This window comes from Pleurodeles waltl, chromosome 5 (genome assembly GCF_031143425.1).
Source record: "Pleurodeles waltl isolate 20211129_DDA chromosome 5, aPleWal1.hap1.20221129, whole genome shotgun sequence".
In the NCBI taxonomy this organism is placed as follows: Eukaryota; Metazoa; Chordata; class Amphibia; order Caudata; family Salamandridae; genus Pleurodeles; species Pleurodeles waltl.
In genome coordinates this window covers 1,381,043,555-1,381,331,912 of record NC_090444.1, presented here as the reverse complement: position 1 = coordinate 1,381,331,912, position 288,358 = coordinate 1,381,043,555, and positions in this window count along the sequence as shown.

Below are 288,358 nucleotides of genomic sequence, written 5' to 3'. Positions count from 1 at the left end.
CTACCAATTAAGCATATTAGGTGATGTGCATCTCTGTAATGAGAAGGGGTGTGGTCTAATGACATCAACACCCTATATCAGGTGTGCATAATTATTAGGCAACTTCCTTTCCTTTGGCAAAATGGGTCAAAAGAAGGACTTGACAGGCTCAGAAAAGTCAAAAATAGTGAGATATCTTGCAGAGGGATGCAGCACTCTTAAAATTGCAAAGCTTCTGAAGCGTGATCATCGAACAATCAAGCGTTTCATTCAAAATAGTCAACAGGGTCGCAAGAAGCGTGTGGAAAAACCAAGGCGCAAAATAACTGCCCATGAACTGAGAAAAGTCAAGCGTGCAGCTGCCACGATGCCACTTGCCACCAGTTTGCCCATATTTCAGAGCTGCAACATCACTGGAGTGCCCAAAAGCACAAGGTGTGCAATACTCAGAGACATGGCCAAGGTAAGAAAGGCTGAAAGACGACCACCACTGAACAAGACACACAAGCTGAAACGTCAAGACTGGGCCAAGAAATATCTCAAGACTGATTTTTCTAAGGTTTTATGGACTGATGAAATGAGAGTGAGTCTTGATGGGCCAGATGGATGGGCCCGTGGCTGGATTGGTAAAGGGCAGAGAGCTCCTGTCCGACTCAGACGCCAGCAAGGTGGAGGTGGAGTACTGGTTTGGGCTGGTATCATCAAAGATGAGCTTGTGGGGCCTTTTCGGGTTGAGGATGGAGTCAAGCTCAACTCCCAGTCATACTGCCAGTTCCTGGAAGAGACCTTCTTCAAGCAGTGGTACAGGAAAAAGTCTGCATCCTTCAAGAAAAACATGATTTTCATGCAGGACAATGCTCCATCACACGCGTCCAAGTACTCCACAGCGTGGCTGGCAAGAAAGGGTATAAAAGAAGGAAATCTAATGACATGGCCTCCTTGTTCACCTGATCTGAACCCCATTGAGAACCTGTGGTCCATCATCAAATGTGAGATTTACAAGGAGGGAAAACAGTACACCTCTCTGAACAGTGTCTGGGAGGCTGTGGTTGCTGCTGCACGCAATGTTGATGGTGAACAGATCAAAACACTGACAGAATCCATGGATGGCAGGCTTTTGAGTGTCCTTGCAAAGAAAGGTGGCTATATTGGTCACTGATTTGTTTTTGTTTTGTTTTTGAATGTCAGAAATGTATATTTGTGAATGTTGAGATGTTATATTGGTTTCACTGGTAATAATAAATAATTGAAATGGGTATATATTTTTTTTTGTTAAGTTGCCTAATAATTATGCACAGTAATAGTCACCTGCACACACAGATATACCCCTAACATAGCTAAAACTAAAAACAAACTAAAAACTACTTCCAAAAATATTCAGCTTTGATATTAATGAGTTTTTTGGGTTCATTGAGAACATGGTTGTTGTTCAATAATAAAATTAATCCTCAAAAATACAACTTGCCTAATAATTCTGCACTCCCTGTATATAGGTAAGGACATAGGTAATCTGTTTTAGGGCACTAGGAGATAGGGATGAATAGAGGTAATAGGCTATAATTAAGACTTGAGACACAATGTTTTAGGTCCTAGTCTATAAGTATAGTTAGAGGTACCATGGTATAGGTAGAGAGAGATATGGTTAAGTAAAGTTAATGGCAATAGAGTATTGGCACTGTGAGGATGAGCTGTAGGTTAGGTAGGACTGGAGTACTTAGGGCATGGGAAGTAGTTGACTTGATTATAGATAATGTAGAAGTACTTGTGAGAAAGTTGTTTATTAGTTGGGGTGGAATGGTATCCACCACAAGTAATAAAGAAGTCACTATCTTATTAGGTCCAGTCAAAGGTTTCAGTAAGTTAAATCTGACCACGCACCTGTTATTGTTTTAGCAAAGAACATGCAGAAGGGCTTAGGCTGTCAGAGCTTGCAGAGTTTGCATCACACATTATCCCCTGTCAATTACACTTCTTCAGTTTCGTCAATCTCTTCATCCTCCTCTGAGGTGGCCTGGAGCTGACAGATCTCTTTCCAGGCCCCCAAAACTTTACTAAAATCCTTCTTGGATTCCCTACGAAATTTTAGCCTTCTATGATTGCATGTGCTCTTCATCTCTGCCATGCTCAGGATGTTCCATGGTAGCCAAATCCACCTCCTTGTTATCAAAAAGGTCTTCAGTGTTAAGTTGCAAATGTTTCAAGAAATCACAAATGATCCAATCAAAGCCATTATACCAACTACAAATGAAACATCAGTTTTTACTCCTAATTAAATTTAAACTAAACATTAAGCTTAACGGTACTGCTTAACATAACTTCTTCCTCACACCAATGAATATCAGTGTAAGAAAGGGCTTTATTAGTTGTGGTGAATTGGTGTGCACCACAAATAATCAATTCACTATCTTGTTAGACCCAGTCCAGGTTTTAGTAGTTTAAGCATGAGCTCAACTTGTAATAGTTATGGCACACATTAAGACAGGCTTAACAATAAAGAAAATCTGTGAAGCATTGGAAAGCATTTAGAAGTACCAATACAAGTAAAAACACAATAACAAAATCCCCCTCCAATTTTATAAAAAGAAATAAAATGTAATAAGTAAAGTGACACCATAACAATAAGAATCTAATAAGGGCAACTCAATATATGATTTTTTAGTAGGCCTGGGCAGAATTTGTGGAGTTTTGCAACGTGGAACTCCGTGAAGTTCCAAAAAACTCTGCCACAGCAGAGTTTACATAAGTTACACTGTTAGTACTGATTTTTAGTGCCAGGGGTTTTCTCCCATGATGTAACACTAGCGCGAACTGTATCATGTGGAGCACCAGAAGGCGCTAACTGCCTTCTGCCACTCAAGTAGATTTTCTATTTGAACTGCAGCATATTCAGCGTGAGTGGCAGCTCTTTTTTATCTATGTGGGTGTTTGCGACTTGTGTGACCACCCGCATTCAGAATTCTCGCTCCCCACCGTAGCAATTTCTCTCACGCACACTCCCAAATTAACGCTTGTGACCCGCATGAGAGAAAAAACTCTGCTCCCCATCACTTTGCTGAGTTTTTTAGAACTCTGTGCTTCAGGCTAAGCATGGAGTGGGCAAAAATCAGCAAACTCTGCTGGTGGAGCATAGTTCTTCGTCTATCTTTAATTTTCATATACTTGAGTGGAGAAAGTGCTATGAAAAAGTAAAGCACCAATGACAGACAAGAGTCATGGTAGACCAGGACCAAGGTAAAATGTTCAGGCTGATCGGGATGAACCCTGGGTTGGATGCACAACGTGGATTAACCCTGGTGAAAGTCTGAAAGGCAAAAAGATTCAAAGCATTTCTAAGTCCCAGTAGCTTCAATTAAGTTTCCAGACTTTCTTCTGGTACCCAAACAACCGTAGGAGTACACTGTGTGTAGACAGGAGCAAACAGCAGGGTCCAGTCCTGGTCTAGTTGCTACTGATCAGCTTCATGAAAGAGGCCTCTTGCAGCGTGTGTCCCTGTAGCCACACTGGGTGACCAACAGATCATTGGAGTCCAGGTCTTTGTATTGAGTGCACATGGGAGCAGGTCCAGCTTTTCAAGTCTCTTCACACATCTCAAAAAGCAGATGCTGTCCTTCGGGTTAATAAAGTAATCTGATGGGGTGCCTTGGAGTGTCAAAGTAAACCCTGGCACTAGCTAGTGGGTTGGCAGGACATTCTGACACTCCCTGGCCAATAAGTTAAGAGTTCCTACTTGTTTTTTCAGTCTTCCTATTGTCTTTACAGGCCCAGAATTCCATGTGTAAGGGCATTTTCAAGATGGTGAAAGTATTTGGCTACACTAAACATGGGCTCTAAGGGTTGTGGGAGTACATTGGCTTCATTATGGCAATTACTAGCGTCCTCTCACATTTCACTTTGAGGTCCAGTTTGAAGCAGGCCTTGTACACACAACAAACTATGAAACAGGTGTTGAGTAGGATAAAATCAGGGTCCTACAGCAGTGATAAGGAAGATACACAAGAATTGTTGTGGCATTGTCTTTTTATTCTTTCAAGTACACAAAACTATTACATATGGCTCAGACAGAAATGTCAGACAACATATGATACCGTGGTGTAAACAGGATCTCCACAGGCTCACACTGAGGATTTTTCACAGCTCACCGGCAGGAGTCATTCCTGCCCATTCATGTCACTCTATTGGTTTGCACCTGGGAAGACTTTCACACCTTGTTCACACCTCAAAGCTGAGCACAGGGTGAGTATTTAAAGAAACCAATGCTAGTTAGCCTTCTAATAGCTTAGGCTGGTGAAGGGTAGCTTTCTAACAGTTACTTTTCCTTGAGATGTGTTAAAAATCCAGCTTTATTGCGAAATTAGAATTTAACAACTTAAAAATAGTGGTCTAAATAGTTTTCTAGTTGGTCCATTTCCCATGCTAGCAGTATTGGTATTATTTTTATATGCATTCTGATTTTCTACAAACAACAGCTAGGCCTGCCACAGTGAAAACAACTTTTTCAGCTTTGTTGCTGTACGAAATGGCACTATTTATTTTCAACCTGCTTACTGGGTTGACACACTGATATTTAAAAGGGAGGTCTTTACCTGTCAATTAGGTTGTTTCGACAGGTCACATTGCAGGTTTTACACTGTGGAAGCCAGGCTACATAGGGTAGGCCTAAAGCCATAGTTTTTTTGTAACACTAATGGGTGGCACAATAAGTGCTGCAATCCACAGCTTACGTTTAACTTTTCATGACATATATTTCAGCACCATATTCCAAGAATGTTAAATATGCTAAACAGGAATGAGCTATTCTTTCATGCTGTAGGGGTCAGAGCACATGGACTGGGAGTGACCACACCAATTTCCTATTATACCACAATATAGGCAGAAATATAGCTGCTAAGGGACAGGTAGAGGTATAACATTCAGAGATGAATTAGGGAAGAAGTACTCAGAAATACACAGGTTTATCAATACTAGAATATAATTAGAGACTCTACAAGTTAACTAGATATAAAGTAATTCTCAAAATGAAGAGCTACCAGTGCAGAGTTAGTAACAACAGTGTTTCTATTGTAGGCAAGTTAGGTTATTGGTAAGTTTAGAGGTAGTAGGATACCACAGGGAATAAAGTTGTTAGCGCATGTAAATCAGTATATGTTTGCATAGGTGGGAGTAAAACTACTACAGTACAGGCAGAGATAATGCTAAGGAGTAGGCAGGTAAAAGTTATCAACTACAGATAGGGGTAATAGGGTAATGATGGTTGTGAAAGTACTAGGTTGTGGATAGTTGGAGAGTTACTAGGCTATTGGTAGTTAGAAGGACATGAGTATGCATAGGGTAGGCAAGTTTAAGAACTAGGGTAAAAAAAGTAGTTGAGAAGGTACAGGAAAGGAAGAAGAGTGAAAGCTATGGGTAAAAAGGGAGATAATCTAGGCAGGATACAGTGAATATCCCAAGTAAAAGTGAAACTATGGATCTATGGTAACCTGAAAAAAGAACTCAGTGTTTTTTTTCCACAAAGAGGGCATTCATGAAGGTGAATTCAACACAGGAAAAATGAGTAAACATGTTTGTAGAAAAGTTTTTCCATTAACCCCTTCGCTGCCAGCTCTTTTCCCTCTCAGGTGCCAGGCCTTTTTTGGCTATTTGGGGCAGGACGCGCTTAGGCCCTCATAACTTTTTGTCCACAAAAGCTAGCCACGCCAAATTTGTGTCCTCTTTTTCCAACATACTAGGGATTCTAGAGCTTCCCAGACTTTGTGGATTCCCTGAAGGAGACCAAGAAATTAGCCAAAATACTGTGAAGATTTCTTTAAAAAAAGAAAAAAATTGGAATAAAGGGCTGCAGAAGAAGGCTTGTGTTTTTTTTCCCTGAAATTGGCATCAACAAAGGGTTTGCAGTGCTAAAATCACCAGCTTTCAGGAACAGGCAGACTTGAATCAGAAAACCCAATTTTTCGAAACAATTTTGGCATTTTACTGGGACATACCCCATTTTAACGATTTTTTGTGCTTTCAGCCTCCTTCCAGTCAGTGACAGAAATGGGTGCTGGGTCCCAGAAACCTAAACAGTTCTGAAAAGAAGACAAAAGTCTGAATTCAGCAATGGGTAATTTGTGTAGATTCTGCAAGGGTTTCCTACAGAATATAACAACTGAAATAAAAACATATTGAAATTGAGGTAAAAAACAGCCATTTTTCTCTAAGATTTACTCTGTAACTTTTTCCTGCAATGTCAGATATTTTAAAGCAATATACTGTTACGTCTGCTGGACTCTTCTGGTTGTGGGGATATATAAGGCTTGTAGGTTCATCAAGAGTCCTAGGTACCCAGAGCCAATAAATGAGCTGTACCTTGCAGTGGGTTTTCATTCTATACGGTATACAACAATTCATTTGCTGAAATATAAAGAGTCAAAAATAGGTATGAAGAAAACCTTTGTATTTCCAAAATGGGCACAAGATAAGGCATTGAGGAGCAGTGATTATTTGCACATCTCTGAATTCTGGGTTGCCCATACTAGCACGTGAATTATAGGGCATTTCTCAAATAGACGTCTTTTTAACACACTGTCTTATATCTGGAAGGAAAAAATGTAGAGAAAGACAAGGGGCAATAACACTTGTCTCCCGATAAAAATGGTACCTCACTTGTCGGGCTCTCACCAGGTTCTGTTACCCAGAATCCTTTGCAAACCTCAAAATGTGGCTAAAAAAAACCTTTTTACTCACATTTCGGTGACAGAAAGTTCTGGAATTTGAGAGGAACCACAAATGTCCTTCCACCCAGCATTCCCCCAAGTATCCCGATAAAAATGGTACCTCACTTGTGTGGGTAGGTCTAGTGCCTGCGACAGGAAATGCCCCAAAACACAAAGTGGACACATCACATTTTCTCAAAGAAAAGAGAGGTGTTTTTTGCAAAGTGCCTACCTGTGGATTTTGGCCTCTAGCTCAGCCGCCACCTAGGGAAACCTACCAAACCTGTGCATTTTTTAAAACTAGAGACCTAGGGGAAACCAAGACGGGGTGACTTTAGGGGCACTCACCAGGTTCTGTTACCCAGAATCCTTTGCAAACCTCAAAATGTGGCTAAAAAACATTTTTTCCTAACTTTTTGGTGACAGAAAGTTCTGGAATCTGAGAGGAGCCACAAATTTCCTTCTAACCAGCGTTCCCCCAAGTCTCCCGATAAAAATGGTATCTCACTTGTGTGGGTAGGCCTTGTGCTCGCAACAGGAAATGCCCCAAAACACTATCTGGACACATCAAAATTATCAAATAGAAACCTATCTGTTTTTGCGGGGGGTACCTGTGTTTTTGGCCCTGGGCTCAGCAGCCATCTAGGGAAAACTACCAAACCCAGACATTACTGAAAACTAGACACCCGAGGGAGTCAAGGGAGGTGTGACTTGCGTGGATCCTCCAATATTTTCTTACCCAGAATCCTCGGCAAACCGCAAATTTAGCTAAAAAAGCACATTTTTCCTACATTTCTGTGTGGGATCACCCTCACCGGGACAAAATCCCTACCACCCAACGTTCCACTTACTCTCCCTGTAAAAATGATACCTCACTTGTGTAGGTGGGCCAGGTGTTTGTAACAGGGAAGAGCCAAAAACACGTTGAAAATGAGGGGGAACCAAAGTGGGTCCAAAAGGGCAGTTTAAAAAAAAACATTTTTAGGCTGACAAGTGCAGCAGAAATTTTATCAGTGTAGATGAGTCAATGCTGGGTGGTAGGAATTTTTTGGATTACTGCATATTCCGGAAGGTTCCATCACAAAAATGTGGGAAAAATTTGTACTTTCCAGCAAAGTTGCAGGTTTGCAGGGCATTGTGGGTAAGCAAATGGTGCGGGGTGCATGTGAAGCACACCACTCTGGAATCAACTAGATGTTTAGTTTTCAGATGTGTCTAGGTCTTGTGGATTTTTCTACATGGCAGCGTCCCAAAGTAAAAAAAAGTGCGGCCCTCACCATTTCAAGGGGACAATTTTGAGAGTTTCTAAGCTCTCATGGCCCAAATGTAAAACAAAAAACAAAAATAATCAAATGTCCTCTTCTTGCCATGGGATAACACGTTTTAGTGTGCGGGGGGCAGAAATGGCCTAAATACAATTTGCCCCCAGGGGAGCGACCCTTGTCTAAGGGGTCGCTCCCCATACATAAAGACATAAAGTAAATTAAAAAAAATATATATATATATATATATCCCTGGTGTCTAGAGGTTTCTGCCCCCCCAGGGGCAGATCCGCCTAATTATATTAGGCCGATCTGCCTCTTTGGGGGCAGAAAAGGCCTAAAAATATTTTGCCCCCCCGGGAGTGGCCCTTGCCAAAGGGGCCGCTCCCCTTATGCATTAGTATAAAAAAAAATCCCTGGTGTTTTGTGTTTTCTGCCCCCATGGGGGCAGAAATGGCCTAATAATAATTTGCCCCCAGGAGCGACCCTTGGCTAAGGGGTCGCTCCCCAAACATAAAAAAATAAAAGTAAACAAAAAAAATGATCCCTGGTGTCTAGTGGTTTTCTGACCCCCCGGGGGCAGAAATGGCCTAGAAATAACTTGCCCACTGAGGAGCGGCCCTTGCCCAAGGGGCCGCACCACTTACTTGAAATAGCCCACACAAAAAAATATTCCCTGGTGTCTAGTGATTTCTGCCCCCCCTCGGGGCAGATCGAAAGGCCAATCTGCCCCCAGAGGGGGACGAACTGGCCTAATAATAATTTGCCCCACCCGGAGTGACCCTTGCCCAAGGGGTCGCTCCCCAAACATAAAAAAACCAAAAAGAAATTAAAAAAATTATCCCTGGTGTCTAGTGGATTTCTAAACCCCTGGAGGCAGATCGGCCTAATAATATTTGGCCGATCTGCCCCCAGGGGGGGGCAGAAATGGCCTAGAAATAATTTGCCCCTGAGGAGCAGCCTTTGCCCAAGGGGCCGCTCCCCTTACTTGAAATAGCCCTAAAAATATTCCCTGGTGTCTAGTGGTTTCACAAGGCCGATCTGCCCCCAGGGGGGGCGGAAACGGCCTAATAATAATTTGTGCCCCCCCCGGGTCGACCCTTGCCCAAGGGGTCGCTCCCCAAACATTAAAAAAAACAAAAATAAATAAATAACATTTTCCCTGGTGTCTAGTGGATTTCTGCCCCCCCGGGGGCAGATCCGCCTAATAATATAGTATAATAATGTTAGACCAATCTGCCCCCGGGGGGGGCAGAAATGGCCTAGAAATAATTTGCCCCTGAGGAGCAGCCCTTGCCCAAGGGGCGGCTCCCCTTACTTCAAATAGCCCACCCAAAAAAATATTCCCTGGTGTCTAGTGGTTTCTGCCCCCCCGGGGGCACATCGCAAGGCCAATCTGCCCCTAGGGGGGGCAGAAATGGCCTAATAATAATGTGCTTCTCCCCGGAGCGACCCTTGCCCAGGGGTCGCTCCCCACACATTAAAAAAAACGAATAAAACAATAAATACAATTTTCCCTGGTGTCTAGTGAATTTCTGCCCCCCCCGGGGCAGATCGGCCTAATAATAAAGTATAATAATATTAGGCCGATCTGCCCCCAGCGGGGGCAGAAATGCCAAGAAATAAATTGCCCTTGAGGTGCGGCCCTTGCCCAAGGGGCCGCTCTCCTTATCAGTAAATGTAAAAAAAAGAAATTTTCCCTGGTGTCTTGTGGCATTTCTGCTGCCCGATCGCATCGTGATCGGGCAGCAGAAATGCTCAGAGAGACATGAAAGGAAGGAGAGGAAAGGCCTTTCCTCTCCTTTCATGCCTCTCGGCCCCCTCCACGTGATCGGAGCTTTTGCATTTCTCGGGGGAAGGCCTCTGATGAGGTCAGCGCGCAAAAGTGCGCTGACGTCATCAGATGCCACGGCGGTGTCACAGGGGGGTGCGAGGGTAGAAGGGGAAGCGATTCCCTTTCCATCTCTGCCCAGGGGAGGGGGGTGCGTGGCCATCTGGAGGAGAGCTAGTGCTCCACCTGGGGGCCCATAGCCGGACAAGGTGGTCTCGTCCTTGGCACCGACGAGACCACCTCGTCCGGGGCACCCTAGGGGTTAAAGGTTTTCTCAAGTTTGTTTCTCTTCAGAACTACATAACACATTTAGAAGCATATAATTACCTAGGAGGGCATGAGGGGCACTACTACCCCTACTAGCTATGGCAGAGAGCAGACAGACTCAACATAAGGAAATAAGTGTAGAATATTTAGCAGTACCAGAATGTTAGACCTAGATTCCTTAGCATGGTTTTACCCATAGCTTTTTGCCTTTAACCCTTCTGTCTGTTCTCTTTGTTTTTGCTGATTTTGGGACTCTGCACACCTTATCACTGCTAACCAATGTTTGTGCTCTCTGCTTAATACATTAATACATGGTAATGTTGGCTAATACCTAAATGGCACCTTTAATATAGCTGTATATCCCTAGTAGAGTGGCACTACGTGTGCCCAGGGGCTGTAAATTAAATGCTGCTAGTGGGTCTGCAGCATTGATTGTGCCACCCACTTAAGTAGCACTTTTCTCAGGCCTGTCATTGCAGCCTGTGTGTGCAGTTTTAAATTGTCATTTCAACCTGCCAAATAAATATTTTACTGGGCCCAAACCTTCCATTTAATACACATAGGACACACCTAAGGTAGGCTCTGGACAGTCAGGAGGGCAGGGTGCAGTATATTTATAAAAGTTGGACATGCACTTTTGAGATTTACATGTCCTGGTAGTGATAAACCTTTACATTTGTTTTTCACTACTGCAAAGCCTACCTCTCTCAATGGCTAACAATGGAGTTACCTTATTACATTTTATTAGTGTAAATTCAGAAGGAGACATGGAACCAGTTCGTGTGTGATGTCTTCTGAATTGTAATGAAACATCCTAACTTATGGAGAAGTCTGATTTTGAATTACAGCTTTGAAAATGCTACTTTTAGAAAGTTGGCATGTTCCTGCCTTAGCCATTTGGTACCTGCAGCCTGCCTTTGCCTTACGTGACTGGGTGTGTGGGACAGATGGGAACTGTGTATTACTCCTGGACAGTCACTCACAATGAGGAGTTTATGTGTACCTGGCTAGGCCATCACTGGCAGGATGAGAGGGTAGAGCCAAACTTACACTTACATAGGCTGTGTCCTGCCTCCACACATAGGGCTGCATACCCCTGTAGTGAGTCTGCAATCAGGGTAGGGGTGGAAGGGTATATGTGCACTTTAAAGGCCTGCCTCTAGAAGTTTCTCCCAATTTAAAGGCATGGGTGTATATACTGGTCCTCGGACACCACTACTTCAGTACACTTCTGAACCTGTGGATACTCTGTCAGAAAGAAGGATTGTTGCACTGCTGGAAGAACTGCCACTCTGCTAGACTGCTTCTCTGAAGGACTGCTGCTGTGCTGTTCTGACCTGCTGCCTGATGTCCTCTTTCCTGGGTGAAAAAGACTGGACCTGCATCTTGTGAAACATGAACCCAGAGTGACTCAGAAATGGGGTATTTGGTTGGCAGGAAGGTTACCACCTGCCCAAGCAAGGACCCTCACTCTAGTCAGGGTAAAGGAGAATCACCTGCTCACCCCCTTGGTAGCTTGGCAGGCTTAACTTCATAGTGCTAGGTGTAAAGTATTAGTACCAACACACACAGTAACTTAATGAAAACACTACAAAATGACATAACACAGGTTTAGAAAAACAGAAAATATTTCTCTAAACAAAACAAGACCAAAATGACAAAAATCCAACATACACAAGTCAAATTATTAATTTTAAAAGCAAAAGAGTCTTAAATCCTTTTGTAAACAGGTAAAACACTGTTAGCGTTGAAAAGTACCTGGGGAACGGTGCGTCGAAAAAGGTAAGCAGTGAGTCAATTTCTCACCCGCAAGCGAGACCGTGCTTCGTTTCTCCTTCTCCGGTCGGGTCGGCGTGCATCGTTTTTCCTCCCCACAGGGGAGAGATGAGTTGATCCGGGCAGCACTTGGATCTCGGAAGGCGTTGCATTATTTTTCCACGGCCAGCAAGGTTTGCGTCGAAAATCCTGCCGCACAACATTAGCAAATCTGTGCTGCACGGGGTGCAAAGTTACCAGCCTCCGTCAATGATGCAGTGCATCATTTCTCCAGCCGCATGGGTCGATCTTCCAGCCACGCTGCAAGCGTTGATTTCAACCACGGAGACGGCAGCGCTTCGTTTCTTCAGCCGCTCTCAGAGGTTGCGTCAGAAATGTACCCGCACTGCGGTCTGTGTGTGGATTTTCAAGCATGGTCTGCCAGCTTCACCTGTCAAGGCCCCAGGAACTGGATAGGGCACCACTTGGCAGGGCAGGAGTCTCAGCAGGGAGTCTAGGTGCTGGCAGGGGAAGTCTTTGTTGGCCCTGAGACTTCAACAACAGGAGGCAAGCTCAGGACAAGTCCTTGGATATTTCTTCACAAGCAGGAATGCACAACAAAGTCCAGTCTTTGTCTCCTTTGACCTGGCAGAAGCAGCAACTGCAGGATAGCTCCACAAAGCACAGTCACAGGCAGGGCAGCACTTCTCCTCATCTCTTCAGCTCTTCTCCAGGCAGAGGTTGCTCTTGATGTCCAGAAGTGATCTAAAGTCTGTGGTTTTAGGTGCCCATCTTATACCCATGTTAGCCTTTGATGTAGGTTTACTTCAAAGGAAAGTCTCTCTTATTTGTGAAATCCTGCCTTGCACAGGCCAGGCCCCAGACACACACCAGAGGGTTGGAGACTGCATTGTGTGAAAGCAGGCACAGCCCTTTCAGGGGTGAGTGACCACTCCTTCCCTCCCTCCTAGCACAGATGGCTCATCGGGATATGCAGGCTACACCCCAGCTCCCTTTCTGTCACTTTCTAGAGAGAGTTGTAAACAGCCCAAATAATAAACTGACAGAGACAGGGAATCCACAAACAGGAAAGCAACAGAATGGTTTAAGCAAGAAAATGTTCACTTTCTAAAAGTGGCATTTTCAAGCACACAATTTTAAAAACAACTTTACTAAAAGACTTATTTTTAAATTGTGAGCTCAGAGACCCCAAACTCCACATGTCTATCCGCTCCCAAAATGAATCTACGGTTCAATCATATTTAAAGGCATCCTTGCAACTGTGCGAAACGAATTTGGCAGTATTTCACTGTTAGGACATATAAAACACATTACAGTAGTGTATGTCCTACCTTAACCATACATTGCTTAGGCTTGGCAAATGGGTACACTTGCCAAGTCGAATTGGCAGTTTAAAATTGCACACACAGACATTGCAGTGGCAGGTCTGAGCCATGTTTACAGAGATACTGTTGTGGGTGGCACAACCAGTGCTGCAGGCCCACTAATAGCATTTGATTTACAGGCCATGAGCACCTCTAGTGCACTGTACTAGGGACTTACCAGTAAAACAAATATGCCAGTCATGGATGAACCCATTGCATACGCATTTTGTATAGGAGCACTTGCACTTTAGCACTGGATAGCAGTGGTAAAGTGCCCAGGGTAACAAAAACATCAAAAACAGAGTCCAGCACACATCAGCAACCTGGGAAACAGAGGCAAAAAGTTTGGGGAGACCACGCCAAGGATGGCAAGTCTAACAGGCAGGTTGACTGGCTTCCTGATCTGAAGCCTCAGAAACACAATATTCTTCCAACAACATTGCACCTGCACTTGCACCTGGACTCTGCCATCTTTACTGCTGCATGGTTTGGACCAGTTACAAAGACCCATATTGACTTCACAGCCCCATCAGAACCACTGCTGCATGATGCATCCTCAGTGCAGGCTCTCGCATCCCTCATTAAAGGCAGCCTTAGTGACAACACCAGACTCAGCATTGCAGCCTCGCAGTTTCCCTGAACCAATGCATTGCCCTGACTGCGCTCCCCATCCTTGATGCCAGACTTTGCATTGCAGGCTCTGACAATGGGATCCTCGATGATGATGCAGGCCCTCACATTGCAGCCTTGCAGCATCGCAGAACCAATGTATTGATTCAGATGCTCAATGCCTCTGGAAAACGGACCCTTCTGATGCTTCATGAGAATTTAGGGTAATCTGATCAGCGGGCCTAACTCGGTCACTGAGGCTGTCCCACACTCCATCACCGTCGGCCTTAACTTGTGACTTTGTCCCAGTCCCATGTGACAAGATATCCACAGTTGGCACTATGTGCTTTTTGGTGCCTTTTCACTAAAAACTTTGAACTTGACTATCTCCAGTGCTACTAACTGGATTTTTTAAAAATCCATTTGGCCTTTTTTATGAAATTAAGTTATTTTTTCTAACTTGGTATGGGATCCTTTATGTGTGCTGTTTTCACTTTATTTCTGTTTGAAGTATTGTGCAAATATCTTACACATTGCCTCTAAGTTAAGCCTGACTGTTCTGTCGAAAGCTACCACAGGGTTGAGCACAGGTAAATTTAAAGGTGGCTTGCCCCTTGCCCTGACAAATACTGTGGTTGCTGCTTAACCAGGGCTCACACCCCGGTCAATCAACAACCCAATTTCTTACACAGAACAATTAGAAACCCTAAATACAACACAATAAACATCCCACAACCAATTTCCGAAAAGGGAAAAAAATTGAATAATCAAAACCACACAAAACAACTAAAATTGAATAAGGAAAACTGGAGATAGTCATCTTTAAAGGTTTAAGGCAAAAAGCTCCAAGAAAGGTTAAGCACCTATCTGAAGTCACAATTTGGACATAGATGCAATTTCAGGCTAACTATGATGGAGCAGAGGTTGGATGTCAAAGCAGGTCATCATAGTAAAAGATTTTAACTTTAGTTTTAGAGGCAAGTTTTTATCTTTGTGGTATAGATAGTCCTTTGCAACAGCAACGGAGTATCCATACCTCCAAGATAATGTTCCGCCCACCTGATATAGTTGCTGGCAGACCATAGGTTTAATCATAGTGGATACTACTCTGTCTCAGCTGTGATTAAACCCTTCAACAGCCCTGCAGACTATGGGTCATCAGAGGCAGACCTGTAATTCTGCCCACCTGATTTAGATGAGCAAAATTAGAGGTCAGTTTTCATTGCCAGTAATCGCTGCAAAAGCACAGGTTGTAAGGGGCACTGAAAACTGCTAAATGCTCCCTACATGGGGGTACAAGTCTCAAATCGATAATTGAGCATTTTTTTTAATTTTCTTTTGAAAATAAAAATAGAAAACACTTTGGTGAAGATCTCTATCCTGTGGATGGAACACTGCACCAAACTGCAGAAAGCATTGACAGGAACCGCTGTGATGGTGGTTCCTGACAATGCTTCCTAAATGACCACCAGCTTGGAGATCATTTATAAATTCAGCAGGCAGGGCCTCTGTCACAGGGAAGAAAAAATGTACTCTGTCACCCTGGTGGAGAAATGGACGATCCAACAGAAACTAAATCAGCACCTTGTTCACTGAAATTGTCTTCAAACTATCCAGTGGGACAAGGCTGCAGGCCATGTCTGACAAAGTTCTCTTGAAGTTAAATAGTTTGTGGACTAGGTCCCGCTAAAGCCTTTGACTTTGCTAGGAAAAACTCTAAAGGAAAAAATTAAATTTGCTGTCCACAAAAATCTTCTCCTCATTTAAATACTTTTCATTCATGTGTCCAACCAAGGTTTCTAACTACTGACTTAGCCAGTATTATAGAGCTCAAAATCCTCCACGGGGACAGATCTGAAGCTAAATCCTGCCAAGTCTTCTCAAAATCTGTCACCTTTCCTCTATGTCCCGTTGGCCCTTTGGAAGTCTTTTCCTAAGTCCAAATGCTTTAGACTTTCTTGATCAGTTCCTCTTAGTCTATTCTAAGACTCCCAGGACGTCAATGGCTTATTCCAAAAAAGGCACCAGCAAGATTCCGTTCAAGTCCAGATGGTATTGCTCAGCTGGACTCTCTTTCAGCTTGCTGTGCCTATGTAGCCACACAAGAGTCCACGTCTCAATCCTACGTACAAGGTGTAGCAGGTGCAGCCCCTCAGGTCTGCATAAAGGTCCATTCTTTTTCAGTCCTTCCTTTGTTCTGATGTCTCCTGATAACATCCTTTGTGGGATACCTCATTTGTATGATTTTCTAGCCATTGAGTGGCTCCTGAACACACCCTAAGCAATGAGAAAAAAGTTCCAAGTTGCAACCCTCTGCACTTTTACTAGCATATCCTGTTTGTCTTACTGAAATTATCCCATACCTCACTTTTTTTAGTAAAATCCAACATGCCATCATCCTTTTGACCTTTGGGGCTGCTGGTATGCCAGCCAGTGGATTGTTCATGGAAATAAACAGTACCCTATTCAACCACACCAAACTCATTCTAGAACCAGCTTTTCCTTCCAATAGGATGGTGTAAAGCTCGCTACAAATGGCCCATGGAGCAAAGACTTCTCTTCCCCATGCCTCACTTCACCCTTAACTGTGAATGGTTAGGCCTCTCTTTGGTACCTTACAAGTTAATGAACATCCTGGCGCCTCTCATGTCGCCCTTCCTGAGCTCTGGTGAGTCATATATATCATGCCTAGTTCTTCCTGCCAAAAGGCCTAAGCAGGTGTTTCTCCTCTGGGAGTAGTTTTCACACCACATTAAGAAAAAGCATTTACAAGGTCCTGCTGCTGGTTGACTAATGCTAATTTGCCTACTTGAGGTTCAGAAAGACAAAGTGTAACTTTTTAAAAGATACTATTCCTAAATACGTAACAAAAATCAGACTTCATAACATGTACTGCAGTCTGTAGATGACATTTATATTTTCCATGCCCTTAGTGTATTTTTCTAGACCATATACTATGTGCTTACTGGAAAGTTAAATATACTGATTGGGATATATCCAATTATGTCATGTGTTTGGGCTCAGAGCACAAACACTTGGCCCTAGACAACAGTGCCAATATGTGCACAGTTCGAAATTCAGCATTCCGTCCACAAAAAAGCAAGGGTGAGCATGAAAAAAAGAGGTCCTTTCCTATAAAGCGCTATATAAAATGTTATCAGTGTTAAACATCTGTGCACAACTGCACAGCAGGCTGTCTAAACCCCCTTCCTCTTTCATAAATTACTGTATTCCTTTTTATCAATGTAAGCCAAAAGATTAAATAATGTTGATTTAGAAAACCTTTTCCGCTCAGATTTTATGAACCTTCTAAAATAATTCAACAAGACTTAGAATAATAGTCATAGCTACACTAGCAACATTTACATGGTGACATTGCAAACTGTAAGTAGATTAGATTAAACAGGTATGTCAAATGTCTGTATATTATCGGATACTTCCTCCAGATGACTGGCTAAGCATGTTTCACATGTAAATTTGCAAAATTATGAATATTGCATGAGAAAAAGAAATCATAATTTCACCCAGCCCTATTTATAAGACTTGCTAAACTCTAACAGATGGTAATACCTGGAGTTGTTTGCATTCCTACACTCTGTGCACTTAGTGTAACAATCAAAATATAGCAAATAAATGACGCTTTAATGTATTTGTCTTTGAACAGTTAAGAAGGCCATTTTTTCTGGCATTTTAATCAATATATTCATCATCAAAATGTTGTTACTAAGAGTCTCCTCCATCCCAAGGCATAACTATTGACTTATTAAACTAGTTTGTTGAGCACAGACGATGTCAATTTTGATTTAAATGGCCATGCAGGAACTACATTCCTTGTTTGTAGCCTTGGCTCGTACTTCATTGGAAAAATCAACAATTATTGATAAAGCCGATTGGTCTAGCTTTGACAGCTGATCTTTTTAGTCCTTACCTTTGCTTCTGTTCTTTGGGAATTGTTCTAGTTAAGAGTTATTACGGAGACGGTTCAAACGCTGCTGACTAAGAACGAGTACACGTGTACGCACAAGTGTACATTTTCATATGTTTCATGCAATAAACCATTGCAGAAACCATTGAAGTGGCCACCTGTGTGTAAACATGCAAGTGAAAAGGCTATTTGTGGGTGGAAAGTAAGAGCTTCCATTTAGCAGAGGGAGCTGTTCTCTAGAGAAAGAGATCGGTCCCTGGGCCTCTCTGCATTACAGCCACCTGACATAATGTAGCAAGACCAAGAATCAATATTTGTCCATGCTGGCCCTGCCCTTTTTTCTTGGGAATACATTGAGGTTTCTGTTTTGTCATTTCCTGTGATGTAATTCTAGTCAAGGAAGTGTGATGTGAATATCACTACCATGGGTTATTTTGTGAATTGACGTCCATGAGCATGCCAGGATTTTGTAATTTTATAGGAATCCTAAGTGGTAAGAACTTCGGGGAATATTTATACCCCATTTGTGCCAATTTTGCGTCATTTTTTAATGCAAATTTGGCACAAAACGAACTCCATATTTATATTTTGACGTTAGACCCGTCTAACATCAAAATATTGGAGTTTGCACCATTTTTTAGATGTGTGAACCTACCTTGCGTCAATGAGATGCAAAGTAGGAGTTCCCATCTAAAAAATGGTGCTACCCCCCTTAGCCCCATATTTATCTCCCTGTGCTAAAATGGCGCACAGGTGGGAGGAGGGGCTAAATAATGGTGCAAAGCTTGCTTTGCACCATTATTTAACACCTGGGTCAGACTGTGCTTTGAGGGACCTGTAGACCCATTTTCATGGTTAAACACCATGGAATGGGTTCACAGGTGCCCTCCTCAAGCCCCAGGAACACCCCCACTCGCACCAGAGGGACACCTGATGATGGGGTGCCCCATCCCAGGTAAGTAGGGTAAGTATAGGTAAGTATTTTTTTGTTTTTAATTAAAGTGTCATTGGGGGCCCAACATGGGGCCGCCTGAATGGCACAGGGTGCAATGACCATGCCCAGGGGATACTGGTCCCCGGTGCTGGCCATTAGGGTGGTGGGCAAGACTTCTGTCTTTTCCAAAACAGACGTCATGTGTTATGGAGGGTTTTGCATCAGAAAATGATGCTAGGCTGGTTAGAGTCATCTTTTTGACTCCAACCGGCCTAATGTCATTTTTTAGTGCAAAACACCCTTCTCCCATACCGCCAGCCCCACCCGGCTAATGTCATTTTTTTCATGCTAGCCCACCCTTTGCACCGGCTTGCGCCATTTCAGAAATATGGCACCCGGCTGGTGCTAAGGAATGGTGCAAGCTGGTGCTTAACTTTTTGGTGCAGAACTGCTTTAGCGCAGTTTTGCACCAAAAAGTATAAATATGTTCCTTCATGTTTTAGGCCCACATAAACCGATGTTGTGCACCATTTAAAAAATGTTGTGCCTGATTTCTAGTCTGTCGGACAGGTCCCTCAGTCACAAAGTTGATCGATAATATGTCCACCTTATTACAAGTACCATGGGATATAGTATATAGTGAACTTCTAATAAGGTGGACGTTTGTGACTGAGTACCACATCCGCCAAACTTTAAATCAATCCCTTCATGTACAGGCTTTGAATCTCGGGACCAGAATGTCAACATCCCAATGCTTGATAATATTAAATAAAAAAAACACCCAACTTTCATATGTTTTAGTATACAGTGAATATTATTTTGTGCTGAGTAATTTGCCATATTTCTGATTTGGATTTAAATCACAATATATATTCAAAGTGGCCTCCTTAATGTATGTCTTGGAGTTCTGGGGAAAAGTGTTTTAAAGAGGTAAACTTGAGAACTAATGCTTTAACCTATCTAATAATCGAGTTAGTGTTTCTACTGATGATTGGGAAGGTTATTGTGCACCACATATAGTACAAACAAAATTCCTAGGCTTAGATTATAGAAACAGTTTTGTGTCAGCTGTATTTGAATTTCTTAGCAGTTGAAGCTGTGATGTTTCATTTTCTGTACATGTTATTCATTGAATTCCACTGACAACAATAAAATATATGAAATATGCCGAACGTGGTGGGGCTGCCTTCAGGCATAGGCAGTTTACTGCTGACAACTGCTGCCAACAAATTCGAACAACGGCACATATCTGTATATCTGATGTGGCCAGTACCACCTAAAAAGTTAAAAATCTTAAAGACAAAACTATTTATGCGAGACGCTCTACCAACAATAACTTTGTGTCATCTGAGATTTTTGTGTATTTTTCTCTTTCAATTGGTAGCCATGAAATGTTCAGATGCAACGGATCCAATTTGTTGTAAAAGCAGTAGTTTCAATGTAAGGATTTGTAAGCATTATTCATCACCCTTGAGAAATCCGTGCTTGAATGATTTGCTTAGAAATAACGTGAGAAATAATTTGTATTTTGAAGGTTTTCGATTTCCATCTTTGGACATAATTAGCTCGATGCTGATTATCCTTCTAATCTGCTAACTATTGCGTGCAGGTAAATAATTTCACAGTCTCAGGACCGTGACCAAACCATTCCTCCAGCTAACATATTAAACACATTTATGCTCTGGTGATTGCCCAATTAAAACTCTATTTCTAGTTACAGTGTAAATACATTGTAGAGAATTTCAAGTCAATTAATTATTGAAAAAACTGTCCCCATCTTAAAATGTGTTTATTTATAAAACACAGTCTTTTGGACCAAAACTTAACTCAAGTTTTGGTGAATCGCAGATTTAAGGTGATGGTGATAGGGCAGACTGGCGGGGTGGGATGATTAATTCATCTCAAACGCGTAGTGAATAGATCGTTTACTAAAAAGACAGGAGTGCTATATACACTGAAAATCAATGATACAGGGCATGGCATTGCCTTTAATTGCACAGTTTAATAGCCACATCAGCTTTCTGCTTTTAGGCAGCCAGACCTTGTTAAAATACTGCAAAAATAGAAAATAAGAATAAGAGAATAGAGAGAGAAATCTAAATAATTGAAACGTGAGTATAAAAGCACAATGGTGAGCATATGATACAAGGAAAGATAGACATGAGGGCATCGGCCTCAAGGAGGAATGGTGCTGCTTCGCAAACTATTCACCCGCATCAAACATTACCTCTATGTCCATCTACCCCGATCCAGTCCAGTGGGATTCCATCTCCTTCTGGCAGACCTATTCCCTAGTTGACTAAATATACTTCCCCCCAATATGGCCGTCATAAACCAGGCACCTCTATAAAGGGGAAGTAGCCAATCCCACACATCCTCTACTTTTTTCTGCATACGGATTCCCTGGCTGACTCAGGCAAGTGGGGTCTGTTTGGTCTTCTATATTGTTGCTTCTGGTGGGGAAAGGTATTGCTTTAGTGTCCTTTTTTAGTAGGTATTGCAGATTTGGCTCCAGCAGTCAGGGAATATTGCGTTAGCGTTCCCCACTACTCGCTTTAGCGGTAGGGGAGGGATGAGAGGTTCATTGAATGGGGCCTATTTTAGAACACTCCCAGTCTTGCTTTAGCAGTCGGGAGTCGCTGTTTGTGTTTATAAGCCTGCTTTTTATTTGTTTTAGTGCTAAGCGCCGGATTTGGCTACTTTTCCGACCCGCATTACATTTGACGCTGAGGCTTCTGGTTCCTGCCACCCATCCATTTTTGCTTTGCACATCCCAGCAACTTTTGCACGTTTTTTCGTGAACTGGGTTGCTTGAAAGTCGGCTGACAAGCGGGAATCCTGTCGGTTTCATTTCAGCATTAATAATGTCAGTGGTGTTGTCTTGTTGTGCATTACGGATTCTGTCCCTGGGGATGCCCGTCTTATCTGGAGATGCCTCCTATCAGCCGTCCTTGCAGGAGATGTTTGCTTTGGTGGTGGAGGATGCTTTTAGATCCGAGAAGGCCCTCTTGCTGCTTAAAAACCCTCGAAGGCTAGATTCAGCTGAGGCTTTGGGGGGCGTTGGTGATTTGGAGGAGAAAAACCGAAAAGGCAGTTTCATTCCGGGAGCTGAGCTTTCTGAGGTCCTGCAGCATTTGTGTCCTAATTTGGATTATCCAGGGGTGGATGTGACACCGAAGAAAATGACTTTTTGGCACAGTACTTGCGGCCAGAACCTGGCTCTGTACCTTTGCATGCTGCAATTAAGAAGGTCTTGCAACATGAATGGGAGGATGTTAAGGCCTGTTTTCCTCGATTTTTCGCCAAGGGGGGTTTCCTGCGCGTGGATTAAGGTTGATAACCTTATGGCAGGTTTATCAACTCAGGGCAATGTTATTTCTGACGATGCTTCTGCCTCTGACGCTGTGGATAAAAAGGTGGAGAAGGCTATCAAGAGGACTTATGCAGCAGCCAATTTTGCAGTGAGTGCAAACGCATATTCCATTTACACAGTACAATCCTTTCTCAAGGATTTCCAGTCCTTGGCGGACAACATGGCTGAAGGACTGGACTGTCCGGTCCGCCTTGCTTTAATGGAACAAAGTTTGTTTTCTTTCAGATGTTTCTTTTCATACTTTGTGATACTTTGTGTTCCTCAGCGGCTGCCTCAGGGGTGGCTGATTCAGCCTTCCGACACTTATGGATGCATCAATGGAGGGCTGATGCTTCTCAGAAAGCTGTTAAGCTAAAACTTCCTTTTGATGGTGTTAGCTTGTTTGGGCAGCAATTGGAAAATATGGATAAAAAGTCTGCTGAGAACAAGAAATTGATTGTGCCTATGAAATCTTTTCCTAGGGGTAAAGGTTTTGCCTACAAGAGAGCTTTTCCTTTTTTATCCTGTGGGGGGACATCTTAGCTCTTTTGGGGTAGGGGTTGTGGCTGGGGGCTCCTCACTCTGACAAATCTTGATGTCAGCTCTCAGCAGCTGGTTCCTTAGGTACAGTGATCCAAAATCCTGACTATCATCTGGATGTTCCACAGGAGGGTCGTCTGTGGCATTTCAGAGAGACTTGGGCTTCCACTGTTTCAGATGCTTGGGCAGTTCAAGTGGGATTCAGTGGTTATCATTTGGGGTTCACAACCATTCTAGAGGATTTTTTCAAGGTTACCCCGATGCCCAGAGAGCCCTTGAAAAGACATGCACTGCTGAGTGATGCTGCTAATGAAGGCAATTGTCCCAGTTCCTCAATCAGATTCAAGCTGTGGTTTTATTCCATTCTGTTCCTTGTACAAAGACCTTCAAAGGAATATCTTCTGGTTCTGGACTTGAATGACTCAAATGGGTTTTTGAATCACCCGAAGTTCAAAATGAAAACCTTGCAAAGCATATTCCCCTTGCTCAGACGGTGGGAGTTTCTGGCATCTCTGGATATGATGGATGCCTACCTTCATGTGCCTATCTTTCTTCGGCACCAAATGTTTCTACGCTTCACAATTGGAAACCAACATTACCAATTTTGAGTCCTACTGTTTGGGTTGACTTCAGCTCCAAGAGTTTCTATCAAGCTCTTGGCTCCCTTGGTGGGCATTTTGCATTCTGCTGGTATCCGGGTATACCCATAATTGGATGACTGGATAATCAGTTCTTCTTTTTCCAAGGCCAAAGACAAAGTCATGGAAATGTGTCACGTTCTGAAGAGCCATAGATTCCTGTTAAATCTGGCTAAGTCCAATCTGCATCCAGTACAGACACTCCAGTTCATCTGGGCTCTGTTTTGTATGGGCAGGGGGCAGTGTTTCCTTGGCTCATCTTTCAGATCTGTTAAAGCACCCTCAGACATCAGTCCACCTGTGGTTGCAAAGTTAGGGAGAAATGGCTTGAACCTTGTCCCATGCTTCTGTATCCCTTAGTTCACCTTTTTTTGCGCCTGTGGAGTCCCATCTCTCAATACTTCGAGGCAGTGGTTCCCATCTCCCCTCAGATTAGGGCAGAGTTGCACAGGTGATTGGTTGCAGGGAACTTGCAGAAGGGGTTCCAGTTAGCACACCCCATTCCTCTGGTTATCACCATGGATGTCAACAAAAACAGTTGGGTGCAGTTTTTGAGGACCTCAAATCCTAGGGCTGGTAGTCCAGACTGGAGGCAACCCATTCCTCCTTTTTGAAGGAATTGGCAGCTGTGAGGGCGTCTCTGCTTTGGTTCCATCGTCTGGGGTGTCCTGTTTCTGTTAGGGCAAACTACCATATCGTCCGGGCCTATATCAACAGGCAAGGGGGATGGTTTCCTCCATTTATAGGTTGGCCAGTGAAATTTTTGTGCTTGGGCAGAACTCAATCTTCTCTCTCTCTGGGTAGTCTATCTTCAGGGGAAGGAGAATGAGCTTGCCGATCAGTTGAGCAGGTCATTCTTGCAGGAAAGTACCATCTTGCCTGGCATGTTACCCCCATTTTTTAAGTATGTATGTTTGTTTTTCCCTGTGTCACTGGGATCCTGCTAGCCAGGACTCCAGTGCTCATAAAATATGCCCTGTATGTGTTCCCTGTGTGGTGTATAACTGTATCACTGAGGCTCTGCTAATCAGAACCTCAGTGTTTATGCTCTCTCTGCTTTTTAAATTTGTCACTGCAGGCTAGTGACTAATTTTACCAATTCTTATTGGCACACTGGAACACCCTTATAATTCCCTAGTATATGGTACCCAGGTACCCAGGGTATTGGGGTTCAAGGAGATCCCTATGGGTGGCAGCATTTCTTTTGCCACCCATAGGGAGCTCAGACAATTCTTACACAGGACTGCCACTGCAGCCTGCGTGAAATAACGTCCACGTTATTTCACTCCCATTTTACACTGCACTTAAGTAACTTATAAGTCACCTATATGTCTAACCCTCACTTAGTGAAGGTTAGGTGCAAAGTTACTTAGTGTGTGGGCACCCTGGCACTAGCCGAGGTGCCCCCACATTGTTCAGGGAAAATTCCCCAGACTTTGTGAGTGCGGGGACAGCATTACACGCGTGCACTACATATAAGTCAACACTTATATGTAGCATCACAATGGTAACTCCGAACATGGCCATGTAACATGTCTAGGATAATTGAATTGTCCCCCCAATACCATTCTGGTATTGGGGGGACAATTCCATGCATCCCCGGGTCTCCAGCACAGAGCCCGGGTACTGCCAAACTAGCTTCCCGGGGTTTTCTCTGCAGCTACCGCTGCTGCCAATCCTCAGACAGGTTTCTGCCCCCATGGGGCCTGGGCAGCCCAGTCCCAGGAAGGCAGAACGAAGGATGTCCTCTGAGAGAGGGTGTTACACCCTCTCCCTTTGGAAATAGGTGTGAAGGCCCTGGGAGGAGTAGCCTCCCCTGGCCTCTGGAAATGCTTTGAAGGGCACAGATGGTGCCCTCCTTGCATAACCCAGTCTACACTGGTTCAGGGATCCCCCCCAGCCCTGCTCTGGTGTGAAACTGGACAAAGAAGAGGGGAGTGACCACTCCCCTGACCAGCACCTCCCAGGGGAGGTGCCCAGAGCTCCTCCAGTGGGTCTCAGACCTCTGCCATCCTGTATGCAGAGGTATGAGGGCACAATGGACAGCTCTGAGTGGCCAGTGCCAGCAGGTGACGTCAGAGACCCCTCCTGATAGGTGCTTACCTTTCTCTGTAGCCAATCCTCCTCTGAGGGCTATTTAGGGTCTCTCCTGTGGGCATCTCACCAGATAACGAACGCAAGAGCTCACCAGAGTTCCTCTGCACTTCCCTCTTCAACTTCTGCTAAGGATCGACCTTTGACTGCGCCAGGATGCCTGCAAAACCACAACAAAGTAGCAAGAAGACTACCAGCAACATTGTAGTACCTCATCCTACCGGCTTTATAGACTGTTTCCTGGTGGTGCATGCTCTGAGGGCTGTCTGCCTTCACCCTGCACTGGAAGCCAAGAAGAAATCTCCCATGGGTTGACGGAAACTTCCCCCTGCCAACGCAGGCACCAAACATCTGCCTCACTGGTCCTCTGGGTCCCCTCTCATCCTGACGAGCGTGGTCCCTGGAACACAAGAGCTGTGTCCAAGTGTCCCCGACAGTCCAGTGGCCCTTCTGTCCAAATTTGGTGGAGGTAAGTCCTTGCCTCCCCACACCAGACAGTAATCCTGTGTACTGCATGAATTGCAGCTGCTAGGGCTTCTCTGCACTCTTGCAAGACTTCCTTTATGCACAGCCTAGCCCAGGTCCCCAGCACTCCGTCCTGCATTGCCTAACTCACTGAGTTGGACTCCGACTTCGTGGGACTCCCTTTTGTTGTGCTGACTCAACTGCCATCGTCAGATCTTCTAAGTGCCTGTTCAGGTGCTTCTTCGGGTGCTGCCTGCTGCTGCATGGGCTCTCCGTGTTGCTGAGTACCCTCTCTGTCTCCTCCTACAAGGGGCGACCTCCTGGTCCTTCCTAGGCCCTGGCCGCACCCAAAGTCCTCAACCACGACTCTTGCAGCTAGCAAGCCTTGTTTGCAGTCTTTCTGCGTGGAAGCAACTCTGCATTCTCCAGCACGCCGTGGGACATCTTCTGACTGAAGGATAAGTTCCTGGCACCTTCCGTTGTTGCAGAATCTTTAGCTTCTTTCACCCGGAGGCAGCCCTTTTGCACCTTCATCTGGGGTTTAGTGGGCTCCTGCCCCCCCCCAGACACTTGCGTGACTCTTGGACTTGGTCTCCTTCCTTCCCAGGTCCTCAGGTCCAGGAATCCGTCTTCAGTGCTTTGCAGTAAGTTGTTGTCCTTGCAGAATCCCCTATCTCGACATTACTGTCTTTCTGGGATAGTAGGGTAACTTTACTCCTATTTTTCAGGTTCTTGGGGTGGGGTATCTTGGACACCATTAGTGTTCTCTTACACTCCCAGTGACCCTCTACACACTACACTAGACCTGGGGTCCATTCGTGGTTTGCATTCCACTTTTGGAGTATATGGTTTGTGTTGCCCCAGGCCTATTTTTCCCTATTGCATTCTATTGTGTTCTACACTGTTTGCACTACTTTTCTAACTGTTACTTACCTGATTTTGGTTTGTGTGTGTATATTTTGTGTATATTACTTACCTCCTAAGGGAGTATATCCTCTGAGATACTTTTGGCATATTGTCACTAAAATAAAGTACCTTTATTTTTAGTAACTCTTAGTATTGTGTTTTCTTATGATATAGTGCTAAGTGATATAAGTGGTATAGTAGGAGATTTGCATGTCTCTTAGTTCAGCCTAAGCTGCTCTGCTATAGCTACCTCTATCAGCCTAAGCTGCTAGAATACCTCTAATCTACTAATAAGGGATAAATGGACCTGGCACAAGGTGTAAGTACCACAAGGTACCCACTGAAAGCCAGGCCAGCCTCCTACACTTCTCATCTTCAATCTCCCTGTTTCTCTCCCCACTGATTTTTCAGGACATCACTCACCAGTTCAGCCTCCCATGGTTCGATCAGTGTGACACGAAAGAGAACTCACTCCTCCCTGAGTTTTGCTCTCTGATTTCAACCAGTAAGGCATGGGTGACGGATGCTTTCTCAGTCCGGTGGCCTCCCGTTCTCCTGTATTGTTTCCCACCTTTCTCATGGATTCCGCAGGTCTTTCGGAAGATCAGGTTGGATCATGCTCCGGTTCTCTTAGTGGTCCCTGGTTGGGCAAGGAAGCCTTGGTTTCCCCTGTTGAGGGAAATAGCTGTGGCTCCTCCTTGGACCTTGCCGCCTCAAACTTCCCCACTGCTCCCCTCTACTCTTTCTTAGCAGTCTCTCCATCAGTTGAATCTGGGTCTTTGGATCCGGAATGGCTGAGGTTGCTGGCTCTGGGTTGTTTGTCAGCTGTGGCAGACTCCATTCAAAGGTCATGGTGTCCTTCCACTACGAAGTCATACAATATGCTTCGGGGGGAAATGGTGTTTCTCCAAACAGTTGTTGCCCCTTAGTTGTGACCCAGTCAGGATATCAATTTTTTTTAGGGATGATTTTGTCCTGGGTTTGGCTGTCTCCAACATTCGGCTCAGTGGGTGTTAGAAAATGGGTCTTTGGTTGGCAGTCAGGTTACCCCCTGTCCAAGCAAGGACCCTCACTCTAGTCAGTGTAAAATAGAATCACCCACAGCTAAACCCCGCTCATCCCTTTGGTAGCTTGGCAAAAGCAGACAGGCTTAACTTCAGAGTGCTAGGTATAAAGTATTTGTACCAACACACACAGTACCTTATTGAAAACACTACAAAATGACACAACACAGGTTTAGAAAAATAGAAAATATTTATCTAAATAAAACAAGACCAAAAGGACAAAAATCCACCAAACACAAGTCAGGTTATGAATCAAAAAGCAAAAAGAGTCTTAAATCCTTTGGTAAACAGATAAAACACTACTAGTGTTGAAAAGTATCTGTGTTGCGTTAAAATAACACGCATGGGCAAGTGTGCGTCAAAAAAGCAAGCAGTTTATCGTTTTCTCACCCGCAAGCAAGCTTGTGCGTCGTTTCTCCTTCTCCGGTCGGACCGGCGTGTGTTGTTTTCCTCTCCTCAGGGGAGCAATGCATCAATCCGGGCAGCCCTTGGGTCTGGGGAGTCGTTGCATAATTTTTCCACGCCCAGTAAGGATTGCATCAAAAATCCTGCTGCACAGTGATAGCAAAACCGTGCTGTGTGGGTTCTGACGATACCAGCCTCTGTCAGCGATGTGGCGCGACGTTTCTCGATCTCTCAGCCACGTTGCAAGCACTGTGTAGATTTCCACTGCGGAGGCAGCAGCGCATCGTTTCTTCAGTTGCACTCAGAGGTTGTGTCAGAAATTTGTGTGTGGATTTTCCAACTTGGTCTACCAGCTTCACCTGTCAAGGCCAAAGGAACTGGATAGGGCACCACTTGGCAGGGCAGGATTCTCAGGGGAGAGTCCAGGTGCTGGCAGGGGACGTCTTTGATGGCCCTGAGACTTCAACAACAGGAGGCAAGCTCAGGACAAGCCCTTGGAGATTTCTTCACAAGCAGGAATGCACAATAAACTCCAGTCTTTGTCCCCTTTCACCAGGCAGATGCAGTAACTGCAGGATAGCTCCACAAAGCACGGTCACAGGCAGGGCAGCTCTTCAGCTCTTCTTCAGGCAGAGGTTCCTAATGATTTCCAGAAGTGATCTAAAGTCTGTGGTTTTGGATGCCCTTCTTATACCCATTTTGTCCTTTGAAGTAGGCTTACTTCAAAGAAAAGTCTCTCTTGTTTGTGAAATCCTGCTGTCATAGTTCGGAATCTTGCTGTGGGCAAGACTGCTGATTCAAGGATGACAGTACTTATGTTTGTAGCTGACTATGCCTATCCTACAACAAGTCACAACTGTAGTCCCAACCCATCTGGCTCACTAGCAGTACCTCACCAATAACCCAAACAGATAAAGGTGATTTGTGGCAGCCTTTACGCATGGACTCAGAAGTATGACATCTCAGGGAGTGTCATGGTTAAACGCCGATTACCCCTTTCTCACAGATACATTATGTCTCAACCAAACACAGGCAATAACGAAGATGCAGTAATGTTTCAGTAGTTTTTATTTAATACAATCTGCAATCTGCGGTAAATCACATGGGCTATAATGATTAGGATAATGAACAGTGCAAGAGATAAAATTGTAATGATGAGAGTCATGATTATGAAGACCCCCACCATCTTGTGACAGCATGGAAAGACATAAAGTGCTAGTACCCTATCATAAAAGCCTAACCTTCTACCTAGAGGAGAGCTGGGTATGTCAAACCTAATCTGACAATGCCATGTCCATGGAAGGAGCCCCCAACCGTCATTACCTTGGAATGAGGTCTTGTGCTCAGACTCCGAAGGAACACGAAGTCTGGGTCAGCGTCAAGGCGACATGCAGCATCGATAGCAGCAATGGTATCTGGTCGGAATCCCTCTGATTATCTGTCTAAAGTGTGATGTATTTATACAGATCTACTTGGATCCCTGACATAGGTTGTTCCAAAGCAATAGATAACACAGCATGCTTAGGACGGTAATTCCTAATGTGAGCACCTACAATTTGTTTGTCTTTGTTGCATGAGTTGACGCCTTAGGGCGGTGGCACTGATAACATAAATATAAACAAAATGGTCTAACTATAAACAAGGCAGCCATTTTAGAAGAATTAATTAAATAAATAGTCTAAAACAGAGCAAGCGAAGTAGGTTAAAAGTCACTAGATGACTTGGGCACGAGTCTGCAAGCCAAAGGCCGAGCTAACTCCTGTTATTCCATTAAAACAAACTAGGATTCACTACACTTCCTTGCCCAGGCCAGGCCCCAGACACACACCAGGGGGTTGGAGACTGCATTGTGTGAGGACAGGCACAGCCCTTTCAGGTGAGGGGGCCCACTCCTCTCCTCCCTCCTAGCACAGATGGCTCATCAGGATATGCAGGCTACACCCCAGCTCCATTTCTGACACTGTCTAGAGAGAGGTGCAAACAGCCCAACTGTCAAACTGACCCAGAAAAGGAATCCACAAACAAGCAGAATCACAGAATGGTTTCAGCAAAAAAATGCTCACTTTCTAAAAGTGGAATTTTCAAACAAATAATCTTAAAATCAACTTTACTAAAAGATGTATTTTTAAATTGTGAGCTCAGAGATCCCACACCCCACGTCTATCCGCTCCCAAAGGGAATCTACACTTTAATCATATTTAAAGGCAGCCCCCATGTTAACCTATGAGAGGGATAGGCCATACAACAGTGAAAACCGAATTTAGCCGTATTTAACTGTTAGGACATATAAAACACATTAGTATATGTCCTACCTTAAACGTACACTGCACCCTGCCCATGGGTTACTTAGGGCCTACCTCAGGGGTGTCTTACATGTAAGAAAAGGGAAGATTTAGGCCTGGCAAGTGGGTACATTTTCCAAGTCGAACTGGTAGTTTAAAACTGCAACCACAGACATTGCAGTGGCAGTTCTGAGCCATGTTTACAGAGCTACTATTGTGGGTGAAACAACCAGTGCTGCAGGCCCACTAGTAGCATTTGATTTACAGGCCCTATGCACCTCTAGTCCACTGTACTAGGGACTTACCAGTAAATCAAATATGCCAATCATGGATGAACCAATTACATACACATTTTGTATAGGAGCACTTGCACTTTAGCACTGGATAGCAGTGGTAAAGTGCCCAGAGTAACAAAAACAGCAAAAACAGAGTCCAGCAAACTTCAACAACCTGGGAAGCAGAGGCAAAAAGTTAGGGGAGACCATGCCAAGGATAGCAAGTCTAACAGTGGGCAGCTACTCAGGCGGTTTTGGGGGAGGAGATGTAAACTCTTGCTCCTTTGGTTTTCAGTTTGTTACTGAGTTTTTTCTGCAGTGCCCAATTATCTGGTACCTGGTCCTCCTTGGGATTTACCTTTAGTTCTTAATGGATGGGAGCTCACTTTGAGCCTCTGTATTTTGTGAAGCTTAAGTTTTTGACCCAAATGGTTATGTTTTTTGTGGCTATTTGTTCGGGATGCAGGACTGTTGAAATTGGTGCTTTGCTTTCTGTCTCTCCTTTCATTCACTTTTTTCCTCATAAGGTGGCATTACGCCCAAGTTCAGCTTTTTGCCTAAAGTTCCTACCTCTTTTCACTGCTCTTAGAATATTGTTCTTCCTGTGTTTTACCCTGATCCATCCTCGGTGGAGGATAGTTTTTAGACCTCACAGCCTTAGGGTGGTCACCCCAAACTTTTTGCCTGCCTCACTCCACGTTTGACATACTGTTTTTGCTGGTTTTTAGACTCATATTTAGTATGGCCAGAATGGTAATACAAAATCCTGCTGACTGGTGAAGTTGGATTTAATATTACTATTTTAGAAATGCCACTTTTAGAAAGTGAGCATTTCTCTGCACTAAATCTTTCTGTGCCTTACAATCCACGCCTGGCTGGGCTTAGTTGACAGTTCCCTTGTGCATTCACTCAGACACACCCCAAACACAGTATACTCAGCCTCACTTGCATACATCTGCATTTTGAATGGGTCTTCGTGGGCTGGGAGGGTGGAGGGGTTGACACTTGCATGTCAAATGACAGTAGCCTGCCCTCACACAAAAGACTGCCACACCCCCTACAGGGACCCTGGCAGACAGGATTGAATTGAAAGGGGACCATGTGCATTTCTAAGCCACTATTTAAAGTCTCCCCCACTTCAAAGGCAAATTTGTGTATTTAAACAGGGCCTCTGCCCCTACCAACTCAGACACTTCCTGGGGAAGAAAACCTGAACCAGAACCTGCATCCTGCCAAGAAGATCTGCCTGGCTGCTCAAAGGAATCACCGGTCTGCTTTCTGTGAATGACTGCTGCCTTGCTGTTGCCATGCTGCCTTGCTGATCTCTGGCTCTGGTGAAGAAGTGCTCTCCAAGGGCTTGGATAGAGCTTGCCTCCTGTTCCCTGATATCTCAGGACCAAAAAGACATCATCTCTGCAAGAGGGACTCCTTGTGTGGCACAAATTGACGCACAGCCCGCCAGAAGCAATGCACAGCCTGTACTGCGATGAAAGTTTCACCGCATGCCAAACCAGAACGACGCAGCCCGACTTTGCAATGAAAAGATCGATGCAGTGTCAGCATAGCAACCGGAAATTGGATGCATGGCCGCACTGGATCGACACAGCCGAGCCGGAAAGACGCCACCAAACTTCCAGGGAGGAACTGACACAGCGCCTGCTGTGCGGTAGGAAATTCAAAGCAACACCTACCGGATCGACACAGCTCCTGTGACCTTGTCCTAGCAGCGTCAGAAATCCACGCATCATCCCCGGGGCATCTAAAAACCCCGCAACCCAAAGAGGATCAACAACCAAGTGCCCGAAATTGACACACAGCCGTCCCTGAGTGAAAACTAAATGACACATCGCCGTGTGTGGCCTGAGAAATCGACGCACACCCCTGTGTTTCCACACATTTCCTCCTCTGCGGTCAATTGCAGAGATTTTTCACGCAAACCAGGTACTTTGTGCTTGAAAGAGACTTTGTTTGCTTTAAAAAGACTTAAGACACTTTACATCACTTTTCAGGGATATCTCAACATATACTTAATGCATTTTGTTTTGACCTGCATTTATCCATATACAAATTATATATTTTTCTAAACACTATGGGGGTTATTCTAACTTTGGAGGAGTGTTAATCCGTCCCAAAAGTGACGGTAAAGTGACGGATATACCACCAGCCGTATTACGAGTTCCATAGGATATAATGGACTCGTAATACGGCTGGTGGTAAATCCGTCACTTTTCCGTCACTTTTGGGACGGATTAACACCTCCTCCAAAGTTAGAATAACCCCCTATGTGGTGTATATTTGTGGAGCTATATTGTGTTACTGTATGATTTGTTACACAAATACTTTACACATTGCCTTCTAAATTAAGCCTGACTGCTGAGTGCCAAGGTATAGTTTGGATTGTGTGTGACTTACCCTGACTAGAGTGAGGGTCCTTGCTTGGACAGGGGGTAACCTGACTGCCAACCAAAGACCCCATTTCTAACATTGGTGATCAGCAGTGGGAATAGGACTTGTATTTCTGCAGTGACATACAGTAGCTAAGTATTTCACTACCTACCCACAGTTGAAGGTCAACTTGATTTTAATCTCTTTTACAAATTTAGTTTTTCCTGACAATTTTCTAAACCAAAATCCTCACTCAACATGTCTCATGCTGGGTCTCAAGCAGGAGATTTTGACCTGACCCTGTTGAAGACATATAGGGGGTCATTACAACCTCGGCGGTCTTTTTACAAGACCGCCGAGGGACCGCCGTGCTGAAGACCGCCAGTGGTGGCGGTTTTCCGCTCGGCGTATTATGACTGTTGGCAGCTCTACATCGTTTTTCGGATGGAGAGACGCCAACAGCCATAGTGATGGGCGGCGGGGAAATGGAGGTTGCTCCACCTCCACCGCCACGCCAACAGAACACCACCCAGCGAATCACATCCTGTGATTCGGCGCGGCGGTGTTCTGTTGGCGGTGTGGTGTCGGCAGAGCTGCCCCCATGGCTCCCGTCCCCTCCCGGAGGATCGACGGAACAGGTAAGTCGACCGTCCGTTAGGGGAGGGGGGTGTTGTGTGTTGTGTGGGTGTATGTAGAGGGGGTGTGTGAGTGCGTGTATGCTTGCGGGGGTGTTGTGTGTTTTGGGAATGAGTGCGTGTATGTCTGTAGGTATGTCTGTATGGATGTGCGCGTGTATGTTTGAATGTGGGTGTGCGTGTCTGACTGTGTGTGTGGATGTTGGCATGTATGTCGGTGTGTGTGCGTGTATGTGTGTTGGTGGTGCCTGCGTGCGTGTCGGGTGAGTATGTGTAAGGTAATGTCGGGGGTCGGGTGGGAAGGGGGGTCCTGCCACCTTTGGGGGGTGGCAGGAGTGGTGGGGGGTGTAGGGGAGGGAGTCAGGGTGGGGGAGACCCCTATCAGTGCCAGGGAAGGAATTCTCTGGCACTGATAGTGCTTACCACCATGGATTTCATGGCGGTTCCTACCGCTGGAAATCCACGGCGGTAAGCCAGGTCAAAATACCGGCGGCGGTATTGTCACGGCCGCAGGGCTGGAGACCCAGGTCTCCAGCCCAGCGGTCGTCTCCACCCTGGCGGGCGGAACGGAGAAGCGGCGGATGACCATGGCGGTAACCGCCATTGTCATAATCCTCAAAAAAAGACCGCCAGCCTGTTGGCGGTCTTACTGCCGCTTTAACACCGTCCGCCATGGTTGTAATGACCCCCCTACTGTCAAAAGAGCTGAAAGGGTTCTGCAGGGAGATGGGAGTACCTACCCAATGTGCCTCCAGAAAGACCGAATTTCATGTGGCGCTGAGGGCCTTGGCAGAAGCCCATTCAGAGGAGGATGCTGAGGAGGAAGAGCCAGAAGATGGCTCCCCAGAGGATTTTTTGCCATCAGTGGATGATGTTACCACTGCAATTGTGCTCTCTGCCAAACCAGGGAGCAGTGTCTCTCATCAAGGCTTGAACGCAGAGGATAGGAGAGAGGAGAGAGAGTTTCAATTGCAAATGGCAGGGCTAAAAATTGAGGCTCAACAAGAAGAAAGGTGGGCAGAGAGAGGTTTGGCTGAGAAGAAACTTTTGTTGGCTCACAAACTGAGTCTAAAGGAACTGGATCTTAAGGCGAAGCAGTCTGAGTCGAGCAGTAATGGTGGCGGCATAGAGGCAGGACCTGCTGGAGAAAAGAAGGTTTGTATATCTAAAAACGCTGTGCCCAATTTTGTGGTGGGAGATGACATGGATAAATGGCTAGCTGCTTATGAAGTTGCACTAAGGGCTCATGGAGTTCCTGAAGAGCAATGGGGTACACCTATGTGGGGGTATGTAACAGCAATTGGGAGGGGCACACTTCTCACATTGGACCCAAAGGATCAAAACACATACTTACACATGAAAGCCATTTTACTTGCCAAGTTTGGGCTGACCCCTGAGAAATAAAGTCAGAGGTTCAGGGTCAGCACCAAACAGTTCACACAAACATGGGTAGAATTCTTTGACTTTTCCAGTAAGGCACTGAATGGATGGGTGTGGGCTGCAAAGTAGATGATTACACAGGATTGTATAATTTGATTCTGAGAGAGCATATGCTCAGTACTTGTTTTACAGAGTTGCACCAGCACCTAGTAGACAGTAAGCTGACTGATCCCAGGAAGCTTGCTGAGGAGGCGGACCTCTAGACTAGCACCAGAGTGTCCACAAAGGTATTTGGGTGGACACCCACAAAGGTGGTCAGGTTTCCCATCAGAAGAAAGAGGGGGAAGAAAAACTTAAAAACAAGGAGTTCTCAAAAGGCCCCCAAAACAGTTCCAAAGGGAATAGTGGTAACGAGTCCCGGTCTGATTCCAAGAGGAAGGGGTTAATTGACCATAAGACAGGGAGGTTTGTACCCCAATGCAAAGAGTGCAGTAAGTATGGGCACTCTGAGGGCGACTCCAAGTGTCCCAAGAGGGCACGGCCCCCAAAGGAGGGCAGACATCTAGGTTGGCTAGTGTAGCGCTCAGGGAGGAGGTCATCCTAGATAGTTTTGGGGAGCAGATAGAGGTAACCCTAGTGTCCCTGGGAGATGCAGAGATGGTGCCAAAAGCCTAAATGCCTGCCAATACTTCCAAGTGTAGGCAGTGGGTCTCACCATCAATGGGCAAAGGGTGGAGGCTCTGCATGACAGAGGAGCCAGCATGACCACTGGCAGGGGTCAGCTGGTGTCAGCAGAGCAGGCCCTCCCAAATACATTCCACCAAGTCATAGTCGCAGACAATCACGAGAGCCACCTACTGGTAGCTCTGGTTCCCTTTGGGGGCGGGGGTCTCTGGTACTCTAAATGTATCTGTGAGTCCTGCCATGCCTGTAGATTGTCTGTTAGGCAACGACCTTGAACCACACTACCTGGAAGGAGGTAGAACTAAGGTCTCACTTGGAGATGTTGGGATTGCCTGAGTGGGTCTGCATGACCACATGGTCCATGGCTGCCTGGGAGGGAAGTCAAGGGCATCCGGAGCCTGGAACAATGGCCCAAGCAACTGCCAAGAGGAAGGGCAAAGGGTGTGGGAAACTGGTCCCAGAAGTTTTAGGCCTGGCACGTGGGTACATTTTCCAAATCAAACTGGCAGTTTAAAACTGCAACCACAGACATTGCAGTGGCAGTTCTGAGCCATGGTTACAGAGCTACTATTGTGGGTGGAACAACCAGTGCTGTAGGCCCACTAGTAGCATTTGATTTACAGGCCATAGGCACCTCTAGTGCACTGTACTAGGGACTTACCAGTAAATCAAATATTCCATTCATGGATGAACCAATTACATACACATTTTGTGTAGGAGCACTTGCACTTTAGCACTGGATAGCAGTGGTAAAGTGCCCAGAGTAACAAAAACAGCAAAAAAAGAGTCCAGCAAACATCAACAACCTGGGAAACAGAGGCAAAATGTTAGGGGAGACCATGCCAAGGATGCAAAGTCTAACAGTGGGCAGCTACTCAGGCGGTTTTGCGGGAGGAAATGTAAACTCTTGCTCCTTTGGTTTTCAGGTTGTTACAGAGTTTTTTCTGAAGTGCCCAATTATCTGGTGCCTGATTCCTCCTTGGGATTTACCTTTAGTCCTTAATGGATTGTGGACCTTAAGTTTTTGACCCAAATGGTTATGTTTTTTGTGGCTATTTGTTCGGGATGCAGGATTGGTGAAATTGGTGCTTTGCTTTCTGTCTCTCCTTTCATTAACTTTTTTCCTCATAAGGTGGCATTACACCCAAGTTCAGCTTTTTTGCCTAAAGTTCCTCCCTCTTTTCACTGCTCTCAGAATATTGTTCTTCCTGTGTTTTACACTGATATATCCTCGTAGGAGGATGGTTGTTAGACCTGAAAGCCTTAGGGTGGTCACCCCTAACATTTTGCCTGCATCTCTCCACTTTTGACATACTGTTTTTGCTGGTTTTTAGACTCATATTTAGTATGGCCAGAATGGTAATGCAAAATCCTGCTGAAGTTGGATTTAATACTACTATTTTAGAAATGCCACTTTTAGAAAGTGAGCATTTCTCAGCACTAAATCTTTCTGTGTCTTACACTCCACGTCTGGCTGGGCTTAGTTGACAGCTCCCTTGTGCATTCACTCAGACACACCCCAAACACAGGATACTCAGTCTCACTTGCATACATCTGCATTTTTAATGGGTCTTCCTGGGCTGGGAGGGTGGAGGGGTTGACACTTGCATGTCAAATGACAGTAGACTTCCCTCACACACAAGACTGCCACACCCCCTACTGGGACCCCAGTAGACAGGATTGAATTGAAAGGGGACCGTGTGCATTTCCAAGCCACTCTTTAAAGTCTCCCCACTTCAAAGGCACATTTGGGTATTTAAGCAGGGCCTCTGCCCCTACCAACTCAGATACTTCCTGGGGAACAGAACCTGAACCAGAACCTGCATCCTGCCAAGAAGATCTGCCTGGCTGCTCAAAGGAATCACCGGGCTGCTTTCTGTGAAGGACTGCTGCCTTGCTGTTGCCCTGCTGCCTTGCTGATCTCTGGTGAAGAAGTGCTCTCCAAGGGCTTGGATAGAGTTTGCCTCCTGTTCCCTGATATCTCAGGACCAAAAAGACATCATCTCTGCAAGAGGGACTCCTTGTGTAGCGAAAATCGACGCACAGCCCGCCAGAAACGACGCACAGCCTGCACTGTGGTGAAATTTTCACTGCACGCCAAACCGGAACGACACAGCCCGACTTTGCAATGAGAAGATCAATGCAGCACCAGCATAGTGACCGGAAATTGGATGCATGGCCTCACCGGATTGACACACAGCCAAGCCAGAATGATGCCGCCCAACTTCCAGAGAGGAATTGACACAGCGCCTGCCGTGCGGTAGGAAATTCAAAGCAGCACCTACCGGATCGACGCAGCTCCTGTGACTTTGTCCTAGCAGCACCGGAAATCCACGCATCATCCCCGAGGCATCTAAAAACCCTGCAACCCAAAGAGGATCAACGACCGAGCGTCCGAAATCAACGCACAGCCGTCCCTGAGTGAAAACTAAATGACGCATCACCATGTGCGGCCTGAGAAATCGACACACACCCCTTTGTTTCCACGCATCTCCTTCTCCGCGGTCCTTTACAGAGATTTTTCACGCGAACCAGGTACTTTGTGCTCGAAAGAGACTTTGTTTGCTTTAAAAAGACTTAAGACACTTTACATCACTTTTCAGTGCTATCTCAACATACACTCATGGCATTTTGTTTTGACCTGCATTTATCCAGATAAATATTATAAATTTTTCTAAACACTATGGTGGTCATTACAACCCTGGTGGTCGGTGTTAAAGCGGTGGTAAGACCGCCAACAGGCCGTCTGTAAAAACTTTGCAATTATGACCGTGGCGGAAACCGCCAACAAAGACAGCCACTTTAACACTCCGACCGCCACGGCGGTACAAACAAACAGCGCGGCAGTCACCGCCAACAGACATGCGGGAGACAAAGTACGACTCACAGTATCACAACCTACCAATCCGCCACCTTTTCTGGGGCGGATTCACCGCGGATAAAAACACGGCAGAAACAGGATTCCGAAGGGAAAACGCTCACCTCTACACACCCCACGAGGAACGAGGACACCATGGATCCAGAACTCCAAATTCTCCCTGCTATTGTCTTCCTGCTCCTCTACCAGGAGCACGAACGTCTGCGGCGAAGACCACGGTGAGTACTGCACCTACGACACAGGGGAGGGGGGAGGGAAAAAACAGGGACACACACACACAACACCCCCACCCCCACCCTCACCCACTAAAACACACACACTAATACATATTGAAAAATCACAGTTACAGCCCCCATCCCCCCCGGAAGAATGCAAAGACCAAAGGAAATGAGTGTAACCATTGTAATATATTAAAAGCAAGTACGCAAAAATATATATATATATATACACCATTAACAAAATATACACCAAGCATAGTAGTCCAGGTAGTGCTCCAATTAAGTCAGTGGAACACTGGGCCCACACGGTATGGGCGAGGCCCACACAAGATCCCTGACCATGACGGAGAGAACACTGCAGGGGCATCAGAGACCAACATAACAGGCACCTCAGGGGAGGGAAATGGGGACACCTCAGCCGCTTGAGTGCACGACGCCAAATCCACGATGGGGCCACATGCCCACTGTTCAATCCTGGGGAGTGCAAAGCCACAGTCTCTCAAGTCTCTACAGTGGGTGGGTTGCCCACTGTTCAATCCTGGGGAGTGCAAAGCCACAGTCTCTCAAGTCTCTACAGTGGGTGGGTTGCCCACTGCTCAATCCTGTGGAGTGCAAAGCCACAGTCTCTCAAGTCTCTACAGTGGGTGGGTTGCCCACTGTTCCATCCTGGGGAGTGCAAAGCCACAGTCTCTCAAGTCTCTACAGTGGGTGGGTTGCCCACTGTTCCATCCTGGGGAGTGCAAAGCCACAGTCTCTCAAGTGGATAACAGTCTCCACTGGTTCTGGAGGGGGCATGGTGCCCAGAGTGCTTCATCCTGCTAAGGACAGAGGTAGTGGATGGATCTCTCTACTGGTTCTGGAGGGGGCATTGTGCCCAGAGTGCTTCATCCTGCTAAGGACAGAGGTAGTGGATGGATCTCTCCACGGGTTTTGGAGGGGCCATTGTGCCCAGAGTGCTTCATCCTGCTAAGGACTGAGGTAGTGGATGGATCTCTCCACTGGTTCTGGAGGGGGCATTGTGTCCAGAGTGCTTCATCCTGCTAAGGACAGAGATAGTGAATGGATCTCTCCACTGGTTCTGGAGGGGGCATGGTGCCCCGAGTGCTTCATCCTGCCTGTGAGGGACTCAGTAGCGTCAGTGCCCTTGGTGCTCATGGGCCAGCGTTGCTTGAGACGGCGGAGCCCACTTCATCGGTGCTTGAGATGGCGGTACCCTGTTCAGCGGTGCTTGAGATGGCGGTGCCCTGTTCAGCGGTGCTTGAGACGGCGGTGCCCTGTTCAGCGGTGCTTGGGGCACCGGGCTCCTTTGCAGTGACTCAGCTGCTGGAGGTCCTTCATGGCCCAGCGGGGCTTGTGCTGGCGGTCCTTCATGGCCCAGCGGGGCTTGTGCTGGCGGTCCTTCATGACCCAGCGGGGCTTGTGCTGGCGGTCCTCTCTGGCCCAGCGGGGATGATGGCGGTGGCCTCCTGGGCAGTAGGGCTGGTGGCGGTGGCCTCCTGGGCAGCAGGGCTGGTGCTAGCGGTGGCCTCCTGGGCAGCTGGGCTGGTGGCCTCCTGGGCAGCAGGGCTGGTGCTGGCGGTGGCCTCCTGGGCAGCTGGGCTGGTGGCCGTGGCCTCCTGGGCAGCAGGGCTGGTGCTGGCGGTGGCCTACTGGGCAGCTGGGCTAGTGCTGGCCTCCTGGGCAGCTGGGCTGGTGGCGGTGGCCTCCTGGGCAGCAGGGCTGGTGCTGGCCTCCTGGGCAGCAGGGCTGGTGGCGGTGGGCTCCTGGGCAGCGGTCTTCTTCACCGTGCTGCTCTTCCCAGACTTGCTGAGTTTCTTGTGCCCCTTCCCCACCTTGGAAGGTGTTGCAGCTGACTCCACACTCCCACCTGGACCCCTGGGAGCAGCTTTGGTGGCTGGAGTCTTCCCCCTCTCCAGCCGGGCACTGGCTAACTTCTGATGCTTCACAGGTGGGGGACTGTCTTTGCTGTGGCTCCGTGCCACACTGGCTGCCCTGGTGGCTGGTGCACTCCAGATTCCGGTGACTACTGGCACCACTGGTCCCAGAGATGTTGTGGCTGAGGTGCTAGTTCAGGACCTAGTAGACGGACGGGGAGGGGGAGGTGTGGGAAAGAGGTCAAGTTTGGACAGGAAAAGTTTTTTGGAGACACTGGGACGGGTAGCTGGAGGTGGTTTTGGGAGTGGAGGAAGAGGTCGTGGCTGTAGGAGGTGTTTTGCTGACTTTGGGTGAAGGTGCATGCGCTGGAGGCTGTCGTGAGGTGGATGGCTGTTGGGTGGGTGTGTGCCTGCGTTTGTGTATCTTGGGATGGGGCATCACAGACACACTGGGAGAGGACACAGGGGACGTGTGAATGGTAGTGGGGGTGGTGACTGCACGTGAGTGGGGTGTGGTGGTGGGTTTGCTGGTGATGGACGTAGTGGCTGTAGAGGTAGTGCATGCAGGTATGAGTGTAGACGAGACTGGGAGGGAGGAGGGAGATGAGGAGGAGGGGGACACAGTGGAGTCAGTGGATGTTAGTGTGTCTGCATGTGTCTGATGATTGCGTGAGTGCCTGTGGGATGTGTGGTGCTTATGTTTGCCAGAGCTTCCCTTGTGTGTTGACGTGTGTGCATGCTGGTCTAGAGGTGTGCTTGGGATAGGCTGGGGTACATGGGATTGGGTCTGGGTGGAGGAAGTTGGGGGGGAGGCTAGAGACAGGGACAATGGCTGCCATCAGTGCTGAGGCCAGAGTCTGAAAAGCTCGCTGAAGGGCCGCCTGACCAGAATGAATGCCCTCCAGGAATGCATTTGTTTGTTGCTACTGCCTTTCTACACCCTGGATGGCATTCAAAATGGTAGACTGCCCAACAGTGAGGGACCTGAGGAGGTCAATGGCCTCCTCACTGAGGGCAGCAGGGGTGACTGGGGCAGGTCCTGAGGTGCCTAGGGCAAAGGTGATGCCCACCCTCCCGGGTGAGCGGGCACGGGGCAAAGGCTGAGGGGCTGCTGGGAGGGCGGTGATGGAAGGGGGGGTGGCGGCTGTACCTGTAGATGGGGGGGGCACAGATGTTGTCACCACCACAAGGGAGCTCCCATCAGAGGACGAGTTCATGTCACTGGTCTCAGCTCCTGTTCCCGCTGTGGAGATCCCCTCGCCCTCCGTCCCACTGGTGAAGTCCGATTCCGTAGTGTGGCCCTCCATGGCCATGTGGGATGCAGCCCCCTCGTGCTCCGGTGCCACTGCTCCTTCGCCTGATGATGCTAATGCACACAAGAACAGGGAGACCACAAAAAGGGGGGGATGACAGAAGAAAGACATGTTGAGTGCATGCATTACGCTTCTGTTGGCGGTCACAACAGACACAGAAGCCCCCTGCACTACGCTGCGCTCTTGGGCTTCACTGTTCAATTCCGGGAAAATGGCCTACTAGGTTATGGACGACATCTGCACAAATGGATGACACAGGGGCATGACTAGGTGTACTTGGCACTCTACAGAGGTGCGGTGGGGTGCCACATGGACTGCCTTATGGAGGGACCTTGCCTACGGAACTCGCCCTGGCCTAGGGAAACCCACAGCCCACCTCCCCCACCCAGACCCCTCCACTGCGTGCAAAATCAGCAGAATGAAAGTGTACTCACCCCCTTGTGGCTGCTGTGATGCCCTCAAGCGCACATCCAACTCCGGGTATGCCACCGCCAGGATCCTGAACATCATGGGGGGATCATGGTGCTCCCACATTGGGAGGCCATCCCCAGCTGAGCCTCCGCTGTCTTCTTGCTCCAGCGGCAAATGTCCTCCCATCTTTTCCGGCAGTGGGTGCTCCGTCTGTGGTAGACCCCCAGGGTCCGGACGTCCTTGGCGATGGCACGCCAAATATATTTTTTCTGGTGGGCGCTGACCTACATGAGTTGTACAGGGGGAAGAGAAACTTATTACCAACTGCACCGTCAAATTGATTGGCCCCCATCCCTAGCATTGCCATGTGGCACATGCACTCACCGTTGTTTCATGCACGCCGCACTCTCCCCCCTTCCTTCTTACATCCACCCCTCTCCACACAGGCATAGCCCATACAGCATGCTCCCAGTGTACTTACCTGTTTGTCTGAAAAACCGTAGAGTAGCGTGTACTGGGGAGGACCCCATCCACGAGTTTCTCCAACCGCTCTGATGTGAAGGCAGGGGCCCTTTCCCCAGACGCACGAGCCATTGTCTCTTCCAGACCGAGGTCACAGCAGCACTTGCAGTGTAGGTCCTCTCCTGTCGAAGGTCAGGTATCGAGTGATTGAACAGATAGAAAATGGTGGTCACGTCAGCGGCGGTGCGTACCCTCACCGCCGGCGTACATCGTGATTGGCTCCTGGGACCCATAGGGTCCAATGTTAACCACTGCAGCATTGCGCCGCGGTCTTCGACCGCCTACCGGGACGGTGTACAACACCAGAGCAGTTACCTCAGATCCCATTGTCCCACTATACAGGTCAGGCAGCCGCCATTTCAGGGGCCCACATGGCTTCATTTTCGACTGCGTCACACATACCTAGGCCTAGACTCAACACACACACAGGCCACTTTTTAGATTATGATTGGTGTTCTGTGTAAGCTGTGGGTACGTACCTCTGAGTTGTTTCACTGCTCGCTGTTGTCCTTCATAGGCACCATCCGCTGGGACATGTGAGGAGATGGCGGCATCCTCCGGTGTACCGACCGTTGGTGGACCTGTCGACAATGGAGGAAAGACATGTGATAATCACATACAGGCTTGACCGTGCCACAATCCAGGAACTGTGTGCCCAGTTGGAGCCGGACCTGATGTCAGCTATCCGCCATCCCACAGGAATCCCCCCTCAAGTGCAGGTGCTGTCAGTACTCCATTTCCTTGCAAGTGGGTCATTTCAAACAACAGTGGCCATAGCATCAGGGATGTCCCAGCCCATGTTTTCCAACGTGTTGTCCAGAGTGTTGCCTGCCCTGCTGAAACACATGCGGAGCTACATCGTTTTCCCTCAGGTGGAGGATTTGCCTACAGTGAAAGGTGATTTCTATGCCCTGGGACATATCCCCAACATCATAGGTGCCATTGATGGGACACATGTGGCTTTGGTCCCCCCCACAGTAGTGAACAGGTGTACAGAAACCAGAAGAGTTATCATTCGATGAATGTACAGATGGTATGTTTGGCCCACCAGTACATCTCCCATGTGAATGCCAAGTTCCCTGGATCAGTGCATGACGCCTACATCCTGCGAATAGCAGCATCCCTTATGTGATGGGTCAACTCCAGAGGCACTGTGTGTGGCTATTAGGTGAGCATATAGAAGCTAGTCAGTGGGAATGGTTGTCTGGGTCTGGGGATATCCCTCCAGGTTAGTGTGTGTCTAGCAGTTGCCTCTCGCCATTTTCAGGTGACTCTGGTTACCCCAACCTGTCATGGCTACTGACCCCAGTGAGGAATCCCAGGACAAGGGCAGAGGAAAGCTACAATGAGGCCCATGGGCGAACTAGGAGGGTGATCGAGTGGAACTTCGGCCTCCTGAAGGCCAGGGTCAGGTGCCTCCATATGACAGGTGGATCCCTATTCTACTCACCAAAGAAGGTGTGCCAGATCATCGTGGCCTGCTGTATGCTTCACAACTTGGCTTTGCGACAACAGGTGCCTTTTCTGCAGGAGGATGGTCCAGATGGCGGTGTTGTTGCAGCTGTGGAGCCTGTGGACAGTGAAGATGAGGAAGCAGAAGAGGAAGACATGGACAACAGGGACTCAGTGATCCACCAATATTTCCAGTGAAACAAGTAAGAATACAAACCTGCCTACTACATGTACTTAAACACTACTACCTATCTACTGTCTGTCGTTTTCACCCAGTGTATGGTCACTGAGTTGTCACGTTCTCTTACGATTTCACACATCTGGGTCCCACAGAGTGACATCTGCTTTGATTCCTCATGGACTAGAGCTGTGTGACATAGGTATGTTGACATTACAAGTGAAAGAGCTTTTTGCCACAGTAATTGCTAATACAGTATTCCGAAATCACAGACTGACTCCAGGATGTTTTGTGCTTTAAGGGTGTTTATTTTAGTGCTCATAATTGGAGGGGGTAGCAAAATGGTGAGGGGTGATGGCGGAGGAATGTCCATGGCAGAGTCCAGTCTATTAGTCTCACAGGTGCATTGCCCAAATGGGCATAGGAAGTGGAGCTGGGGAAGTTTAAGTATGGACAGGGTGACAAAGTGGGACAGTAGGATGACAATCATGGAGGTCTCATTTCTTGGCGGGGTCTTCGCATCGTTCTCTGTCTTGTTCCTGGATCTCAGGGACCATTTGCGAAGTGGTTCTCCCTCTGCAGGGGGGGGGGTGCTGGTGTGGTGGTCCTGTCCACTAGCGCCGGTGGAGGTGGTGGGCAGTTCATCGTCCAGGCTAGTGTCAGGGGCCCCTTGTTTTGCCACAGTGTCCATCCTGGTGGTGAGTACTTCCTTCAGCACCCCTACGATAGTGCCCAGGGTGGAATTGATGGTTCTGAGTTCCTCCCTGAAGCCCATATACTGTTCCTTCTGCAGGCGCTGGGTCTCCTGAAACTTGGCCAGTACTGTTGCCATCGTCTCCTGGGAGTGGTGGTAGGCTCCCATGATGGAGGAGAGGGCCTCGTGGAGAGTGGGTTCCCCGGGCCTGTCTGCCCCCTGTCGCACAGCAGGCCTCCCAGTTCCCCTGTGTTCCTGGGCCTCCGTCCCCTGGACCGTGTGCCCACTACCACTGACCCCAGGTCCCTGTTGTTGTTGGGGTGGTGGGTTAGCCTGGGTTCCCTGTAGTGGTGGACACACTGCTGATTGACGTGTCCTAGTGACGGAGGTATGGGCCCGTTGGGTGGGTGCTGTGCTGGTGTTTCCAGAGGGGGGAACCTCTGTGGTGGCCTGTGACTGGATGTGGGGAACCGACTGTCCCGAGGTCCCCGATGGGCCGGGCTGGTCATCTAGATCCAGTTGGACAGAGGTGCTGTCATCACTGTGGGCCTCTTCTGTTGGTGGTGTGGACATGTGTGGACCCTCCTGTCCGGTGACGTTGGGCAGGGGTCCTGCAGGGGTTTAAAAGGATGTTTGTTACATCTGTGTGTGGCATGGTGTGCAATGGGTGGGTGACCCTGTACCCCAGTGTTTACATTCCTGTGTGGGACCTTGTGTGATGATTGTTTAGGGGGGTTTAGGGGTATGTGCAGTGGCCATGCTTTAGTGATGTGTGTCCGTGCGTTGTTGTTGCATGTAGGGCTTGGTGTTCGGATGGGTGGGTTTTGATGTAGGGACATTTGTGAGGAGTTAGAGTGATGGTATTGAGGGTGAGGGTGGGGGTATGTGCTGGCATGCAGGTAGGGTGGGGTATGTAATATTTAAGATTTGACTTACCAGAGTCCATTCCTCCACCTACTCCTGCGAGGCCCTCAGGATGCAGAATCGCCAAGACCTGCTCCTCCCATGTTGTTAGTGGTGGGGGAGGAGGTGGGGGTCCGCCGACATTCCGCTGAACCGCAAGGTGGTGTCTTGAGACCACGGAACGCACTTTCCCCCGTAGGTCGTTCCACCTCTTCCTGATGTCATCCCGATTTCTTGGGTGCTGTCCCACTGCATTGACCCTGTCCACTATTCTTCGCCATAGCTCCATCTTCCTTGCAATTGAGGTGTGCTGCACCTGTGATCCGAATAGCTGTGGCTCTACTCGGATGATTTCCTCCACCATGACCCTGAGCTCCTCCTCCGAGAACCTGGGGTGTCTTTGCCGTGCCATGGGGTGGTGTAGGTGATGTGTGAGGTGATGTGTGGGGTGATAAGTGTGCTGATATGTAGTGGTGTGTAGTGTGAGGTGCGTGGAAGTTATGTGGGTGATCGTGTTGTGTGCCTGTGGATGCTAGTATTGTTGATGGTGGTGTCTCTCTCTGGCCTTCGTTCGTGAATTTTGGTTGTAGGGGTTTGTGGGTGATGTGGGTGTGTGTTATATATTGTATTGGTTGTGTGGGAGTGGTGTGTGTATGTGTATCAGGTGTGTGTATTTGGAACTGTCCAATGTGGCTTTGTTTTGTAAATGTGTGTGTATTTTGAGCGCAGTGGTGTGTACTGCTAATGGAATAACGCGGTTGAAAGACCGCTGCGTGGATTCGTGGGCGTGATAGTGTGGGCGTATTTCTGTTGGTGTGATGGTGGAAGTTTTGTTTTCGCCAGTTTATCACTGACCTTTGGTGTGGCGGACTTGTGTGGGTGTCTGAATTTTGTGCTGTGGGTCATAATAGCTGTGGCGGTTTTCCACGGCTGCGGCGGTGTGTTGGCGATCTTCTGCACGGTGGTAAGCGGCTTTTACCGCCAATGTTGTAATGACCGCCTATGTAGTGTATTTTTGTGGAGCTATATTGTGTTATTGCATGATTTATTTCACAAATATTTTACACATTGCCTTCTAAGTTAAGCCTGACTGCTCAGTGCCAAGGTACCAGAAGGTGGGCACAGGATAATTTGGATTGTGTGTGATTTACCCTGCCTAGAGTGAGGGTCCGTGCTTGGACAGGGGGTAACCTGACTGCCAACCATAGACCCCATTTCTAACAATGGTTGTTTCCACTTGCTGGACATTCACAAGGCATTATCCATTTATTTACAAAGGACTTCTTATTTTCAGAAATCTGACACTCTGTTAATTATCTTTGGGATGGGTGATAGAGGTTCTCGTCCTTAAGATTCTACGCTCTCCCATTGGATTAAATCTCTATTTTGTGTGCCTATGATTTGTCTGCCTGTGACATCATTTCTCAAGTGCAGGGTAGGTCTACCAGGGTGTTGGATGCCTCCTGTGCTTCCTTCAGAGGTACGTGCTTCCTTGAAAGACTTTTGCTGAGCTGTTACGTGGTCTTCCTCTCATACTTTTCTGTTCCATTACCCGGTTCAGATGGGGGATGTCATAACTTTGCTTATGTTTTTTTCTTATTAAACTCCTTGCAAATTTGTCACTAGCAGTCTGCTGTATTTTCTTTCTGCACATATAATCATTCTGTGTGGCCTGTTTATTTCTCACATATCAGGACTGAATCGGGGAAGATATACATGGAGAAAATGCTTGGGTTACTTACTGGTAATCTTAATTTCTCCATGTCCAAGTCTTCCCCAATACAGTCCTGGGATTCCCCCCTCCCATTCCATTGGGGGGGGGGGGGGATTGATTATATCTGTGTCAGAAATGGGGTTTCTGGATGGCTAGGGTATGCACCTAAGCCAGGCAGAACCTACCCACTATAGTCAGAGCATGAGAGTTACACATCCAAGATAACCCCTGCTCACACCCTTGGTAGCTTGGCACGAGCAGCCCGGCTTAACTCAATGTGTAAAGTGATTGCACAACACACACAACCCACGTGACACAATAAATACACCACAAAGGAGACACAACAACAAGTTATATAAAAATAAACTGTATTGCACAAACCATAATTAGACCAAATACATCAGGTATCAGTAATACCCTGCTATGCAAGCCGTTGTCAGAACATCACTCAAGTACTAGTACTCTGTGAGAACCAACAGTAGTCATAATAAAAACACATAGGTTACTGGTTGTCCTGCAACATAAGTTGTAGTCAGGTTGTCATTGTTACAAAAAGGCACATATCAGGGTAAAACATATGATCGTAACTATCAGAACATTATCATGGATGAGTATAACCTGATAGCTCCCTAAGAAAGCACATGGCGCAATGGGCGTATAATCATAGGCCAAGCCACTGTCATAAGAATGACACTAAAATGGCATGTAACTACCAATGTATGTTTCTCTCACCAGAATTGGCGAGTATGGTCCACTGCTCATCACAGGTGCCTTTTAGACTTTTCATCCTTGGTGTGGTCTCCACTAACTTTTTGCCTTTGTTTTCCCAGGTTGATGTGTAGCAGACTCTGTTTTTGCTGTTTTTGTTACTCTGGGCACTTTACCAATGCTATCCAGTGCTAAAGTGGAAGTGCTCCTTTATAAAATGTGAATGTAATTGGCTTTCCATGATTGCCATATTTGATTTACTGGTAAGTCCCTAGTACAGTGCACTATAGGTGCCCAGGGCCTGTAAATCAAATGCTACTAGCAGGCCTGCAGCACTGGGTGTGCACCCACATTAGTAGCCCTGTAAAAATGGTTCATACCTGCCACTGCAGTGTCTGCGTGGGAAGATTTTAACTGACAATTCGACTTGGCAGGTGTACCCACTTGCCCGGCCTAAACCTTCCCTTTTCTTACATGTAAGACACCCCTAAGGTAGGCCCTAGGTAGCCCCATGGGCAGGGTACCGTGTATGTTTAAGGTAGAACATATACATCCTGACAGTGAAATACTGCCAAATTTGTTTTTCACAGTTGCAAGGCCTATCTCTCTCATAGGTTAACATGGGGGCTACCTTTAAAAATGATTAAAGCGTAGATTCTCTTATGGAGCAGGTAGACATGTGGAGTTTGGGGTCTCTGAGCTCACAATTTAAAAATACATCTTTTAGTAAAGTTGGTTTTAAGATTGTGTGTTTGAAAATGCCACTTTTAGAAAGTGGGCATTTTCATATTAAACCATTCTGTGACTCTGTCTGTTTGTGGATTCACTGTCTGGGTCAGTTTGACAGTTGGGCTGTTTGCACCTCTCCCTAGACAGTGACACAAAGAGAGCTGGGGTGTAGCCTGCATACCCTGATGAGCCATCTGTGCTAGGGGGGGGAGTGGTCACTTACACCTGAAAAGGCTGCGCCTACCCTCCCACAATGCAGTCTCCAACCCCCTGGTGTGTGTCTGGGGCCTAGCCTAGGCAAGGCAGGATTTCACAAACAAGAGAGACTTTCCTTTGAAGTAAGCCTACTTCAAAGGCCAAAAAGGGTATAAGAAGAGCACCCAAAACCCCGGACATTAGATCACTTCTGGACATCAAGAGGAACCTCTGCTTAGAGGAGAGCTGGGAGCTGGAGAGCTGAGGAGAAGTGCTACCCTGACTGTGACTGTACTTTGTGGTGCTATCCTGCAGTTGCTGCTTCTGCCTGTGCAAGGGGACAGAGACTGGACTTTTTTGGGCATTCCTGCTTGTGACGAAATCTCCAAGGGTTTGTCCTGAGCTTGCCTCCTGTTGTTGAAGTCTAAGGGCCATCAAAGACTTCTCCTGCCAGCACCTGGACTCTCTGCTGAGACTCCTGCCCTGCCAAGTGGTGCCCTATCCAGTTCCTGGGGCCTTGACAGGTGAAGCTGGCAGACCAAGATTGAAAATCCACACACAGGCTGCCCTGCGTGGAAAATATCGATGCACCTTCTGAAACTCGGTTGAAAAATGACGCGCCGCCGGCTTTGTGGCAGAAATTGATGCTGCACCGGTATCGCTGCTGGAAGATCGACACACGCAGCTGGAGAAATGAGGCGCAACACCCACTGACAGAGGCTGATAATGTCGCAACCCACATACCACGGTTTTGCTGATACTGTGTGTCAGGATTTTTTACGCAAACCTCGCTGGGTGTGAGAAAACAACGCAAAGCCTGCCCAGATCAATGCATCCCGTTTCTGCAGAGAGGAGAAACGACGCACGCTGACCCGACCAGAGGAGGAGAACGACTTATGGCCTCGCTTGCAGGTGAGAAATCAACACATCGCTAGCCTTTTCCGACACACACTCGCCCATGAATGTTATTTTGACACTACCCAGGTACTTTTCAATGCTAACAGTGTTTTTAATCTTCTCTCAAGGATTTAAGACTCTTTTGCTTTTAAAATTAATAACTTGACTTGTGTATGTTGGATTTTTGTCATTTTGGTCTTGTTTTGTTTAGATAAATATTTTCTATTTTTCTAAACCTGTATTGTGTCATTTTGTAGTGTTTTCACGAGTTACTGTGTGTGTTGGTACAAATACTTTACACGTGGAACTCCAGGCTTCGCTCTCCCATGCCCCTGGGGCACGTCACCAAGCATCTTACAGATGCGCTCGATGTAGCAGCCTGCCCGGGTCGTGGCAGTGATCTCCCGGGCAATCAAGCTGCAGAGCACCTCCAGACGTGCTCCTTGGAAGAACAATAAAGTGCTCAGGCTGCGCTTTTAGGATTTCTAGACAACACTCGGCACATGCTAGCCCGCCACACAGGGATCTCTCAAGGTGCCTTTCTACACCAATATAAAGCTTCTTCTATCAGGGAATAAAGCGCTCACCACGCACTGGTACTAGGAGATCCCAGTGAGCAGAAAGGCAGCACTCTTCACATGCTGGGCTTCCTGGAGGTACTCAGAGGGACACAAGGATAGGCAGCAGTGAATAGGGAGATCAGCACCCCACAGGGAAGCAGGGGCGATCTATTCAATCAGTCCAGCAATGCCAGTCCAGCCCAAGCCTAAGGAGACAGCTGGTCACCAGGGCAACAAGCAGAGAAGTAATCCTGATGAGTCCTTTGTGCCAACTAGCAGACACCAGACAGCAGGGCAACAAACAGAAGGGCAGTCCAGATGAGTCTTTTGCACAGTCCAGTAGCCTTTCCGGCAGGGGTTTGCTCCCAGTTCCAAAAGTGCTAAAAAATGTGGGGAAAGTCCTTTGTACTTATACTCATTCTGCACAACTGTTGCAAAAGGGGGAGGAGAGGTTCCAACCAGTCCTAACTGGTTCTAGGAGTGTTCCACCTCTCCTCCAGCCCAGGCTCCAGACATCAGTGGGGGAATAAACAAGCCTGTTGTGTGAGGCCAGGGCACAGTCTTTAAAAATGCAGGTGTGCCCTGCCTCTGCTTCTCTCAGCCCAGGAAGACCATTCAATATGGAGATACACCTTTGTGACACCTCCACCCTCCCTGTGCACAGGCTGTCTGAAAAGTATGCACAAACCCAGATGTCATTCTTTCCCAGATGTGGATTGGAGTCAAGCTGCAAAACACCAGAGTTATAACCACAGAGAAATGCCCACCTTCTAGAAATGTCATTTCTATAATGGCAATAAAAAGACCAACCTACACTGTTAAGCAGCATTTCTTACTACTGTTACAACCATACCAAACATGCCTATGCTACTCCTCACAGATCAGACAATACCACCCAGATATAAGGTAGGGCATTTCCAAAGCAATACTATGGGAAGGCAGCAGTCACAGCAGTTAGAAACCAAATAGTCTGTTTGTCACTACCAGGACAGGCCACACAACCAGACACATGTCCTGCCTTCTACACACAAAGCACCCTGCCTATAGGGTTAGCTAGGGCCTACCTTAGGGGTGACTTTCATGTAATAAAAGAGGAGTTCCAGGCCTGGCAAGTAAATTTAGATGCCAGGTCCCTGTGGCAGTAAACTCCGTTTGCAAGCTCTGCGCTAGCAGGCCTGAGACAGGTTTGAAAGGCTATTTCTGTGGGTGGAGCAAGCAGCTCTGCAGGCCCACTAGTAGCATTTAATTTATAGACCCTGAGTATAGGAATACCACTGTACAAGGAACTTACAGGTAAATTAAATGTTCCCATCGGGAATAAGCCAATCATACCAAGTTTACAAGGGAGACCACATGCACTTTAGCACTAAACAGCAGTGATAAAGTGACCAGACTCATGATGTCAGCAAAAAGGGTCAGAAAAAATAGGAAAAGGAAGGCGAAAGGTTTTGGGGAATGAACCGGTAAAACGTGCCAAGTCCAACAATGTTTTTTTTTTTTTCTGCGGTTTGTTTGGTACTAAGGATGTGTGGATTTCCTACTTCTCCTTTGTAGTGGTGCTTGGCTAAAGGGGTTGGGGGAAGTATTTTGTGTCGGCTAACTAATATGATCCGACAGAAGGAGATGGAATCTCGTGTTAGGAATGTACAGAGGAAGACTTGGTCCTGGAGTAATGAAGATTACCGGTAAGTAACTGAAGCATTCTAGAGTGGTCATTTGGAACCAACTTTTAAATCTAGCTGTAATGGCATGCAGAGGTAATTTGTGAGGCACTGTTGCTGAATTTAAAGGCTGCATGGATACCGTCAGTCATTACCACATGTTCAGTGGTATATTTTCCTGCAGCCTGTTGGCACCAGTAAATAGCTTGTTCTTTAATGCTTACTACAAGCAGTGTAAAAAAATCACAAAACAGTATAGATATCTGGCTTCCCGATTTCTAGATTGTTTTTACCACTGAGGCAGATAAAAAAAAACTGTTCCCAAAACTGACTCCAACACAAAAATGGAAGGTAATACAACTTAACAACGTTCTCTTTTCTGGCGTTCACCCTGTTCTGTGTTATGAGTGGAGTATATAGATTAAGACTATTGCTTACACTGAACGAAAAGGTCTTCATATAAATATCAACACAGCTTCTATATATACATTTTGAAGTGAATTTATTTAAATATTTTAGTGTATATGTTTTCACGTGCAACAGTCTTTAAGGTTATACATTTAAAGCTACAATGTTTTAAAGTTCCGATTCTTCTGGCATTTTATTATGCCATCAAGAATTGTAAACTTTATTTATTTACTGTTTAAATCGCGTCATTATTTAGAACAAACTAATCTGCATTCTAAGGAACAATACGTTTCAGCTACTTCTCTTTTTTATCTTCTTTCAAAGCGAAATTATCAGGGGATTTCCTAAAAGCCCTTATCGCTGAGTTGAACGGTGCAGAGTGGCCATCCAATTCTATGGAGAGATCCAGCACTGTGTAGTTTCAGGATGCGGCATGTAAAATACGTCTAATGGGCTGGCTGACGAAATATTATTTGTAACCACATCTTGCCGATGACCTACTAATTCTGCTGCTATAGTTTGTAGCTAAAAGTAAATTTCTAAAAGCTCATCAATAACAGTGGAAGCAAGCAATGTATTCACAGACCTAGTGAATAATTTCCTGCTGAATCGGCATTTTTACATGTGCATCTTTGTGAGAAAATGCTGACAGTGAATGTTCCGTTTGCTTTTTCGAATACTTACAAAATAACTGGAAATGGAGGACGGGGATTTACCACCATTTCATGTACAATGGAATGGATATTAGCCCATATTTATACTTTTTTAGCGCCGCATTTGGGCAGCTTTTTAACGCAAAAGCGGCGCAAACTTACAAAATACAATTGTATTTCGTAAGTTTGCGCCGCTTTTGCGTCAAAAAACGAAGCAAATGCGGCGCTAAAAAGGTATAAATATCGGCCTAGATTAGCTTCCAATACCGTCACTGGGGTGACCACTAGCTTACTCTTCGCTCCTTGGCAACGGCCTCCCTGCTGCTCAGGGTCTAGGATTCTGGCAAGCAGGGGACAAAAATACAAAGTAAGCCAATAGTTCTCGCATATACGAGATTTGGTTGCTTTGTGAATGTTTTTTGCCTCTTTCCATCACTAAAAATAAAGAAAATGAAAACGTTATGACGCTGTCAACATTGGCCACGTCATAGCGCTTTTATTTTTCGTACTTTCAGCCACACTGCACAGTGACGACGCTGATAAGCAACATGGCTTAAAAAACATTGACAAAGACAATACATTTCGTGTAGGCGAGACCTATTGGCTTTGCCATTGCTTGTTTGCAGTTGGATATAGCACGAAGGTATAGGCGTACTTTACATACGTAACAATTACATTACACAAAGTAAGCTTTATTTTTTAGGCACAGGAGATTATGGGCCAGATGTAGGTAAGTAAGGGGTTTGTGACTCGCAATTTGCAAGTTGCAAACCCATATGCAGGATGGTGTGTCTGACACCATCTGCGAATCGCAAGGGGGTCGCAAAGACCTACCTCATTAATATTAATGAGGTGGGTTGCAATTTGCGACCCCCTTGAGATTCCCTGCACTCACAGGGATGGTGGCCTGCTGGAGACAGCAGACCACCATGTCTGTAACTGCTTTTTTAATAAAGCAGTTTTTTTTTTGTATTGCAGCCCGTTTTCCTTAAAAGAAAACGAGTTGCAATACACTCGAGAAAATGAAACCATTTGGTTTCATTTTTTCAGAGTAGGCAGTGGTTCATAGGGCCACTGCCTGCTCTGAAAAACTATTTTCAGAGCCATTCACAAAGGGGAAGGGGTCCCATAGGGACCCCTTCCATTTTGCGAATGGGTTAGCACCCACTTCACATGGGTGCTAACTGGGAATTGCTTTGCGACTGCATTCGCGGTCACAAAGCAATTCTGTATTGAAATGCGAATCACAAATAGGAAGGGGAACACCCCTCCCTATTTGCGAGTCGCATTCTCATTTTGCGAGTCGGTAACCAAGTTACCGACTCGCAAAATGTGAATGAACATCGCAATGCGCGTTTTGCATGGCGCAAACAGCAAATTTCGCTGTTTGCACCATGCAAAACGTTTTGTACATCTGGGGCCAGATGTAGGAAGAAATGGGATTGCGACTCGCAATTTGCGAGTCACAATCCCATATGCAGGATGGTGTCCCTGACACCATCTGCGAATCGCAAGGGGGTTGCAAAGACCCACCTAATGAATATTAATGAGGTGGGTGGCAATTTGCAACCCCCTTGCGATTCCCTGCACTCACAGGGATGGTGGCCTTCTGGAGACAGCAGACCTCCATATCTGTGACTGCTTTGTTAATAGAGTATTTTTTTTTGGGGGGGTATTGCAGCCCGTTTTCCTTAAAGGAAAACGAGTTGCAATACACTCGAGAAAATGAAACCATTTGGTTTCAATTTTTCAGAGTAGGCAGTGGTCCATAGGAAAAATATTTTTTGAGCCATTCACAAAGGGGAAGAGGTCCCATTGGGACCCCCTTCCCTTTTGGGAATGGGTTAGCACCCACTTCACATTTTCTCGAGTGTATTCCGACAGGAGAGGGGGTGTTGTGTGCATGTGTGGTGGTGTGTGTGACTGTGTGTGAATACGTGCATGCATGTGTAATGCGTGTGTGCATGAATGGGTATGAGTGTACATGCATGTTGTGTCGTGTGACTGCATGTGTGCCTGGATGTATGTTAGTGAGTGTTGCTGTGAGTGAGTATGAATGTATGCATGCGTGGGTGAATGTGTGTGTGTATGGGTGTGTATGTATGTGTGCATATGTGGGGTGTCAGGAGGGGGAGGGGGAAGGACTCTGGGTGGGGTATGGGATTGGGGAGACCCCTATCAGTGCCAGGGAAGGAATTCCCTGGCACTGATAGTGCCTACCGCCATGGTTTCCGTAGCGGTAAACAAACCACGGAAACCATGGCAGTGGGCGGGGTCAACATGCCATGGGCGGCCTAGTGACAGCCGCCGAGCTGGAGACTTTGGTCGTTACCGCCGTGGTGGTTGGTGTGTTGACTTGACAGTTTGGCTTTGGCCAAACCACCAATGTCATAATAGTGGAGGTAGGTACCGCCAGCCTGTTAGCAGTAATACCTCCATTATAGCACCGACCACCGGGGTCGCAATGACCCCCCCTAGTGATTTAAAGGATGGAAATCTATGCAGAACTTCACGGCCCCTCCACGCCAAGTTTGCTTTTTGGTCTTCTCTTCTGCTTTCTGTAGTGGGCCACGTGGCACTAGTGAAGATGGTGTGCCACCCCAATGATAGTATTATTTTGCAAACCTTCCCCTGCTCATCCTTCATTCCTTCTTCAGACATGCCACACATCTGATTTGGTCGCTGCTGCACCGTCAGGTAGCTCTTTCCACTCTAAAGCTACCCGTGACTGCAGGTGACGGACTTCTGGACTTAGAATGCTATTATTCAGCTGCACAGGTCCAATGGGTAGCTTGCTGGCTTTCGGTCCACATCCCTGCATGAGATGGGGTTCACCAGTAAAGACTTTTAAGGAAGGCTTAATGCACTGCTCACTGTTTCCTGCTGACCATTCTACAGATCACCATCCGGGGTTATCATGCACAGCTTTCTCTTGCCTTGCTAGAACCTGTAAACTCACTGACACGAAGAAACCCTATGCTCCTGCACTACCTTTACTCAGCCTTCCCACTCGCACAGGAGAGCTGTGCTCAGAGCAACTCCATCAGTGGCATGCTGCAGTTATCTTAAAATTGGGGGATTTGTTTCTGGACGGCAAGCTACAAAATTTTCAAACCCTTGTGGCAGATTACCATCTTCACCCAGATCAAGTCCTTACTTACAAACCACCTTAAATAATCATTAAATGCCCTATTTCATGTCTGCTGCCTAGCACTAACCCTACAAGAGGTGTGCCAGAAGCTCTGCACCGTAGGAACTGATGGCAAACAGATAGAATGGGTGTACAGACCTTTCCTGCAACATGGAAACCACTCCTGGTCTTCTCGTCATACTACTTGGGTGATTGATGTGGCCAAACCTCTGCAAGATATGGACTGGACTAAAATACTGGAATTTCCCCACAAAGTATCCCACAGCTGTCACTTTAAGTACACTCATAGTGCTTCCTTGTGAATGCATTCCGCCCATTGCTTGCCATTGGCCTTATAGTTTTGTAATTCACATTTTATTGCTTTCAGTTTGCTGGCTTTATTTGTTTTAGGCTATGCAGTTTGAGTTTGTCCCTTCTCTTGCCAAAACCTTATTTACAGTATCCTTCTGAGTGCTCCTTTTCTGTAAACAGGCTTGTTCTTATCTCATCACATTTGCTGTGCATTCAAAGACAAAGTCAAATGTCAGGCTCTGTCTTCGGGCAGGAACTTAGTGTTTACTTTCCTTTCTCTGACTTCAAAGTGAGAGGATTTATGCGCCAATCTTGCTGGATACTGGGGTTAGGAAAGAGTTTTTTCTATCACAAGTCAACATTTAAATCAGATTATATCAAAATTAGGAGTACAAATGAAGCACATTTTTGTTCATTCTGAACTGTGCTGGAAACAAATGCCTTTATACAATTAAAACAAATAAATGCATTAGTTGATGCAATTTCCACACATCACTGTCTGCATAACAGAGTTTGATTTGAAAAACTGTATATCTGTGCAAATGTAATGGTCATCTCAATCAAAAATGTGTTGTTTGTAATGGCATCAGAAACTGCACCACTCTACACCACTGCACCCTACTCTGTATCACTCCACTTTACGCCATTCCATGCCACCGCACTGCACTCTTCTTCATTGTGAGCCACTCCACATTATGCCACTGCACTCTATGCTACTTCACACTATGCCTCTCTACTCTACTCTTTACCACTCTACTCTATGCCAATGCACTTTGCGCCTCTCTACACCTCTGAGCTCTGCTCCTCTGCATGTTATACCACTCCAGTCTAGGCAACACCAGTATAGTCTGCACAACTCCACTATATGCAACTTTTCAACACTCCACTGCACTCTAAGCTAATCCACTCTATGCTAGTGCACTTTACTCTGTAATACTCAACTCTATGCCCCTGCACTCTACATCAATACACTTTACGTCACTCTAATCTACTCTGCACCTCTGCACTCTATGCCCCGGCACTCTACACCACTTTACTCTGTTATCACACTCTATGCAACTCTATGCAACTCCACTCTACCCTCTACCTATCCACTCTAAGCCACTTCACTCTACTATGAAACAATCTACTTTATACCACTGCACTCTTTGCCACTGGATTCTATGCCACTGCACTCTACCCTGCACCTCTACTCTGAAACAATCTATTCTATTCCACTGCACTCTATGCCACTCTGACCACTGCACTCTAGCTCAATGCACTCTACACCTCTGCATGCTGACACTCTACTCTGCAACACTGCACTGGCCACCTCTATACTCTACATCACTCTACTCTGTACTACTACATTCTGCCTCAAGCCACTCTATGCCACTGCACTTTACACCAGTGCACTCTAAACAACTGCACTGTATGCAGCTGCACTTTACTCTGCACCATTGTGCTATATGCCACTGTTCTCTGTACCACTCTACACCACTGCACTATCACTCTACTCTTCAACACTGCACTCCACTCTGTACTACTGCATTCTATGTCACTGCACTCTATGCCACTGCACTGTGCATCACTGCACTCTATGCCACTGCACTCTAGACACTATACTCTTTTCTGCACTGCACCACTCTACAATACTCCACCCTGCACCATTCTACGCCACTGCACTCTATGCCACATGATTCAACGCTGCACTCTATGACAGTGCACCACTCTGCATTACTGCACTCTGCCACTCTATTGTATCCCACTCTACTCCACTGCACTCTATGCTACTCTACCCCATGCCACTCTATGCCACTGCACTCTGCATCAATGCACTCTAAACAACTGCACTGCACGCCACTGCACTCTACTCTGCACCACTGTACTCTGCACCACTGCTCTCTGTGCCGCCACTCTATCCACTCTACATCACTGCACTGACACTCTACTCTGCAATGTTGCACTCTCCGCCCCTGTACTGTACACCAGTCTACTCTGTACTACTCAATTCTATGCCACTGAACTCTATGCCACTGCACTCTATGCCACTCTACTCTGCATCACTCCACTCTACTCGACTGCACTCTACAGCACTATACTCTACTCTGCACTGCACCACTCTACACTACTGCTCTCTCTGCCACTCTATTGTATGCCACTCTACTCCACTGCACTCTATGCCACTCTACTCTGCCCCACACCACTCTATGCCACTGCACTCTATGCCAATGAACTCTAAACAACTGCACTATACCCCACTGCATTGTACTCTGCACCACTGGGCTCTACGCCACTACTCCTATGCCACTCTTCTCCACACCAGTATGCCACTAACGTTTAACCATGATGAACAGCAGCCACTCTGGTGTATAACATGGCTAAAACACATTAGCAAAGCCAATAACTCCTGCGTAGATCAGATCTATTGGCTTTGCCAAAGTTTGTTATTACTATGAGGCATTGAGGCCCCTGAAAAACTGTAAATGTGTAAGTCCTTTTTTTAAACATGCATTCAACGCCTTGTCAGGGGTAATAAGCGATATATAATTACAATTTCATCGTAATATAGTACATAATACTGATTTGAATAATATACAGTTTATACCTAGTACTAACATTTTTTATAACACTCCATTTAAACCACACTCTCCACATATCACCTTGGAACACCATTTCAGTACCTCTCTAAAAGAAAATATCTTTGCTATCAGAAAGCTTCAAGTGACTCCTTTGGTTAAAGTCAATGCAAGTTTTCAAGCCCCTTTGCATTTGCAGATTTACCAGTTGCCCACATTTGCATTTCTTTAGGGAAGGAGACACCCTGGCAAGAAGGCCTTTTCTTATATCTCTGCCCCTCCTTAAGAGCACAGGAGACTCTCTGCCTTCCAATCAAGCTAGGGAAAATAATCTGCCCGTAATTTTGCACTACTGTCTGTTGTCCTTTTGGTGAAAGGCTAAAACTACGGACAAATTCCGTCCGTTAAGCCTTTCATCATGGATAACGGACGGCAGGGCGAAATTACGGGCAGTCTGTGAAATTCACGGATGGGTAAAATCGGCAAATATGCAGTAAGGCCACAATCCCTTCATCCTGCTTTCCCGAACATGAAATCCATTTGATTAACTGAAATGAACCACAAATGCAACTACCAAGAAAGATTTGATTTTTAAACAAAAATGGTCGAGCGGTGCGTTCTTATTGACCTGAAGTAACATGGTAACATTTCACAGAAGGGTGCAATCTGTACTTAACTTTCGGGAAGAACAACAATTTTCTGATGTGACCCTCCAGTGACAAATTCGGATGGAAAATTGCACATGATGACCCCATTTGGAAATCACTCTACCCTGATCACAACTGAGAACTCTCGCCAGAAACAAGCCTTAAATTGTTACATACGTAACCATGTGACAGTCACATCGGATAACCTCCGTAGATTCACGACTCGCAAACAGATATGCCACAACCCAAGTGCAAATAAGGTGCACAGAAGCTGCTTGTACAAATCATAAGTATGAGCTTGAGTATGATTCCCTGGTGACTGGAGAGAAGCCGAATAGTACCCAAGACTTTGACTTCTTACAGCTCAAATTAGGCACAAGATGACACTTCAACACTACTGTCTTGAGGAATAGGAAGACTAGGTAATATCAGCTGCAAACTCCGGGGTAAAAGCATGAACGTCAATTCATCAAATTGCCGGGGGTAGCGGAGGTGACATCACACGTCATTTGACCTTTACTCTCACTCACACACATGCTTACACACACACACACTGTCTCACATAAACACATTCTCACCCACAAAAATGCACACAACATACACGTAAAAGCAGCTTTTACTTACCTCCGCTACCAGGAGAGTTATATTCCAACTAACTGTATTCCATTCTTTTTTTATACTAATAGTGAATAATTTTGTAGGAAAATGGCTCCCTGTTGCAGTTACCCCCCACTTTTTGCCTGATATTGATGCTGACTTGACTGAGAAGTGTACTGGGATCCTGCTAACCAGGCCCCAGTACTAGTGTTCTTTCACTAAAAATGTACCATTGTTTCCACAATTGGCACACCCCTGGCACACAGATAAGTCCCTTGTAAAAGGTACCAATGGTACCAAGGGCGCTGTGACCAGGGAAGGTCCCTAAGGGCTGCAGCATGTGTTCTGCTACCCTAAGGGACCCCTCACCTAACACATGCACACTGCCATTGCAGATTGTGTGTGTTGCTGGGGAGAAAAAGGCAAAGTCGACATAGAATCCCCCTCAGGATGCCATGCACACAAAATACTGCCTGTGGCATAGGTAAGTCACCCCTCTAGCAGGCCTTAAAGCCCTAAGGCAGGGTGCACTATACCACAGGTGAGCTGCATGAGCAATATGCCCCTACAGTGTCTAAGTCAATTCTTAGACATTGTAAGGACAGTGTGGCCATATTAAGTATATGGTCTGGGAGTTTGTCAAAATGAACTCCACAGTTCCATAATGGCTACACTGAACACTGGGTAATTTGGTATCAAACTTCTCAGAATAATAAACCCATACTGATGCCAGTGCTGGATGTATTAAAAAATGCACACAGAGGGCATCTTAGAGATGCCCCCCCTTATGTTACCCAATCCCTCAGTGCAGGACTGACTGGTCTGTGCTAGCCTGCCACTGAGCCGAGTTTCTGACCCCCTGGGGTGAGAGCCTTTGTGCTCTTTGGGGCCAGAAACAAAGCCTGCACTGGGTGGAGGTGCTTCACAACTCCCCCCTGTAGGAACTGTAACACCTAGCAGTGAGCCTCAAAGGATCAGGCTTTGTGTTAAAATGTCCCATGTCCAGCTAGTGGAGATGCCCGCCCCCCCTTTTGGCACAAGGACAGTAATCATTGGCTACTGCCCCCCAGACCTAAACACACCCCTACATTGAGTATTTAGGGGTGACCCTGAATCCAGGAAACCAGATTCCTGCAACCTGAAGAAAGAAGAAGGACTGCTAACCTGAAAGCACTGCAGAGACGACAGAGACGACAACTGACTTGTCTTCACACTCTGCACCCGACACCCCCGGCTCGAGTTCAAGAGAACCAACACCACAGAGAGGACTCCCAGGCGACTCCAACGACATGGACCAGCAGAGATGATCCAGAGGCTCCCGCGACTGCCTGGTAACAAAGGAACCCGACACCTGGACCAAAGACTGCACCCGCAGCAGCCCCCAAGACTGAGAGGAACCACATACCAGTGCAGAAGTGATCAGCAGGTATCCCTCATCCTAGCCCAGTCAGTGGCTGGCCCGAGAATACTCCTGTGCCCGGTCTGCATCACCAGAGTGTCCCTTCATTGTTTTCAATGCAAAATCCGACACCTGCTTTGCACACTGCACCCGGACGCCGCTGTGCCGCTGAGGGTGTATTTTGTGTGCCTGTGTGTGTGTGTCCCAGTGCTCTACAAAACCCCCCTGGTCTGCTCCCTGAGGACGCAGGTACTTACCTGCTAGCAGACTGGAAACAGAGCACCCCTGTTCTTCATAGGCACCTATGTTATTTGAGCCCTCCTTTTACCTCTGCACCTGACCGGCCCTGTGTTGCTGGTGAAGAGGGTTTGGGGCTGCCATGAACCCCCAAGGTGGGCTGCCTATGCCCAGGAGACTGAACTTGTAAGTGCTTTACTTACCTGAGAAACTAACCGATACTTACCTCCCCCAGGAACTGTTGATTTTTGCAGTTTCCACTTTTAAAATAGCTTATTGCCATTTTTGCCAAAACTTTGTATACTACTATTTTAATTTAAAGTTCCATACTTACCTGTGTGAAGTACCTTACAATTCATTTTTTTACCTAAATTCTGAATCTTGTGGTACTAAAATAAATTAAGAAAATAATATTTTTTCGCATAAAAACCTATTGGCCTGAAGTTAAGTCTTTGAGTGTGTGTTCTCATTTATTGCCTGTGTGTGTACAACAAATGCTTAATACTACCCTCTGATAAGCCTACTGCTCGAACACACTACCACAAAATAGAGCATTAGTATTATATAATTTTGCCACTATCAACCTCTAAGGGGAGCCCTTGGACTCTGTGCACGCTATCTCTCACTTTGAGATAGTATATACAGTGCCAACTTCCTACAAATGTACTGTAATATTATTCACATTAGTGTAATAAAAAAGTTGCCAGAAAACAAGGAAACTTGAAACCCAAACAACGTCCATAAGGACAAGTTGCCTCCTGCCTTCCTGACACTTATTTTGCCACCTCTGATGCCAGGGGTCACAAAAGCAGTGCCAGGGGTCGCAATAGATTAGCCAGGGGCCGCAACTGTGACCTCGGCGACCCCTAAATGACGTCCATGGGTAAAAGCAAAACGTTTTGGTCATTATGAAATGGAAATATGTATTTTTGAACGACTTGTCTGGAAAACGAAAGAAGGCAATTTTGGTAACATATGACCACCAAACCCTGTGGAATTATAAATTGACGAGGAAGATACTGTGCTTCTATAATTACTGTATGCATTTCCCTGTAACTATTAACTCTGTATAACAAGTTTAGAGAGCAACATGCGCTGAATAGGGGAGAGGAGCACACAAGGGAGTCACCTGGAGAACACACGCACTGGTTGCTTTGAGTGCTTTGAAAATAAGGGGGCCGTGCCTGGGGGGCAGTAACAGGGAAAATAATGAGAAACATGGGAGGTAAATAAATAGTACCATAGTGACAGCGTGAGCTGCGGACAACTATCAATCAACAGAAATCAATCTGTACTTTGTCCATGCACTAGATTTGAAGCCAAGTGACACATGGCATGCACTGGTCAATCAGGATCCAGCAAAGAAGAGCTACAATGCAGCCAACAAATGGGAAGCAAAGGCTGACTCCAAGCGCTTTAATGTAAACAACACCCCTCGCAAGCACAGCTCACGCGTTGTGTAGACAAGACCTTAAAAGTGCTTTTGAAGTCTAGTTTTCCTGTTTGTTCCTATCACTGTCTATGATAGCTAAGACAATGGGTTGCAAAGGCAGTGTTCCCCACTGGTCATGAAGAATGCAAGCATTTTCCAGAGTCGTCCCAAGGATGTCAATATGGTAAGTATCTGAAATGTTTGTTAATAACACATATTGTGAATAGTGAAGTGCCTCCTAGTATCGGTATCAGCCACATGCTGCAGGTGAAATGTTCTGCCACCCTGTTAATGTAGTATGCGCAAAACAAAACCACAGATAAATACATTTATATATAAATACATCCAGTACATGCAGTACAACAAAAAAACAACTGGTCTTGAGTGTCCAACAAGACTGTTCGGTTATAGCAGAAGCAAATTTCTGTTACATCAAAATTCCAGGTCTCTTCTGGAAATGTAGGTAATTTACGAGTATTGACCATCAAATTAGAATGGCTTAATCTTACTTAGAAATTTGGTAATCATATGAAACATCTCCACAACTGAACCTCTGGCATATTGTGGATTAAGCGCATTTGAAATTGACAAAATTAAATCACATATTGCTTTTTAAAGGTATGTAGCTCTCTTAGTCCATTACATCCCAACGTTAGTAGCTCGGTGGGCAAATGACTTGCTGTAGAAATCCATCAGTAGCATGTGAGTTATATGTGTAAATATTGGTAGATAGCACTATGATGGCAGAAAATCTTTACTGATACATAAAAATATTAAAGGCATATCTGTATCATATCTCAAACCAGGGGTGCAATTAGTCGAACTTCATGGGGGGTAGTAGTTCAAGCTATGTTGGCGGAGTCATCCTCTGAGCCAGTATAAGTAAACATATTAGCAAAATCAGCAGGTGTGCCTTTAATGTGCTAATGCATGTAAGCACCATTTATTCATGCCTGTATTCTCTAGCCAGATCTATTGGCTTTGATGCTTGCCCCTAAGACATTTAGCATTGCTGAAGCTTCAAACGTGTCTGCCAGGCCAGCAAGCATCAGATGTCTGCAAGATGGTACCAAGTGAGTCATGTGTCTGATCTTCATGTCTGACACATAGAAAAGAAAGCACTGAGGGAAATATTTATACTCTGTTTGCGCTGAAGTAATTTTTTGATGCTAATTTAGCCCAAACTCAACGCCATATTCATATTTTGATGTTAGACCCGTCTAGCATCAAAATATTGGTGTAAACATCATTTTTCGCATGTGTGAGACCTGCTTGCATTAATGAGGTGCAAGTTAGGTGTTCCTGTCCAAAAAATGACTTTAACCCCCTAGCTCCATATTTATCCACCCGGGCAAAAATACGCACAGGTGGGAGGCGGACCCAAAAAGTGACATAAACACCGATTTGCATCAAAATGTAATGCCTGGGTCAGGGCAGGCGTTAAAATTAGACAAACTCATCACTACTTAAGGAGAACACACAGAAGCAACATTTCAGCAATCACCACCACCACAACACAGCCCACAAAGCCAATAAAGAAGGCAGGAGAGGGTCTCCAGAACCAGGAAACCATCCTTGGCCTCAGGGACAAGGACATCATTAGGACCTACAGACTGAACCGGCAAGCCATACTACACCTGCTGCACCACATTGAGCCACAAATCACAGCTAGCCTGCAGACCCCACACAACATACCACCCGTGACAATGCTGCTAGCTGTCCTGCACATTCTGACAAGTGGCTCATTCCAAATGATGGGTGCCCTGGTTGCTGGTGTCTCACAGCCGTCATTCTCTGCATTCCTGCCTAAGGTGTTAGACACTATAATATCCCTGAAACCCCACCACATCAGATTCCCCAACACCCAGCAAAAGCAGCAGGAGACCAAACAGGGGTTCTATCAAATCCATGGCTTCCTGCATGTGCTCGGTGCAATTGACTGCACCCATGTCCGACTCCACCTACAGCAACTGAGCACTTATACTAGAATCAGAAGCACACACATTCCATTAATGTGTAGGCAATAATGGACTACTGGGGACTATTCATAAACACTTTGGCTAAGTATTTTGGGAGTGTCCATGATGTCTTCATATTCCGGCACAGCAGGATCAACCAACAATTCAAGGATGGACAATATTGAAATGGCCTGATTGTGGTAAGTCAACAAACCGAGCAATATACATACAACAGACCAAGCATGTAGGACACACACGACATACACCACTACAATAACACATGTCCAGGGTAGCACAGATGTGCAGATGACAACACATATGTACCATGCTACAGTACACACAATCAGTGCACACCAGAGACACATACACGCACATGTACATAACACACCCACAAAATGTACCCTTTGCTAACAGATGAACTACACAGACCACAACAAGTGCCCACTGGTTGCCTACTACATACAATTCACACACAGTAGACCAAACAAAGAACAGGACAGCCATGTCAATGTCACACACCACGCCCATGTCATGTAAGTTCCCTATAGACACAGATCCCTCAAGTCATGCCATGCAAATCATTGCCAGAACAAACATCAAATAACAGACAACTACTGCCTATACCAACTGCATCTCTTCAACACATACCTGACTTACCTAAGGTGTGCAGAGACATCTGCCTGAGGCATTGGCCCACACACATTGGAATACAAAATCAATGCCCATCACATATCATGCGCAAGATGTATGATAAGTGGTACCACACCTACTGTAGTGCCAACTCACATGCACCACTTACTGACCCACAACACCATCATATCTGTACCAGATACAATAAATGGCCCACCATGGGGCAGAGTGACTGTCAGACAGTGCAGATCATGGATGCCACAGTGGGACCCTGTAGGAGAATACAGGACATCACTGACCTCAGATGCACTGTGCAAAGTAGCACATTTACTAAGTAGCTGAGCTCCATCCCATAGCCTGCACTGTGCATGTGTTGATAGTATAAATGCCGATTCATGTGTTTGAAGGTAGGAGAGAGACTGGTAGTTATGTTGATCATCCTGTAACAATGGGATACACACCCTTGGACACCTCGTGGCTGCCACAATCATTAGCTGCCACTCTGGATCACCAAGGGACCCATGTAAAAGCCCACAGTACCATTGTCATGGCCTGCCCCTTACATACAACTTTGCAGATGACCATTTTTATTGACTTGAAGCCACATTGTAAATCGGACACCCCCCATGCAGTATGCAGCATGGAAGGGGTGTACAATATGTGTTGCTGCAGGTCTGTCACCACAAGATACATAGCATGATGATGCTGACTCAGATATAGGTGTCACCTAAAACCTGAGGCAGTGCCAACAACAAACACCACCCCAGGGGTGCTGTTTGCAGGTTGCAATAAGGAAGTAGACTGTGCTTTAAACTCAGATGATTGTGCCACCAATGCATGCTGCATACTCGTGCACACAGAAAGAGCCAATTGGCCATCAAAACAGCAAATGTATAGGGCAGTGTCCCGTTCTGCACATATACATCCACCGCCACAAGGCAACTAGCCAAGTACCCTAGGATAAGCTAGGTAGTGTTGGTGCACGACTGCATATGAGGAACTGGTGCAGGGGACAACAAAGGGTTGACTAGTAACATGTCACACACGTGGCATTCTTGCATAGTTTAAATGTTGCAGGACAGAACAGCCAATTTTGGAGACATTTTGTTCATTGTCACTTATCAATTTCAAATGCCCTAAGTGTCACACATCATCTGCAATGACCCATGTCAAAATAGATGGGATGTCCAGACTCTGTAGTACTATCATGTGGCCACCACATCTGACCCCATTGTGTTGTGAGGATGTGTCATTTCCCCTCTAGTGATAGCACACTGATACAAAGGTGCACTAGATAACGCATTGTACATACATACTGACTATCAGTTTGGAATCCAAATCATATGTCCCAGGTCCTTGGTCCAAACATAAGATTCTCATGTCCAATAACCCAGTGCTGAGAAGACCTTCCACAAGGAGAGGAACTCACAGCATACTACAAACAAATATGAGTCACAGACAACTCAAAATATTAACTGTCATGCTACATGACAAACCTGTTGCACGCCTTAATAACAACTTACTCCTTCAATCTTTTGCGGCGGATCAGGGTTATGGAATACAGCCATGGACAATGACCCCATTTCCCAACCCAAACACAGCAGCAGAGCGTGCTTACAATCAGGGACATCAGAGGACACGGACTATTCTATTATGGAGAGGACATTTGGCATCCGGAAGTCCAGATTCCAGTGCCTGGACATCACTGGAGGCAGCTTCCTACATGTCCCACATATCATCTGCAAGATCATAATGACATGTCCTATCCTGTACAACATATGTGTGCGGATGAAAGTCCCCTTTTATGAGCAGGTTGATGACCTGCCTCAGGAGGAGGAGGAGGAGGATGGTGGTGAAGAAAATGGGGGGAATAGCACAACACAGCTGCTGGGATACGCTGCAGACTGCAAATAGTTGAGAACTTGTTCACTTAATAATCATGTAACTCACCTTGTACATTTTGTCCATAAACACCTCGCTTATTCACACAATCCGGCAAGGAAGAAGTTGGCCTGCGCAGTACATTCATGGAAATCAGTCCTGCCGCTGCCATGGGGCCCAATCCTGACACAGGGTACACATGGCCGCACACTTTGCACAGATACGTCTGTGGAATGCACATCAGAATGGATGAGAACATATGCAGCTAGGGCTGCAGGTCCACCACACAAAAACAACAACCATTGCTTAATGTGATGAGTTTAATCAAACATTTGTGGTCAAAACATGATATGGGTGGAATGTAGGCAAAGTGTGTCAATCATAGTATGTACCAAATATGTGCACATGTCAGACATATGTGTAGTCCTCACACAAGTCACCATAAACTCAAGATCTACATATGGAGAAAGTTGTTGGGTAACATTTGCTAGATAGCATTCATCAGTCATCACCAACAATGCCTGAGCTGTGTATGTTGTCTTAAATCTTATACTCTGTAAATTAACTACATACATCACATAATTAAAGACAATTCACAGTCAAATACCAGAACTGTTGCAGAGTAGCGACTGCCATACATATGTGGATACTCTGTTGTCAAACATGCATACATATGCAGGATGTGCAAATATTTGCATGCTGTTGACTCTGTAACACACATATTGGCGTAACAGACCAATCACACCCAAATAACATTGTTGCGTGGACCACCACATGTGGCCATACACAATATGCCACACTGCAGCACAGCCCATTTCATTCGTATGTTGATATAGGGTGCATCCATAGACAATGGAACAAAATCACGCAATCCGAAATTGAGTAAAAGTAAGACTAAAATGCGTCAAAAACATCCACAACTGCAAAGTATATGACCCAATGGACCTTTGCACTCATCTCAATGCTGATTTTCTGTTAATTTGACATATAAAGATACTGCGTTAAAAAAAAGACGCACGTAGGTCATGCATCTGAACTACTCACGCAAATATCACATGCATCAAATAAATACACACATAATAGAAAATGTGAAGCACAGGGCCAGGAAGTGGTCTAATAGGAAATCCTGTTTACAGGCATGGTACAGTGAGTGTACTTTCACTTTCTCTTTACAGTCTGTGCCTCTTTTGACTTTGTGGTTGTGTCCTAGAATTGGTGGTGTGTTTTTGCTCAGTTTTGTATCATGTGGTGTCTCTCCTGTTAGTTTTTCATATTTTTGACTGTACTTTGTCCAGTGTCACTAAATTTGTGTGCTTATTGTGTCTAACATTGTACTTGTACTGTGGGGTGTCTGTCCGGGATAGTTGATAAGTTGGGTTAGTTGGGATTAATTTCTAGGCCTTAAGTTTCCTTTCTATAATTTTTTTTATTTGAATTTTTGTCGTCAACCTGTACCTGATAGATATGTGTGGTAGGGGGCGGTTGACAAGGATGGGGAGGAGGAGCTGGGAGGCTTTTTGTGGCTGGTAGCCCACTACCTGCCATTAATTTTGGAGATGGGGGGCCACATATTCCAAAGTTACCAGACGGAGGCGAGGCGGCGGCGGTGAGGCAAGGCGCTCCACCACCTCAAGAGGGTGTTTCGCAGCAGCCGCAATGAGCACCAGCTCAAGCATCACAGGGCAGATCTGGTGGCCAGGAAGCAGGATCTGCTTGACCATGTTGGTGTGGTGATCGGTGGCCCTTTGGTGAGTCTCCTATTGGCATACTATTTACTGGTCACTGCTCTTGAATAACAGTAGCAGAGATGTTGGAGTGCTGCTTGCAATGCCTGTGGATAGGTTGCATGCAACAAGAATGAAGTCTAACTGCACCAGTCTAGACATGGAGTTCACATGTCCTACCATTTTACCAATACAGGTCAGATATTTGGTGAGTCATGCACAACCATCAGTCACACATTTCAGGGGCCATGGCAACACCTCTGCCGCAGCATAGTGTCATGTATGATACGCCAAGACACAGCCAGCATACCATATTTAACTGGATTGTGCCAACAAAGTTGGTCAATCCATGTATTGCGCTACATTTTCATCATTTCACACTCATGATCCCTGCCATTATGTTAGCAAAGGGGGCCTACCTGCCTTAGACGACACTGGTAATGGGGCATTTGATATCATCAGGCAACTTTGCCACATCAGTCATGGATTCTTCAATGCATGATCATTGCAGACTAATAATTGAGCTGCATGTCCATCACAAAGTGCCTCTGGATGTCTTCCAGGACAAGCCAGAATTCCTGAGTCAATTGTGTTGCAGAGCACTAGGGTAGTGTCATGTAGGTGCCACCCAATTCCGCCTCATACCATGGAGTTCCATCTTCCATTGGCCACAAATGGTTGTTGAAGGGAATAGCACTACAGGAGTCTCAGGCCCAGTGTGAGTGTGCCGATGTGTGGCTCTCACTCACCTGAGGGTCAGTGTCATCGTGAGTTTGCAGTGGTGTGTGTGTTGCACTGTCTTACACCAGGATAACTAGCTCACTTCTCTAAATTAGTACACACTGTAATATGATGTCCACTAGTAGTGACAGTGATATGACACTAAGCATGGTTTTCCATCCATATCCTACAGGTGGCCCTGCCCCCTACATCATTGGCAAAGTGGCAAGATTTGAGGACCCAGATGTATCCAGTAAGTGTGATAATGTCTGTCCTGTGTAGTGATTGAAGGTTTTGTGTGAGTGAGTCATGTGTGTTGCACACAATGCTAGAAGTGATGAGCTATCAAATGATCATATATCAAAGTAGGCTGGATGGTGACATAGTGCCCCATTTAAGGGTTCCCCAGGCACGAGCAGAGAGTCATATATTTTGAGCCTTGTGGTGGTCTTTGGGCAGCATTGTGTAAACAAGGTGATGACAAGCCACGTGCATGCCCACATGAGACTAAGAAGTGCACCTCTGTGAGAATATAGGCACTGGGACACACCGTCATTCTCACAACACAATGATGCACCATTTTGAGCACAAATTGGTGCTTCCCTGTATTGTGAGGTATATGTAGGACTGGGTGGGCAATTGTCCCCCAGCATGGTGCTTCATATTTTGTACTCCATTTATGTGACACTTATGTGGAATGTAATAGGTGTGTAAGGCCTGACGTGTGCTGGCATGGATATCGGTGTGTAAGGAACAATATTGGCAGATAAGGTATTGATGGGTGTCTACACCTGGACACATGAATGTAGATGTGATAGACCTATGGATACCATCTTCCTAGTTGGCAGCTCTCCTAACATATGGTCCACTCCCTGACTCCATGTGTGCGTGGGCATGCCTTGGTGGATGACCTGGACAGTTGAGATGATGGATTGCATGGCCATCCCCCCGAGGCACAGGGGGAGAGGAACAACACATTTGTAGGTAGTTGTGATGCTCACAGTGCAGGTGACTTTCATTTTGATCAGGCTTGCATATCTACCTATAAACACTGACCCCTTACGGTTAACAGTTGTATCCCATACACCTAATAACATATTCAAGTTATTGGTGATGTATGGTTGAACATTGACACAGAAGATGAAGGAAAATAATGGCCCTAATCTATGTGAAGGTGACACTGCCTTTGCATTGCTACACATGGCACAAAATCAATGCACACCTAATTTTGTTTGGTTCCTAATCTTGCTGTGAGTCTCTTTGGTGTCAATGAAATTATGCTAAGGCAGAATTGTCGTTGTATTTATCTGGGCCATTGTTTTATCCAGAATGTGAGTTGGAGTGCATGTGCAATTAGATGAAGACTGTAAGCTAATAACTGAAACTGATGGTTGCCTGTCTCAAATTATCAGCTGCCAACATGAACAATGAGGAACTATGGGCATTTCAGAAAAGGGCAGTCCACTATAGGCACATCCTTGCAGTGGAATCTGGGTTCCGGAGGATGGCATGCCTCTACCGCAGGGAGCAATCGACCGGGGAATGGCAGGCTTTCACCCAAGGGGGATCCACACTGGCCACACAGAGAGGACCAAGCTCCACAGCTGTGCAAGGGAGCACAGCTGCCACCATCACTACAGCCCCAGCTGCTACACCCTCAACATCTGTGCCACAGCCCACCCCACCTGCTGCCATGGACATGAATGTTGTAAAGGAGCTATAGAGGGATGTAACACTGGTCCTTAAAAAGTTGGACAGTATGGAGAAGGAGGTAGAGAAGAACACTAAGAGACTGAATTTAATTTAAAAAAAACCTCAAGAGGGCAAATCTGTAATTGGCTTAATGACTGTCAAACTCAGTTCTGTCCCCTCCCTCCTCATTTGTTTTAATGTTTTATAATGGGTTTTAAAGGGTTAGTGTCAGGTTAGATTAGGTTAGTACTACTTATTTAGTTAGGATAAGTAGGTTTGGGGTGGGTTTTTTACTTTTTACATTTTACTTTATGGGTGGGTGGGTGGGTGTTGGGTAATGTTGGGGGATTTATGTGTTGTATAAAATTTATAGATATAGAAATATATATTTGTTTAGATATGAGTCGTATATATGTAGTTTAGTATATGTTGCCCTGCATGTGTCTCGTAATATAATGGGGGGAGGCAATGTTTAAAGTGTGTTGTTAAATGTGTTAGGTAAGTTAAGCATTGGATAGTTAGGGTCAGTTGTTGGTTATTTATTGTTAGGATAGGTTAGTTTAGGATAGGTGTTCTTCATTCTTTTAGTGTAGTTCAATTCGTATTAAAAATATTTGGGTACTGTGAGAAAGTGGCCTCTTTCTAGCATGGTTACCCCCACTTTTGGCCTGTTTGTGAGTGTGTGTCAATGTGTTTTTACTGTGTCACTGGAATCCTGCTAGCCATGACCCAAGTGCTCATAGATATAAACCTATATGTCAGTATGTTTTGTCTGTCTCACTGGGATCCTGCTAGCCAGGACCCCAGTGCTCATAGTTGATGGCCTAATGTGTATGCCTGTGTAGTGCCTAACTGTGTAACTGAGGCTCTGCTAATCAGAACCTCAGTGCTTATGCTCTCTCTGCTTTTAAATTTGTCACTGTAGGCCAGTGACTTCATTTACCAATTTCAATTGGCACACTGGACCCCCCTTATAGGTCCCTAGTATATGTTACTTAGGTACCCATGGCATTGGGGATCCGGGAGATCCATATGGGTTGCAGCATTTCCTTTGCTACCCATAGGGAGCTCAGACAAACCCTTACACAGGACTGCCATTTCAGCCTGCGTGAAATAACGCACACGTTATTTCACAGCCATTTTCACTGCACTTAAGTAACTTATAAGTCACCTATATGTCTAACCTTCACTTGCTGAAGGTTAGGTGCAAAATTACTAAGTGTGAGGGCACCCGTGCACTAGCAAAGGTGCCCCCACATAGTTCAGGGCCATTTCCACAGACTTTGTGAGTGCGGGGACATCATTACACGTGTGAACTACATAAAGGTCAATACCTAGATGTAGCTTCACAATGGTAACTCCGAATATGGCCATGTAACATGTCTAAGGTCATGGAATTGTCCCCCCCATTTCAAATCTGGTATTGGGGAGCCAATTTCATGCATCCTGGGGGCTCCACCATGGATCCCCAGTACTGCCAAACCAGCTCTCTGAGGCTTGCACTGCAGCTACAGCTGCTGCCACCTCACAGACAGGGTTCTGCCCTCCTGGGGTCTGGGCAGCCCAGTCCCAGGAATGCAGACCAAAGCACTCCCTCTGAGAGCAGGGTTTTACACCCTCCTCCTTTGGAAATAGGTGTTACAGGCCTGGGAGGGGCAGCCTCCCCCAGGCTCTGGAAATGCTTTGAAGGGTACAGATGGTGACCTCCTTGCATAAACCAGTCTACACCAGTTCAGGGACCCTTTCTCCCCTGCTCTGGCACGAAACTGGACAAAGGAAAGGGGAGTGACCAATCCCCTGTCCATCACCCCTCGAGGGGTGGTGCCCAGAGCTCCTCCAGTGTGTCCCAGACTTAAGCCATCTTGCTTTGCAAGGTGTGGGGGCCCTCTGGAGGCCTCTGAGTGGCCAGTGCCAGCAGGTGACGTCAGAGACCCCTCCTGATAGGTCCTTTGCTGATAAGGTAACCAATCCCCCTCTCAGGGCTATTTAGGGTCTCTCCTGTGGTTTCCTGCACTCTTGTACTGACACTCTGTGACTAAAGACATGTTACACACATCACAATTCCTAAGCATAGTAGATGTGTCACAATACACAAAGACATGCTGGTTGTGTAGATGGTTTTTATGTACAAGTGTTGTAGTGCAATATTTACAATGTCCAGGTCTGTGACCCCACTAGTAAAATCTATACAATTGTGACACAACACAATGTCAGGGTTGAGGGACATTTCATGGGACATGCTTGGGTAAAGCGTCATGCAGTGCATGGAAACATGAATTGCCAATTGAAAAGTGAGAGAAAATTGCAGTCCATAGCAGAATGGTCAACAGTGTGTCAGTGAGGAGTGTATATCTCCAACTGTGCTAACACTGGCATGGTGTCAAGCACAAGACAAAGGAAAACAGTGCCCATGTGGCATGGGCTGGTGCTACCGGGAACTCCCACGGGTGAAGATAATCTGTTCCACATCTTCATCCTCCGATGTGTGTGGTTTCTCCTCTGCCCTTGATGGTGGTAGTGTGGAGGTAGAGGGGGCCACACACACTTCAGTGACTGGAGATGTGGACTCCCAATTACCGGCAATCAATCAATCAATCAATCGGTGTATTTGTAGAGTGCGCTACTCACCCATGAGGGTCTCAAGGTGCTTTGGGGAGGGGGAGATGGGCTGCTACTGCTCGAACAGTCAGGTCTTGAGGAGTCTCCTGAAGGTCAGTAGGTCCTTGGTCTGCCGTAGGTGGATGGGGAGTGTGTTCCAGGTGTTGGCCGCTAGGTAGGAGAAGGATCTGCCACCGGTAGTTGTCTTGCAGATGCGTGGGACGGTGGAGAGGGCGAGGTTGGTGGAACGGAGCTGACGATTTGAGGTGTAGAAGATGGAACAACATATGGCATCACTGTAGCAAGGAGGAACTGCTGATTTTTAGGAATAGCAGCAACAACCCTTTGGTAGGCAGCCATGTCTGCCCCGAGGAAGGCCATTTCATGGTGCATGGAGTCCATCTTGTTCTTAAGCATGCTGATGCCAGTTTGGGATGGCAGTTGTTGTGGCCTCTCCCTCATGGCAGCAGCAATGACCCTCAGACACTGCTGGACTCCATGCATTGGGGACTGTGTGCCTCGGTTGGCTGCAGTCTGATCAGTAGCCGTAACGATGCACATGCGCATACCCTCTAGGCTGGCTGCCATAGTTTGCATCTCCACCCGCACCTCCTTCGCCAGCTCCCGCTGGACTCCTACCACTGTCCTCTCAAAGCTGGTCCCTGGGTTGTCAGAGTCCTCAGCTGTGTCAGTGCTGGCAAGTCAAACTATTGGTGTGTTAGGTGGGGCCTGCAGGATGGCTGCTACATTAATACTCCTCCTTGCAACTGGAGGTGGTGTCTGGAGGTTTTATAAGGACTTCTTGGAGGGTCTCTTGGCTGATAGTTGTCAGCTGGTCATCCAGGTCATCAGGGTACTCCAGGACAGGCAGATCTGCAGAAGAGCCATCATCCTCTGTAATGAGATGGTATAAAAGTAGATCTGTGTTGTAGCAGTTGATATGTCACGTCACTGACTTGCTATTTGAGGCTCATTATCTTCTTTGTTCCAAAACATTGTTCCTGTACATCATGGCTGCAATCTATCAGCCATTTGCCCCACCTGTGTGTCACATGAAGGGAAGCCCAGTTGGCGCAATTGGCTGCATCACATCTTCTAGGTATGATGTATATCCTTTTTGTGGCTTGACACCATCTTGTCATTGTCAACCCTCCCTTTGCATCCATTTGCATGGTGAAGCCTTGCAATGGGTGTTACTGTGCTCATGCCACAACACCACACATGGCAATTTTCCTCTGTTCTAGTCTTACATGTTTCACATACACCCATGCAGTGCTGAGACCTTGCACCACCCCAGGGATGGCATTGCCAGGACACTATGCTCTTGTTACTATTGATGGCTCCTCTTGTTGATGTTTGTTTATGTGTGCTACATTGCATAGCACTCAGAGATCTAGCAGAGTTCAATTTTATCTTCTGTCTGTGAAGGTGTGTTTGCCTTCCTACACACCTATGTGCTCCCCCTCAATGCAGCCCTCCTTGCACTATGATACATGAGTGCAGCATTGTGGCAGTGCAGCTAATTTGACACAGGCACAGGGTTAGACCCAGAGATGGCCAGCATGGCTATGAAATGTCTGCTCTGTACATCATTATGTATGTAACAGTGCCTGATGTTAAATGAGTCTATGGACATAGCCAGGTAACAGGAGTTGTACTTAGGTCAGGTCCTGAAGCTAGTGATTCTGCATGTGGTTATACTAGTCCCTCATTTGAAGTACGACAGTCCTATGGGCACCTGACTGCCATTGTCTATTTGACCACCCTCAACAGCACAGGTGGTAGTGGCAACTGTTGTCAATGTGGAATGCCCCATGGGCCAATGGCCTGGCACTGGCAGGTTTCCAGCAGCTTACAGACTGGCAATGCCAGCTGTCCTGATACACCAGACCAGTATTCCGTTCAACGCTACCCTCCAATGTCTGGTTCCATATTTCCACAATCCTTTGCATGGCGATGAAACCCCGTGCAAAGGTTTTTGGTGATGTGGTGTGCCCCTGGGTGCCCCTGCACAGCCCATGCACTTGTCATGGGCAGTGCAGGGGGTCCCATGCCCTGGCCCTTTGCCCTTTCCACTGCCTGATTTGCAGGGCTAAGTGCAGCGTGTCCTGTCACACCCAACGCACCCCAAAACTGCTACTGAGTCTCTATGATCCATCAAGAATGTTGTACTAAGTGTCCCACAGAGCTACCATGAGCAGAAAGATTTTCAGCCACCATCCCAACATGTGACTCATATTGCCAACCGCAAAGGGTACACTACACTGGAAGTCTTATCAGCACCAGACTTGCCCATGCACCATCCCACGCCATTATGTTCACTGTCATATCCCATGTGTTGTATGCGTGTGTTAATTTCCCCATTCAGATGTGTCTCACATGGTAGTGTCAGAGTAGTTGTGGGCTCAGCCTGTGACTGTTGTAATTGTTGTGACCTTCTCTTTGCTATCTGTGGTACATATGTTCTGCAGTGGCACATTTCAGTTCAGTATCATAATGTGTGGTTCAACACAAAGCGGAATAAGTGAAGTAGCTATTCACAATGTAAAGACAAGTATGTGGTGTTATTTGTATTGCACAGCCCTAACTGGTTAGCAACAGAGCACTGTACATTATGGGAAGTGATGTCAAATGAGGGCTTTAATCTTTGAATCACACACATTTAAATTAGCATCTCACATATCTAAACTTTAGGCTGTAGGAAGCTGGCCTGGTGTGTGGTGGGTACCTAAGGCACTTACACCTGTCAGGAATGCCCAAGGTTCCTCCTGTGTTATCTGCCAGCATCCCCAGGGATTAGGGTTAAATCATATCTCTGTTCTTGGTTAAACCTTCATGTTTCTAAGTAAACATAATGTGCTGTGTTACACAATTGGTTTTATCAATGTTTGTTTTGCCAATGCTTGTTTGCTAATGTGAGCAGGTGTAGACATGTGCTTCTAAATGGGTGTGGTGACTGATTCACATGTGGAAACTCAACTGCTTTCCTGATTGGCTGTAAATAGCAGAGTGAAGCATGCCTCCCTGCCTGGCTTTGTTTTGCTTCCTGATCTCAGCATTTGACTAGGCAGTCCAGCCCCTGCTGTCATCCTCGCATTCAGGACTTTTGAGACAATTCTTTTCTTCGTTTGTTGTTTGAGCGCTGCGCTTTCCTAGGACAGCTGGTGTGTTTCAGACCTCGTATTTTGGCAGAGTGCTTATCTTGAAGAGACAAGTTCATTTCTGAACATTATACATTATTATTGTAGTTACTTGCCTAAATGTGCTTCAGGAAATCTGCTTGAGCTCAAGTACTACAAAAAGTGACAGTGCAATTTTAAAAGAGCATTTTCGTGACTTTTCTTTCTCTAATAGCATACCTCTTGGATTTTAACTTGTGTCATTCATGCCTGTGTTTAAGGTTTGCGGACCTTTTGAAGGGTTTTTCACACACACAGTGAAACAAAACAAAACTGTGCCACCCTATCTGTTTGAACCCAGAGTGGACATTTGTATTTCTTGGATTGTTTTTGTTCCTTTTAGTTTAACCCTATGCATGCAGGAAAGTTATATGTGATATAATTAATGACCTTGTTTGTCTTTCTTGTGCATGATAAGTGCAACCACAGTTGTAATTGTAGTGTGCAACAGTGAATCTCTGTGAATCCAGCCCTAGTGTCACAGTTATTATTGTTATGGTACTCAGGTTGGGTTTTTGGTAATGCAGTGTTAGTAAATGTGCCACCAGGTATTATCATCCAAGAAAAGTGCTTGAGCATCCCGGTGTTCTTCTACCGCTCCTGTGCCCATATCAAAAAGAGAGATTCAGTTTCAAGAAAGTTGAGTGCACTAACTCTACTATCACTCTGTCAACAACGACCTGCCCCCTGAAGATACAGGGTGCCTGGCTGGACCGGCAAGACGTGGCAGTGTTTTGTTTCTTTCTCTTCCACTCCCCCTTTCCTTGTGGGACACCTGCCGGGGTTTCTGTGTCCACCAGGAAGTGCCGAGAGGACTTCCAGGAGGTCACCAGGTCACCAGGGGTTACCATCACCCTGCAGACATCCTGCTTTTCAGGTGAGTGGCCCCGTCACAACAGCACCTTATACCAGGTCCAGGTATCCCCTATTAGTGAAGTGTAGGCAGTGTCTAGAAGCCAGGCTCTCCAGAGGTAGCTGTGGATGAGCAGCCAAGGCTTATCTAGGAGACATGAAAAGCTCATGCAATACCATTGTAGTCACACAGCACTTACTCACATGAAAGAATACATTCCGTGTTACAAAAATAAAGGTACTTTATTATGGTAACACAACACCAAAATTGCTATAGAGGCAATACTCCCTTAGGAGGTAAGTAATACCCAAGACATATACACTAGTTGTCAGAAATAGACAGAAGAATAGTTAGACAACAGTGCAAATCGTGTAAAACACACGTTTTGAATAGTGCACCCTGTGGGAGCACAAGCCATATACAAAAAAAATGGAATGCAAGAGTGTCACCCCCTCCCAAGGTAGTGACTCCTTCATTCCCAGGGAGATTCTATATTCTTTCCTGTGCAGACTGAAGACGAGTTGTCCTCAGAGGATGTACAACTGGGGAAATATTGCAGAAGCTGGAAGTAGCCGGAGAAAAAACGTTGCATGCAAAGTCTTTGCCTTTACTGCAGATTGTCTTGTCCTGGTAGTCGAAATGCAGTTTCATTGGTCAGAATTTGAAGTAAGGGATGCAGAGGAATCCTGTTGAAATCTTGCAAGCCGAATCTGAGAAATCACCCAAAAAAGAGACCCTAAAAAACCCTGAGAGGGGGATTGGGCACCTATCTGGATGACCACTTATCAGGAGGGGGTCTGATGTCACCTTCCTGGCCTGGCCACTCAGATGCTCACAGAGTTCCCTGCTAGCCTTGGATTCAAGATGGCAGAAACCAGGGACCCTCTGGAGGAGCTCTGGGCATGACCCCTTGGGTGGTGATGGACAGGGGAGTGGACACATCAATTAGCAGTGTGCCCACTTCACCTCCACACCTCGCCTCCAAGACAATCAGGGACCTGGGGTCAGTGGCAGTGGGCACACTATTCAAGGGACAGGGGCACACGGCAAAAGGGACACTGAGAGGACCACCATGCACCAGAGGGAGGACAGGCCCTGGGAACCCACACTCCAAGAGGTACTCACTAATGTCCTGGGGGCCTACCAACAATCCCAGGACACTATGGGCCAGATCCTGAACAACATGCAGGAGAACAAGCAGCTGCAGGAGGAAAACCATCAGAAGATCAGGGAGGACCTGCAGACCCTCAACACCACCATGATATCTATAGCAGGGGTGTTGGCAGACATGGCCAAACATCATGAGGGAATGGACTGCACAGCAGCGGGCCCCTACCACTAGCCAGTCTATTCACCAGCCCACCATATCTGCTGCAGCAAGTGGACAGGAGGACCTGCCACAGGACCCACAGGCCATCAGCACCCCTCCCCTGCAGAAGGTGAACCATCCCACAAATGTTCCCTGCGAAACAGACAGAAGCCAGAGACATTTGCCAAGACCAAGAGACTCTCCTGATTGTCCCCCTTGTGTCCCACCCTGTCACCTTGTCCACTTTGAACGGCCTTTGCTCCCCTTCCTATGTCTCTTGGCCACTGGACCTGTGCTGCAAACAGACTGGAGCAATACCCTGGACTTTCCTCCACCATCCCCCCATTCCATTGCACTTTTCAGTCACTTATTTGCACTACAGTAAACACCCTTGAACACAATTTGAGTGACACTGTTTTATGTTTTGAAAATGTGCATTTGTGGTAACAGTCACATCTAGTGCAAATTATCTGAACACTGGGATAGCATACAAATAATGATCTGTAACTGTCTTTAGTAATCACATCAGGACATTATTGTCATATCACCAACATCTGTAAAATGAGAAGCCATAGGTGACAGTAAGTTGAGATGCAAAGGAAGTGAATACCATCATGCTACAGCCACACAGATAAATCAATAGTCAGAGTAATGGTCAGTTTCACTGTCTTACCTGTGTGGAAGGATTGACATATAAATGATGTTCTGTTGCCCTCATGCTCATCCTCTGCCTCCTCATCCTCACTGTCCTCAGGGTCCACTGCTGCCACATGGTCATCTCCAGTCCCCTCCTCCTGCAGAAAAGACATGTGTCATCTGACGGCCAGGTTGTGCAACATGCAGCATGCCACTACTATCTTGCAGGGATCCACCTTTCAGATGGAGGCACATGAACCTTGCCTTCAGGAGGCCGAAGGGCCACTCGATTATTCTTCTGGTTCACCCATGTACCTCATTATAACGATCCATAGCCTCTGTCCTGTCATTCCTCACAGGGGTCAGGAGCCACAATAGGTTTGGGTAGCCAGAGTCACCTGCAAGTATTGAGGGACAACATTTAGTCTCACACAGTCCTATGGGGATAACACCTGAAGGCATACAATGACATAAAGTGGGCCGGGGCTCTGTGCCTCTGTAATTGGGCCATCACATTTGGGATGCTGCTATTCCTCAGGACGAAACCATCATGCACCGACCCAGGATACGTGGCAGTGACGTGGGAGATGTACTGGTCCACCAGGCACACCATTTGTACATTCAATGAGTGGAAACTCTTATGATTCCTGAACACCTGTTCATTCTGGCGGGGCGACAAACGCAATATATGTACCGTCAATCGGCCCAATAATATTGGGGATATGCCCCATTGCATAGAATCCTACCTTCACAGTGGCCAAATCTTCCACCTGGGGGAAAGCAATGTAGCTGCACATGTATTTCACCAGGACAGACAAAACCCTTGCCAGCAAGATTGAAAACATTGGCTGTGACATTCCAGCTGCCAAGCCCACTGTTACTTGGAAAGTACCAGTTGCCAAGAAATGAAGCACTGATAGCACTTGCACAAGAGGGAGGATCCCAGTGGGATGACGGATAGCTGATATCAGGTCAGGTTCCAATTGGGCACATAGCTCTGTGATTGTGGTCCTGTCCAGTCTATATGTCAGTATAATGTGCCTGTCCTCCAGTGTAGCCAAGTCCACAGGGAGTCTGTACATGGGGGTTCATCTTCTCCTCTCATTCATCCACAGCGGTAGGTATCTAAGGGACACAAGAGAGAGTAGGCTGTCAAAATTTGAACAATGGAACCACCACCTGAGTGTACATACTGCATTTCTGTGATGGGACAGTGGGAATGGCAAGGTATGTGCAAATCTAGGCAGTGACGCAGTCAAGGTTAATCCGATCGTTGCCTGTCACCATGAAATGGGGACCGCCTGTCCTGTATGTAGGGACAGTTAGAAGTGAAGTAACTCTGACGACATTGGGTGTCATGGCGGAAGGCGCTCTTGCACCGCTGTGCAATTCCTCATTGGATAATATGGGGCTCTATGGAGTACAGTGGCCAATGGGGATCTGCGCCGGCGGTGACGGTGTACACCGCCGGGGACGTGACCATCAATCTGTCTGATTCCTCAGTTGTTTCCTGACCTTCAAGAGGAGAACACCTACACTGTGTGTGCTGTTGTGGCCCGTGTGACTGAGGAAAGGGCCCCTGCCTTCACTGCGGAGAAGTTGGAGCGATGGGTGGATGGGGTATGGGCCTACAGACCAGTACACCTTGGGCACGATGCATGTAGGAAGGATGCATGGGGATGTGTGTGCAAGCATCGTGTCATCGTTGGGATGGTGTCATGTGGTGGTGTACATGGTGTGCACCGGGCGATGTGTGTACCAATGGTGATGAAAATGGGATTTGTGGGCCATATGTGTGACAGGCTGGATTGTATGTGTAATGGTGTGCCCCTGTCTGTATCACCTCTGCAGGTTAGCGCCAATCAAAAATAGGGGTTATGGCATGCCACCGCCAAGGACATGCGGACCCTGGGGGTCTATGGCAGGTGGAGCACCCACTGTCAGAAACGGTGGGAGGCTGTGAGACGCTGGGCACAGAAGACAGCAGAGGCCCAGCTGGGGATGGCCTCCCAACGAGGAAGGGGTGCCCATCGGAACTTGACCCCCCTGATGGCCCGCATACTGGGGGTGGCCAACCCAGAGCTGGATGGGCGCTTAAGGGCAACACAGCAGCTACAACGGGGTGAGTACAGCGGCAGTTACAACAATAATATGTAGGTGCCATGGGATTTGGGTGGTGGGTGTCAGTTAATGGGTGCCCCTTAATGCCAGGCCAGACATTGCAGCGTGATCCAGCTCCAGGGTAATGGATGAGAGGGAAAACAAGGTAACCTAGCTAGGTTGGAGTCCATGTCAGACAGGGCTTCTAGGCTCCCAGGAGGGTTGCAGTTGGCAGTGGTTGGCCCTCATCTTGCTGTGGCATATAGCCAATTGTTTTGCAGTGCAATGCATAGTGCTAAATCCTGATCCCTTTGTGCGACAAAACTGTGTATGCCTTCAGTGGTGTTGGTGCAGTAATTGACCTAGTACTCCCTTTTTCTCTCCCCCCTTTTTAATTCTGTCATCCTGTCCATGTGTGCATTAGATCATCTGGCAGAGGAGCAGGGGCACCGGCGACAGAGGGAGCTGCATCCCGCAGGACCTAGGAGTCCACTGATGCCGAGGGAACCAGTGGGACAGATGGCGAGGGGAGCACCAGAGCGGAGACAGAAGGTGACAACACTGACTCAGATACGTCCTCCCATGGAAGCTCCCTAGTGGTGGCAGAAAACTCTGTGACCATTCCCAGCTACAGGTACAGCTGCCACACCCCACCCTCCCAGTAGCCCCTCAGCGAGTTGCCTGTTCCCGATCACCCAGGAGGGTGGGCATCTCCTTCGCCCCAGGCACCTCAGGCCCTGCCCCAGTGAGCACTGCTGCCCTGAGTGAGGAAGCTATTGACCTCTTGAGATCCATCTCTGTAGGGCAGTCAACCATTGTGAATGCCATCCAGGGGCTGGCATCCCAGATGCAGCAATGCAATGCATTCCTGGAGGGCATTCACTGTGGATTGGCGACCCAACAGAGATTGATTCAGGTTCTGGCCTCCTGTCTGATTGCAGCCATTGTTCCTGTTCATACCATCCCGCCTCCAACTACCACTTCACAGTCCCAGTCTCCTCAACCCCAACCCATCCCATGCACACATACAGACGAGCAAGCACACAAGACATCACACAAGAGTGGCACAGTCAAATATAGGCACCACACTTCAGCCCACAAGCACTCACACCAACACCAGACAGTAGCACACACAACCACATCCACTGCCTCCACTGTCTGCCCTTCCTCCTCCTCCACCTCTCTCATAGTCACGTCCACACTCACACCTGCATGCACTGCATCAACATCCACTACCAGCATCACCATACCAAGAAGCACACACACCTCACTTGCAGACACCTCCACAACATCCATGCACACGTCCCCTGTGTCCTCTCCCACCCTGTCTGTCCCCCCTTCCAAAAGGACACAAATGCAAGCATTCAGACACCCAACAGCCATCCATCTCACACACGCACAGTGACCCAGCCCAGCACCTCAACCAAACAGTCCATGCGGACAGTTGAGGCACCTCCTAGTCATAGAGGCAAGACAGTGATGGATCCCACTCCACCAGCCAGTAAGGATCCCACACCCTGTGCCATGAAGGGGAAGAAGACCTCAACTCCTGCCATGAAGAGGAAAATGCCTTTGACTCCTGCCATGAAGGGGAAGGAGGCCGCAACTTCTGCCATGAAGGTGAAGAAGCCCTCGACTCCTGCCGTGAAGGGGAAGGAGGCCACAACTCCTGCCATGAAGAGAAAGAAGCCCTTTACTCCAGCAGACGCTGGCAGGGTGACACCACCACCAGTGGTCACTGAGCCCTCACCTCCAGTTGAGGCAGTACAGCCCACTCCTCCTGCAGAGGCTGCACCTTCACCTGCTGAGACAGTGCAGCCCTCACCCTCCAGAAGAGGCTGCCCAGAAGGTACCTTCACCTGCTGACACAGTGCATCCCTCACCTCCAGATGAGACAGTGCAGCCCTCACATTTAGCAGAGGGCATGTAGGCCACCCTCCTAGGACTGCTATACAAGGAGCCCCCTCCAGAAGCAGTGGGCAAGTCACCCACCGAGAGACTGTGACCTTGCACTCCCCAGCACAGAAAAATGAGTAAGGAGCACCCTCCAGAACCAGTGGGCAAGTCACCTACCTGAGTGACTGTGACCTTGCACCCCCTAGCACAAAGAAATGGGCATGGAACCCCCTCCAGAAGCATTGGTAAGTCACCCACCTGAGAGGCTGTGACCTTGCACTCCCCAGCACAGAGAAATGGGCATGGAGCCCCCTTCCAGAACCAGTGGGCAAGTTCCCGAATTCAGCTGAGGTGCCACCCATCCCCATGAGGTGCCTGCCCACTTGCAAAATGATGCCCCTGCAGAGTTCTGTGTGGATGATGTTAAGAGAAAAGTTGGGCCTTGGACTGTGCTCTGTGGCCAAGTGGGCCCTTTGTACTTTGGACTGGGCATTGGCCCTTTGTGGACATTTGTACATATCTCTTTTTTATCAAATTGGTTCATTTGGTGGCTCTTCCCATTCAATACATTCTCATTACTACCTTCTTGTTGTCCTTGCATTATTATGCCATGTGTTGTGTACCATTGTTTTTCATCTGCAGCCGGTTGTGTGTATGGTGTGTGTGTGTGAATGGTGTGTGCCGTGCATGTGTGTGTCACTCTTCTTTTCCTCCCTCCCTCCCTTGTGTGCTAGGCGGCTGAACTAAACGTCGTTGTCTTTGTTGGCGTTGGTGTTCCAGGTGGAGCACGGCGTAGAAGAACATCAGGAAGACTTGCAGTTCCGGTTCCATGGCGGTGTTGGTCTTCTCTGTGTCTCTGTAGGTGAGCCTTTTGTCTTCTGTGTTCTGTTTCTGCCAGGCTTTTGATGGCATTGGTTCCGCCCCAGAAAATGTGGCGGTGTACTGTGTAGTGATATGGTGGGTGGTACTTTGTGTCTGCCTGGCTGTTGATGGCGACAGCCGGCGTGCATGGTATTAACGCCTTGGCGGATGGTGTGGTACATTGGCTGTCTAATAGAGTTCTCACTGTCATGGTCATAATTTGGCAGTAATTACCGCCAGCCTGTAGGCGGTATTGCCACCACTTTATCACTCACCGCCAATGTCATGATGAGGGCCTAAGTGTTTTGCCAAGAACTGCCAATTGTCATTTAAAAGTCAAGCTGGATTCAAACTGAGGTCCCCAGCTGTCAAAGTGTTGGTTTTCAAAATGTTGCGTTGAAGATTCAGGCTTTTGGGATCCACTGACAAGGCTAGCATAACCTACTCAAAAGGTGACACCCTCATATCGGGTGAAGAAGGAAGCAAAATGAATTAGTGAAATATGCTGTATATTTTGCCTTCACAACATTGTTGTGCTGCTTGTTAACGAATCACTCACTCTGCATTCTCTCATTTCACACTCCTCTCTTCTTCGGCTCCTTAGTCACATTTGTCTCTCATTTCTTTCTCCTCTTTTCCCTCTGTATGCTCTCCCACTTTAGCTGTATTCTATTTTACTATTCTCTATCTCTTCTTTCGAGCTCCCTCCACAATTTCCTCTGTCAATCCCTCCTCTCTCACTCCCATTCTCTTGGAGGTCTTCAACCTGGAAGAGAAATCTGTGGGACATCCACTTAATTTAACTGGTTCCAAGTATCTCAAGCCCCACAAAGATCAGTATTTACCTTGTAACGAGTACTGAAATATCTCAACTGGGCCCATGAACTAGCCCTCTATGCATAGCAGGGAATCAGCTGTAGTTCAGAACAAGAAATCAAGGGCCATATTTATACTTTTTGACGCAAAGCTGCGCCGCCGCAGTTTTGCGTCAACAATTTTACCGCCGGCTAACGCCATTTCGATGTGCCGTGCAGGCGTCAAATTTATACTTTGACGTACGGCGGAGCAATCAACAGGTGGGAGTCATTTTTTTTTACGCACATCGCGGCGTCAAGTCGTAAAGGAAAATGACGTTAACGCGACGTAAATGCCTGTGGGTCGATTTACGACACCGCAACCCGGATATGCGCCGGTTTTTTTTTACACAATAGCGTCAAAAATACCCGCGAACACTGCCCTTTCAGCAGAGGAGAGCCGAAATGGATCCCAGATGCCACTACAGACCCCAGGAAGATGACAGCAGACCAGGAATCAGCCAGGATGATCCATACAAGAACCAGGACATATATAGGAAAAAAAGAAAGTGTCGCTTCAGTGCAGAGGAGCAGGAAATCCTGGTTAAAGAGGTGACGGAACACCAGCACCAACTGTTCATCACCTTTAAGTTGCCAATCAGTAGGAGAGAGGCCATATGGCAACAAATTGTTGACAAGATCAACAGTGTGGCTGAAGTACGCAGGACAGTCACTGAGTGTAAGAAACGCTGGCATGACTGCAAACGTAGGACAAAGGAAAAAATGGCCAGGAACAGGAAGGCAGCACTGCAGACTGGAGGGGGGAGTCCAGCACACCAGGAGGTCCTGGACCACATGGAGGAGATGGTCACAGCCGTCATCCCTGAGGAGATCGTCACAGGGATTCAAGGACAGGACAGTGCAGACTACCACTAGACAACGCACATGCAGGGTAAGTCGCATGGGGAATTATAATGCAATAATGTTGACTGTAAGCAGGGGGGGAAATACCTACTACACATTGCATGTAAGTCAGCAAATACATGGAGAGGCATGGGTAAAGGGGCACCGCAGGGGGGCATGCCCTTCACATACAGAAGCTGGGGCACAACATAACACAACACCAACAACAGTCCCATGGGGGCATTCTGTCATGACAACAATGGAGCTAAGGGAAATCCTCAACAGGAGGGAAGGCCACTACGTCAAACTTACATCCTGGCACTCGTCAGCCAAAATATCTCCTACATTAACTAGGGCCCTATCAGCAATCCACTAGCCAAAACAACAACTGCAATGTAACTGCAACAACAGTTGACACTACCACCTCTGATCTCTGTGCAGCTATAGTAGCCAATGGCAGTAACCTCCCCATGGAACATACATACCTAAATTAGGGGGTGAGGATGACATCTGCAACAATCTCCTGAAACAAGACAAAGGCCCCAGTACACTCATATGTCAATGCCCATAGTTGTCACATACATCAGCCAAAGTAAACAGCAATAGGAGCGACACAGCACTAAGGACACACCCATGCTGCATATGTCAGGGTCCTTCACGTGCCTGGCTAACAAGGCAACATCACAAATGTCATACTGCTCAGACATCAGCATTGAGGAGGGGACACATGCAACTGGTCACTGAAATACACCTGCACAGTCAGAGGACCAAATAGGACATTGATACGATAAACAGGGCAATCCAATTAAACACACATTACCCAACATCAGCAGGACACATTAACAATGTCTACATCCATATCACATCATAACATTGCCATGCATAGGATATGCCACATGTCAATTACAATTAAGTCAATGTGAACAATCAGGGATTGGGGCAGGTCCTGAGAGGCAAGTGTGCTGCCAGGGCAATCAGAACAACCACAGCCAGTGAAAGGTCTCACCATAAGAATAGATATACACGGAGGGTCGAGTAGGACAAAAAGATGGCTATTCCCTATTTGGTACAAAGCAACACCTAGAGGCGATTAGGCAGACAAGTCTGATAACTCAATATCATACATGTGACACACAGGTGGGCCATAGGCCTATAACAATGCCCATATGAAGGACAGCAGATACCAATACCAAACAAGATCACAAAGTAAATTCATCAAAAGGCTGGCATGTTACGTAAAAATTGTCACAACACAGACACACTAATTGTACCCTGTTTCATTGCAGAGGAACATGGATCTCCTGCTGATATGCCTGTCCCTGATTTCCCTGATGACATGGATGACGAGCCCATAAACATTCCCCAGGAGACCATCCAAAAGGTCCTTGAAACCCTCCAGACCCCACCTTCAGTCACAAGGAGGAGCACAGAACAAGCAGCCATCACAGAAGAACCACCCACCACCCCAATTGCAAGACCTGCCAGCTCCAACACAGCTGAGGACTCTGACAACACTGGCACCAGCTTTGAAAGAACTGTAGTTGGAGTACAGCGGGAGCTGGCCAAGGAGGTGCGGGTGGGGATGCAAAATATGGCAGCCAGCCTTGAGGGGGTGCGCTCGTGCATGATGTCATCTGCAGATCAGGCAGCAGCTATGCAAGCCCTAACATCCATACTGCAAGGACTACAAGAAACTATAAAGGAATTCACCACTGCAGTAAGGGAGTTGCCACAACACCTCGCACCCCAAACTTTCCACTGCATGCACGAATGCAATCATGACTCCCTCAGGGCCAACCTGGCTGCCTACCATCGTGATGTAGCTGCTATTCTCAAAAACCAGCATGCCCTCCTTGCTGCAGTACTGCCCTTAAGACCTTCACAGGGAGCAGCCACCGGGATGTCTGACTCCATGTCTTCTAACACTGAGGTGTGTGTTGCCCCGTCACAACCAACAACAACAAGGACAAAGCAGGCAACACACACATCAGAAGAAGAAGACAAGGAACAGATCACATTCACACGGAAGAGTACCCGGAAGCACTAGTCCCTGCACCATGGCCTACTTTGACCAAGGTCCTACGTTTTGTCAAATGCCAGTCTCACTACAACTATACTCAATGACTGTTCTGCTAACCACTGTATGACTTGTCAGCATTGCCAGTGAATGTCTCTCTCCTACTAATCGGCAAATCCTGTCCCTCTGCACTGTCTGTAACATCACCCCAGCATGTCAGGAGCATCATCCACACCCCTTCTGTAGGATCACCATGTAAGAATGCACTAGAACGGACTCAGCAAACATGGACAATGTACATTTTGCAGTACAGCACCTATCAATAAATAGCACTTGCACACCTAATATGTCTCTGTGTAATTTGACACATCAACTGTGCAGTAGATAACTCAAAAGTGCCTGTGTGACAACCATGTAGCTTGTCAATACAACTGTCCTGACATCATGTAGTCTGATACATCTGTGCAGTGGCCAGGATTGCATCATAGCCTGACCATCCTGAGGAGAATAACTGATGAAGGGACAAACCACACACAATCATGCTGTGTTGGACAGAATAATGCTCCATCAATAGCAATCAAAGTCAACTAATGGTGGCTGATAAATGTGGGCACCATGCAATAATAAAACATTAAATTATGCAGTCTAATCTAAGCAAACACAACTAAACACAGCATCAATCACCCTTTCTGAGTATACTTCCAAGAAGGGAAGTCATGCTGAATTGTTGCACACATGATCTATGTCAGTAATGAAGACAAGAAGACAAGAGTGTTAACAACACCTCATCTACAAAGATGTCCCTGAACATCACACTGCAGTCCGACCTAATAAATTACCCACAATACCAAGTCTGGAAGCACACTTTGTGATGTAGAAAACATACTCATCAACACAAATCCTTTGTGATCCATGTAAACTCCAAATGGTGGTTCTATCAAATGGTGGATACTTACCAAGTTAGCACAGGGGTAGCTGCCATTTTAAACCTCTTTTTTCTTCGGTGTGTAGCATAGGACACAAATGTCATAGAACAACAATCATCTACACTGATAGCAAGGCCATGATCAAGTAGCAGTTAACACATAATGCAAAGGGTTAACTATATATTTATTCATAAGTATTCACACCAGAGGCAACTAAGGGAAAAGTCATACCTACACTAATCTAATCTGACTACTCCTAACCCACAACTGTCCCTAACTAACCTAAGCTAAACTTACTCTACACATATAATGAATCGATCTAAACATCAACCCCCCACCCACCATTATGAGACAGGACACATGCAGGACAACACATACTAACCTACACACATACTATACTATCCTAAACAATCATATATTTTTTTGTATTTTTTTTATAATTTTTTTTTTTTCCCTAAACAGACAAGAATCCCAACATTGACAACAGACTCAAAAATGAAAAATAGAAAGAATAAGGACCCCCCACCCTCCTCCCTAACACTAACTAAGCTAACAACCTATACTAACCTAACACTAATCCCCAAAACCCACCTATCATGCTAAAAACGAAAGAGGAGAGAGGGGAGGGATAAATTAAAATAGACCATATAAGTCCTAGAGGTTGGCCCTCCGTAGGGTCCGCCTGATGGACCTGACCCGCTTCTTTATGTACGCCACATCCTGACTCAGCTTGTCCACCTTCTGAATGAACTTGTCCATTTTGCTTGCAGTCTAAAGCCTGGAATGCCACAGGGTCAATTGGAGGTGCTGCTGCTGTCTGTGTGCTGGCAGAGGTGCTCTGTGTGGGAGTTGTTTGTAGCCCACTGGACTTTCCTGCAGCTCTGATATTGCTGGGTCCAGGTCGTGCTGCAGAGGCAGGGACAACTGTCCCCGCCGTTGCTGGGGCCACTTGGGGAGAACTGGTGGTTGTGGTGGTGGTGGCTGTAGTGGGCAACGTTGGGCCACCCTGTGGTGAGGCCCACCATGCTCCGGAGGCCCGATCCACCTGGTATTTTTGGGCCATCCGTCGGAACCCCGACTGCACCTGCAGGATGTGCCGGTATCTCATGGCCCGCCTCTCAAAATCATGCCTCTGTGCGGCACTCATGTTTGCAGCTGTGAAGAGAAAGGGCAACTATTTACCATAGGAAATGCATTGGGTGGAATAGCACAATGGGTCAATTGGAAATTACTTTTACTGTAGTTGTAACAGCTCATATCACCACATAGATCATTGAAAGTCTCAGAGGAAGTACATGGGAAGCCTGCATACAAAGGGCATCTCACACCTAGCATGTACATGTCTATACATGATGGGTGACATCAGCCTAAACTTCTCATCAAAATAATTAGTAATGCAGCTGACATTATGGCTGCACCTCCTCCGCCTATTGCCTTGACTACATATGTCAGTGTATGTGATAACAATCACAACCCTCAATATCTGCGATTTGTAATTGGATTTGCTAGTATAGAACTCATGTGCCATAACCGAGTGTGTACACTAGGTTCAAAACAAAGTTTCAAATGGTCACAAGTATGTGTAACATACTGGTTGCTACAGTCCTAGGTACCCTATTCCCAAACACATGGCAGTCTTTGAGGGGGGGTGGGAAGAACATCCAAGAATCCCATAATCAATGCACACCCAGGAGTGTATAGAAAGCTCAACAAGTTTTTGCCTCCACACACACAACACCAGTGAAGGGCTAGCAACAAATCGGAGTCAGCTAAACCTTGTCCTATCCAAGGTCCACACATGTCAAAATGTACTGACTTAGGCCAACATCACATACTACCAGTGAGGCATATTTTTCTACAGACACAGTGGAGCAAGAACACCCCTGATCATGAGTAGAATGTACACCTAGGCCATTGCACTCTAGTCCCACACACTTCTAGTACAACTTGTGGAAGTAAATGCCCCCGGAAAATCCAACCTACAGTGTACTCAGTCCATCGTTAACTAGGGAAGAAGCAGATTTCAGACAAGCCATTTGCAGAAGCTATCTGGGAGAATGTCAGTCTGAAATGCAGACTCAGTCCGAGACAAGTCCCAGAGCAACTCTTACATTAACCAGTGTATTCCACATGACTCACCACATTCCCCATAGCGGGCCCTACTGGAATGGCCTACAGACCCAAAATCTGAGAAATGGATAAGCATAGGTCAACTCAAAATGAAGTGATAACTGAAAACCCACTAATGGAACAATACTAATGAATGGGCAGCACATCAAACCTTGAATTCTGTTGAACACACAGTAGTCCATCATGCATCACCAGCAAACATTAAAAATAGCACACATGCAACACTCACTGTAGGTGTCGGGGTCCTCAAAATGAGACACCTCTCCCACTGTGTACGGTGCAGGTCCACCTGTAAAGCATGGAAGGAAGAATATACTCAGAATCCGTGCACTGACAAACAATTGCAATTACAAAGACAATGTGAGAATATGACATGAGTAATGAAACCTTTTCACACATGCTCATACTGCATGGAATTATTCATGAGCAACATTTAAATTGGATGAGTCTCCTGCTACAGTTATACACCCTACTACACACATGCAGTGGCCTGGACAGTCATGTGGTGGCAAAGATGCACCTCCATTAGTATGCACCAACAATATAGGGGTGCATTCATCTCATCATGTGCATCCAAGAGAGACATCCAAAAGCTGGTTACTTGAGGACTGCATGACCTCTCAAACTCAAACAGCCTATGTGGTCATTTGCCATACACACCAACCAGACACACATGTGACATATGTGTGGACAACATTGCTAACTTCAATTGACATGAAGGCAGCACTCATTTATAGCATCATGTAGGGTTTACAAATGTCAGTCTAGCTATGGCATCTACATATGTAGGTATGATGTTTCAACATCCATTTTTCACTGGCTATTGTGACCTGTAGAGTCCTAATTGCGTCATTAATGTGTCGCTTGTCTGACACAAAGGCAACACTACATTACATACTGCTACGGGCAACCGGTATGTGTAGAAAACATGAGCTACCTGACTGCTAGCATTTGTCTTCCTTCACATTGTGCATCAATTACCCAGTAGGTTTCCCTAGCATTACACACAGTCAGCTACTTATCTGGCAGATTGGGTAACAATCATCACATGTCGCCACACAGCTTTAAATTGTGCACATGTAATTGATCTGTACTCACCAACATGGCCACCAATCCTGATTCCCAGGTGGTCCAGCAGATCTTGCTCCCTGGATATCAGATCAGCCCAGCGGTGCTTCAGTTGATGGTCATTCCTTAGGCTACCATATACACGGACCAAGTGATGGCGCACCTTCCCCCACCGGACTTTACGGGCCTCCGTGTGATACCCCTGTATCACCCTACCCCCAGCCTCCAGCATGAGTGGGAGGAAATGGCAAACAAGCCAAATAAATCAGCACTGACAAAGGGGAAAAAGTTATAGAAAAAGGGTAAAGGGGGAAATGGGGAAATGTAGAGTGGTGAAATACAAAGAAAACTTAAGAAGAAGAGCCCAACTAACCCCTATGTTACAGTACCCACAACAGACTCCCACAGACAATAAATAAAACACTGGACTTGACAAAATAATACAACACAGACTCAGACAGTATTCAACAACAAGACAATGATGACAAAAGCACAATTGAGATGGTACACTGGACACAAAAGCACTAATACACAGGACAACACTTTCCACACAGTCACACAGTCTAGAATAATCTTAGACTGCAAAGTGAAAGTGAAAGTACACCCACTGTACAGATTCTGCAAACAGGATATCCTATTACATCACATCCTGCATAAAATGGCCGCTGTTTTTTCCCCGCTATGCGTCATTTTTTCACGCATACAGCTTGTGGGTCATATTTTTGACGCATAGGAGTACAAATAATGCAGAGTCAAAAAAAAAATCTACATTGGTCTATTATATTTGTTTGAGGCTTATTTTACAGTTCTAGAGTTGAAAATTAAGCCGCAGGAAAATATGATCTAAATCTGAAAAATATTTTTGACTCTGCATTATCTGCACTCCTGTGCGTCAGAAATTATGACGCACAAGCTGTCTGGGTGGAAATATGACGCATTATGGAAAAAAATGAAGGCCATGTAATGCAGGATATTATGATATCTATTTTTGAAAAATATTTTTGACTCTGCATTATCTGCACTCCTGTGCGTCAAAAATGATGACGCACAAGCTGTATGCGTGGAAATATGACGCATTATGGAAAAAAATTGAGGCCTTGTTATGCAGGATATTATGATATCTATTTTTGAAAATATTTTTTGACTCTGCATTATCTGCACTCCAGTGCGTCAAAAATTATGATGCACAAGCTGTATGCGTGGAAATATGACGCATTATGACAAATATGTCTTTCATTTGTCAAATTGAGAAATGAATTTTGTCATGACCAAACGGTGCTATGGTCATGGGGTTAGCTATGGCAAATGTCCCTTATAGGATGTATAGAAGGTATTCACAGTGCAATAGTAATTATTGGTCAGAATGGATATTACTCATAATTGTACACATATGTGGGTAATTGCTGATGGCTATTTTCAAAATATGAATGGGATACCAGGATGTATTCCTTAGCAAAAATGTGTCCACATTTATCACGGTAATCAAAATTATATAAAGGCCAAATAGGTAGTGCAATTGTCGCCTACACTTTTTAAGGGGGTAACCATGTCCTAATTACGAGTTAATGTATCTTAAATGTGTTTTACTTTTGACATGTAGGGCACACATTCGACTTATGCATCTGTGTGCTTCACATGTGCATAAATAATGTATATTTGGGGGGCAGTAGAGGTGGACTTAGGCCCCCAGCACCCTAGGGTTTGCTCTTCCAGACTTGCAAATTTATCCAAGGGTTTCCCAAATTCAGTAATGCTAAACCTTCAGCAGCAGGCTCATGGAAGCAAATAGGGTATGATTCACTGTTTGCCATTCTGTAATCCCATTTGCCCATTTTGCGTTTGCCCTATTGATTCTTTGGAGAAATCTGACATACCATTTTGCATTGATATTTTTTGCAAAATCTCAACGTTCCTCATGTCATGATAGCAAATAGGTTGTTGATGTATGTGGCCCTTTATGCAGTACCTGGTTTAGTGGCATGTTTCATTCTTCCTGCTAGGTTACAACTGGGACACTACTGTGATTGGCTGCTTGCAAATATTTTGTTGATTCGATGGTACATGTACATGTGTGTGGTCCAATATTGATCCAGTATCAACTGTCAGGGTGTATGTTGTCACTGTAACTTCCAGGTCTCCTCATGAGTTAGTGGCAGCTAATTTTGTTTCTATTGGGTATTGTTTGTAGCAAAATTTGAGAGAAGCCATTGGGGACATGGTCACCTACACATGGATGGTCCCACCCTGTCACTGAAAACGTGTAATGAGAATTTCAACTGGGCAACCTTGGTGTGCTGAGTGAGAAAATGTCTCAGGTGTCTGGATCTGGCATGTGTCATTGCAACATTTGTACTCCAGTTGGCCTCTGTGGATGGTAATGTATCAGGAAACATCATAGCCTCTGTGCAGAAGTAAATGGCTGGTATTCAACACACACGACTCATCTTTATCATTTGAACAATGTTACTCAGCGTTTGAACAGTCAGGGTCCTCATATGTGTTGACTTTTCATGGACATTATCTGAGGTTGCTGGTTTTGATGGAGGCCATTTACACCATCATACACTATGGTCCTGGTCCACTGTCACACTTTGTAGTTTAGGCATTAAAGAGGGCCAGACAACGGAAGGGCCAAGATTTGGCTATTCAAGGGCACTGTCACAAATCGGATGCAAATAACAGTCAGATGATGCAATACTATGTATTTGAGTATACATTGATGAGGCTAATGACAAATTAGTGTCTGAGGTACAAGAGGTTTTGGACAGCACGTGTGGTCCATAGGTGGACCCCAGGTATCTGTAGAGTGACCCACGGACAGGTGCCAGTCAGGCTGACAGGATGCTGGGTCAATCAGGAGCAAATTCTTTCAGTAATTACATGATCAAGTGTTCTGACTAGGACTGGTCAGAGGGAGCAGTAGACAGTTGAGATGTCACACTGTGTATGTCCTGTGTTGTTTTGAAGGTGACACATGAACCCTGATAAAGTTTTCTACGGCAACATTAGTGTCAAAGCTTAATGATGTAATAGCTAAAATTCAAACATGTATGCAGTAGGAGGCATCAGCAGGGATGGGGCATGTACATTTGGGTGGTGTGCATGAAGGGGATCACTGGTGTGGCCTCCATCAGTGGCTCACAAGTCCTGTCAGATGGGATTTGCTGAGAAATAGCCTACAGTACCTTTCACAGAAGAATCAATCTACAGGTGACACCAGGCCTTATAAACTCAAAGCCAGTGTATTATATGAGCTGAGTTCTATGCAGTGAGATGGTACTATGACAATGGTAGGCATAGGAAAGGGTGTGGCTTACTGGATGACTCTTGTGATTGTGTGTGTGTAGATGAGGGAATCTCAGTGTACACAAATCGGCATTCCAGGGACCTCTTCAGACAGGTGGGGTGTGAGCAGCTGCAAGTGTGTGTAATGTTTTTGGAAAAGGGCTGACATGTAGATGTGATGTGATGTGCTGGATGCTTGTCATAGGTGTAGCACTTGTGCTGTGTATGTTCTGCTTATGTGTAACTCTAGTGACAGATAGTCATTGCAATGATAGAAAGTAGTTGGAATTACTGTTGGCAAGAGTCTAGTACTACATTCCTGTTCCTGAAGCATTAGCATGTGAACTGCCTGATGTATGAGGCCTGTTTTCCCCTAGTTGAGTGATGGTGTTTTAGTTGTGTGCCATCTGCTGCGATGATCCATGTTTACTACATGTACGTGAGTCATATGTGTGGTCCTCAGCTATTGCCCTTCAAAGGTGAACTGTACAGGATGTCTGTCATTTACATTGTGTGTGTATTTGACCATTGTATGGTGGCCATTACATTTGTGGTGTATTTTTTTGTGTCATGATTGTTATATCATTATTGCTCAATGAGACGACATTCTTCTTCAGATATTTCAAGCTAAAGGTGGGCAGAAATGAATAGGCCAAACCATGATGTGGTGTTTGTTATCAGTGTTTATTTACAATAGTGCATTAAGTGGTGATGGTGATAATTATGAAAAGAAATTATTTACAATGTGTTGGCGCCTACGCACTCCAGCAGCCGTGTTTTGTTGTTCCCCCTCCTGTTGCAGGCCAGCATCCTCCTCTTCTTCGTCTTCAGGCATGTATGGGTCTGGTTCGAGGAGGGGAATGTTCCTTTGTACACAAATGTTGTGCAATATTGCACATGTGAGTATGATCCACAGACCATCTCGGGGGAATATAGTAGGCTACCGCCAGTGATCTCAAGGCAGTGGAACCTTGACTTGAGGATCCCAAAGGTCCGCTCGACAATGCTGCGTGTCCTCTTATGGGCGTCGTTGTATGCCCGCTCTGCAGCAGTACTCGGGTTCCCAAATGGTGTCATTAGCCTTGGCTGGATGCCATACCCCTGATCAACTGAAAGAAAAACACAGAATGGGATCATGTAGATGTAGCTGGCACTATTGAAAAGACCTTTAATGGCAGTAGTTGTCTTGTTTTGTCTGTGACTCTTTTGTGTACTAATGTGACATCCTATACTTGTAGGCTATACCATCTGCATTGTGTTGTTTCCTTGGCTGAGCAAGTGTTTGTCTGCTAACCGTTTGTCAGCAGTATGTTTTGGGATTTGCAGTACAGTGTGCCCTCCCTAGCATTGTGACTTGTGATACAGGTGTCCATGGGTGAGATGATAGTTCCATGCACATTTAAATTTGGAAGTGTTGTTAACACGTTCATATCAAAGTACCCTGTACATCCCATACCTTGAAACCTATGCAATGTATTAATGTAAAGGTCATTGTGACACTTACAATTTGCAAGGTGACATTTAGGAAACCACACTCATTAATGTCTTCACATTAGGCTGTACAGTAAATTCCAATGTGTGACAGGTTCAATGGTGAGTTAAGGAACATGGCTAGTGATGTCAGGACATCAGTGTGTTCCTGTCTAGATGTTGCTGTTGTGGTGTATGTGTTGTGTGTCCTAGAGGGTTGCTGTGCAGTGTGTATATAAGTAGGTTTCTGTACTTACCAACAAGTAGTCCATTGCCATACCGTCCATCCTGGAAGTGTTGGTTGATGGTGCAGTGACGGAAGATGAATGAGTCATGGACACTCCCAGGATATTTTGCCACGATGTTGGTGATCAATCCCTGGTGATCGACTATGGCCTGCACGTTGATTGAATGTGTGTGCTTCCTGTTGCGGTAGAGGTGTTCTGTTGCAGCAGGTAGCACAAGGCGTACGTGTGTGCAGTGGATTGCACCAAGGACGTGTGGGAAGCCACTGATTGCGTAGAACCCCTGTTTTGTTTCCTGCTGCTTCTGCAGTGTGTTAGGGAAGCAGATGTGGAGGGGTGTCAGGCGAATGATGGCATCCAGTACTTTTGGCAGAAATGCGGAGAATGATGGTTGTGATATTCCGCCAACCAGGGCACCAGTTGTTTGAAATGAGCCACTTGCCAGCAGGTGAAGTACGGCAAGCAGCTTTGTTTCTGTTGGGATGGTGCGGGGCGTCACTAAAGTGGGGGCCAACTGCGGTTCAATGTTGCACAGCAGCTGCAGAATGGCCTGCCAGTTCAACCGGTACCTCTGTATGATGTCGTGTTCACTGAGGCCATGCAGGGTTGTTCTTGGGCGGAATATCCTCTCCTGCCTTCTGCGCTGCCTTTGGGGTCCCTGCTGGTGTTGTTGTAGCTGCTGGGCTCTGCGTCTACGTGCACACTGGATAAAAATCACCTCCATGTCTCCCTGTTGCTGCTCTGCTGCTCTGCTGCTCTGCTGTTTGTTCTGTGTGTTCTGATTAAATACAGGTGTGTTTGCCCCATTTTAACGCCTGTCCTGACCCAGGCGTTAAATTTTGACGCACATCGGGCTGTGCGTAATTTTTTTGCTCCACCTCCCAGCCGAGAGTCATTTTTGCCCGGAAGCATAAATACGACGCACGGCCGTTTGCGTAGTTTTTTGGACGGGAACGCCTACCCTGCATATCATTAACGCAGGGCGGGTTGCCGCATCCAAGAAATGACGCACACAGCGGAATTTTGTCGTCCGTGGGCTCGGGCGTCAGAGTTTAAATATGGGGCAATGTTTGCGCTGATTGTGCGTCAAATGTTTTGACGCACAATCAGCGCAAACGGAGTATAAATATGCCCCCAACTGTCTGTAAAGAAGCTCAACAATAAATATGACCTCTGCTCCATCTGTGCTAGGACTCTGCTCTGTCTGGACAGAGTAGCACTATGCATGCAGGGACTCAGCTATATAAGAAGATGGAACCTGTTTGTGGCAGAGTCCCACTCTTTCCAAATGTGCAGGAACTAATATTATCATCACAGGAACTCATTTATGTCTACTAGATGTTCATCCCTAACTTGAGACAAGCAATCAACTTTCATTTTAGGCTTCTCTCCTTAATAAAACAGACACTGAAATGTGATTCTCAAATCCCAAGCAGTGCTAAACCTTCATTGATACATAGTGCAGCAACACACTAGACATGTGATGCTTTGCACTGCAGTTGAACTTCTCATCTGTATTTACCCAAACTTCTAATTCACTGTCTACTGCACACCTCCCTTCCTCCCCCCATCTTCCTCATCATCTACACTTTGTTGTGACTGCTGTCTTGACAGTTATTGCTTTTAGGTCAATTTGATATTCTTTTTTACCTTCATCTGTAGTGAGGGCATTTACAAAGAGCAGAGACATAGAGCCAAGGCGATGGAGACAATTGTAAATAAAAAAAGAAGTGACATTTAAGGAATGGGAAGCGGCAGATGGAGAAAAAATTAAAAGGGAGGATGATGGAACAGGAGAAGAGAAAGCAGCATGAGGAAAGAGGTGAGTGACTACAGAGAGCAGGAAAGAGGGCAGGAAGAACAGTGCTAAGGCCCTGGTGTCAGCCTATGAATGATGTAATAGTAGTTGAAATGCACTGCAGCACATGGAAAGGAAAAAGTGTACTTGGACAGAAAAGCAAAATGTACCTAACAAATGTTTTAAATTTCAAGTTTGTCTTCACACCAAGCTTGAGCTTTAAATTCCACTCTTCATGCAGACATTAATAAAGGCAAGATACCTGGACTATGTCAACGCAGCAAGGGTGTTAACCCACTTGCTAGTTTAGTAATTGGCATTGAGTTGTAGAAGGTAAAGTAGGCACCACCTAACTTCACAAATTGATCAGTTTGAAGAACAGCAGCAGAGCCCAGCATCTGTGCAGCCAATGTGCATTTCAAGAGAGCCTTTGAAATGTATGTGTGTCTCAGACCTAAAGCATTGCTTCCTCCTCCTACCTGCATCTCAAGGATTTCCAAGCACCATCTGTCACTTGCAGAGATGAAAAGGGTGACCAAGAGGTAGACCCTATGATTGCTGAGCTGTCTGGGGCATACCATGTTACTGCAGCAGAAAGGTTCAGTAGGTGCAGTGCCAGGTCCTGTTGATGCACAGTGCCAAGCAGATCCACCTCTTCAGTCTCTTGTGTCCGTCCACCAAACACACAGGGGAACAGGAACACAAGACCCCTCTGTGAAGTGGACTATGAGAGATTAGTACCCAGAAGTCCTCAACAAGGCATAAGGGAATATTGGAGCTCATGTGTATCCCTTCTGTAGTGTGGATGTCCCATTCTAACCAAATTCAACCAAAGAGCTAATTTGAGGCAGCAGAGTGACAGTCTGTGTATTGACTTTTAGAGTGACTGTGTGACATGACGTTATTGTCAAGCCATCACCCGAAAGCCCAAACTGCATGACAGTCTCACAAGCATCATCAGTGCTTGGGCCTCAGCTGGCCTTGCTTCTTAGACAGAACAGAAAGCCATGGATATTTGACTCAGAGGATGTGGACTGCTGCCTGTGGAACCACATTTTAAAAGAGCCTGTACCCACTAATAAACAGACCCATTGGATTTATGTAATTCTTTGGCCACAGATTTTTCTCGCATCATTATGTATTTGAATTTGCCACATATTACAGATTTTAGCAGAAAAATGTGTTTCCAACTCAAATGGATCAAAAGTTACTGAAAATGCAACAGCGTCTTGATGCACAGTGGACGGCCTTACGCAAAGGTTGACTAGCCATCATTAGTTGCTTATTCCTGTATTTGGGAGGTAAGCTAGTACAAGTGAAGTCAAACCTTGGCTAAGATGCCTAAACATGACAACCAAATGAAGTAGTACTATCACAAAATGTGCCACATTACACCACATAGTATCTCTACCTTTGCTGCATAATTTAGCCAACCCTGACACATAATTTGTTCATTCACTGTCGCAAAATTCCAGTGGCCCTGTTATTAAGTGCCATTCACCAGCAACAACAGAAACACAGTACTTCCCATAACCCTTTTTGTCAATACCACTTTGCAGGTTCTTATTGTCTCAGCCACTACTTGGATTTGTTTTTCACAAGAAAAAACATACCAGCCCCCTGCGCCCCGACAGAATGATAGATGTGAGGATATTGACAAAAAAATCTGGAATATCTGGTGGTCCCTCAACCACTGCAAACCCATTTAAAAAGTAAACATTTGTCCCCTTCATTACATTTATATAGTGCTTGCTCCAGCTCCTCATGGGTAATAAGCGCTATATATAAATGCAATTACACACAATACAATTTATTATTTTCTGCCTTGTTTTCTTAGAAGCATTCAAACGGTAGCAGTCAAGTTGGGGAGGGGGCATAGATCGCCTTTTAAGTGCAGATGGTGTCTCTCATCCCAGTGCTGAAAGGCAGTCATGAGCTAGTTCTACTTTAAAACAATAGTAAAGGCTCAAAAACATTGCCCTGCACAAGGAGAGCCCCCATCATGAGGTGCGCACTTTAGGATAGTGTGAATCACCAGTAACCTCCACCCTTTCATGAGAAAACATATCCTAGGAGCAGGAGATGCTGATCCTGCCTTTTTAAAGAAAATTAAATGTCTTCTCCAGCACTGCTTTCCCAGCAGAGCCCACAGCAGAGCTCTGCATGGCCGGCAGAGCTTTCATTGGGACAAGTTCCCTTGAAGATGCAGCCTAAGCTGTGACCCATGATGGGGGGCTGAAGCCCTTTTAGTTCTATGGGTGCTGCATGCCTGTCTCAAGCCATATGAGTAGAATTGCCATTTGGAGGAAGCAAGGAGTGAAAAGGAGGAGGAGAGGAGGGAGGACATTGAGCACTTGCAGCATTGCAGCATCATATTTGAGCTTCAAACTGCCGCTTGCTGACTACCCTGCCACCTGGCGCCGTCTGGAGGTGTTCGCTGTAACAAGCCATGACATGTCTGTGTCCTGGCAGTAACGGCGTGGGGCTGCAGCACAGCGGCAGTCCAGTAGGAAGCCCACAGAAGAATCCCAGGTTCATGTGCTGCAACCAGTGCTTAATTTGTGCTTGTTGTTTCGGATGCAGAGCACTGACACTTATTTTTATGGGCCAGCACTTACTTTTCTGCCTCGAGCATTTTCAGAGAGCAAAAGACACATGTGGCAAAAACGGGGGAAGGGAAAAATGAAAAGTGTCTCAAGGGGTGAAGCAGAAAGCTGTAAGAGTGAGCTGAAGGGGCAGGGAGTGGCTTTAAATGGATTGAAAAGGCCTGAGATGGTTTCGGGATTAGCTGCCTCCGTGTTCCGTGCTCGCACATTCAATTGCAGCAGCCACATATTTCAGAGGAAGGCTTTGGGCACGGGCACATTTTTATTTGCAAATTAAGCACTGGCTGCAACCAATATGGTCAGCCTGATACTATTATGCCCTTATCACTGCCGCCCCTCTCCATATCTTCTTCTGTATTTAGACGCACCCCTCCCCCATGTAATATGGGGCCCTAGGCCCTCATGCTAGTCAGTAAGGTGACGCAGACACAGTGGTAGGGTAATAGTAAACTGGCTCCAGGCACGTGCACCCAGCCCCTTTTATTGGCAGGGTCACCTGACTGGTGATGCCTGTGTTGGGTGGGTGTGGGTTACACATGTAAGACCGGCCCTCAGCAGAGTGGCTGGCAGAAACACTAGAACGAGTCCAGCTGGACTCTACATCCCTCCCAAACTTTATTGAGGAACCAAACAAAAGTCCAAACTGTAAAAGAAACAATAACAAAGCACCACAATCAGTCTCTCGGCCTCGAAAAGACAGACAGCAGAATTGCAGTGGACATGGTGCAGCTGGGAGCACTCGGACACCTCCGCACGAGTCCATAATTTAACCAGGTACAGCTGGGCACGTACACTGTGTGGATGAAGTTCAGATACTTCAGTCGCTTGTCCATGACCTCACAGTTCGCTGGATATTGTTGATCCGGTCCTGCCTGGGCTCATGTGGTCAAAGTCTATTTACAGTTTCTGATGCGGGTGCATCTGGAGCAGTGGGGAGTCCACTGTGCACAGTTCTGGACGGCATTCTGACTCTGGAGATTGTCTACCTCCTAAGACTGCAGATGACGTGGCGGCCTGGGGCGCCTGGAAGTCCAGCGGCAGAGCAGCGGCAGTCTTCCCTCTCGTGCCAGACCTCCATCAAGCAGGAGTCTCCTCGAGGCCCTTCCGCAGGCTTCCATGGGACTGTGTGGGCTGTGCTTGCCTATCTCAGGCCCAGCAAAGACGTCTCAGAGGAACAGCCTACAGGACCACATCCTAGTCTCGAAGGAGCCACAAGGGTGGTTGATGCAGGGTCCGCTTGCTTGAGCCCTCTGGATTCAGGTGCTCTGGCCATAGTGCAAAGTCTTCAGGTGACCAGTCTCTCGATATGAGACCTCCGTGCTTTCGGATGCCTGACGTGGAGCTGTCTCAGATGCATTCTCTCTCAGCGAGATTCCGCTCTCACAGGAATTTGTTGGAGGCCCTTGTCCCTGGATTGCGGCGGGTCTGCGTGGGCTGTGCTGGCCAACGTAGGCCATGCCAAAGGAGTCTCTCTGAACTCCCAACAGGGCCACGTCCAAGTCTTGTGCAACCCCAAGGGTGGGTGGTCCAAATGATCTGGTCTGCTCTCACCGGCAGGCGTCTGGTTCACGGGGCTCATGGCAGGTGTTCAGATGATAAGTTTCTACGTTGCCAGACATGCCTTGTCAGCGTCGGTTCTTGTTGCTGACTGTCTCCACTCAGGTGGTGCTGTGCTCCTCCTTCGATAATTGGGCGATGCACCTCATCATGATGATGAGGATGATGTTTTTCATCCTTTTGCAGATCAAACAGGTGGCGGCGGCTTCGTCAGCGGAAGGACCACTTGATGGACATAGCGGCCACGGCGGTTCTTGTGTGGCCTGTGCAGTTGGCATCAGGGATGACATCACAGCCAAGCAGCCGGTTTCCATTTTTTTTTTTTTTTTGGGGGGGGAACAGACACGGGGGGAAAGGAAAGGCTTTTTCCTTTCCCCCTGTGCCTGTTTTCACAAGACACCAGGGATTTTCTTGGCTATGTTTATTTTGGGGGCGACCACTTGGGCAAGGGTCGCCCCCCTGGGGGGCAATTTTTTTTAGTATTTCGCCCCCCCGGGGGCAGATCCGCCGATTTTTCAGCGGATCTGCCCCCGGGGGGGGGGGGGCGAAATCCACTAGACACCAGAGATTTTGTTTTGTTTGTCAATTTTGGGGGCGACCCCTTGGGCAAGGGCCGCCCCCCTCCGGGGGTCAATTTTGTTTTAGTATTTCGCCCCCCCCTGGGGGCAGATCCGCTGACACCAGGGATTTTGTTTTGTTTTTCTATTTTGGGTGCGACCCCTTGGGCAAGGGTCGCCCCCCCCGGGGGTCAATTTCTTTTAGTGTTTCACCCCCCCCTCCCCAGGGGGGAGATCGCCTTTTTTTCGGCGGATCTGCCCCCACGGGGGGCGAAATCCACTAGACACCAGGGATTTTGTTTTAGTGTAAAGTTTCTTTTGGGGGCGACCCCTTGGGCAAGGGTTGCCCCACTGGGGGGCTATTATTTTTTGTATTTCGCCCCCCCCGGGGCCAGATCGCCGATTTTTCGGCAGATCTGCCCCCACGGGGGGCGAAATCCACTAGACACCAGGGATTTTGTTTTTAGTGTATTTTTTGGGGGCAACCCCTTGGGCAAGGGTCGCTCCCCTGGGGGGCTTCGTCAGCGGAAGGACAACTTGATGGACATAGCGGCCACGGCGGTTCTTGTGTGGCCTGTGCAGTTGGCATCAGGGATGCCATCACAGCCAAGCAGCCGGTTTCCATTTTGGTTTTTTTTGGGGGGGGAACAGACACGGGGGGAAAGGAAAGGCTTTTTCCTTTCCCCTGTGCCTGTTTTCACAAGACACCAGGGATTTTCTTGGCTATGTTTATTTTGGGGGCGACCCCTTGGGCAAGGGTCGCTCCCCTGGGGGGCAATTTTTTTTAGTATTTCGCCCCCCCGGGGGCAGATCCGCCGATTTTTCAGCGGATCTGCCCCCGGGGGGGGCGAAATCCACTAGACACCAGAGATTTTGTTTTGTTTGTCAATTTTGGGGGCGACCCCTTGGGCAAGGGCCGCCCCCCTCCGGGGGTCAATTTTGTTTTAGTATTTCGGCCCCCCCTGGGGGCAGATCCGCTGACACCAGGGATTTTGTTTTGTTTTTCTATTTTGGGTGCGACCCCTTGGGCAAGGGTCGCCCCCCCCGGGGGTCAATTTCTTTTAGTGTTTCACCCCCCCCCCCCCCCCCCCCAGGGGGGAGATCGCCTTTTTTTCGGCGGATCTGCCCCCACGGGGGGCGAAATCCACTAGACACCAGGGATTTTGTTTTAGTGTAAAGTTTCTTTTGGGGGCGACCCCTTGGGCAAGGGTTGCCCCACTGGGGGGCTATTTTTTTTGTATTTCGCCCCCCCCCCCGGGGCCAGATCGCCGATTTTTCGGCAGATCTGCCCCCACGGGGGGCGAAATCCACTAGACACCAGGGATTTTGTTTTTAGTGTGTTTTTTGGGGGCAACCCCTTGGGCAAGGGTCACTCCCCTGGGGGGCTATTTTTTTTTCTTCTGTTTCGGCCCCCCTGATGGCAGACCAGCCATTTTTTGGGACGATCTGGCCCCCGGGGGGTGGAAGCACACTAGGCGCCAGGGATTGTGTGGTGTGTGTGTGTGTGGTGTGTGTTTGGGGGCACCCCTTGGGCAACGGTCGCCCCCCTAAAGTGGGGAAAGTTCGTATTGGCCATCTCTGCCCCCTTTGGGGGCAGATGGGCCTATTTTTGTAGGCCCATCTGCCCCCAATGAGGGCAGAAACCACCAATACGCCAGGGATTTTTTTTTTGTTTTGTTTTGTGCTGGGGGTGCCCCTTTGGGAAGGGTCGCCCCCTTAAGGGGGCACAGAGGTGTTGCCCATTTCTGCCCCCCTTGGGGGCAGATTGGCCTATTTTTTTTACGCACATCTACCACCGAGGGGGCCAGGATCCACTTAGGTACCAGGGACAACTTCTAAGTTCTTGGTGGTGGGGTGTTTGTCAACTGGCCAAGTATTTGTATTTGTGATTATAACAATTTATTTCTTCTTTTTCTTCTAGTTCAATGCTTTTGCTTCCTTTGCTGTGGATCCTTGCGGTTTTGGCAGTAGTTGTCCTGCGGTTTGCATAGTTGCATGTTTTAGGTAAGTGAAAGCAATTTACTCCAAAGGAGTATTGTTGACATGCATGAATGACATGTTTGTAGGTGGTGTATTAAATGCAGTATTGTGTGTTTGACATTGTCCTTAGATTTGAGCACAGTGATGTTTGTGTTGTCATATGTCTAATTTGTTTTTTTCTTTTTTCTTTTTAGTGGTATATCATTGGTGATTGCTGTGTCTGTGCAGAGTAGTTGCTTGGTGAGTAGCTTTTTCAGGCAAGTGAGTGGTATAGTTTTTTGTAGTACATAACTCTTTGTGATAAAGCTACACTTTGTTTATTACTTATTTTAGTGCTAGTTGTTGTTGGCAATCCATTTGTTGTTAGTGAGGATCATTGCTAGCCGCAAAGTGACAGCTCAGCAGGTTGTTCGCATGCTCTTTAAGTCGTCTTCAGACCATGATTACGACACTGACTCTGCATCTGAGGCAGAGAAGGAAGCAGGAGATTCTGGAAGTGAGTTTTCTGTCCGAGAGTATTCTTCTGATGAGGAAGCTACTCTCAGTGCAGATGAAGGGCCTGTGTTAGAGGAGGACATTGATGTGCCAAGAGTGCAGCAGCCTGGGGCTGAAGGGTTTCCCATTAGAAGACCTGACACCTGGATTGCCCCAAACATGGAGCAGCCACAGTTACATGCATTTACTGGTCTCCCAGGGTGTAGAGTTAATACGGAAAACTTTTTGCCTGTCCATTTCTTTCACTTGTTTATGGACGATGTATTTTTGGAAGAGATTGTGGAGCAGACAAATGTGTATGCAGAGAAATATTTGCGGGACAACGCTGCCAGACTTAAGCCTCAGTCTAGAGCTACTCAGTGGGTTCCCACATATCTGGAAGAGATGAAAAGGTTTTTAGGTTTGTCTTTTTTGATGGGGTTGATCAGGAAGCCGTCACTGGCTTCTTATTGGTCTACTAGTCCTTGATGGCAACTGCTATATTTCCTGCAACTATGACACGTAATCGGTATTTGCTTCTTCTTCGTATGCTGCATTTTGTAGACAATGCCACGAGATCACCCTGATTGTGACCGTCTTTTTAAGATTAGGCGTGTCCTTGATCATTTTGTGGATCGGTTTTCAGAGGTCTATGTTCCAGGCAAAGAGATAAGTGTGGACGAGTCTTTGGTCCTTTTCAAGGGGCATTTAGTTTTTAAGCAGTACATTCCTAGTAAGAGGGCACGGTATGGGATTAAATTGTATCTGCTGTCAGAAAGCAGTACAGGATATGTGTATAATTTCCGGGTCTACACTGGTAGGGATTCCAGTATTGACCCTCCTAGTTGTCCGGCCACTTTTGGAGTTAGCGAAAAAATTGTGTGGGAACTTGCTAGACGGCTGTTTAACAAAGGTCACCATTTGTACGTAGATAATTTCTACACTGGAGTGCAGTTGTTCAAGGAGTTGTTTAGAGTAGACACTGTTGCTTGTGGCACAATCCGTTCTAACCGGAAAGGCTATCCAAGGGAGCATGTCTGTAAGAAACTTGTGAGGGGACAGTGCAGTGCCTTGCGGAATAATGAGCTGCTAGCTATGAAATTTTCAGACAGGAGGGATGTGTACATGCTATCGATCATCCATGATGAGAGTACTTCCCCTGTGGCTGTTTGGGGCCAGGTTGAGGAAGTGCGCAAATCTGTGTGCATTTTGGACTACAATAGGCACATGGGTGGTGTTGATAGAGTAGATCAGAGGTTGGAACCTTACACTGCTCTTCGTAAGACTTATGTGTGGTATAAAAAGTTGGCCCTACATTTATTTCATTTGGCAACTTTTAATGCCTTTCTTGTATACAAGGATTGTTCACCTGAGTCAAGGATGACATTTGTTAAATTTCAGGAGTCGGTGATAGAAAGCCTTATTGTGGTGGAACCGGCAAGAGTTCCTAGAGTAGAAGTGGTGGAGGATGTGGCTAGATTGAAAGATCGGCACTTTCCAGATCACATTCCTCACACTCCCAAAAAAGACTTGCCCACAAAGAAATGTAGAGTATGTGCCCGGAGATTAATCCGGAGGGAGAGCCGGATGTACTGCCCCGAATGCCCTTCAAAGCCTGGGCTGTGTGTGCCCAGCTGTTATAGAAGTTACCATACCAAAAAATAATTCTGGGAAATACCGTAAGCGCAAGCTGTCTGTTTTATATTTTCATATGTTTCACGGTTGGCATCTCTGTCGTATTTAGTTAGAGCTTTTGTGTTTGTAGTTTTGTGCTTATTTTATAATTAGTGGTTTCTTTGTTCTTTATAAACAAAAAAAGTGATGGCGGTGTGCGTGGGGTGGCGCTTGGCTGGCGGTGTGCGTGGGGTGGCGCTTGGCTGGCGGTGTGCGTGGGGTGGCGCTTGGCTGGCGGTGTGCTTGGGGTGGCGCTTGGCTGGTGGTGTGCTTGGGGTGGCGCTTGGCTGGCAGTGTGCTTGGGGTGGCGCTTGGCTGGCGGTGTGCTTGGAGTGGCGCTTGGCTGGCGGTGCCAGCCAAACGCCAGTCCACACTCCCATCAGCTGGTGTGATTCTTGTATCAGGCATGTGGGCGTATGTAAGTGATGGGCCCTTGAGTGGCGCGGTCTGTCGATGTGAGTGTTGTAATGTGCTGGGCCCGTGGCTGGCGGTGTGAATGGTCTTGTGTGTGTCATGTATGAAAGGTGTGTGAATGGACTGTAAAGCTGTTGGTGCCTTGTCGGGGCTTTACAGCTCACGAGCTGTGAGTCATTGGTTCAGTTTTTTGCCTTTCAGTTATTAACAGTGCATTTCATTTTTGTGAAATCTCTTGTTAATAAAATTTGATCCACTGAACCATCACTCACCCTCGTGCCAAATCCAACCAGTATGTGTGGTAAAAATGACAAAACCTGCTCCGCTGTAATCAGGCGTTGCAGCACACCTGTGACATGCTAGGTGCCTCGGGTGGGACCCCGATGATGAAGCATGCCACCAACTTGGTTGGTGGGTGAGGGGTCTTTTTCACATAACCTAAGTGTGTTTCTTTTCACAATTTTAGTGTTTGGCACATCACGGATGTATGTGCACACATCAAAATGATATATTACAAAAATACCTGTGTTTGGGGGGGAGGGCCCACCTGTGTTTTTGGTCCTGGGTGCGGCCTTCATCTAGGGAAACCTACAAAACCCAAACATTTTTTAAAACTAGTCACCCCAACGAGCCCAGGGAGGTCTGGCTTGCGTGGCTCCCCCAACATTTTCTTACCCAGACTCCTCTGTAAACCTCAAAATTTGCATAAAAAAGCATATTTTCCTGATTTTTCTTAGTAGGATCACCGCTCCAGCACAAAATTCCTACTCCCCAGTTTTCCCCTTAGTCTCCAAAAGTAAAATGACACCTCACTTATGTGGGTCCCCAAAGCAGAGTCCGTCTAAAGATGTATAAAAGAATATGTCCTTATAAACTCTCTGTGCTATCCCCTCTATCTCTACAAGTTTTGGGCCTTATTCTGTTGCAGGCACCTGGCCCACCCACACAAGTGAGGTACAATTTTTATCGGGAGATTTGGGGGAACGCTGGGTGGAAGGAAATTTGTGGCTCCTCTCAGATTCCAGAACTTTCTGTCACCGAAATGAGAGGAAAATGTATGTTTTTAGACAAATTTTGAGGTTTCCAAAGGATTCTGGGTAACAGAACCAGGTCAGAGCCCCACAAGCCACCCCATTTTGAATTCCCCTAGGTGTCTAGTTTTAAAAAATGCACTGGTTTGCTAGGTTTCCCCAGGTGCCAGCTGAGCTAGAGGCCACAATCCACAGGTAGGCACTTTGTAAAAAACACCTCTGTTTTCTGAGAAAACATGTGATGTGTCCACGTTGTGTTTTGGGGCATTTCATGTCACGGGTGCTAGGCCGATCCACACCAGCGAGGTACCATTTTTATCGGGAGACGTCGGGGAACACAGAATAGCAAAACAAATGTTATTGGCCCTTGTCTTGCCTCTACATTTTTTCCTTCCAAATGTAAGACAGTGTGTAAAAAAGACTTCTATTTTGAGAAATGCCCTGTAATTCACATGCTAGTATGGGCACCCCGGAATTCAGAGATGTGCAAATAACCACTGCTTCTCAACACCTTATCTTGTAGCCATTTTGGAAATACAAAGGTTTTCTTGATACCTATTTTTCACTTTTTTTATATTTCAGCAAATTAATTGCTGTATACCCGGTATAGAATAAAAACCCATTGCAAGGTGCAGCTCATTTATTGGCTCTGGGTACCTAGGGTTTTTGATGAACCTACGAGCCCTATATATCCCCAAAACTAGAAGAGTCCAGCGGACGTAACAGTATATTGCTTTCAAAAATCTGACACCGCAGGAAAAAGTTACAGAGAAAAACGTGGAGAAAAATTGCTGTTTTTTTCACCTCAATTTTAATATTTTTTTTTTTCAGCTGTTATTTTCTGTAGGAAACACTTGTAGGATGTACACAAATGACCCCTTGCTGAATTCAGATTTTTGTCTCCTTATCAGAAATGTTTAGCTTTCTGGGATCCAGCATTGGTTTCTCACCCATTTTGGTCACTAACTGGAAAGAGGCTGAAAGCACAAAAAATAGTAAAAATGGGGTATGTCCCAGTAAAATATCAAAATTGTATTAAAAAATTGGGTTTTCTAATTCAAGTCTGCCTGTTCCTGAAAGCTGGGAAGATGGTGATCTGGCCACCGCAAACCCTTTGTTGATGCCATTTTCAGGGGAAAAAACATGAGCCGCCTTCTGAAGCCCTTTTTTCCCATTTTTAAAAACAAAACACAATTTTCACTGTATTTTGGCTAATTTCTTGGTCTCCTTCAGGGGAACAACGTCTGGGTACCTCTAGAATCTCAAGGATGTTGGTAAAAATGGACGCAAATTTGGCTTGGGTAGCTTATGTGAACAAAAGGTTATGAGGGCCTAAGCGTGAACTGTCCCAAATAGCCAAAAAAAGGCTCAGCACAGGAGAGAAAAAAGGCCTGGCAGCGAAGGGGTTAAAGAAGCAAACTGGAAAAATGTATGTCATTTTAAAAAATTGTTCAGGAGCAAGACAACATATTATTATGGTTTGTGAGGATTTTAAAACAACACATGATGACATATTGACCTGCATTGGCGCTTAGTGCTTTTTGGCACTATTTTTGCTTTTTACTATTTTTATCTCCAGTTCCTTTTATTTGTTTTTGGCATTTTGGTGCCACTTTGTTCATTACATTTTTCTCTATTTTTACCGTGTTGTGTGTTGATCTTTTAGCTGTTTTGGTATCTCTAAATGATTTTCTATCTTCTCTAAGTTAAGCTTGACTGCTCTGTGCCACAACTACCAGTAGTCAAGCTCAAGTAAAAGCTAGTCACCTTATTACGTGTGGTGGACTACCATCCACCCAAATTAATAATTCCTTTTCTCACAATTACATGTACTATTTCACAGACTTTGAATCCTTTTTAGCACTTTCATCTAGGTTTTCTATGAAATAATTTTATTCGCAGGCCAGCTTATCCTCTAACTTTACCAATCCTCAAATCAAGGAGAGGTGCCTCCCTAACATCCTTTGCACTCAGAAATGATATACGCCCCCTAAATGGATCTATGCCCTCAGATTAGCCTGAACTTTTCACCTTTAGATCGGGGGGGGGGGGGGGCAGTCAGTTTGATAGATTCCATCTTCATCAAGTTGGATTCATGGCAGCTAGTTGATGACCTTATAATCGAACAAAGAATTGAGAGTGATTATGACCCACTGATACCAAGTCTAATGATGCCATCAAGGTCCAACCTCAACACTATAACAACAAGTAGAGAAAGTCAATGACTTAGCATCGGCCTGATAAGCCAAAAATCGGCCTCAAAAGTGCTTCAAGCCTCCAACAAAATATGCTCAAGGAATTCCTAGAAGAAAAAAAAAACAACTGCAATGACCCAGAGATAGTTTCAGGATTCGAAATTGTAATTAATATGTCTCGACAACATAGTAATTGGCAATCTGACAGTAGAAGCAACCATAGTGCTTACTGTAACCCCTTGCAAAATCTGCACTCTCCTTGGCGTTGAAAACGAAGCACTCTACTCTTGATGGATGAAAAATTTCTAAAAGCCAATGGCAGAAGTACAAATGTGTTGTTAAACAAAAAAAGTCAAGTTGAGGTAAAGGCCTGGCAGGCTCTCATGGTGGCCCTCAGAAGTAAGAATACAAGGCACTTCTGCGCGAGTGTACAATGGGAAACGAAAGGTAAACCTAAACATCTGGAGAGCACTATAATGCCTGCTTCCTGGTTCAATTACTTTTCTTCCGTTTACAGTTCTGCTAGCTACAGTAACACAATTACTGAGCTCTGTATACTAGGGAATGGAAGACCAGCAGACATGGAATGAATTACACAGGGAATACGAAGTGCCATTTCACCAAACACTTCAGGAAGGAACTGTCTGATAATGAGCTCTCTGGAAGCAAATTACGTCTCGCTATCACCAGCCAGAAACAAAATAAGGCTCTAGACCCTGATCGGATTCCAGCTGACAATGCGAGTTTGAACCAAGGGCCGGTACTATCATCATGCAAAACTGCAATAATCTCCCCACTTCACTAATATGGTTCCTGGATTATCCTGCCAACTATCGACCAATCTCCTTACTTGATGCAGCATGGAAATGTGCAGAAATCTCTTGCATACTCGTCTAGATAATTGGTTGTGTGATATGGTGTCATAAATGCATTCAAGGCTGGCTTTAAGAAAGGCAAAGCACAATTGACCAGGCAAATGCAGTTATTTACCATTGGCCTAAAATATACCAGCATTAAAGAAACCAAATTATATCTGACATTTATAGATCTAAAAAAGGTCAAGCGGTAAAGCTTCTATAGATATGGCACTAGAGGAGAAAATACCAAAACGTTCAACATCATTATTGGGGTAAGACAGCGCTGAGTTCAGGCCCCATTCTTGTTTAATATCTTTATTAATGATGTTAGTAGCCACCTGAATGCCTTAAATCTCGATGTGCCTATGTGTTGGAGCTTAAAAACTGCAATTCTACTATTCGCTGATGACGCAGTGCTTCTGACGTGCACAGAATTAGCCATGTATAAGCTACTGAAGGCATTTGAAAACTACTGCAATATAAAGAAACTGCAGATCATCACTGCAAAAACAAAATATATCTTCCAAAAGGGCAGGCCTAAATTGAGGAACTCCTTCAAAACTCACAAAATCCCCCTGGTTTGTATTGAACACTATGACTACATGAGTAAGGTCTGACTCCAAGTTGACTTGATCAGCACAACTTCTAAAACAAGAGGGGACATTAAGTCAATATAGGGGGGGTTGTTCATAGTTGTGTCAAAAACAAGGGGAGGGGGCAGACTGAATTGGTGCTTCGCTTGCGTCCTACAGAGTGCAAGCCCCTGGGCTTGACTATATGAAGCAGAGTTGTGGGATATACAATTTCCAAGGGGTTGGTCAGGGCAGAAAACTACTTTTTACACCATCTAGTACTTCTGGACTCATAGACTCCGATGAATGCACTGAGGTATGAGCTGGGTGTCAAATCCATTAAACAGTATGCTGCACTGTGTCTCATGTTATATTGGGTAGAAATATGGACAAAACATAAGTTAAGACCTTACCTGCACATTCTGCAAGAGGTCTGGTTGCATGCTAAGGGAGCATCTCAATCTGCAACTATTAAATAGTCTACTAAATTTCTCTCCCTGCTCATTCGTTTTACCACCTCTATATTAACTCATACAAGTGCAAATGAGTTCAAAGTCTGTGGAACAGTGCATGTAATTGTGAGAAAATTATGCATTAAGAGGGGTGGATGGTAGTCCACCCAATGTCATAAGGTCACTAGCATATAAGGGACAGTTGAAGGTTTTAGTAATTTAAACCTGAGCTTTAATACTAGCAGCTGTGGCACAGAGCAGACAAGCTTAACTTAGAGAAGATAGAAAAGCATATAGAGATATCAGAACAGCTAAAAGGGCAAAACACAAGTTTAAAATGAGAATGATTTATTGATCAAAGTGGCACCAAAATGGCCCAAAAAATAAGAGGAACTGGAGATATTAATTTTACTAGATCTAAGTAAAAATAGTGCCAAAAAGCAATAATGTGGGTCAACTGGTTGCAGTAGACTGGGACCTAGGTGCAATTTCAGGCTGGCCTAGATGGAATGTGAGTCGGATCAACTATACCTGACACAGTTAGGCAGCAGGCTCTGTCCGTGGAGGGGTCGACAGTGTTGGATGTGTGCTAGATAAGTCATTAGATTTGGAAGGAAAAGCTCAGACGGGGAAAATTCAAATTTCATGTGGAAGGAAGTCCTCTCTCCAGCCAAACTCACCCTGTGAAGATGGTTACCTTTGGACTTAGGGCCTTACTTAGAGTTTGGTGGATGGGTTACTCCGTCACAAATGTGACAGATATCCTATCTGCTGTATTACGATGTCTACATGATGTAATGGAATTGTAACACAACAGAGGGATATCTGTCACATTTGTGACAGAGTAACCCCATACACCAAACTCTAAATCAGGTCCCTAGTCTTTTTTTCAGAGCTCAGAAGCCTACACAGAGGCCTATCTGCAAGCTTTGTCCAACAAGAGCTTCACATGGCTGGATACATTATTGTCAAGGTCCTGCTAAAAAATATTTTTTTGCTGTCAAAAAGCTCTGAGTGTTGGAAACTTTTTTCTTCAGCCCAGTGAGAATATCGCTTGGGAGGATTGGCATGGACAATTTGTCTCTGTCCTCTGGAGGTCCTGAAGTTCAAAATGTTCAAATCCCAGCCAAGGATCTAAGCAAAAGCACTTGGGGGTCAAGGCTCAATCCAGTAGCAGCAGCCATCATGGTTCACCTCTTGCAGCTTGCTGTGGCCATGTAGCGTACAAAGCAAGTCAGTTAACTGATCCTTGGAGCGGACTTTTTTGACTGGTTACAAGCGTGAACAAGTCCAGCCATTCAGGTCTCCTCACAGGTCTCAGACAGCAGGTGCAGTCCTTCCTCTGTTCTTCCACAGGTACAGATTGTTCTGAAGAAGGTGTCTTGATGTGTCACGTTTGTTCCTAGCACCATCTTCTGTGCGTGGTGGCTCCTGACCCTTCCCTAACCAATAGGGCAAAGGTACGTACGTATGAACCTGCCCATGTTTGCAGTAGTTTCTACTGAGAACAGTCCCACAGTGTCCCTTAGTACCTAAATCCAAGAAGAAGAATCCCTTCGCCCTTTGTGCAGAAATTGTATGACCACCCAGAGGTATGGTCAGAGTAATGAGCAGCCCCTATTCTGTGTTCAATCCAAACAGTTCTGGTGGCAGCTTTCTCTCCATTGGGGTTGGTACTTGTCTGATGGGAAGGTAAAAAGAAGGGGCTTGTTAAGGTGTTATCTGGCATCTACTTGTGACAGATGGGGCACCTTTGGAGGAAATTAAGTTCCTGGGTACAGGCCAACTGTTCTTCTTGACAGGGGAACTACATGCCTCCTCACACACAGCTGTAAATTCTGCCATGGGAGCAATTTTTACAGCTCATCAGAGCTATTCATAAGCTGGGTAAGAGTTGGAGTGCTAATGCAAATTTGACTTGTGAATCAAAAGAGGGCCCCTGAAAAAAGAATACTAGCTAGGCAGCACAAATCAGAGAATATAACACAGAGAACTAAAACATGGCTGCCTAAAGTTAGAAAACTAGTAATCATACTAGGATTAATATAAAAATCACTTGTTAGAGCATAGTGATAACAAAATAGGCAGACTTGTGTGGCAAAAAAGTTTTTTTTTGTATTTTATTAACTGTACAAATCAACTCAGTGTTCACCATTCATTATATGATACACTGCAGTTATCAAATCTCAAAAATATCAAACAGAAATGTATTTGTTATAATGTGTCTCAAGTTGCTTAAGAACTTGTGGAGAACTTGTGTAGAAGTGTGGCACAATGGTTAGAGTGGCAGACCCTGATGCAGAGATCTTGCCCAGGACCAGCATTCAATTCCCACCTCAGTGGGTCTTGGGCTTAATTCCCTTGGACCAGATAATTCTCGCCTCAGTGCCTAATCTAATTAATGGGTCCCACTCTGTAACTCTGGGCAATAGCTTGCTTAATCTCCACAATGGCCCTCACAGTGCTTGGATGCCTGGCTTCACCCTGGGGCTGTCCAGGAGTGGGTGCCTCACAGGGAAAAGCCAGGAGGGGTTCCACAGTGGTATGCGTACAGCGCCTTGAGACCCTAACGGGTGAGTAGTGCGCTATACAAGTGCAAAGTTTTTTTACAGTTTATAAATGGGTCACAGATATCACATACTATTAAAAACCTTCATTCAAACAAACAACCTTCATCCAAGTTAACAATCAGCCCTCACATCACACTATATTACCATTCACAAATTCTTCACAAAAAACAGCAGGGGTAAAGTAAGGTCACTTCTATCACATCAAACATATGTACAAATGTCCACTTAATATTATTAAAGACATATTTTTGGATTCAGTAACATTAATTTCTTGGGAATAATCCATCTTTGATGATAGCAAAACAAGAGACACAAGGTGGCATCAGTAACATGTATATGTCAACTTTAGTATGACATTTCTACTGTATATTATTGTCAATGAGATCCTTACATCCCCTGGCTAGTGCCAACACGTGTTTCAGTGGAACTGTCCGGCAGAAGCCACCTTCTTCAGAGCACAAGGGTAAGATGTGGAGTAATGTCTGTAAGACGCCATAACTACATGAATAAAGTTACCAGAAAGGTAAATGAGTGTACTGTGTAGGGGAGAAATAGATAGAGTTCTTCACCTCATGCTATGTCTCCAACTAATTGTGCACAATTGTGGTTAACTTCATGCAAATCAAAGACCATCACCTTTGATCTAAAAAAATGAAGCATGCTTGCAACAAATGGGACTAATCCCAACAATAGTTCTAACTAAAAAATGTGCCATGAGTCGGCTTGAAACAAATGGTCTAGAAAAAAGACAATACAGCAAAAGGACCCCAGGAGAATGGTACAGGTGGCAAGACAAGAACTCCAAATCAATATCACAGTGGAACCTACTTACAAAAGGAGAAAAAAGTCTGTACCATGGATATGTAGGGTGACTCGAAGGCTGCTAATTCAAGAAATCTGCCCACAAATGTCCTGGTTCCCAGAAGGTAAAAGGAACAATCCTAAAGAAAACAAGCCTACATGAAATAAAAATAAAAATAATTCATAAGTACAGCAGGGCTGATTCACCTAGTACATGATAGAAACCCACCTGGCCTATTTTGCCTCAAAGCGGATTGCCAACTAAACTGCACAAAATGCAGGAAAAGTACACAATGGGGATAGCCAGCCAATGATTAGTACCCTATAATACATGCATGATACCATTGAGGGGCCAGATGGCGCTAAAACTCCATACTGTAACTGCTGAACACAGATCAATAAGTACTAATAAACATCACATACAAACAGGCAGAGGGCAAAAACATATTAACTGCCTCTTGAGTGACAGGCCCAGAAGGAAAGCCTGTTTATGAGGAGGCCAAGCTCATAAAAACACCCACACATAGGATTCTCAACTGGCTAATGCAGAAAAGTTGAAATCGAAAAGACAGACTTACTATGTCGTGGTCGAAAGGGGAACGCGAAGAACCCAACACACCAGTCGGGGTTAAATGCATCAGAAATGCATCACATGCTGGACCAACCACACAACCTACCGACATAAAAAGAGGAATAGAGGGTTTTCAAATCTACTATTGAACACAAGTGGACTCAGTTGGATTCCCTTCCCTGCGTGTCAGTAGATGACTAAGATGCCAACCCAACCAACATAGAAAAAGGGCTGGTGGACGGCAAGGGAAGTGCAAATCCATTTCTTAACAGGGAGGGGCTTCCCCTTCTATAATACCTACAGACTAAAGAATGAAATAGATTGGGGTACACAAAAATGACTAACAATACAATAATAAAAAATAAAAAAACAAATAACAATTAAAAAAAAAAACGAATAAAGGGAAAACATTCTTCCAAGAGAACAGGATGGCGAAAGCTCCTGTCTGTGCTATAAACTAGTGCCTACATCCCAATGAGATCACTCTTGACATCTCTCAGCGTGTGTCCAACCATAGGATAAAAATAGAATATAACCTAAGAGGCAGAGCGAGATGAGCAGGCACGTAAGTAGGGTGAAATAAGGCTCAGTGACTTGGCATTACCAATGGAAATAAAGGGAAACCAAGAACATCCAGGGTGCTATTCCAACCTAAATGGGTAAGAACAACGGGATCTCATTGTACCCCATTCTCCCAGGTAATGATCTGATTCAATCCCTTCTCATATGTTTCAAAAGTGTAAATTCAGAATACTTCACACAATCTCCTGCTCTTACTGTATCCTGTCCTGTAATGGGTTGGATCCTTTCCAAGATAATCTATTTTAACTGCTTGTCTATATGGTTTGGTGTTTCTCTGTCCATTGGAGAACCAGTGGAGCTCCCTCTTTAAGACTGTGTATTGCTGATTTATGTTCACTCTAACTCTGTCTGAATTCCTGGCTAGCTTCACTGATATTTACCAACCCACTGGGGCAAAAAATACGATTGATAACAATGCTTGACCTACAGTTTGTCATAAGGCCAACTTGACCATCTTGCCTCCGAATGTGAAATCATGGACTCATGGGGGCATCCTCACAAGCATAGCAAGTGATGCCCCTGTGGTTGTCTTTGATCGGATTTAGTCCTATGATGGATCCCTGATTACTATCCACTGGTCCCAAAGAACAAGATCTAACTAGCATATTCCTCAGATTACGATTCCTTCTAAAGGCAAACGTGGGCCTATTCAAAGGGTTATCATCAGGGTTGACATTGAAAATATCCCAATTTGAGTTGCTAATCTGTCTAATCTTATTATGTAAATTGGAATGCCGTATCACGTATAAAAATATGTCTTTCTGCTGCTTATTCATAGTCTCAAACATGCTGTCCCTTTTATGATATCTCACTCTGTTCAGGGAATCTTTAACCAATCTCTCAGGATAGCCCTGATTAAGTAACTTAAGTTTCAAGATTTCAGCATGTTGTAGGAATTCTCTTATGTTAGTGCAAGTGCAGCGTAACCTGAGAAATTGACTGACTGAGAACCTTGTTTTTGGCATCTAGGATGGTAACTGTTAATGTGGAGATATGTGTTCCGACCTGTCGCTTTGGTGTATAAAGAAACCAGGAGGCAATTGTCTTGATGTTTTGTCACAATATAAAAAAATTAGACTTGATTCGGCTGCATTTACTGGTAAATTTCAGGTTCAGATCACGTAAGTTAGGCCAGGAAAGTAACTCCTCCAAGAGTAGTTCATCGCCTTGCCATATGAAAAATATGTTGTCAATGAATCAAGACCATTGCTTCACATTTCCATAGAAATGGGCAATGTCATTACAGATGTATCTCTTTTCAAATTCACCCATATACAAATTTGCCTCACTGGGAGCACAAGCGGCTCCCAAACGCAATCTTTTTATTTGGCAACAGATCTCATTATCAAATTCAAAAACGGTTTTATAGAGAACTATCTCTAAATATTGAAGAATGAATTCATGTTGTGGCTTTTCACTACATTCGTTAAACAATTTCCCTGACCGTAGATAATGCTTGTTGCTGGGGGATGGTCGTTTTCAATGTTTCAATGTCTAAAGTATCAGGAATTCTCTTTGAGGATTGAACTCTAGACCTTCTCTCTCAGCAATCATATGCCCACTGTCTTTTTTAAAGGAGACCAGTCCATAGACCAAAGGTTTTGAAAACACATCAACATATTTAGAGAGCGGTTTTGTAGCCGCCCCAATGGTGGATACTATTGGGCGGAGGGGAGGATATTTAGCATCTTTATGAGTCTTTGGGATGCCATAGATTACAGGGAGGTGAGTGGGTGTCTGATGAAGGAAATACAATTCTTTCTTTCATATAATGTCCTGCTGAAGGGCCTCCTGACTGATGTTTTGAATCCATTGGATTAATTTATTCTCTGGCCCTCTCAAAACTTTCTGATAATGGTCTGGGACTTGTAAAATGGGCTTGATTTTAGACTTGTACCTTTGTGTGTCCATGAGTGCAATCTTTTCCCTTTATCAGATGACTTTATTGTGATCTTAGAGTTTTTTAAGTTCCAAATTCTCCTCTTTTGGAAAATTGTATGGCAGTCTAGATACACATCTAGTCATTTTCTGGATTTTTTTGAGAGACCTCTTTTTCAAAAAGTTCCGCCTCAGGGCCTAATCTATCCATCGATGTTAGGATGGTAGAAGGGGCTTTAAGCTCAGACACATTCTCTTCACCTAGATCAAATGATGTCATATATTATTTTTTAAGCCTGATCCTGAGGAAAAATGCAAAACAATTCTTGGTCGACTCAAATTTGTCACAACCTTTGCTGGGAATGTACTAGAGACCTTTGGTCAAAAGGTCCCTTGTGGTGAGCTCCAGTGACTTGCTACTAAGATTGAAAACAGGAATGTATCTCAATTCCTCCAGTACTGGTTTGTAGGAAGTGAAGTGTCAGGTCTGAGTTGGAAAATCTGTTCCTTCCCTGGTTCCTTGCTCTGGGGCAATAATCACCCCTCCTGAGTCCTAAAAAGCAATTCCTACAGTTATAATCTTCAGGTTGATTGTATCGGCGTCCAAATTAGTGAAACTGGTGGGAGCTACTCTCCCCTTCAGAGTCTGATGTGTCTGAAAATGTAATTGCCTTTTTACTAGTCCATACTTGCCTGTCAGTTGAAGAGAGGGTCCAGTCCCTGCAAGTAGTAATAATTGTCTATAAGATACACATAAACCCGTTCCTAGGAGAAACACCTACTATATTTTTTCAACTTGTCTGTTTTTCTCTTAATAAGATATTCACTCAATGAATCCAGTTCTACAAATACTTCCTCTAGTTTGTTTTTTGATTCATCAAGGGCATTAGTTTGTTTAAGTTTATGTTCTCATTCATCAATCTCTTTGTTAAGGATCTCCATCAGTTCCCTGGTGGTCTCAATAATGGGAAGCATCCAATCGAGTGAACATCTATCTAAAAAACAAGCTAATGAAAATTTGACTCGAGGAGCTTTATGCAGGAAAAAGTTATCTTTCTAAAAGTCCTTTTTCCTTAATATTTTAAAACATTGGACTTTATCATTAATAGCATGCAACCTGCCAGTTGGTCTACTAGGCCTATACAGAGTTGATTTAAAAGGGAAGTTTTTTCCTGTCAAAAGGGTCATTGTGACAGGTCAGGCTGCAGTTTTAAAACTGCAGCAGCCAGTATACAGTGGTAGGCCTGAAGTGATGCTTGTTTGTCACCCTAGTACATTTTACTGTAGTGCTATAGTCCATAAGTGACATTTAACCATGCTGTGGCCATATTCTGGGACACCATATACTATGGGCTACAGGAAAATTAAACATGGCAATTAGGAATGCTCCAATATTTTGACTTGTTTTAGGGGTCAAAACAGAGCCCTGGGGCCTGGCTAGCAGTGTCCCAGGGTACACAGTTAAAAAAGCAGAAACACCAGTCCATAAGAAATTGGGAGTAACCACAAAAAACTATCCTCATATTGATGTGATATAAAACAAAGTTGGAAGTAATTAACGATCCATATTTTTGACAATAATAACTCCAAGAACCGACTGATTCATGAATATATCAAAATCCATATTAAAGTCATTTTCAAGTATGGTGAATTTATGAATATATCATGTATAGTTACTTCTGGGATTTGGACAAAGGCTAGGGCTATTCATTTCTTTATTTTAAACTTAAATTAACTGTGTTTTGCATATTCAATTTACAGGTAGATTTTACTGAGGGTGCCAGATTACATAGTTGAAGTAAAAGTAGCACTCTCTAATTGGATAATTTACTGTGACTGTTTGAATGACAGTATGCATGAAATCTAAATCTATTTTTGCCGAGGAGTGAGAAAAATTGGATTGTTGGTTAAGGGGTTGAATTCCTACTCAGTCAACAGCCACAATCCTTGTCAGGGTGAACCACCAACAGTCACTAAATTGACCTGTGCTCTGGTAGCTTGGCACAAAAACCTAGGCTTAACTTAGGGGTATGTGTAAAGTATGTATGCAGTAAACAAACAGTAATGAAAAGAAAACATGACCCAAGCAAAATTTCACATGGATTTAGGAAAATGGAGTAAAATGTAATAAACTATTTGATACCCCAACAATCAGTATAACCAGAGATATGCAAATTCAAAGTTATATGTAAAGTATAGCACCTAAAAGCACAAAGGTCATGCTGACCAGGTGAAAGTCACAAGTTCAGCCCAACAACAAGGGAGCACAGGACAGATATAGGGTCCAGGTTAGTCCAGCTGAAAAAGTTACCTTCTCAATGTCCAGCATTTAGAGTCCAACTCGTGATGGAGGGGCTGTGAGGAGCAGGGAGAGATTTGGAGATGACTGTTGCTGTAGCGTGAAGAGCAGACCAGGCATCGTGGATGGTTGTCTCTCGGGCTTTGTGTTGGTAGTCACCATGGGCTGTTGATGCTGTAGCAGAAGTGCAGATCTCACATTGCCAGTCATCACTGGTGGTCCCCGTAGTGTGAAAAGCCAGATTCACTAGAGCTGCTCATTGGCAGTCAATGTTGGGGGCAAGATCATGGTACAAATGGGACTGTTCACGTGAAGAGCTTTACACTTAAGGATTTTTCCCTTGCTTCCAGAAGGAGCACAACAGATACTACACAAAAGATCCAGGACCAGAGAGACACCTCTTGGCTATCAGGAACTCACCACTGCAGAGGCCAGCAGGGCTCAGGCAGGTCTAGTAGTAGGTCCAGGTAGGTCCAGTGCCACAGGTTAGCTGGGCATTTGCAGGCAGACCTCAGGAGCTGTTTTGTCCCTGTAACTCTGAACAGGAGGCCGGCTTACTAGCTCTTAGAGTCACTCAGGTAGCCTGGGATGAAGGGAGCAGGTCCACCTTCTCAGACAGCAAGGCATGCCTTAAGCAGGCGAGTAGTCCTCTGACAACAGGGCAGTCCTTCTTCTGCAGTATCCACTTGTCCACACGTGTACCCACAAGTGGGTCTGAGGTCTTAATTTATTATCTGATGCCAGCATCGAAATGGAAGAAGTTTAAAGAGTTTTTCCCTTACAGAAGTGTCTGGGAGTTCCTGCCTCCCTCCCCTACTCCCTGGATGTCTGGAGTCACAAAAGGCTAGTGTCATTTCTTTGAGTTTGAGCTGAGGCAGTGATTTTTTAATGCAAGTGTGAAAGTTTACAGTTACACCCCTTCCATCAAGTCTAGATGTCACAACTTGCTAACACCCAGTCCCCCTTTTGTGATACTGTCTGGGAGGAATACACAAAGCCACCTACCAACTACACCTAATCATGCAACCCAGGACCAAGCTGCAGGCACTAAATGGTTAGGACAAGAAAATGCCAACTTTCAAAAAGTGGTGTTTTCAGTTGTGAAATAAAATCCAACTTTACCGTTAAAGAGTATTTTAAATTACAATTCCTTAGGTACCAATCATGACATTCCTGCTTGCTCCCAAACAAAAGTTATCACTTATTAAATATAATAAGGTAACCCAATGTTATCTAATGGGAAAGTGGAGGAGAAAGTCTCACAGTAGTGAAAATCAATATTGAGAGTTTATCACTACCAGGACATGTAAAACGTACACGTACATGCCTAATTTGTAAAACACACTGCATGCTTCCCTGTGGGCTGTATAGGGCCTACGTTAGGGGTGACATATTAAAAAGGGTGTTTTAGACCTGGTAAGTGGTTCAATTTATCCATTCAAAATGGCAGCAAAAAACTGCTCACAGGCTACAATGGCAGTGCTGACATATGTTTAACAAGGGTGAGCAGTGCAATAAGTGCTGCAGGCCTACTATTAGCAGTTAATTTACAGTCCCTGGATAAATGTTTTACCAATTTATTAGAGCTTTATAAGTTAATTGAATGTGCCAATTGGGTGTAAGCCTATTTTACCAATGTTTTAGGGGGGAGCATAAGCACTTTAGCACTGATTAATAGTAGTAAAGTGTGCAGATTTTGAATGTCAAAAACAAACTCAGAAAACAGGAGAGGTGAAGGAAAAACTATAACAAACCTAATTTAAACAGTGTAGGCTGAGACAAAGGAGGTGGGGACAAATAGCATTTTCCCCATTCATATTTACATGGAAGATTAGACACAGCTACAGCCAAAATGCCTGAACAGAATTACACCAAATTTGGCAGGAACTAAGATCCTGGTCCAGAATGTTTCATTTTTGTGATTTGGTGTAATTCAGTTCAGGAGTTTTTGAGAAGTTAAGGCTCAAGAACTTTGCATATAACAGATCTGAAGATAAGAACTGACTGGATGCCACCACATCAACAAAGAAGTAGCAATAGCCATTTCAGGACTCCAGTCTCGGTCCTCTGTCCTGAAACAAAGTATAAAAGACATATAAGGGGCAGGGTAGAAATACCCTGCCCCCTACTAGATCTTTTTGGGAAAAATGCATTTTTTTCATAGTGGATCTCTTAGACCTGACAGTCTTAGGGTGGTTACCCCCAAATTTGTGCCTGCCTCCCTCCACTTTTTGACACTGTTTTTGCTTGTTTTAGGATTCTGCGCTCTTTACCACTGCTAACCAGTGGTAACACGCATATTCCCTCTCCCTTACATCATGGGTTCATACCCGATTGGCATATTTGATCTACTGGTAAGTCCCTAGTAAAGTGCACTAATTATGCCCAGGGCCGGTAGATTGAATGCTACTAGTGGGCCGGCAGCGCTGGTTGTGCCACCCACATACGTAGCTCCTTCACCATGTCTCAGGCCTGCCATTGCAAGGCCTGTGTGAAGTTTCACTGCCACTTTGACTTGGCATGTAAAAGTATTTACCAAGCCATAAACTCCCCTTTTTCTACATATAAGCCACCCCCAAAGTAGGTCCTAGGTAACCCAGAGGGCAGGGTGCTGTGTAGGTAAAAGGCAGGACATATATCTGTGTGTTGTATATGTCCTGGTAGTGGAAAACTCCTCAATTCATTTTTCACTGCTGTGAGGCCTGATCCTTTCAGAGGCTATCATTAAGGCTACCCTCCTAAACTGTTTGATTGGTTGATTCTGAGTAGAAAGGGGTAAACTGGTCATATTTAGTATGGCCATAATGGTAAGACAAAATCCTGCTGACTGGTGAAGTTGGATTTTATATTACTATTTCAGAAATGCCACTTTTTGAAAGTGAGCATTTCTCTGCACTTAAATCCTTTTGTGCCTTACAATCCACGCCTGGGCTGGGCTGGTTGACAGCTCCCTTGTGCATTTCACCCAGACAACCACAAACACAGAATGCTGAGTCACACCTGCACACATCTGCATACTGAATGGGTCTTCCTGGACTGGAAGGGTGGAGGGCCTGACACTTAAATCTCAAAGGACAGTGGCATGTCCTCACACAATGGACTGCCAAACTCAGTACTGGGAATCTGGCAGAGAGGATTGTGCTGAAAGGGTACCTTGTGCACTTCTAAGCCACTCTTCAAAGTCTCCCCCCACTTCAAAGGCACACTTGGGTATATAAACTGGGTCCCTGACCCTACCAACTCAGGCAGTTCCTGGGAAAGAAACTCTGAACCAGAACCTGCAACTTTCCAAGAGGAGCTGCCTGGCTGCCCAACGGACTTACCTGGACTGCTGTGCCATAAAGGACTGCTGCCTTGCTCTTGCCCTACTGCCTCGCTGCCGTCTGGCTCTGCTGAGACGTGCTCTCCAAGGCCTTGGATTGATCTTGCTTCCTGTTTCCTGAAGTCTCAAGGCTAAAAAGACTTCATCTCTGCAAATAACTCCTTGTGCGACGAAAGATCAATGCACAGCCTGCCAGAAATTACACACAGCCTGCTTAGCGGGGAGAGAATACCCGTATCTCTGAACCGGAACAACGCAACCCGGCTCCCTGAGTGGAGATTGGTGCAGCGCCAGCATTGCGACAGGATCCATGAACATTAGTTTTTTTTTTTTCAGTGTGAGCAATGCGGTGTAGGGAAGTTACTTCATTTTGCCATGGTTACCCCCATTGTCTGCCTGATGTCAGTGTGCTTGACTGTCTTCACTGGGATCCTGCTAACTGGGACCCCAGTGATTATGCTCTCTCTCCTCTAAATGTTTTTGTTAGTTTTTGTTATTTTCTGGTAACCCAGTCTTTAACCTAAAATTATTATACTGGTGCCCCTTATAAGTCCCTAGTATATGGTATCTAGGTACTCAGGGCACTGGAGTTTGAGGGGATCCCTATGGGCTGCAGCATTTCTTTTGCCACCCACAGGGAGCCCATGCAAAGGCTTCTGCAGGACTGCCATTTCAGCCTGTGTGAAAAGGGGTTTGAACCCTTTCACTGCCATTTACACTGCACCAGGTCACTTGTAAGTCACCCCTATAGCAGGCCAGCCAGCCCTGAAGGCAGGGTGCAGAGTACCTGTGTGTGAGGGCACCCCTGCACCAGCAGAGGTGCCCCCATGACCTGCAGGACCATTTTCCCAGACTTTGTGAGTGCTGGAATGCCATTTTACACATGTACTGGACATAGGTCACTACCTATGTCCAGCTACATAATGGTAACTCCAAACATAGGCATGTTTAGTATCAAATATGTTGGAATCACACCCCAATGCTTCTGCAAGCATTGGTTGTATGATTCCATGCACCCTGGGTGCTCCTTAGAGGACCCCCAGTATTGCCATTATAGCCTTCTGAGGTTTTCCAGGCAGCCCCAGGTGCTGCCACCTCTCAGACAGGTTTCTTCCCTCCTGTTTCTTGAGTATCTCAAGCCCTGGAAGGCAGAACAAAGGATTCCCTATGGGAGAGGGTGTTACACCCTCTCCCTTTGGAAATAGGTGTTGCAGGCTTGGGAGGTATAGCCTCCCCAAACCACTGCAAATGCTTTGAAGGGCACATTTGGTGCTCTCCTTGCATAATCCAGTCAACACCAGTTCAGGGACCCCAGTCCCTGCTGTGGTGCGAACCTGGACAAAGGAAATGGGAATGACCACTCCCCTGTCCATCACCACCCCAGGGGTGCTCAGAGCTCCTCCAGAGTAACCCTGGGTTTTGCCATCTTAGATTTCAAGTTGGCAGGTAGCACTCCTAATGAGTTTCATGCATCCTGCATCACAGGTTGTAGACTGAAGTGGTCACAAGTGTCCTGACGTCCTACTGTCCAACTTTGGTAGAGGTAAGAGCTTGCCTCCCACGCAAGATAGTATTCCGGTGCACCGTATGTTTTGCAGTTGCCAAGGCTTGTTGGTATCCTTCCACGAAATTCTTCATGCACTGTGCAGCTCCAGCCTCCAGCACTATATCCTGCATCGCACAGTTTCCTGTGTGGTTCTCAGGTGGCGTGGGATCTTTTGTTGTAGTGCTGTTGTAGTGCTGCATGGGCCGCCTTTTGCACCTTCGTTGTGACCATGCTGTGGGACTCCTGTGCGCACTGCCTGGTCTTCTGAGGGCACTTTGAGTTTCTGAGAGCCCTCTCTGGCTCCCCCTCATGGGCAGCGTCTACCAGGACCCTTCTGGTCCCGAACAGAGCCATTTTCTGCTAACCATGAGCTGTGCATTTGCCAAGGCTTCTTGGCAGAACCCAGCAACGCAAACCAGACTGCAATCATCCATCCAGCGTGGGACATCATCTGCACCAACCAAGAACTCACATCCAACTTTCTTGGGTGCAGCACTGACTGTTGTTCTTCACCAGTGGTTCTTCTTTTGCACCTTCATCTGGGATAGCAGGGGCTCCTGTTCTTCCTGGACTCTTCTGTACTTCTTGGACTTGGTTCTCTTCATCCACATGTCTTCGGGTCCAGGAATCCACTGTTGGTGCCTTTCAGTCTCTTCTAGTTTTTGCATTATCTTCTTTCTCGTATTCTAGGAAACTTACTGTGATTTAATCCTGCTTTCCTTGGCTCTGGGGTGGGTTCAATTGCTTACCTCTGGTGTTTTCTGATCCTTCCAGCGCCCCTCTACACACTACACTTGCCTAGGTGGGAAACCGACATTCACATTCCACTTTCTTGGTGTGTGGTTTGTGTTCCCCTAGGCCCATTTCTAACCATTGTGATTTTCACTAGCTGCAATGTTTTCTAGCTGCTTTATTGCTATTTCTGCATACTAGTGTATATAATTTGTGTATTATTTACCTCCTAAGGGAGTATAGTCTCTATGGCATTTTTGGCAATTGTGTCACCAAATTAAAATTACTTTCTTTTTGTAACATTGAGTATTTTCTTTCATGTATGTGAGTACTGTGTGACTGCAGTGTTATTGCATGAGCTTTTCATGTCTCCTAGATAAGCATTGTCTGCTCAGCTACAGTTACCCCTAGATAGCCTGGCTTCTAGACTGCCTACATTTCACTTATAAGGGATAACTCCTTGAGCCTCTGTAGAAAAACCGGTCCCGGGGGTGGGAGCAATGCCGGCTCCTGTTGCACCTGGGATGGGTCTTGGCAGTGGAGTTGGTTGTGATGGCCTTGGAAGGCCTCTCCCAGACCCCAATCTGACCAATGTTGTGGGGTGCCTCGGGAGGCCACAGAGAACCCCAGCATTAAAAACATTTTTATTTTAAATTTTCCAGCTCCTGCAAGGTCAAAGAAGTGGGTCTGATATCAGGAAGAAAGACGGACTCCCTCAGTGGCCCTCACCATAAAACATGTGGTGTGACCAGGTGGGCATCTGGGTACTCCAGAATAAAAAAATAAAAAACATGGTGGGTTCTGCATGACACCATGAAATAGGGTCAGCAGCAGGGAAACGGCAGAGGCATGGGGCCTCAGGCTAACCCACAGCCCCCCCCCCAAAAATAAAAATTAAATGTGTGGATGTCCACGGTGGGACCAGGACACCCACAAAAATGTAAAACAAATAGGAAAAGTACATAATAAGTGAGGGTCTCAAGCTGTTCATACATTGTTCACTGTTCGCAGTAAGGAGTGCCCCAGAATGCTCTATAAAAGGCAAGGGCACCAACATTTTTTTTAATGTTAAGAGGGGCTGCAGGGCCTACAGCAGCCCCCATTAACATAAAAAAAACAGTTTGTCTCTTGGCTCTTTAAATCCATGACACCATATTTTTTAAAGGCTCTCCAAGCTGGAGCTGTTTGCTCTTCAGCTGGAATGTGGGGACCTTTAACAGTTGGTCTTATGGTTGCACTGTGTACGTTGAAAAGTGTTAAAAGGTAGACTCAAAAACATGTAAATAATTTGTTTGTAAAGGTTGTATTCAAAATATTTTATAACAATCACTTATATTAAACATTGCAACGTGTACATTTATTAAATATACATGTGAATATATTTATTTGTGACTTTTTGACAAACCCAGTATGTTTGCCTTACCTAAAATTACACCCTTTATATTGTTATAATGTACTCCACATGGGGTTGGCCAACAGATTTGGGTTGAGCACAGGTCCTGGCCACAGTCCTGGCCCTGAACCCAACTCCTTCCTGCATTGTGCATGGGTAAAGGTCATGCACTGTGGGGTGGGGCTCTATGTGAAGGTTGGATTCGGACCCTGCACCCAACCCCATGTAATGCACAGTGATGGACATCTTACTTTATGATAAAAAAACAATACAAATTCTCTGAAAAATACAAAGGTTAACGTGACATTACAATTAGGTGTGGTAATAACATCTTACTTTGCATTATACACACCTTAGAAATTCACAGAAAAACAAAAGTTAAAGGGATCTTACTTTGCATTATACAAACCTTAGAAATTCACTGAAAAAACAAAGGTTAAAGTGACGTTATAGTTAGGTTTACATGTCAGTTGAAACATACTGTTTTAAAATAACAAAAGCTCTGAAATTCACCATTTATAGTTATCTCAAATAACTATAACTTGTGGCTTCAAGTAACTGTAATTCACTCACTCACCATAAAAATGCTTATCACCTCATATATTACATCACTCATGACATGTTCTATGACATCCTTAATAACACAACTGCAACATCGGCTATGACATTATTGATGACAAGTCTAAGGATGATGGGAGCTTAAGTTATAATTACTTTAAGATATTAGCTATAGTTACCTGAGATACCTATACCTGTTGAGTTTCAGTGGATTTGTTCATTTTAAATGGTATGTTGTATATTGCAAAGTGACTGTCATGGGTACTTATAGTTAGGACCATAGTTCTATCGGAAAAGTATTTTTTTGTATGCTAATATCTTTGGTGCTGTTTTATGAATCACTGCAAAACTAAAAAAAATATATATTATATCCACCTCAGCTCCAACTTGGAAAGTTTTAGGGTTATATGGCAAGTGAGGTCATAGGAAAAAGGGGGGAACCCAAAATACATTTTCCCATGCAATTTTCCATAGGAAAATTAGACACAGCTACGGCCCAAACGGCTAAACAGAATCACACCAAATTTGACAGACAGGCTGCTTTTTGTCATTTAGTGTAAATCTGTTCAGTAGCTTTTCAGAAACTAAGGTTCAAAATGTATGTATGTATAAGGCTGTAGAGGAACTGTGGACCTGACACATCTAAAGATGAGATCTGATTGGCTGCCACCACATCAAAAAAGATGTGGCAGCAGCAATTTTAGAACTTGAGGGCTCAGACCCCTGTGGGGTTGAGTGCATATAGGGAGATGGCTGCAGGGCCTGACAGTAGGCCCTGCCCTGGGGTCAGCCCCTGGTGTGCATATATAGGGGGGTTGAGTGCATATTTAGGGAATAGGCTGCAGGGCGTCACCATAGACCAGACCCTGCAGCAAACCCTCACTGTACAGGGCCAACCCCCCAACTCACATGGCCAAAAGGCTGTGCGTAGCAGTGGTTGGACTCACACAAAAAACAAAGGTTACAGGGATGTTATAGTTAGGAATAAAAATTAAACAAAAACATAAATATTCACTTAAAAAGCTAAACGTTACATGGATGTTATAGTTAGGTTCTGAATTTACACACACAAAACCATAGAAATTCAGCAGTTACAGTTATGGTTATCTCAGTAACTATAACTTGTGCCCTAAGATAACTATAACTCACTTTGTCGCCAAGCAATGGTAATTACCCCACATATTACAGCACTCATGACATCTTTGATAACAGCAGTGATAATATCAACGTAAATTTGCAGTAAAAATATTGAGGAGAAAACTGTGCATGGGGGAGCGAGTTATAGTTACCTTAGGGCACAAGTCATAGTTACTTGAGGTAACTATAACTGCTGAATTTCTATGGTTTTGTGTGTGTAAATTCAGAATCTAACTATAACATCCCTGTAATCTTTGGTTTATGATATGAAAATATATATAAATTACCCACTACCAGTCACCAGTAGGTAGTTATAGATAGGACCTACTTTCCATAGGAAAAGCATTTTTTGTTTTGCCAATAACTTTGGCGCTGCTTGATGAATCTTCACAAAATGTTTAGACCTAGTAATCACATCAGTTCAGTTTGTGTGTTGTAAATTTCAGGGGGATTCAACAAGTCCGGGCAGACAAAAAGGATGGGTCTCAAAACGTATTTTCCTCATTCAATTTCCAATAGGAATTTTAGACAAGACTAAAGCCTGAACTGCTGGACGGAATTACACCAAAGTCGTCAGAAAGCTAGCTCTTGGGCCATAAAAAGCCCTTTTTGTAATTTGTTGTAAATCCATTCAGTAGTTTTTGAGTAATTAAAGAAAAAAGAAAAATTGTATATCTAGAGATACTGATTCTCTGTGGATCCAAGAGATCCCATGGTGATATCTATTTGGCTGCCAACACTTCATTTATTAAGTGTTGGCAGCCATTCTGGAACTCAAATTCAGCTGAGTCCCAAAACAAAGTAAAAAAAAGAGGGTGGGCAGGGTAGTGTTACCCTGACCCCGTAGGCCTGGTGGTGAGTTCCCAGGGCCAAAAAGCATTTTTTTTTAAATGTTCCTGCAAAACCTTAGAGATTCCGCGGATCCCTGGAAAAAAAACAATTAAAAACCAAATGCGGTCTCCCAGACTTGTTTGTGTATGAACCGCCAGGTAGGCCAGGTCCCAGGGGAATATTTGATTATTTAATATTGATGGGGGCATATGCCAGCCCCCTCCCCATGGCTGTTAAAGGCCCCGGGGACCACCATGTCCCTGGGTCCAGTCCAACATGAAATTATGAGACAATAGGGTGCAGGCCACCCTCCGTAGACCTTTTACACACCTCAGGGGGCAGCCCACTTCCCCAGGGTTTGGCCTTAATATAACAGAGAGGTCTCCTTGACTCCCCCTCATCAACCCTGGTGTGCCTCAGGGACCACCACCTTCCCGGGGCCATGGTAATTTTCAAAGGCAGAGGGGGAGCACACAATCCCTGGGCTAGCCCTAAAAAACAAAGTATGGGGCTGTGCAACCCCCTTCCTGGAGCCAATAATGTCCCTGGAGACTACCACCCCCCAGTGCCGGCTTCCTATGTCTTGAGGGGCCCACTCTTGGGACATAGTAGTTTGCTGTCACTTGGCAGGAGCTAAGACAGCTCCTGCCAAGTGAGAGAAAACTGTAAGTCTGCTGCCAGTGGGCTAGATCAGGAAAACCGATCCTGCCTATTGGGAGGGGACTTTTTGTCTGTTTTCCTGCTAGCTGTCCAGCAACCAGAAAAACACATGAAAGAGTTGCTCCTGCATGCAGGGAACAGTTTTTCTTGCTGCTCTATGTATGCAGGAGCAATGCCAACTCCTGCTGGGTGGTGCCAGGTCACCCAGGATAAAGTGACCTGACCCTGGAGGATGGGGTCCCTCACGCTGTAGTTTGTCCCAGTGGGGGAGCCATGTGGTGCCCCCTTTCAAAATGCACACTAGGTGCACTGGGGGGCGGTCACCCAAGATAAATTGATCAGGCCCCAGTGGATGAGGTCCCCGGGGCCAAAATCAGCCCAGGGAGGGGGGCTGCTCACACTCTATCCCAGGTTGCCGAAATATGTGCAGTGGGCCAATGGGTCTAGCTGCAGGCCAGACCTTGTGGCTGATCCCCCCACCCAGGAGCATGGCTGAAGGTTGTGCGAGGCACAGGTTCTTGCTGGTGGTTGGTTGCAGTGCAAGGCCATGTGGTCAATCCACACCTCACAAGGTCTAGACCGTTCAAAACATGGGATGGGTGCCTGCCTGATGGGCCATCCTGGGCTAGATTGGAGGGAGGAGCTGACATTTACACCTGCATAGGAGTGTGCCTGTCCCCATGCAAAGAGCTGCATAACCCCCTGTAGAGAGTCTGGAGCAAAGGAAGGAAGGGAAGGGACCTTGTACACTTCAAAGGCCCGTCTTTGAAGTCTCCTCCACTTCAAAGGCTTAACTGGGAATAAGTACTGGACCCCAAACCCAGCCAAATCAGTACACTTCTGAATCTGATGAGATTCTGCCAGCAAGAAGGACTGCTGTGCTGCCAGGAGGGGCTACCACTCTGCTTAACGGCATTGCTGTGTTTGCCTGCTGCCTACTGCCTCTTAACTGGGAGAGAGAAGGACTGGACTTTGCACTGTACGTTTTCTGATGAACCAAGTGAATCCAAGAGCTTACTGGCTTGCCTCCTGTTCAGGAAGACTCAGGGCCATCAAGGACTTCCCTCAACTCTGCTTCAGATACCGGACTCTGCCACTGTGAGTCCTGCCCTGCCAGGTAGTGACAATTCAGTTGTGGGACTGGAGAAAGGACTCTACAGCTGTTTTGTTCTTACAGAAATTGAGGCATCGATGTGCTGCTCAGAACCACCACAGTGCCCTTTGACGCCATCGCAGTGCAAATTTGATGATGATGTGTGACCAGACTGTGAGGTTTGATGATGAGACAGTGCTGATCAAAAGACATCGCTGCACTGCTCATTAACAACACATCACCTGCATCGAAATGGGTTCGATGCAGGACTCGACTGCAAGGCTCAATGACAACACATCTACCCGATTGCATGAATCAGAACTGAGACATCGAGTCTTTGACACTGACACTTGTTTCATCCAAGTTACTTTTTCAGCATGGGTCCTGTAGCTGGCCTGCCCTCCATTGTGGTTGGCCTGATCTTTGGATTTACCCAGTCTAGTGCGACCTCAAGTAATTGTTTAGCGCTATTGAATTTTATGCACTACATTGCAGTTTATTCTTTAAAAATTCATATCTCGAGTTCCATTTATTGGATTTTTGTTGTTTTGTCTTGCTTTACTAAAATACATATTCTCTATTTTTCTAAACTTGTGTGAAATCTTTTTCGGGTGTCTTTCACTGTGTTATTTCAAGTGTTGCATAAATACTTTACACATTGCCTCAACTTAAACCTGACTGCTCTATACAAAGCTACCAAAGGATGAGCAAAGGTTAATTTAGGGTGTATATTTGACATAGCCTGACTGGGATTGTGGTCCCGGATTGTACAAGTGGTAAGCCTCTGCCAACTAGAGACTCAATTTCTAACATTGTTTATCAGCAGTGAGAATAGGTCTTGTGTTTGTCCAGTACCATACAGTCATTTGATGTACACTACCACCCACATCTAGAACAATTCAAACCAATTGTCTCCGATCCTATTCAAATTTTTGTACTCTATCTAATTGGCATTTTTAATGTTTCAATTCTCCATGACGTGCATTTTTTCTATATAAATCATGTTTTGATTGGAGGTTCCACAACTTCATCTGCAACGGCATCTGCACCGCCACCTGCACCTGCAAACCTGGATTTTGAGTTGGTCAAGCTGGAGAATTATACAGTGACCCACTCAATGATTTATGCAAGGCGTTTGTGGTTTCTGCCAAAGGCTTCACCAAAAAGATGGAGCTGCAAAATGCGCTGAGTGACTGGATGGAAGCTAGGGATGCAGGACGAGACCCCTGAGGAGGTTGATGTGGAAATTGAGGATGATGAGGAACTGGATCAGAATTCAGTGCAGAATCTGGGACTTACTGGGAACCAGGAGGATAATACCTTGCAAATAGCAGTGATTCCTCTGAGGCCCAGGAGCAGTATTTTATCAATAAGTATGTCCCTAGAGGAGCTGGAGAACAGGAAGGAGGGTGTAAAGTTAAAACTGGAGCCAACTACCTTGGCCATGAAGAAGAGGAAAACGAGGCTGGCTCAGAAGTTAAGCCTAAGAGAGACAGACTTCAGAGCCAGGAGGGCTGAGTCCCATCAAAATGGTGGCAGCAATTCTTCAGTGCCCTCTGACAGGAGAGCCCACATACCCAAAGGCCTGGTGTCTGACTTTGTGGTGGGAGCGACATAGGCAAATAGTTTGAGGCCTACAAGATTGCTCTGTGGATGCACAGGGTGCTTGAGGAGGATTAGGGAGCTAGTGTGTGGAGGAGCATTCCAAGTTAGGAGAGGGCTACTTGACTGGCCCTAGAAGGGAGCGATAGGATGACGTATCCCCCATGAAGAAGGCCCTAATTAGGAAGTTTGGTCTGATCCCAGAGAAGTACAGGCAGAAGTTCAGGGACAGTCAGAAGCTTTCCTAACAGACCTAGGTGGATTGTGTGGCTTCTTTTTGCAAGTCACTGGATAGTTGGGTGAAGTGCAGTAAAGTAAAAGACTACCAGGGCTGTGCATTTTTTTTTGCAACAGAGTACCTGCTCAGAGTTGTTTTATAGATCTTCACCATGTTGACAGTAGAGAGGTTGAGAAGGAGGTGGACATCTGTGTCAACACCTGGGTCCATAAGAAGTTATCTAAGGAGTTCACCACAACGGTGGGAAGGATCTTTACCAGAAGATGAAGGAGGGACAAAAAGAGTAAGGAGCTCTCTAAAGGGCCCCAATTTACTAGTTGTGTGGGTCAGGGTTCCCTTCCCCTTAGTGAAAAAAAGGACGTGGTTCTCTGGCAGTAAGTCTGCAGGAAAGGTTCTCATGATGTGCTATAAGTTTCAGCAGGAAAGGCAGGCAAATGCCAACATCCCAAGTGGGCATAGACCCCCACTAGTGAGCAGTAACTGAGGTTGGGTAGTGTAACACTTAGGGAGGAGTTTTCCCCAGATAGTTACAAGGAAAGTGTAGAGGTTACCCTAGTGTCCCTGTGTGACAGAGAGATGGTACAGAATCCCACATGCTTGACGATACTAGAAAGTACAGTCAATGGGTGACCATCAATGGGCTGAGAGTTGAGGCTCTGAGAGACCCTGGAGCTAGTATGAGAACCATCAGGTGTCATCTAGTGTCTTCAGAGAAGGTAGGCCCTAAACTGTTCCACCAAGTTGTTGCTGCTAACAACCATGAGCACCACTAGCCAGTGGCTCTGGTTTCTTATGAATGGGGGGATCTCAGATTTCTTTAAGGTAGCTGCGAGTCCATCCATGCCTGTGGGTTTTCTTCTGGGCAATAACCTGGAACTTACCATCTGGAAGTGGAGTTTAGGTCACACTTGGGAATGTTGGGGGATGCCTGAATTGGGTGTGCCTCACTACACAGTCCCTGGCATCTGGAGAGGGTGATCAGGAATACCTGGAGCCTAGAAGAAAGACTCAGGATCCTTCCAAGAAGATGAAGGGCAAGGGGTGTGGGAAACCAGCTCCTGAGATTCCCATGGTCCTAGAGGAGACTGAACCTGAAGGGGAGGGCACGGTACCTACAGGAGAGTAAGTAGCCAAACTGAGGAACCTGTCTGAGCTGTTCAACTAGCAGCAGGATGGTGGTCCCACCAGGGAGGAGTTCTGCAAGGCACAGAGGCGTGCCCTACTCTTGTGGGTCTTTGCCAGCAGGCTGAGACCCAGGCGGCTGGTGATGTCCCTGTCAAGCACCCAATCTTCTTGGAGAATGATCTCCTGTATAGTGAGCGTAAGGATCCTCAGTCTGGTGCAATACATGTGCTGGTGCTCCCCCAGTAGTACAGGGCCTTCCTACTGGGTCTGGCTCATGATGTGCCACTGGCAGGTCATTCGGGGGCAAGACACAACCTTTAACAGGCTTGTCACTCACTTTTATTGGTCTCAAATGAGGAAGGCCTGAATATCAAGGCTACTAAGTGCCAGATAGGGCAGGGCTCTGTGGTCTATTAGGGGTCACCAAGTGGGAGGTGGCAAAGCGCAGCCTCTTTAACCCAAAATTGAGACCATTTTGGCCTGGGAAGCCCCCAAGACCCAGACAGCAGTGAGAGCCTTTTTAGCCCTCACTGGGTATTACAAGAGATTAATTAAGGGATATTGCACCATTGTTGCCCCCTTCACAGAACTGACTTCCAAGAAGCAGCCACGTCAGGTGATCTGGACAGAGGTGTTACAGAAAGCTTTCGATGGACCCTTTCTCAGGGTTTCTGATTTCTACCAAGAGTATATTGTGTAGATGGATGCCTCAGAGAATGTCAAAGGGACATTGCTCTCACAGCTAAAAGAGGAAGGCCTTGATTAACCAGTAGCTTTCATTTGTAGGAGGCTACTTCCCAGGGAACAGAGGTGGAGAGCGATTGAATGGGAAGCATTTGTTGTGGTCTGAGCACTGAAGACGCTTAGGCCATACTTGTTTGGCACCCACTTACGAGTTCAGACAGATCACAGGCCCTCAAATGGTTAATGCAGATGAGGGGCAAGAATTCCAAACTGTTAAGGTGGTCCAACTCCCTGAAAGGAATTGACTTTAGGTGGAACTCTTCCCTGGATCAGACCACGCCATTACTGATGGTCTCTCCAGGTTTTTCTGCCTTAGTGAAGAGATCTTCGAAATATGTATTTATTGTTTTTTTGTTGTTTTGGTCTCATTTTAGTAAGATAAATACTATATATTTTTCTAAACTGTTGTGGAGTCCTTACTGCTCTGTGCCAAGCTGCCACAGGGTGAGCACAGGTTAAATTTAGTGTGTGTCTGACTTACCCTGACTGGAGTGGTGGTCCCTACTTGAATAGGGTGCACTTCTAACACCTACCATAACTGTGGGTATAATATCCAATTCTTCAATTGGAGTCTGAAATGCAGCCCCTAAATCATTCTTAGCACTGTTACTGCTCTGAGGCCTGGCCCATGTCAATTTACCGCAGAGTGAGAAACAGCATTGTGAGATTCATAGGCTGAAGCAGCAACTAATTACATACAGCAAACGACAGAGGAATTTTTACAGGAGCCAGTGGTAGGAGTGTTGCAGCACTCACAATTACGTCACAAGTCCTGTTGAGTTTTCCCAGGCCTGGGGACTGTGACTTTCTGTCTTTGCGCCCACAGCAGGAAGATTGAGATTAGTGCAGCACCAGTGTTATTCCACAGACATCGGGGTAGGTTTCACGTTAGTGCTCCAGTTACCATCCCCCATACAATCATTCTGGCAGGCTTATTTAAGTGGACACTAAATTACCCCAAAGAGAAGCTGACATTCTCATCAGCACTACTTTCCATCACTCTTAATGTGCTTTATTGGAGGCATCGTCACAGAAAAATGACAAGTACCTTACATGAGTCTTCAACAGATAAATACATTGGTTGTTTTCTGTCTCCATGTCAAGATCTCAAACTACAGGGGCCTTTCTGACTATGATTCACTCACAATTCAAATAACTATTGCGCATGATTGCAGATGAAATTCCTTGAGTTCTGCTGTCCTCTGGCAAGGGACAGTAAGGGCGGTTTGCCAGTCCACAAACATCACTGATACCTCAATATAGTTTGCATTATGACCCTCTACTATATCAGTGCATGCTATAGCTGTTTTATTCGGACACCGGCCCTTTTACCTCCCTTCAAAATTCACAAGAAAACACTTGTAACAGTGAGTTTAATTGTGGCACAGGTTTTAAACAAACAACAAATTATGTAGGCATGATATGATCGAATTAATAGTTACACAGTTCTTGCTTTGACCATTCTTCAAAGATAACTGTTGTTACGTGAGCCTTTTCTAGCTACTGTCCAGCATTTATTCTAACATTTTTGTATGCGAAATGTTCCTATATTTCTTCAGGCATTTTGAAGCCTTCAATTTCAATTTAGAGTTGATTATCAAACAGAGACTATCAATGGGGAAGTATTGTAGCTATGTACTTATCATACTTCTGTGACTTGTATTATGTTTTATCCAACAGTACAGCTAGTGCACCAACTGAACCTGGCTCTTATCAGATTCAAGAAAGTGACCTTAGGCGACTTTATGGGTACTTTATATGTGTGCTTGGATGCCCATGTTTGGGGTCCTCAAGAAGTTCATAAGGGGTTATTTTTATCAACTATAAACATCAATGAGCGTTATCGCTTGCTGCTAGATATCAATTAGAGGCATGTTCTTCATTTCTCATAATATGAAGATAACAAGTTGTCCAAAAAAAAGCGCTTGAGCACCTGACATTATATACAACAATGTTTGCCTACTTTATGTAAGGTGACAGGTGGAAGTATAAAACATACAACTTTGAGCTAGCAAAACTATTGGGGTGCACGTTATCATAGTTACTCGTGTTCAAACCACTAGCTTACTCGTTGACTGCACATTGTGCCCAATTTCCTGTCATTGTCATGGTGTGAATTGTGTGAGACAAACTGCAACATTTTCTAGTTGGTTCTGGTCATGCAGTCACTGTGTTAATGCAAATTACCTATGATATTGTCCTGTGTGTTGAATTGCTCTCAAGCTTCACTGGTCGGATCCTGAGAGCGCTTAACAGCACTTCTGAATTTCTCGATTTTACAATTGTTACATCATTGTGAATATATATAACCCTCATTCACAATGATCTGCGGTCTACTGATATTTTTATGCTAACGCTGCTTGCAAAGCAATTCATGTCTGTTTTGTTAGTGGGCTTTATTGGAACGTTGGAGTGCTACGAACCAGAGTCCTGGGTGGTGAGTAGCTAATCAGGCTAAGTTTCATTGTCGGCCAACCAGCTTTATTGATTGAAACCTCAGAAATATGGATTTCCTTCCCTAAAGATCATTAGTGAGAAAAAGCTTGTACGAGTTGTGGCCTAGCTTGTACGGTACTTAATGGATTATCTGATTGAAAAATAAAAAGTATAATGATCTGTGCCTGTTCAAGCTGAAAATGACGTTTGCTACCTGAGAAATGGCATGCTTGCTTCATATACCTTTGTATAAATGTGAGAAGATATTTTTTTTAGTTGTAAGATTCCCCTCCCCTACTGTGAAATGATATCATTCATTTTATTATCCCCTACCATCCCTGACAGTTTTGGCCAAAGTATGTGTTGGTCACTGATCTCTGAGGGACTCGAGAAGGGGAGAGACCCTTTCGTTTCGATAACTGGTAGTCTCAAGGGGGTACTCTCTCACAACCCCGTGGCACAGGCATTGATTTGTGGCAGCATTGTAGGCTTTGAGGTGCAGCTGGTGCTTCCAGAAGTGATTTCCCCTTATATTGTTTATTTGCCATTCTCCAGTGTTCACTATCAGCAGGATCGCAAGGTAATATTACCTAATCTATACACGAGCATCCAGGTTTTGCAGTCAGGATTGCGAGTCTCCTTTGTCGCACAGCATTCATGATAGGGTCACAATCACAAGCTTTGCGTTAGTGAACATTGTACGAACCATCAAAAAGTTACAGTAAAATATTTTATGGATCTACTCCCCAGTAACTGCATTCTAATGATTTGTATTTCCCGTTTTGTTTTCAGGATTGTTTATGTGTATGGACGTTGTCATTTACTAGTAGATCGTCAATCATTTTATAAATAGATTTTTGAACATTAATAAAGTGTTTTGTATGTTTGAATAAATTCACAACCAAGGCTAGACATTCACGTCCTTATTGTAACTTTCATAACTATATATATATATATATATATATATATATATATATATATATATATATATATATATATATATATATATATATCACGACGTTTGTATGAGATATGTAATACGTTTGGGACTAACTGTCTGTCGCTGGTTGAACACCTCCAGTAGTGCTTAGTGGGAAACACTGGCACTCTCAAATTTGATAGTTCTCGCTGTTACCGGCGAATGAAAGGATACAGACACCTTGAAAAAAATATTGATATAGTCATTTATTGTTAAACATTCGTCATCATCTAGTAGCGTTATCAAAACTCTGCTTAAAATGCACAACGCATTTACACATGTATTAATACCCGCACTAAAGAAATGAAAAAATGACTGATAAGGAAAGGTTATTGTTCTTGGATAAAAAAAGACTGCGGGTGGGGGTGGTGGATTTCTTCCTGCAGAAGTGAATCAAAAGGCCTTACAAGAAATGTTTCTTTATAGATCAAGGATAAAGGATGCTACCTTTCATTGGCACTTGAAAGGAAAAAGCGCAGACTATATATATAGATGTTTGTAGAAAGACTGTGGCATATGCTGTGCACAACTGAAATCCTATCACATTAAGAAAAAGAACTAACAGAACATGCACAGATCTATCTATCTATCTATCTATCTATCTATCTATCTATCTATCTATCTATCTATCTATCTATCTATCTACATGTCTGTCTACTTGTCTATATGATGTCTACCCATTTTTCAGTCTAGAATCGTAATTTCCTGTCACCAATCTACAGTATCCATCTTTTCTCTCATTGAAACCTCCTGCCATAACAAGTAGGTGTGTGTCTTATCTACAGCATATAGAATGAATTAACATCTCATGTTATACCGAGCACTACATAAATTGAACCCTGCAATTTAAACAGAGATTACTCATAGCTGGAGTTTAACTAACACCCTTTGAGCTTGTATTTTAGACCCTCAATCTAAGTATGAAAGAAAAACCCATTTGCATCATATTCTGACATTCCAAATTGTGCCGAAATATCGCACACTCGTGATTTTTCCAAGTTCGCATTTTGCCAGATAACGCCTTGTAAAATGTGTCTGGGGAAAAGTTCAGAATGTTATTCCTCATTTTGACCTCAGAAACTCATTTTGGGGTGGCAAAGTCATTGTTGGGTGAAATCACAAAGTATGGTAATAGATTTACCAGAATATAATTTCATCATCTGGTAACTCATGTTCACTCAAAATGAAGGCCTCAGAAATATGGATGGGCAGAATTGTGAATATTTATGTTATGTGGCACCTCATGTTTAAAGGTCATATGTGATACCAGCATGGGAAGGATTCAAGGGAAAAAGCTCTCATGATGTGCTGTACGTAGTCCTACTTCTTGCACATACAAGTGACAGTCACAAAAACTGTCATGCTTTAAAAATCTCATAATATTTGAGAATTATTATAGATTTTATATGTCTAAAACAGTAGATTGTGCCTACAAAGTAGTCCGACACATACATTTTAAAAATGGTCTCATATGAAAGAATAAATCAAATCACAAAGATACCTAATATTATTACCATTATTGAATTTCTTTACCAATACAATTTTCGGTGTTTTCATGAAAAAAATCTGTTTTTCTAACATTATGAGATTTTCAAGTCATTTAAGGCCATACATGCGAAGGCTTTTTGTCACAATTTGGGTTTGTGACTACATACCAAAACAGTATTTAGGTGAGGTGTTTTTAGGGAATCCCTTTCAAATATCAAATGGTTATGCTATGTATTTATGTTTAACCGACTAATGAAAGGTAGTGATGAAGCATTTGCAACCAGAAGTGGGTCCCCAAGACACCCCTTCCCCTATGTGAATGTTGATAAAAACATTTTTAAGAGAAGGCAGTGGTCCCATGCTAGTTACACGTTTCATTTTTTTTAACACGTCCCGTTTTCATTTAAGGAAGACTGACTGCATTTAAAATATAATGATCACTCTATTTAAAAGCATTCACAGGCATGGTAGTCTGTGATGGCAGCGATATAAAGTGGGTTGCAATTTGTGACCTGCCTCATTAAAGATTTATTAGGTAGGTCAAATTAGGACTCTCTCTGAATCAGGCTTTTTTGAACGGACATATTAGTACATACATCAGATTGCAAGAACAGAATAGATTTGGTAAAAGGCAGTGCTCAATTTGCGATGACTTTCAACAGACTGCTTTGTACTATATAGTCCTAAGAGTGTGTGAACATTTAAAGTAACTTCGAAGTTCAAGTTTAAATCAGACTGTAATTCAGCAAAGAGAAACTAAACTCTGTTACAATAGGGAGTTAGAAGGCACAAAGGCCAACAACATGTGTATAAAAAATATTGCACTAAGAGAGATCATTGTAATGTTGAATTTTGACATATATGTTGTTTTGTTATTCACGTTGTGGTATAATTGTCTCTTAAAATCCTCTAGGAGAGAAGTAGGGAACATCATTTGCTAGAAGATTAAAAGTTCCCATAAAAGACAGGCAGAAAAGGAAGAGAGACAAACATTAGATTAAAATATTTGATATCTCTTCTCAACCTTCTCTCACAAACCCCACCCTCTTTTCCCCTCAACCCTTCCTGAAGCCTGAAGATATTTTTTTAAGTTGTTAAAGGTGAAGAAGGGTGGCGGTGGGAAATTCTTTGTGAATCGCTCCTGCTCGGCCAGAAATAAGGGCTAGTCATGTTATTGATCAAAAGAAGTTGTTTAATAATATATGCGCAAACATAACCAACTGTCAGATTCTTGGTGTGATATTAAGTAAAATGACTTAGCAAGGTCTCAGCATTGAATTTGCTGCTACTGACAAAGGCAGAAAAATTGTGAAAGCCGTGGCTTATGGAGGATACTTCAGAGTCTTGTGTTAGTGCTTTGCATAAACCTAATTGTGCCAGCCTTCCTCAAAAAAGAAGACGTAGTCTGCAAGATCGTGGTCACCTCTTGAAGAACTTGCACTCATTTTAGGCATTCTTTGGAAGCCCAGAGGCAGCTCAGGATCATTCAGCATCCTAAAAAAGTACACTCAAAAGCCCTCATACAAGAGGTGCCAAAATATTAGAACTCATCCTACTACTTATTGAAATGCCTTTTTTAGCAGTACACATTTATAAACAAATATGTAATTCAAAGCAGAGGGGATGCAACCGGTAAAGCCAGGACAATTGAGGTAGACAAATGGGGGCCAATGGAGTACTAATAGAAATGCCACTTACTCATGAGATTGTGATACAGGACGTCAGCAAGGAGGAAAGTACAATGAGCCAAACTTTCCTATTCTTGTACATGCTGGATGATCAATAGCAGAAGGCAGAAGAAATATTTACAAATGTCAATGAAGAAGCAGCTGCTTTGGTGAGCAGCTTAATCCTTTGCTTTATTACTAATAAAGGCCTGTTAGAAAATGATTGTGTCCTGCCAAGTGTACAGCTGTGCCACAATACTGGATCCACAATGCAAAAAAGTGCTGGCTACTTCCATGTCTTTCGCAGAATTGGATGTCTCTATGTACAGAACTTGGCTCGTCAGGAAAGTGGGTGATCTAGACAAAGAACAACTAAGTATTTAAGGCTCGGGTTGAACTGAAGTGAATTCTCCAACCTCCAGAGAATTTGATGCATTTGGCTGTCAGTCTCTACAGGAGGCACCAACACTATTGCTGGCTACTACTAAACCGAAAGCAACAACAGCTTCAATGCCAACCTCTGCAATGGGTTAGTTTCACGTGGAAAGACTTTAGTCATGTGTCCTGGTGCAGTCAACCTAGGCATAACAGGTGTCAGCACCAATGACAATTCAGACAACTGTTCAAGACCATCTGAATGACCCAATAGAGATGTACCTAGATCATTACCCTTTGTTTTATTCGAATGGGAAGAAATAAAAGGGGGGTAGGAGTCTGCAGTTGGTCAACAAAGTGTCTATCATGTCCGGTAGCCAATTTGTCCTCAAAGCTTGCGTTTGGTGCAGCTGGAGAAGTTGAATCACTTACATGGATCAGTCTTTCTCCTACAAACGTGGAGAGACTGACAATGATTAAAATGGACAAACACTTCATACCAATAAATTATAATGCTACCTTAGACTAAGCTGTGGATGAGCCAGCTAGTCCGACATCAAATCTTTGTGAGTAATCAGCCTCTGGAGGACACCCTGTACTTAAGGACAAGCTGTACTATCCTCACTAAATAAATAGCACAATAACAGAATACATATGACTACTTAAAAAAAATACTAAAAACTATATGTATATTTGGGATGCGGCTTAAACTGGCTAATAAAAATAAATGTAAAAGGACCTACATGGATAGCAGAATCAATCAATCAAGGAGGACACATAATTTTTTTGCCAAGGCTGACTGAGCTGTGAGAGGTGAAAAAGAATAATTTAACTTTCAGTTCAACCATAACCTTTAAAATGAGCAATGGTTTCAGTCAGCAGTGAAAGACTCGGTTTCAGAACAAGAACAATACCATGCCTCCCAGCACTACACTTTGTTTCATTTCCATGGTATACTGCCTATGAACATTTAAAAGACTCAATTGCATCAATTCCATTGGAAAAGAAGACACATAGATAAATGATCACCACAGTTGGAACAGGTAATTTGCAGCAACGAGTATGAAATGATCATGATTCATGTGATGGTTGGGCAGGTCTGGAAAACTACATTTGATATGGGATGATTGGGTGATCACCAATGTGACTGGGATAGCTACATTACTCGATTGTCCTTTTGTTAAATGAAGTCCATCATCACTAGGTTCTTTAGAGGCCACTTATTTTACCTAGAGTAAACAAATCCTCAAATTATTTTCATTCCCTTGCTCAACAGGTTGATCTCTTATTCTATGAAATCGTGTAGTACCATTGACAACAGCCAGAAGAAGGACCAACGGCTATCTACTTTAATAGGCCAAACGTGGTCTCAAAGAGGCCTTCGCCAGTGGACTTGAGAGAGGTGCGTTGATTAGGAAAATGCAGACTAGTGACTCAAGTGGTGAATTTTAAGTGGTTGAGGTCTGGACATGCCACACAATGACCACAGCTAAAGTGTTTCATTGTTTGGGTAATCACTAATTTTCAGGGCACTGGGATCAGTATGAGATTGGCTGGAACGCCAGCCCATGCTCTGCCCTTTGACCATAACTATTCAAGCATCATGTGTATCTTGACTCTCGAACAGGCCTTCTTGGCCTGCGCCCAAGACAGTACATAAGATTGTAAATACACCAGTCATTTGCATACAGCATCCACTTTTATTAGAAATATCACTTTAATATTACTATAATAAAAGTATCCACTTTTATTATCAATATCACAGTTTACACTTTTACTATACATATCTTTTTAACCGTGTGGGTCTTCCGATGTTGCATCTTACAGCCTATGGAACAAATTAATATGGAGGCTGCCAAAGAAAAAACACTAAGCTTACTTTAATAGATAACAATGCACTATTTTGCTAGTAGTATAATGATGGTCTTCGTATTAGGTTTTCCACTCTGAGCTTTCTTTTAGTCTAGCTTAATGTGATGAAGAAAGAGAATCATTTGCCTGGTTCACCAGCATTATTCTGAGAATAAGAAGAACTTTTGGACATATTTATTAAAGTCTTGTGTCACCCTTGTGCCACGCAATGGGGTGCAAGCGAGACACAACTCTCAAGTTAGATTTATCAAGCCAGGCAAGGCTACCTTCAAATCACTGCATTGTGTTTCTCTGTCCTGGAAAGACGTTTCATGGGTGGAGCAAGAGTGCTTCCACGCTTCCACGCATGGATGTTGGCACATTCCAAGATTTACCATTACTGGCAGACCTTGGAAATCACCAAAATGCTACATCTCCCCAGGAAAGACGTAAGGAGGAGAAACATCTTTAGTTCTCCTTGCTACTTGGTCTTTCTATGTGCATTCTGCAGCACACATAAAAAGTGGCAATGCCTCTCAGGATTCTTTTTGTGTAGGCAGTTGCCCCTTCCTGCACAAAAGCTATCCTGTTACCATACAGGCACCCTTGCATCATGGTGCAAGGGTGCCTGTGTTAGCACTAGACAGCACATTGTGCACCCATGCAGGAAAAAGACAGGAATGCACTGAACAATGTCAAGTACAGTGCACTCCTGCCCATCCCTTATCACACAGCACACAGCAGCAAGTTGAGATGCTATGCTGGGCTGCATGTTTTAAAAAAAAAATATGCCCCTTTGTTTTCCCTGTCATGTCTTTTCTGTTAGCAGCGGGCTGCCCACCACCAGCATTAAGAAGGCCCCTTGGAAAACCTTCCTTCAAAGTACTGTGCTGATTGTGAGAGAGAGTAAGCATCAATTTTTCTACTCAAGTAAGAAAAGAAGTTCTATGAAAAAGAAGGAGGGATTGTTGTGTTTTTGCCCGTGTGTTGGCAGACACCATTAGAGGTCGAACAAGGGCAGTAAATTTACAACTATGACTGTTGGAAGGATGGGTACTGCTCAGCCTGACCACGATATTAGGGGGCAGGGTGGTATGATCAGGATCAGTTTTCCAACACTGATTGCAGTGCTGGGCTCAGCCTTCGTTGTCACTACGTTTGTGGTGCTTCCTGTTTAATTAATGGTGATGCTATATTAACTAGCAATACCTAATAGTAATTTAGCAAAAATAAAGACATATTGAATAAAACACATATCTCTTTACTAACAAAAAAATGGAAAGTCCCAATTTCCCCTCCTTTAACAGGCCCACAGCATATCCCTAAATCCTAAAAATGCAACTGTCCTTCTCTTCTCACTATAGGCCCACTCTCCTGAAGAAAAGGCACCTCCATGGCCTTCAACCTCTTTAAAACATTGCAGTGGTTTTCTTGAAGCTGAGTTTGCCTTCCATTACTCCCTCCAGGTCTTCAATGTGTTGTTGGAGGAAGGCACCTGGGTCTAGGGGATGGTGGCTTGGGACCTGGGTTTCTTGAAGTGGTGATAATGATACTGCTGATTTCTCTCCCACTGAGGCCTAGAGGCAGGTGCAGGAGCGTTCTTCTCTTCTTCTTCAAGGAAAACCAGATCACAGTACTCCACTGTAATAGCATCTATTTTTTGGAGGCGCAGCTGAATAGCAATATTTTGGATGGACTCCAGGGCACAGCCTCTGGCAGGAATATCTTGATGATCCAAGGAAAGAATAAAAGAAAAACATAGACTGTTGTACTTAACACAAACATTTATTAATATAGACAGAAAATAACACTGCTGGTCCCATAGGACTACTTAATTTTTTTTTACCTGTTTCTTTATCACAGGCCCTTTGTTTGCAATATATAATTCACATGTTAAAGCAGTGGTTTTCAAACTTTTTGATGCCGCGCCCCTCCCCCAGTGGGTGGAAAATCATCACCCCCTCAGAATTTTTTACAATTATTCTTTTATGTTGGCAATGTTTAAACAAGTCTAGTCTCATTTAAACATTGCATTTAGGTAATGTTCTCTTTTTAAAAATGCAACACCGTGTTTTCTGCTTAAAACAAAGCACTGTTATCTGCAAAATGCGTATTTTGGCCAGAGCCTGGCGCCCCCCCCCTTGGGATCACTTGGTTAGAAGACCCCTGTGTTGAGGTATGTGATATGTTTTAACCCATGACTAACACCATAATCAAATATAGGTTTTTTTTTAAGTAAAAAGGTGAAAATTGATTCATGGGAGACATTCACTTTCATTACATACTTGGGGCTAGATTTACTAACATTTTGCATCATGTTTGTACCATCTTTGTGGTGCATCCATGATGCAAAAAGTTAGTAGATATTTACAAAGCCATACAAAGAACAATTTTTCCTGCCTTGCTTGGCTTTATATGCATGGGGTTTCCATGCTTCCACCCATGGATTTCACGCAGTCGCAGATTTACAAAGGTTTGTAAACCTGGGATTGTATGAAATCACTATTTCCCCAAGAGTGTGGCATAACAAGGAGACACATCTTTTTTTTATTCTTGTTATTTCCTCTTTCTATGTGTGCTGCAATCTGCCACACACATAGAAAGAGGAAAATGCCTCCAGAGATTGTTTTTGTGCAGAAAGGTATCCCTTCCTGTGCAACACAATTCTCATTGTAACACAGGCATATTTGCATCACGATGCAAGGGTGCCTGCATTGGCAGTGGTCTGTCTCAAGAGCGCCAGCGCTATGAGAGAGAAAATGAGTGCCATATCTTAGTAGATGTGGTACATTTCTGCTCTCTCCTGTTTATGCAACTCAGCACAGGTAGTTATAGTTAGGACCTAGTTTCCGTAGGAAAATCCATTTTTAGCGCTGTTTGACAAACCTTCATGACATTTTTAGCTCTAGTTTGACACTTCAGCAGTCATCTGGAAAGTTTTGGTTTGATTTGTCCAGCAAGAGCCGAGAAGAAGGGTGGCCCCAAAATGTGTTTTCCCAATGTAATTTCCCATGGGGATTTTAGACACAACTACAGCCTAAACCTCTGGACGGATTCACACCAAATTTGGCAGAAAGCTAGATTTTGGTTCAGAAAGGTATCTTTCCCTAATCTGTTGTAAATATGTTCAGTAGTTTTGGACTTATTAAAGAAAAAAATATTTCTGTATATCTAGAGATGTGGATCCATCTGCAGATGGGTTGTCATGTGGCATCATTGTTAAGCTATTTTTGAATCTTTACAGAAAATTGTGTTATCATATGTAAAATATACAAAAGTGCAGAAAATATAATTTAATAAACAGTGTTGATTCATACATTCTGTCTCAAGATCATATATTGTGTGTCTCCTGGTTCTGCTACTATATATCTTGTCTTCCAGGTTGTCCCTGGGGCCAAAAGCGGCCAGGGAGGGATCCAGTGCTCCCACCCCCAAAAAATGCATTGGGCCTCAAGGGATGAGGTTCCCAGGGCAAAAAGCAGTCTGGGGAGGGGGTCCGCAGGTTAGTTGCTTTGGAGGGGTTGGCCACAGGCCCTCCAACTAGCCCCTGGGCTCTGCGTAGCATGGGGTGTGCCACAGTGACCAACCCTCCACCATGCACAGCTGAGGTTAGATGAATGTATGGTAATTAGATACTAATTTAGGTTAAAACAACCTGAAAACGCACTGAATAAAGCAAATGTTACAGGGACATTATAATTAGGAAATACATTAAAAAAAAAAAAATTAGACCAGAAAAACAAATGTTACAGAGTCATTATAGTTAGGTTCAGATTTTTCACACGCAGAACCATAGAATTTCAGCAGTTATAGTTACAGTTATCTCAAGTAACTATAGCTTTTGCATAGACACCCATTATTCTAATGAGACTACTGGATTTTGAGCGGCAGAATTGCCTGCGGTGTGGGAGACTGAGTCTTACCCACTACATGTGACACTTGTCACCCTAATCCGGGTTTTGCTCTGGCTAACTAGCAGTGCCTCATTTCTACCCAAGGGCAAGGATGATTGGGCAGCCGAGCTCATGACATAATTGATTTCTCAGGGAAACCGTGGTCACTCAGGCCTCATCCGTTTCTCTCAGTTACATTAGTCTCACATACACAATGACAAACAAAGGCAGTATAGGTTTCAATAAGGTTATGATGAAGCAACTGCATCTTATATAGCAAAGAATACACTGCAATAACCAGGACGACACAGCATGATAAGATTAGAATAGTGACAAGCAGAGTGAAGCATATAAATAACGTTACCATATTGTCAGTAGAGCCAATAGACTAATTCCAACCTAGGCTATAATAGAGCACAGCATGTTAAGCTCTAATTCTGCCCTTCAGTTTCCCCAGGGAAGAAATCATCCCCCATACCTGAGCGAAGGCCTGAAGTCTGCATTAGCAGCTGCAGCGAGCATTCGGCAGTCAGCATACAATTGTGGTTCTCTGGCTGGAATCTCCCTCTAACGTTTAAGGGACAGGGAAGTGTTTATATAATAAAAGAGCTGATGTTCTGAGAAAATGTTCCTACGTAAGGATGTGTGTTTTCTATGAATGTCAGAGACAAAACCTTTGCCCAGTGGCCATTTAAGGAGACTTTGAGCATTAGAAATGATATGTATTACATTGTTTTGCAGTACACATGTGTTGCAAGGGAACAAGGTCACTTAACCACTGTTGCTTGACATTGGTGTAAACTGTACATGGATGGATATTGGCTGCTTTAAAGATGTGTAAACACTTGTGATTTTATTACGAGACCAGAGGCTCATATTATGCTTTCTTTTTTTACTTTAATTAAACAGCAGCCAAGAAACAACAATACTCAGAACCCTGGGAAAGAAAACTACAGTATTACATCATAATTGGAACACGAATCACATGTCAAATATAAATATATCTATCTTGACTGGAAGCAACAAGACATATTTTCAAGCTGCTCGCAGTCAAGATAAGTATACCGCTCATTTAAATTCATTTGTTTATTGTGATTCAATGTTATTTTTTGCTGAACGTATGTCTCCTTATCATCCTATGCTACGCACCTCTACCTCATTTGCCTTCTCACCGCTGTGGCTCGTGGCTCCTTCCTGCCTCAAAACCTTGTTATTCTTTTCACATGGCTGTTAGAGGCTTTCTCGCCTCATATTTGAAGCTCCCTGCCGTACGTCCTTGCCCCGTGTGCTCCGACTCTCACAACAGCTCTTTTTCATATAATAATAACCTAATTCCAGCTTAATTTTAGGCCTACATTATGACTGATAGTGACCAGTCTAAAATTGTAAAAGATAATTTGAAAATCTTCATCAAGGATTCAGTCCAGCATGCAGTATCTGTAGCAATGCTGGGTATATAAAAAAACCTAGAGGCATCTATTTCTATGATGTTCCAAAACCCAGCTGAAGTTCCTTGTAAAAAAGGAAAGAAACGCGCTGTTCCTTCAGAGCTCCATAAAGGTGTTTCTATAAAATTTGGGCATCCAATCCGAGAGACAAATAATTCTTCAGAGTTTTCCACTTCTTCCCTTAATATTGTTGCGCTCTTTCTAATTTTGAGTTTAATGACAGTGTTCATAGTGAGCCTTCAGAGATTTCTTCCCTCACTAAAGCTTTTGATTTGGTTGACCACACAAGTCTTCCAATGTTTGACTCTATATCCATTCATCACCCCAATTCATCTGAGTGGCTCCCTTCTGACCAGGTGTCAGATTATATTTTCTTTTATTTAAGACACTCCCTAGATAAGCCTATTAGAAAGAATTTAAAATCCAAATATCCTCGCCCTTCCAAGGTGGCTGATATCCCCGTAATTGACCCTTATATGCTTATATTATTTACTAAATTTGGGAAAGATCCCAAAAAATGGGTTGACTGGGCCTGATCTAACTGCCAGGACAGATTGCTAGATCTGGTTGTTCCTCTAACAAGGATTTTGGATTTGGCAAAGAAGCCAAAATGGAAGGAGAATATGTAGACCCTGACACTCTTTCCAATTGGATACAACGTGCAATCTGTATGTTGGGCAATGCCAATTCTTTAATTCCACAAGAAAAACACAAGATCCTTCTGCTCAAGATCGATCTAAAAAAAACAGTCTGGCGGTCAAAGAGTAGGGTCCTAAAGCTCAAAGACTGCTTTTCTGAGATTCTTTCATTAAGGAAATATGCAAATGCGTGTCTACTTTTGATGCAATCTATAAAGCACAAACTTCCATAAAGAAAATCTTCTCCAGTCATATTTTTGGCAGGACCGGAAAAGGAAGAAGCCTGTTTTGCAGACCATTTCATTACCAGAGGTCAATACTTCAATAGAGGTTCCTATAACTAAGGCTATCAACATGATTCTTATCAGTGGTATGAACCCCAGTTCTACCCCCATCACTCATGAGATTCTCGCAACAGGGGCTTCAGAACCAGAGGAGAACAATTCTCAGGTAAGAGTTTCCAGTTCTGGCCTTACTCCTGTTGGGGTAGGTTGGGAATTTTCTAGATGCTTGGTTATTCCTGACTTCAGATCCTTGGGTAATTCAAACGGTTCAAGGTTATTACAAAGATCTCTTCCAGACCCCTTTCCAAGATCAACTACCCCAACCGCTAATGTTTTCCAGAACAAATTCAATCTCTACTCACAAAGCAAGGTATAGAAGCTATCCTCTTCAATCTCTCAGATTCCCTCAATACTGTATTATTGGTTCTAAAAAAAGAACAAGGAACATTGACCTGTCAAAAATCTCAAATCCTTCAACAATTTTGTAGTGTATCGTCATTTGAAAATGAAAACCATTCTCCATCTCAGTGATATCCTACTTCAGAACGACTGGTTAGTCCACCTGGATCTTCAGTATGCTTATATGACAATTACCATTCATCAATCTTCCAGGAAGTTCCTTCAATTCCAATGGGGAAATTATTTCTATCAATTCAAAACCCTTTCTTTCCGGTTGTGCTGAGCCCCTTGGTGTTTCACCAAAATTCTGAAACCATTAGTTGCCCTCCTCAGAGGTCAAGGGAGGGGTGAGACCCATCATGTATTTGGATGACTTTCTGATTATGGCCCAAGACAAGAATCATCTTTTGCTTCATATCTCCTTTTGTCAAGACCTTCGAACAAGTCTAGGTTTTCAAATGAACCTAAAAAAATATTCCCCCATCCCTTCCGAGTGGCTCAAAATTTTGGGTTTCATGATAGATACCAACAGAGCCATTCTTCAATATCCCAAATGAATGTAGACCTCATAAAAAAGGAAATTCGCCATGCCCTATCTCTTCCTATATATTCTGTCAGATCAATAGCTTGTCTAATGGGTCTCCTGTCTTCCTTGATTCAAGCTATTTTCCCAGGTCATCTTCACTACAGAGAGCTTCAGAGGTTAAAAATGTACCATCTACGCAGAGGTTTAGCTTATTCAGATCCAGTGTCTCTAGGCTCAGACTCCAAAGAAGAACTCACCTGTTGGCTGACTCATTTAGACACCTGGAACGGGAGAACAGTTTTCTCTGTTGCCCCAGAACTTAGAATCAGATGCAAATCGGACAGGATGGGATGCAATATGTGGTCATCTGGAGGTACATGGTCCACACAGGAGTCATTACTGCACATACATTGTTTAGAGATGCTTGCAGATTCCTTTGCCATCCTTTTATCAAAGACAGAGTAAAATGTGCAGTTCTTCTTCACAACCTTTCAGTGATAAAATACATAAATCATCTGGGAGACACAAGATCCAAACCTCTGGCAATGTTAGCAAAGAGTCTTTGGGAATTTTTTCTTCTGAGAAACATTTCAGTCAGAGCAGAATATCTCCCTGGCAATTTGAACACCGTAGCGAACTGGTTCTCAAGACACTCATATGACTCAAGCGATTGGAAGTTTCATCCTTCAGTCTTCAATCTTCTTTCTTCGATCTTTGGAATCATGTCAATAGACCTGTTCGCTTCACGTACATATACTCAACTTCCCTCCTTTTTCAGTTGGAGACCGGATTTTATGACTATTGCCACGGATGCGTTTCTCCAAACATGATCGCAAACCCTTCTGTATGCTTTCTGTCCCTTCCTCTTCATTGCCTAAGTTCTAGCTCACGCTTGCAGTCAATATTCATCCCTAGTACTCGTTACTCCTTTCTGGCAATCTCAACCTTGGTTCCTGACTCTATTGGAGCTAACTTCAGGCTTTCTGATACTCATCCCTCCTATTCCCGACCTACTCCTTGATCTGCAGGGACTCAGACATAACCTTATTCTGGACGGTTTCCTATATCTGGTAGCTTGGAGGATTTTGGGGCTTCCTGGGGAACCCCCAGGAATTTCAGAAGATGCTATCTAGTTCCAACAATCCTGGGATCCCAGGACAGCAAAGGTTTGTAAATTGCCTGGTTGGCATGATATACCTGGTGTTTGGACAGAGCTTCTCATCCCTTTTTGGAAAATGCATACTGGTGGTAAACTTTCTAGCTTCCCTTGCTGCCCAAGGCAAAGCTCACAGAACAGACAATACTTATAGATCTGCAATTTCATCAGAACATGTCAGAGTGGATGGAAGATCTCCTAGTCCTAATTAAGAATTATATGGGACATTAATCTAGCTTTATGCCTTTTTCTCTCATGACAGGTAATGATGAATTATCTCTTAAACACCTATCTTCAAAATTAACCATGTTATTATGCTTGGTTTCTATCAAACGTGTATCCGATGTTAAAGCTCTTGATGTATCTTCTTTCCACTACTCCTCTGTGGGTGTCTATTTTCAAGTTTATAGATGTACTAAAACTAACCTGTTAACTGGACACTATCTTTTTCCCCTTCTCAACCAACATTTTGCATTGGTAATTGCTTAAAGTGTTACGTTTCATGAACTGAAGATCTTAGAAGTCAATCCTCTTCCCAACTCCTGATATCCTTTCAGAAACCACACAAACCAGTTTCTTCTCCTACTTTACCTAGATGGGTGGCATGGGATATGTCTGTAGAGGGCACTTCCAATCCTCCTTTGGGGCCCATTCAGTTGAGGGAGCCATGGGTTCCAGAGCCTTTTGGGTTGGTGCCCATTTACAGGAATTCTAGGATATGCAGATGGGTCAAATGAAAATACTTTTAGAGTCTTTTATTGTAAACCAGTTAATAATCCATCTCAAATGGTGATATCTATGCTTTAAACAAGCATAATAAAATTGAGATTTTCCAAGCCTGTTGTCTGAAAAGCTAGATTTAATTAAAGACACAGAGGTGAATATTAGCCCACCACATATCTTTAACCCGCCCTATTTTCTCATCACTGCAGTTACAATGCCTTAAATCAGCTCAACTGTTGACATGTAACGCAATAGGCTCATCTCACCTTCCGGATCTTTCTAGTTGGATGTCCTCTCTGGATACACCAGGACTGGCCTCCCTCTCCGTCCTTTTTATGGACACCCTCAAAGACTTGTTGTATGCCTTATTGACTCTTGTTTTTTTTATTCTTCATTTTATTTCCTTTTTCCCATATTGACTGACTCTTGCAAGAAAAGAGGGCTTTTTGGTTCCAGTCAAGATAGATTTATTCACATTCAATGTGTGATTGGTGTTCCTATTATGATGTAATACTGTAGTTTTCTTTCCCAGGATTTCTAGGTATTGTTGTTTCTTGGCTGCTGTTTTATCAAAACAAGAAAATGAAGCATAATACTCACTTCTGTGTCTTTAATAAAATCTAGCCTTTCAGACACCAAGGCTAGGAAAATCTCAATTGTACATTTATTACGTTAGAACTTAATACTGACCACCACAGTATGGTCTTATGTGGGACACCTCTGTGTCCTTTCTTTATGTCATTACTGTTTCACTTGGTGATATAATGCAATGTAAAACAAGCAGCCGATCACTTGTGAGCAAGGCGCCTCGAAGGCAGAAACACATTGGGTGTTACCATTCATTGCTACAGTGGGTAATGGAGTTCATGTAATAAATCTGTGATTGCACACAGCAGGAGAGCACCCATTTTGTTTGGGTGGAACTTTGTGAACCTGAGACATGCTTTTGGATACATCTGGGGTGCCTTGCCTGAATGCACACCACTACCGCCTAGATGCAAGAGGCAACAAGGCCCTAGGGATTTGGATTATGATGTGGAGTGTGCCCTGGAGTCCTCTGTCAAGGGGTGAAACTGAAGGATTTTGACACTCCACCTGCTGAGAAATAGTGAGGCTATGAGTGACTGAAAGCTGGTGATGCTGCTGATTGATTGTACATAGAGTCATAGGACTCGGTGCAATTGTTCCGGTCCAGCCAGGTGAATATGCTGCCTCTATACAGCTTTGTTATGCTTAGGATGGTTTGCAGGATGAAAGCAGTTTGAGGCTGGCAGGTTCTGGTATGACGGTAGGTAGTGCATTTTCTTATTGTTGACATTTCAGACAATTTGTTTGAAGTGCGGCAGAGTGCAGTGTACAATAACTAACATATTTTTAGAAAAATTTGTGTTCACCTTCTAACAGCAGAATGATAGATGTAGGCTGTGTATGCATTATGAAGGAAAACACGAACAATTGTTTGAAGAATCAAGCAGTAATACAAATAGAAGTGTTGAATCAGTCATTAATTTAACTATGAGATAAATTAAATGCAGCAGGAAATAACTAAGTGTTAGGAGGCCATCACGTTGGAAGAAGTATGTGGAATGTGGCCATATCCCAAGAGGCCTTCGCATATGCATTGCCCCTTCCCAAGAACTCTCCATTCCGGAGATGGTTCAAGGATGGTCTTCTAACAGCTCTAATAGCTCAAATGAAACAATGAGGAAACTCACTAAGTAAGACCATGAAGGTATCCTAAAGGACCTCACAGCATTTAAACAAGAATTGCAAGCTGTGTACAATAAAGAGTCGTATGAGAAACAGATCCTGGACATTACAGAGAAAATAACTAAATTAGAGACAGATACACAACTAAAGAAAACAGCATAAAATTCTCAGGGCTGAGAAAGACTGCAAGAAGAGTCTTAATATTTAGCCGCAAATATGATGAACCAAGAAGAAATGAGAAAACCTTGCACAACCTTCAACCATAGAACATTAACAATACAACTTTGGAAAATGAAAATGGCAAATTTTGCAAGAGTGATGTCTCTGTGGATGACACAAGTGGCCCATTGATTACCAGCAGCAAGAAGCTGTCAACTTTATTGGAAAAACTCATATTAATGGGACAGGAAAGGAACCAGTAGAACGAGAAAAAGGATAGAGGAATAGGCAGAGGCAAAAACGGAGGGAGACCAGACGAGGAAAACACAACAGGAAATCCATCTCCCATTGGAATTGTCACAAGGGGACAGAAAATAGGTTGATGATGAATAATAACATCAATGTGGTAAATCTCTCTACCTGCACGTTGAATAATACTGGGGTGGGGGTATTAATGCTTTTAATTATGCATGTAACCAAATTGATCTTTTCCACTGTTGAGGAAACTTAAACTGTGCAAATGACCCTACCTTCATACATACAGGATAGGACTTCCTGAAAAGGGTTGAGGGATTAGAGTGGGATGCCTTCCTGCTGCATATGTAACTAGCTTGTACACCAGTATCAAACACTCAGAGGCATCAGTGGCTACAGTCACTTTCTCAGAGTAAGATCCCTTTCACTATACTTTACCACTAAGGTGCACTGACCAATGATCTAATTCTGCTTAGAGAACAACTTTGAAGGAAATGGCCCTTTCTGCACCCAGAGGTTTTTCCTTGCTCCTCCTATTTTTCTGACCTTCTGTTTGTTGGCTTTAGGACTCTGGGCACTTTACTGCTGCCAATCAGTGCTAAAGTGCACGTGCTCTCTCCCCTACAACATGGTAGGATTAGCTTTCCCCCTTTTTGGCATATTTGATTTACTGTAAGTCCCTTATAAAGTGATACACCATTAAGCCAGTGCCTGTAAATTAAAGGCTAATAGTGGGCCTGCATCGCTGAGTGTGCCTCCCAGAGAAGTAGCTTTTCAAACCTGTCTCAGGCCTGCCACTGAAGGGCCTGCATGCACATGTTACTGCCGCTTTGGCTTGGCATTTCAAACTACTTGCCAAGTCCTAAACTCCCCTTTTTAATTCACCTACATCACTCTTAAAGTAGGCCTGAGGCAGCCCTATGGGCAGGGTACTGTGTATGTAAAAGGTAGAACAAGTACGTTCATGTTTTGCATTTCCTAGTAGTGACAAACAGCCTATTTCATTTTTCGCTATGTGAGGGCTGCTCCTCTCATTGGTTACCATTGGGAAATTCTCTTATAGTTTTAAGTGATAATTCCTGATCTGATAGGAGTAGCTTTGCCATGTTTTGAATGTATGGAATGGTAGTGGGAAATCCTGCTTACTGGTGTAGTCGGATTTTAAATAACTGTTTTAGAAATGCCACTTTTAGAAAGTGGGCAATTCTCTGTATCTATAACTCTGTGGGGCATATTTATACTCCGTTTGCGCCGGAATTGCGTTGTTTTTTTTGACTCAATTTCGACGCAAAACTAACTCCATATTTATACTTTGGCGTTAGACGCGTCTAGCACCAAAGTCCATGGAGTTAGCGTCATTTTTTTGCGTGGACACCTACTTTGCGTTAATTATATGCAAGATAGGCGTTCCCGTCTAAAAAATCGACTCCGAGGCATGTCCGTCGGATTTATACTCCCGGGCAAAAATCACGCCCGGGAGTGGGCGGGTAAAAAAAAATGACGTGCGGCCGCTTTTGCGCCGTTTTTTAGTGCCTGCAAAAGGCAGGCGTTAAGGGACCTGTGGGCTCTGAAGGAGCCCAGAGGTGCCCTTCCTATGCTCCCAGGGACACCCCCTGTCACCCATGACCACCCCAGGAGGACACCCAAGGCTGGAGGGACCCATCCCAGGGACATTTAGGTAAGTTCAGGTAAGTGTTTTTTTTTTTTTGTGGCCCCCTACATGCCACTATGCCCAATGACAGAAGTCCCCTGGGCATGGCCATTGGGCAAGGGGGCATGACTCCTGTCTTTGCTAAGACAGGAGTCATTTCTATGGGGGTTGGGAGTGAAAAAAAAATGGCGCAACTCGGGTTGAGGCGAAAAAATTGCCTCAACCTGACTTGCCCCATTTCTTGACGCCCAAGCCCCATATCCCCCTACGCCGGCGCTGCCTGGTGTACGTTGTTTTTTTAACGCACACCAGACGGCGCCGGCGGCTAATGCCGGCTAACGTCATTGAATAAATACGGCACCCGCATGGCGCTTCAGAATGGCGTTAGCCGGCGCTAATTTTTTTGACGCAAAACTGCGTTGGCGCAGTTTTGCCTCAAAAAGTATAAATATGGGCCTGTGTGTTTTGCAACCTGACTCAAGACCACATCTAGGGCTGAGTGAGAGTTACACTTTCTGCATTCTTTCCAGACAACCACAACTCAGAAAGGAATTGGTGTGGTAGGGATACATTTGCATTGATCTGCATACTGGTAGTCTTCCTGGGATGGGAAAGGGAGATGTTGTTCACCTTTACATGTCAAAAGTTTGTGTCCTGCCCTCACACAAAGGACTGCTTTACCCCTTACTGATGTTTGGAGCCAGGGGTTGACTGAAAGGGTTCGTTGTACACTTGACAGGGTTCCTTTGAAGTCACCTCCTTCATCCAAGACATTTTTGAGTATAGGTACAGGGGCTCAGACCCCATTGTTTCAGAGCACTTTTGGATCTGAAACTGACCCTCAGTCTGAAAGACTGCTGTACTGCTTAGAGGACTCATATGGACTGTTCTTCTGCTGTTGCCCTGCTACCGGCTAATTCCTGGGTATTCTAAAGGACTCATTGGATTGCTTTTCTTCTTGTACTGCCAGCAATTCCCTCACACTCGTCTACTTGGATTCTATGGATTGCCCTTACCAGAGGACTGCGGAGCTACTAAGAGGAACTGCCATTGGAATCCCTGCCTCTTATGTGCTGGCCTGCCTGTTTTCTGCTCCCTGCCTTGTGCCCATTGTTCTACAATGAGGTGGTGCATTAGAAGCACTGGTCATTGATCCTTGTCTTTTCAGAAATGAGCACATGTTGAGTGCTGCACATTGCCCCTGGGGTCATAAGGGATAGCTTATTGTACCCTTTCGCATAGAGCATATGCAGCGCTGCATCTGGGCGTGGTGGTAGCACGTGGGGAGTGCTAGTCCCACCCTCACTCAGAAGAAAGGGCACTTCATACAGCTATTGTCCTTTCCCCCGGTTTGCGATACTGAGGCAGAGCCCACAAGCTGTATCACCCAGGCAACCAGGATTTCCTGGAGGCCTACACCGGCTGACTCTGAAAAGAAAAATAACACCAATGAAAGCAATGACCAACCCAAGGATGAGCCACAATCACTGCCTATTCTTGTCCCTCTGGTGCAGCTGACTCTATAGTCCGCTGCACCAGAGGGAAGAGCAGAGGCAGCAACCCCTCTATTGTGTCCTCTTCCCAGATCGATCAGAAGGGTCTAATACCACAATTAAAGGCACTGTGGTTGGGCTGCTACACTTCCCATTTTGAGGCCACTGCGTTGCAAACCTAGGAAGTGGGACACCCAGCAAACTCTCCTGCCTAGCTTGTCATGTCTGTGCCCCACCCCTGGGCTGAGTATAGCAATCTTTGTGGACCTACTGGTCTCGAGGGCCTGACAGCTGGTTATCCACCATGGACCAAGGGAGTCTTCTCTGTCAGTTCTAGCACAACTGTATAGTTTGTAATTGGCACACTGTTGCTCTTCCGCACTACATGGAACCCAGAATTACCATATAACAACGCATAGGTGGGCTGATACTCTGCAACCTATGTTCTTATATGGATAGTTATGGATTCATGCATTTGTGGTGACAGATAATGTTTCAGGCATCTCATCTCTAAACAAGGTGACATTACTTTGGTGATTCATATACCTTTTTCTTTTTGGATGCGTTCCATGCACTGAGGAATTACTATTTTAGTGTTGGTATGAAAGGCACAGTATTTCTAATTTATGTTGTTTTGGTTTCCTAAAGTCCAAGAAAACGAGTACTACTTCAGTGTTGGCATAATATGCACAATATTTACGATTTGTCGTTTATGGTCTATGCTATATAATTACAGTATAAGAAACATATTTTTATTTAATCCTGAGTGGAGTCTCCTTTGTTGCATATTCATTGTGTTACTGCTGTGAGTGTGTTGTGCAAATGCTTTACGCATTGCCTCTGATGATAAGCCTGCCTCCACTACACTAAGATACTAGAGAGTGAGCACAGGTTATCTTTCAAATGTAACTTACTTGCCCTGATTGGAGAGGTGAGTTATGCCTGGTTTCGTACATATCTTAGCCAACCACAAACAACATTTCAAATAAACTTCTTATTTGAGAACAAACTCTTCTATCAGAAACAAGGGACTACGATGGGTACTTGTTTTGCTCCCAGCAATGATGATCCTTTCATGGGATGGTGGGAGTAACAGATAGCTGGAGTATTAGAAAAATGTAACTCTAAAGTAATCACATGGGTATGCTACACTGATGACCTTTTCATTATATGGAAAGGCACTAACAGAAGCAGAGGATTTTGTACAACAACTTCATGATAATCCATTTAACAATGGCTTGACATCACATATGTACACCAGAACTGTTGAAGTCCTTGACATTACTGTAGACGTTATTGACAAAAAATCAACATCTATGCTACGCAGGAAGGAAACAGCAGGCAACACGCTGCTCCATGCATCTAACAGCCACCCAAAAACCTTGATTGAAAGCATTCCCTATGGTCACCTTTTGAGAGCTACTGTTTTTTTACAGGAATTTGAGGTCATGCTACAGAGATTCAAGAAAAGGGGTTATAGACTGGCAATTTTAGAAGCTGCAGCTGAGAAAGCTCAGAAAGTAAAAAGTGAAGTTCTCTTGATATAAAAAAAAAAAAGAGTCAAACACCAAAAGTAGATGTATCGCGGCATATACCAACAAGACAGGTGAAATCAAAAAGATCGTGTGCAGACACTGGCCATATTATCTATTGAAGATAACCTTATCAGCTTTATATATGAGAATCCCAGAGTGACGCTCGGAAAGGGCACTACACCCAAAGACAGATTGTGCAACAGTGATGTTATTAAGGCGATAAACATTGGAGAAACTGGTAATGGTTTTGCCCATGCTCCAATAGTAAAGTGTGCAAATACAGCATTACTCTCACTAAGTTCACATCCCCCTCACTGGTGTAACTACCAAGAAACATTGACAGTTTTCATGCTCCTCATATCTTAACATCTATGTATTAAAATGCAGAATGCATCAGACCAAGAAGAGAATACTTGAACATACTAAAGCAGTCACACATGTAAACCAACATTATTCTGTAACCAGACAACTCTACCCACCATAGCAAAGCTGTCTCTAAACTTAAATTCTTTCTTATCCCCAGAATACTAGTAAACAAAGAGGGGTGAGAGAGTGAATGCACTCAGAAAGATGGAATCCAGTACATTATTGAACTTACTACTAAAACATCCTAATGGGTTGAACATGGATGAGGAGCTGTTTGTTCATCAGGGACAATGAGACCGTAGGATGGGAATTCACAACTAATGTGATTCATGAGACTGTCTTCTTTCCATGACTCCATACCCCAGCTTTTCACTCCAACCTCTGCTTTTTGTTCATCCTTAGTCAACTTTATATAATCCATTACACAGTTTTTAATAGATTTTAGGTCGCTATCATCTTTATAAATACACACTAGGATGTTGTTTTGTTTTTTACTTTTTTACTTTCACCACACTTATTTTCCATTTTCTCCAATCTTTCCTGTTTTTTGCAGTTCTGTGAATCATTGGAATGTACATTTTGGGCCTTAAGTGACCACTGCATCAGTTTGGACACTGTTCATCATTGGGCCTCTGTGACCCAACAAGGATGACAATGAACTCTGGATATTGCTCAATATCAGCTCAGAAGGACTCTTAATGGGATACGACTTGGTCCATCAGTGTATGTTATTATTCATCATTGTGGTTCTGCTTTCATACAATCACAAGGCAGTATTAGGATGTGCCCATGTGGGCCTCAGTATATTGTTAGTTATTGGATATTATTTTTGGACAGGACGAGGCAGAAAACTGATGATTGTCCTTTTGCTCACATGAGCTTGATTTTGTTTCTTGATCTCTCATGTCTAGTATCATGAATATTAACATAGCCCAGCCAGGCAATTCCAATCACTGGTAGTCTAATTTTACTTAAGATTATGGGCCATTTTTATACTTTTTGATGCAAAACTGCGCCAACGCAGTTTTGCATCAAAAAGTTTAATGCTGGCTAACGCCATTTCTTTGCGCCACTCGGGCGTCAAATTTATACTTTGACGCTCTGTGGTGCAAACCATGGGTTAGAGACATTTTGTTTTACTCTAACCATTGTGCCATGTCGTAAAGCAAAATTATGTTAACACAGCGAAAATTACTTTAATCCGGTTTACGACGCCCCAAACCGGATAGGTGCCATTTTTCCCCGCAAGTGTGTGAAAAAGCAGTGCAAACACAGCAAACTGTGCTAAGGAGCCCCAAAATGGATCCCAGAAGCCAGGAGAGACCCCAGGAAGACTCCAATCAACCAGGAACCAGCCAGGAGGACCCAGAGAAGTGTTGTTTCAGTGCAGAGGACACCAGCATCAACTTTTTGTCACCTTAAAATTGCCAATTGGGAGGAGAGAGGCAATTTGGCAACAAATTGTGGACAAGATAACCAGTGTAGCATAAGTACAGAGAACAGTCACTGAGTATTAGAAATGCTGGCATGACTGCAAGCGCAGGACCAAGGAAAAGATGGCAAGGAACAGGAAGGCAGCAGTGCAGACTGGAGGTGGGAGTCCAGCACCGCAGGAGGCCCTGGACCAGATGGAGGAGATGGTGGCAGCCGTCGTCCCAGAGGAGATTGTCACAGGGATTCAAGGACAGGACAACAGGGCCACCAATCACCACACCCAAGTGGTCCAGCAGGTCCTGCCCCCGGGCCACCAGGTCAGCCCAGCGATATTTTAATTGGTGGTCGTTGTGCTGGCTGTTGAAGAGTCTTGGTGGAACAGCACCTTTGCCCACCTGATCCTCGTAGCCTCTGTGTGATACCCCTGTACTACCCTGCCCACAGCGTCCAATATCAGGGGGAGGAAGTGGCACACCAGCCACACAGAAGCCCCTAGCTCCTCCAAACCCATTCTCCCCAGACGTGGCCTTCCAAACATCTCTACAACAATAAGGATAGGAAAGGGTAAAGAGGGAAAAACAGGGAAAGGAGGTATGGAAAGGAAACTTACAGAACCCACAAACAGCCCAACAATAGCCCAACTAACAATACCCACTAATACACTCCCAACAGTAAAAAGGCAAATCTAATCTAAAAAATGACAAAAACACCCTTACACTGATTAACACAGACACTTACAAAACAAACAGAATAAAATGGCAATAGCACACAGGAGACAAAAGCACAATATTCACAGACACAACTCAATACACATCCACACAGTCTAGAAGAATCACAGACTGCAAAGTGAAAGTGAAAGTACACCTACTGTACCATTTCTGTAAACAGGAAATCCTATTACATGACTTCCTGTCTCAAATGTGGTGCTTTTTTATTATATTGCGTGAAAGTTTATGACGCTTACGGGCTTTGCGTCAATATTTTTTTACGCATATGCATAAAAATTGCCCCGCAAAGATCAATACATTTGTAACGGATACCCGATTTCCTGGGGTGCGGTGGTGGAATTAACGCTAGGGACCAATCGATGTATTATGGGTGTGAGCGTCATTTTTTAACCCATATGCATCACATTTTACTGGAGGTGACATGATACTTCCACACACACAATCGATTCCACTGTGGTGGTAACACGGTTGCACTGTATGGGCTGAACATCCCATCCAATTTGACATATGTATTTGCAGGTGAAATGCAACAGTGAGGCCCTTTGATTTGGCTAGGTGACAATGCACAACACATCTGCATAAGTTGGCAGCACTGAAGTGTTCACAATTGACAATGCACAATTTCCCATGTGTAACAAGTTCTATGCGAACCTATTTTTGTGCTCTCACCGAGTTGGCTCATGTGCAAACATGTACCTACACTACTAAACTTGCTCCAGGTAAGCTGGCTAACTTGGTTGTGGGGGTGAAGGTTTTAGTATCAGAAGGTCCATGTGCCTGTACATCTGTTATGTATATGGGGAATTGTTTCAATCCATACGTGTAGCAGTGTGCACTTTGCATTAGTGTCACATCCACATGTTTTCATAGCACAGTCCACTTCCTTATTGCTAGCGGGCAATGTCACCCCAGGAGTCATGTGGGACATTGGTACTGCCTCAATGATTCCATGTCACTTTCATTACAGTCAGCATCATTATGCTATGTGTGTCATGGTGTTTGACCGTCAGCAAAACACACTACACCCCCCTTACACAGGACGTATTGGTTGGAAGGGTGTGTGATTGAGTGCTATTGATCTGACATTGAAAGATCCATCTTCCAAGTTGTACTGCCAGTTAAGGCCATGTCATTGTCACTGTGTGGTTTTAAATTGGTCCCGTGTGGCTCTGGAGTGGCCTCTTTTGTTATTTGCATCTGTCATTTGTCCATAGGTGTCTATCCCATTGGCTCAGGATATCAAACATGATTCACAACCTCAGTGTCTTCCTGGCCACGTGTCAATGTAGCGGTGTATGAGTTGTGTGTCCTATAGGGTTGCTGTGCTGTGTGTAAATAACTAGGTTTCTGTACTTGACAACAAGTAGGCCATTGCCATATCATCCATTCTGGAAGCGCTGATTGATGGTGCTTTGGCGGAAGATGAATGAATCATGTACACTCCCAGGATACTTTGCCATGGTGTTGGTGATCAATCCACAGTGATCCACAATGGCCTGCACATTGATGGATTGTGTGTGCTTCCTGTTGCGGTATAGATGCTCCGTTGTGGCAGGTCGCACAATCCATACATGTGTGCAGTCAATGGCACCAAGCACGTGCAGGAAGCCATGATTTTGATAAAACCCCTGTTTGGTCTCCTGCTGCTTCTGCTGTGTGTTGGGGAAGCTGATGTGGTGGGGTGTGAGGGAGATGATGACATCACGTACCTTGTGAAGGAAGGCAGAGAAAGAAGGCTGTGAGATCCCAGCAACCAGGGCACCAGTGGTTTGTAAAGAGCCACTTGCCAACATATTCAGGACAACTAACAGCTTGGTCTCTGGTCAAATGATGTGGGGTGTCTGCAAGCTGGGTGGCTCAATGTGGTGCAGCAGCTGCTGTATGGCTTCCCAGTTTAGTATGTACCTCTGTATGATGTCATGTTCCTTGAGGCCCTGACTGGTTGTCCTGGTCCTGAATATCCTCTCCTTTGGGGTCCCTGTTGGTGTGATGGTAGCTGTTACTCCTGTGCTCTGCGTCTTCGTGCATGCTGGATGAATAGCACCTCCATGTCTTCCGTTTTGAGCTCTGATGTTGCTTGTGTGAGGTTTCCTTAAGTAGTGGTGTGTTTGCCCCAAATTAGCGTAAAAAAACTAAGACGCCAATCCGGCACAAAGGGAGTATAAATATTGGCCTTCGTTTTTTATATGTGTCAATATAGATCATTTAGGTGTTATTGGTTGCTGGGCAAAGCCTAATAAAGCTGTCAATCAGCAAGCCTCCATACACACTATGGTTTGCCAACATTACATGTACATAGAGCCCACTTGGGCATGATGCAATGTGACTCTGGATCCAAGTATTATTTTATGTTGGCAACACAAATAATTTTGCAGAACAAATGCTTTGTAAAGAAGACAGAGTCACTTGATCGTTATTACATGACATCAGTGTAAATTAATGCCCAACATTATAGGCAGTCACCACTAGGTAGTTATAGTTAGGACCTAGTTTCTATAGAAAAAAACATTTTTTACTTTCCTGTATTTTTGGTGGCAGTTGACAAATCTTCATGAAATATTCCAAAAGAAATATGCTCATGTCAGCTGCTGTTTGGAAAGTTTTGGGGTGATCCGTCAAGGGTGGGTCTCAAATGTGTTTTTTTATAAGGATTTTGAACAATCTACTGGATGGATTTACTCCAAATTGGACAGAAAGCTACTGCTTGGTCCAGAAAGTGGCCTTTTTGTAATTTGGTATAAATCCGTTCAGTAGTTTTCTAGTAATTAAATTAAAACTAAATGTGTATATATAGGACATGGATCCTACACACATTTGGAGGAAAAGCAAGACCCTGATTGGCTGGCCAGAGCCTGACCAAAAAGTTGGGGCACCATTTTGTTTTTCACATTGCCTGGGGGTGTGGGAAAAACAGTGTAAAACATATAAGGGGTTAGGATACAGGTATCCTGACCCCATAGGACACGTGGATGGGTCGCTTAGGAACCCCTCATGGGCCCAAAATTGCCATTTTTTGTGGCCAATCTGTGGATTTGAGGATCCTCCTCGGATCCTGGGTAAAACCAAAGCCTTGATTAGCTTGCCGCAACCTAACACAAATATTAATGTGTGCTTTAAAAAAAACATAGAAACTCACTGAAAAAAACAAAGGTTATAGGGATGTCATAATTTGGTTGACATTTTATCCTCACAAAACCACAGAAATTCAGCAGTTATAGTTATACTTCTAGTTTTACTTATCTAAAGAAACTATAACTAGCACCACAAAGTAACTTTGGGCAATGAGTCATAATTTCGTAACATAACTGTAACTGCTGAATTTATGTGTTTTCCTGCTGGTAAAACATCAGCCTAACTAGAAAGTCCCTGCAGCCTTTGTTTTTTTCAGTGAATTTCTATTGTTTTACACATATATATGTGTGTGTGTGTATGTGTGTGTATATATATATATATATATATATATATATATATATATATATAAATCTTCAACAGATGGACTGATGGCCATCTGACGGCTGCACCAATCCCGTTGTCCAGATCCCAATTATTAAAACAGAATCATATCCAGCAAGCTCAAATTCAGTTCATTGAATTTATTTCTTATACGGGTAACACAGAGTCCTGAAATAAGATGTCAACGCGTTTCGGCAGAGCGCCTTCTACTAGACAAATCCGGCTAACAAGCCGGCATCATCTAAATACAAGTTAAGTTCCTTCGTTTATTTCCATAACATCCTAGTGTGATTTAAAGTGGTGGCCATCTTAAAACATGCAACCTATACTTAAAAATTTAAAATCTACAATTAATACATGAATCGCATACACCCATTTAAATAATTTAAACATAGATACCTTATATATGTCACATAGATGTCCCAAATAAATAATACATATCATTAATTCATTCTTATACAAATCGTTGGTTAACTATTCTGTACATAATAATACACGCTAATCCATCATTGAGACCACTGTTATCAGTTATTCTGGTCAACCTACCAGAAATCAAATTGGTCAAGTATTTTTTTAAGTATGTTTTTTCGGGTTATGTTTTTATGGAAGTAAAGGTATATAAATATTTATGATTTTCTCAATTCATAACCACAATCAGTTTATCACAAATCTTATGAATATTATAAAATGTTGTAAAATAATATAAATGGTTTGTTATAACGAATTGATTAGTTATAAAAAATTTATTAGTTATAAAAAATGGATTAGTTATAAGAAATTAATTTATCATAAAGATTCCTCAATATTTTAACACAGTCAACATAATAACTCTCAATACTTTTATAATTTAGATATATTAGATCATGTTCATCATTAAGTTCATATTCAAAACCTATTCTATATCATCAATGCGATCTCATATTAATAGCAAATTGCAATGTCTAGATAAACTTCAGTGAAATATGATCTCGTATTGTAGTTACTCAATTTACCATTAACTTACAATTTATTTTCTATGTCTGACCAATAAGTACCTTACACCAAAATCATATTTAGTCATATCATAGTACATAAATACATATCTGATACCTGTATATTGTAGATTAAATCTTCTATATCATAATCTATAATACGTAGCTCAATAGATGCATGTAATCAGTATGAGTTTGGAAGAGGCCTCAGCTTAAAGTGCAAAGTGCTACGTGATAAAAATATTAATATGTGCAAAAATGTGTATATCAAGTGCAACTAGGTGTTAGAGAACTATTATATTATGATAAAAAAAAATGTCTTTCTTTTATGCTTTTTCTTATATATATATATACATTGATTCAGTCTTCTACGTTTCTTGAATTCTAAGGAAGAAATAATCCTACAGCAAATTCCGAAAAGCATATGTATAATAATGAAAATAAACACTTTTCTAAAATGTTCCTAAAGCTTCAATTAGAGACAGATATGAATTCATAAATAGCTACCCCTTTACTTATGATAGTTGTAGTCTTCTCATCTACCTTCACAAAATAACAGTAATAGAATGATATTATACCCACAATTGTGTAAAAACAGAATTGCAAAACATTCAGAATCTCTTTGTTAATTAGAAATAAATACAATTGATGGTCATTGTATCATCTAAGATGGACATATAGCTCAGCATCAAGATTGTGCCCCCAAGGAGATTCAGAGCCTAGTAATAGAATCATCTTTGATTCCATTTGTCTGAGCTCTAACGTTCTATCCCCGGCTCTGGGATTGTTTTTGATGAATTTAATACCATAAAAAGATAATGTACTAAAATCTCCTTTGTGTGTATCCCAAAAGTGTTTAGCCAGAGGATAAGTTCTCTCTTGATTTTTTATAGCTCTAAAGTGTTGTAAGAATCTGACTTATAACTTGTGGATGGTACTCCCAATGTATTTTTTATGACACCCACATTCAATAACATAAATTACAAATTCCGTGTCGCATGTGATTCGATCTTTAATCTCACAGTAGCGACCGTCAAAAGTTTGATATTTTTGCATATTATGTGCATACTTGCACGCCTTACAATGGCCACATTTCCAAAATCCCAAACTTTTTTGGTTCAGCCAGGATGTGTTAGCTTTCATCGAAAAATAACTTCTGGTCAGGTGATCCCCCAGTGAGCGAGCTTTACGAAATGTTATGGATGGATGTGCACCTATACTGTCCCTGATGATGGGATCATTCTGTAGAATGTGCCAATTTTTTTGAAGTATAGTTCTCAATGAATCATGTTGTTGATTATACTGGAAAAATATTCTAGGCGATAATTGTTTCAGCTCACTGTTGGTTACAACGTTGTTAAAAAGTAACTCATCTCTACTCTTGTTTATGACTCTGTGCTGTGCATCCATCAAAATTTTAAGAGGATAACCTCTATTTAAGAATCTTTCCATCATTGCCCTGGCTTCCAAATCATATCTGTTCTCGTCTGAGCATATTCTGCGAGCCCGCAGTAACTGGCTGTATGGTATACTCCATTTCAATGCCATGGGATGCCCACTGTTGGCATGTAATATGGAGTTACAGGCCGTGGGTTTGCGGTATATGGTGGTCTCTAGATGATCATTTTCCACTTTCAGTAGAACGTCTAAAAATGCACTCGTTTCTCTACTGAAAGTGGCTTCCAAATAGATGTTCAATTGGTTATTGTTTAATACATTTATGTATTCCAACAAGAGTTGTTCTGTACCATCCCAAATAATAAACAGATCATCAATATAGCGCACCCACAGTACGACTCTATCCATGTAGATGTTATTATTCTCGGACCATACCACCTCCTTCTCCCACCAGCCCATATATAGATTGGCATATGTGGGAGCAAAGGACGCCCCCATAGCCGTCCCTTGTTTTTGTAGAAAACAATCATTGTCAAAAAGGGAGAAATTGTGCGTTAAACAGAATTGTAGCATGGATAGGAGCATGTTGGTGTGCTCGAGAAATTCAATGGGTCGTGTTTGTAAAAATTATCTACATGCCTGTAACCCATATTGATGTTTAATGGAGGTGTACAAAGATGCTACATCCATGGTGACCAACAAATAGTCTTTATGCCATGGAATGTTACGTATCTTGGCCAGAAAATCATTGGTGTCACATAGATATGATGGTAATTCAGTGACAAAGGTACACAAAAACAGGTCTAGATATCGCAAGGTATTTTCAAGCAGCGACTGATTCATACTGACTATTGGTCTACCTGGGGGATGTGATTTGTTCTTATGAATTTTAGGCAAAAAATAAATACATGGGATTTTAGGATGATCCATTTTTAAATACATAAGCTCATCATAATCCATAAGTTGTTTGGTGTACCACTCATTAAGCATCTCATGATATATCGCTTGATACTGAGTTATAGGATTAATCAGCAACTTATCATAATGATCTGTGTTCATCAGTTGTCGGTATGCTTCTTTGGTGTAATCACTTGTGTCCATGATGACGATCTTGCCACCCTTGTCTGAGGGTTTTATGACAATGGACGTATTAGATCTCAATATGTTTAAGTCTTTCCAATCTTGTTGAGTGAAGTTGGATCTATTTGTCATTTTCAATGTTTTCGATGAACCCTTACTGCGGAATTTATCAATATCACTAATCACTAGTTCGTGGAATGTATCAATCAAATTTCCACTAGATAATGGAGGATTGAATCTACTCGACAATTTCAGATGACTATTGTCATAAAGATTAGTTACAAATCCCATCTCGTTAAGTGTAGAAGTGCTGATGTTGGTACCATTGTGTGTAGAACATCCAAATTCATTACTCTCAATGGCTAGATCATTAATAGCCATCAATTGTGAACTGTCCGCAATGTTGAATCCAGAGACTGCAGCCCTCATGTTAGCATTCTCTACCATTCAATTTTTATCTTTGTTGGAAAAATGTTTGATTAGACGTAATTTGCGAACAAATTTGTAGAGATCAATTCGTGTGCTAACATAGTCCCACTGAATATTCGGACAGAAGCTTAGTCTATATATATACAACTCAGTCAGTCCTGAAATAACGAGGCTCAAACATGGCGGTCCATTGGGAATCCCATAAACATATAACAAAGCGTTTCCTTACCCAATGAAAGGAAAACAGCCAGGACACTTTACAAATATATTTATATTGTCACAAGGTTATTCCTCCCAACGCGTTTCAGCCGTGGCCTTGTTTTCATTTCACTGGGTAAGGAAACGCTTTGTTTTATATATATATATATATTCACTGGAAAAAACAAAGCTTCACGGCCTGTTATAGTTAGGTTAGGAATTTCCTTACCCAAAACCATTGAAATTCAGCACTTATAGTTATGGTTAACTCAAGTAACTGTAACTCATGCCCTAAGATAACTATCACTTAGCCCCTGCTGTCAGGACTTAGGCCTGGTTTAGGTTAAGCTATCGATTGGTTGGGTGATCAATCATGCAATAGGCTTATTTGCGTGCTTAAAGGAAAGTAGAGAATGGAGCAGTAGTGGGCACCCAGATCACAAAGCTGGGACCAAGATTGGCCCTGGTGAGGGGGGCTACATGCCCCCCCTTCAAAAAACAAATATATATAAACATACATAAAATAAATAATTAGGTTGGGTCCAGGAGGATGGGATCCCAGGGCGAAATCAGCCCTGTGGAGGGGGGCACACGGCCGCTTCTCCAAAAAGAAGCAATAATTAGGATGGGCCCCTGCGGATGGAGCGCCCAGGGTTCAGATCACCATGGGGAAGGGGCCAACCTCCTTAAAAAAAAAAAGAATTTGAAGCTGGGCCCTGGGGATTGGGTCCCCGCAGCCAAGATCGTCCCTGGGGAGTTAATTATTAGGCTGGGTCCTTGTGCATAGGGTCTCCGGGGTGGGGATCCGCCTGGGGAGGGGGGCCTTCTTTCAGTGTTTGATTGGTATAGGGACTGGCCCCAGGGACTGGCTGCAGGCTGTGCACAGCGCAGGGTTAGGTGATATAGGGGTTAGCTTCAGGGCCTAGCCGCAGGCCCTCGCCATGCACTGCTAATTACCCCACAAATTACAGCACTCATGACATCTTTGATAACATCATTAATAATATCAATGTAATATTTGCAGTAAAATTTTTGATGAAAAAACTGTGCATGGTGAGGGCACAAGTTACCTTAGGGCACGGGTTATAATTACTTGAGATAACTCTAACTGTAACTGGTGAATTTCTGTAGATTTGTTTGTTTAAACTGTGAGGCTAACTATAATGTCACTGTAACCTTTTTTTCAGTTAAAATATATATATATATGTGTGTGTGTGTGTGTGTATACACAAAGACACACGCACATATATATGTATATATATATATATATATATATAATTCACATAAAACACTCGGACTGCAGGAACACCACACAGCGGTCCCGGGTGGGCTCCGAGAGGCCCTAATAAATCCTCCAACTCTCCTCCAAATAACAGGAGACCCAGGACACCTCCAAGGTGCAAATCAATTTATTTCAGCACACAAATCCAACGCGTTTCGGCAGCAGCCTTACTCATGGATACATCATTGTTACAGTGCCCCAAGTTAAAAACCATGCAATCCTAGACATAAAAAACAGACAAAATCTCAAATCCCCACCAAAAGACACAAAATGTGGCGGCCATCTTAAAGTGCATCTATAAATAAGTTTAACAGTAGTTTGTACCATAGTCCTATCAAAATACAACTCAAATTATTGTTCAAATCCATCAGAATCTTTAAATTAATGTGATATCATATTTCGCACAATAAATAGAGTAAAATTCAATTGCCAACATACAAAAATTGTAAATAGAATAATTCATTGCATTATAAAAGTTTTTTAACTATGAATGTTTTCAAAATTTAAAATTCAATATATCACTTAAATCCTGAACATTATTAACAATGCTTGAATTAATTACATATCATCCTATACCATCCAAATAGACCTGTACACCTACACAAAACTTTTGGGGGATCTCATATTTTTGGGGGATCTCATATTGGTATATGGAGCTTCTCTACCCAAGTGGGTAGACGAACAAATTCTTCTACTGTAGAAACCTTATAGACCCCAACACCTGTACCCTTCTACTAAGAATCAAATAGGATTCAAAAAATCACCCCTACTTCACATTCTCTATCAGATGACCACCCACCAAACAAAGTATCGATTACCCTAGATGAATGCTCAGCTCCTCACTCGAATTTAGCCCTACAGGTTCCAACGTTTCGAAGTCTATTATATACTTAGACTCTAAAACACGTAACAATCTCTCTCTATCGCCTCCCCTTTTTACTCATCCTTACTTGGTCTATAACTACAAACTTCAGCAGATTCTCATTGCCAAAATGATGGCTGAAGAAGTGCCTAGCTACTGGATAGTTTTTATCCTGATTTCTAATGGCTCGTCTGTGTTCTAAAACTCTTTTCTTTGCATTATGTAAAGTGATTGGGGAATTTATAGACTTGTGAAAGTTATCAAGAAATATCTGCTTGCCTCAATGTTTGTCATGTTGTGTGATAATTACTCTTCAGCTCTTTTGGATTCTAGCTACACACTGGCAGACGTAATACATGTATCGTTCCAGGCCACAGAAAATCTGAGATCTCTTCCGGTGAGGTCTGTGAGGTTAATGAATTCTTACCCCTCTTCAAACTGTGAAAAATATTTCCTAATAGCAGTTGGCTCATAATCAGTTCATCATCTCTAATTGCCAACACTAGGACAGTGGTGGCATCTGGCATGGTATTCATGTGTGCTCTGCTGGTGGTTGTTGTTATGATGGTGGTGGTACTCATGGCAGCAAGTGTTTAGCAGTAGCAGCAGCTCTGCTTCTGGCAACTGTGGTGGGCTAATTTATGCACTGATATTGGGTGCAATGTTTGGACCGACTGAAGGACTTTCATCCCCATTTGGATCCCCATGATGGCAGGCCCCAGCAGAGCAGAAGGATTTGATTATTATGTAAAAAGCGTAATCACATCCCTTTCACACTGAGGGGCATATTTATACTCCGTTTGCGCCGAATTAGCGTTGTTTTTTTCGACGCAAATTCGGCGCAAAACTAACGCCATATTTATACTTTGGCGTTAGACGCGTCTAGCGCCAAAGTATGAGGAAAGAGCGTCGTTTTTTTGCGTGAACGCCTTCCTTGCGTTAATGAGATGCAAGGTAGGCGTTCCCGTCCAAAAAAATGACTGCAACACAAATGCGTCGTATTTATACTCCCGGGCAAAAATCACGCCCGGGAGTAGGCGGGGCAAAAAACCCCGCATTTGCGCCTCTTTTTAACGCCTGGGTCAGGGCAGGCGTTAAGGGACCTGTGGGCTCAAAATGAGCCCACAGCTGCCCTCCCATGCCCCCAGGGACCCCCCCTGCCACCCTTGCCCACCCCAGGAGGACACCCAAGGATGGAGGGACCCATCCCAGGGACATTCAGGTAAGTTCAGGTAAGTATAATTATTTATTTTTTTTATATTTTTTTTGGCATAGGGGGGCCTGATTTGTGCCCCCCTACATGCCACAATGCCCAATGACCATGCCCAGGGGACATAAGTCCCCTGGGCATGGCCATTGGGCAAGGGGGCATGACTCCTGTCTTTACTAAGACAGGAGTCATGTAAATGGCGTCTGGGCGTCGTTAAAAATGGCGCAAATCGGGTGGAGGCGATTTTTTAGCGTCAACCTGACTTGCACCATTTTTAAGACGCCCTAACGCCATTTTCCCCAACGCCGACGCTGCCTGGTGTACGTGGTTTTTTTCCACGCACACCAGGCAGCGCCGGTCTGCTAGCGCCGGCTAACGCCATTCAATAAATACAGCGCCCGCATGGCGCTTCAGAATGGCGTTAGCCGGCGCTAAACTTTTTGACGCTAAACTGCGTTAGCGCAGTTTAGCGTCAAAAAGTATAAATACGGGCCTGAGTATGCTTATTATTTTGAACTATAAACTATGAACTATAAACCCCCAAGCGATATGCAATTTGCACCTCTCATTTTCTTACCCATAGTGTTACACCTTTCTAATTTAAACGTTTTGCCATCAGTGAGCTTTTGGCCTTCAAAACAGGCAAAGGTCCTACGGGGCATAATTACAAGAAGTGGCACAGCGCGTCCGTTGTGCCAAATTTGGCAACACCGTGCTACATCATTTCTAAAACACAGGTGTTAGACCTGACAGCCTTAGGGTGGTCACCCCTAACTTTTGCCTGCCTCCCCCAACTTTTTGCTTGTTTTATGCTCTCTCCCTTAAAACATGGTGACATTGGTTCATACCCAATTGGCATATTTAATCTACTTGTAAGACCCCAGTAAAGTGAACTACATGTGCTCAGGGCCTTTAGATTAAATGCTACTAGTGGGCCTGCAGCACTGATTGTGCCACCCATATAAGTAGCCTCTTAACCATGCCTCAGGCCTGCCATTGCAAAACCTTTGTGTGTGCAGTTTCACTGCCACTTCGACTTGGCATTTAAAAGTACTTGCCAAGCCTTAAACTCCCCTTCTTTGACCTATAAGTCTCCCCTAAGGTAGGCCCTAGGTAACCCATAGGGCAGGGTGCTATGTAGATCAAAGGCAGGACATGTACCTGTGCAGTTTACATGGCCTGGTGGTGTAAAACTCCTACATTTGTTTTTACAGTGCTGTGAGGCCTGCTCCATTCATAGGCTAACATTAGGGCTACCTCATATACTGTTTGAGTGGTAGATTCTGATCTGAAAGTAGTAACAGGGTAATATTTAATATGGCCGGAATGGTAATACAAAATCCTGCTGACTGGTGAAGTTGGATTTAATATTACTATTTTAGAAAGGCCACTTTTAGAAAGTGAGCATTTCTCTGCACTTAAATCCTTCTGTTCCTTACACGTCTGGCTGGGTTAGTTGTCAGCACCCTTGTGCATTCCACTCATACAAACCCCAAACACAGAATGCTCAGTCACATCTTCATATTGAATGGGTCTTCCTGGGCTAGGAGGGTGCAGGGCCTGACACTTACATGTCAAAGGACTGTAGCCTGCCCTCACACAAAGGACTGCCACACCCCCTACTGGGACCCTGGCAGACAGGATGGAACTGAAAGGGGACCTTGTGCACTTGTAAGCCACTCTTTGAAGTCTCCCCAACTTCAAAGGCACATTTGGGTATTCAAGCAGGGTCTCTGACCCTACCAACTCAGAAACTCCTGGACAAGATACCACTGGAGAAGAATCCCTGAACCAGAATCTGCAACCTGCCAAGAGGAACTGCCTGGCTGCCCAAAGGAATCATCTGACTGCTTTTCTGCAAAGGACTGTTGCCCTGCTGCATTGCTGCCCTCTGGCTCTGCTAAGAAGTGCTCTCCAAGGGCTTGGATAGAGTTTGCCTCCTGTTCCTTGAAGTCTCAGGACCAAAAAGACTTCATCCTGCAAAAGAACTCTTTGTGTGGTGAAAATTTGACGCACAGTCCACAAGAAAAGATGCACAGCCTGCATCGAGGTGAGAAAATCACCACACTCTGAACCGGAAACGACAATGACACAGCCCAACTTCCTAAGAGGAATTGATGCAGCACCTGCAGTGCGGTAGAAATTTCCACGCATCTCCCCCGGGGCATCTGAAAACCCTGCAACCCGAAGAGGATCCAAGTCTACACACTGGAAATCGACAAAAAGCCTGCCCTGCGTGAAAACTCACCGACACATCGTCTGTGTGTGCCAGAAAAATCGACGCACACTTCCCTGTTTTCCATGCATCTCCTCCTCTGCAGTCTCTTGCGGAGAATTTGAACGCAAATCAGGTACTTTGTGCTTGCCACAGACACTTGTTGCTTTTTAAAGACTAAATACACCTTATATCATTTTTACAGTGATATTTCAATGCATACTCATTGATTCTTGATTGTTTGACCTGCATTTATCCAGATAAATATTATTTATTTTTCTAAAAACTGTGTGGTGTATTTTTGTGGTGCTATACTGTGTTATTGCATGATTTATTGCACAAATACTTTTAACATTGCCTTCTAAGTTAAGCCTGGCTGCTCGGTGCCAAACTATCAGAGGGTGGGCACAGGATAATTTGAATTGTGTGACTTACTGTGACTAGATTGAGGGTCCTTGCTTGGACATTGGGTAACCTCACTGCCAACAAAAGACCCATTTCTAACAGCAGGGATGCGCTGCATATACTAGAATATGGCACATCCCTGTGTTTCAGTCTGTGCCAGTGCTAAATTAGCCACTGCCCTGCATACTGCAGCACACATAGAAAGAACAAAACACTAGAAGAAATTAAAGTATTTCTCCTTGTTGCGTAGCTTAACATCACCTTGTAAATAGAGTGCAATGCACAGCACCACAGGAGCATCCCAAAAAGTGACACTCCGGTGGCACTAGGGGCTTGCAAAATCTTCCCCTAAGTATTCTGCTAGGCACTAGCCCTTTACTGTTCTTAAAATAAAAAAGAGGGCTTGACTCTCTATCAGGCTTGCCACTAGGCTTTTTGTTTTATAAATAGTGAAGTATGTTTAGCTGTTAGAATAATTCTGCTTTAGAGTTAACTCTTTATTTGTTGGTTAGCAAATGGTCATTGACAGCATGACTGTTTGTCTGTCACGTCAACTTTACTTGCTAAAACTACCTCCAATTGTTCCTGTGGATTGTAGCAAGGTCTGTCCTCCATGATTACTGTGCTGCCTCGCCACCTGATTGCTCTGAATTTGTGTGCAGGTACTCTTCATTCTGAGCAGGTCGAGAAAGAGAAAGAGTGCATGAAACTACAGAATGGTACCTTCTTTTGGCAAAGTGTGCGAGAATCAGATTGGGCTTCCTGATGGAACAGGATAAAAAGCAGATGTGGAATTTCCAGTATCCAATTTTCAATTCTTAATATTACAGTGTGACTCAGTATTATCTCAACTTTTAGAATATGATTAACATAAGTAATATAACATTTCAATATACTCTTGACAAAAGGAAATGGTCTAATTCGTTAGCAACACTACAAAAGGGACACAACACCAGTTTAGAAAAATAGTCAATATTTATCTAAATCAAACAATACCAAAACGGCAAAAATTTAAAATACACAAGCAAACATATGGTCACAGCTGAGACCATACCTAGTGAGTAGGGCGTCCTTCATGATAGAATATGTGAGCCCCTGAGGATCTCCTAACAATGTCATGGTGTCCCTCCCTTCTGCATCAGAGTGCTTCCACAGACACCCTCTGCCAGTGTTTACTTAAAGGACCATGTTCCTGTGGAGAGCTGACTCGTATCGCTTAAACCACAGGTATATGTCATCCTCCGTTTTGTAATCCTTAACTAAATCCTTCACTAAAAGTGTACCCTCCTTTTAGGCTGCACAGTGGTATTGCTGCCACCATCACTGCTGGACTGGCTGCTTTGGTCGAGCTCCCTCAAACTTAACTCATGAGCCAAAAGCATTTTTTTCTCTTCCATGGCTAATCATTTCTCTTCCATTTCCATTTTTAGCTTTTCGAAATCAAATTGGTGCATTCTCCCTGCTTGCCTGTCCTGCAACTCCTCAGGGGTCAGACCTTTGGAAGAAACACTACTCCCTGCCCTCCTCCTAGGCAGGTAAAGCTTACTCAACACAACATCATATATGCTCTGCACCTCCTCTTCTACATTCTCCTCCTCTGTGCACCCCCAGCCTCCTTATCCGTCAACCAGGCTGTCAGCGTCTTTTGCAGCTCCTCCTCCAGTTTAAACCAGTGACAAGTCTGAGCCATGTTTACAGTGCTACTCATGTGGGTGGCACAATCAGTGCTGCAGGCCTGCTAGTAGCTTTTGATTTACAGGCCCTGGGCACCTCTAGTGTACTTCACTAGGGACTTACTAGTAAGTCAAATATACCACTCATGGAGATACCAATTACACATAGAGTTTCCACAGAGAGCACTTGTACTTTAGCACTTGTCAGCAGTGGTAAAATGCCCATAGTACCAAAAACCAGCAACAACGAAGTCCAGCATACAGTCAAAAATACAGGAAGCAGAGGCAAAAAGACTAGGGAAACCACATCAAGGATGGCAGGACTAACACATATTTAATTTACTTGTAAGTCATTTGTACAGTGGTATACCATACACCCAGGGCCTGTAGATTAAATGCTACTAGTGGTCCTGCAGCACTGACTGTACCACCCACCTAAGTAGCCCTTTAAACAAGTCTCAGGCTTGCCATTGCAGAGCTAGTGTGTGCAGTTTCACTGCCACTTCAACTTGCCATTTAAAACCCCTTGTCAAGACTTAAACTCCCCTTTTATGACATATGTCACCTCTAAGGTAGGCCCTAGGTAATCTGTGGGGCAGGGTGCTATGAAAATAAAAGGCAGGATATGCACTTTTAAGTTTTACATGCACTGGTATTGAAAAACTCCCAAAGTTGTTTATCCCTACTGTGAGGCCTACTTCTCTCATAGGCCAGCATTGGAAATTCCTTAATATATCTTTAAGCTGTAATTCCTGATTAGAAATGAGTAGCTGCATAATGTTTCATATCATTGGAATGGCAATTATAAATCCTCTTTACTGGTAAATTAAGATTTAACATTACTATTTTAGAAATGACACTTTTAGAAAGTGGGTATTTCTCTGCTCTTACAGCTCTGTGCGCCTGCAGCCTGTCTTCAATAAATGTCTGTGGTGGAAGACAGCTACAGTTTGTGCATTCCCTTTAGACAGTCACAAACACAAGAAGGTTAGGTGTGTCTGAGCACTCATCTGCATTCATCTGCATTTGGTGGCTCTTCCTGAGCAAGAAAAGTGAGGGGGAGCTGACACTTACACTTAAATAAGGAGTGTCTGTCCCTACAAAAAGGGTTGATAACCCCCTTCCGATAGTCTGAAGCCAGGGCTGAGGAAGATAGTACCAATGTGCACTTCAAAGGCCCTTCTTGGAAGTCACCCCCACTTCAAAGGCATTTTTGGGTATAACAACCGAGTCTCTGTCCCTACCAAATCAGTACACTACAAGAACTGTGTAGAACTCTACCAGGAGTAAGGGAGTCTATCACTTTGCTGGACTGGTTTCCAAGGAGGACTGCCTCTGCTTTGATGAGTTACCCAGTGGCCTGCAGATCTCTGTCCTGCTGAGGAAACACTATATCCCTCTCTTCTAGACGCAGAATGACTCCAAGGGCTTGTTGGTGTGCCTCCTGCTCTCCTGTAGTCTCAGGAACATCAAAGACTGCCTACAACCTGCAGCCAGCACCTGGAAGACACCCCCACTTCAAAGGCACATTTGGGTATAACAACCGAGTCTCTATCCCTACCAAATCAGTACAGTACTAGAACTGTGGAGAACTCTACCAGGAGTAAGGGAGTCTATCACTTTGCTGGACTAGTTTCCAAGGAGGACTGCTCTAAGCTTTGATGAGTTATTCTGTGGCATGCAGATCTCTGCGCTGCTGAGGAAACACTAGATCCCTCTCTTCAAGACCCAGAATGACTCCAAGGGCTTGTTGGTGTGCCCCCTGCTCTCCTGTAGTCTCAGGAACATCAAAGACAGCCTACAACCTTCAGCCAGCACCTGGACTCTATCTGCTGTGCCACATGGTGCTAATCCATCCCTAGGCTCTTGGAAGCGAGTATCTGTGCAGTAACTCCAGAAATTCCATGCTTTGTCAATGCTGTGCTGATCATAACTGGCGCTTTTCCTCTCAACACCAACACATTGCCGCTGATGTCCGAATCATGGACACACATCTTCAACCTTGTGTGGCTCGGGGTCAACGCTTTGCTCTAACCCAGCGGTTCAATGACGACACATCACCTTGATGCCTAATACTCCCTGATCTTTGATATGGCCACAACGCTGCGCAGTTTGAAATTGACGCATTGCCTACATCTCCTCGATTGACAGCGACATATCAACTCCTCTGCTCCATGCATCAAGCCCTCAAAGTCAACACTTCCTTCATACAAGGTATTTTTCAGGGAGCCCCACTTTGGCTCTGTAACCGGTCTGCCCTCCATCGCGGTCGGCCTGGCCTTTGGATTCACCCCGTCCTAGCCGGAACTCAAGTAATCTTCTAGTGCTATTGCCTTCTGAGCACTATTTTTGTTTTATTGTTTAAAAAGTGATATCTCAACTTCTACTGATTGGATTTTTGTAGTTTTGGTCTTGGTTTACTTATAAAAATATAATTTCTTTTTCTAACCCTTTGTGGAGTTCTTTTCTCGTGTTTTCATTATGTTACTGTGTGTGTGTTGCACAAATACTTTACACATTGCCTCTTTAGATAATCCTAACTGCTCTGGGCAAAGCTACCAGAGGCTGAGCATAGGTTATCTTTAAGCGTTTATCTGATTTACCCTGACTAGAGTGGTGGTACCTGCTTCTACAGGCAGCATACTCAAACGACCAGAAACCCCATTTCTAACATCTCCCAACTCCTAATTTGCACCTCTGCGTAAACAGAGGCTTACTCAAGATCAGAAAGCACCAATCGACTCATAAGTCATATTCAAGCCCTTAGTCGATTTTCTTTTCGATTTCCTACAACGTAGTGAAGAACAAAGTCAATAAAAGAGAGAAAGAATCGTTTATTTAAAAGTTGTCAATATCTTTAATGCATTGCTGGATCTCCAACAATTAACACAGCATGAAACTACAACCTAAATAATCTTCGAAAGATGTACAGTTTACAAATGCTGCATAATAAACTCCAAAATATTCTAAAAAAAATCAAACAGAGATTGTATGGAATAACTGCACTTAGTAATAGCATACACATTAAATTGCTCTCGAAAGCGCTGTAAAGATAGAAGTTGATAAATTATAATCAACTAGTGCAGTTATGATTTACTTTACTTTCTACCTATGTTTGACCACTTCCCCACACCTTCCAGCACATGACTGCAGAATTAACCATTTGACGATTCAAATGTCCCCCGGTACAAATAGAACATTCATGCTAATTAATAATGTTGCAACAATAGTTGCACAATACTTATTCATACGGATTTTTTGTTGAAATGCTGATGTTTTTCGACTGTACAATTGAGTCAAGGAACCGTTAACCAAAATAAAACGTTGCGTTTTATGTTTAATTCTATCACGATACACACAACTCGAAACGAAATATTTTGCCCTCGGCATTGAGAAGTTGCTCAGGTAAAATGCCAAGGATTTTACAAGAACCGTTTGTGATTTGTAGCCTGCTGAAGTTAATTTCCTCAATGCATTTTTTTTTTTTTGTTCAGCGCGTTGGGTCGTGTCTCGTAGCACTTTTAATCTAGCAAAGGCTAATTCATCCAAAATGTCAAAAAGCAGAATAGAAAAATTAGTTTAGTGCAAACAAAGGCCATCACTGAAATGCTGGCAGCGCAAGAACTTGTGTATTTCAGCAGCTTAACTTCTGAGACTGGCTTCCTACATTTGGCTGCGCAGTCGAAACTGCAGTCAGGTAAAACAAAAGAACTATACCTGTCATATTTATTTTGGCCTGTCAGTCCTTTAACTTGTTGATATGTAATTAAGAATCACAAACTCTACTACGTTGTCCGGCTTTCTCGCTGATCCTAACTCGGGTGGTGCGTGCTCACTGCTCAACCAAGTGACAGGCAATCCAACTGTCTTCTAACTATCTTTTAATCAGTCTCCAGCCTTACAGGTAGAGAACATTCTAGTTTGTATTCTTCGGAGACTTGTGTCCCCCGCAAATACATGTTCAGTGAATTATCTTTTTCCATAGCATCTTTGTCTATTCTATTTTCATGTGTTTACTGCCTTGGTCAATTATACATCTGTTTTCGTCCTCCCTGTCTCCTCTTGGTGATCCATTCTGCTGTTTGTAGCTTCCCTAGTAGCACTGTATGCACACTCACCATCATGTTGCTGTGTGGTTACTTTCTTTTCGTTGTTCAGTGTACATAGTACCACAGTTCTTCCTATTGGGTTTGATTCACAGGGATAACTCACAAAATGCACTTTTGTAGCAATTTACACTTTTGAATAATTTACACTGGTAGTGAGTCCAGTTCTACGCAATTCAAGTCACTGGCAGTGCAACACTCTCCCATTGAAAATTATGGCGATAGGAATTTAAATGAAACCTCGTAGGAAATAATGTTCAATTAAAGTAAAATATTGAAAATATATAAATAAATGTACAAATATCTATGAATTAATGTTAAAAATATATAAAACAGAACACATTACAACATTTATTTATACTACCCTTGTAACAATTGTGCTCCTGTTTTCCCACTCTCTCCTGTCTGTGACCTTGCTCTGCCTGTTTTCTGTTTGCAACCTGTTCTTGTCCTTTGGCTTGTTTGGCTTATCGCACCTTCTGGTGTTTGTGATTGTTTAACATCATTCAACATCATTCATGCCTGTCTCCCAGCATCTGTGCTGGTGTACCCTGTAATTTTCTGTCTAGGTGTTCAGTTTCCTTGCGCTTCCTTCCCCCAAACTCTCCATTGCAAGTTCAAGGGAGGTTATTGCAACTTTCCTACTGCTATGCCTTCATCGTCACAGTTCTCATGTGGTTTTTCTTTTGGCTTTGTTTTTCTTTTCAAATCCATTGCTCTCATATTGTGATCTCTAGTCCTTTCATATACATGTACCTGGCCATGCTTTGCTGGTCATTCCATAGGGGAACCTGCTTAGTGGACTGCTTGGCTGTACCTTTGGTTCAGCCCTGGTGTTTAAGAGCTTTATGCTTCGTGTGATGCTTACTGTGCTGCTGTTCTGGATTTTGTTTTCCATCTTACTCTATTTGGGTTGTTTTTGTTCTGGTTCCCTTCCTGGCAAAGATTTTTCTTGGTTGCATTTGGAAAGAGTGCATTACATCCTTACAGCATGATTTTATCTGGTTTCCTTTGTTGGGTGAACTGTGCTAATGGCTGTGTAGATTGATTTTTATTCCTATCTCAGTTGCCACTGCTGACTATCAGTGAGTTGGGTAACAGTAAACATCATTATTCAGCGTCAAGTTTTCACCAATGAGAGTAAGTTATGTTATTGTTAGGCCTGTCAACCTTGGGTTGGTCTTCCCCAAATGCTTTGCCTAACTACTGTCATTTGTGTGCTGAAATTTGTTTTTGTTGGCCTTAGGACTCTGTCCATTTTACCACTGCTAACCAATGCTAAAGTGCTCATGCTCACTCCCAAAACATGTTTTGATTGGCTTACTCGTGATTGTTATATTTATTTTATTTGTGAGTTCCTTAGAGAGTGGCATACCTTATACCCAGGGCCTGTAGATTAAATGCTACTAGTAGGCCTGCAGCACGTATTGCATCAATCACTTAAGAAGCAATTTAAAACATGTCTCAGGCCTACCATTGCATCCTGAATGCAGTTTCAAACTGCAAATTCAACTTGGCAATATACCGGATTTGCTAAGCCTTAAACATCTCTTCTATTGAATACAAATCAGCTCTAAGGTAGACACTAGGTTGCCCATAGGGCAGGTGCATTGTAATTAAAAGGTTGGACTTTTACTTTTAAGTCTCACATGTCCTGGTAGTGGAAAACTCCAAATTTGTTTTTCACTACTCTGAGGCCTACCTGTTCCATATGACAACACTGGGTTGCCTTATTACTTTTAATAAGGGCTAACCATTGATTGGGGGTAAGTTATCAAGTTGATGTTTGCTATATATGAAATCATAATGAAAAACTCTCTTTAATTGTAAAGGCAGATTTTTTATTAGAATTTTAAAAATGCCTCTGTTAGGAATTTGAAATTTTCCTGCCCTTATCCCTTTTTTGTCTGCAGCATGACTTAGGTCACATGAATGGGTGTAGCTGACAATTAAACTTTATGAATTCCTTCCACACAGTCACAGAGTAGAGGGATTAGTTGTGCCTAAATGGGCCATTCGCTGGCAGGATGGGTGGGAGATCAAAATAAGGGAACTGAATGGGGTGTGCTCTGCCTTCATGCAAAAGTCCTGTCACCTCCACATTGTCATTACAGCCAGCTTGGAGTCAGGGCAGGGGAGTCAGGAAATTTCATTCACTGCAAAGTACCTTTCTAGAAGCCTCTCACACCTTCCAGAGAAAGGGAACCAGGTTATAAAAATAGAACCCTCACACTTACTCTTCAGTTCACTTTTTGGACCACAGCAGGACTCTCAGAGGACTACCTACTGCAGTGAAGTGATATACACTCTTCAAGACTGTTTTAATGGAAGGGCTGCTATTCTGCCTGGACCCTGCTCTGAATCCTGAGAGGCCAGACCTACTGTTAAGTCCTGCATCTTTACCTGAACCCAGGACTGTGACTGTTCAGAGCCACAGAGACATAAAAGGCTTTGGCCACCTGGATCCTGCACCTGGACCCAGCCTGAGTGAGTCCTGAACCCCCACATGGTGTCCCCCAGTCCTGAACCCTTGTTTGTGGTGTTAATTGTGCCAATGTGGCCTCATCCCAAAACTGAGGACTTAGAAAATGTTTGGCTGAAAATTGAAGGTACATCCCCAGTCAGATTGACTTTGCAGCATCTCCCATTACGTTCTTCTCTGCAGCAGGATTTTTTTTTATAGGTCCTTCACCAAAAGGGGATCTGGGCTTGTGGAAATGTATTTGGCTAAAGCCCTCTACCTCATCCCCCTGAAGATGTTCGACTTGCAAAATAGAGATTAAGGGCTTCATTTAGTTTTTTGCCGATGAGTTACTTCGTCACAGCGGTGACAGAGATCCTGTCTGCCTAAATCTAAATCAGGCCCCAAGTCTGAATGTAGAAATCTTCACTGTGGTTTCAACAAAAGGCTCCCTGATGATGACCCTCCCTCTTCAGACACCACCTGCTGCCATGCCCCACTGAAATGAATCTTCCCAAAACTTTTTGAGCCAAGTTTGTTCTAATTTTAAAGTTAAGTCCTGACCAGGCCCAATCCACTTCTTGTATCCAAATTGCTCTCCATCATGGTTGGCCATATTTTCTGACTGCCCAATCTTGTGCAACTAGATGATCACGGTTGGCAGTTTGATTTTCTTGTCTCTAGTTTTCATTAAGAATGTTAAAAACCCATAGCTACAGTACTACTGATTGGATTTTTCTCATTTTGGTGACTATTTTTCTTAAAAGGTGTGACATTTTTCTCGTATTGTGTTTTCATTTTATTAATGATTGTGTGCAACATGAATACTTTACACATTGCTACAGAGTTACCCTGGCTGCTTTTTGTGCCAAGACACCCAGGGTTAAGCAAAGGTTAAATCAGTGACTTTTTGTGGCGGGAAGCGCGGCACGGCCAAGGGAGGTGGCGGCAGCAGCAAGGAAGGGGCAGGAGCCCTTTAATTTTGATCTAAAGGGCAGGAGCCCTTTAAATTTGAACTACCGCGCTCCCGCCCTGCGGGAAGCGCGGCACGGCCAAGGGAGGCGGCAGCAGCAGCAAGGAAGGGGCAGGAGCCCTTTAATTTTGATCTAAAGGGCAGGAGCCCTTTAAATTTGAACTACCGCACTCCCGCCCTGCGGGAAGCGCGGCACGGCCAAGGGAGGCGGCGGCAGCAGCAAGGAAGGGGCAGGAGCCCTTTAATTTTGATCTAAAGGGCAGGAGCCCTTTAAATTTGAACAACCGCGCTCCCGCCCTACGGGAAGCGCGGCACGGCCAAGGGTGGCGGCGGCAGCAGCAAGGAAGGGGCAGGAGCCCTTTAATTTTGATCTAAAGGGCAGGAGCCCTTTAAATTTGAACTACCGCGCTCCCGCCCGCGGGACGTGCCCGGGCAAAGCCCGGGCCAAGGGCAGGCCCGTCCTGCGCCCGTCAGCACCTGACAGAGGCTGGGCTGGGCCCCCCCCCTGACATTTTCTACCGGCCACTACTGATATTAGCCTCCTCCAGGACCACTACTAAGAACCACTCGAACTCGAACTTGCAGCCGGGTTTTCTCCTTTTTGGTGAGGCTGAGCTGGGCATTTCTTACTGCTTTTCTACTTGTTATTTGTTTCTAGGAACCATATAAACCCTGTTTACAATTAGCTAAGAGTGCCTCCCATAGTTAACCCCTTATTCACAATGGGGAAGAGAAAGCAAAACCAAATAGGGAATGATACGAACACCATAACCCAGAGAAGAACTAATACAATTACTAACTACCTTACAGATGCCATGGGTAAAATAAATGAAGAAATTATTAATGCTGAAGCACGTTTAGTGGCAACAAAAAATGTTTTACATGTGGCCATCGCCGAAGTGAGCTCTGAGGCTGCAGGCCTAACTTCTGAGTTAAAAGCCCCAGAAATGAAAACTATTGGATCAGACTCTAGGTTATCTTTAGGTCACCTATTTCCCACAGTTATAATAGAGGAAAATGACTCACTGAATAGTACAGACGACCAAATTCCTTCACCACCCAAGAAAAAAAGAAATAGCCAGATTATCAAATCCAAACCCATGGTAGTACACCCACAGCTTCCCAAGAGTAACAAAAAAACTACACAAATGCATGGGGGACAGGTAATAGCGCTACCATTAGAGAACGATGGTTCCCTCCAAAAACGCATGGAAACTCTTTTTAAAAAACTGCATGGTAAATTAGACAATATAGAGACAAAAATGTTGTCAGAATTTAAGGAGATAAAAGAACGCATAACTAAGATAGAAGCAAGTGTTAACTTAATGACCAAACCAGAAACTCTATCCCCTAGCAGTGACCTTATATTAAATGAGAATCAAGAGGCTGCTGACCTTAGGGATAGAGTAATGATAGGGGCTGTAGACCCCAACAAAAGGACCATGAAATGTCGGCATCCCACACAGGAAGAAATCCCCCAGTATGAAGCACCTATGACCTATCGAACTGAGCCCATGGATAGAAACAAGAGACGCGAGTCTTTGATTAGGAATAGACCCACGAAAAATTTGTTACAACTACCACCAGATGCAACCCCATATACAATTATCTTGAAACATGTTCCCAAACTTGGCCCATATATTGTCGAGGCCTGGCAGGATATACGTAATAAGGTAATTCACTGGATGTCAAGAAACATATGTAATCCAGATACATTATTCCGAGAGATCTTATATGCAAGGAGTGTCGACTGGGTGGGAAACTTGGAGGAGGAAGAGGGGGATTGTATCGTGGTCAATTTTCGTAACCCCCGTTTTGTGGGTCAACTACTAGTGGACCTGGATATAAGACATCGGAACAGTAAACACTTGAGGAGGGAAATTATGGCTGTCCCCCTAGGATACTTTTACAGAATGAGGTCCACCACAGGCATAATAGACAAAGGGGTGACAGAGAATACATCTAGTACTTTGAATAGGCATAATAAACAGGAGTATCCTAACCGTTTTGCCCCCCTGAGTAATATGGAAGATCTAGATTGACTGCAGGAGAACCCGAGTAGGAAAACAATTCCGATGCATAACGAAACACGACTCTTCACTACAGTTCCCATATCCAAATCTTTAAATGGTAATGGTGACACTGAGCCAGATGGGGGACCTCTAGTAGGAGACCTAATTACACTCATGTCATGGAACATAGCTGGAGTAAAAACAAAAATAGCTGAGAAGGAATGGCAGACTATAATAAGATCATCACATATAATCTGCCTACAAGAAACTTGGCATACGGGTTCCTTCTATATGGAAGGTTACGCCACATTCTCCACACCAGCCTCGGCCTCAGCCAGGGGAAGGGCAAAAGGAGGTCTAGCAATTCTTATCTCAACATTGATACCCTACTTATTGGTGAAATCCTTCCTCGACTCCCCCTACTATCAGTTTCTATACTTCCGGATAGATGGGATCTCAGGATTTGTATTAATAAACTATTATAACAACAAATTTGACGGCACTAATAGAGAAGTGGCATCGATTCTTCAAGATGATCTACAGGCTTTTGTAAATGATATAACTTCAAGCTACATAATAATATGGGCTGGAGATTTTAATATTGGGATATGCAAGAATACCATAGGGGAGACATGTGGATTCACCGACGAGGGGGGACGAACTCAATTGCACTTCCCACACAATAATTATGGTACTGCACTGAATGAAATACTATTTAGACATGATTTAGAGTTGATGGAACAAGATGGGCATAAAGGAGAGAAGCTCCCATCGTTTGTAGGAAGAGGGCACTTCTCGACAATCGACCACATATTAATATCAAAGAGCCATTTGGATACGGTTGTTTCATTGAAGATTGAGCCCACCATATATAGCGACCACTACCCCCTGATACTGACTATGAGACTAGCAAAACCCTTTTATATAGGTGAAAGACTAGCAATGGATATAGGAATAAGAAGTGGAAAAGAATTTGCAATCAAATGGACTGGGATAAATGAATCAGATGTGATGAACAAAGTGGTGACACAACACCGCCAAGAAATCATCATATGTACAGAATATAATCAAAATTCACAAATGATCCTAGGGTCCTTTAATCAACTTAGAATTGCCATTGCAGGAAGTCTATTGAGATTTTCGGGGGGAAAAAAGAGTGGTAAAGTGGGGTGGTTCGATAACCATTGCTCATTAGCCAGCAAGGAATTAAAACAAGCCCTGCAGGCCCGACCAAGAAACAGAGAAAAAGTAATTATTAAACGTTCTAATTACAAACTCGCATTAGAAACCAGGAAGGCACATTTGAGAGCTAGGGCATGGGCAAATCTTGAACAAGCAACAACACTAAGAGATAATACCCTATTTTGGAAAACAATCAATCAACCTTTCCTAAAAGATAGTGATGCACCCGAAATAACAGTACATGTCCCTTCATTGGAATGGCTTTCTCACTTTGGATCAATTTTTAACCCAAAGAATTTGACTATTTTCCCACCAAACAATGGGATAATTGAGATCAACCCACCCTTCTTGAAACCAGTCAGTCTAGAGGAAGTGAAATTCGCCATGGGAAGATGTCCGAAAGGGAAGGCACCAGGCCCTGACGGGGTGCCAGTAGATGCCTATTTGACACACGTTGATTTATGGAGCCCCATCTTGACCCAAGTCTTTTTGTGTGTGACAAAGGGATATATTCTAACATCATGGAGTGAAAGTATAATTGTCCCTATTTTCAAAAAGGGGCAAAGAGGCGACCCCAAATGTTATCGACCAATCTCACTTTTGGATACTTCTGTTAAACTGCTGGGAAGAGTACTTGTAGAAAGATTAGAAACCTGGGCAATAAACAACCATATACTTACAGAGGCTCAATTGGGGTTTAGGCCTGAGGTAGGCACCCTGGAACAATGTATAAACCTTAATTTAATTATAAGCAAGTATACAATAGCAAAGAAGGGTCATGTATTTCTCTGTTTTGCAGATCTTAGTAGTGCCTTCGATCTTGTGAATCATGCAAAGTTGTGGAAAGTCTTAATAGATATGGGCACGCCCCTTGATATAATAATCTTCTTGGCATAACTATATAATAAACTAACAGTACGGGTGAGATATGGAAAAAAATGGAGAATGTACACCAGGTTTCAGGATAGGGAGAGGAATTCGCCAAGGCTGTGTCTTGGCGCCGCTCTTATTCTCTCTTTATATAAATGGTGTAGATGCCCACTTAAAAAACCTAAAAATTGATTGCCCCAAAATAGGAAAACGATCTATCCAAATTCTTTTATACGCAGACGATGCAGTCTTATTGTCACGAACTGCAAACGGGCTACAGCAACTAATGGAGGGCTTTACAGAATTTATGGAGGAAAGGGATATGATGCTGAATATGAGTAAAACAGTGGTCATGACATGTGGAAAGGGAAAGGCTAAGAAGAAAACTTATTTTATTAAGAGCCACGAATGTGAAGAGGTGAATGGATTTACATATTTGGGTATACAATTTTCTAATACGGGACACTGGAAACAACACTTAGAAATTACCAAAATGAAGTATATTAGGACTTCGGATGCAATCTTTAGATTCTCCAATAAAATTGGTAATAAACCCCTAAGGGAAATGCTGCAGATTTACAAAAGTAAATCAATCAGCAGCTTTACATACGGCTCTGCCCTTTGGGGCTTGATACCCGAGATCCATTCATTACAAGTGCTAGAGAATAAATTCTTCAACAGACTACTTGCAGTCCCAAACTCCACTTCCACATACATGGTACACAAGGAATTGGGTAGTCCCTACGTGGAGGATTCAATACATATAAATGCGTTGATGGCCTGGCATGGTATTTGGTGAAAGGAAGGGACGCATCTTACCCGAAAGATTATTAAAGACTGCCTTACATTAGAACATCGGGACAGAATTCCATGGTTCATGCACATCAAAGATCTACTGAGAGGTATAAATCTAACACCCAACTTAGATAACCCAGGCATAGTTCTCCAATTTAGTAAGAAAGAACTGAAAAATCTTTTAATGGCTTGGAGGGCTAGCGGAAGAGGAAATAGAGAATGCAAGAAATCAACGGTAGCTCCTTACATGATCGAAAACAATGAGGTTATACCAAATTACTTACTGACAGTTGTGAACACTCAGCATAGATTTTATTTGACCCGATTACGTTTTAGAATGTTACATTTTTTAGTAGCCTTCCCAAAAATGAGAATTTGGAGTAAAAGCCTACCGAAGTGCCCCTGTGCGGGACGATTTGCACAATCTACAATGCACTTTATTTTATCTTGTAAATTTTATCATGATATTAGGAAACAATTTTTAAAACCACTATTTATTATTAATAAGTTATTTTGTTGCAGAGAAGCTTTTAACTATTTATTTAAACTGGATACGGATGAGAAATGCGAAGCAGTGATAAAATTCATCTTATCTGCAATTGAGCAGAGGAAAAAGCTGTCTTATTTAGAAAAACTCCGAAATGAGAATGAGTAATCGCATTGTCACAACAAAGACTTTTATTCTTTTTATCAGTATGTATTTGGAAAAACTTTTATTGTATATTTCTTTATTTTAAAGAGACTGTTCTTTTTCTCCTTCTTTTATGGAGTAAAATCCGAATAAAGATTGTTTTGAATTGAATCGAATTGACTTTTTGTGGTTCATCCTGCAAGGGATTGTGGCTGTTGTTTGACCATTGCTCAGGCCCAGGTCAACCAACAAGCCAATTTCTCACAGTTATTGTTAGACCTGACAGCCTTACGGTGGTCATGCCCCAAATTTTTGCCTGTCTCCCTTTACTTTTCTGACCGTATTCTTGCTGGTGTTAGGACTCTGCGCACTTTACCACTGCTATTCAGTGTTAAAGTGCATATGCTCTCTCCCTTAAAACATGGTGACATTGGTTCATACCCAATTGGCATCTTTGATCTACTTGTAAGTCCATAGTAAAGTGCACTACTTGTTCCCAGGACCCTTAGATTGAATGCTACTGGTGGGCTTTCAGCACTGGTTGTGCCACCCACATAAGTAGCCCTTTAACCATGTTGCAGGCCTGCCATTGCAAGGCCTGTGTAAGCATTTTAACTGCTACCTCCACTTGGCATTTAAAAGTACTTTCCAGGCCATAAACTCCCCTTTTTCTACACATACGTCACCCCAAAGGTAGGCCATAGGTAACCCATTGGGCAGGGTGCTGTGCAGGTAAAAGGCAGGAGATATACCTATGTGTTTTTTATGTCCTGGTAGTGGTAAACACCTACATTTGTTTTCCACTACTGTGAGGCCTGCTCCTTTCATAGGCTAACATTAGGGCTACCCTCATATCCTGTTCGAGTTGTAGATTCTGATCAGAAATGGGTAAACAGGTCATGTTTTGTGTAGCCAGAATGGTAATACAAAATCCTACTTATTGATAAGATTGGATTTTATATTACTATTTAAGAAATGCCACTTTTAGAAAGTGAGCATTTCTCTGCACTTAAAATCCATCTGTGTCTTACAGCCTGTCTCCAGTCCACACCTGGGTTGAGTTGGTTGACAGCTCCCCTGTGCATTTCACCCAGACAATCATAAACAAAGGATACTCAGTCACACCTGCACTCATCTGCATAATGAATGAGTCTTCCTGGGCTGGAAGGATGGAGGGGCCTGACACTTACATTTCAATGGCTAGTGGCCTGCGCTCACACATTGGACTGCCAACCCCACTAGTGGGACCCTGGCAGAGAAGACCTGTACTGAAAGTGGACCGTGTGCACTTCAAAACCACTCTTTGAAGTCTCCACCACTTCAAAGGCACTTTTGGGTACATAAACTGGGTCACTGACCCCACCAACTCAGACACTTCCTGGGACTAACACTTTGAACCAGATCCTGCAACCTGGCTCTGTAAAGGGCTCACCTGGACTGATCTGTTGTTAAGGACTGCTGTTTTGCTGCTGCCCTGCTGCCGGGCTGGCCTCTAGCTCTGCTGAGAAGTGCTCTCCAAGGGCTTGGATTTAGGTTTCCTCTTGTTCCTGAAGTCTCAGTGCCAAAAAGACTTTTCCTCTTCAAGGAAACTCTTTGTGCAGTGAAAATCAATGCACAGCCTGCCAAAAACGATGCACAATCTGCCCGAAGTGAAAGAATCGCCGAACCGGAATGACACAGCCCAGCTCCCCGAATGGAGATTGCGATTGCGTTGTGACCGGAACTTCGACACACAGCCACTTTAGATTGATGCATCGATGAACCCGAACAACGCAGCCTGACTTTCTGCATGCGGAATTGATGCAGCACCTGCTGTGCGACAGAAACTCTGACATATCACCATACCAGATTGACGCAACACATGTGACTTTGCCCCGCATGCCCAGAATTTTCCTGCATTGTCCCTCAGCATCAAAAGACCTTGCATCGTAGTGACTATCCAAGACTGTGCACCGTAAATTGACGCAAAGCCTTTGCAGTGTGGGAAGAATCAACTCATCGTCTGTACCGCATCAGAAAATCCGACACACCCCTTCCGTTTTCCACACATCTCCTCCTCTGCAGTCTTTGTGTGTGTAATTTTTATGCATACCAGGTACTTTGTGCACACAAGAGTCATTTGTTGATTTCTAAAGACTTAAGACTCTTTTTATAATTCCAAACGTGATATTTCAAATTGTGCTAATCAAATCTTGATCATTTTGACTGTAATTTATTCAGATAAATATCTTATATTGTTCTAAAACTGTGTGGTGTATTTTTGTGATGTTTTCACTGTGTTATTGCATGAACTATTGCACAAATACTTTAAACATTGCCTTCTAAGTTAAGCCTGACTGCTCAGTGCCAAGCTGCCAGTGGGTGGGCACAGGATAATTTGGATTGTGTGTGACTTAACCTGACTAGGATTGTGATCTCTACTGGACAAGGGTGTATACCTCTGTCAACTAGAGACTCGATTTCTAACAGTTATGTTATGTTATATGGTATTTTATGCTGTGTTATGTCGTCATGTTATGTTATGTTATGTTATGTTATGTTACTGGGCCCATCTCTTCATCCTCACACCTATAATGTGCATTGATTTTTTTTTGTGTGAATTGTTTGCACATATGTATTTTGAAAGTTGCATAAACACCTGTATAAGTGGACTTAAGTGCTGATTTGGTCAACTCCTTGTTAATAGGCAAACTGTGACCCTTGTCTGTTCCCTTGTTTTCTTTCTTTTTTCTGGATTGCCTTAGTGATTCTTTGTTCTGGAAGCATTCACTCACATTGCCTACTATCTCTAAGTATATCTACCAGAAGCTGTTCCAGTTTGTAGGTTTAGCTTCCTTCTGGTGGTGGGCCTGCATCTGCTTCTTAGGCCTGCTTATTTTGATAGGTCTTCCCAATTAAATAACAGGAAATATGTGGTCACGTTTTTCCCAGGCTGTCACTGCTCTGTGTCTCCTATGGTTGATGTTTGTGGCAGCAGCCACATCATTGCCTTTCCTGTCTTTCGGTCATTGTCGTGTGCTGTCCTTTATGCCCTGCGCTTGATTTGCATGCAGCTGCTACCCTGAGGCCCTAGACTAAGGTGCTTTAAAGATGGGTTTGCTTTAGCTAGACACGGTCCTTGTTCCATACTTCTGCAGCCTTCTGGATCCACTATGCTATCTCTGAATGCTTACAATTGGAAAATTCAAATAGGATCCCCTGGCTTATGTTTTTACGAAACTCTTTTGAGAATTTAGGTCTTAGATATATGTTTGATGAACCTCACCTATTAACTATAAATTCTAGGTCCGTTCTGAAGGCTACTTACTCCGAGTACATATCAGACCTGAGATTTTGCAGTTCTCTGAAATTAAAATCCTTTGATTCCTATTCTCAGGTTGTGACAGCCCCATGCCTTGAACCTTATCTGACCTGGTTTTCCAGTTTTAAGATACTTTCTTTTTTAACACTTTTTAGACTTAATTTAATTCATTTTAAGGTAGCGTTTCCTGAACCATGTTTTTGGAAAAGGGATTTACCTCTTTGTCCCTGTGATTCTAGATCAACCCAGAGTACTTTGCACTTTTTTCTCTTTTGCCCTTTTTATGCTGCTCCTAGAGGGGTTTGCATTTTACCCACTTTACGTTTTGTTAGACCCATCCATTACAAAGAAGCTTTAATATATTTTCAGAGATTGCCAGATAGGCAAATTTGTCATTTTGTATTAGATTTTGTTACAGCTTCTTTAAGTATTAGGAAAAGGCTCATTTCATTTTAAATGTATATGTATGTATAGTTTAATATTGTAAGTTAATTTTTGTATTCTGTTATTGTGATTTTCCTTATGTTATGAGTTTTATTTGTTTATTTTATGGGATTTTAGACCGGATGTTTACGTAATGTTTTAGATATGGTACTATTTTATTCTTCTATCTATTTACTGTAACGTAATTATTGTGTGGTATTTGTGTTTTTGTCTGTACTTTTATGGCATTTGCCGAATAAAGTTTTGTGACTGACTGACTGACTGACACTATGCTATCTGACCTTTCACAGTGTTCTGCTTAGCTTCAAACTAAGAGGGAACACGGCTAAAGAATGCAAAGAACGCAACAAAGTCAGAGTAATGAATAAGGCACTTCTCAGGTCTAAAATGAAAGTATACAAAAATATGCACATTTAAATGCTGCAAAACATGTGCATATATGTTTGCATGCACACAGCAAAGCTAGATAATTAAGAAATAAAAATGCATAACCATGGGGATCGAATCCAACATCATCCTTGTCCTTGCCAACGTCAAGCTGTGGAACCCTGGACAACTGAGACAGCAGAAATATTCCCCAAAGGGGCTCTGATTTCTTACGAGCAGTGCGCCCACCCAACAAAATAAGTTCCTTCTGCCTCAGTGGCAAGTTTCCCCACCTTATATTCCTTAAACAAACCCAAGAGGGCGGTTCTAGCAATCTCCCCCTCCCTTCAAGTAACTTGTGAAATTCAAGCACTGGCTGTACTTGGTCTGTGTTGAAAAACACACAAATGAATTGGTCAGATCCCAATGTGCATTTCAACAACAGAGCTGTTACCTTTTCGGCTATAAACATTCTCATCCTTGTACACTCTTATCATTGTTGCATTCCCCTTGATATGTTCCCTTCTTTGGTGAGAAGAGCAAAAACACATTCAATGTAGAAAACAAGCTGAGCATTGAAAAATACCTGCACCACTGATGTGATGGCATTTGAAGCTAAGCTAAGCACAATATGGAGTCAGTGGTCAAGATAGAATCAGTGGTTAAATACAGGTAGCATGACACACAGGTAGCAGCATATGTCAATTCCTTGCTGGTACACAGCATGTATGAATATTCTTTGGGTGGGCCGTTTCAGTGTTTGTTTGCTCTGGACTCAGAAGGGCATTGATCTTCAAGTCAGGTGTAATATTTACCCTTCACTCTACCATTTCTCTGCTATGAATTTCCTGAATGCAGGGTTCCTGAGGCTGGGACTATCTGCCTTTGGGTTCCGCATCGCTTTCTACTTATACTTGTATCTTTTGGGCAGACAGCAGCAGATTGTGCCTTAGCTCTTTGAGCTCAGGGTTCTTTCCCTTTGAGGTTTGGTGACTCGCTTCCAGCTTATCAGGGAGTAGATATAGGTTTTTATCCCTGTTCTTGTTGCTTGGATCCCTGCCGTCTGTGTCAACATGTTTTTTGTTTATTTCTTATACAGTAGTTTTCTTCTCGAATTGTCCTGCTTGTTTGGTTTCATTCTATGTCTGTACTTCTTTTTCTGCTGTCACAACTATGGTTGCTTCTGGTCTCACTTCTTGCTGCTTGTTTGGACAGGTGTTTTCACATCAGTGGGGTGCACACGTTACTTGATTTTGTTTCCAGTTTGTTCTTTGGGGTTGTATGTAGTGTAGTGCTGGGCACAGTTATGCAAGAAGAGCAATTGTGTGTTTAGAAGTATTTCTTAAGACATGAATGTCCCCTCTCATCCAAAAAGTGTGCAAGATTGCATTTTGCACTAAGAGATAGTGCTAAATCCAACAGAACACAACAATGAGAAGAAGCAGCCGCGCATGCTTGCTAAATGTGGTCTTTGGGTAGGATTTTCCCCCAACTCTCTCCCTGCATCTAGCACTATTTTCTTAGTGCAAAATGGATACAAGGATGCATTTTGTGCTAAGTAATAGTGATAAATACAGCAGAACACGAATAGAGAGAGTACGTTCATACTCACTAAATGTTGTCTTGCAGTAGGGTTTTTTTCCCTAAATTATTCTTTCTTGCAAGAGTAGGAGTGATCACATTATTATCTGTAACTCTGCATCAAAGAGCAACACAGAATTATTGTAATTACTCTGATTACCCCAATGTAATTGCAATTCCACCCTGACATAGTTTTTTTTCTTCTGTTCTGTTGCCTCCTGTGTTTGCTTCTTTGAAGTTGTTTGGATACCAGGTAAGGCCAGGTACTGTTGGGTCTTCCCCTTCTCCCCACCAAGTTTATTTCTGGTAAGTGGTTCTCACTGTGCACCTTTGTGTAGTAGCTTTCTGACTGCTTTTTGGTGTGTTCTCAGCAATGTTCACTTATGTGCTTGGTATGACTACTTTGTACATCCCTACAAGTTAAGACTGATCAGAAAGCCAAATGAAATGTTAATGTTGCCATCACTTACCGGTAATCTTATTTACTCACAATCCTGGTTCCCTTCTCAGGACTTCCAGCCTTTCCTTTGTGTTCTTCAATCTCCTTGTTCCTTTTGCTTGATACTTACAGGTTGGTGTTGGTCCATTGCATGAATTAATACCTGGAGAGAGATGTGGGTATTAGAAAACAATTAGGGTGGAGGCACTTGAGTAACCTGTACCTTGGGAGTGGCACAGCTCATGAGTTAGGAATGTGAGGAGGAAGCATGGACTCAGAGTAACTTCTATTAAAAGAAGTAACACATTCATTCACTATTGTGAAAGAATGAAGAGTGAGAAGAGGGAGGGAGCAACAATACACTTCAAGGGGGTGTGGAGCTGAAATTATTTCTTCATAATGATATATATTTTCCTATAGAAAAATAAAAAAAAAACTTGAAAGTACACTATTAATGTATCATTTACACCTGGTGGAGATTCTGCATGTTTAAAATGTGCAATTTAGACTAATGTGCACATTGCAAGAGGAAATCGTTGAAGTATTTGTGAATATCATAAACATTAGAAACATTTCCCTAAATTAGGATTATCTTTAGAGGAATAGATTTCTGACTTTTGAAAGCATGGCCTGTGAAATGCAATTAAAACAAAAGACCGGACTTTCTATATGTCTATTCTGTTATTGACACATTTACAAACGAAACATGGCAAAATTAATTCTGTAAAGTTAGCTGAATTTAACAGGGACTTTCAAAATTACTATTTGTGCAATATTATTGTGCAGTCAACAGTCAACAAAATCAGCAGTCATGTGCTGTCTGTGGAGGAGTAAGTCTTAAGCATACAGGGGGTCATTATAACCCGGGCGTTCTTGGACCGCCCCGCCCGCGGTGGCAGTAGTATCACCAACAGGCTGGTGGTGCGAACCACCATGTTATGACCGGGGAGCATTTGCCACGGTCATACCGCCAGTACCCAGGCAATCATAATCCGCCAGGGCAGCGCTGCACCCGCTGCACATCAACATTGCCGCCAGCTCGATTACAAGCCGGCTTTAATGTTGTTGTGACTTTTCCGCTGGGCCAGCGGGTGGAAATGCTGTTTCCATCCACTGGCCCAGTGGAAAGATCATAATCGGGTGCCACACATACCACCAGCACTGGCGGTATTGTGGCCCTCGTGGCATCGGCAGTCTTTTACAAAGACCGCTGATGTCATAATGACCCCCACATTCAGTTATGTTCAAGTCTTCATCCTGAATTAATTAAACCATATGAGTGTCGTGGCAAAGTATAATGATTTACATCTAATTCCTATCGCAATGCTTTGGGGCTCATAATAAGTATCACTTTTTTTTAACTGTAACCCTTTCTGCAATATTTATGCTTCTTAGAGTTCCAACTTAAACATGTATGTGTTGAGGGGCCCCATGCCCCACCAGTGCTGGGCCTTTTTGATACTTGCAGCAGTTTGATATTAAGCTTTCATAAATTTTCTACAAACAGTATTGAGGCCAAATTTGAATCTGTTTTCCCACATGTGGTGGATTGTAAATGTACCCAGAGTTCGTGATTAACTCTGAAGGGTAAACATATCTATTAGAGGTGACACATTGTAGCTGGCTGAGGCGAGGTGCAACCTACCACTCCAGTCAGTGATGGATAATTACACTCACTGTATAACCTGTGCTCACCCATGAGCAGCTTGGCTCAGAGCAGACAGGCTTATCACAGGGGCACTGTGTAAAGCAGTGGCACAGCACGTCCGCACAACCATTACACTGAGCATCACAAAAATAATTCACACAATGTGTATGTAAATGAAATGTGTATTCAACGCACACATTGTTAACACAGCTTGATCATCATGTACATCTGGGCATAAATCACCTTTAGAATTATTACTTGCAGTACTTGGTCCCACTGTGTTAAACACCACAAACAGTGTGTACCAGTGAGAAAAATAATACTTCCCCTCCCAGACACCTCATGCAGTGACAATCGTTGTCAGCATGAGACCTCCCCTAGAGATTATCCCAATTCAATAACACACTGTTGCAGTGTCAACTGTGAGAGGCTTCTGGCAAGAAATTATGTGTTCCACAGCACCACTGTGATGTGCTATCAGTCCCCATGCTCACTCTCTTACATTCACTCTGCTCCACTATTCAGTGCCACGGATATCAGATGGCTTGTACACACACACTTGCATGCACGCGCTCCTAGCACCCTCATGTAGTACCCTGCTATACGCCCGGTTAATGTCACTGTTTTAACAGACACCCATGGCCCCCCAAATTGCCTTCAACCCACCAACCAGTTTCTACTACTGCGCCCCCCTCGTGGTGGAGATGAGTGACCTTTCTCTTGAAGACAGCTCAATCACACATGGAAAGGTTTCCAATGCAGTACCGCCATGGAATGAGGCAATAGTCAGTGCACAATGATTTGAGCCCCACCAGACAATTCTGGACTATCACATGAAGAACTCTGATGCTGTACCTCCCTGGAATGAGGCACAACGCCTGGTGCTCGCTGACTTGAGTCACACCAGACAATCCTGTCACACACAAGGAACTCCAGTTCTGTACCTCCATGGAATGAGGCACAATGTCTCCATGGTGCGCCATGACTTGAGTCATACCACACAATCTGGTCACACACAAAGATGCAAGTTCAGTGGTGCAGCACGAGGTAGAATTTGACACTGCTCCGGATGCACCCCCACCCCCAAAGGTAGCAACCTATGAATCGGCCATCGCACAAAATGGGTATGCAGTCTGGTGTTGCAGGAGAGAAATGCAACACATTCGACAAAAGCAGGCCACTCCGGACCCTGGAACCAGTAAACCCGCTCAAAACAAATAAATCTTTGATGTATGCTGTCGCTCCAAGATGAAGGGCCACACTTCTTAAGTGTGGGCAGTATTTTGAAGGCTCCACTCCGGGCGATTCGAGTCTCCAAGTGCAATAATTATTCTACGCTCACACCGTTGCTACCAGGTGGAGTCCAACAAACGAAGTCGGCGCAGAGAAGGGCACAGCTCTCCAGGTGAAACCAATAGACAGTGTAGGTCCATCACAGGAGGTCTTTGATGTCCCTGAGACCTCCAGACAGAACAAGGGGCAAGCCAACAAGCCATTGGAGAGCACACTTCAGAGTGTCACACAGCAGCATGCAATTTGACCAGTCCTGCCATGATGCAGGAAGGGTGCATAAAATCCCTTCCAAGGACAGTAAATACTCCTGTGCACAACAGATTCCTCTCAGTGTGCACCTCGCGGTCCAGTGGTATGGGTCCCTGTCCCTACTAATGTATTTTAAAGTTGCTGAAGTGTGGTACTCATAGCTATACACCAGTGTGCCTTTGAAATTGGCGGTGATTCAAAGGGATCACCTTGGAACCACAAATGTCTCCCCTAAAATGCAGTCCTGTCTGTTATGGGTCTGTGAAATTCAGAGCTTTATCTTTATTGGTGCCATGATCTGGCCCCAAGAAGCCAAGTGTCAGAGCATCTGCCTCCAAACTATCCAGCCAGACCCTCAAATGGGAGAGGTCTGTCGTTCCAGTTGCCCAGGTTTTAATGCTGTTGCTGGGGAATGCACAGATGTGCTTTTCCCCTGCTTCCATTGGAATGAAGCTGAGTTTAAAGATACCAAAAAATAGACTTTAGAACAAAGAAGTGCCCATGTAACGGGTTCTTTATCTCCGAGTATGAAAGATATTGGAATATTTCGATAGGCGCAGTTTGAGGGGGATGAGTGATTTATTTATTTGTTATTAAGGTTGGCTTTTCTCTTATCTCTGTTTGTTCTGCAGGTTAACTTCCTGTTATGTTCACCCAGTAACCCTTTCTCATTCTCAGGCTCCGTTCGTGGTCCCGCTGTGGTCTGGTCCTGATTTGAAGGGGTTCCTGTCTGGTCTCGAGTGGAAGTAGCAGAGTGTCTCCCAAAATAAAAACAGAACGGAAAATAGGTAAATGTAGAGGTGAGCAAGGTCTATAGCGGGTTAATAGGGGGTGAGGGTAGGTTTATGTGGGTTGTGGTGGGATAACTTTCATTCAATTGGTGTGCATCACCTTCCCGTGAGGTGCCTAGGTTTTCTCCCCTTTCGGGCGGTGTCTTTTCTGCTCTCTCTTTTCTCTTTGGGCTTTCCGTGAGGTTAAAGGGGGGGGGGGGTTACTGTGGCTGTCCCCGTATCACAGGGTTTCCCCTTCCTTACAGGACCTTCCTTCTACCCTCCCTGTATTCCCCTTTTTAGCCCACTTAGGCAGGAATTCCCAGTTTTGGTACGAACGTACCTGCAGGGGCCACGCCCCTCCGGGGACGCGGCTGGCTGTCTCATGGTCTCCCGACTTTGCTTTGGCAGGGGCGGGAGGCGCCCTGGGGTCTTTCTCCGTCCCTCGGGGTTCTCCTTCCGTGTCGGACTTCGTTCCGGCGCTCGTCGGTTCTCGGCTTTTACTTTCTCTCCGTCGCATTCCTTCTAACTCCTCGACTGACTTTTTTTCTCCAGTCCGTCGTTCCTTTCTAGTTTTCCTACGCCGCTTCCTACGTCTGATGTCACGCCCGAGGCTTTCTCCCGTGCCCCAGGGGTATGGCAATTCGATCCCTGTAGCCGTACTGGAACCGGCGTCGGCGGACGCCCGGCTACACATCCCCTCCCTTGAATGGGGCTGTTCGAGACCCAGAGGAACCGGGAACCTGGACAAATAATCCGCCTGACCCATAAGATCCCCAGGGAGATGGCAAACCTGAAAGGAGAAAGGTTGAAGCTCCATGAACCATCTCAGAATTCGAACGTTGGTATCTTTATATCTCGAGAGCCAGGTAAGTGGAGCGTGGTCCGTATATAACAAAAAAGATCTTCATAGGAGGTAGTATTGTAAGCTTTCGATCGCCCACTTGATGGCGAGACACTCACGTTCAATTATGGGATATTTCTGCTCTCGGGGAAAAAGCTTTAGACTAATAAAGACTGCCGGGTGGCTTACGCCGTCCTTATCTTTCTGAAAAAGTACAGCCCCCAGGCCCACGTCCGAGGCATCCGTTTGCAGGTGAAACGGGAGATCAAACTTAGGACACTTTAAAACAGGCTGGGTAGTAAGACACCGTTGTAGGGTATGGTAACTATGGGACTGCGCTGGGTTGAGACTCGTAATGTTTTTGGGCTGCCCTTTCATCAATAGATCTGTCAGGGGAGCTGCCAAGGTGGAGTAGTGTGGTATAAATCTCCGATAGTACCCCACTAGGCCTAGGAACGAACGGATCTCTTTTTTCGTAGTGGGGGTGTTAATGCGTAAAATGGCCTCTACTTTATTCATTTGTGGTTTAATGATACCTCTCCCTATATGATATCCCAGGTAGGAGATCTCATTAAACGCCAGCTGACTTTTGGATGGGTTGGCTGTCAGTCCTGCTTTCTGTAGGGCTGTAAGTATTTTATCTAAATGCGACAAATGGTCACTCCAAGTTTCGCTATAAATGACGATGTAATCCAGATATCGGCTGCATATCCGGTATGAGGTCGTAAGATGGTATCTATGAGACGTTGGAAGGTGGCGGGTGCCCCATGTAACCCGAAAGGGAGAACATTAAAATGATATAGGCCTGAGGAGGTAGAGAAGGCCGTTTTTTCTTTATCTGCCTGTGCTAAAGGAATTTGCCAGTAGCCTTTAGTCAAATCAAGGGTAGACATGTATTTGGCCTTACCTAATTTCTCTAGGAGTTTGTCTACCCTTGGAAGAGGATACGTGTCGAATTGAGATACTGCATTGACTTGTCTGAAATCAATACAAAAGCATATAGATCCATCCGGTTTCGGCACTAACACCACCGGAGAACACCAGGGACTTTGGGAAGGCTCGATAATTCCCAGATCTAACATCTTCTCTATTTCCTTTTCTACCAGAACCTTTCTAGCTTCGGGGATGCGATAGGGCCGCAACCGAACTACCTTCCCAGGTTGAGTTTTAATTTTATGTTGTACTAGGGTGGTTTTACCTGGGGTCGGTGAAAACACATGGGAATGACCGTTGAGGAGTTGGGTTAATTGTCTGTTCTGTTGAGACGTGATTTCTGTATTCCTATGGGGTTCCTCGGTCTCAGAGGGCCGGTCAGTGGGACACCATCCTATTTCTAGTTCCTTAACCATATTAACTAAACATCCCGTGATCTGGCCTACTATAGGTTCCTCCCATTTTTTTAGCAGATTGACATGAAAGATCTGTGACCTTTTGGGATTGGTCGAGATTTGGATATTGTAGGTAACATGAGTTACCACTCCTATCACCTGATATTGTCCCTGCCATTTTGCCAACAGTTTGTTGTCGGAACTGGGGAGAAGTACCAATACTCTGTCCCCTTCTGTAAAGGTTCGCAATTGTGTGTTCCTATCGTAATATCGCTTTTGTTTATCCTGGGCCCTCTCCATATGTTCCCTAATGTTTTCCCATACGGTTTGTAACTGGGATTTTAAGTCGCTGGTATATTCTAAAAGGGCTTTTTCACAGTCCTCTTCCTCCTCCCACTGCTCTGCTGCCATGTCCAATAACGTCCTAGGTTGTCGGCCGAACAACAATTCGAACGGGCTATGTCCCGTAGAGGCTTGTTCATGTGTCCTGATTGAGTACAATACTAAAGGGAGCTTCCTATCCCAATCTTTACCTGATTCTGAAATTGATTTCTTTAAGAGAGTTTTCAGGGTGCGGTTATATCTCTCCACCAACCCGTCCGTTTGCAGATGATAAACCGATGTCCTCAACTGTTTAATCCCCAGCAGTTGACAAACCTGTGCCATTAAATTGGACATGAACTGGGTACCTTGGTCAGTTAAAATTTCTCGGGGAAATCCTATCCGGGAAAAGAATCCTATCATGGCATTAGCAACACTCTTGGTGTTAATACTGGTGATGGTGGTGGCCTCGGGGTATATGGTGGCGTAGTCTACCAATACTAGTATATAACGGTAACCTTTAGAAGAAGGGAGAAGAGGACCTATGATGTCCATTCCTATTCTTGAAAAGGGTACGTCAATAATGGGAAGGGGCTGCAACAGGGCTCTTCTCTTTGGGCCGGGATCAATCAATTGACATTTAGGGCACTGTTGACACAATTTTCTGATCTGAGAGAAGACCCCAGGCCAGTAGAACCTTCTTAACAGGTACTCTTCCGTTTTTTCCCTCCCATAGTGACCACCCCCTGGTTGACTGTGGGCCAGGTGTAGTACCTGCAGCCTATACGGTTCGGGTACTAGTAGCTGTTTCTTTTCTCGTCTGTTAGGGCCAGTGATTCGATATAACAGATTTTTATCTATCGTAAAAGAAGGACCCTTATCATTGGGACTTCAGGGTCTGGCAGTTTTCCAGGCATTGATCAAACTCGGATCTTCTCTTTGACAACTACGGAAGGGGGGGAGACCAGTAAGGGTCTGGACCCGTGTAATTACCCCATCGTGGCTCGAGTCCCCTTGCCCATAGGATTTCCTTGTTTCTCATTTTTCTCTTCTCGTGGGTTTGTATCAAACAACCGGAGGTTGTATTGGTAGGTTAAAGAAGGGAGCACTCCTCCACCAGGTACTCATGTCTTCTTTATTCCTTGTACTATCCAAAAGTATTGAAAAGTCCTTAAAATCTGTTCCTATGATGGCTTCTTCAACCAGTCGTTCAACCACACCCATCCTTATGGGGGTCTCTTTTTCTTCCCATGAAAGGGTGGCCCAGATTAGGGGATATTCTCTTGTTTCCCCATGTATGCAACAAATGGATACAGTGAGTCCCGGAGTGAAGGCATGGCTGTCTATTAAATCGGCTCTAATTACGGACTGACTGCAGCCTGAGTCGATGAGGGCCACTGTTAACCTCCCATTGATTAATAGTTCCTTCTTGTACTGGGTTTCTTTTCCCCCTGTGAAGAAGACCCTTCCTCTGGTAACCCCTATCTCCATAGGTTCAGGTTTTTCAGCTTTTAGAGGACAAACCCGGGCGATATGACCCCACTCAACGCAACTAAAACATTGAGGTTGCTGTATGTACGGTCTCTCAGTCGCTCGAGGTTTTCCTAGGTCTTCTACCGATCTTCGCCCTAGGGACGAGGTTTGTCCGGGATTCTGTCGGATGGGATTAGGTGGTGTACGTGGGAGGGGCGTCTTGAACTCGAGGGAGCGGTGGAAGGCACAGGCTAACTCAATGGTAGTGCTCGTATCAGGGCTCGGGTGTTGCTTGATCCAGTTGCGGGTATTGGTGGGGAGGGCGTCTAGATATTGCTCTAAGAGGACAACCTCAATGATATCTTCCCTATTAGTCCCAATGGGTCCTAGCCATTTGAGACCCAAATCTTTAATCCAAAAGTATAATGCCCTGGGATTCTCGGAGGGTCCCCACTTGGCTTTCCTAAACCTGACCCGGTAGTGTTCTGTGTCAAAGCCCACCCGCTCCAGGATACTCTTTTTAATGTCCTGATAGGGTGTTGTTGCCACCCGGGTTTACCGCTTGATAAGCGGCTTGGAGTGTCCCCGTCAGTAAAGGAGCGATGTACTGGCCCCATCGATCCTGAGTCCAGGTGGCGGAAGTGGCAACGCGTTCAAAGTTGGTAAAGAAGGCGTCCGGATCTTCGCCTTCCTGATACCTCTGTAAGACTGAGCTGGGTACGTTCGGATGTACTTGAGTGGCCGCAATGGTATCCGTGAGGCTTTTTAGTGCATTCTCATGTACCAACTGGTTGTTGGCCATGATTGTGGCCTGACTTTTAAGGGCACTCTGTAGTGCTTCTCGTTCCACTTTTGCTTCTTTCTGCTGCTCCTCCCATACGATCTGCAGGTGTCTTTGTCCCTCAGCTAATTGCTGCATCATGTCGGCTGTTGTAGGGATACCCTCCATGGTCTCTATTGATCCTTTCGCCTATTCCAATATCCCACTTCTGGCACCACTGCACCGGGTTCTTTATCTCCGAGTATGAAAGATATTGGAATAATTCGATAGGCGCAGTTTGAGGGGGATGAGTGATTTATTTATTTGTTATTAAGGTTGGCTTTTCTCTTATCTCTGTTTGTTCCGCAGGTTAACTTCCTGTTATGTTCACCCAGTATCCCTTTCTCATTCTCAGGCTCCGTTCGTGGTCCCGCTGTGGTCTGGTCCTGATTTGAAGGGGGTTCCTGTCTGGTCCCGAGTGGAAGTAACAGAGTGTCTCCCAAAATAAAAACAGAACGGAAAATAGGTAAGTGTAGAGGTAAGCAAGGTCTATAGCGGGTTAATAGGGGGTGAGGGTAGATATATGTGGGTTGTGGTGGGATAACTTTAATTCAATTGGTGTGCATCACCTTCCCGTGAGGTGCCTAGGTTTTCTCCCCTTTCGGGCGGTGTCTTTTCTGCTCTCTCTTTTCTCTTTGGGCTTTCCGTGAGGTTAAGAGGGGGGGTGATTTACTGTGGCTGTCCCCGTATCACAGGGTTTCCCCTTCCTTACAGGACCTTCCTTCTACCCTCCCTGTATTCCCCTTTTTAGCCCCTGTCCTCCTTAACCACTTAGGCAGGAATTCCCAGTTTTGGTACGAACGTACCTGCAGGGACCACGCCCCTCCGGGGACGTGGCCGGCTGTCACGTGGTCTCCCGACTTTACTTTGGAAGGGGCGGGAGGCGCCCTGGGGTTTTTCTCCGTCCCTCGTGGTTCTCCTTCCGTGTCGGACTTCGTTCCGGCGCTCGTCTGTTCTCGGCTTTTACTTTCTCTCCGTCGCGTTCCTTCTAACTCCTCCGTCTCTCGACTGACTTTTTTCTCCAGTCCGTCGTTCCTTTCTAGTTTTCCTACGCCGCTTCCTACGTCTGATGTCACGCCCGAGGCTTTCTCTCGTGCCCCGGGGGTATGGCAATTCGATCCCTGTAGCCGTACTGGGACCGGCGTCGGCGGACGCCCGGCTACAGCCCACTTTTTAGAAGCGGCATTAGGGTATTATTGACAAAACCACCTTTACCATGAGAAGTGGTTTGCCATTGTGACTCCAATTATAGTAAACACCATGAGGCTGTTCCACTGCAATCCACTAGTGCAGCCAGGATTAATTATAAACTTCCTCCCATGTTAACGTATGGGCAGGGCAGCTTTCATGGGCAGTGAGAATACACATGGGTATTCTGCACTCCCTGGGCATATCTGCCCTGGCACACGTACAAGCCTGCAGGGGGTTGCTAGACACAAGTTTAGGATCACCAAAAAGGTGCAAGTGAGACCATACAGGCCTGCTGTGACAGGCTCAGTATATATTAAAACACCAGTATGCACACCCTGGCAAGTTGTGCCACACTAGGTATATAGGAAAACACCATTGTACAAGTGTGCGCCTATTGGTTAGTGCCACACACTAGTGGATGTTGGAAGGGCTCATGCACTTTCACACTGTACGTCACAGTGGGAAAGTGCTCGGGCCCATAAGTCACTTGCAGAGAAACAGCAAAACCTCCTAGAAACAATAAATGCGGAACCTCTACCACAGCGTGTCAGGTTTTACAATATGACAAAATTGTCTTTTATTTTCTCAAAAAAGGGTAAATACTTATACAATAAAGGTTTGCGGAGCTAGGCTGGTTTGGCTTGTGTAGATCCCAAAAGGTTTTCTTACTCAGAAAGTCATGCTAGGTACATATAAAAACAGAATGGCTGTAGGAAATCTGGTTATTTTTTTAAACTGGTGAATATTTCACTATATATAATAAATGCAATCCTTGTCAGTGTGAACCACAAGTCACTAAGTAAAAGTGTGCTTAACCCTTTCTTGCTCAGCACAAAAGCAAACAGTTTAAACTCAGAGGCAATGTATAAGGTATTTATGCAACACTCAAATAGTAATACAGTGAAAACACAAGAAACATTTCAGCATAATTCCAAAAAATAGAGTACAAATGAATAAAGAAGTTGACACCAAAACAACAAAAATCCAATATGTGATACATTTTTAAATTTTAGGAGAAAAAACACAAAGGGGGTCAGCCGCCCGCCAAAGTTCCGCCGTCAGAATACCGCTGCGTGGTCAAAAGACCGCCGCGGTAATTCTGAGTTTCCCGCTGGGCTGGCGGGCGACCGCCAGAAGGCCGCCCGCCAGCCCAGCGGGAAACCCCCTTCCATGAGGATGCCGGCTTCGAATGGAGCCGGCGGAGTGGAAGGGGTGCGACGGGTGCAGTTGCACCCGTCGCGATTTTCAGTGTCTGCTTGGCAGACACTGAAAATCTTGGTGGGGCCCTGTTAGGGGGCCCCACGACACCCGTTACCGCCAGCCAGGTCCTGGCGGCCAAAACCGCCAGAACCAGGCTGGCGGTAAGGGGGTCGGAATCCCCATGGCGGCACTGCCTGCAGCGCCGCCATGGAGGATTCCCTAGGGCAGCGGGAAACCGGCGGGACACCGCCGGTTTTCCGTTTCTGACCGCGGCGGTCAGAATGCCCCTGAAGCACCGCCAGCCTGTTGGCGGTGCTTCCTCCGTCCCCGGCCCTGGCGGTCCATGACCGCCAGGGTCAGAATGACCCCCAAAATGCCACACACGGGTATCCGGACCTGCTGGTCTTGGTCAAAGTTACAAGTTCAGATTGACCGTAATTGCCTATGGAATCAGATCCAGGGACTAGGTTCATTCTAGTGTAAGCTTACTTTCTCAGAGTCAAAGTCCACATGAGGATTCACAGCTGGATTTATTCTATGGTAGGGGCTGCAAGCAGGTGGTTATTGATGCAAGAAGCAGGTTGTTTCAATTACAGAGCCTGATTGCATGTAGTACTAATGACTAGGGACCTATAAGTAAATTAAATGTGCCATTTAGGTGTATGCCAGTTTTTCCATGTTTAACAGAGAGTGCACAAGACCTTTACTACTGATTAGCAGGGGTAAAGTGCACAGAGTGCTAAAGCCAACAAAAGACACTTGGAGGAGGTAAAAAGTCTGGGGAATACTACACCAAGGATATCAGGTTTAACATGTCTCCCCAATAGAAAGCAGGGAGAATGGCACACATCATGGGATTTCTCTTCACTAAGGCAGGAAACCGTGTAAGGACCGTTAGCATTTGTGTAGTTAGTCTCAGGGCATAGTTCCACCATAAATTCCATTTCCTGTAGGGAGCTAGACCACCTCAGTAGATTCTCATCTGTCATCTGTATCAGTCATCTGAGAGGTCTGTGGTCTGTTTGAACCCGAAAGGGAGTCCCACAGAACTATGGTCCCAACGTCTTCAGTGCTCAGACCACAGCAAATGCTCCCCTTCCTATTACACTCCACCTTTAATCCCTAGGAAGCAGCCTCCTGTTGAAGAAGACTCCAGCTGAAGAAAGATCCAGGTTGATCCAGGCCCTCATTATTTAGCTGCGGCAGAACTTCCCCAATGCCATGCTCTGATGCATCCGTCTGCATTAGGAATTCTTAGGAGAAGTCAAGTGCCTTAAGCACAGACCTCCTTCAAATTGTCTAATACTTTCTAGCACACTTCCATCCAGATCCTTTTCTTGTACTGCTTCTTAGAAGTCAGCTCTGGTTATTGGGCAACAATGATGACATATTCCTTAACAAAGCTCTTGTAATACATGGTGAGGCCTAGGAAGGCTGTTACCTTAGTCTGTGTTTTGCGAGGCTCCCAATACAAGATGGTTTGTATCTTGGGCTGAAAGGGCTGTACTCTACCGACTGACTTGGTGACCCATGCACACAAGGGATCCCTGTCCTATATGGCACTAACTGGCCTTGATAGTCAGGCCTGCCCTCTGCAGGGCCTAAAGCAATGCCTGGATGTTGTGCAGCTGGTCTTCTCAGCTAGAGCTGAAGACAGCAATGCCATCCCTTCCTCCAAACCAGCCAGTACTCAGTTGGCCAAACTCAGGAAGGTGGCAGGGGCATTCTTTAACCCAAAGGGCATCTCTGAAAATTGAAAATGGCCCTCTGGGGTGGAAAATGTAGGCCTCTCCTTAGCTCTTTCAGGTAAGGCTATTTGCCTGTACCCTGATGTCAAATCAAATGTACTGAAGAATTTTGCAGCTCCTGACCGGTTAATGAGCTCATCAGCTTGGGTACACCAAGTTGGAAGCCTGGGTTGTGTGAGAATAAGAAGAAGAGTTGCCACAGCAATTGGTGGCATCCTCCCTCCTGGTGTACAGTCAAAGAGTGGGTAACGTTTACATCATCTATTGAACTATTCAAGTTGGTTTCCCAGTCAGCCACAAACTCCTTGGGGAAACACGGCCAAGTAAATATCCCCATCAATACCCTGGCCACTGCTGGATCAGCGTCTGTCTGCAGAGGTATAGCCTCCAGGTACTGGGTAGCATGGTCCACTAAAACCAAGATAAACATTTGGCCCAGGGCTGTCTTGCAGTCCAGAGGCCCCACAATGTTGAGGCCCACCCTTTCAAAGTGACTTTGCATAACAGAGAAGTGTGCAGGACAGCCTTCCGCTTTACCCTTTAATTCCCACTGAGCTGGCAGATAGTGCAAGGTCTACAGAACTCAGCTGTAGTCACCCTACTTTGGGGGCAATAAAGAAGATTTGAAGCATGCAAAGGTTTCAGTCTGCCCCAAATGTCTTGCTGGGGGAATACGTCAATATCCAACCCCAGTAGGGAGGCCCACTAGCACTGGTGGACCACTAACAGGGGAAGCCCCAGGCTTAATGACCTTGGGCTTGCTATACAGGAGACTATTTCTACTGTAGATGAGGTAATAACCAAAAGTCTCTTTACTTGCCTTGACCTTGGCCTGTCACCATAAGCCCTCAAGAGTGGGACACTCCTTCTGCACCTGGAAGAAATTTGCCTGGGAAGGACCTCCTTCAGTTTGCTTTCAGGTAAAGTCAGGTAGGTCTCCCAATGCAACAAAGTCCTCCCCTGTATGTTCCAGGGCTTCAACGTCAGGATCAGTGCACTCCTGAACTGAGGGAACATCTGTAGTAGGTTTCCCATGCCCTCCTCTTCTTGGTAAGCACTTGGGGTATTTTTGACTCTCCTCTTGGGCTGTCATGGTCTGTGTTGTCAGGCACTCCAGCTGAGGTAATCATAACATCTCCAAGTGGGACCGAAGCTCCACCTCTTTCAAGGTTAATGTGGAACATGTAATTTCCTAGCTGATAGTCCACTGGAATGACCAGACTCACAGGTACCTTTAAGTAACTTGAGAGCCCCCCCCCCATTCAAATGGAACCAGATCCACTGGATTGTGGCACACCTGTTTGTCTGCTGTCACAAACTGGTGTACTGCATTTTGAATTACCTATTCTGGGGACAGCGGATATCACCTACCAGTAGTTATACTGGCTGCTGTGTCTCTCAGTGCCTCCACCTTTGTCCCATTGATGGTGAGCCACTGCCAGGGAGTGTCATAGTATTGTCATGTATGTGAGTCCTTGGCACCAGCTCTCTGTTGCCCAGGGACACAAGGGTAACTTCTGCACTCCCCCAACATTAACTGGGTCAACTTCCTCCCTGAGGACTACATTCAAAATCCTTGGGTTCTGACCACCAATAGGGGGCTGCTTTCTGCACTCAGAGATGGTATCCTCCATAAAGCACCTATGTTGGTAGCAATAATGACACTTGGGTGTAAAGTGGTCTGAGGGATTTTTCACATTAATACCACCTTTACTTTACATTTGTACATAATGATAATCCTTCCCCGGAAAACTCCTTTGGGGCCTATTGATTAGCAGGGTTGCATACAGTCCTAAGGACAACAAATATGAGTTCAGCAAAACAAGGCAGGCCGAGGCAAGAAGTCTGAGGAATACCATACCAAGAATGTCAGGTATAACAATGTTCTAATATTTTTCGGATGTGAACATCCAGAATTTGCGGAAAACTGATAAAGTCTTAGAACAAAGCATTGCCATGTTTTTTTCATTAAATTTGGTAACCCATAGATATAGGTGGGCTTGTTGCCCTAGACAGAAAAAGGCTGAAAAAAGGGATTCCATCTTTTTTTCCAAAATGCATTATTTTGGGATGTTATCCTTGGTGTATTTGGGACCAAGGTTGGTGGTCACCGAAGAACACATAGCAACCTCAGACATTCCTGAAAACTAGACACTGAGAGGAGTCCAGAGTAGTGTGGCTTGTGTATATCTCACTCCTTTCTTTTGTCCAGAATATCCTGCAGAGTGAAATCAAATCACCTAATTGTCTCCACGCTACTGCAATAGAAATTTTTTAAATCATTATTAAATGGCAGATATCCTACCACAAAGCATCCCCACACTTTATCAGATAAAATCAGTGTCCTACTTGTGTGGACAGGCTTTTTCTGCTTGTGTAGTAAAGGGATGAAAATACACAATGCTAAGATTTTGCTTCAAATATACTTGGATGCTTGGAATGTGGGTAACTGCTGTATTTGGGCCTAGGAGCTGACTAAAACACATGGAAACCTATTAGTCCTGGCCCCTTGATATACCTCTGTAAAAAATGTGTTGCCTAGAGATTTGTATTCTTGATTTCTGTTTTTGTATCATTAGAGAAGTAATTTAGCTTGGGTAGACATCGGTAACCCAGGCCATTTTTTTTCTGGACCGCATTTTTAAAAATGGCAGTTGTGTTGCAGTGATGATGTAACATTTCAGGAACCATGAGACTTATATACTCCATTTTGGTGTCAAAACATAGGTTTTGGGAGTCAAGAAGTCCACAATGGTGGCTCTAGTCATTATATTACTAATGTATTTTAATAATGTTTTTATTTCATTTTTTCCGTTGATTCAAATTCCTAACCATGAGCAAGAAAGTGGTAACATAGGTTCTATACTTCCCAAAACAGTGTTGCTAACTTCAAAATCTGAGGACTCCTTCAACAAAGAAAAATGTCATATGCCATACTAATTCAAAAAAAAAGCTAACATCAGCTTCAGCTGCAACTGGAGTTGAGATGCTGCAGAAATATGGCAAGATGAATTTCACAACAGATTGAAACTGATGGGGAAAGAGGCTCAAGTATTTTATAATTGGAAGAAGTGCTTCAAGTCATATACAATGGAAAAAAGCCTGGAAAAAATTGCCAAAAAATAGCAGAAATCAGTGAATTACAAGAATCTGAGGGGGTCATTCCTACTTCGGCGGGCGGCGGAGGCCGCCCGCCAAAGTTCCCCCGCCAGAAGACCGTACCGCGGTCAAATGACCGCGGCGGTCATTCTGAATTTCCCGCTGGGCCGTCGGGCGACCGCCAAAAGGCCGCCAGCCCAGCGGGAAAGACCCAGCAACGATGAAGCCGGCTCCGAATGGACACAGCAGACACTGAAAATCATTATGGGGCCCTGTTAGGGGGCCCCTGCACTGCCCATGCCTGTGGCATGGGCAGTGCAGGGGCCCCCAGGGGCCCCACGACACCCGTTCCAGCCAGCCTTCCCTGGAGCAGGGGAAAACCGGCAGGAAACCGCCTGTTTCCCTTTTCTGACCGCAGCTTTACCGCCGTGGTCAGAATTGCCCCAGAAGCACCGCCAGCCTGTTGGCGGTGCTTCCTCCGTCCCCGGCCCTGGCGGTCCATGACCGCCAGGGTCGGAATGAGGCCCTGAGTCTTCTGATAAAGTGACCACAACCAAACTCAATGACCATCCACTTAGAAGAGTGATGGCTATCCTTCGTCCAACTCCAAAAACTGATCAGAAAGCAGAGGATCTTCAAAGTGTTCTCTGTGGTTTAGACAAAATAAGGACCAAAGGGATTGATGAAAGAACAAAATACTAGTTTCGTCCAAGATGAGGTTTTCAGCTGAGTAGCTGATCTAAACAGTGAGGTGAATGTCTTTGTAGCGGATTTGTATGCCCATCCAAACAGCGTTATTGCATGCATTCGATAATATGAATGTATAATGAGATCCCAGCAGTACCGTAACCGCCAGCCTTCAGATAATTTTGTACTCCATGGAAAAGCAAATGAATCTTTAAAGCCACTCTTTAGTGCTGGCTACTGCTTCACATTCAGTGAGATCAGAGATATATTGGTCAACATTGATGAAACTGTATTGATCCATTATAATGAAATTAAGATTTTTCTGGTGAGAATGTACAATGGCAGAATTCAATTTTGTCACTCTAATAAAAAGAATGAGACACTTATGGTGATCTCAGCTGATTTGACTCCTGAAGTTCTTGCTGCCAAAATTAGATCACAGGATGCAGAAAAATCAGCAGGAACCATTTTAAGAAACTGTTGGATGTTTTGCTTAGGTAGGGTCATCTCCAATCGTTTTGCCTCCTGTCTCCTATTTTTTCTGACCTGTTGCTGTTGGCTTTTGAACTCTGAGCACTTTAACACTGCTAACCAGTGCTAAAGTGCATATGCTCTCTGTGTAAATTGTATGGTTGATTGGTTTATCCATGATTGGCATATTTGATTTACTAGTAAGTCCCAAGTAAGGTGCACTAGAGGTGCCAGGGCCTGTAAATCAAATGCTACTAGTGGGCCTGCAGCACTGGTTCTGCCACCCACATAAGTAGCTCTGTAATCATGTCTCAGACCTGCCACTGCAGTGTCTGTGTGTGCAGTTTTGACTGTAAATTCGACTTGGGAAGTGTACCCACTTGCCAGGCCTAAACCTTTCCTTTTCTTACATGTAAGGCACCCCTAATGTAGCCCCTAGGTAGCCCCAAGGGCAGGGTGCTGTGCATGGTTAAGGTAGGACATATAGTAATGTGTTTTATATGTCCTGAAAGTGAAATATTGCTGAATTAGTTTTTCACTGTTGCAAGGCCTGTCCGTCTCATAGGTTAACATGTGGGCTACCTTTAAATCTGATTAAAGTGTAGATTCCCTTTGGGAGCAGATGGACATGTGGAGTTTGAGGTCTCTGAGCTCACAGTTTAAAAATAAAATTTTTTGTAAAGTTGATTTTAAGATTGTGTGTTTGAAAATGGCACTTTTAGAAAGTGAGCATTTTCTTGCTTATACCATTGCTGTGACTCTGCCTGCTAGGAGGGAGGGGCGGAGTGGCCACTTACACCTGAAAGGGCTGTGCCTGCCCTCACACAATGCAGTCTCCGACCCCCTGGTGAGTGTCTGGGGCCTGGCCTGTGCAAGGCAGGATTTCACATTCAATAGAGACTTTACTTTGAAGTAGGCCTACTTCAGAGGAGAATTTGGGTATAAGAAGGGCACCCAAAACCACAGACTTTAGAACACTTCTGGAAACAAGAGGAACCTCTGCCTGGAGAAGAGCTGAAGAGCTGAGGAGAAGTGCTGCCCTGCCTGTGACTGGGCTTTGTGGAGCTATCCTGCAGTTGCTGCGTCTGCCAGAGTAAGAGGGCAAAGACTGGACTTTGTGTGCCTTCCATCTTGTGAAGAAATCTCCAAGGGCTTGATTTAGAGCTTGCCTTCTGTTGTTTGAAGTCTCAGGGACAGCAAAGACTTCTCTATGCTAGCACCTGGAGTCTCTGGAGAGACTCCTGCTCTGACAAGTGGTGCTCTATCCAGTCCCTGGGCCCTTGAAAGGAAAGCTGGTGGAAATCAAAGGAAATCGACTTCAGGCGATTTCGGACCAACGCCGCTGCTGAATCCGGTGACGCTGCCTGCAACCGACTCCGTGATCTTTGCTGGAACGTGACATCCTTCGCAGGCCCGATGCCGCTGCAGCCCCGCTTGAGTCCGCGATTCCATGGAAGTCACCGCACCACGTCGTGACCGACACCGCTCGAAGTGTGCGGATTCAATATTTCGCACAGACGCCGTGATCCCTGACTTCGCGCATCGACTTGTTTTCACTCTTTACCAAAGGTACTGTACTTGGGGGTCTACGCGACTCCGTGTCCGGTGCCGCTGATGTCGGCTTGTTGGGAACGACTCCGTCACAATGCCGTGTTAACACCTCATCAAAGCATTTTGGGGCATATTTATTCTCCGTTTGCGCCGAATTTGCGTCGTTTTTTTCGACGCAAATTCGACGCAAAACTAACTCCATATTTATACTTTGGCGTTAGACGTGTCTAGCGCCAAAGTTCATGGAGTTAGCGTCATTTTTTTGCGTGAACACCTTCCTTGCGTTAATGATATGCAAGGTAGGCGTTCCCGTCTTAAAAAATGACTGCGATGCATAAGCGTCGTATTTATACTCCCGGGCAAAAATGACGCCCGGGAGTGGGCGGGACTAAAAAACCTGCATTTGCACCGGATTTTAGCGCCTGGGTCAGGGCAGGCGTTAAGGGACCTGTGGGCTCAGAATGAGCCCAGAGGTGCCCTCCCAAGCCCCCAGGGACACCCCCTGCTACCCTTGCCCACCCCAGGAGGACACCCAAGGATGGAGGGACCCATCCCAGGGAAGAAAAGGTAAGTTGTGGTAAGTATAGCCGTTAGCCGGCGCTAATTTTTTGGGCGCAAAACTGCGTTAGCGCAGTTTTGCGTCAAAAAGTATAAATATGGCCCCTTGTGTTTCTATGTGCTATTTTGGAGTTTAGGGCCAGATGTAGCAAAGGGTTTTACCCATTCTATGTCTATGGGAAAATGTGTTCGTACATATGGCTCTTAATCTTTTAAAATTCATAACTTGACTTGTGTATGTCGGATTTTTGTTGTTTTGGTCTTGTTTTGTTTAGATACATATTCCTATTGGTCACAACTGGTGTTGTGTCATTTTGTAGTGTTTTCATGAAGTTACTGTGTGTGTTGGTACAAATACTTTACACCTAGCACTCTGAAGTTAAGTCTACTGCTCTGCCAAGCTACCAAGGGGGCAAGCAGGGGTTAGCTGGGGGTGATTCTCTTTTATCCTGACTAGAGTGAGGATCCTTGCTTGAACAGGGGGTAACCTGACTTTTAACCAAAGACTCAGTTTCTAACAGAAACATCCTGAAAGAGTCTGATTTTGGACTTAATTACAACTTTTTTGATGCCCCAGAGCTCCGCAAATCATGAGTCAACAAGAATGCCTTATGTAGTCTTAACATTTTTTACATCATTGACTAATATCAGCAAAGCAAAACTGTTCCAAACTAAACTTCTTTAGTTCAGAACAGAAGCCGACAACATTGATGATGGCTTTGAAGATGTAAGCTTAGAAATAGAAGACAATCCCATGACCCGAAAGGCTTATGCTGTGCAAGTGTACTGTCTTTTTCAAATCATGTTTTATGAATTACATCACAGCAAAAAGAAAACTCCTACAAATGATGACTGCCCACACAATCTATGACAAGTGCAAAAGTAGATAGCTAATCACATCAATGAATAGGATTGGTGCATCAACAAGGTAGAATGATATAGTACGGAATAGGAACTTGTTAGCAGCTTATGCTGTAACTTTTTGTGAATCTAACAGCACAGCTCTTACAAGTCGCTTTACTGGGAAAGGATTTACAATTGCTGATCTCAATAATTTTGATTTTGAAAACAGATCTTCTTTGTGTGGAACATTTAACACATATGATACTGCCATGGATTTCTTTCAAGACTGTACCAAATAAAGTAGCTGCTTTGAAAACAAGCATGTGTCAGCTATCTTCACAAATAAACAAAGCTAAAAACATATAACCCAACTTCCTTGCCAACGTGTGCAAACTCACTACAAGCCATAAACATGTCCAAGTCTACCGGAAAGTTTCATGACTGAGGACATGGATCTTCTTCTACCTGATGCTACAGTCTGCAAAGGTAATTTAACTGAATTCATAATATTACTTTTTCAGTACGGACTGAAGGATGAAAAAAGCCAGTTCCTTAGTGGGCTGGAGTTCATGGTCTGATCTCCCAGAATACTGTCCCACTGACAAAGGTTGGGTTTTTACCAGTAATACCATCTCCAGTCACAAACTACCCAACAATACAAAACAGCTCTAAAAAATGTCCAAAATGTGCATGCTCAGCTTGAAGAACACCCTATCCTGACAATTTTCTGCAATGGTGTTTTCTGTATTGTAGCTGACATTGTTATGAGCAATCCAGTAGAATTTGATGATCTTTATTTATTGATGAGTGATTTTCACATGACAGAAGTTGTGTTGTGGTGTGCCGGAAGTTATCTCAATGGATGTGGCATAGACAATGCACTTAATGAGGCTGAAATCTTTGGAAGCAAAACTGCCCAGTCATTATTGAATAGAGCACATTATGGCCTTCATTACGACCCTGGCGATGAGTGATAACGTGGCAGTAATACTGCCAACAGGCTGGTGGTAAATACTGCCAAATTATGACCATGGCAGTGATAACTCCCATAGACAGCCAATGTAAAGGAATGGACAAAATTGATTTTCAAATCAATATTTAAATTAATTTATCAATTTGTCAATGAAACAGATATGTACACATGTACACAAAGGGACATTGCCCAGTCCAATGTTCAGAGGGCCCATATGGCCACAGGACACATTCTAAGGCCCAACTCGAATCCTGACTTTGTCCAGATAGAACTCTGCAGGGGCATCAGTTTGCAAATGGGCAGGCACCTCAGGGGGAGGGGGGTAACTCAGCCGGATGTGGGAACAAGCCCACTTGCTCTGGATGGGGCTCCATACCCATTGCTCAGTCCTGGGGAGTGCAAGGCCTTGTCTCTCAGGTGGGTGACTGCCCCACTGGTTCTGGATGAGGCAACATGCCCATTGCTCTGTCCTGGAGAGTGAAAGGCCTCAGTCTCTCAGGTGGGTGACTTTCCCACTAGTTCTGGATGGGGCAACATGCATATTGCTCTTTCCTGGGGAGTGAAAGGCCACAGTCTTTCAGGTGGGTGACTTCCCCCTGGTTCTGGATGGGGCACCCTCATACAGCAGCCCCTGGAGGGTGGCCTACATGTCGTCCACTGGCGGTGACGGCTACAGTGTTGTTGGCGGATGGAGGTGCTTTCTTGGCAGCCTCTACAGGTGCTGATGGCTGCACTGTGGTGGTGGATGGAGGTGCCTCCTGGGCAGCCTCTGAAGTTGCTGATGGCTGCAGTGTGGTGGTGGATGGAGGTGCCTCCTGGACAGCCTCTGCAGTTGCTGATGGCTGCACTTTCTTAGTTGGTGGTGGGGGCCCGTGACAGCTGGTGGTGGTGGAAGTGTCACCCTGACAGCCTCCGCTGAAGTAGAGGGCTTCATCTCCTCCATTACATGGGGTCTGGATTCCTTACCCTTCCTGGCAGGGGTGGATGGCTTCTTCCCCTTCTTGGATAGAGGTGCAGGCTCCTTCCTCTTCATCCCTGGTAGTGCAGGCTCCTTCCTCTTCTTGCCTGGAGGTGCAGGCTCCTTCCCCTTTTTCAATGGAGGTGCAGACTCCTTCCCCTTCTTCGATGGAGGTGCAGACTCCTTCCCCTTCTTCGATGGAGGTGCAGGTTCCTTCCCCTTCTTCGATGGATGTGCAAGCTCCTTCCCCTTCATTGATGGAGGTGTGGCATCCTTACCACCACGTGTAGGTGGTGCCACTACTGTCCCGTGGACTGTTTGGCTGAGGAGCTTGGCTGGCTCTTTGGTACCCTGCTCATACGGACAGGACAGTGGGGTGGGGGAGGGAAGAGGTCAAGTTGGGCAAGGAAAAGCTTTTCAGGGACAGTGGGGTGGGAGGAGGTAGGAGTGTTGGGAGTAGAGGTAGAGGGAGTGGTTGTAGGAGGTGTATGTCTGCTGGATTTGGGTGCAGGTGCATGGGCTGTATGCTAAAGTGAGATGGATGGCTGTTGGGTATGTGAGTGTTTGCGTTTGTGTCCTTTGGGGGGACAAACAGGGTGGGAGAGGACGGAGGGGACGTGTGCATTGCTCTTGTGGAGGTGTCTGCTAGTGAGGTGTGTGTGCTGCTTGGTGTGGTGATGCTGGTGGTGGATGTTGATGTAGTGCATGCAGGTGTGAGTGTGGACACTGGGAGGGAGGTGGAGGAGGAGGAAGGGGAAACAGTGGTGGCAGTGGTTGTTGTTGTGACTGCAACTGTATGGTGTTTGTGTGAGTGCTTGTGTGATGTAGTGTGGTGCTTTTGTTTGCCTGTGCCACTCTGGTGTGTTGTCTTGTGTGAGCGTTCATCAGTATGTGTGCCTGGGATGGGTTGGGGTTGGTAAGATTGGGACTGGGAAGTGGTAGTTGGAGGGGGGACAGTAAAAACAGGGACAATGGCTGCCACCAGAGAGGAGGCCAAAGCCTGAATTGATCTCTGTTGGGCCGCCAGTCCACCGTGAATACCCTCCAGGAATGCATTGCTGCATCTGGGATGCCAGCGCATGGATGGCATTCACAATGGTTGATTGCCTTACAGAGATGGATCTCACGCGGCCTGCCATAGACCCCCACAGTGCCTCCTCACTCAGGGCAGCAGTGCTCACTGGGGCAGGGCCTGAGGTGACTTGGGCAATGGAGATGCCCACCCTCTTGGGTGAGCGGGCAAGGGCAACTCGCTTAGAGGCTGATGGGAGGGTAGTGCTGGTACGGGGTGGCGGCTATACCTGCAGCTGGGGTGGTCACAAGGGTGTCTGCCACCACCAAGGAGCTCCCATCTGAGGAGGTATCTGAGTCTGTGTAGTCTCCTCTAATCTCTACCAGGGTGCTCCCCTCGCCCTCCATCCCACTGGTTCCTTCGGCGTCAGTGGACTCTGCCTCCTGGGTAGTGTGGGATGCAGCTCCCTCTGTCGCCGGTGCTTCTGCTACTCTGTCAGATGATGCTAATGCACACAAGGACGGGATGACAAAACAAGAAAGGGGGGATAGACAAAGGATACACTTCAATGACTGCACCAACACCACTATTGGCATACATATCAGGGTCACACACAGGGAAAAGGCTTAAGCAATATGTCTAGCACTACCAGTTATATGGCTAGTCACTAAGGCAAGATGAGGACCACACACCGCCAACGGCAGCACTCCTGGGACTCACAATGCCTTGGCTGAAATGGACTGCTAACAAGCTAGGTTACCTGTATGTACAATACACCCATTACCCTTCAGATGACCCACGCTGCAATGTCTGGCCTGGCCTTAGGGGCACCCACTAACACAAATCTACCACCCGTATACCACCCCACCATCCAAATGTGATGATACCCACTGTACTCACCCCCTTGTGGCTGCTGTGATTCCCTCAAGCGCCCATCCAGCTCACGGTAGGCCACTGCCAGCATTCAGGACATCAGGGGGTCAGGGTCCTACGGGCACCCCTTCCTCATTGGGAGGCCATCCCCAGCTGGCCCTCCACGGTCTCCGTGCCCAGCGTCTCAGGTCCTCCCACCGTTTCCAACAGTGGGTACTCCGCCTACCATAGACCCCCAGGGTACGCACGTCCTTGGCGATGGCACACCATCTTCCCTTCTTTTGATGGGCACTGACCTGCAGAGGCAATACAGACAGGAGAACAACATTAAACAAACAGTCCAGCCTGTCACACAAATGCCCCACCATACCCGTATCCATCACCATTGGCACTCACATAGCCCAGCGCACACCATGAATACCACCACAAGACATTTCCCCCACCCCCTTACATGATGCTTGCACACACCTTTCCATACATCCTTCCCACATGCATTGTGCCCAAAGTGTACTCACCTGTTGGTCTGGAGGCCCATACAGCTGTCGTTACTGGGGTAGGACCCGATCCACCAGTTGCTCCAACTTTTCCAAAGTGAAAGCTGGGGCCCTTCCTTTCCCCGGTCACACGCGCCATGGTCGGTTTCAGACACAGGTCACAGCGGCACACACAGTGTAGGCATTCTCCTGTTAAAAGTCAGGAAACTAGTGAGGAATCAGATAGAAAATGGTGGTTACATCCGCAGTGGTGTACACCGTCACCGCTGACGTAGATCCCCATTGGCCACTGTACTCCATAGAGACCCATATTATCCAATGAGGAATTGCACAGCAGTGCAAGATGGCCTTCCGCCACAATGCCCAACGTTGGCGGACAATCAGGAGAGTCTTATTTCCTGTCGGTTGTCTTGGCAAGTGTCTCTGGCTTCTGTCTGGGTTGCTGGGAATGTTTGTGGGGTGGTTCACCTTCTGCAGGGGGAGAGATGCTGGTGGCCTGTGGGTCATGTGACGGGCCTCCTGCCCACTAGCAGCAGCAGAAGTGGAGGACTTTTCAATGGAATGGCTAATGGCAGGGGCCCGCTGGTGTGCTTTAACTCCCTCATGATGTTGGCCATGTCTGCCAGCACCCCCGCTATGGAGATCAGGGTGGTATTAATGGCCTAATAGTCCTCTCTGATCCCCTGATACTGTTCCTCCTGCAGCCGCCTGTTCTTCTGCATGTAAAGGATCTGGCCCATTGTGTCCTGTGAATGTTGGTAGGCACGCAGGATCTCGGATTGTGCCTCCTGGAGAGTTGGTTCCCTGGTCCTGTCCTCCCCCTGGCGCAGAGTAGTTGTTCCAGTGTTCTTGTTGGCCTGTGCCTCTGTCCGGTTAACAGTGTGCCCACTGACCCCAGGTCACTGATTGTCTTGTGGGCGTGGTGTGGCATGGGGTCCCTGTACAAGTGAGCACACTGCTGATTGACGTGTCCCAGTGACAGAGGTATGGTTACGCTGGGTGGGTGCTGTGGTGAGGGGTACTGAAGGGGGAGGCTCTGTGGTGGTCTGTGAGTAGGCTTGGGTTACCGGCTGTCGAGTTGTCCCTGATGGGCCAGGTAGGTCATCCAGATCCAGAAGTTCAGAGTTACTGTCATCACTGGGGGCATCTTCTGTTGGGGGACTGGATAGTTGTGGTACCTCCTCTCCACTGACATTGGCTGGGGTACCTGTGGGGATGTAAGAGATTTATTATGCTTCATGTATATGACATATTGAACATCCCTGGCTTCCCCTGCACTGTTGGTGTTGCCCTACCACCTTTTGCTTGTGTATGTTGAAGTATTGTGGGATTGTTAGTTTCCCTATGCTGTGCATGCGTTTGTGATGGGTGTCACTGCAGGGCTGGGAGGGCTGTCCATGCATTGGTATGGCATGCAGGATTTGGCATTGAGGTTAGTTATGTGCGTAGGTAGGCGCAGTATGTGGGATGGAGTGGAGTAATGGGAGTGAGTGTGAGGGGGTGTGATGACATGCAGGTATGGGGGGTGATAAGTAGTAAATGTTGACTTACCAGTGTCCAGTCACCTCCGGCTACTCCAGTGAGTCCCTCAAGATGCAGTATTGCCAAGACTTCCTCCTCCAATGCTATGAGCTGTGGGAGAGGAGGTGGGGGTCCACCGCCAGTCCTCTGTATGGTGAGCTGGTGTCTTGCTGCCACAGAACGCACCTTCCCCCATAGGTTGTTACACCTCTTCCTGATGTCGTCCCTTGATCTTGGGTACTGTGCCATGGCGTTCACCCTGTCCATGATTCTCCACTATAGCTCCATCTTCCTTGCAATGGATATCTCCTGTACCTGTGCTCCATACAGCTGTGGCTCTACCCTGACAATTTCATCCACCATGTCCCTTAATTCCTCATCAGTGAAACAGGGGTGCCTTTGTGGGGACATGGGTGTTGTGTGGTGTGTGTTGTGAGAGTGTGTTCAGTAATGTGGTGGGGTGTGTGATGGGTGCATGAAGGATGTATGGGTGTGAGTGGTGTGTGTCTAGTTCTTGCAGTGGTCTTGGTGTCAGTCTGGTGACAATGATTTGTATTCGTAAAGGGTTGTGGGTAATGTGTGTGTGTGTTTTATAGTGGTGTGGAGGTGTGCGGGTGGTGTGTGTATAAGTGTCAGGTGTGTGTCTTTAGTATTGGCCGATGTGGTGTTGTTTTGCATGTGCGTGTCCATTGTGAGCGCTGCGGTATGTACCGCCAATGGTTTACCGCTGTTCAATGTCCACCGTGGTGATTTGTGGGTCATAATGTGATGAGTGTTGTTTTGTTTGTGGAACGGTATGGGTGTTAGTACTGCCACTTTATCACTGACCTTTAGGCTGGCGGATTTGTGTATGTGGCTGTATTCTTTTGGATCGGTGTGTCTGTGTCATAATATGGCGAACGGATATTCGCCACTGCGGCGGTATGTTGGTGTCTGTCACTGTGGCGGTTAGCTTCATTTACCGCCAATGTCATAATGAGGGCCTATATTTGTTTGCTACAAGGTATGGTCATCATATTGGAGGCTATAGAAGGATTGTGTTGAAATGCTTTCTGGAACAACAATGACAAATTAGGTTTTGCTTATCTTATCTTAGAAGTGAACACAGCACAGGGTGCACATCATTCACAATAATGCAGAGCCAGGCAATGTGCAATGCACTCATTTCAAAATCAAAAAATCTGAAAACCAGGTTTATAGAGTTTGTCAAAAAACGTGAAGAAAAATCAGAACTTTGCAAGCACTGGGGAAATGTTTTACACATTATAGCTCTAGTGAAAAACTTTGTACATTCTGATTGGGAAAGTGATTATGAGCTGTACATGAAGACTATGGAGTCACTGATTAATGTGTTTAGTGATTTCGATTGCATAAACTACCTGAGATATTGGACCTAGTATTTGGGAAGCGTTAAGAAGCTAGAGGTCGAAAAACATACTTCTATGGAAAATTAATCCAAAGATATTTTGTGGTGAAAGACAGAGAGGGAAGGTTCAATGCTGTGGCTTCAGATATGAAATTGGAACAGACGATCCAGAGATCACAGAAAAGCTCTAAAGGAATTGTTGGTCAAACACGTAATATGTAGCTCAATGGCAGCTAAATTACCATGAAGTCCTTTCTATTTGTAATGTTTTCAGAGAGATGACAAACTCAGAATTAATGGACCATTGTGAAAGTGTTCCTCACCACGAGCCTGTTGGGAAAGAGAGGAGAACATTTTAATAAACATGTTGACAGCCTTCTTCATTTCATGAAGCAGCAAGGAAACATCTTTGAAATGACTGAATCTGTGTGACTGCAGAACTTTGTGTCAAGCAATAAGTGGATAATGACATAAAGATACATTTGCTAGATGTCCTGGAACAAAGATTGAAACTATATGCAGACCCGAAGCAGGAGACATTTGTTTCAAAAGAGAAAAAGCTGTTTGGCATAATCACCATTGCTAAACTTCCACAATTTAATTGCCACAGTAAGAGTTTCGTCCAACCAGCCACTAAAACAGGCTACAAAAAAACAGCTTTCGCAAGCACATAGATAGATGGTTGTAGCAAGAGAAAGGGGTGAATTTCTCAAGGAAGTTCTGCTGCATGGTATTTTTCCAACAAATGCATTATTTGATGGAGATGCTTGACCGAAGCAGTGAAGAGACAAACTCAAACAGGAACACTAAAAAACCCTTTCACCTGAAGAATCTCAATTAAAAAAGGTGTCCTCATTGAAAACTGCTGTTATTGTGGACTATATGTGTCAATAGCGAATGGTCAAGATTTGATCCATGCAAAACATTGGAGAGGTTGTTCAGCCTGCACCTTGCAAGATCTGCACATTTTCTTTGACAGTTATCTAGAACTATCTTGAAATATCAAAGAATGTGAGAGAGTCAGACAAATGTCAAGAAGCTGAACAATTGACTTTACCTGCATCAAAAATTTGACACCTGTATCTGTGCAACTTGATACATTCTGGTCATCAAAATCAAACAAGATGAGCTTGGAGATGTTTACTCACCAAAACATTACTGATGCTTCAGTGAACACTGAATTTCTAATTATTGCACATGGAATGATTGGCAATGAGGAGTTGGTGCCTGCAGAGATATATTCTAAAGGTACGAGCGATACTGTTCAAGACCTTAATAGCAATTTGGAGAAATCTGACCTTCGTGTTGTGCCACATGTTGATTGGGCAGTTTTAAGTGGTTCCAATTGAGTAATTGTAGTATCGAATGACACAGATGTTATTATTGTGCTACATAGATTTGGTGCAATGTTAATAAATCAAGGATTGTGCGAGTTATGGATATGTTATGGAACAGGTGATAAAAGACACTTAGGGCCTGATTACAACTTTGGCGGAGGGGGTTAATCTGTCTCAAATGTGACGGATATCTTGCTCGCTGTATTACGAGTCCATTATATCCTATGGAACTCGTGATACGGAGGGCTGGATATTCGTCACATTTGGGACGGATTACCCCCCTCCACCAAAGTTGTAATCAGGCCCTTAATCCTGCTTCACATTCGGTACAAGAAACTTGACCCTGAGATGCCCAGTGTTCATATCAAGACACATAGGGCCTGATTACAACTTTGGAGGAGGTGTTAATCCGTCCCAAAAGTGACGGTAAAGTGACGGATATACCACCAGCTGTATTACGAGTCCATTATATCCTATGGAACTCGTAATACGGCTGGTGTTAATCCGTCACATTTGGGACGGATTAACACCTCCTCCAAAGTTGTAATCAGGCCCATATTCTTATGGGTGAGGACACTATGAGCAAAATTGGAACAAAGCTTGGAGCTTTAACTGCTGAAGCTGTGAATTTTTTTAAAGGATTTGTTGAGACATAAGAAGAATGTGATTTGTGTGGAAAATGAGTTCGGACTGTCATTTGATGAACTTTAGTATCAATCAATCAATCAGGGAATTTGTAAAGCGCACTACTCACCCGTGAGAGTCTCAAGGCGCTTCAGGGAGGAGTCTTGAGAAATCTCCTGAAGGTAAGGAGACCCTTGGTCTGACGCAGGTGGGTGGGAAGAGTGTTCCACGTCTTGGCGGCGAGGTGCGAGAATGATCTGCCACCGGTGGTTGTTCTGCAGATGCGTGGGATGGTGACAGGGGTAAGGTCGGTGGAGCAAAGCTGTCAGGTCGGGGTGTAGAAGGAGAGCCGTCTGTTGAGTTATTCTGGTCTGGTGTTGTGCAGTGACTTGTGAGCATGGGTGAGGAGTTTGAAGGTGATTTTCTTGTTGGTGGGGACTCAATGCAGGTCTCTCAGGTGGGCAGTGATGTGGCAGTGGCGGGGGATGTCCAGGATGAGGCGTGTGGAGGAGTTCTGGATGTGTTGCAGTCTTTTCTTTAGTTTGGCCATGGTTCCTGCTTAGAGGGCATTGCATAGTCCAGTTTGCTGCTTGGGTGACTGTTCTTCTGGTTTCCTGGGGATCCATTTGTGGATCCAGTAAATAAGTATACAGTAAGTTCAGGAGGTAAGTCTCAATAAGTGACCTTCAACCAATGTCATATTCTGTGCTGGATGCATTCTATTTGATCAGAAGATATGCAAATATTTTGGATCATGCATATGTAGAGAAAGATCCATGTGAATTTGGTTGGGAAGATATTGATGGGGTTCTTAAACCTACAACATTTCTAAAGCCTCTACCCACAGAACTAACACGTACATGTACTTGCATAACCAGTGCTACAAAAAGAAGTACCTGTCAATATGCTCTTCTCAAATGTTCAACATTCTGCAAATGTACCACGAGTGATTGCCGAAACAAATAAATAATGTGAAATATGAAAATGCGCTGAAACAGGAGTGATGAAGATTTTTTTTCATATTCAGATGATAAATATTGTTTGGTGTATACATAAAAGGATCAAAACCATTATTATTATTTGTTTTATTTCTATATATGTCTCTTCTTCCTCTATTATAGCCGCCATTTTGTAAAACGGTAGAAGGGTTGCTCTGATGAGTTATTTTCTGTCACTATAAGACTACTTGACCACCAAATCCTATGTTTAGACACCAACATGAAGTATATAGGTCTCACTACTTGAAACTCATTTGCCATTTTTAAAAATGTCGTCCAGAAAAATTCTGTCAAGATCAGCAATATCTACCCAAACTAAATGACTTCTCTAATGATCCAAAAATACAAATCAAAATTGTAAATCTCTGGACAACAATTTATTTACAGTGGTATATGAGGGGGCCTGGATGATGTCAACTGTACACATTTCTTAAAATTAGACATGAGGATGAGACCCAGGTGGGTTGGCTTTTGTGGATGCCACTACACATTCCTACCCAACATAGCCTTTACACATCAACCTTTGGGTAAAATCCGTTTGCTCTAAGGGAAAGTGCCAGAATCTGCAGGGAATGGCGTTATTGTGTGGGACATAAAAAGACCACCTTGTATGGGTGTGTCTGTTGAGAGGCCAAAGGTCAAATGCACTTAGTATGAATGTCAAGATTGTTTCTTAAATTTACCGTCACTATTTCTCTTTGTTTAGCTGCAGTATTTGGGCTCAAAGCCAGCTGTCACCTTGGGAAAACTACAACCCTAATTTTTTTTTAACTACAGAAACAAGGAAGTCAAGGAAATTGAGGCTTCTCTGGGTACTGACACTTCTTTTTCTCATGAAAAATGCCTTTACGAATTTCCCCATTTTTTTTTTTAGGAAATATGGAGGAACCTTTGCTGAACATCAAAAGACCTTACACTCAGCATCTCTAAACTTATCCACAAAAAATGTACCTCAGTAATGGAGACCTTGGAATGTGAAATGTTGTCTTTAAATGGCAATTATTTTTGACATTCTGCAGTCTTTAGGCCCATGGTCATTTGTCACCATGGCATACCTACCAACAACAGACATTTCTGAAAACCTGGCACCTTTGTGAGTTCAGGTTAATCTGGCTTGTGTGGATTGCACCACTATTTCTAATTCAGTATTTGCTGTAAATAATACAATTTAGATAACAACATAAAATTCTCTTTGCTCAGCCCTGCCGGTCAGAGTTAACATACCTCTCATAATCTGTGGGATTGTAGTTATGGGGTGTCTGATTTTTCAAGACTTTACCTAGATAGTGCAGATGAGTAATAGGATGTTAATTTGATAGGCAATAATGGTCTAGGTTGTATATACCCTGTTTCTGGAATGGAGAGGGAGGTTGCAGTACAAAGGGAGGTGTTAAAATTCTTCTGATAAGAGGAGTGTCAGACTTAATAATCTATGACTGAATATTACTGTATGTTTCAGGAAGTTGTGGATGTTTATGCGATCAGTGGTGGGGATTTAATTGGAAGACGCTCTTGGCTAGGATCTCACGAGGTGGTGGGGAAAAGCTTTGGGGTTACTGATTGCAGGTGTTTGAGTGAGCATTGCTATTACAGTTTGTAAGTTTTCACACAATACTTTGCAGACAGTGAAAATCGCGATGGGTGCCACTGCACCCGTCGCACCCCTGCAACTCCGCCGGCTCCATTCGGAGCCGGCTTCCTCATTGCAGGGGCTTTCCCGCTGGGCCGGCGGACGGCCTTTTGGCGGTCGCCCGCCGGCCCAGTGGGAAAGTTGGAATGACCGCCGCGGTCTTTTGACCGCAGTGCGGTCATTCGGTGGTAACCGCATGGCGGGCGGCGACCGCCGCCCGCCGCGGTCCAAATGACCGCCTAAAACTTTTAGAAAGTTTGCATTTTCCTGCCCAGACGCTTCTAATGCCTCCACGAGGTTCCAGCTGCTTGGGCCTGTTAATGGCTCCTCCACTAAGAATGCATATTGGGCCCAAACAGTAAACAATGGGGATGAAGGTTATGGGCAGGATGGGCCATCTTGCCAAGATGGTTGGGGGCAGAGCTGTTCCCTGCCTCACTTATATTTCAAAGAGCTTGCTTCCAGCACACACAAAGAAACCTAGCACTGGTCTTTCATGACTCTAGACGTCTTTGATCCTTGACATAGGAAGGGTAGAACTTTCCAGAACCAGATGTAGGGGTAGCCTAGACAATTACCACACTTCAAAGGATAGCACCAAGTATACATATTGGACCTCCTGAGCTGCTCTTCAGTACAGTCCAGGACTTGTGAACATCACAGAACAATGACTGCCATGTTCCCAAGAGGACTGCCCAGTTGCATAAAGCCTGCTTTGTTCCCAAGTGGACTGTCATGCTGCTTGAAGCCTGCCTTATTCCTCAGAGGACTGCCCTGCTGCTGCTAGAGGATTGTCCTGCTGCTTGAGGCTTTCATGTTCCCCAGATGACTGCCCTGTTGCTTGAGGCCTGCCTTATTCCACAGAGAACTGTCGTGCTGCTTGAGGCCTGGCCTGCTATTTGTGAAGAAAGACTGAACCAACCCCCTTAATCCCAGGCTACCGGACTGACTCCAAGTGTCAGTTGGCTGACCTCCTGTTCCCAGCTACAGGGACACAACAGGCTCCCAACTGCTTGGCTGACCTACAGCATTGGACCTGCCTGAGCCCTGCTGACCTCTGCTGGCATGAGTTCCTGATTCCCAAGAGGTGCCACATCAGGTTGTGGACCCTGGCATAGGTTGAACTCCTCCTGTGAAGAAGGCTGAAATCCTGAATTTCTGGACTCTATGTGCTAGACTTTAAGAAGGTAACTTTTTCAGCTGAACTAACTGGGTCCCTGTATCCACTCTCTCTCCCTCAAAGTCACCCTTTGACTTGTGATAGTCCCCTGGATTAGCATGATCAGATGACTGCCAGTGAAGCTTTGTGCTTGTATGCACTATGCTTACATAAAACTTTATAATTGCATATCTCATGTCCTACTGATTTATGTTGTTTTGGTCTCATTTTATTTAGTTAAATGTTCTCCACTGGTCTACATTTGTTTGGGATTTTTCTTGTGTTGTTTCTTTCACTTTATTACTCTTTGTGTGTTACATAAATACTTTGTAAATTGCCTCTAAACCAAGCCTGACTAGTTTTGTGCAAAGCTACCAGAGGGTTAAGCACCTTGTTGCTTGAGTAAGGTTTTCACCACCTCAATCATTAACCACATTTCTTACAAGAAGGTTAAATGTGGTGTGGAAGCTTTGGTGATGCATATGCAAGGTTTTAGAAGGCTGATGGAGGCAAAGTGAGAGAAACGGCACGTTTGAAAATGATAGTAAGGCATCATGTTCTCGTGGGTGAGATGCATGATGCATGCAACTGCATCACGGATAAACCATCAAGTATGGGAGCAGAGGTCGAGGTGAACCAGATCTCTGTAATCAAGAGGATGTTAAGGTAGTAAGTGGTGAGAAGATCAGCAGTGTGCATAACGTGAGCTGAGTGTACATTGTTAAGAGACATTAATGTTGGCGAAGGACAAGAATGGGGTCAGCGAAATGCGGTTGCACATCCAATACAATATAGAAAAAGTCACGCGAACCTTAATGAATGTACCAAAGGCATTGATTTATTATAAACTGCCTACACTAATATGATCACCAAGGGACAAACTTTTACTTCCGATAATTTTGGATGGATTTTCTATGTTGATTGGTAATATACTATCGATGTGGCTTAATAAATGTTTTCTTCATTGTTACTTCATACTCTTACCACTAATCCTCCCAGTTTTCGGGATATTTGACATTCTACCGAGGCATTGGGTTAGATTTACATGCATTTGATGTGTGAGGTAAAACAAGTATTACATTTGGAAAAGAAGAGCTTCAGATGTATGTCAGTCACTTCAGGGTATTCAGACCCAGTTATTTAACCTGGATTGTTGCACCTGAAAAAGAGTCAGTTTAATTATATCAAAATCTGTAAAAAGAAAAAGTGACGCGCAATCCCCACTTTTGGGTGGTTTTGTGTAACCAAATGGCAAACATTCGTAAATTAAGACGTTTTCTGCTAAACATGCACGCATCGAAGCTTAATTTACCGAATGTTATACAAAAAGGCTCATTGTTTGCAAGTCATTTTCACTATACATACCCAGAAAAGAAAAAAATGCAGTTGCTTGCTTCTGTTCTCAAATGCTTCTAGAGATTTTCTTTCTGTGTTTGAATGAACGGGAAACACTCATTTCCGAGTTCCAACTTAATAGTCGTGTTCTTAGGATAGTAAAATGAATTCTTTTTGAATGGATAACGTAAAGTTCCTACCTTCTATCTTTGGGCAGCATGAAAAGGTCATAATTTTATTTTAAAACGTTTACATAACATATGAGGTGCCACAGACTTCAATAAATAAGTAGATGATATCAAGAAGGGTGACTAATTTTTAAATGAATATCAATCACTTAAAATTGCATACTGCCTGTCAGAAAAAATAGATTTTTATTTTCGTTCATACCTCATTAAGCGCATTTGCTATTGAGGTGAGTAGATTGAGCTAAATTCTGCATACGGGTGCTGTCATGTGGCATTTGTCTGTGAACTTCCTTTGGGAACGCACATCACGTCCATACCGTGTGTCAGTGTGACTTTGGTTTGGTGAGGGTTGCCCTGCACTAAACTGTATTCAGGGTAATGACCGAAATAAAAGTTGTATATTTTAACAATCGCACAGCTATGTTTCAAACAGTTGAAGTCACCAGTATCTAGTAGTTAAATATTGATTAGAAGCTTCTGGTGTTGTTTCAATAGATGATCTAGTGTGCATTTCCTTCACAAAAGCAATAATACCTACAACACAGACACCCTTGTACCATGGTGCAAGGGTGCCTGCATTGGCCCATGGCAGCAATTTGTGCGCCAGCTCAGGGGGAGAGGACAGAAGTGCACTGTATTTTGTAGACCTGCACTTGCTGTGCTGCCTTGCAACATGCGGCCTGTAAATATTTTTTTTACTACAGCTCACTACATAATTTAAAAAATGTACCTCTGATACTGGCACATATGTTTAAGGCTGGATCACAGCACATCTTAAGTACAGATAGGATGAGCAAAGTACTTTTGTCAAAGGGATCAACTTTTGGGCACTTAAGTGTGGAGAAGTGTGGCACAATGGTTAGAGTGGCAGACCCTGATGCAGAGATATGGCCTGGGACCAAGGTTTAATTCTCACCTCGGGGGTCTTGGGCTCAATTCCCTTAGACCAGATAATTCTCACCTAGGTGCCTAATCTAATTAATGGGTCCCACTCTGTAACTCTGGGCAATAGCTTGCTTAGGGGGTCATTCTGACCTCGGCGGTAAATGTCGCTTACCGCCGGCCAGAAGGCCGCCATAGCACCGCCGCGGCCGCGGTAAACCGCCACGGTCATTCTGACCCGCAACTGCCAAACCGCCGAAAACCCGACATCCTCAATAATCCGCCACAACAAAGGTCAGCGAAAAAACGGCGCTGACCAAACCTCCACCGTCACGCCAACAGAAATACGCCCATACCATTCCGACCCACAAATCCACGCGGCGGTCTTTCAAATGCGGTATTCCATTGGCGGTACACACCGCCGCGGTCAAAATACACACACCCATAGAAAACTCAGCCACATTGGTCAGTTCGAAATACACACACCTGATACACATACTAACACCACTCCCACACACCCAACACAAAATAAAACACACACCCACATCACCCACAAGCCCCTACGACCTGAAATCATTGACAAAGGCTGGAGACAGAGCACAGAATAGAGAATCCCACAACACAGAGGCACACAACACCATCACCCACACAGAATCCACGCACCAAACACCACACACCACCACACGCACCACACTCATCACCACAAACGCCACCCCACACCTCAACCACACCACCCCATTGGCACCCCAAAGACACCCCAGGTTCAGTGACGCCGAACTCAGGGTCATGGTGGAGGAAATAGTCCGTTTAGAGCCCCAGCTCTTCGGGGCACAGGTGCAGCACACCACAATTGCCAGGAGATGGAGCTATGGCAAAGGATAGTGGACACGGTTAACGCGGTGGGACAGCATCCACGCAATCGGGAGGACATCAGGAAGAGATGGAACGACCTACGGGGGAAGGTGCGTTCCATGGTATCAAGGCACAACATAGCGGTGCAGAAGACTGGCGGCGGACCCCCACCTACTCCCCCAGAATTTACCGCGTGGGAGGAGGAAGTCTTGCACATCCTGCATCCTGAGGGCCTCGCTGGAGTAGGCGGAGGAATGGACTCTGGTAAGGCAAATCTTCACTACTGCTTCCCACCCCCACCCCACCTGAATGCCAAATCATACCCCCAGCCCCACACCCTCCCCCATCACACCAACCCCTAGCAAAAGCCTCACCATCACAACCCACCCATCCCAACACCTAGCCCTGCATGCGACCACAAAGCATGGACACCCATCACCAAAGCATGCCCACTGCACACACACATCACCCCCACAAGCCACCCTCACAAAAGCCCCCACAAGGAAATGCCTGCACATGGGTACACGGACACCCACCCATCACACAAAATCCCACACACAGAAGCAATAACCATACCTTTATACCCCTGCAGGACCCGAACGCCACCACACCGCCACGGAGGGTCCAGAGATGTCCATCCCACCCCCAGAAGAGGCCCCCAGGGATGACAGCAGCTCTGTCTCCCTGGAGCCAGACGACCAGCCCGGCCCATCGGGGACCTCTGGAGAGTCGGTTCCCCACAGATAGCCACAGGCTACACCAGACCCAACCCCCTCTGGGAACACCAGCACAGCTCCCACCCAGCGGGCCCATGCCTCTGTCTCCAGGGCACGTAAATCAGCGGTGTGTCCACCACTACAGGGCACCCAGGTTGACCCCCCACCCCAACAACAACAGGGACCTGGGGGCAGTGGTAGTGGGCACACCGGCCAGGGGACAGAGGCCCAGGAACACAGGGGAACTGGGAGGGCTGCTGTGCGACAGGGGGGGGACAGGCCCGGGGAACCGAATCTCCAAGAGGCCCTTTCCTCCATTATGGGAGCATACCACTGCTCCCAGGAGACGATGGCGATGGTACTGGCCCGGTTCCAGGAGATCCAGGAACTGCAGGAGGAACGGTACATGGGGTTCAGGGAGGAACTGAGGAACATCGGTTCCGCAATGGGGACCATCGTCCTGGGCCTTACCCAGATCGTCACCACATTGCGGGACCATGTGGCACCCCAAAGGGCCCCTGTCACTAGCCCAGGCCAGGAACAGCCTACCACCTCCGCCGGCGCCAGTGGACAGGAGGCCCCCACACAACGACAGGCCACCAGAACCCCACCTCCTGCAGAAGAAGAACCACCCCGCAAGCGGAACCTGAGATCTCACAAGAAGACAGAGTAGGATTGCAAGCCCTCCGCCAGCCTAAGATACCCCCTGATGTCATCCCACTGTCCCACATTGTCACCCTGTCCAACCTTGAACTGCCCCTGCTCCATCCTTCCACAGGCATATGGACAATGCACCTGTGCGACTGAGAACTGGACTCTGCCATGGACATTACTCCACCCCCACCCATCCCCGCTTCCCAATCATTTACCTATATCTAGCACTTAAAATAAATCACTTATTCCACTTAAATAAACAGGAGTCTGCTTGTATTCTTAACAAATGTATTACACATAACGGTTCAATAATGTCCAGTTACTTTGTGATGACAACATACCAATTTCAATAAGCTTTAGTCCATGGGCAAACAAAGCTGAAGTCAGGCAGTGGGTCATACAGCTCTGAAAAGGGAAGGGAAAGTCACAAATCAGTTAACAGGAACTGGGGGGAAACACAGACAGTGGAGACGCATGAGGCCTTAAGTAAATGTAAATTGGGGTGGCTGTTTCTTACCTGTGTGCTACTGAAAGTATTGTTTTATGACTGTATCCCTGTTGTCCGTGTCGTCCCCGTCGTCTTCCTCCTCTTCACTCTCCACAGGCTCCACAGCTGCAACAACACCACCATCTGGACCATCCTCCTGCAGAAAAGGCACCTGGCGTCGCAATGCAAGATTGTGAAGCATACAGCAGGCCACGATGATCTGGCACACCTTCTTTGGTGAGTACATGAGGGATCCCCCTGTCATATGCAGACACCTAAACCTGGCCTTCAGGACCCCGAAGGTCCTTTCTATGATCCTCCTAGATCACCCATGGGCCTCATTGTACCGTTCCTCTGCCCTGGTCCGGGGATTCCTCACTGGGGTCAGTAGCCACGACAGGTTGGGGTAACCAGAGTCACCAATTAGCCACACACGGTGTCTCTGTAGCTGTTCCATCACATAAGGGATGCTGCTATTTCGCATGACATACGCGTCATGCACTGACCCAGGGAACTTGGCATTTACATGGGAGATGTACTGGTCAGCCAAACAGACCACCTGGACATTCATCGAATGATAACTTTTTCTGTTTCAGTACACCTGCTCACTGTCTTTGGGGGGAACCAAAGCCACATGGGTCCCATCAATGGCCCCAATGATGTAGGGGATATGTCCAAGGGCATAGAAATCACCCTTCACTGTAGCCAATTCGCCCACCTCAGGGAAAATAATGTAGCTCCACATGTATTTCATCAGGGCAGACAATACTCTGGATAAAACCTTAGAAAACATAGGCTGAGACATCCCAGATGATATGGCCACTGTTTTCTGAAACGACCCACTTGCCAAAAAATGGAGTACTGACAGAACCTGCACCAGAGGGGGAATCCCTGTGGGTTGGCGGATGGGGGACATCAGGTCTGGCTCCAGCTGGGCACATAGTTCATGTATAGTTGCTCTGTCAAGCCGGTATGTAAGTATGATATGTCGTTCTTCCATTGTCGACAGGTCCACCAGCGGTCGGTACACGGGAGGATTCATCGTTCTCCTCGCAAGTCCCAGCGGACGGTGCCTAGGAAGGACAACATGGAGCACAGAGTCAAGCAACCCACAGGTTCGTTCACACAGCTTGCACAGTACACGAATCGCTATGCATGGAACGGCTTGTATGAGTGGCAATGCAAGGCCTAGGCCTGTGTGACGCAGTAGAAATCATGCCATGTGGGCCCTTGAAATGGCGGCTTCCTGACCTGTGAAGTGTGACAGTGTGAGGTCACTGCGCTGGCGTGGCACACCGTGGCGGTAGGCGGTCGAAGACCGCGGCGCAAAGCAGCATTGGTTAACAGTCTGGGTCTCAGGAGCCAATGACGATGTGCGCCGGCGGTCGCGGTACGCACCGCCGCGGTACGCACCGCCGCGGGCGTGACCGCCATTTTCTATCTGATTAATCACTCGAGACCTGATCATCCACAGGAGAGGGCCTATACTGCAAGTGCTGCTGTGACCTCGGTCTGGGAGATACAATGGCTGCTGCGACTGGGGAAAGGGCCCCTGCCTTCACTTCCGAAGAATTGGAGAAACTTGTAGATGGGGTCCTCCCCCAGTATGCGCTACTCTACGATCCTCCAGACCAACAGGTTAGTGCACAGGGTGCACGCTGAATGGGCTATGCCTGTGTTGAGTGGGGTGTCTGTAAGATGGTGGGGAGGGGAGCGAATGAGGAGTGCAACGCACGACAGATGGGAACATGTGCCACATGGCAAGGTTGGGGAGGGGGGGCCACTCACACCTACCATGCAGAAAAGTGATGATATTTCCTTTCCCACCCTGTACATGTCAAATAGGTCAGCGCCCATCAGAAGATCGACATTTGGCGTGCCATTGCCAAGGACGTCCGGGCCCTGGGGGTCCACAACAGACGGGGCACCCACTGCCGAAAGAGGTGGGAGGACATCCGCCGCGGGACCAGAAAGACCGCCGACTCTCTGCTGGGGATGGCCTCCCAACGTAGGAGGGGTGCCAGCCGCCAATTGACCCCCCTGATGTCCCGGATCCTGGCGGTGGCCTACCCCGATTTGGATGGGTGCCTGGGGACATCACAGCAGACACAAGGGGGTGAGTATCTGCACATTCTGCTATCTTTGCGCGCAGTGGAGGTGTCTGGGTTGGGAAGGAGGGCTGTGGGTAACTCAAGGCCACGGCGCTTTCTGTAGGCTAGTCCCCTCTGTTAGGCATGGCCCTGTGCCCCTGCCCCCCACCTCTGTAGGGTGCCAAGTACAGCTATCCATGGTCCTGCATCACCCATGTGTGCATTTGTCGTCCATAGACCTGTAGGCCTAGTCACAAGAACTGAGTAGTGTACCCCGATTGCGCAGCGTAGTGCAGGGGGCTTCTGTGTCTGTCCTCTCCGCCAACGGTGTTGCCAAGGCATGCACTCAACCTGTCTTCATTTCTCCCCCCCACCCATTTTCTTTTTCTTCCTGTGCATGTGTGCATTAGCAACATCAGGCGGAGGAGAAGTGGCATCGGCGCACGAGGGAGCTGCATCTCACATGGCCCCGGAGGGCCATGCAACCGACTCCGACTTCACCAGTGAGACGGAGGGCGAGGGGAGCTCCACAACGGGGACCCGTGGAGACGTCAGCGACACCGACACGTCCTCGGAAGGGAGCTCCCTTGCGGTGGCGGCAACATCCGTGCCCACCGCCACAACAGGTACAGCCGCCACCCAGCGTACCAGCCCCGCCCTCCCAGCAGCCCCTCAGCCTTCTCTCCGTGCCCGCTCACCCAGGAAGGTGGGCATCTCCTTTGCCCCAGGCACCTCAGGCCCTGCCCCATTTACCCCTGCTGCCCTCAGTGAGGAGGTCATTGACCTCCTCCAGACCATCATTGTTGGCCAGTCTACCCTTTTGAATGCCATCCAGGGTGTAGAAAGGGAGGTGCATCGGAGCAATGCATACCTGGAGGGCATTCATTCGGGTCAGGCTGCCCATCAGCGATCGTTCAACGCGCTGGCCTCAGCACTGACGGCAGCCATTGTCCCTGTCTCCAGCCTCCCTCTTCTAACTCCCTCCACCCAGTCCCAGTCTCCTGTTCCTCAGCCTATCCCATCCACACCATCAGACCAGCCTGCACACACCTCAACACCCAAGGGCAGCTCATCCAGACATAAGCACCACAGATCCCACAAGCATTCACACAAACAACATCCAGATGCAGACATGCCAACAGTCACTACCACCTCTGTGTCCCCCTCCTCCTCGTCTCCCTCCTCCCTCCCTGTGACTTCTCCACTCACACCTGCATGCACACCACCATCAGCCAGTACTTCCATCACCAGCACACCCTCCATTACAGTCAGCACACGTGCAGTCACCACCCCCACTGCCATTTACACGTCCCCTGTGTCCTCTCCCACTGTGTCTGTCACCCCCTCTTCCAAACCACACAAACGCAGGCAGCCACCCACCCAACAGCCATCCACCTCACGACAGCCTCCAGCCCAAGCACCTGCACCCAAAGACAGCACACTTGACTCTCCTACAACCACATCCTCTTCCTCCACTCCCATACCCACTGCACCTACCCTTCCCATTGCTCCTAAGAAACTTTTCCTCTCCAAAATTAACCTCTTTGCATCACCTGACCCACCCCCTCCATCTGGTAAGAGTCCAAAGAGCACCTCAGCCACCACCAGCCCTGCATCTAGTATCACCATAGTGCAGGGCTATTGGAGTCCACCAGCTCCTAGGGAAGGAACATCGGCCAGCAGCAAGGGGACAGCCAGCCCACCCCCTGGGAATAGGACAAGAAAAATTAAGGGCCGGCGCGAAAAGCCTGAGACGGCTGCCACCAAGGAGAGTGGCCTTGCCACGTCACCTGCCACATCATCTAAGGGAGGCAAGGGCCAGAGAGCTGCAGCGAAGGAGGGCAAGGGCAGCAGGGCGGAGAAGACATGTAGCAGCCGAGCGCACCAGGAGGGCCCCACCAGCCCCATACCGGGTGTGACGGACGACACCCACGGGCCCAAGACTCCATCACAGGAGGGCCCCGCTACCGCAAGGTCGGAGGGCGACTAAGCGGGGAGTCTTGGCCAGGTCTGGCTCCCTTGAAAGACAGGACAAGCACAGCTGAAGAGGGCCCCGCCAAGACAGGCACCGCTGAACAGGGCCCCGCCGTGAAGAGCACCGCTGAACAGGGCCCCGCCGTGAAGAGCACCGCTGAACAGGGCCCTGCCGTGAAGAGCACCGCTGAACAGGGCCCCGGCGTGAAGAGCACCGCTGAAGAGGGCCTCGCCAAGACAGGCACCACTGAACAGGGCCCCGCCGTGAAGAGCACCGCTGAAGAGGGCCTCACCAAGACAGGCACAGCTGAACAGGGCCCGCCGTGAAGAGCACCGCTGAACAGGGCCCCGCCGTGAAGAGCACCGCTGAAGAGGGCCTCGCCAAGACAGGCACTGCTGAACAGGGCCCCTCCGTGAAGAGCACCGCTGAACAGGGCCCCGCCGTGAAGAGCACTGCTGAACAGGGCCTCGCCAAGACAGGCACCGCTGAACAGGGCCCGCCGTGAAGAGCACCGCTGAACAGGGCCCCGCCAAGACAGGCACCGCTGAATAGGGCCCCGCCGTGAAGAGCACCGCTCCGCTGTGCCCTTCCTGTCAAGCACCGCTCCGCTGGGCGCTTCATCTCAAGCACCGCTCCGCTGGGGCCTTCCTGTCAAGCACCGCTCCGCTGGGGCCTTCATCTCAAGCACCGCTCCGCTGGGGCCTTCATCTCAAGCACCGCTCCGCTGGGGCCTTCATCTCAAGCACCACTCCGCTGGGGCCCTTCATCTCAAGCACCGCTCCGCTGGGCCCTTCATCTAAAGCACCGCTCCGCTGGGGCCTTCATCTCAAGCACCGCTCCGCTGGGGCCTTCATCTCAAGCACCGCTCCGCTGGGGCCTTCATCTCAAGCACCGCTCCGCTGGGCCCTTCCTGTCAAGCAACGCTCCGCTGGGCCCTTCATCTCAAGCACCGCTCCGCTGGGCCCTTCATCTCAAGCACCGCTCCGCTGGGGCCTTCATCTCAAGCACCGCTCCGCTGGGCCCTTCCTGTCAAGCAACGCTCTGCTCGGCCCTTCATCTCAAGCACCGCTCCGCTGGGCCCTTCCTGTCAAGCACCGCTCCGCTGGGCCCTTCATCTCAAGCACCGCTCCGCTGGGGCCTTCATGTCAAGCACCGCTCCGCTGGGCCCTTCATCTCAAGCACCGCTCTGCTGGGGCCTTCCTCTCAAGCACCGCTCCGCTGGGCACCGCCGTATCAAGCACTGCTGGTCCATTGACAGTGCCGGTTCTGTGTCGAGCAGGTGTTCACGAAGCACTCTGGGCACCATGCCTCCTCCAATACCAGTGGAGTCGGTTATCCATCTGATGGACTGTGGCTTTGCACTCCCCAGGATGGTACAGTGGGCATGAAGGCCCCTCGTGGATCTGGCGTCGTGGACTCATGTGGCTGAGGTGCCCCCCTTTCCCTTCCCCCTGAGGTGCCTGTTGTTTTATCATCTGATGCCCCTGCAGTGTTCTCTCCAATGGTATCCGGTCTCCTGTGTGGGCTTTGCCCATGTGTTTGTACACATTGGCCCACGGACTATGGATATTTAACGGACTGTGCACGACTTATTGACTATGTTTATACTTTGCACTATGTTCATTATTTCTTTTGGATATTTCATATGGCATATTTACCATGACTTCAATGAACCTATTTTATACATTAATTTTACACTTCATTTGAATTATGTCTTTGCATTCTTCCGGGGGGTTTGGGGGGTGTCACTCTGACTTGTTGCTCTGCATTGGTGTGTAGGTATTGGGGGGGTGGGTTGGGGGGGTGGGTGTATCGCGTATGTGTGTGCACGTAACCTTTCCTCCTCCCCCCTCCCCTGTGTCGTAGGTGCAGTACTCACCGTTGTCGCCTGCGCCGGCGTTCGTACTCCTGGTAGATGAGCAGGTAGACAATAGCCGGTAGGATGTGTAATTCGGGCTCCATGCTGTCCTCCTTCCTCGTGGAGTGTGTATAGGTGAGCGTTTTCCCGTTCGTAGTCTGTTTCCGCCGTGTTTTTATCGGCGGGGCTCCCCCCCCCGGAAAAGGTGGCGGATTGGTGAGTTGTGATAGGGTGGGCGGTACATTGTCTGCCGCCTGCCTGTTGGCGGTGACCGCCGCGATGTTTGTCGGTCCCGCCGTGGCGGTCGGAGTGTTAAAGTGGCGGGCTGTGTTGGCGGTTCCCGCCAGGGTCAGAATTGCATTTTTTGGACCGCCTGCCTGTTGGCGGGTTGGCCGCCGCTTTATCACCGACCGCCAGGGTTAGAATGACCCCCTTAATCTCCACAACGGCCCTCACAGCACTTGGATACCTGGCTTCACCCTGGGGTGGTGAGTGGGTGCCTCACAGGGAAAAGCCAGGAGGGGTTCCATAGTGGTATCCCTACAGTGCCTTGAGACCCTAACGGGTGAGTAGTGCATTATACAAGTGCAAAGTTTACAGTTCAAGACATGCAGTAGAGGTATGAATCAAATCAGGAAATATCACTAAATAGAGATTATTTATAGTTTTTTGATGTGTCTAACCAGTATCATCTTAAGAGTTTACGGGGAAATGAGAAATACATATTTGGGGCCCCCTTGTCTCCTTTTAATGTATTAACCAATTTTAGCTAATTCAGGCACTCACAATTCAAAAAATATTGAATCGAACATTAACCCCTTTGCTGCTAAGCCACCCACGCCCCCATGCTAAGCCTTTTTTTGGCTACTTGGGATTCTTTGACCTTAGGCTCCCATAACTTTTTGTCCACATAAGTTATCCATGACAAATTTGCATGCTTTTTACAAACAACCTAGAGATTCTAAAGGTACCCGAGGTCTGTGGATCCCGCTGAGGGGACCAAGAAATTAGTGTGTGTGTAATGTGTGTGTTTTGGGGAAAAATTGAAAAAAATGCTGCATAAGAACATGCCTGTTTTTCCCCTGCAAATAGCATCAAGGAAGGGTTTGCAGTTCTAAAAACTCCACGTTACTACCTTTCAGGAACAGGCAAACTTGAATGAGAAAACCAAATATTTCATCAGAGTTTTGGCATGTGCTTTTAACCTCCTTCCAGTTAGTGGTAGCTATACATTTATAAAAAGAAGATGCAATTCTGAATTCAGCAGGGGGTCCTTTGTGTAGATCCTCCAAGGTTTTCCTATAGAAAGTAAAATTTAAAATAAAAAAATATTGAAATTGAGTTGAAAAAACTGCCATTTGTGTCTAAATTTTCATCTGTCACTTTTTCAAACTATGGCAGATTTTTTAAAGTAATATACTTGTACATCTGCTGGACCCATCTGGCTGTGGGGACATATAGGGCTTGTAGGTTCATCAAGAACCCAAAGTGCACAGAGCCAAGAACTGAGCTGCACATTGCAGTGGTTTTTCATTGTCTACCGGGTATACAACAATTCATTTGGTAAAATATAAAAAGTGAAAAACAGGTATCAAGGAAACCTATGTATTTCTGAATTGGGCACAAGATATGGAGTTTAGAAGTAGGGGTTATTTGCACACTTCTGAATTTTTGGATACCCATACTAGCATGTGAATTAAAGGGCATTTCTCAAAATGACCTCTTTCTTGCACACTGTCTTACATTTGGAAGGTTCAAATTCAACACTTGTTCCACTTTTCTGTGTCCCCCAAGTTTCCCAATAAAAATGGTATCTCGCTTGTGTGGGTGGGCCTAGTGCCAGAAACAGGAAATGGCCGAAAACACAATGTGAACACATCACGTTTCCACTGAAAACTGACTCATTTTTTGCAATGTGCCTAGCTATGGATTTTAGGTCCTAGCACATCTGGCACCTATGGAAACCTAGCAAACCTGTGCATTTTTTAAAACTAGACACCTGAAGGAATCAAGGTTGGGGTGACTTGTGTGGCTCTCACTAGGTTCTGTTACCCAGATTCCCAAGCACAACTCACCATTTGTTTAAAAAATCATATTTTCCTCACATTTCTGTGATGGATAGTTCTGGAATCTGATGGAAGCCACAAACTTCCTCCCACCCAGCTTTCCTCTAACTATCTTGAAACAAATGGTACCTCACCTATGTTAGTAGACCAAGTGCCCGCAACAGGAAATGGCCCAAAATGCAGCGTGGACACATCACATTTTTCCACTGAAAACTGATCCTTTTTTTTGCAATGCAGCTAGCTCTGGATTCTGGGCTCCAGCTCAGTTGGCACAGAGGGAAACCTAGCAAAATTGTACATTTTTAAAAACTAGACACCTAGGGGAATCCAAGATGGTGTTACTTGTGTTACCCAGAATTCTTTGCAAACCTCAACATTTGTCTAAAAAACACGTTCCCCCACATTTCTGTGATGAAATGTTCTCTAATCTGCGGGGAGCCCAAACCTCCTTCCACCTGGCATTTCCCCAGTTCTCCAGATAAAAATTGTACCTCACTTGGGTGGGTAGACCTCTTGCCCGTGACCAAAAATGGGCAAAAACACAACATGGATGAAGCTCATTTTTCAAACGAAAACTGACGCTCTATTTCTGACGTTGGTAGCTCTATATTTTGGACCATAGCTGAGCTGTCACCTAAGGAAACCTTACCAATCTGGTAATTTTTTAAAACTAGACACCTAGAGGAATTCAGGATGGTTTGACTTAGTGGATTCCCTTAGGTTTTATTCACCCACAATGCCCTGCAAGGTAATATGTTGAAACCACGAGTGCTTCAAGCACCCATGGCTCAACATCGAGCTCGGAACAACGAACTCATTGGTATCACTAATGCCTTTACCACGAATGCCTTTACAACAATTTTTCGTTGTAAAGGCATTCCTGTTAAAGACATTAGTGATCAGCATGGACAGTCCCAGCATGCTTCACCCCTAGACCCCACCCCTAAAAATTACCGTGACCCCCCAACCCCCACAACCACCCCTCCCCCACCCCCAAAATTACCACAATCCCAACCCCCTCCCCTAAAACCTAAAGCACCCCAGCCCCCAACCACTCCTTAAACCTAAACCCTGACCCCCTCCCCAAACCCTAATCACCCCAAGCCCCCACCCCACCTCCAAAAACTAAAAATACCCTGAGTCCCCACCCTGCCCCTAAAACCTGTAGCACCCCAACCCAACCCTAAAACCGAAACCCTGACCCCCGCCCCCTAAACCCTAATCACCCCGAGCCCCCCACCCCACCCCCAAAAAAACAGCCCCAGTCCCAGCCAAACTTACCTCCTCCTACACCGCTTCGACTCCCTTCTTCTGTGCCTTAACCACGCATGTATGTGGTTCACACATGCATGGTTAAGGCACGAAAACCTGGAAGTCGTTGTAAACGAAACTGTTGTTTCGCTTTCGTTTTCCACAACTTTGTGGTTTAGGAGTCATTGTTCCGGGTGTTTCCCCCCTGCAAACCTCCAACTTTGCCTGAAATCACACATTTTTCCTACATCTGTGATAGAAGCATCCGGAACAACAGGAATCCACAAAATTCCAACCACCCACCATTGCCCCGCCTGTGTCAATAAAAACGCTGCATTACTGGTGTGGTCGGGCCTAGTGCCATGACAGGAACTGATCAAACCAAGGACAATGGGAGCCCTTGCAATGAAACTCCTAATGAGCACAGTTGGATCCTTTCCTTTCCTTGGCACTAGACTCAGCTGCACAAGTGGGGCATTGTTTTTATCAGTATAGATGGGGCAATGCTTGGTGGTAGGAATGTTGTGGATTCCTACTGATTCCGGAAGTTTCTATCATAGAAATGTAGGGAAAATGCTTGACTTTAGGCAAAGTTGGAAGTTTGCAGGGCATTGCAGGTGAGAAAATAGTGCGGGGTGAATGTGAAGCACACTACCCTGGACTCCCCCAAATGTCTAGTTTTCAGAAGTGTCTGGGTCTTGTAGGTTTTTCCAGGCAGCAGTGTACTCAAGCCCAAAAGGTGCAGCCATTCACCATTGCAAGTGGAAAGATATTGGGAGTTAGCAAAGCTCTCCTGGCATATTTGGAAAATCAGCAACCAAAAGAGTCAAATGTCCTCTTGCTGGCTATTGGGATGTGATGCTTTAGGCAACAAGGGGAGCAAAAACACTGTTGCCCCTTTCAGTTAGAGTGAGGGCATTACCATCCCCATGGTGGTAGGCAGCACCTACCCCTCTTCTTAAAACAAAATATTCCCTGTTGTATAGTGGGCTTTTGACCATCCAGAGGACAGATTGGGGAAAATTACCCCATCTTCCCCTGGGGGGGCAGAAAGACTGTGCCCATTTTTGACGGGTGGTGGCAGCTCCATACCCATTCTGGACAGTCCCGACCGCTAGACTTTTCTAAAAAAAAAAAAAACACTCACTGGTGCCTAGTGGGCTTTCTGTCCACCGTGTGGGAGAGGGGCAGAAATACTTTAGCCCCATTTCTTTTGGGTGGCAGTTTGGCCATGGTGATTGTGGCAGCCCCATCCCTCTTTTATAAAAAAAAAAAACTAACACCCCAAGGTGGGGCTGATCAGGGCTAATAATACCCATCTGCCCCCTCCAGCAGGACAGAAAGACTGTGTCTATTCATTATAATGGGGTGGAGGCATTGGCATGCCCACTTTGGCAGCCCCCACACCTTCACACTAGCTAAAAAAAATCCCTGGTGCCTAGTATGCTTTCGGCTTTTGCCCCCATTTGCCCCCATAAGGGTAGAATTACTGAATATGGCTATAAAAACATCAGGGAGGGGCAAAAGCCCTCCCTGATGTAATCTAGTGATCAATTCCTTCTTGGTGATCACCCTCCTGTGGTGATCCCCAAGCAGGAATCCACGAGGGATGGATACTAATGGAAAGTGGAGATTCTCTCCTTTCCAATGATACCTCTCCCATCTGCCTTGGGTCTCAGGGGGCTGAAATAGCCTCGCGAGCACTGAGGCAGAGAAAGTGAAATGAGCTGATCATCTCATTTCACTTTGGTTTTCATTAAAATGACGTCAGCGCGCCACATGCACTGATCATCATTTCAATGTTAACAAAAAACAGCCTCAGAAGCTAGGGAAGCCCTCCCTCAGCTCCCGGGACTGTTTCTCTGAGCAGGGAATCCCTCTTATGTCCACACAGGAGGGATTTTCAGTGCCACATGTGTGAACAGCTGGCAGCCGTCTGACACATACGAGCACTGTGGCATTGGACAGCTCCTAGCCGTCTGATGTACCAAAGTAGTTAAACTATCAGAACCTGGCATGTGCATCATTTAGGAGTCACTAAAGGTTGCAGCTGTGACTCCTGACTTGGCCTGTGTAAACCCAGGTACTGCATCTACAGTCCCTGCCCTCAGAGATGGCCAAATCACTGCTGCTAGAAAGTGGATTATTGGTAAACTCTTTCTAGGTATCAGGTATATTACATTCAACAGTGGCAAATTGTTGGATTTAATATAACTTTTAATCTGATACTAAACTACTCTGATACTAGCTCTTTCCTATGAAAAAAAATATTTTATTATTTTAAAATAAAGTCCCTCCATGTTAGCCTATGGAGCCCATTCACTACAATGGGAAAAAACAAATGAAGCCATTTGTTCTCTCACTAGGGATTATAAAACATATTTTATAAAGTCCCTGCTTATAGTTACACTGCGCCGAACCCTGGGGACACGTAGGGCAGACCTTAGGGGTGACATATATGTAAAAATAAGGTTGCTTAGGACTTTGGAGGTACTTTTGATTCCATAGTCGAATTTGGGGTTAACTTGAATTTATAAAAAAAGCAAGACAGATCTGCCTTTAAAATTACACTGGGCACCACTCAGTACACATATGGGTGTAGTACCTATGCTGGGGCCCCTAAACCTACATGCCCTACCATATATCAAAGACTTATAGGTAGGTTTATACAGCCAATTATAATTAGCCTAATTTTCATATCCGTTTTAATCAGAGTACAGGCCCTGGTCTGTTTAGCAGTGGTCATGGCACCATCAGAGTCAGAAAAAAACAGTATGAGTGACAAATGGGAGCATTCTGTAATCAACCAAGTTTTCCCACAATAAGAACCTAACGGCATGAGCCGTCTATGTGTCCTTGTTATCTGCAATTATTATTACACTAATAGTGAATAATACTCTATTACTTATTATTAGTGTAATCAAAAACAGAGTACCATTAGCTGAAACAAGACCTTTGCTGGCAGCTAAGGTTTGTAAACAATTATTTTAGATGTATTTTTTGTGGATGCTGGTAAGGGTATATTTATGTGAGAGATGAGGTATGTTTATGTGAGAAAGCGTGCATATGTGTGAACATGCAAGTCTACATTTGCAAGCATGTGTGTGTGTGAGACTGACTGAGAGTCAGCAACAGGTAATGAGTAAATGTGAGTGCAAGTAAGTGAATAGGAGAGTCAGAGTGAATTAAAATGTGAAAGTTAACAATATGATTGACTGCAAGTGAGTGAGTGTGAATCAGAATGACAGTTAGAGCGTTTAAGAGGATATGAGTGCTTTCCTCTGCTGAACCCATTTTGTTAGCTTTTAGGATCAGTGAACTTTATCTCCACTAACAAGTGCCAAAGTGCCTCTATCTCTATTACTAAAAAATGGTTAAATTGGCCTACACCTGATTGGTACATTGAATTCACTTGTAAGTCATAAGTTACAAAATGTACCCAGGTTCAGTAAATTAAATGCTACCAGTTGGCAGCAGCAAGAAGTAAACTTTTACCATGCACAACCCTTCCTTTTTAATACTTAAAGGTCACTTCTATGGTAGACCCTAAAGGTTCTTGGGGGGTGCATGGTATCTAAAATGTAGGAAATGTGGGTTTATGTTTTACATGCCCCCACTGTAAAAAAACTTCTAAAGTCATGTTTTATGGTTGTAAAGCATCTTTCTCCCATAGACTAACACTGGGTTGCCTTATTACACTCAATACATGCTTACAATAGGTTGGGAACAAACCGGGAAATTGTGTTTACACTCAAATGAATTGTATTTTAAAATTCTCTTTAATGGTAAAGTCAAATTTTAAGTTATAATTTTGAAAATGTCTCTTTTAGACGTTTCGTGCCTAAACCAACTGTGCCTTTTTGCTAGTGTCCTGTGTCACAGGACTGTGAGTGACTCTTCTGTTGTGGTTTGTGTATTGCTTCTAGACAGTGAGATAAAGGAAGCGTAGGTGTGAAGGGAAAGGGTATTTCTGATAGGATGACTGAAGAGGAGCTCTCCCCTGCCCTGACTACATTTCAAAGGGCCCTTCCCGAAGCACACAAAAAGTAACCTGACATCAGATTTGCCCTTCCTTTTATCACTATAGACAGTTCAGAGCCAAACCCATTGGAACGGGAAGACATGGGCCAGAGCGGGTTTGGAGGGATAGGTCAGGGAAATTCACACACAAAGACTGACGTCAGGTGTTAAAAATGGGACCTTTATGACTACTCATCAGAAGACTCCTGGACCTGTGGAAGATTCAGAAAAAGACCTGCCCTGCTGTCTAAAGAAGGGGGGCCGCCATGCTAACTGAAGAAATATTGGATCTGTTTGCCTGGAGCCCAAGCTACCCTGAGTGACTCCAAAGGTCAGGTGGCCGAACTCCTGTGTGAGCTACAAGGACACAACAAGCTTCCAGTTGCTGTAGTGGATCCTATTTAGTTTTAATGGGAATCAGGAGTTTAGCTTAGCTTTCTGGCTTGCAGGCCCGTTCCCCCGTCACCTTGTAAGTTTTAACCTACTTAGCCTGCTTAGTCTGCTTTGGCACATTTATTTAATTATTTCCTCCAAGATGGCTGCTATATTTATAGTTAGGAAAATGTTTTGATTTCATATTATCAGTGCCACTCTGTGAAGGCATCGTTATCAGCATCAGAGACAAATGAGATAAATAGGTATTTACATCATCTATTTTCCCCACTTATGTGTGACAGTAATATAATGTACCTTTTCAGGGAATTGTGTATATAATTGCTGCCCGAGCATGCCTTCTTATCTATTGTTTGGGAACATACCTGCATCAGGGGTCCCACAAAATTTGTATAAATACATCTCACACAGACAGCATTATCAGAGGGATTTCTACCAGATGCCATTGACACTATCTATGCTCCACATCGCCTTGGTGCAGACCCAGAATTTGTGTCCCCACGGAGTCTGATCTAGAGACCTCATTCCAATGTAACAAGGGTTGGGGGGCTCTTCTCATGGGTATGACACTGGCAGATTAGGTTTATTACACCTAGCTCTCTTTAGGTTAGAGATTAGGTTCATCATGCTAGGGCATTAGGGTTTATTTCACACCTGTTTCACATATTATGTTGTTGCAAGATGGTGGGAGTCTTTGTATTCATGTATTCAATTACAATTCTGTTTTCTGCATTGTTCATTATCCTAATAATTGCAGCCCATGCAATTTACAGTAGATTGTAGTCTTGAGAATAAAATGTATTGAAAACTATACTGCATCTCCTTCATTGCCTATGTGTGACTGAGACTTGTTGCTCATGCCAGAAAAGGGTAATCTCTGTTTAACCACGACTCCACTGAGATGTTGCACTTTTGAGTCCATGCATAAAGGATGCCACAAACCACCTTTTACTGTCTGGGTCTTTGGTGAGGTACTGCTTGTGAGCCGGGAGGGTTGGGCTGACAGTTGCGACTTGTTGTAGGATTGGTTTAGTCTCCTACAAACAAAAGTAATGTCATCCCTAAATCAGCAGTCTTGCCTAGAGCAGGAGTCCAACTATGATAATGCCTGTCTGCAACTGCCCAGGTGACCAACTGACCTGCCCAGACCTGTCCGAGCCCCGCTGTTAGCCCCTTCTCGAGTGAGCGCTGATCCCACAGATATGATCCATGTCCTCAACCCTTTGCTGGGATCAATGAGACCTCCTCCTGAAGAAAAAGTGAATTTCCATAACATTTGGGTTCCTCACAACTGCAAAGTGACCTCCTTGTTCTGAGAATGCAACCTCTGTGACTGCAATGCAAACTCCCAGTGGGACTTGCTCTTTGCGTCAACTGAGACTGCCTGCAAAGACCATCAGTGCAAGACCTGCATTTCACGTCAACAGTGACTGTCCACCCACATGAAGCTCCAGAGATGACCGGCTCTTCACAGTAAAGCTTCTCGTGCAACAATCTCGTCTTGTAGTCTCCACTAATGCCATAGGAACTCTTCAATCGGACTTTGACAGGGTAACTCTTCAGCAGGACTAACTTGGTCCCAGTAGCTGACGTGCTGTCCATCATGGTTGGCCTGAAGATGTGACTTTCTCTGGGTACAGTGCGAACAGATAACTGTGAATGGAGCTTTTTGCTTCTGGGCACTATGTGCACCTAAAACTTAAAAAAGTTATATCACTGGTTCTACTGATTGGATTTGACTGTTTTGGAGTCGTCTTGCATATTAGAATTTACTCTATTTTTCTAAACTATTTTGAGACTTTTGTTGTGCTGTATTGTTTCCTTTGTTAGAAATGTGGTCTCTTGTTGTCAGAGGTATACATCCTTGTCCAAGTAGGAACCACAATCCTAGTCAGGGAAAGTCACAACACAATCCAGATTATCCTGTGCCCACCCTCTGTTATCTAGGCACTGAGCAGTGAGCCTTAACTTAGAAGGCAATGTGTAAAGTATTTGTGCAATAAATCATACAGTAACACAGTGAAAACACCACAAAAATACATTACACAGGTTTAGCAAAATAGATTATATTTGTCTGAATAAGGGCGTGGCCAAGATGGCGATTTCTTCTGCATTGAACCTCGCCTCACCTCAGGAAGGGCAACCCAGCAGGAGCACACCTTTCTCTTCTCCTGCATTGAACCTCGCCTCACCACAGGAAGGACAACGCAGCAGGAGCACATCCAATGGTCGGACGAAAAGGGTGAACCGGACACGATCAATTTCATAAGGTGAGCTTCCCGGCGACACTTATCGGGTCGCAGTTTGCTACTGTGTTAGTTACTCTCTTGACATTCCATACACCCAGAACATCTATAATCCTCGTCTAACTTCCACACCTCATCAGCACTACAAAACCCCATTGGCATCATAAATTGCTGGCCTCGCAAGTAAATAGTCACTGTACTGGACCGCCAATTCCTAAGTTATTTGTTCTGTAGTCACCTCTCAGATCTCCAAGAGACTTGTCGGGACCGTAACCTCCGTTGTGTGTTCTTGCGCAGTGCTAACGCACAAGCATCGCTGCACCTACCAAATGGTTAAGCCAAAGACAGCACGGGCGCCACCAGAAAAAATGGATCACACTACCTTACCTCCCCCAGAAGACCACGCCACCATACAAACAACACTACAGAAGCTGGAACTCACCTTACAATCACACAAGTCACAATTCGAAAAAATACTGCAAGCCATTCTGGATACCAAGACCACCCTGGAAGCTAAAATTGGCTCGGTAGCGGAAGATCTCAATATACTTCGCACCGATCAACACGCACTGGCCGAAAGGGTGTCTGAGCTTGAAAAGGACGTGACGACTCTCCCCCGCTCTATGAATAACCTCCAACTGCAACTAACGCATTTATCAACAGAAGTAGATTCCCTAAAACGCAGAGCGGAAGATGCAGAAAGCAGGTCCCGCCGCAACAACATACGATTGGTCGGGTTCCCTGAACGCACAGAGGGCTTAAGCGCTGAACTATTTATTGAACAATGGCTGATAGGCACAATACTCAAAGACAATATCCCGAAGTTCTTCTCCGTTCAAAGAGCACATAGGATTCCAGGCAGACCCCCATCACCTGGTTCGCATCCACGCCCTCTCATAGTAAGATTTCTTAACTACCGAGATAGAGATCTTATCCTGCAGTTATTCTCAAATCTGGCCCAATAAGCTATGAAAATTCTGTGATCACGGCTTATCCAGACTTCACAGCAGAAGTGCAGAAAAAGCGCAACTCCTTTTACCGGGTAAAAATTTGCCTCCGCAAACATGACATCAAGTATGCGCTGATGTTCCCAGCCAGACTCCGGGTGCAAGACGACACTCGCTCCTTTTTTTTCACTACTCCGGAGGATGCCTGGACTTGGCTGCATGCCAAGGGCCTAGCCGACCCGCTAGACGCAAGTACACAGGATGACAATAAACTTTCCTACACGCAAGGACGCAGGCAACGCAAAAAACAAGGTACTAAACCCTCACCTGAACAGGCACAGTCTGAACGCTCTCGGCTCCTACAGACAACATCCAGATTCGTCAACACCTCACCTACTACTCTATCTTTGCAAACAGATATTGAACTGGAACAGGATATAAATTCAGACTCTGCCGAGTCCTCAAGGGGTCCTCCTCTCACACCACGCACAGCGGATGATATCTGATGAGTGGCTAAACTCTGCCTGCTGCTGTTGACTGGCTGCCATCTGATGTCTCCTCCTTGCTTTGGTTGCTCATTGATTACCGAACGTCACCACGTTTTTTTTTTTTTTTTTTTTTCTGTTTCTCTTTTTTTCACTGTTCCTTCGCAGCTGTATGCGGTCCGTGGGTGCCTTCCGGCTGGCACACTTTTTTTTTTTTTGAACCATAAGAGACCTGGGCAGGGTAAGCCTATATCTCTGCACCACTGTCCACTGACACCCCCCTGCTTCATATGGACCATTCTCTTACGCCGGGAACCACCGGTATTGTTCTTTATTTGTTAGTAATTCAATTGTTGTTGTATGTAGTTTTAGTGTGCACCTTCATCTTAGGTGATTGGTTTTTTCAAGTGCAAGTTAATTGTAAAAGGAGCAGCAAACACATAGGATATGTCCAATATAGCAACAGAATCGCAGCTTATAGCTCAGTAACTACTGGCCGATCTATTATAGTGGCTGAACGTCACAATAATGCCACAATGAGGCTGAAAGACAACTACCCCCCTGGTCCCATAATAGCCACAAAAACATTATGGCCACCCACAAACACCAAGTGATCTTAAAATATAAGATACTCACATGGAACGTCAGAGGCATGGCAACCCCACGGAAACGCCAAAGGGTTTACGCTTTCCTTAAAAGACACCAAGTACACATAGCGTTATTACAAGAGACACATTTTGCTAAGTCCACGCTTCAAAATGCACGCTCAAAATGGAAAGGCCAACTGCATGGCACTACCTCCTCCTCCTTCGCCCGCGGAGTGGCCATCTGGATTGCACCGGGGGTCCCGTTTGTTTTGACTCGCACACAGTGTGACCCAGATGGCAGACATGTGATACTGGAAGGCACCCTAGATGGCTCCCCCTTGGCTCTGGTCGCACTATACTCCCCAAATGCAAACCAGCGCAACTTCCTATCCACGCTCTCTACCGGCAACCTAAGCGATCCTAGTTTGGAGTGTATATGGGGGGGCGACTTCAATAGTGTCCTGGACACTCAAATAGACCGTTCTTTCCCTCCACTCGTCACAGCCCCTTCTAATCGTGCCTCACAGGCTTTGGCGCACTGGGCATCAAATAACGGTCTGAGTGATATATGGAGGGTGAACCACCCCACTCACCGCGAATACTCTTTCTACTCTCCAGTGCATAAGTTACATACCAGAATAGATATGTTATTTGTATCTGCAGCTGTCATTCATAAACTATGCTTATCTGAATACTTAGCACGCACGATATCGGTTCACAACCCTCTATGCATAACAATGGCTTGGGGACACACGCATACTCGGATACCAACATGGCGACTACAGCCAGAAGCCCTCCTAGATTCCCCCTTTCAAGCAGATATGGCCAAAAGTTTAGCCGATTATTTTCTATCAAATAAAAACACAACCTCATCCCGCGCTATAGAGTGGGATGCCCATAAGGTGGTAATACGCGGACACTGCCTCGCGGCCACGTTGGGGGTTAGAAAAGCACTTACTAAAGAACTAAAAGACTTAGAAGTGAAGCTCCGCAGGGCAGAAAATGTGACTGACAACGGTGAGCCCACACTAACAACACTGCACTCGCTCAGAGCTGCTCACAAGGAAGAAGACAACAGATTAAGCAAACACGACTATAGACATTACATGACAAGACAACATGCTGAGGGAGACAGGTCGGGCAGGCTATTAGCTTGGCTGACGCGACAGCCATCACAATCAACTCCTATTGGCGCTATACGCTTAAACCCTGATTTCATTGTTAACCCCCAAGCAGGCATAGATGATGCCTTCTCTGCATTTTACCGCGCCCTTTACATGCCCCCCCCTCATCCCTCAGAGCAGCACCTTACTGACACACTACACCTGGTCTCTCAAAACCAACTTATCCTTGACAATATCGACATACTAGACGGCCCTATTACTATAGATGAGCTACGCTTAGCTCTATCACAAATGGCACGTAGCAAAACCCCTGGGTCCGACGGTCTACCGGTAGAATATTTTAACTCCCATGCTACCCACTTACTGCACCCACTCATAGAAGTATTTAACGAACCACACCATAACCTTCAATTGCCGGATTCTATGCGCGAGGCATTGATAGTCGTCCTCCCAAAAACAGGACGCGACCCTCTCGACGTCAAATCATACAGGCCGCTCTCCTTACTCAACACAGACTGCAAACTACTAGGGAAAGTACTCGCAAATAGGCTCCTCCCCTACTTACCGGGTTTAATACACCATGATCAATCCGGCTTTATCCCTGGCAGGAGCACTTTTTTAAATATCAGAAGACTCCTGCATATAATGCACAGCAACACAAACTCGGAAGCGGTGGCCCTTTCCCTAGATATTGAAAAAACCTTTGACACGCTCAGTTGGAATTATCTCCTATGCACACTTAAGGCATTCGGTTTTGGCCCCGGTTTTCTTAATTGGATCAAAACGCTCTACTCTAAGCCCACAGCCCGTGTTAAAAATGGCCGAGTTATCTCCAAAGCATTCCCTATAGGCAGAGGTACCAGACAGGGCTGCCCACTATCCCCATTACTATTCGCTATTGCCATGGAACCATTAGCAATTAAACTACGCAGCTACGCACACATATGGGGCATCCCGGAATCCAATACCTATCACATTATATCCTTGTATGCAGACGATGCCCTAATATACCTGCGCAATCACTCATCCCATATGGCAGAGGTATTGCAGTTGCTGGACTCCTTCGCCCTTGCCTCTGGTTTGCATGTTAATTGGTCCAAATTAAGCATTTTCCCCCTCGCTTCTATCCCGGCTGACCATTATGAGGCGTTGCCACAATATAAACTACCTTGGTCACATACAACCTTTAAATACCTCGGAGTGCAGATTTATCACTCAATCACAGACTTAAAAGAAGGCAACATTGATAGGGTGCTCGGCTCCACTCGTAGCTCAATACCTTTCTGGAGCTCACTCCCCTTGTCTCCCATGGGTCGCGTGGCGATAGCTAAGATGCTTATCCTCCCAAGGTTCTTATATTATTTTACTGCCCTACCGCTGTGCCTGCCACGCTCGTTCTTTAACAAATTGCAATCAATGCTAACTGACTTACTCTGGGGCAAAGACAGACGGAGAGTGGCGCTGGCCATAACACAACATCCGCAAGAGTCGGGTGGGCTGGGTATGCCTAACTTTGAAAGATACTATGCAGCTGCCCAACTATCATGGGTATCCGCATGGCTTCAAGAAACTCCCTCTGTTGAAGGCATAATGCTGCAAACACATATAGCGCCGCAGGGACTGCTGCTCAAAATGTTAACCACCCCTCCCACCACACTTCCTAGACTAATATTATTAGAAGCAGCTCGCTTTTGCTGGCGTAGATACGTCCAGAATAAAGCCTCTTCTCTCCCCTACTCACCCTTGTTACCACTGTTCCAACTACCAGGCACTCAAGTCCTCTCAATGTACCATAACACACGTGGAATAAACACATTGCAACTGGGAGATTTATATTCTGGGTCTGTGATGCATACCTTTGCGTAAATGGTATCCGCTGGAATGATGCATAATGGGGCCTTTTTAACATATAGCGCCATAAAACGACTACTCAATAATCTCTGGGGCACCAATGACGCGGAGCCCCTGGAATCTCCATTACTCACTATCATCCTCACCATAGGTAGCACAAAGGGCACTATAACTAAACTATATAAAGCATTGCTTGAGCCGATATGCACCACCCTGCCACACGCGAAGGCACAATGGGACTCCGTCCTCTCCTCACCATTAACGCAAAAATCGTGGGCCGCCGCTCTCGCAATGGTTAAAACAGTATCCCGCAACCCTCGTCTGCGTTATACCCAATTCAATTATCTTCACCACTCATATTTATCACCAGCCCGCATCCAAAGAATATATCCGAGCACATCACCGACATGTCCCAGATGTGCCACACCGGTGGCTGACTTCTTTCATATGGTTTGGAGTTGCCACTCAATAAATTCGGCCTGGCAGCGTGTGACAGAGACCACTGCAGATATCTCAACCCATACCCTGGTGCCTACGCCCGACTCTTGTTTACTTGGCATACGCAACCGAACCAGAACGGATAAACAAACACATACATTTATAGACCTGGCATTCGTGGTTCACAAACGATTAATAGCAACGCACTGGAAAGCCCCACATGTCCCCTCCCATTTGTCCTGGCTGCGTGAGCTACATAGCCGTGCGCAGGCAGAAGCCCAGACACTCTACTTACTGCGACAAAGGGGTCTCATCCAAAACGGCCCGAGGTCTGGGACACTTTTGTGGTGGCCATTGAAGCCAGAGACGATATATACCCCCCGTAAGCAGGATACTATACATAACTACTACAACACTGCCTAAACATCGTCAACACTTCAACTATACTGTCCCAAACTCAACCACCCTCAACTGTACCCATTACTAACAACCTCACCCCCCCCGCAAGGTATTTCTGCACCACGATTAGACATGCTCTAGGGGATAACACACGTATGTAGCTTATAACCAGATCACGTGCGGTCATACCTGCCTTGCACCCTGTCATTCCCATAGACATATACTACACCTCTGTGGTGGCCATCTTCCTCTTACTCACACATACTAGCCGCGCTCCCTCTTTTCTCTTTCCCCTCGCAACGTGAGGGATCACATAAACTAGTAGTGACACTGATAGTGACCACCTGTGTCCTAGATCTGCAACCACTTCACTCATAGCCCCCATGTCGAATGCTGCTCCCCCTTCCTCCTTAGCTCTTCTTGGATTTGCACTTAGAATGTTGCTTTATACTTGTTTTGTTTTCCCCGTCCCTTATTATTATTATTATTATTTTTATTTATTTTTTGACACCTTATGGTGTAATAATGCTGTGTAAATTTATATAAGCGTGCTAATGGATCGCAAATTATCAACAGCTATTGTATTGTTGTGTGCAGTTTGCGTTTAATAAACAGATTAAAAAATATATATTTGTCTGAATAAAATAAGGTCAACATGACAAAAATCCAATAAGCAAAAGTTGAAATATCACTTTTAAAAGATGTAAAAGAGTCTCAATCCTTAGAAATTAACAGTTGATTCTTTGTTATACACAGTACCTGGGATGTGTCAAAAATAACAATGCAGAGAAGATGCGTTGGAAAATAAGGTATTGCACCTGATTTTCCTGCGCGGCACAGACAATGCATCTTATCTTTCCGAGCTGCAAGGGTTTGCATTGTTTTTGTGCCCAGTCTTGGTTCCTCACTGCAATGCAGAGTTTTTTGTATGCCCAGGGACGATGCGTTGGAAATCCTTGACGGGCTGGAAGAAGGAACAGGCGCTGCTTCAATCCAGTAGGCGATACATAGAATTTTCCATTGCAATGCAGGCGCTGCGTCAAATTTCCAGTCGGGAAGTTGGTGCTGCGTCGTTCCGGTCATCCGTGCAGCTATTTTCCAGCCGTGATGCAAGCTTTGCATCAATTTCGGAAAGCAAAGTCTTTGTTGGCCCTGAGACTTCAGAAACAGGAGGCAAGCTCAATCCAAGCCCTTGGAAAGCACTTCAGGGGGAAGGCAGAGTCCTTCCAGCAGAGCCAGAGGCCAGCAGAGTAGCAGGGCAACAAGCAGGGCAGCAGACCTTCTCAGCAAGCAGTCCAGATGAGTATTTTGAGCAGACAGGCAGTTCCTCTGACAGAGACACAGTTTATATACTCAAAAATGCCTTTGAAGTAGTGAAGTCTTCAAAGACTGGTTTTGAAGAGCACAAGTTCCCCTTTCAGCCCAGTCTTGTCCTCCAGGGTTCCTGTGGCAGGGTTATCAATACTTTCTGTGAGGGCAGGCCACTGGCCTTTGAAATGTAAGCGGCAGGCCCTCCACCTTCAAGCCTAGGAAGACCCATTCAGTATGCAGATGAATGCAAATGTGACTGAGTGTTCTGTGTTTGTGATTGTCTGGGTGAAATGCACAAGGGAGCTGTCAACCAGCACAGACCAGACATGGATTGGAGGCAGGCTGTAAGGCACAGATGATTTTAAGTGTAGAGAAAAAGCCACTTTCTAAAATTGGCATTTCTAAAATCGTAATATTAAATCCAACCTCACTAATAAGCAGGATTTTCTATTACCATTCTGGCCATACTAAATATGACCTTGTTGCCCCTTCCAGGTCAGAATCTACCACTCAAAAGTAAATGAGTGCAGACCCAATGCTCGTCTATGAGAGGAGCAGGCCTCACAGTAGTGGAAAACACTACCAGGACATATAAATCACTTAAGTACATGTCCTGACTTTTACCTATCTAGCACCCTGCCCTATGGGTTACCTAGGGCTTATCTTAGTGGTGACTTCTATGTAGCAAAAGGGGGGTTTCAGGCTTGGCAAGCAATTTAAATGGCAAGTCGAAGTGGTAGTGAAGCTGCTCACACAGGCCTTGCAATGGCAGGGAATAAGGGGCTACTTATGTGGGTGGCATAATCAGTGTTGCAGGCTCACTAGTAACATTTAATTTACAGGCCCTCAGCACAGCTAGTGCACTTTGCTAGGGATTTACAAGTAAATCAAACATGCCACTTGGGTATAAACCAATGTTACCATGTTTTAGGGAGAGAGCATATGCACTTTAGCACTGGTTAGCAGTGATAAAGTGGGCAGAGTCCTAAAACCAGCAAATACAGTGTCAGAAAAGTGGAGGGAGGCATGCAGAAAACTGGGGGGTGACCACCCTATGGCTGTCAGGTATAACATCTTTCGTTACTGTTTGAGTGCTCCATAAATAGTCATCACATTGCCTCTACACTACGCCTGGCTGCTTTGTGCCACTCTACCAGAAGGTGAAGGACAGGTTAATTTACTGACATTTTGTGGTTCACCCAGACAAGGATTGTGTTTATTATTTGAGTGGGGTTTCAAACCCCCTCAACTAATAACCCAGTTTTGTACAGAATGAGAGAGCTCAAGTCTGAATGTATAATGAATAAGCAGCCTTAATCTTGCTCCATAGGAACAGTCCAGTCCATACTGCCAAACTAGGTCCTTGCTGAACTGGAACACATGCAACTGAAGGTTGGTTTTGCCATGACTTGGGCTCATAAATCAGATACAGCTTGATTCTAATGATACTGTGAGCACGGCACCCATGTCTAGACATACCCATTCCACTTAGGGCCTCTCACAGAGCTAATAAAAACTGCAATGGGTTAAATGCTTGAATTACTGTCAACAGCTGGTAACTATTAGGAGCTGCATCATAGCCCATTGTTATTCTGCTTCCCATGTCACTTCAGATAACTTTATCTATTTTATTTATATTGCTTTTCTATAGTGTCTCTTCACAAAGGGGTATTAGAGCGCTGTTGAGTAAACAAAGTTACACATTCTTTAGAAGAACATACATACAATTCAATTTATGTAAGACAACAGGGACAACAAGTAAAGTGGTGAGAGTTGGTAGACTCAATTAGAGATGCAGTTTTGCTCCAGTTGCACACAGAGCATGGGATCCTTGTCCAGGCATACCTGTCCCTCCTAAGGTGCCACATTAAATTAAACAAAACAGTGATTTGTGAAATGCTTGAATTTACCTCAGACGTTGGTAATTAACAGGGGCAGCATACCAATCCATTGTTATTTTGCTTACTACCCCACCTTACATTAGACCCAGCTATATGTAAATGAACCTTGGTCCTGCTCCAGTGGGAGCAGTTTGACCCAAATTGCCCAGTCAGGTCGACTCTCAACCGAAACAGCAACCAAAGACTGGTTTGCTCTAATTGGGGATCTTAAGTCAGATGCCGCTTGGTTCCACTGGCACAGTGAGCAAAGGCTTAGGTCTAGGCATACCCATACCTCTTATGGCGTCACACTGATATAAACAAAACAGCGATAGATGGAATTTTGAATTAATCTCAGCTACTGGTAACTAATTAGGAATGCAGTCCTGGACATCATTATTTTGCACACAATGTCACTTCAGTTAGGACTCAGCTATAGGCAAATCAGCCTTGGGCCTGCTTCAACATGATTAGTCCAGCCCAAGTTACCAAGCCACATCCTCTCTGACCCTGGTTTTGCCCTGACTGGGGTTCATTAGTCAAATGCTGCTTAGTTTCAGTGAAAAAGTGAGCGTGGGGCCCATGTCTGTTCATACCCGTCTAACTTAGTAAGACAGACATTCACAGTGGCATAAATTACTGTGAAGGATCAGTACCTCTACATTGAAATCTACCTATTAGGATCCTTGGAAGTGGGGAAAAACTGTAGACACAGATTTACTGTGCAGAATTCTATAAGGTATCCCTATTAGAAGGGGTTTAATGCTCCAATTTACCACCTGCTCTGGTGATAATTGGGGTAGTATGACTATTGCTAGGTGTTATCTAGTGTGCTCAGAGCAGATAATCCCTAATGTATTCCATTAGGTGTGACAGCTAACAAAAACAAAAGTAATTTTCTTGTGGCTCTGGCTTCCTTCGAATGGGCGGGGGCCTTGGGTTCCTTAAGGGTAGCTGTAAGTCTAGCAATGCTTGTGAATGTCCTGCTAGTAAATGATATGGAGCACACTATCAAGAAAGGGGTGGAGCTGTGGGTGCACTTGAGGATGTTAGGGTTGCCTGTGTGGGTGTGCCTTTACCACACAGTTCATGGTAGTCAGAGAGGAAAGTCCAAAGAACCTGGAAACCCATTCTACCCATTCCCATGGTCCGTGAGGTTGCTGATCCTTAGGGTAATGCTCTGGAACATGCAGTGGAGGACAGTGCTCCCCTGAGAGGCCTCTATGAATTTCCAGGATGGCAAAATGAATGAGGCACTCCCATGCCTGGTTCAACTAGACATAGAAGGGCTGTCCCTCTCTTGAGGGCCTATGGTGGCAGGCTGAGACCCAGGCAAACGGGGACGTCTATAGCGTTCTCTTCCTCTGTTTGGAGAATGGACTCCTGTAAAGCAAGCTTAAGGTAACTGAGACGGAGGCAACCCATGCATTGGTGGTCCCCCAGTGCTACCGGAACTTCCTATTGGAGCTGGCTCACAACGTATGCCTGGCAGGATATCTGCAGAAGGCCAAAACCTTAGCAAGGTTTGTCATCAACTTTTATTGATCCTGCATGAGAATGTCCTCAAATGCTCTACCTGCTAGTCCAGTGAGAACACATGGGTAAACTTCTGCAGCACACATAGGAAGAGCAAAACACCATGAATGATTGTTTATGTGCAGGAAGGTGTGCCTTCCTGCACATAAACAATCCTTAAATAATGATGATTTGCTACTTGTATGTGCTCTGCATTATGCAGCACCCACAGGACTAGCAAAGCACCATTAATAATTGTTTATGGGCAGGAAAGGACACCTTCCTGCACATAAACAATCATTCCATCCAACACAGACCCCTGCACTATGGTGCAAGGGTTCCAGCATTGGTGGTAGGCAGCTACATTTAGTCCCAGCACTAGGGTAAACACACAGGTATGCCATATTTTTGTAAATACGGTGCATCCCTGCGTTTCTGAAGTGACAGAGGTCGGCCCTGCCAATTTTGGCGCAGCGCTGCACTGTGCCATTGTCTTGTAAATATGCCCCTTCATCTTTAAAGGAAGATTGTTCAATATTTTAGCAGCTATTCAAAAAACATATCTTCCAACCCAAAATGATCAGGACACTTTCTGAGTAACAACAGTTTTAGATAAGGAGAACTGAAGCATTCTTGTGGTGACTTACCATGAAAATGTGTCTCTAATGCCAATGCGGCGGACATTATATAAGACTTTATGAGTGACACAAAGACCTTTGAATGTGATACGTTTCCTTACTGGAAGCCAGTGCAACTTAGATAGTTCTTTGGAGACAGAATTACATTTTAGTATATTCAGTATTAATCTGGCTGAGCCATTTTGGATTGTTTGAAGTTTTTTAGAGACAAATCCTGCATGTTAAAATATGAGGCGTTACAATAATCAATTTGAGACAGGATCATATCAACCACCACTGATTTTCGAAACTTTATCAAAGTTTGCCAGTTGCTGGAGCATTTCTTCTCTTTATTTTCACTTACCTTCAGGCCCACCCTTGGTGTACCCATGACATTGACACAGGGGACAGCATGCCTATCAAGAATAAAATCTACAGGCTGTCCGACATGAGAGCTAGTATCAAGGAGGAAGTGTACAAACTGCTGTATTTAGGGGTGATTGAGCACTACGACATGCAATAGTCTAGTGGTTCTTGTATCCAAGGCTGTCCCACCGGGTGCTATCCCAGAACTCTGGTTCTGCATGGATCACAGAGGGCTCATTTCAGTCACTAAGATTGACACTCACCCAAACTTCTGAGCTGATGAGCTAATTGACCAGTTAAGAACTGCCGAGTTCCTGAATACATTTTTTTTTACGTTAGGGTATTGGCATGTTGCTTTAACTGAGGGGTGCAAGGAGAAGTGTGCATTCTTCACCCCAGAGGGCCACTTTCAATTTTGAGTGATGATCTTTGGGTTAAAGAATTCTTCTGCTGCCTTCCACAGGTTGGTCAACTGAGTCCTATTTGGACTGGAGAACTTCAGTTCTGCCTGCCTAGAAGACATTGTTTTCTTCAGCTCCAGCTGGGAAGACCACTTGTACCACCCTCAGAAAGTGATTCCAGGCCTGCAGAGGGCAGGCCTGGCTTTCAATGCTGAAAAGTGACAGATAGGGCAGCGGTCATTTGAGTACTTGGACCACAAAGTCAGTGGGGCAAAGTGAAGGACCTCAGCCCATGATACAAACCACCCTGGCTTGAAAACCCCCAAAACTCAGACTGAGGTGACAGACTTCTTAGGCCTCACCAAATTTTTGCAGCATTTTGTTAAGGGACATGGCATTATATTTACCCCCTTAACAGAGCTGAGGCAGCCCAAGAACATGCTCTGGATAGAGGTGGGACAGAAAGCATTCAATGTCTTGAAGGTATCCGTGTGCATATCACTAATGCTTAAGGCACCTGACTTCTCCAGGGGGTTTACTGTGCAGATGGATGTATCAGAACATGGCATTGGGACTGTTTATAAATAGCTGAATGATGAGGGCTTGGAGCAAAGTGTAGAATTCATCAGTAGGAGACCACTTCTCAAGTAGCAGAGGTGTAGTGTAATAGAAAGAGATGCATTTGCAGTGGTCTGGGCACTGAAGAAGTTGAGACCATACTTGTTTGGGACTCACATCCAGTTGACTTGGTACATCTCTCTGCAGGGAATGGATTTTATGATGGAACATCACTCTTGGACTGATCATGCCATTGCTGAGCATCTTTCCAGGGTTTTAAGACATCTCAGTGAAAACTCCCATGAGCATGAGTAGTTCGTCCTACTTTCTGCTGGCGAGTGCACACGCTAGATCTGATTTCCTTGCTGTGGATTCCCTCAGATATTGTGCCTTCTCCTCTAATTCTGCTGAACTTGTTTATGTGGACATTAGTACTCTGTGCACTTTACCCATTATAACCAGTGATAAAGTGTCTGTGCTCTCTCCCTTAAACATTAGAAAATTGTAATACACCTCACTGACACATTTAATTTACTTCTAAGTCACTAGTAAATGAGACTGCATGTACTCTGGGCCTGTAAATTAAATACTAACAGTGGACAGCAGCACTCTTTGTGCCACATATCCTAAGGTAGCACTATCTCAGGCTTGCCAGACCAGTTTTAAAGTTCTATTTCGACCTGGCAAAATCAACCTTTAGTTTAGCCTAAATCTTCCTTTTTATTACACATATGTCACAGATTCGTGCTACTCCAAACTCCGCAAAAGGTAAAAAAACTCTGCATGTGGGCAGAGTGCTCTGTGGTGCCAGTTTGCTTTGCATTTGATGACAAACACAAAGCAAAGTACGTACTCATGTTGAAAATTGAGCGCGAACTGCACCATGCTGTTCACAAGGGCATGGCCATCTTGTTTTTCTCTCTGTAATTGCGCTGGACCTGCTTTTTTTCCCCCATTTATCTTTGTAATCCTTCACTTTCCTAATTAGTCTACCTCTCTTTTTTTGTTATTTCACTACCATCTCTTTTTCTGAATCTGTATTTTATTTTATTTTATTTGTTGTGTTTTTTATGACATTTTGTATTTTTGTTTATTTTTCCCTTAGTTTCTTCTTTCCATTCTTGGGTTCTTCTCTTCTTTACCCCACCCCACCCAGCACCATGGCAGAGCAGTGACGCAGCAGCAGTTGCCTACCTTGTGGGGTCATTGGGTGCAGCCTCGGCCCATCTTTAGCGAGGAGGAAATGGCACCACTAGTTATTTTGTGCTGTGACACCTCCTCTCATGCTGGCAGCACGTGGCAGGCATGGTAGTGGTCACACTTTTTATGAGCATTGACTGCTGCTGAGGAAGGTGCGCGGGTTGGTTCATCGCCACCTTGAGGGCCAGGGCACCCAGCAACAGTTGATGCACCATTGGGCCGACATAATCGACCGGGAACAGGACCTGCTCGACCTGCTGGGCATCAAGAGGTCGAGCTTGGTGAGTAATAGTTATTTAATGTTGAATGTGTTGTTCCACAATGCTATTTTTTTTTCTAATAGCAGTGCTGACTCTCAGAGGTAAGTTAAGGTTACGTTTATTTATTAAGTGATGGATTTGAGGTAGCAAGGTAAGTCAGTGGTGGCGCTTCCCAATTGTACTCCTGGGTGTGTGTTTGGGCTGATTATTTAAGAAACAATGCAGACAGAGAATCCTCCTGTCACCACTAAGAGGAATACGATAGTGGTAGTAGTAATACGTATTATCAGTGATTTAGCTTTCTCTTTTCTTTCTTTCTGTAGCTTATGCAGTCCCTCCCAACCACAATCTCCCTATGAATGTGTAATATGATATCATCATAATATGTATTTGTCTCTGCATTGAAAAAAATGGAGGATGAGTCACCCCATCAAAGGAGGTTGAGAAGCAACGATCATTTGTTACAATATGAATGCATTGTTAGTGGAATGTAGTTGTAAATGTAGGTCCATATCTATTTACAAGGCCCTTTGCGCCATTGGAAGTCATGTTGACGGTTTGGTGTCACACACTGCTGGGCCATATTTGCAACGCCATGTAAAGCAACCCCAGGTAGCTCTTCATTGCCTTCTAAATGTGGACTGAGTGAACACAGTGCCAGTCATTGCATGGACTCACTCTGCGACAGGGAGGCATACCCTTGGTGTTACTGTGGGTGCTCCCACAGAACACCTATTGCATTTGACACATTCCCAGATTTACAAGGTTTTGTGACCCTGGGAATGCGTCAAAAGCCTATGCCTTCTTAGGGGAGGCATAAGGGGGATGCATTGAGGAGAAATAACTTTATTTCTCCTCATTCTTTCCTTATTCTATGTGTGCTGGAACCTGCAGAACACATAGAAAAGGAAAACTCCTCTTGTGAAATTATTTTGCAGGAAGGTGTCCCTTCCAGCACAAAAAAAATCATCCTCTCATTGTAGGCACCCTTGCAGCATGGTGCAGTGGTGCCTGCATTAGCTCATGGAAGTCCACTGTGAGCCAACGCACGAAAAAAGAACAGGAATGCGCCATACCTGTTGTAGATGCTTCACATTCCTGCCCTCTCCTTTTGACGCAGGGCAGTGCTGCAGGAAGGCTTGCAGCACTGTCCTGCATCAAGTTTGAAAATAAGGCCCATAGTTTAGGAACTTTTGGAGTAGGGCTTAGGTGTAGCAATTAGGAGAGTAAAAGTAATGGCCAACTTGAGTTGAGTCCATCATACAAGGCAAACTGGTTTAGAAAAGTACAACGCTACTGTGTTTGCTTCTACTTGTCAAAAAATATTTTTGGGGAGATTAAGTGTACAGCGAAACTTTTTTTTATCTTCATTTATTTCTCCCCTCAGCACCCAAGGAAAAGAAGAGGGCAACATTGTTGGCGGGTCCAGGAGGAGATGAGGTTGCCAGTGCCACCATCAGTGCGGATGCTGGTGGGTCTGCTGTCCCCATTAAGACTTCCTGTTATATTATTATTTCCGTAATTTTATTTTTTACCTCTCCTCATTTCAAATAATTATTCTTTTAGTTTTACTGTCCTATCTACCTTTTTTGTACTTATTTTCGTTTTATGTAAGCTTTGTTAAATTCCTGTTATCCCTGCATTTATCTATTGTACATGTTACTTCTGCACCTGACTTCCTCCTGTCTATACTAATGTTCTTCTCCTTTGTTACTTAGCTTAGCTTTCTCTTCTCTCCTTATATGTCTTGTGGACTACTACTTAATAGTAAGAGGACAGATTTTTATGACATGTACTCCAAAGACAAGATTGCATCCCCAAGTCCGCTTTGTGAAGGTTTTCTTTGCTTTGCTCATGCCCATTGCATTTGCCAGGCAAGACCTCATCATAGGTTCTCCTGGATTAACCAAAGTATTCCACCCCTTTACTATGCTTCAGTGATTTAGCTCTGCTCCTCCATTACAAAACATTTGCAGTTGATTTGTCTATCTTGTTTTTCTGACAACTGACAAAATTGTGAGTGATCGAAGAAGATAGAACTGTAATGATCTGTTGTGGTTGTATTTACTGTGTTGGAACTAAATTGTGTGACGTTTTTTTCCAGCCGCACTGACCACCAGTGCCAGGGCCACTGGCAGCACCAGTGTGCCAGACACAGCAGTGGTCAGAGGAGGAGAACTGACAGCAGGAGGTATGGGCGTTGATAAGTCATTTTGCTCTTGCGCACTGACAATTACTAATATACTCACTTCAAGGGCGTTGCTTGTGAAGCCCCTGGTTTAGCAGCTGCAGCAGGGTTTGAGTTCTTAATGGTCTCTTCTCTCTGCAAATCAGCAGACAAAAGCTCATAATGAATGGACTCTACAAATGATGGCTTGATAGAAAAGCAAACAAAGGATGGACGGTTAAAAGAAAGAATGGGTGAAATGGTATATGAGTGAAAGGATGTGTCGGTGAAAGTAAAAGATGTGTAGGTGAGTGATAGGAGATGCGTGTGTGGTAAAGATAGATAAACGGGGTGAAAGGATGCCTCAGTGGGTGAAGGGTGGATGGGTAAAAGCTGATGCACAGTGAGGAATGAGTGGATGGATGGTAACGAATATTACATGAGTAAATGGATGGATAGGTAAAAACAGTTTGTTTGAGAGGCTGAATACAGGATCAGTGAGTGTATTGATAGAGAGGTGGATAAATTTGAATGGCTACATTAGAATAGTGAAATACTGGACGAGGGAGTGTAAGCTTCAATAAAATGGTGGGTTATCAAAGCAGGTGAATAGAATAGATGAATGAAAAGATGAATGCATAATTGCTTGGATGAAGAAATAAGGGAACTGTTGAGAAGAGGGACGTGTCTGCTGTCCACCTAATTTGCTTGGTTTGCGTGGTTATCAAAGCTTTGGTTCAAGGTTGGGGTGTTTTAATTTTCTGTATTCTCCCTTAACGCACTGTAGTTGAAGCATGGCAGCTATGTATCCTCCCACCCATCATCATACCTCCCTCCCCATTAATCACCAATGGTACTGAGACGTAACTGCAGCATGGCAGTGTACAATACTGCTTTCTTTGCAATGTGTTTATCTGCTTCAATTAATGCAACATTTACAAAGTTGTCAATGCATTGCAAACTTAAGGTGTGTTTCGCTTCCACCCCAGTGCCCACTCTATTACCTGCTAGTACTTCAGTCCTTTATTCTTTCCAAAGTACTGTCCCAGCCACCCCAAACACAAATTAAAAATTGCTTTTTGCATGTGCCACATGTATGTATAATTTAATATTTCATAGCTTCCATAATGGATTCATGACCCTTTTGACATTTATCAACTACAGTAAGACATGTGAGGGTAATGGCCCTGTGACTCTTCTTAACCAGCCACATCAAATTCCAATGGCCCTAACAGAACAGACATTTACTGCTACTGTGGCATTCTACATTTAAAAAAATTGTTTGCACATAGCACGGTTTATAATTTGTCATTTTCTCTTTCCTTTCATGCTATAGCTACTCCTGGTGGACATCAACCAACTCACCAGGAGATTGAAGCCAGGCTGTGGCAGCAGAGCCTTTAGAGGACCTGGTGGTTGGTGGCCCTTCAGGAGGAGGAGAATGAGGCAGGGACATCAGTGGCCGTGAATGCCGGCCCTAGCTCCTCAAACTGGCCATTACTTCCTCAAGCCTCCCAGTGCCACTATCACAGCTGCCAACCGGCATAAGCCCATCCGCATTCCACCACTGCTGCCCCTTCCACGCTCTGACTGCATTTGTGAGCACTGTGTCCTCCAACACCTTGCGATCCTGGACCGTAAGAATGGCAACCATCAAGGCAAGCCTAAAAAATCTCCGGACCTGTGTCGAGAATGCCCTCTTCTGACTCTTTTCTTAACTTTTTGTTTTGATGGGAGTTGCACTTGTTGTGTGTAGAGAGGGTGGGGAGGGAGTTGGGATGTGGTTTTTGAACAATACATATTGGACTTTTCGTTGTACTTTTTCAGGACAACTATTTCTTTGTTTGAAGAGAGGGGTGGGCCTGTTGTGGGTGGAAAGGGTGGATTTTCATATTTGTTTAAAATGAAGGGGACAATTTATTTTACTAAACTTATGCCCCAAATGTTATTTTAGTATTTTAGTTTGCACTGCTGTCTTCTGTTTTTTAAATCTGCTAAACAATGTATATCTCATTTACTTATATCATTGCTCTATTGCACTCTTCACCTATATTGACCACTAAGAGATGATTGCCATTGCCTATTTTGCCAGGAAAAAAAACATAGATACACGTAGACAGGTAAGGCAACATCTTCTTTAGAATAAGGTAATTACTTACTAAACAAGTTAACTTCAATCCATAGTTTTTCTCTTACTTGAATAGATGAAACAAGAGAGTCTTCTTACTGCAGGGATTTTCCCAAGATGGCATTTTAAGGGTGTGGTAGGTAGGTAGTAGTAGTAGCAGGCGGGCGTGCTGAAAGAGAAGACAGAACTTCACAGAAGGTGCCACTCCGACCCATGCAAACTCCAATTACAGGATTATTCAAAGGGTAATCCATCACTGTCAACTCAACTGAAAGAAAATAGAGAGTTAGTGGGTCATCATCATATTATCATAACTTTAGAAAGACTGAGACCAGAGTACCACAATGACAATATTTGACACACAGCAAAAAAGACCTGATATGAAAATAAAATCTAGCAATATCAATTTCTTTTGAGCAATGGTGGGGAGCTACAAAACTAATTTAAGAAATTACATCATGGAGTCAGAAGAAATGGGCTCAGACTCGAGTGTTTGGATCAGGTTAGGTGTTTACGGAACACACATACAAGGCATGAATAATGATGTTGATGGGGCGGATGTACAATATTGCTCAGGTAATAGAAAGCTAAGGTCATGGAGTGAGTTGGAGCTTTCACCACATCCACCCCACCAAGTGTGTGATTCATTTATGGTGTAAAATGAAGTCACACCGCAATAAATCACACCGCCTGGGGGAAGAGGGGCTTGATGAATGGACAAAAAAGGGAGTTGGGGAAAGGTGTGAAAAAGACAAACACTACACAAAAGAAACCACAGCAATATTAATTGGAGTGCTGACCAGCACACCATCATCAATTTGTTGTGGAAGGAAACAAAGGGATAAGTAAGTATGACACAGTTCAGTTAAATGCATTACAAATACTCCTTTTGCCCCAGAGAGACCCCAGATAGTATATCCTAAGTGGTATGTCTTCTAGTTTTAAAATATAGAAGATTGAATTTTGCTTACCAATTCTAACAATTATATTTGTTAAAAGGCAAATTATACTGTTATTCCAAATCGTGCAATGCATCTCTTGGATTGTCCATCAATCTTGTGTCTGTCTGAACCTGTCTGGTAGGTCAGCTGGAATCTTGAACTTTCCCCAAGTTTTGTTTGTGCAGTGGAGGACTAGGAGAATGCCTGTGTATTGAAAAAGTGCATCTATATTATAGTGTAAAGAAGAAGGACAAAAGAAAGCAAGGTAAGCTTCATGAGGAATCAGTCATGTACCAAGAAGACTCAAAGGCAGAGCAAGAACATAGGAGGAGTTTCATTTTCGGGTAGCAATGCAGCAAACATATACCCAGCAGCATTTCCAAACCAATGCACCTCTCTCCAGTTCACAGAGCTCAGTGAGTACTACGCCACAAAGTCTTCGCCATCATCATGGGTTCTCTTTGAAGTCAATAACTTACTCCTTTCAAGCTGTTGAGGAAGTCCCGCCCTGAGCCTTTCTAGCGTCCTCCTCCAGATTCAGAGTAACTCCCTCTCAGTCCCAAATCGAGAAAGGTAGACCTGTGAAGTGCACTGCTGTTGAAGAACAAATAGAGAAACAGAACTGGAGTATTTTCTTGTGTAGATTTGTGTTTGGTAACTGAAGTGGGTGGTCTGTTCTGAGGAACCAGAACAATGGGAGTGGACCCTGCAGGTAAATTTCACTAAGATTGAAATGCCAATCACTTTCAGGAAAAAATGATCACCCATCAGCCACCAAACAATGCAAATCATCAGAAACAAATTTACAAATTTGTTGAACTCCCTCACTGTCAGCCACCACATATATCAGTCATCACTCACAAATTCCAGTCACTCAATATGTTACCATTCATTGGGACAATAGTTACTTAGTAACTAATCCAAGCACGGTGGTCGAACAAAATATTTCCTCTTTGATGGTTTCCACACATTGGAATTATGCATTGGCACTGGCATTCTTTTAATTGTAATTTTATTTATATAGTGCTTACTACCCCTGAGAAATATAAGTACAGTATTAGTATTAGTATAACTTAATTTGAACAGATGATATGCAAGTTTGTTAGTTGGATTGTCTAGACTAATGCAGTGATAGAGGATGGAAGAATGCAGAAGTGTTAATTAGGAGTTTATAGTAATAAGATGAGGCTTGGGATGAGAAAAGGAGTGATGGAAGAGGGAAGAGTCTGTGGAAAGGGGTTAGAGAGATCATAGTAGCAGGAGGGGTTTTCGATGAGTCAAAGGTGAAATAAATGAGGAAGAATTTAGTAAGGTTGTTTGGGAGATCATGGTAGTAAACTGAGGTTTGGGGTGAGCTAGATGCGGTAGAAGAGGGAAGAGCTTAGGTGGGGTTATTTTGGAGATGAAAGCAGTAGAATGGGTTTGGGATGAGTCAGAGGGGGGATGAAGGTTAGATCAATAGAGACTTCGGATGATGGGGAGACCGAGTAAAGCTTACAAGAGAGTAAAATCTATATTATTATTTATTTATTTGTTATTTCATTTTCATTTATACATATATAGTTTTTTTTAAATGTAATTTAATTATTTATATCTTTATTTTATTTATAGATTTCATTGTATTTATTTTATTTTTTTTCACTACTACAGTCAGACTAGAGTAATAAATAAATAGATATGTGAATACATGGTAAGGGAATATATGTGCAAGGAATATAATAATTGTTATAATAATATGAGATGAAAAGTAGTATTGTATAAACACAGACTTTCAAGATTTGTAACATTTGAAGTTAATTAATAAGTGTACATTTCTAATATTCATGCATCTTTCCTCAATATTTCAGAAGCAAAATGCTTGCTTTCAACTAGTTAAGATAACAATTGCTCATTGTGATTTATCAATAAATGTCAATCTTAGGTTTTTCACTTTTGGTACAAAGGCCAGGATTTACGTTTTATGGGGGTTGATTCTGAGCATTTTGTCAAAGTTAAAAGGTGGAAGTGCAGATAGTTCGTTTTGCAAGCTGGCAGGAGTTAAAGTGAAAATCATAAGGTCATCAGCATAGGCTGAATAAATGCATACATTGTCTATTCATAAGTCTGAAACATGATAAACTATCAATAAAAAACTAAATATAAATGAAAAAGAAAAGTATACTTTTGCTAGTAAAATTGAGAATATAACCTGTGCTGACAGAAACCGCTGAAATGGAAGCAAAATATACCCAAGCATTTAATCAAAATTAGATAAATGAGATTCTGCATAAAACATGAACTGCAAAATAGCTGGGAGATCTGAAACAAACTGCCTCTACTCTGGAAAATGCACCTTCTAAGACAGTGGTCTTCAAACAGTGGGACCATAACTGGTTGTGCGGGGGTGCTGGTTGTGAAGGTGGGGTGTTTGGGGCAGGTGCAGAGTTGGGGAAAAGAGGATATCACAGACCTTCTTTGAAAAATATAGACAAACATCACTCATTGATGTGATGCTGAGGAAGAACACCCAGAGGCTGAGAGGTTTTCTGTAAGATGTGATCAGTAACTTCTGCCATGGGTGTCAAATTATCCCCAAGTCCTCATCCCATCAATTCTGCTAAAAGGATTATTTTATGGACAATATTAGGTTGAAGTGTCTGCCCACTGCATATTGGCAAACATACATTTGAGAGTGCTTTGTAAAAAGGTTTACTGAACTGATCAATGATCTTCTAGGGTAGCCGTGCTAGGTGATGTAAAAAAATAGGTTAGGCTTTGACACTTGAGGAGCTCAGGCATTGTCTCCAATGTTCTGGAGGGTATTGTGGTGAATTCAATTTAGTTCTTTTTGGGAAGCAAAAGTTTAGTTTAGCCTTTTGATTGATCACCTAGTGACTTTTAGCCTACTTAGCCTTCTCTGTTTTATTCTATTTATTTTAATATTTATTTTATGATCACTGCCATTGTTTATTTTTTATACAGATGTTTTGATCTGCATTATCACTGCCATTCTGAGAAGGCATCATTAGCAGCGTCATGATCAATGATGTACATAGATATTGTCATCATGTCCCTTTCGTACTCATGTATGATAGGAACATAATGTGCACTTGCTGGGGATTGTTTATGTAATTGCCGCCACAAGTCTAATTGCTTATAAGTTGTTTAGGAGCATACCTGCGTAAGGGATGCTACATGATCTGTACACATACATTTCACATGGGAAAGATCATTAGAGGGGTTCCTTCCAGATGCCATGTATGCTGCATGTTACCTTGCTACAGAACTCAGTCTATGTCTCACAACAGAGGCTGACCTAGAGACCTTATTCCAAGGTAATGAGGGTTAGGGGGCTCTTCTAATGAACATGGTACTGGCAGATTAGGTTTATCCTAGTCATTGAAGCGCCTGCGTTTTATCATCGATTGGATTCTTTTCAATAAATATATTAAAAACTTTCCTGCATCTCCTTCATTGCCTGTGTGTGACTGAGACTTATTGGTAATGAAAGAAAAGGGTAACTTCCGTTCCACCACAACTCACCTGAGATGTTGCAATCTAGAGTCCATGTGTAAGACTGACAAAAATCACCTTTGCTTTCTGAGTTTTGGTAAGGTACTGCTTGTATGCCGGGAGGGTTGGTCCGACAGTTGTGACTTGTTGTAGGAGTGACTTAGTTGCCTACAAACAAAAGGGCTGTCATCCCTAACACAGCAGTCTCGCTTTGGAGCCAGAATCCAACTACGACAGTATGTGGGTGATTCTTCACTACTTATCCGGTCTTATATGTGACTATAAAATGGTGGGGCAGCATAAATCTGACACAAACATAATGTCGCACTAGCATGTTTTTTTTTTGCAAAGAAAGAAAGAGATAAAGAAGCTGAATGAGAAATAATAAAAAAAGTTCTGTGGTGGCACTGGCATACTCAGTCCAAGAAGTAGAGTTTATACTCAAACTCTGGTGGTTCTCCCAGAAGTTTGTCAGCTAACATGCTTGATTCTGACCAATCATCCTCTTCCTCCTCTTGTGGTGTTTCGGTAAGGGTGTAAAGTGATGCAAAAGGCTAGTTAATTTTGGTCATGGTCAATCTCTCCACGTTTTGAGACAGGAGACTGGTCCTTCTCACTGTAACAACTGCACCAGCTGCACTGAACACAAGTTAGCAGACACACTGGAAACTTTATTGCCAGCCTGCTGAGGACTATCCATTGGCGCATCTTCCCATACCAATACACCAAAGGGTTTTGATCCACATACAGCTCTTTTGTTCCACCTGCTTGACCACTTTTTTCTTCGCTTCTGCACTGTACTTAAGACCTACCACTTGAAACCAAGCCAATGCAGAGGTTGGGTCTGATTCTTCTGTTGCTGTTGTCACTTGATTTCTTGTTGGTGAGGTTGACGGATGAGAGACGACTGCCCTCGCCAGAAGTTGACAGCGGCACCCCAGAACTGCAGAGTGGTACTCTAAGTTCCAGCCATTCTACTTCCAGTTCTCCTGCTTACTCAACAATCCACCTTTTGTACTGTGAAACATCCCCTCCAAAAAAAGGAATGAAAGTGGAAAGAGTTTTTTTTTGTAGCGTGGCTCAAGTTGGGTGGCACAGATGTACTCTTTGGATGAGATGATGTCATTTTGCAGCTTGCATTTCAAGTTCAGTGATAGCTTAGGCTCACAACCAAGGCATGCGCTTCTGGGTTTTCATTCTCACCTCTGAATGAAAACCTTTCAGACACCTTCTTTAGCTGCTCCTAAAGCAGATGTAATAATGGGCTAGTTTGGCCCAGCGTACTGTTCTCCTTGGTAACTCCCCATGTGAAAACCTCAAAAGGGAGCAGCAGCCATGTGAGGCATTTGACTAGGCCCCATTTGTCCGGGTCCATGGTCACAGCTTTACCAATTGCATCAGCTTCTCTTTGAATGTCATGGTCATTGATCTGTTTGTACTGCTCAAACAGATGCTGAAACATATAATAGGTTGAGTTCGAACCTACTGGCACCTCCTTATCAGGACTTTAACTAGTACTCTGTTAACACGCTGAATAATCTATGACTGTTTCCGGGCTTTATAAGAATTGCTGAAATGAGTCCAGATGGGTCTGCAGGTAGTCTTTGTATTACTGACTATGTCTTCTTTTTCAAGAAAGTCTTTCACAACCAGATTAATGCAGCGAGCCAATCACATGACCCTCAAATAGCCACCATCTGTCATGGACTTGACTATCTCACTGTCATTGTCCATGGTAGCAAAACCAATTTGAAGACCTCTGGGTCACAGCCATTCAGATGCCTTGCTATTAAATTTCTCCAAGATGTTTGCAACTGTGTGTGATTTCCCCATGGCAAACATGGCTACTGTTCTATGTTGCAGAATGCTCTTTAAAATGTCTTCAGGGCCACGACCTGCAGAGAGCTTTAGCTTTACCCCCACAAAAGAGGTCCAGTGTTCAGTGATGCACATGAAATCAGTCGCCTGATAACTGGCCACATGTATGTCATCTAGTGGATAGTGTGGACAACAATTTGCTGCAAAGCTTGTCCAACCAATTGCAGCACATAATGATGCAGCACTAGAACAGCAACTGTGGCAAAATAGGTCCGACTTGGAACTTTCCATTTTGGGTGTGGGGCTTCCACAAACTCTAAGAATTCCATTCTTTCCACGAAAGAAAAAGAGAGGAGGTCTAGTGCTAACATTTTTGCTTGCTTCCCATTGTGCTAACGTGCCATTGGGTGGTTGCGCCGTAGGGTCTCTCCTGCTTAAACATGCCATAATTGTAGCCTGGACTTTTTTCTTTTGTTGGGTCATTGACGCAGGTGACTTTTGAGATGCGGGTGGTTGTAGATTCAGTGCGCATCGTGGTGCAGTCACCATATGCTGCGGTATCTCCATTTGACTCTGCGTTTTCTTGTGCCATTGCGAGGTCGCTTAGGCGGGTGATTCTGGTGCACTGCTGGAGACAGAGCTGCTTTACGTGAGGATGTCACCCTCTACTTCCTCACCTTCCACCAATATTTAACAAGTTGTAGCTGATGTCTCCTGGCACTCCTCACCTTTTCCACCATGACCAAGTTGAGCCTCTTTTTTAAGGTGCTCCTCCCACTGGATTGCGTGATTTTTTTTCATATGGGTCCTCTGGCCTCCAGTAGCTTATCTCAATGAATACTCACTTGGCTAGTTGAGCATATGGCAATGCCCTCCTCCTGCTTTCTAATCGTATAAATATTCCAAACTGAGGAGTACTTTCTTATTGTGCCACTGCCAATGCCTGAAAAAGAACTGGCTGCATGCACACAGTGACTGCCAGCCAGCCACATAGTCAAACAACAAGAAGGAGCAAGGAGAAGACATGGAGAACCAATAACACATGCAAGCCTATGACAAAAGACACTTGCTGGATGGACAAAATGGCTGCCAGCCACATGGTTAAACAACAACAACAAGGAGGCATGGCAAACAAAGAATACATGCAAGCCTATTGCAAGGAGCACTGGCTGGATGGATAAAATGGCTGCCAGTCACATGATCAAAAAACAACAACAACAAGGAGCAAGGAGGCATGGCAAACAAAGAACACATGCAAACCTATGGCAATGGGACGCTGGCTGCATGCACTAAATGGCTGCCAGCCACATGGGCAAACAACAACAACAAGGAGCAAACAGGCATGGCTAACAAAGAAGACACATGAAGGTCTATGACAAAGGGACACTGGCTGCATGCACAAAATGGCTGCCAGCCACTTGGTCAAACAACATCCTCCTATGCCACCAAATATTACGCCACAATATATACACTTTTTCCAAAAGAAAATGAAATGCAAACAATAGCCAGCATTTTTAATTTAATCCAATGCCATCACTGCTCCAAAGGAAGTTTTAAAAACATATGCCACTGAAATATTTATTTAATGCACTGATGACTACTAGTAATAGGCCTACTTGCTAAATGGCCCTTTGGAAATCTAGGCCACATTGTAAAATAATATTGCAAATGTTACAAACATGTAGAATAGGACAGGTACTGAGCTGTGCAAAACGTTTCCTTTACAAAGATGAAAAATCAATAAAATGCAAAACAAATAACTAGGGGCCAGATGTTGCTAAGGATTGTGAGTCGCAAACGACTCGCATCGCTATTTGTGACCCCGTGAAATGCGAAATGGGATGTACAAATCCCATTTTGGATCACCAAATAGCGATGCGACCCATTACCGACTTGCAAAATTTGCGACCTGATTTTGTGACTCGCAATTAGGAAGTCGCAAATTGCAAGTCGCAAACCGGATGAAAAAAGCCAGTCGCAAATTACGACTAATCGCAAAAAGCCCATTTTGCACACCCAGAATACCACTGATTCAGAGCAGGTGGTAACCAGAACCAAAGTATAAAAGGAGACCCAGAAGGCATCTGGGCTACTCAAAATGGCTGCACTATACGTGATTGTATAGAGGAGGAGAGTCCAGGCTACCCAGCAGAGGAGGAGGAGTCAGAGACAGGAGTGGATATATCGAACCAGGCAGACACTATTTCTACAAACTGAGGAGGAGATATATGATAAATACAGACTGAGCAGTGCTGTTATCTTAGAGATAATTGAACTGCTGAAACTTCAGCTTGAACGACAGACAATGCACGGCAGCGCCATCCCCACACATGTTGCAAGTGCCATGCTCACTGCACCTCTTGGCCTTAGGTAGCTATCAGGGGGTAATTGCTGTGGCAGGTGGGGTATCCCAAAGTGCACTCTCACGATTCTTCAGATGTTTCCTAGATGCCATACTCGCACACATGTCCATATAGATATACTTTCCCAGAAATGAACAGCACCAAGTTGGACTCCTACAGAATTGCCAACTTTCCCCATGTAATAGGGTGTGTGGACAGAACACATATACCAATTTGCCCACCAGCAAATCTGGAATATGTGTTCGCAATAGAAAATGTACCCACTCACCAAACATCCAGGTGGTATGTGACACCCATAATGTCATTACTGACATTGTAGCTAAATATCCAGGGAGTACACATGATGCATACATATTCAGGCACAGAGGGATACACCAACGCCTAGAACGTGGGGAGTTTGGAAAAGGGGATTTATTAGGTATTGGTGAGTACACTCTGAAGATTTTCATTCAGGTCACTGTGTAACCCTGTGATGCCCTGCTAAATTTGCCTCTTTTGTCAAACAGGTGACAGTGCATATGCCCTGAAACCATGGATACTCATCCCATACCTAACACCTGGCAATCAGAACGAGAGGTGATACAACATTGCACATCGGCAGACCAGAACTGTAGTTGAGAGTACGTTTGGCTTTTTGAAGTCAAGATTCCGATGCCTCCACAAAAGTGGAGGAGCGCTAAAGTATGTCCCAGAAACAGCATGCAAGATAGTTGCCACCTGTGCGATCCTACACAGCATTGCCACCAGACTTGGGCTATATCTCACCCCTGAAGACACATATACGGAGGATGAGGAGCAAGAGCTACCACACCGACAGCCTGGGGATAGAAGCATCGCAATGGAGGACAGAAAGAGACGAAATCACATTGCAACCCACTACTTTGGCATGTACGTAGCAACCGTGACAACACTCACTAATGTAAGACACACATAGCCCAGTTGTGTAGTCAAACAAACTAACCCTTTTTATTGCAGAACTAAAATGTTGAAATCATTGTGAACTATGCTACAGTATGGTAAAAAAAACAGTCAAATCGGACACATTATGTTCATGTGCCCCTGTACCAGTATGTGTCAGTGGCTCACAGCCTCCTACGACTGCGGCCACCATGGCTCACTCCAGCTTGGTCCCCTGAGCCCTGCCGTTCACTGCTACTCCAAAACACACGTGCATCAGTGGCACGACTGCGGCCACCATGGCTCACTCCAGCTTGGTCCCCTGAGCCCTGCCGTGCACTGCTACTCAAAAACACACGTGCATCAGTGGCAGACACACTACTCACAGTTGAGCCCTCCTCACTGTCCTGCGGGGTATCCCCAATGCCCCTTGCAGCCTGTCTGGTCTCCAGCAGATTCACCACACGGCTAATGAGGCCAAGTCCACGTACCACATCTCCTGCAAAATGCCCCAGTTCTACTTGCAGGCTGACAGTGCGCCTTGACAGGCAGGTTGTGTTTGTTGCCAGGCGCCCTCTGGATGCATCAAGCCTGTCTAAACGGGCAGCAGTGTTGCACTCCCTGCGCCGTGTCTGTGCCCTGTCAGCCACCAGTTCCCTGACCAAATTGTCAATGGAGGTCGTCAGGTTACCCTGATGTGTGTTCATTTTTGTGATCTGGTTGTCCACATTTGCCAGCCCATGTGTAATAGTGGTCTGCAGTCTTGAGAGGTACCGGTTCATTAACCTCATCTGTCTATTTTGCAGGTGCTGACTCTGCAATAAGGATTCCTCAAGTCCCACAAAATTGATATCTGACACATCCTCACTGTGCACAGTCTGCAATGGGCGGCATCGTCTACGCACTGCGCCTGATGATGCATGTGTTTGCCTTTCCATAGGCATTGGCCCTGGTGTTTCAACGGCTGCCTCCATACCCAGCGCAGGATCGTCCATGGTTTCCTGTGCCAATTCCATGGGTGGTGTTGTCCTGCACTCCCCTGCGGTGTCTGTGGCTGCATCCTTCCATGGGTCTGTGCCATGTTCCTCTCCCTGCACAGAGGCACTGATGGGAGACCTGTGGGACATAGGGGATACACTGTCAGTCTCGCACATATGTCTGATGCCTCAAAATAAACATTTGCCTATATTTGGACTGCTGTACGACATTGCCCATAATGCACTATTCTATAGGTTGCTAAACTGTGAATGGAGCTAGTCTGGAGGTGCCTGCTGATGAGTACTGGGATTGTGTGCATAGTGCATATGCGGGTGTGAATGCATATATTTTGGTACTTACTTTTTGATTTTCCTGGTGCAGAACTGTCTACATCTCAAATGCCCAGTACAGCCTCCGGCTCCAGAGTTGTCTCCACCATGCTTTCTATTGCTGTAGGGGATGGAACAGTAGATGTCCCTCCTCCAGTGCCAGGCATCTCCCTCATGCGCTCCGCCACCCTCTCCTTGGTCCTGGAGCGAAGGTCATACCACCTTTTGTGTATTTCATCCAGGGTGCGGTGGCTTACACAATGGCATTGATCTTGTTCTGGATGTCCTGCCAGATCTTCTTTTTTTGGGTGTCAGGGACACTCATAGCTGCCTTGCCAAATAATTGTTCATGGTGCAGGCAGCCCTCCTCAGTCAGCACCTCCAACTCCTTGTCAGAAAACTTGATTTTGCATTTTCTGCCTCCTCTGGGTGTCTCCTTCTCCTGTGTAGCTATTGTTGCTGCTGCTCCTCTCACCTGGGTGTGGCTCTGCAGTTTGGGCTGGGCGGGCTCCTCCCTCCTTCCTGTTCCATGTGGTTACTTCCTTGTTCTGATGTCATCACACAGAACCAGGAAGTGGGTATTTCAAAAGTTTTATTCCACCTGCAGGTAATTTGCGAGTCAGTCGCAATTTGAGACATCGGACCCCACCCTTCGTGCAATTTGCGACCTTGCTCTTAGCGAGGTCGCAAAATGCGGTGCGACTCCGCTGCGACTCGCTATTTGGAATAGCAATTTTTACTGGAATATCGTTTTGTGAGTCAGAAATAGCGATTCGGAAGGAGTCGCTATTTCCGACTTGCAAATGTTTTCGTTGCTACATCAGGCCCTAGGTCCCTACTTAAACTCCAGGCCACCCCCTATAAATTTGTAAAATCAAATTAAAGTACAAAGAAATACTGGTGAATGCCCAGGCAAACAAACAACACCCTTCTTCAATAGTCTTGGAACTTACTTGCATGATTTCACAAAAACAAAGTCCTTAAATCCAAAGGTATATCCAGGCGACAAAGAGAGTGATCATTCCACCTTGAAATTCAAGTGAAATGTGACCAGGAGATGGACAGTTCACTGGAAGGAGCCTGCTGGTGAGGAACGGGAAGTTGGAGTCTCTGATGCACTTCCCATCTATTTAAAAAAAGGCTTCTCAATCTGAAAAACAAATTGCAGGGTCAATTTGAGAAGAAAAACTAGTCAAAAATCACTTTTTCAGTAGATTTAGTGGCATCTGGAGTAGAAAATCTACTCCAGAATTTATTTTAACCACAGGAGCTGCACTGTTGTGGCTGCCAGCATGGCGAGAAGCAACACAAGTGAACACAAATTCTTGCGCGTGGCCGCGCTAGCAACCCAGAAGTATTGTGGTCCTTGCGAGAGGGGGCCGTAACCCAATCTCGCAAGTGTGAACAAACTCCGTCCATGTCGGACTAGGGGATTTGAGAATTCCACACTACTCCAAATAGCGCAAAGCGCCCAAATTCTGCAATCTCCGCCGGCAGAGCAGAGTTTTAGGTACAGGTGTACAGAGGACGTTAAAGGCTCATAGGGTAGGATGCATGTTATTTAAAAAGCAGGACACCTGTACTTACATTTTATATGTCCTGGTATTAAAATATTTCTAAAGTATTTTGCACTGTTGTAAAGCTATCTCTGATGCAGACCAGCATTGACCTTACTATGCTAATAAGTGATACATTCAGTTTGGGAACAGAGAGAAAAATGTTTCCTTCACTCAATTGAACTGTAATTTAAAATTCTCTGAAATGGTAAATTCTGATTCTAGCTTACTATTCTGGAAATTACACTTTTAGAATTATAGCATTTTTTTGTCTAAACCAAATGTGCATTTTTGCCAGTTTCCAGGGTCACATGGCTCTGAATGGTCTTTTGTGGGATTTTGTGTAATCCTTCCAGACATGGGGACAAACGAGGCCTAGGTGTGCAGGGAGAGGGTCTTCCTAACAGGAGGGCTAGGGAGGAGTCATGCCCTGTCATGATTATACTTCAAAGGACCTCACAGAACACACAAAGGAACCTGAATCCAGGCCCACACTTGTGTTTGTCATCCAAGACAGTTTAGAGCCAAACCGAGGGGAAGAACTGACCAGAACCAGTTTAGGAGTAGGCCAGGTTAGCCCCACACACAAAGGTTGAAATCAGCTATACATGGGTCACCTTCAGGACTTCTCATGAGAACAATCCTGGACCTGTAAAAGATTCAGAAGAAAGACTGCCTTCTGTCTGGTAAAGAAAGAGTAGACCGTATTTCCTCAAACCCAGGATTCCCAAAAGTGACACCAAGGGTCAGTTGGCTAACCTCCTGTTTTAGCCAAAGGGCACAGTATGCATCCAGATGCCTTCCCTGCAACTGTCCAGCTCAGCAACACCAACTGGACCTTCCTGAGCCCTGCTGGTAGACTCTGTCAGGAGTGAGTCCTGACCCCTAAAGGATACCCCCCAGGTCTTGGGCCCTTGACTGGCATCAGAGTGTACTCCTCCTGCTGCAAAACTGCAAAATGTGTGAAAATACAGACGTTTGGGGATCCTTGTGACTGTGAACAGGGTTCTCCAGTCACCACTGGTGACCGCATCTCTCGCCAAAGTGAAGTTCCTGTGGCTTCCTGCTCTTCACACCAAACAGTGAACACCTGTGTCAACCGCCAATGCTTCTAAGAGGTATTTGTTTACCTTAAACCTGTAAAGTTCAATATCTCTTGTTTCACTGATTGGATTTTGTAATTTTGATATCAATAGATTTATTACAATTTGCTCTTTTTTCTATATTGCTTTGGGATATTTCATGTGTTTTCACTTATTGCTGTTTGAGTACTGCATCAATACTTTAACCCCCCCCAACCCCCCACACGTTAAGCCTGACTTCTTTGTTCCAGGCTACCAGAAGGATGACCACAAGTGTATTTAGTGATGTTTGTGGTTCACCCTGACAATGACTGTGCTTATTACCTGAGAGGGTTCTTAGACCGTCTCATCTAATAATCCAATTTCGCTAACTAGCTAAGGGCCGTATAACAAAAAATATCCCAGGGGTGCAATGGCCAAATTGACTCACGTCTTGTGCCCAGGGCACTTTGGTATTATTGATGAGGTCACAGGTGCATGTGCAGCTCCTTCTTTAGGATCGTGCCAGTGCATATTTGGTGAAGATGGGAGGCCCTTTTATTTATTTGCAGGGGAATGTGGCCCTATACAAATATGAAATATTTTACATTTGCAACTGCAGTGCAGTAGAGGTGTGGGCACAGAAGGAAAGAGGAAGTCAGGAAGTGCACTCAGGGTGTTTCCAGAAAGAGATGATCGCCAGTTGATGTGTCCCTCTACCTCCTTGGGAAGCGGGGAAAGAGATGCTGGGTACCCGTCCCAGTGGTCCCCCCAGGTATGTCCATGCAGAGGAGGAAATCACTGGCTGTCCCTACCAATTGAGAATCTCCGTCCTCTTTTAAAATGCATGCCAGCTTGCTCCATGCAGTTAAAGGCATACTAAAGTGTACAAAAAGTAATGGATGGAACGCCCAAATTGAGGTCAGACATTGGTCTGCATCCCAGTCCATCGTTATTTTGCACACCATGACACCTCAGTTTGGACCTAACTAAATTCAAATCAGTCTTGAGCCTGCTCCGATAGGCACAGTCCAGCCCAAATTGCCAAGTCAGGCCCTCCCTTAACCAAAACAGAAGCAACATAGGACCAGTTTCACACTAGTTATGGGCTCATCAGCTGCGTGTAGCTTAGTTCCAGTGAATCAGTGTGCACAAGACCCAAGTGTGGGGATACCTGTCCCACTTGGGGTGAAATACTAAAGTATACAAAAGTGATGGATGGAATGCTCGAAGTTAAAGGCAGACAAGCAGCTTGAAACAGCGAGTCCACCTTTCACAAATGAACTGTTTACAGTGCAGGTTTGAATTTGTGCCTGCACTGTGAACAGCACGTTTACAGTGATTGGAAGCACTATGATATATATGTAATAAGGTCCCTGATTGTGAATTCTGTGTTCTAAGTTATGCAATGTTTTGATATGTGAAGTTTCCTTAACTCTAGGTTTTCTGAGAACTGAAATGTCCCAAGAAATCGGTACAGTAATGGTAAAACCGATTTCAGTACACTCAGAATTCTATGGTAACAGTGCATTAGAAATTTTCCAAACCCCATGATATTGGAAAATGTATATTTGAAAACAGTGCAGCAGAATTCCTGATGGACCCATATTCAATATCAAAGGTAGCAAAGCCAGACTTTCCCATTGTTATCAAGATGTCTTACTAAAGTGTTAGACTTATTTATAAACGTCCTAAATATTTTTTATATTCATAATGAAATTTTCAAAGGCACCTTAAACTGTTAGACTTGGTTATGGTGAAGGCAAGTATCTGCAGAGCCAGTTACTTAATAACAAGATTTGGTAGCAACAGGTAATTGACGTGAAACAGTTGCAGTTATTCTTTACTTGTTGTGCTGGGAACTCAGTTTGGTCATGCGTTTATGAAGAACTGCGCTTAGCAGCAATATTGGGTTTTAACACGAAGCCAGTCATCTGCACAGTAAATGTAATATTTAAACCTGCCATCCGTCACCTGGACACGGGTCCTGACGGTTTGCCTTGGAGATTGAATACGCGGTGTTTCTCAAACTCAGCTGCAGTGTAAGCACAAATTGAACTGCACATCATAATTTCTCTTAGTTCCTTTTAATAAGTCTAGTCGATAGGCTATTAAGATCAATCCTCAAACTGCAGGCAGAAAAACATGTATCAGAATAGCTTGCTATAAGTAATCTCAGTACACCTAGATAAACTGCAGACAAATCCTTGGCTAATATTTAAGGTTTTGCAATGCATAACGTCTTGCAGGTACTGCAGCATATTTAAAACGAGAATATAAGAAGATCACATGAGAAGCATAAAGACTCACCATATATGTTTAATTACTGCCTGTTCACAACCCACCTAAATATATATT